Below are 281,003 nucleotides of genomic sequence, written 5' to 3' on the forward strand. Positions count from 1 at the left end.
AGAAAAATACTCTATGATATCATTTATATGTGGAATCTAAAAAATACAGCAAACTAGTGAATACAACAAAAAAAGGAGACTCACAGATGTAGAGAACTAGTGGTTACCAGTGGGGAGAGGGAAGGGGAAAGGGAAACTATTGGGGTAGGGGATTAAGAAATACAAACAATTATTTATAAAATAAGCTACAAAAGTATATTGTTCAACATGAGGAATATAGCCAATATTTTATAAAAACTATAAATGGAATGTAACCTTTAAAAATTGTGACTCATTATACTGTATACCTGTAACACATAATATTATACATCAACTATACTTCAATTTTAAAAAAATTTTTTAAAACTTCACAATTTATTAGTTGATCCCTACATAGAGGATTGAATTTGCAGGACTTTGTGAGGTGGGTCTGTTTCTTTTGTCATATTAGGGCTTGGACACAGGGAATGCTTCTTAAGTTTTTGCTGAATTTAATTGATCTACATTCTTTCTCAGATCTATAATCGTTCCAAATAAAAATCTTAAAAAAATGCAGCTCAAACAACTCAACCAAAAATGGGGCAGAACATCTAAACAAACATTTCTCCAATGAAGACATACAGATGGCCAATAGGCACATAAAAAGATGCTCAATATCATGAAATGTAAATCAAAACTACAATGAGGTATCACCTAACACCAGTCAGAATGGCCATCATTAAAAAGACTGCAAATAGCAAATGCTGGAGAGGGTGTGAAGAAAAGGGAACCCTCCTGTACAGTTGGTGGGAATGTAGTTTGGTGCAGCCATTATGGAAAACAGAATGGAGATTCCTTTAAAAAGTAAAAATAGACTTACCATACAATCCAGCGATCCCACTCCTGGGCATGTATCTGGAGGATACTCTAATTTGAAAGATACATGCATTCCAATGTTAATAGCAGCACTATTTACAATAGCCAAGACATAGAAGCAAACTAAATGTCCATTGACAGATGATAGGATAAAGAAGTAGTAGTATATTTATATCATGGAATACTACTCAGCCAAGAAAAAGAATAAAATAATGCCATTTGCAGCAGTATGGACCTGGAGATTGTCATTCCAAGTGAAGTAAGCCAGAAAGAGAAAGAAAAATACCATATGATATCACTTACATATGGAATCTAAAAAAGAGGACACAAATGAACTTATTTACAAAACAGAAACAGACTCAGACGTAGAGAACAAACTTACGGTTACCAGACGGTAAAAAGGGTGGGAAAGGATAAATTTGGAATTTTAAATTTGCACCTCTTGGGGAGTGATGGAAACATTAGCTATCTCTTTTTTTTAATGTTTTTTTTTTTTTAACGTATTTTTCGGGGGTGGTGGTAATTAGGTTTATTTATTTATTTTTAGAGGAAGTACTGGGGATTGACCTCAGGACCTCATGCATGCTAAGTATGCACTCTACCACTTGAGCCACACCCTCCCCCACTAGCTATCTTAATTGTGGTGGTGGTTTCATTGGTGTATACATCTATCAAACTTCATCAAATTGTACATTTGAAATATGTGTAGTTTACTGTACAGGAATCATAGCACAATAAAGGTGTTTAAAAAAAAAAACTACACTACAATAAATAAATAAATAAAGTACAAACTCCTTGAAGCCTTTCATATCATTGCCTTGCCTTGTCTTTTCTTACCTAATCACATTCATCTGATTCATCCTTGTACTCCTTCTTCTTAATTCAGATTACTATGTTTCTTGTTTCTGAGGCCTAATTATGATAACCATATTCTTCAAATTCAAGTTTGGGACATATGATTTGATTGGTAGTCCAATCATGGGGCAGAATATTGAAATCAGGTTCAGCTTAGAAAATTAAGGATGTCTAGTCCTTTCAAGGGTAACACTTCTTACATTCTTCATCTTTCACTCCTGGTAGTAATGTGATTTATTCCTACTCTCAGTCCATATACTTCTGTCTTAGAAATGTGCTTTAAAAGTATGTCTTTATATTTGCCTGTACATTAAAAAAAATAAGACTTGGAAGATGTACACTAGTTAACAGTGGTTACTTCTGGGGAATGAGGTCAGGGGTATCCAGTCTGGACACTAATTTTTATATTATATACCTTTTTACCAGTTAAATGATTTTACAATGAAGATATGTTTCTTCTGCATTTCAAAAACTACTTCTAAATGTTTAAAAATTAATCACAAATAGAACTAAAACCAGGACGTCTTCTTTTCAAATAATCACCACTGTTCAGCCTAGGTTCAGTCAACCAATCAAGCAAACTTACAGCCACCTCAGCTGCTCCAGTTTGAATGTTAAATTCAGGATCACAACCCAGAGCCTTCATATTTATAAATTTTGCCCAATTCAGTTTTTTGTTACATCTTCCTTGCTTTAATGTTCTTAGAATCTGTTCCCACATTTCCCAGTGTCCTATTAATACACTTTTGCACATTTCTTTGGAACACATATGCAGCCTCCCCCTTACGGCACCCTGGGAGCTAAATGGCAACTGGAGGCAGGCAGGGAAGGTAGGATTGGGTCTTCAAGAGAATAGCAAGGTTACTTGCCTTTGGCAAGGTTTTATAGGATCTTTAAACAAGGAAAACCAGTTTCTTCAGGCAGGGAAGGTGGTTCTGGTTTCACCTGCAAGGGAGGTTCAGGGAAATTTGAAGGTACAAGATTCCCAGTTTTGTCTGAGTCCATCCAACTATCCCCAATTCGATTCTCAAGAGTTTCCCCCTTTCCCAACTAATACCCTAATCTTAACATAAAAGACGGTGAGGTTGTGTGTTCTGTTTTAATTCTGTTCCCCACAAAATTAAATTGGAGTCTTGTCTGCCAGGCAGTTGCAAGAGATCAATGAGATCAATTTTTTTAAGTTTATCATAGAATTCATCTGGTTCCCTACATATTTCTTGAGCTCAGAGCTCAACGTCATGACGTTTTCTTATTCTTACTGAAATTTTTTATGTTCTCTAGTACAACTAGGCTAGCCTGTACTTGAATTCTCAAAGCCTTGCCTTTTTAGGATACTTCATCCCAAACAAAGAGATCATATTTTAAGGAATCTTGATGTTATCCATCCTATAACGGTTAGCTCTATGTATTAATCTGGCTAGGCTATAGCATCTAACTATTCAAACACTAATCCAGGTACTGCTACTAGGGATTTTGTAAGTAAAATGGGATTAATTTCTGCAATCTTTGACTTACAGGAGATTATCCTCTATTATTGTTATTAATTAGATGATTATTTTCATCCAGTTGAATGGCCTTAAGAAAACATCTAAGAAGGAAAATCTACTTAATGGGATGCAGCTTCAGTTTCTGCTTGAGTTTCTAGCTTGCGGGCCTGCCTTATAGACTTCAGTCTTGACTAGCCAGACTCAAGATTGCTTAAGGTAACAATTCTTTGCAAGTACATATTTATTTATATATATAGAGAGAAACAGTACGTACATATATGTATAATGGGTTCTGTTTCTCTGGTAGAACTCTGACTGATATACATGCCACGGATTCAAGACCAGCTACGTAATTAGCTTGGCCAACTGCAAAATGAAAACGTGGGAACCCTTGTTCAAAAAGCACGAAACAAGTGCTATTAAAAGTACTAAAATATAAACCTTTTTCCTTTAAAAATATTTTATTACTTATAAAACATATAGAGGTAATTATACATGAGTCACAACACAAACTTACTAATTACAAAAGTCTACTTTTGTGTCATAATTTTTAATAAGTAATATTAGTGTGATATCTTGATTGATCATAAGATTTTTCTGGCTTGTTTGTCTGCAAATTCATTTGTTAGGTCATCAAAATTTTTACATTTAGCAACTTCATTTTCAATCAATATAACTGGAAGCTATATCAGGTGGTCTTGGCAAATGTGAAATTGCAAATAATTTTGATAATTTTAAATTTTGAAAAGAATGTTTCTGCTGATGCAACTGCTACTGGAGCTATTAAAAGTATTTCATAGAAAAAAGAGTATTGTATAGACTATGACAACATTGGGTTAAATTTCTGATACGTTATTTTGAAATACATCTTTTAATTCATATAGAGCTAATGATTCACATGTAATAATTTTTCTAAAAAGATTTAACTCTACATATACATCAGTTTCCTGTAAGTCTAAATTTCATTGTAAATGTAAATTTATGCAATGGAATTTTAATGTTTCCTCTGACATTTCCTGTAATTGTAAGGATCATACAAGAAATTGAAAGTGGCTTCGTTGGGGGAGGTAATAGCTCAGTGGTAGCGTGTGTGCCTAGCATGCATGTTAAAAATAAATAAACCTACTTACCACCTCCCCAACAGAAAGATTAAAAAAAAAAAAGAAGAATAAGTGGCTTTGTGATTTATATGAATTCAAGATGACTGTCTATGCTTTCTATTACTGCACCTTCAATTAAAAGAAAAAAATAATTTAAAAATTGTCTTCTTTTTTAATAATTTGTTCACCTGAAGCTTTGTGTGAAAATAGTATTCTTTTCTGTTAAATGTGACAATCTTTAAATTCAGTTTTTTATTTGTAAATCTGTGAATATTTGCTTTGCAATGCTGCAGCAGTTTTCAAACCTTCTGAATTGTTAAAAAAACAAAATTCTACTGAGTAAATTTAAAGATTTAATTGAGTTTATTCAATGATTCATGAATTGGGCCTCATCCCATCTAGAAAATGGAAAGGAGTGCCCTCTGAAGAGCTGTACAAAATGAAAGCCTTTTATAGGCAGAAGCGGGTGGGAAAAGGCAGTTTCTAGCAAAGAGTGGATTCTTTCATGCAAAGTTACCTTCCTATAGGGGATGTATGGGGTCTATAGGGCAAAGTACCTCACTACTGCTGAGCGGGCAATTCCAAAGGTTCCATTCCTGGGAGAGACTGAAACTGTTGTTAGGTGAGGTATTTAATCTTGGTTTGCTGACATGGGGCTTAACATAGGTGACTCCATTTTGGGCCTCTGGTCTCTTTTTTAACAGAATCTAAACTCACTGAAGAATTTTAACAACTCTCACATATGTTTTATTACAATATCCATGTGTATACTTTCATTTTATAATAATTTGTAATAGTTTATTGACAGTGTCTATTGCCAGAGCACTGGCAATTTCTGTCTGAGTACTAAAGCTGGAGAGTTAGTATTTGTGTAGATGCTGCCATTTCTGCTTTTTATGCTGCTGCTACACCATCACCAACACTACCGGGCCCAGACACTGGCCTGGGCCTACACAAGTGTGCTGGGCTATCAGACCAATTGCTCAACACCCAAGCTGCCTGCTATGCCCGTAGGTCTGAACATTTGTCTGCGTGTGCTGCCTCCCTCCTTCCCAGTGCATCTCCCTTGCTGGTGGGAGTGTTCACTGTCCTATTGAACTGCACTTACAAAACACAAGTTCAAAGGTAAAATTAAGTATGAGGCCCAAAGGCCCATGAAGCAGCCCTGCATGGATTACTCATATACCAATTTCACTTCATTTATGCTCCACTGCTTAAGCAATTCAATCTTCAATTTCCTTCCTGAGAGTCTGTTTCCCATATGAGAAATATATGGTCAGTGTCTGTGATGACTGGGTCTTCCAAAAAATAGATGTCAGGAGGGAATTAGGAATGCAATAGATTTATTGAGGGCAGTGTCTGTGAAAGATAAAAGGAGGAGAACAGGAATAGAAAGGGAAAATCATCAGATCTGGTGACCCTTTTAGAAATCAGGTAACCTTAATCTAGATATTATAAAAATATTAAGCTAAATTTAAAAAACCCTTAATTAAAGAAAATTAAGATTTTCTAAATTTTTTAATTTCAAAAGAACTTTCAGGCATAAAATGTCACATTTCAAAGTAAATTTATAAAATTCAATTCCAGAACTTTTCAGAAAACTTTTAAAAACATTTTAAGTTCAAATATAAAAGCAGATAGATAACTTATGAATTTAAAAACTGCCTCTGTATTTTGGAGACCTATCTTCAAAAGGCCATGATAACCATAGAAAATTATTTTGTTATTAACAGGCCAAGTGAATTGAGAGGCTTAATAGGTTAAGTATAATTCATTTTAGATACAATTACCTTAAAAATCTATCCAAAAATCTATCAAATCTCATTCTCTCCTCCCTTCTTCCATCCTTTGTTCCTTCCCTCCCTCCTTCCTTAAAAATGGTTAAAAATATGACTGTATCCTTACTAAGTAAGTACTAACATTTGCTGGGCTCTTCAACAACTATGAATGTAATTCATACTTGTAATTTATAATTATAATTCATGATGGAAATTATGGTTGATTTATGTATTTCTTCAGGAAAAATTTCTTGAATTCCCACTTGGTATTAGGCAAAGTACTAGGTACCAGAAATTCAATGGTGAATAAAGTATGTTCCACCCCATTCTCCACAGTACTTATTATCTAGTGGGAGACACACAGACTGGTAAACAGTAGTTACTTCTTCAGCCCTTGCACCTGGAATGAGATAAGAAGAGCAAGCCTGAGCCCAACCTGCAGCCTGAAGCCCGCTGCAGAGCTCGGCCAACCTAGATCGGCTAAACAAGAGTGGGCCTGCAGACAAATAAGCATGAGAATAAATGCTTGCTGTTGGTAAGCCACTGAGTTTTTGGTGTGGTTTATGCAGCCTACTGTAGTAAAAGCCTGGCGAATGCATATTTTACAGTTTCTTTGTTAATCATTCCTTCCTGCATCTCAGATCTATGCATGTTTAAGTTCAGCTTAGCGTGCCTTTAGAATATCCTGAGAGTCCTTGAGTGGAAAATTCTCTGAGTTTACACTTGATTAGAAAATTATTTGTCACTTGTTCTTAAAATACAATTTCGGGGTAAAGTATACGTTAACTATTAATGGTTCTCAACAGAATGAAGATAGTCTTCTTCTGTCTTTTGACTTTAGTTGTAGTTGCTATGTCAACTATTAGTATAATTATCCATTTGTAGGAAATCTCTCTTTTCCCTTGCTGTTTTCAATATTTTCTCTTTGTCTTTGGCATTCTGAAGTTTCATTATGACATGACTAGGTATAGATTTTGGCTATGCCTAGATTCTTTTTATTTGGTTAACATTGATTGGGATTCTTGGACATGTAGATTAGTGTCTATGGTAGGCAGAAAATGAACCCTCAAAGATGTCTATGTCCTATCCTCAGAACCTGTGAATATGTTAGGTTACCTGACAAAGAGGGACTAAGGTTGCAGATGAAACTGACATTGCTAATGAGATAATTTAAAAATACACTGAGTATCTTTTTTTGTTTGTTTTTTTGTTTTTGGTGAGGGAAGGTAATTAGGTTTATTTATTTATTCTTAGAGGAGGTACTGGGGGTTGAAACCAGGACCTCATGCATGCTAAGCATATGCTCTACCACTTGAGCTATATCCTCCCTCCTAGACTGAGTATCTTGAATTATCCAGGTGGGTCCAATATAATCATTTCTGTAGGATTTGTTTGAGGCTTGAGTTTAGGGTTGTTCTCCAGAGAGGATTTTCTTTTCCTTATAATAGCTGTGTATGGGTACTGCTAACCTAGGACAAATAAAAACAAATTTTCAGCTAAAGGTGTTTGAGATCACCTAGACATTCAGAACTGTGAAGGGTTTCAGATTTTATCCTGCCACAGGTAGCCTGCCATAACTGCATGGATTTTAGCTGAAGACATGCTATTCTTGGGTCAGAGACTAAGGATAGGTTATTACTCAAAGCAATAACAGTAGTCAAAGTGTCAGCATTTGTGTTGGTTCCCCAAGCCCCAATTCTCACAGGGCAACAGAAAGCAGGACAGGTGACATCTATACATGCAGTGAGTTACATTAAAGGAAAGGAACACTATACTGACAAAACATGGAAATTTTATAATAGGCAGTAAGCATGCCTTCCTTTTATTTTTTCCTTACCAGAGATAGACATTATGGCTGTCTTCCAAGGCTGTAAGCAAATCTGCCCTCTTGACCAGAAGGAGACACCATTATTATCTTCTAAGACTGCTCACAACATAAACTGTTGAAAAGATAGTCTGGAACAAAGATAGTACCTCTGCTCACAAGATGTGCAGAAAAAAGAGAATCATGAAGAATTATCTAACAATAGGTAGCTTGAATTTGGCCATGAATCTATGCTTGTATTTGTAAATTATTAGGGTAGCTTCCCCGTCCTTCTACCTAGAGCCAAGGTCAAGACAGATAAGATTCTTTGCTGTCCTCTGATGTAGGACAGATATTTTATTTTATTTTATCTTATTTTATTTTATTTTACTTTATTTTATTTTATTTTTAAACTTTTTTTTATTGAGTTATAGTCATTTTACAATGTTGTGTCAAATTCCAGTGTAGAGCACAATTTTTCAGTTATACATGAACATATATATATTCATTGTCACATTTTTTTTGCTGTGAGCTACCACAAGATCTTGTATATATTTCCCTGTGTTATACAGTATAATCTTGTTTATCTATTATGCATTTTGAAATCCCAGTCTGTCCCTTCCCACCCCCCGACCCCTTGGCAACCACAAGTTTGTATTCTATGTCTATGAGTCTGTTTCTGTTTTGTATTTATTTTTTTTTAAAGATTCCACACATGAGCGATCTCATATGGTATTTTTCTTTCTCTTTCTGGCTTACTTCACTTAGAATGACATTCTCCAGGGACATCCATGTTGCTGCAAATGGCATTATGTTGTCAGTTTTTATGGCTGAGTAGTATTCCATTGTATAAATAAATATACCACATCTTCTTTATCCAGTCATCTGTTGATGGACATTTAGGCCACCTCCATGTCTTGGCCATTGTAAACAGTACTGCTACGAACATTGAGGTGCAGGTGTCATTTTGAAGTACGGTTCCTTCTCCCTAAAGTGGGTCTCTTATATGCAGCATATTGAAGGTTCTTGCTTTATTATCCAGTCTGCCACTCTACATCTTTTGACTGGAGCATTTAGTCCATTAACATCTACAGTAATTAATGATAGATGTGTGTTTATTGCCATTTTGAACTTATTTTTGCAGTTGATTTGGTATTTCCTCTTTGTTCCTTTCTTCTTCCTTTTGTGGTTTGGTAATTTTTCTTTGTATTATCTTGGATTTTATTTAGTTTTTGTGACTCACTTGTAAGATTTTGGCTTGTGATTACCCTTTTTTGTAAGTCTATTAACCCATTACTATAACTGTTTGTATTAAACTGATAGTAATACAATCTCAACTCCATCCTATGGAGAACAAAAAATTTAAGAAAAAAAGAAAAAAAAACCTCTGTATTTCATTGCTTCCCTCTCCCACTCTTAATGATTTAGATGTCTTCTTTCAAAATTTTGCATTTATTCTATTTGAAATTTGTGATAGTTATCACCTTTCCAGTTATGAGTTTCTCATTTTTGTAGCATCCTGTTTCTTTTCTATTTAGAGTAGACCTGTCAATATTTCTTTTAGCATGGGTTTAGTATTGCTAAACTCTTTTAGTTTTTGCTTCTCTGTGAAGTTCTTTGTAGGACAGATATTTCAAATGTTTGATGAAGGTGTAGACCTTTGTGTCCTAGTCTGCAGGTGTGTATATGTGTGTCTGTGAGGACCTCCTATTAGATTCCCTACCTTGGCTGGGGTCTTGGGTTTTTCTCCTGTCTGCTTTCATGGCCATTAGAAGTCTAGTTCAAGGTCACCAGAATTCAGAATATATCTCCTATCCTCCATAAAATCTTCCTTTGGTGCTTGTTTACCTCTCCAGTTTCCTAGTTTCACTTGGATTTTGGCCTCTGAGTATTGCTTAATTTTTCGCTAGCTTAGAAATGTATTTGGACAATATAACTATAGTAATCAAAACAGTATAGTACTGACACAAAAACAGACATATGGATAAATGGAACAGAATAGAGAGCCCAGAAATAAACACACACACCTATGGTCAATTAATCTTTGACAAAGAAGGCAAGAATATACAATGGAGAAAGACAGTCTTCAGCAAGTGGTATTGGGAAAGCTGGACAGCCACGTGTAAATCAATGAAGTTAGAACACTCCCTCACACCATACACAAAAATAAACTCAAAGTGGCTTAAAGACTTAAATATAAGACAAGATACTATAAACCTCCTAGAAGAGAACATAGGCAAAACGTTCTCTGACATAAATCTTAGCAATTTTCTCCTAGGCCAATCTACCCAGGCAATAGAAATAAAAATAGAAATAGAAACAAAAACAAAAATAAATAAACTTACAAGCTTTTGCACAGCAAAGGAACTCATAAGCAAAACAAAATGACAACAAAATGGGAGAAAATATTTGCAAATGATGTGACTGACAAGGGATTAATTTCTAAAATATAAAACAGCTCATACAACTTAAGAACAAGAAAACAAACAACCCAATCCAAAAATGGGCAGAGGACCTAAACAAGCATTTCTCCAGTGAAGACATACAAATGGCCAATAGGTATATGAAAAAATGCTCAATATTGCTACTTATCAGAGAAATGCAAATCAAGACTACAATGAGGTATTACCTCACACCAGTCAGAATGGCCATCATTCAAAAGTCCACAAATGATAAATGCTGGAGAGTGTGTGAAGAAAAGGGAACCCTCCTACACTGTTGGTGGGAATGTAGTTTGGTGCCGCCGTTATGGAAAACAGTATGGAGAGTCCTTAAAAAACTAAAAATAAACTTACCATATGATCCGGCAATCTCACTCCTGGGCATATAACCAGAGGGAACCTTAATTCAAAAAGATACATGCACCTCAGTGTTCACAGCAGCACTATATACAATAGCCAAGACATGAAAATGACCTAAATGTCCATCGACAGATGATTGGATAAAGAAATTGTGGTATATATACACAATGGAATACTACTTAGCCATAAAAAAGAATAAAATAATGCCATCTGCAGCAACATGGATGGACCTGGAGAATGTCATTCTAAGTGAGGTATGCCAGAAAGAGAAAGAAAAATACCATATGATATCAACTTATATGTGATATCTAAAAAAGACAAATGAACTTATTTACAAAACAGAAACATACTCACAGACATAGAAAACAAACATGGTTACCAGTGAGGAAAGGGGTGGGAAAGGAAAAATTAGGAGTTTGAGACTTAAAGATACTAACTACTGTATATAAAATAGATAAACTACAAGTTTATACTGTATAGCACATGGAACTATATTCAATATCTTGTAGTAACCTATAATGAAAAAGAATATGAAAATGAATATATGTATGTATATGTATCAACTATTATGTATGCACACAGAAATTGACATAACATTGTAAACTGACTAAACTTCAAAAAAAATTAAAAATCTTCAAATAAAACTTCAAATAAAAAATAAAAAAAGAAATCTACCTGTATTCTATTAATCCAGATATAGAGATTTACAAACATGAAAAAAAAAGACATTCTTTTAACTAATTTTATATTTGTTTTGGAAAGTAGTTATGTTTCATGCAAGTATGCTGGTATATTTGTTATTTCAAATACATTATTGGTCAATTCAGCCCACATAAACAAAATGCTTTGGAGCCTCAATTTTTAAGACTGTAAAAGTGTGCAGAGTCCAAAGTAATTGAGAGCAGTTGGTATACTGAGTCTTCAAAATTTTACAGAAGTATATAGACTAAATATGCTATAGGCTATAGAATATTTATCAGTCAATAATGATAAAGTCAATGGGAAGATATGAAATTATTTATGAGAATATTTAATCAAGCACATTCCAATTTTTCCTCCAGATCTACTTCATTGACAGTGGCTCCCAGCTTCAATTTCAGTTTAATCAGTTCTTGTAATTAGGCTATCTGAAGCATTCTTTTTTTTCCCCTAGTGGATAAAAGCATCTTTGTTTCATTTCTCTAGATGTATTTGCATCATCAAAACTAGTGCTATAAAGTTACTTGATAGAGCACCCCAGAAAGGCATTTAAGTCCTTTCTTGTTTTGTGCCAACTGGAACATGAACTCAATGACTGAAGGAAGCTTTAGCTACCATGTTGATTCCTGAGATGACATGCCAAGGATTGTGGACTAAGAAGACAGAAAATGCCTGGTCTCTTCATGTGTGTGAGTGTTCTACTCTGAGACTTATTTTAATGAGAGGAAAATAAAGCTTTTGTGTTTACATCATACACAAAAAAACCCCAAACACTAGTGCTATAAACTAGTGAATATAACAGACTCACAGATATAGAGAACAAATTATTGGTTACCACTGGGGAGAGGGAGGAGGGGAAGGGCACGATATGGGTAGGGAATGAAACAAACTACTATGTATAAAGTAAATAAACTACAAAGATATATTGTACAGCACAGGGAATATAGCCAATATTTTATAATAACTATAAATGGAGTATAATCTTTAAAGATTGTGAATCACTGTGCTATACACCTGAAACTTATATAATACTGTAAATCAACTATACCTCAATTAAAAAAAAAGTATAAGAAAAAATAAAAACTAGTGCTATACCCCTCGATAATGGGGAAGGCTATGGATTTGTGGGGTCAGGAAGTATACGGGAAATATCTGTTCCTTGTTCCCAATTTTGTGGTGAACCTAAAACTGCCCTAAAAAAGAAAGTCTATTAAAAGAAAAAAGGAGTATATATCCCCAATTCTATTGCCATGTTCATTTGGCTACTATAGATGGTAAGTCATACCGAAGAGGGATAAACTCTTTGAATACCTGAAGAATTCTTTTATTTAACAAATTGTTGAGTGTCTAAGGAGTACTAAAAATAGGTAGGCACTGGATATTTACTGGTAAATAAAACAGACTTAGCCTTTGCCTTCATACTGTGATTTCTTGCTTCTGGTTAGAGATAGGGGATGGGGAGCTGAACACACATTTTCTTCCTGTTCCTCTTAGGTACCACAGAAAGACAGATTCAGAAGTACAAAGAAGAACAAACTAGTGGTGGAGAGACTTGAGAATGAGCTTTTTAAAAATTTTTTTAAAATATATTTTTTATTTTTTGCAGGAGGGGAGGTAACAAAGTTTATTTACTTATTTTAATGGAGGTACAGGGGATTGAAACCAGGACCTCCTGTGTGCTAGGCATGTACTCTACCACCAAGCTATATCCTCCTCTGAGAGAGAATGAACTTTTAAAACATTTCTATACTACTATTTTGACAGATGTAATACAGGAAGCTGCACTCTTCATCTACAAGGCTGGAGAGATGCAGGTGGTCTGCCACGAACCTCTGAGAAGTTTTGAGGCTGCTATAGTTGGCATACAGACATAAGAGTTGGGATGTTAATTGGAGAACTACATATAGAACAGTTGACCTTCCCTTATCAGCTCCATTCCTTCAGAAGGCAAAATGTTATCAAAGCAAAGAAAGCAGACACTTGGCATCAAGCCAGAAACAGGAGTGCTATTCCCTAAGAGAAGGGAAATGCCAAGACCTCTAATGTAAGTATTAACTCCTCAGAGGAAACTGAAAGAGAGAACAGGTAAGAGGCATTAAGAATCAGCATATGAAGTTCAACATGAGAGTCAATGAGAGTCCCCAAAAGGGTGCAAAAAGGAGTAGTGACAGCGGTGGAGAGGAGGAAGGAAAATGTTAGAGAAAATAATAGAGCAAAATGAATGAAAAATACCCACACTCAGACACATCCTTGTGAAAGATTATATCCTCAAGATTAAAGAATAGATCCTAAACATTTCTATGGAAAAAGTAGGACCCCTAACAAGGGGTAAAACAGGCTTATGACACATCTGAAGCACTGAGTGTTAGAAAACAGTGGGGTTAATGCCTTCATGGTTCTGAGGAAAGTTGATTTTAAATTTGGAATTGTATACCCAGATAAAAAAATAATCAAATACAAGAGTGTGGACAACAACCAATCCTTGCTCATTGAGGAGCTCAAAAACTATCTTGGAAGAAAGCCATATGAACATGATACGCATTAGGTAAGCAAAATCTAGAGAGGTCTGACAGGGTGTTACCAGCATGGATGAGGGGCACCCAGCCTACAAGCGAAGACTTCCTGAAAGAGATGATCCTGAGTTGAGCCTTAAACCACAAGGAATCAACTTAGTAAATCTTGTCAATTAATTTCCCTGACCTAGATAAGACTGTGTTGAGAGAAATTTTATCCATATTCAAACTTGACTGCCACATAACTTATAAACTGGTCATGACTAAGGACATAAGCATTAAAAAACAGTCATGGCTTTGCTTCCTACTTCTATCACAAATGCCTGGAACCTGATCTGCAAGATTTGCAGCTCAGTCCTCCTCATGACTAATCCATTGGAAGTTGGGCACACCCACCTTTCTTTCCTTCTGACTTGAACACACTATTGAAACTATCACTTTATTCATTCATTGTAGTTCTCTACCTGTATCAAATGAACTCAGTTTTTTAATGTTGAGATCAAACTTTTCAAATTCCTGACTGGCAATGTGATTAGGCCTTACTCATTTTTGGGTGGTTCTCATTTGTTTCTTTGCTTAAAACTTGCTGCATGCAGGCTGCATTTTGGAGTCAGGGAACAATGCATGATATATTGGAGCCAAGAAGTTTATAAAGAATGAAAGATGACTAGCAAAGTCGGGTTTGTGGACTTTTAATTTCCTCTTTCTCTATGTTTTCCTGAAAACACAGTAAGCCAAATAGACAAATAAGGTTCCTATGGAGTCTTGCACCTCCTTGGGAGGAATTTAATTTTTTTTCTCTTCTAAATGGTAAAAAAAAAAAAAGTTCCCCCAGGTCTCTTTGAAATAAACATCACATAAGCATCAATATGAAATAAGTATCAGTAGTGAGACTGATCAACCCACTTTGTTGTTGTTTTGTAGCACACTGTAGTTACTGTATATATGAGGACATCCTATATTTTCCTATATATGATGTACTAAAAAATGACAATAAAAACAAGAAGATCTTGTAATCTGCCTACAGATTAGAATACCAGGCTAATTTTTAAGGATCAGATCCATTTACCATGATACGTTTTTGTTATTAGAATAGAGACATTTGGCTAAAAGATGAAGAGGGAGTGTTTTAATAACATTCTTGTACTTAGACTCTCCTTTATGAAAAGAAAAATATAAATGAGAAACCTCAGTCTGGGAATGCCAAAGATACCCTCTCACTCCCACTCAATGTAGTATGGGGTAAGGCAAGGACCATTTTCTTCCCTCTTTCAGAATGGTCCCTCATTCAGGAACAGAGTCAAAGGTTGGGCACTGTCCTGGTTGGATAGTGTCCCCCCAAATTCATGTCCACCTAGAATCTGAGAGTGTGGTAAGGTCTTTGTAGATATTCACAAGTTACAGTGAGGTCATACTGTATTAGGGTGGGGCCTAAACCTCATATGACTGATGTCCTTTTAAGAAGAGGGGAGTTTGGATAAGACACAGATGAAAGAAGGCCCTGTGAAGACGGAGGCAGAGGTTGAAGTTATCCTGCCATAAGCCAAAGAATGCCGACATTTACCAGCAGCCACCAGAATCTAGAAGAGAGGCACAGAATAGATTTTCCCTCCGAGTTCCTAGAAGGAACCGACCTTCCCTACACTTTGATTTCAGACTTCTGGCCTCAGAACTGTGAGACAATAAATTCCTATTGTTTTAAGCCTCCCAGTTTGTGGTAATTTGTTACAATAGCCCTAGGAAACTGACAAAGGCATCAACCTCTTCCTACAATCTATTGGCAGCAGGTGGGCATCCCTCCCTTAGTCTGGCCTGCATCCTCGTCCAGTAGAGAGAGAGGTTTGATTCTTAATCCTGTTGCCTCCCATTCCTCTTCCTCAGCTTCCCTGACACTGATTCTCTACTGAAGAGACCAGAATCAGTTTCCCCAACAGCCTTTGGGCATAGACCATCCTTATTAAAAGGAATTTTATTCTCAGACTTTTAATCAACGTTTAAGTAAGCTGAGTATGCCTCTCAGAAGACTAACATATATTTACATGACAGTTAATACTCTGAAATCTGATTGGCCAGAGAACTGTTGCTGGTTGAGCAGAAAGAGCAAGGGCAAGGAAGGATTTAGACATACTGAGACAATGAACATCTCAATGGCAGTGGCAACCATAAATTCTCTGTATTTCATAAGCCCTGACTCTTCTATGCACTGAGGAGGGGGAACTAATGACTGAAATCAACCAAATATGAAGAAAAGAAAGCAGAGGTGGTAATTTTAACATACGAGGCTGAGTTTAAGACAAAGAGGGTGAAATGTCTCATTGGGGTCATTTGATCTTGATAAACGGCGCTAACAATACTTGGCAGTGCAGTCTTTATGCTCTGTTGTCTTAGAGACTTGGCATTAAATCCTATCACTGACTAACTGTAACACAAACTGTCTTCCTGCAGCCTCAGTTTTCTTTCTGAAAAATGGAGATAGTGCACACCTTTCTCATAGGGTGGTTGTAAGGATAATATTAGCCAGCTTATATAAAATGCCTAGGGTTCAATAAATGTTACCTCTCATTCTCACTCTATTTACTTGCCAAAAAAAGTACCAAAACTACCATTCCTTCCTCAAGCCTCCTGCCCTTACTCCCATTGCTTTTTTTCTCTGCATTTGATCATGCTTCCCACATAACGTAGAAATGGAAAGTTATTACAGATCTTCCTCAGATTGTGATGGGGTTATGTCCAAATAAGTCCATCGTTAAATTGAAAATATCATTAAGTCAAAACTGCATTTAATACACCTAACCTACCGAACATCATAGCTTAGCCTAGCCTACCTTAAATGTGCTCAGAACACTTATATTAGTCTACAGTTGGGCAAAATCATCTAATGCAAAGCCTATTTTATAATAAAGTATTGAATATCGCATGTCATTTATTGAATACTGTACTGAAAAATAGGGTGGTTCTAAGTATTGGTTTTGCCTTTTCTTTCTCTGCCAGCTCTTTCCCCTCAATATATGAAAAGTTCCTTCCTTCTATTAAAAACAAACTAGTAACAAAACTCTGAACCTCTCTTGACCATGGTAGTTACAGTCCTATCTTTCTCCTTCCTTTCTTAGTCAAGCTCCTATTTTAAAAAAAATTATTTATTTACCTTTCAAAAGGCAACATTTCATGGATCAAAATTCAAAAAGGTATAAAAACACAAATTCTCTCTCCTACCTCTGTTTCTTAAGCACAGTTTTCCTTCCCTGAGCGAAGAGTTTCTTGTGGGTCTTTTAGAGACAAGTCATGCATATATATGCAAATATGTATTTTTTTCTTTTGTATAAACATGTTAGCATATTATAGACAATCTTCTGAGTCTTCCTTTTTTTAGTTAAAAATAGATCTCAGAGGTCTTTTCATTTCAGTACCTAAACAATTTCCTCATTGCTCAGGTCTTCTGAAAAGCAGATAGCAGGATAGGATTGGACATGCAAGACGTTTATTGGAGGAAATGTCTATGAGGGAGAAGGAGGAGGGAGTTGAAGGAGCTGTCAGATTTTGATGTTGGTTGACCCCTGGGAAGGAGAGAGGGAAGAAAGGAGGGTTGAGTAGGCAGTGACTCAAGACAGCAATACAGCTCTAAGAAAGTTTCAGATAGGCTTCAGCCTGGGGAGTCCTTAAGCTAACTTCACCTGTCAGAAGAATTGTGCATCTTGCAGAAACAGACCTGCCTTAGTATGCTGCTAGGTTCAGTTATAGACTAGAAGCAACCCTGGGGAGTGTGGGCTCATTGCAAACGCAATGGTACATTCAGAGCTTAGCAACTGGGACCTTCCTGCAGGGAGGAGATATGGGAGGCATATCTTTCACAGCTTTCACATTATTTTTAGGGGTGCATAATAATCCATTGCTGGATGTGCCATAATTTCTTTATCCAGCCCTCTTCTAATGAACATTTCTGTTGTTTCCCAGTCCTTTCCTATTAGAAACAATACTCAACGAATAACCTTGAATTATATCACCTGGCACACATAGGGAATTCCACAAGTTGGGCTCCTGGGGAGGCAGAACCTGAGATGGAGATTAATAGGTAATTAGTTTATTACAGACTATTACTAGGATCAATACCTCTGGAAGGAAAAGGGATAAAGCAGGACGAAGGAGATTGAGAAGTCGATCTGAAATGCATACTCAGTGATGGCCTGAATCAACTCCACAGGAAGTTCTGAAGATAAGATGACCCATGAGAGTTGTCTTGAACTGGGATGAGAGGTCTGGGCCTTTATATCCCTGCATTGATCAGCCATTGGTTGTGGGCTGCTCTAGGAAAACGGTGAGGTGAGGTGGCTCTTTAGCTAAGGCAGTTCCTGAAGAGGGTTGACAGATGAAGGCTGTCTGTGGCTGCACTCCTAGCACCTTGGGGAACAGTAAGGGGAGTCTGGGAAGGCTCATCACAGCATCCACCATCAGGAGTATAACTGCAGGATCTGTTATGTAATTCTGATAGATGTTGCCAAGACTAAAATCTAATGTACATATTGGCATATATTTTGTGAATATATACTTTTACTGGCAATGCAGGAGAGTATCTGTTTCTCTCTGTTGTTGGTAACATAGGGTGTGGTCAAATTTTTTGAGTTTTTTAGTTAAGCTTTTCATAATCTACATTTGATTTTTTACTAATAGACTTTTCCACTTTCCTTTACTCCCAAGTGCATATTCATTAGTCCCTGGCTCTGCTATTTACTGGCTGTCTCAGTTTGTTCATATGTAAAATTGGAGTAATAATACAACATATTTTACAGGGATATTTTGAAGACATAAGAAGGTTAAAATGAATGCAAATCCCCTATTTAAAAACAGCAACCAACCAAAAAATATTCTCCACACCCCTCCATCATACACTAATGATTTCCTAGTCTATACTTAGGCCAGACTTCCTTTTGGCAGGTAAAAATATTCACCTGCTTATTTATTTCTATCTTGATGCCCCACAGGTATTTCAAACTCAACTTGTGTCAGTCAAATTCATCATCCTCTTTAAAAATTTCTCCTATTACTTTATTTCTTACTTTATTATTAAAGCCAAAAACCTTAAAGTCATCTTGGATGATTCTCTAACCCCTAATCCAACATTTAATTAATCACCAGGTCCTACTGACTTTGATTCGTAAACAGTTCTGGTATCTGCCTTTTTCTCATAATCAGCACTGCTCCTCCATAGTTCAGATTCTTGTATTTTACAAGAATCAATGCAGTGGTTTTACTCTTCTTACCTTCCTCCAATCTATCCTGAACACTGTTGTCAGAAGGATTTTTTTTTAATACATAACATTGATTACAGTACTTCTTAGCTCAAAAGTCTTCAATGGCTTTCCACTGCCTATAGAATGATGAAATCTAAAGCTTCTGCTTGACATATATAGTTCTTCATAATTTAACCTCTGCTTATCTCTCCAGTCTCTTCTTAGCCGTCTCCTTTCTCTGCCTTAACCTGTAATGTTCAAGCTAGTTGTAATTGTCAGAATATATCAGATTCTCTCATGAGATACATATGTGCCGTTTTGCCTGAATTAATTCCCAACTCCCTATTTCCCCACCTGTCCTCCAAATAAGATACTTCAAATTTTGGCTCAAACCCACCTCCTTAATGAAGTCTACCTTGACACTTTTGGAAGTCCTCCTATTCTACTGTTGCTCTTTGTACCCACACAGTTTATTTTTTAACTTGCTTGCATGTTTATTTCTTCAATAGGTTTTAGTTCCCCGATGGAAAAGACCAATTTTCATCTGTTATCCCGAGCACTTATCGTAGTGTCTGGAAAGAAGACACTCAGACACTTCATGATTTACTTCCAGATCTGCGGAAGTTTCTTAGAAAACTTAACTGCTGTAGTAAAGAAACGATCCTTCCTCCTCCTTCCGCTTCTTTCCCAGGTTTCTTCCAAAACCAAGCAAACATATCACGATTAACTTTCCTTACCACTTCTTGTAGAATTGACAATTCCCTCCTCTGTGCTCGCACTGAATGTGGTATATAAGCCCTATCCTAGCACCAGTCATGTATAAGATTGTATCCCAAGCATCTGATATGTTTATCCACGTAATAATGGATCAGTGTTCACCTTGATTAAGGAAACTTTCTTAAACATTCTAGGAGAACGTCACCATTATGCATAAACTGTAAAAAGTCCTTTACAATCCACACCAAATGATTGTTTTTAAAACGCTGCATCCTGTAGGCACTTATATTGTCCTTAGACAGATGGCCAAAAGCTTGGCTGTGGGAACCGCCTATGCGGGGATGAGACCAGGGCTAGAGTGCCAAGAAAAGGATGATTGGCTGCTACGGCCCAGAAGTTACACGTTTTCAGACCGAGGCTAGAACTAGGAAACCGCTGGGTGTTCAGCATTTGAAATACTGTTTTTGCATCGTAAAGAAAAAAGATTAACCTATCAGGAAGAACCGAGCACATTCAATTACCAATCAAGAGCGGGAAAAAAGCCAAAGCCTGGGGATACCCACGCACCAACGAGTACGTCATTCTCTAGCCCCTGCCAATGAGCAGTTGGACGGGGGCGGGGCAATAGGCGGACCAATTGCCGCAAAAAACAAACAACGACAGTCTGCAGTACAACTGCCCTAACCACAGTCCTCGCCTCGCAAACCACTAGAGCAAATTCCTGGGCAAGGCGCTTGTTAAATACTTTCTAGTCTCCTCCTCGCCCGGGGGCAGTTATAACGGAATACCTTCCTCACATCAGAATAAGGACTTTCTTTCCACCGGGTCCCACAGACTCGCAGAAAGCGTAGTGCAACTTCGCGCTTTCCACCTTCACAGGAACTGGCAGTCCAGCGCTACCTGAGGGGGAGGGGCGGCCCCAGTGCGCAGGCTTGTATGCCTCGTGGAGGCGGGGCTGTAGCGGCCCCAGCCAACCTGGGAGTTGTATTTCTTTCACCAGCAAAACTTCACCGCTCCTGAGGCCTAGGGAACTACATTTCCCAGGAGCCTCCGCAACCTCGAGGTGGGCGGGCTGGTTCGTTAATGAGCTCGAGGAAGCCGCGGCGCGGCCCACCAGGTTCCAAAACAAGGAAATGAAGGGGGGAGGCGGGACTGGGGGTGCCTGCGGGAGCCGCCGCTGCCGCCGCGGAGGAGGAGGAGGAGGAGGAGGAGGTGGAGGAGGTGGCTGCTGCGGCCGCCGAGGAGTCCCTTGCTGAAGGCTGATCGCGGGGCGGCGGGTGGCGCGCGCGCGCCCGAGAGGCGGCTGTTGGAGAAGTGGAGCGGCGGTCGCGGGGGGAGGAGGAGGAGGGACTGAGCGGCGGCGGCCCCCGCGTCCCGGTGCCTCTATGGGGAAAGCAGACAATGGATTATGATTTCAAGGCGAAGCTGGCGGCGGAGCGGGAGCGGGTGGAGGATTTGTTTGAGTACGAAGGGTGCAAAGTGGGACGCGGCACCTACGGGCACGTCTACAAGGCGAGGCGGAAAGATGGGTAAGAGCAGGGGCGGGGGGAGTAGGCTCGCTCGGGTCCTCGCCCTGCCCGCGACCGCGCGGGATGGGTGGGTGGGAGCCGGGTCGGGCCGTGCCTGGGGGACGAGGGGGAGGTGGTCGCGGGGCCGCGTCCCAGGGCAGACGCTGAGGGACGCAGGTTTTGCTCGTCCCCCCGCGCGGCCCCGTCGCGCCCCTAGAACTCCCGCGGCGCAGCCGGGTCGCGGGGCTTGGGTCCCGTCCAGGAGGGCACCCTCCGCGTGCATGGAGCTGGCGGCGGGACTAGAGTTGAGACCTCGGTTGGAGGTGGAGTTTGTGGGGTCTGGTCTCCTGGAGAGACGCGGAAGGCTGGGAGAGCTCCACCGAGGAGTTGCCTCTCCGGCCCTGGGCTAGTGACGGTCGTGGTGGAACTTCCAATCGGCTGAGTGCCTCCCAGGGCGGCGGTTTGAAACCTCGCCGAGGAGTCCGTCGGGCGTCGGAGCGCCTGGGTCCTCGCCAGCCTCATGGGTCTGAGCCGCTAGGCACCTTCGCCCTTGGGGCAGGCCAGCCCAAGGCCCTTCCGCGCAGTCCCTCCTGTCCCTGTCGTATACCCGATCACTTCTCAACCCCTCCTCACCCGCCTCCTGTTTCGCTTTCTCACATCTCAGTTCCCAATTCCGCACCTTCTCTCGAATGTAGGACCTTCTGAGATACTGCATTTTACCTGCAGAACTTCAGAGTTCGTTCGGGTAACTCATTTCCCCCTACCTTGGATATTCTTATGTCTTACACTCCATCCTTTGCCAAATGACTGCGTGCTGGGTTTATCAGGCATACATTATCCAGAATGGAATGGAAGTGAATAGAGCTGGGCCTGAACCTTTGTTTTCCTGGGAGTTGAGGGAGATCCGTAGGAATCCCTTAGGAAGCCCTTACTGATTGTTCTCTTAGAAGAAGGCGAGCTGGACGTTGTATTGAGAACGCGTCTTCTTCGTCCTGGAGGGCACAAGGGCTTGTACTCCAGGACAGGTGGAGCCAGCTCCCCGCCTGGGTTTAAGCCAGTCTCACCTCAGGACAGATCCTGGCAGGACTTCCCCTCCCCCAGAGTTAGTGATCGCGGGAACGTCTGCCTGTCCTGCTTAGACTTAAGAGACGATCAAACTGTGGAAGAGAGTTTTTAGCATCGTAGCGAACATTTCTGAATATCTGCCGCAGTGACTTTAGTAAAATCTGAAGTGCTGCTTATCGTTCTCCGCACTCTGTTGTAATTGATATGGTTGATTGATGAACTCTGGGACCAAAGTAGGTGGGGGATGTGTGTGTGTGTGCGCGCGCGCGCTGATTTTATACCGGCAGGAGAAAGCGTAACTTTATAAACAGTTCTATCATAAAGTATAGTGAAAATTACAAGGTTCTATGAAAGTGTAAAAGATTGTTATTCAAATAATTTTTTCTCTTGTTATAACTGAATGGGCCCCCTAGTATTCAGTTGTTTGTAAACTTTTCTCATAATTCTCTCAGTTAATTGCCAGGTGTCCTTGAATGAGTATCTTGAAATGTGAAGTACTATAATTAACTTGTATTTTGTTTTGGAATATCCACCCTACTTGTTATACTGGTGTTCCTGTGGGAATCTTATCAGATATATTTGGGGAAAGCACATCTAGCGTTCCTATTTGAACGTTGGTGTTACAAAACACATCAGAGGTGGTTTTCATACTCCTCATGCTAACTTGTAATGTATTTGGTCTGGAGTTTGAAAAATGTATTTTAATTTTATCGTTGTTAAAATAGTTGTGTTTTAGCAGACAACTTTGGAGAAAAGTTAAAAATTCTGCTTCTGAATTGTATTTGAATAGCATGGGCTGCAACAGAAAAACATAATTTAATTCCTACTTCTGTTTGTTCTTTTTGAATATTTCCCTCTCTAATAAAATTCCTGATTTGAATACACTTCCTTCTTGAGTGAAATTTGTTTGATTAGAATTAGTAAAACTTCTTTAGTAGAGTAAGATCCGTTTGTGTATCTTCAAAATGTTATGCTTTAAAAAAACTTGCAGAATCTGAAAGCATTAGTTTAAATCACTAAACTACTTGTAGGAAAAATCAATATAGAGGTTTTTTTCTTGGACCTAGAGTCTAGTTGAGATCTGAGGCTTTACAGTAAATACATCTCTTGCAGGTTGGTAGCAGGATTAGTTTTATGTTCATTGATATCAGCTATTTGAAATAACAAAGTTTTTAGTGATGGTTTTAAACTGTGACACAAATTTGAATAGTAAAGGATTTTACACTCAGGCCATAGTAAATTACATTTTAACTCTTTCCAGACTTTATTTTGATTAATTCAGAAAAATGTATAGTGCTATTTTTGGAAGCAAGAAAGAAGTCACATGAATACCTTAAGGCAATATTATTCTGGTGTATATAATGTAGTGTATAACCAGAAAATTGTTCGGGTCTCCAGAAGAAACAGTGGAAGAAGTAATGTAACATAAAACATCATTAGAAAAGCCTCTGCTTATAGTTTAATACTACAGTTTACAAAACCTTAGAATGTTATATCGCTTGAAATATAACTTTAACTTAGGCTATATTAATTATGCTACATAAATGTTTAACAGAATGAAACGTAAGATTGACATCTTGGTCACCTTTAATAAAAATATTATTTGTTCCATCTTTTTGTTTTGAGAGTCTTTTGACCCAACTATCCTTAAAAAAAAAATCAGGCTGAAAAGTTATCCTTGAAGAGAAATCAGTTTAGAATATTTCTAGACTTTTTAGTACGAGCAAGAATTTGTAATACAGTTTTTCTGTCAATATTAGTAGAAAGTCACACACAACGGTATGTTTACAAATCTCAAGACCATATTTATCAAGTTTGAAACACTTCTATTTTCGATTGATAAAGGAATATTAAGTTCTTTTGTGAATAAGAGGTTCAGACAAACATGATTCCATAGGATAGTGTTATGTTTGAAAAGTGTTGTACCTAACAATACTACTGTTCAGCCTTGCAGACGTTCATTTAGTCTTTTGAACCACTCCAATAAAAATGTTCCTTTTTGGAGTTGTTTTTGAAAGATAGTGACTGAAAGTGAAATGTCTGACAGACATCTTACAAAGTTTCAGTTTTGGCTTAGTGTTTCAGATGAGTATTAATTGGTGACTGCATCTCTTAATGTATGTCATCAAATTCTTCACAATAAATGTAGTAGGTATATGTAGATACATATAGGTAAGTAGTAGTAGGTACAAGAGCATCTCCCTGTTTTTGATGGAGTTTTCACATTTGGTTTTTAGTTAAAGTAGTTGATTGTATTTGCATTTCTTTGGTGACCTCCTGAACATTAAAGCTATATCACTATGATTATAGAATTTTAGAACTTTCAAGAGTTTTAGATCATCTAGTCTAATTTCATCTTTTTACAGATGAGAAAACCAGAGTTTTTAAGAGGTTGTCATGCGCATAGTCTCACCAAAGACAAACCTGTAATCTACATGTTTTGACTCTTGTTTTTGCATTTTTAAATGTGTTTTCCCCCCTAGTACCTTGAGGGAAAAAAAAAAAGACCATATTGCCTCCAGTTTTGGCAATTTTACTGTATAAAATTTTCCATGCAAAAGATACTACATCTGTACTTGGAAACAGGAAAAGGGAAAGTATCACATACAAGGGGCATTTTAAAACAGTAGGAGTACAGGCCTATAGATTCTACCTTATGTCTTTATGTAGTTGTTTCTCTTCATCTGGTTTCTCGTCATCTTCACTGTCATTACTTTTAGCCATCATCTCTGATTTGCGTAGTGGCTGAATTAGTCTCTGCCATTATTTGTCTTTTTCTCGCTATAGTCCGATATCCAAGTTGCTAGTGTCATTTTCCTACAAAATCAAATCAAATCAATCATACCGTATCTCTTCTTGGAAAACTCTGATTCTCTGTGGCTCATACAGTTGCAGCTGATCTTAATTCCTTAGTTTGGCCTGTGAAGCCATTTGCATTTGAATCTGAAAGTCTTTAGTCTTCACAGCCTTTACACCTGCCACCACCTTCCTCCTTTTCTTCAGTATATTCAAGCCATGTGCTTCTGTAGTATTGAACTGCTGATGTTTTCTAGGATTTTCTAAGTCCTCTTCGTGTCTTGTTTTCTTTTTTCTACATTCAAACTAGAATGACATTGCTCTGCCATTCCTTTCCCCATCCCCTCCCACAAACCTGGCAAACTCCTACCCACACTTTAGTACCCATTTCAAATAGCTTTTCTTCCAGAAGCCTTCCCCTACTCACATAGTGTAGTCATTATCTGTGCTTCTGCCCCTCTTTGTTTTTATGTGTATAATATCACTATGTAATATTAACCTGCCCCATAAACTGTTAGCTACAAATGGGTCATATCCTATTTCCAGCACCTTGTAGAGGGTTGGGCATGTAAGCTCTAAGAAATTATATGCTGCTTTTCAAGATAGTTGGTATATTTCTTTTAATAGGTTGGTAAAGAACATAGGTAATTTTTTGAATTATTGAGCATTTTTTCTCTTAAATCAGCTCTATTAAAATTGTTTGACTGTAGTAATCTGTCTTGTGCTTTTATCAGCTGTTTTTTAGAGATGCTTAGAAAATGTCAGTGTTCAAACATATTTTAGGAAATTTTTTGATGTGTGTTCATGTTAAAAAATTAAGTACTTTTAGTACTTAGTAAATCAAGTGGACATTGGCTTATGTTTAATTGGTTCTTCATTTATGCACTATAAACTTTCAAAACTATTTTTGAGGCCCGGGGGAAATGTTCTTTTCAGTGAAATTTAATTGTCTAGAGCAGTGGTTGACAAACTTTTTCTTTAAAGAGGCAGATACTAAATATTTTAGGTTTTGTGGGCCATACCGTCTATGTCACAATTACTTGAATCTTCTGTTGCAGTGCCAAAGTATCCACAATGTACAAATGAATATAAGTTAGAACGACTGTGTTCCAATAGGAGAAAACAGTGTTGTGCTAGATTTGGTCCTGGATTTGGCCCATAGTCTATAGTTTGCCAGCCCTTGGTCTAGAACAGTGATGTCCAATAGGACTTTCTGCAGTGATTAAAATGCATGTATGCTGTCCAGTATGGCAGCCATTACTCACATGTGGCTCAATAAACAATTAATGTGACCAAGAAGCTGGCTAGTAGCTATGATACTGGACTTCACAGGTTTAGAGTTTTTGGAACAAATGGCTTAAGAACACAATTCTTAAATCCGTGAAGTGACCTTTTAATAAAAATGTGTATGTGATGGTGTAGACAAAATAGGAAAGCCTGTGTTTTTTATTTCAAGTTATAGGAGAAAATTTGAGGCTGAAATAGTTTGATAAAGCAAACCAATACTTGAAAAGATGTCAAATTGTGAATGAAATTGAGGACATTTGATTATTTAAAAAAGTATTTTATTTGTAATGTGTTTAGTAAGTATATGTGTTTAACAAGTAGTAAGTGCATGTGCATAAAAAGATATACAATGTATGTAAATCTTCCCTTTTCCCTTTCTAGAGGTGCTCATTCTTGGTTTTTCATTTTAGAGATTTTTTGGGGGGTACGTGTGTTTAATGATAAATGGTAGTGTTCTGTATACTTTCTTATTTATACTTTTTAGCTGTATAACTTGAAGATCATTACATATGTACAGAGAGATACCTAGTTCCTTATAATAGTTCCATTATATTTCATTGTATTGACTTCAATAATTTATTATTTTTAATTTTTTTACTTTTTATTTTTGTTTGGGGTGGGTAGTTAGGTTTATTTATTTTTAGAGGAAGTTTTTACTGGCTGTTGAACACAGGACCTTGTGAATGCTAAGCATGTGCTCTATTACTTGAGCTGTATCCTTCCACCCACCATTGACTTACATAATTTATTTAACTACCCCTCTTGATGGACATTTAGGCTGTCTCCAGTCTTTTGCTAGTACAGTGTGGTGAATATCTTAGTAGGTATGGTATTTTTGTGCATATTAGTATCACTGTAAGTTAGGTTTCTAGAAGCTCCTTACCTTTGAAAGTAATGGCTTGAAATTATTTGACAAATATGGTGATGTACCAGATATAAATCTCTAAGGACTAGAGACAGGCTGAGAATCAGGAAGGGAAATATTAAGGCTTTAAAAATAATAATTATTAATGCATAAAAATAAGTTCTAAATTATTAGTTTGCATAGGAAATGCAAATTACTGTTTTAGCAGCATGGGAAAGGCTTGTCTGAGTTTCAGATAGGAAAAAAAATAGATCAGTGGAAAGTGTTTTTTAATACAGTGGATGTCAATACTGATGAATTAAGAGTTTTTACTTTTGCATGCTATATTTTTGAACTGGATGTACTGGATAAAAAATTAATATATGATATTAAATTGTGTATTTATTTTGCAAAATGCTCAAGTAGTGTAGTGAGGGTTAGACCAATGTAGAGGACTTTAAGGCAGTATATTACAATTTGGAATTTTCTCGTTGGTAAATGATTAGAATATTTGACTAATATGTTTTTAAAGATCAACTTATTCATTTTCTTGTGATGATGTGACTATATAATTTAGTGCTGCTTTTGGATTCCAAAACAAAGGGACAAGACTTTTTTTTCAAAGAGCATTCTAATATTTTGAATTACTAACATGAATATTTCCTTAAAAACAGGTAGTTTTTTAGGTCTAGAACCATAAAGAGGTAGCTGACAGAGCTATTTAAAGATTTTTGTCCATTTGTAAATAGCTGATAATGCCACACTTCCTGTAATAGCCATTTTGAGCATGCATTGTGCAGGATAAAAGAGAGTCTCGAGAGAGAAGACAGGATGTAATTCAGGATACAAGTGTGCAGCAGTAGTTTTTTATTGAGGGTTTGAGTTCTTATACGTATAGAAGTGAATGATGGATCAAAAGGAAATAAAACCCTGTAAACTCCTCAAATAATTTACAAAATACCTTTAATTGCTAATAGAATGAGCCTTTCTAAAGGAAATACACAGCCTCCTTAAAGAGGTTTTAAACCTGTTGTGTATTTTCTATTTAAATGTATTATTTCAGTGAGACTTTGTGGTTGATCTGTTACTAAGCTGAATGTGATCAGAATATGGATTTAATTACCAAGTAGGCCAGCTAACTTTGTTGTGTTGTTCTGTCACCATACATCAAAGCCCTGCCATGGCAGACTGTTCTGCAGATATTTATAGATATTTACATTTGGACAGAAAGGTAAGTCCATGGTTGCTGGAAAAAAGAGGGAAAACTTTTTGTCTCATTTGTGAGTTAGTTGCTTCTTCCTGTAGGAAAGTTATTTTTGTTATGATTGTTGAATAAGCTCGCTGGTGAAAGAACCAAACAGGTTGAGGCACAAACTGTAGTTAGCTTTCTCTTCCCCTTTCCATTTTACATTTATATTTGCCTTTTGAGTGACTTAAACACTGAGTGAATCTTAGTGTTTTGGATTTTGGTACAAATTAAAAAAACATTGACCCTCTTTTCTTTCTGAAAACTTATATAATTTGAAAGCCAGAGTTCTATTAACTAATTTCTCAGCAGTCTTTTCATGTTCATAGCATATTTGTACCAAAGGAGAAATATTTTTATTTTTATGCTATTAAAGTTTATCAAATCATAGTTGCACATGATTAAAAAAACTAACAGTACAATTATACGTAAAATGAAAACTAAAAGTCTACCTTCTTACTCACTCTCAAGCCTCCTTCACTTCTCAGAGGTTACCAGTGTTGACTGTTTCTAAGTGTTGCTCGTGCTTACCATTGTAACTTTAACGTGTATAATTCTGTGTCTTGATTTATCAACTTTGTGGGCAGTTTCTGTTGATTTTCTGTTAGAAAAGCTGAGCAATTTTGTGATATCTCACTACCCTGTTTTTCCTTTTCCCATCTCAACCTTCAGATTTATTACCTTTGTTAGTTTAAACTTTTGTGGTTAATACTTGTGTGACTATTTTTATTTCATTTTTCAACTGAAGTATAGTCAGTTTACAATGTTGTGTCAATTTCTGGTGTGCAGCATAATAGTTCAGTAGTACATATACATACATGTATTCGTTTTCATGTTCTTTGTCATTAATGACTTTAAGTTATTAACTGAAACTTCTTTTTCTTGGCTTCTCAACTTGGATATATCACCTGTGGTCTTCCTGATATGAATGTAAGGAAAGTAACACATTTTTCCTACTCTTTCTCCATCTCCCAATTTTTAAAGTATAGTGTTAATTTTATTTATATTAAATATTTTATTTATTTATTTATTTATTTATTTATTTTTGTTTGTTGTATGTATTTTGTTTGTTGTTGTATTAATGGATGATATATCCATTAATTTTTGTCTGTATGTTGATTTTTTCCCCAGCTTTTTTTTTTTTTTTTTGGAAGGGGTGGTTATTAGGTTTATTTATTTATTTAGTTAGTTAGTTTTGATGGAGGTACTGGGGATTGAACCCAGGGTCTTGTGCATACTAAACATATGCTCTACTGCTGTGCTATTCCCATCCTCCCTCCCCCCAAGGGTTGATTTTAGAAAGTGAACACTGGAAACCATTCAACAGCTTTAAAATATTATGATTATCACATTTATTTATTGCTGAATGAATCAGTATATTGAGGCCTCAGGAGAAGGAAATGTAATCTTGTATATCAAATAAGTGCTGCTTGAAACAATGTTCCAAGAATTAATGCCTAATGATCTTCTTAATTTGTTTTGCCCTTTCTTCAAGTCTTCTGGGTGATACTCAGTTTTTCTTTATATCCCATGGTCGGTTTTTCTTGGATTCTTTTTCGTTGTTGTTGGTTAGTTGAGGACATCTTTTTATGTAGCTTTTTCATATAGAATGTGTAGATCTTCTGAGTTCTTGCATGTCTGATAAGGATTTTTGTCCTCATACCTGATTGATAGTTGGGCTGAAATTAGAATTCTATATTAAGAATAATTTTTTTCTCGAAACCCAAAACTATTGCTTCTTGGCTTTTGGTATTTCTTGATGGAAACTTGTTTTTTTCCCCTCTGGAATTTCTAAAGAGTTTTTATTTTATCCATGCATTCTAAAGTTTCACCAAAGTCTCTCTAGAAAATACAGGGTTTTTTTTTTTGTCTAGCTTTGTTTCCTGTGTCTTTTGCAGATTATTTATTTTTTGAATAGATGATCTATGAACATGAACTTTAAAAGTTAAAAAGTGGTATTTAGTAGCTTTAGTTGCATTCCTCCTACCTTCGCTCCTTCACTCTCCCCTTTTCCAATTCTGCCAGTTTCTCATGAAAAGTGGGCCCTTTCTTTTGTCTTTGGTTTACGGCAGTTTTTATTTCCTGTTACTTATTTCTTCTTTTGTTGCCTCTTTTGTTTTCTTTTTCAGATATGGTTATTAAGAAATGTTGACCTTTTATGCTCTATCTTCCCTGTCTCTTAAATTCATTCTCAACATTTTTGACTCTTTCCCATCTATATTCTGGGAGGTTTCCTTTATTTAATCTTCTAGGTTACCAATTTGGTATTTGATTGGGGTTGCTATTCTTTTATTCAGCATGACCTGAACTCAACAGTCCAAATGCCTGAATTCAGCAGGGGTTTGGTTTAATAAAATAAATAAATACCCTGTTTATATTTAGGTTGTTTCTAGTGTTCACCATTTAAAACAATTCTTCAGTAACTTTTTTGTATTTAACATGCTATTTTTAACTTTTCCTTCTTAATATTTTTCTTAGAATCTAAGTGCTAGAACAAGACAATGGAAACATTTTCTCTTGTGACTTATGGAGAAATTATATTTTACTTATCAATGTATAGGGAATTAATATAATAATTTACTGAATTCTACTTTGTGTCTGACACAGTGATAGTTGCAAAATTGAAGTCTCTGTGTTTATAATATAGTTGAAAGGATTGAAACAAATCTCTGGTTTACATTTCCCTCAAATTTGTAAAAGTTGGTTCATTTATGTCCAATTACAATTCTTAAAAAATTTTTTTTACCCTAACAGCCATCAAGAAGGGCATAAGGTTCCTGAGGTCAGTCAGAACAGATAGATTACTGGTATAAAGGATCAGGGCACCGTAGCTGAAAGGGGCCCTTAGAAAGGTCAGTTAGCAAAGACTCTCACTTTAAGTCATGTAGTAATAGTTTCTTAATAACATCCATCTACTTGCATATTCATCCGTTAATCTATCCACATTTTCATCCATCCAACCTCCATCTGCATTTCTTTTATTCATCTATTTTTTCTTTTCATCTGTCTTCCATTTTTCTGGCTATCCATTCATTTATCCATTCTTTACTGTTTATCATTTGGTTCCTTTCCATGAGTCAAGTATTTTGCCATAGGTAGTGGGGATACAGGGATAAATGTGATGTAATCTCTGACTGCAGAAACTGAGACTGGATATATTCACAATTAAACTGCTAATAGTGATTATGGGAAGGAAATTTGGGTGGAGAGGAAGACTTTTAAAAAGAACTGTATACTCATTTGAAAAGTATCTATATATGTTTATTTTACTATGTATATATTACCAATTTTAAAAAATGATAAAACATTTAAAAAGTAGAGTATAACTTTTATTATTGAAAAAGGATAAATATCTTAAAAAACTTCTATTTCTTGTAAAAATTAGTGTGTTAACAAAAAGCCAATATGTATTTATTAAAAAAATTAGGAATTATAGAAACATAAAGAAGGAAACATAAATCACTTGTAATAAGACTACTCAGAAATAAGCATTGATAATATTTTGGCATATTTTCTCTTGGTGTTTTCTTTGCTTTTTTCAGTTTTATTGAGAAATAATTTACATACATCAGTGTATAAGTTTAGGGTGTACAGCATGTTGGTTTGATTTACAAATATTGTGAAACGATTACACAATAGGTTTAGTCGACATCCGTCATCTCATATAAATACAATAAAAAGAAAAGAAAAAAAATTCTCATGATCAGAACTCTTAGGTCTACCCTGTTAACAACTTTTCTGTGTCTCATACAGCAGTGTTAACTAGTCATCATGTTGTGCATTACATCCTTAATAACTGAGGATTATCTTGTTACTGGAAGTTTGTGTCTTTTGACTTTTGGGCCTTCTTCCAATTCCCCCTTCCCCTCTCCTGGTGTCTTCTATGGATTATTTATGCATAATAATGTATTCTTTTTTTATTTGAGGTAAAAATTGGCATAACATAAAGTTCACCATTTTGAAGTGTACAGTTCAGTGAGTTTTAGTACATTCATAGTGTTGTGCAACTGCCACCACTACTTAATTCCAGAACATTTCATTACCCCAAAAAGAAACTTCATACCCGTTAAGCAGTTACTTCTCAATTTCCTCTTACCCTGAATCCTGGCAACCACTATCTACTTTCTGCTATGGATTTGTCTGTTGTGGGTATTTCATATAAATGGAGGCATATTCTACGTAATCTTTTGTGGCTGGCTTTTTTCACTTAGCATAGTGTTTTCCAGGTTCAGTTATATTGTAGTTTTGTGTCAATACTTTACTGCTTTTAATGGCTGAATAATATACCACTGTATAGTTGTACCACATTTTGTTTATCCATTCATTCATTAATGGAAATTTTGGTTCCATTAATGGAATAATGCTGCTATGAACATTTGTGGACAAGTTTTTGTTTGAACATGTGTTTTCTCTTCTCTTGGAGTAAAATTGCTGGGTCATAAGGTAATTCTGTGTTTAACTTTTTGAGGACCTGCCAGGTGTTTTCCACAGGGGCTGTTCTGTTTTACATTCCCATCTACATTGTATGAGGGTTCCATTTTTTCCACATCCTCACCAACACCTGCTATTTTCTGTTTAATTTTTTTTTCTAATTTTAGCCATTCTAGTAGATATGAAGTGGTTATCTCATTGTGGTGTTGTTCCCCTTCTTCCCCCATCCCCAGTTTTACTGAGATATAATTGACATATAACATTGTATTAGTTTAAGCTGTATAACAGTGATTTTTGTGTATGTGTGTATTATGAAGTGATTACCACAATAAGTTTAGTTAATGTTCATCACTTCATAGCTACACATTTTTTAATCTTGTGATGAAAACCTTCAAGATTCGCTCTCTTAGCAACTTTTGGATATATAATACAGTATTATTAACTATAATCACCACATTGCATCCCCAGACCTTATTCATCTTATAACTAGAAATTTGTACATTTGACTGCTTTTACCCCTTTCCCCCAGCCCCCCATTCCTCCTATTTCCACCTCTAGCAATCACCAATCTGTTCTCTTTCTATTAGTTCTGTTTTTATAGATTGTACATACGAGTTACGTCATACAGTATTTGTCTTTCTCTGTCTGACTTATTTCACTTAGCATAGTGCCCCAAAGGTCCATCCATGTTGTTGCAAATAGCAAGATTTCATTATTTTTTATGATTTAAGTAGTAATCCATTGTACATATACACTACATTTTCTTTATCCATTTATCCGCCAGTGGATACTTTTGTTTCCATGGCTTGGCTATTGTAAATAATGCTGCAATGAACATGAGAGTGCGGAATATCTCTTTAAGATAGTGATTTTCCTTTGGATACATACCTAGAAGTGGGGTTGTTGGATCATATGGTAGTTGTATTTTTGATTTTTTGAGAAACTTCCATATTGGCATTATTAGGTATCTCTTTTGACCTAGAGATGCCAAGAACAAATTACAAAGATACTACAAGCACTGTGAACTAGCCTGAGGTCCTCTGACTTAAGATATGAATGTTTATCTATATTACTAAATTTCCTTCAAAAACTTGATTTTTAATGGATATCTATGTTCTTCTATCATGTGATTATATAATACTTTAGTTAACTCTTCCTAATTATTGAACATGTAAGTTCTTTCCAATACTTTGATAATATAAATACACTAATAGATGTTTTTATATGTAAATCTTGGTCTATATATTCTTTCCTGACAGTAAAGTCAAAAGATACAAGTTTTTAAGGCTCTTAATATATATTAATACATATTTCCTAATTCCTTTTCATATGTATTTTTTTCACCATCACCAACAATGTGTATGTGCCCTGCTTATCTCAACCTCAGTAGCTTTGAATGTTCTTTATCACAATTTGATGGGTGAAATGTTTTCTGTGTTAGCCTGATAGGAATTAGCTATTTCTCTGATTGCCTGAAGCTAAGATAAAAATTCTGGCCCACTTTACAATTTATATCTTTCTTTAGATCCTTAAGGATTGTAGTTCATGGTTGAGATACATCTCTTTCTACCTCTCTCAGTATTTACTCAATTTATAGTTGGTAAAGATTTTTTGCTTGTTAAGAAGCAGCATTTTTTCCCTTGGAAAACTACAAAATTATGTAATTTTGGCATCCATATTTTTCCTACTTTTATGTTGAAGATATGTTCGGAAATATGATTTGTTAGTGAACATTTTGCCAGGAAGTTTTTAGTCATCTTAATTTCCTACTCTAATTTTTATTACATTAAAGTGTGATTTTTTTCAAAGATATACATTCTGTCATTCTAGTGAGTGGCAAAAAGAATAAAATTCCATGTTGTGTTTTGGATGTAGAAATTGTTAAAAGCATTTAAAAAAATTTCAAACAACTGGAGAGGGGAGAGCGATCTAGTTGTCCTTTAACCCCTGGAAAGAACACATGCTAAGGTGTGTTTCTGTGCCATATTGTCTTCATGGAACTGAAAAGCCAGTCTATAATGGCTTAAGGAAGTCAGGGGTTTATTTTCCTCTTGTATCAAAAAGTCCAGAGATGGGGAGTGCTGGGCTGGTGCAGCTTTCTAGGATATTACCAAAACTCCCCAACCTTCTCTCTGTTCTGTGGTTTTTGTACACATGGTCCCAGATGATTGTGGTACTTCCATGTATTGCGTCCATTTTTTCGGCAGGAAACAGAGGAAGAGACAAAGTCTGAAAGGCAAAGAGGCTGTGCCTACCGAGTGGTAAGTTAAGTGACTTCTCTGGAGTAGAGGAAGGTAAAGGAACATTTTGGAAAGCCAGTTAGTAATGACCTGTGCCACATTGTGGAACAAAGAATTCAGTTTGAGGTGATGAAGGAGAAAGAAACCTTTGAATTAATTTTAAGCTGTTAAATAAAATTAAACTGAGTAAAATTTAAATATCTTACTGGCTTTTCAGTGATTTATAGGGGAGGTTTTGGATTGGTAAAAAAGATAGGTTTTGAATTGCTTCTAGAACTGCATTTCTGTTCTTGTAAAGACTCAATTTGTAAGACAAAGATAGTTATTTTTAATTCCTCAAAGAATTGATTTGCAACCAAAATGACTTCAAAGGGCTGACCCACCCATCCAACTACATTATTTTCAATTTGCTTCTGTATGTCAAGAAGAAGATCTTCAACTAAGATAGAAACCAAAAGATTCTTATGTTCTAGATCTAGACCTGTCTGTCTTTGGAATATTTTTCCGCCTCTGGGTACATAGTTTTCTTTCATTTTAGCTTAGGGGAGAAGGCCTAAAAAAAAGTTCCTGTCAGACTTTGACTATCAGCTTACAGTTTGGCCAACTTCTGGCCACAGAGCTACTTAAAACAAATCCTTTTAAAGATCTTGCCAGGTTTCAGTTGGGGACAAACAATAAATATTCCTGTCAATACTGGATAACCCCTTGGACTAAGAGGCATCCTCAGAGAGGTGCAAAATACACCACCCTCTCAAGATCCTGAGCCATTCCCAAAGATAACCAAAGGAAAGGAGGAAAAATTTAGACAATTCTCAGGACATAAAAAGACATACTAGAAGGCAGTAGCTGTCCCTTAGGTGAGAAAGGATTAATAACCAATGGTTCTAAGGATTTGGAAGGGAAGGGACAACATGAAATTTTACCTTCCTCTCAACTGGCCACTATAGACAGAGATTCAGGAGGGCTGACTGGCAAGGATTCTCACCCTTTGCCAGCTTCTGACAGTTTTCCCGGATCCCATCTTCAGGTCAGAGTGAGGATTACAGTAGAGAGTGGACGTTCATTATCTACCAGAATTTGGCAAGTTTTCCCATTAATTTTAATTTTAGTTTTCCCTTGGCTGTTTGAGGGAATAACTGGTATCAGTTTACTGGAAAATCCCTCAGTATCTCCTCAACCCACGTAGGGGCCCTCCTTTGAAGTAAATGTGAGGGTGTCTGTAAGGCCACTAATTTGGGAGACTTGTTTACAGTCTTGTAGTCTCGAGTGGAAAGATGATTCAGACAGGATTAGTAGAATGAGTGCTCAAATAAAGAAGGGTAGAGGGGAGTAGTAGGAGTCATGTCAGTCTTTTGTTTTAGGTACCTCTTGGGTCTTTAATTTTTCATTAGTGTTTTACAGTGAATCTTTCAATGAAGCTATTTTAGAATCTTGAAGCCATTTGGAGACTTAAGCATACCAATTAAAGTAGGTATGTCATTCTGTTTGTTGGCTTTGGGAGTCCTTGCTTTTTTAAAGTCCTTTTTTAAAGTGCACTTTTTAAAGCAATGATCTTATTTAGTTGGAATGTACCTCTTAGTAGCCATTGTAATTCTAGCTTGTCTTAGTAAAGTTTTGCCATTTTTGTTATTAACAACTCTGGGACCAGAGTTCTAAGATATAAAATAAGCAGCTGTATCAGAGAAGTGTGCTCAACCCTTTGAAACTTGATGATCCCACTTATTTAGCTAAGCTTTGGGTCTATTGGAGTCAGATTTAATACCTAAGAGGGCTATGCTGCTGGGTTGGGCATTGTGTGACATTTTATAGCATATCATGTTGCAAAGAAATTTTCTTGAGGTTGATGGTTGACCTAGTGTCAATCTAACCCATTCTGTGACCCATTTACCTAGCACAGGTGTCTTAGAGTTAGGTGGTGAGTGCTCTGATGGTTTTTAAGTACCTGACCCATACCCATCAATCTTGTCACTTTGGCTTCCCTGATTCCCATTAACAGTAGATCTATTATTCCTTTACCTCATGTGCATGGTAGCAGAAACCAACAGTAACTAAGGAAATGGAACTGGGAACAGCAGCAGTAGCCAAACATGTGGTATTGCAGACTTGCCAAGAGAAGGCCTTAGATGTTCCTAAGTGGAACTACCAGTAGTTCTTAAAGTAAAACTTTGCACTGAACAACCAACAAATGGGGACTGCAGACTAACCAAGGGCTAGGGACTAGTTCCTAGTGGAACTGTCTGGCAGACTCAAGCTGACTAAGCCTTGGGACTGGGAAGTCAATTAGATTGGAGGCTCAACGCAAAGAGATTAGAACTCAGAATAGAGAGGAACTTACCCATGGCCCTTGGAAAGACAGAACTCAAAGGGCTCACAGGTATCAGTGTCTGTGTTTCTCATCCCCAAAGCCATCAGAAGTCTCCTTTGGATCCCATCACTGCCACCAAACTGTAAAAACAAAATTCAGCTAAGTATATTTTAAAGATCTTACTGGCTTTATTCAATGATTCATTAATTGGACAGCATTCAGTCTAATAGAAAAGAGCTCTGAGGAGCTGTACAAAATGAAAGACTTTTATAAGCAGAAGGGAGCAGGAACAAGGAAGTTATACGAGGCGAAAAACTGGATTGGTTGTGGCAAGGTCACTTTCTTTTAGGAGATGGCAGGGGTATCTCAGGCAGATTACTTAACTAGTGATGATTAGGTGTTATCTGATTGACTGGTCTAAGATTCCATTTCTAGGGGAGGCCAAACTGTAATTAAGTCTTGGTTTACTACTCTGCGGCTTAGCATAAGTGACTCTCCTATTGTCTTATTTTTAACAAAGCTTAGCTATCAGCAAAGTGCTTAATGATAAATACAGGTTATGAAGGATCGCTGTCTCTCACACTATGTAAAGACTCCATTATTAACCAAAACAAATTTTGTAGACGTTCAAGTCCATATAAATGTAAAGGTTCAACATTTAGATGGATAAAGATGGGCTTTTAAATAAAGCCATATGACATTATGAGAGTCCTTATCTTTTAGTACAAATGGTAGGAAAACACTACAGAGAAATTTAGTACTTACAAGAGAACAGAAGCTAGACATATTATTGAATTTTACATGTGACCTTTGCTCTGTGCCAACTAACTGAGTTTTTTGGTTTAGTTTATTGAGGTTGTAAATTCAGTACCTTTATCAGGAAGACATTTTCCAGTCACAAAGGTGTTTGAATAAATAAAATACTTTTGGGCGCAAATGATTTAAATAAAGCTTATTCCTTCTTAAAGAACTACTTGAATTTTCCTTTCTCAGAGAGGGATTTTTACTTTTGATCCACAAATATTTGTATAAATGAAAACTGTAATTGTCGTGTAAGGAAACTTTGGAATTGGAAACCCTTATTTCACATCTGGGCTAATACTCTCTAGGTGTGGTATTTTGGTAAAATAATATATCTGAACCTCAGTTTCTCCACCTGTAAAATTTGTATGATAATAAATTACTATCTCTTGTGGTTGCTGTGAGGAATAATTAAATCATAATATATAAAAATCCCCAGCAAAATACTGGTTTATTTTTTCTCCAAAAATATGAGGGAGTTTCCATGATAAATTTCCCTGAGGTTTAAATTAGCAATTAAGAAGGGTAAGTATTGAGTAAAAACTATGGTCACCTTGTGGTTTTGAGAACGAGGATTAACTTTATTAGTTTCAGTAGGAAGATAGGATTTTTTTCTCCCCATCTAATACAATTAATTGTTTTAAAAACCTTCATCGTATTATGAAAGAAAAATGGGTTCCATGATGAGTTATTTTACTTTAAGCCTTCAAAATAAAGAAAATAGATGAAAGAGGATAATCTTATTTTTTTAATTAAAAATTTCTTCTTTATAAATAGAAAAGAATATTTCTTCTAATATTTTTCAAAAAATATTTCTTCTATTTTATAAATAGAAAGTGTTTAAGAAAAATTTAAAAATAAAGATATACACACACACACACACACACACACACAGTAACTATGAGACGATGGATATGCTAACTGACCTCACTGTGATAATCACTTAGCAATACATACACATAAATCATCACATTGTACACCTTAAATTTAATGTTATATCTCAAAGCTGGGGAAAGTAAAGATAAGCAAAAATAATTGAAATAATTCATAGATGAATAACATGTGAATAGTGTGGTTGAATAACGTGAGTGGTGTGGTATATATTTTTCTATTTTTTTTTCTCAAGAATGTGATCATATTCTACATGATTTTTGATAACTTTTATTTTTTATTTAACTATATATAATTGATATGTTTCCAATTCATTAAACGTTCTTTTCCAGCAGTGGTTTTCTTTTAAAGAAAATCTTACCATTCCCATATGTAAACCTTCTGTCAATAATATTGTCAATTATATGCAGTTATTCTTGAGGGTATGAGTTAAAAGTATACTTTCTGACCTTTTCCCCCCTGAAAATCACTGTTCTATTATTTTTAATGACTATATTCCACTAGATAGATGTACCATTATTTGTTTAATTACTTTGTTGACTGATGCTTAGGTAGTAACTTTTTGTTATTACAAACAGCACCTGATCAACAGATATTTAGTTAACACTTTGTTCTTCTGAGAGAGGAAACTTTCTAAAGTGAAAAAATATAAAGCGAAAAGGAAAGGGTACATAATCAAAATGTGCTTAACAATATTTGACTTGAAAATGAAGATCATGATTAGGAAACTTCAAAGTGAACTGGTGTTTCGTAATATTACTATATTGATATGCATGAAATAGGAGTTTTGAGAACGATATGATTTTATTTATTTATTTATTTATTTTTAATGTCATTCTAGGTGAAGTAAGCCAGAAAGAGAAAGAAAAATCCCATATGAGATCACTCATATGTGGAATCTAAAAAAAAAAAAACATAAATACAAAACAGAAACAGACTGATAGACATAGAATACAAACTTGTGGTTGCCAAGTGGGTCGGGGGTAGGAAGGGACAGACTGGGATTTCAAAATGTAGAATAGATAAACAAGATTATACTGTATAGCACAGGGAAATATATACAAGATCTTGTGGTAGCTCACAGTGAAAAAAATGTGACAATGAATAAGTATGTTCATGTATAACTGAAAAGTTGTGCTCTACACTGAAATTTGACACAATGTTATAAAATGACTTACTTGATAAAAAAATGTAAAAAAAAAAATGTAAAAAAACCCCTAATTTCCGTCTGTGGTTACCCATTTTCAAAAAAAAAAAAAAGAACTATATAATTTAATTAAAAACTTAAAAAATCTCTTTCCAGATGTACTTATAGGTAGTGGTAAAAACACAACATAAGCTTTTAGAACCTCATGGAATCTTATGTCTTGGTCAAATAGCTGCCTTAAAAGAGTTCAGAAATACTAAATTCCTCTCTTAAGATCTCATAGTATGTTTCAGTTTCTAATGTATTGGTGTCATTTTCTAACTCCTACCCCAACATTCTTATTTGTAACAAGATGTTCAGTATAAAATAATGACAACTATTTGCCTATAGAGTATACATGATGATTAATCAAGAGATTGATGAAGGAAAATTAATTATCATCGTTGTCAAAATACACTTTTCTATAAACTTTCTAAGATATTGATTGATTGATTAGTTACTGCATTTTTCATCAGTGAAATACTCATCTAGGTCTATCTTGGCAGGGGCTGTTAATTTATTTTTTTTGACAATCCAGTGGGTTTAGTATATTCACAGAGTTGTGTAAGCATTACCACTATCTAATTTTAGAACCTTTCATCACCCCCAAAAGAAACCCTGTACCCATTAGCAGTACTATTTCCCCATCCTTCTAGCTCCTGGCAACCACTAATCTACTTTCTGTCTCTGTGAATTTGTCTATTCTAGACATTTCATATAAATGAAATCATACTATATGTGATTTATATCTGACTTCTTTCACTTAGCATAATGTTTTCAAAGTTCACTCATGATGTAGAATGTCTAAATATATCATTCTTGTAAATGGCTGAAGAATATTCCATTGTATGAATACACCATATTTTGTTTATTCATTCATCATTTGATGGACCTTTGGGTTATTTCTACCTTTTGGCTATTGTGAATAATGCTGCTATGGACAGTTATGTAGAAGTTTTTGTTTGACCATATGTTTTAAATTGTCTTGAGTATATACCTAAGAGTGGAATTGCTAGCTTGTATGTTAGCTCTATATTTAACCTTTTGAGGAACTGTTTTCCAAAGCAGCTGCACCATTTTACATTCCCACATGCAATGTGTGAGGGTTCCAATTTTTTTACATCCTTGTTAACATTTAGTATTATCTGCATTTTTGATTTTAGCCATCCTAGTGTGTGTATCTCATTGTGGTTTTGATTTATATTTCCCTAGTAACTAATATGTTGAACATCTTTGCATGTGCTTTTTGGCCATTTGTGTATATTCTTTGGAGAAATGTCTGATCAGATCCTTTGCCCATTTTTTCATTGGGTTGTCTTTTTATTCTTTGTTGCTGTTGCTGAGTTGTAAAAGTTCAAACATATAGAAAGGTTTAAAAACTTGGTCCTATGATCAGCTATATCCACTGTCTATATTAGGAGTTAGCAATTTTTTTTTTTTCTGTAAAGGGCCAGATATGTTCTGTACTTCTGCAAAGGGCCAGTAAGTGTTTCAGGCTCTGGAGGCCGTTTGGTCTCTGTTACAGCCTGTCGGTTCTGTAGCTGCACAGAGAAAGCAGACACAGACGGCAGGTGAGTGAGGAGGCATGGCAGTGTTCCAGCAGTTTATTTACAAGAGCAGGCTCAGCTGGATTTGGCTTGGGCTGTAGTTCGCCCTTCTGGGATCCAGGTTAAACAGCTAACAGATGATTGTAGCTGCCTTTTCTGTAAGTGCGTTGATAACGTGCATGTCTGTTTTTTGGAACCACTTGAAGATAAGTTGCGATCATCACGGTACTATAGCCTTGAATATTTCAGCATGAATCTTCTAAAAATAAACACATTGTCTTGCATAACTGTAATACCATTATTACAGCCAAGAATATTATAACTTTGTTCTATTTAATAGAACCAAGATTATATAATGCAGCCCGCAAAGTAGGAAAATCCTTAGATTTGCTCCTCAGCCATTGTAACCTGTTGAACTGTCTTTATCCCGTCCCTCTTCCCCTCTCTTTTTCTTTTTTAAAAATTGAAGTATAGTTGATGCACAGTAAAATTATATGTTACAGGTGTGCAGTATAGTAATTCTCAATTTTTGAAGGTTATACTCCATTTATAGTTATTATAAAATATTGGCTATATTCCCCATGTTGTACAATATACCGTTGTAGCTTATTTTATATCGAATAGCTTGTACCCTTTACCCCCATATTGCCCCTCCTCTCTTCGCTCTCCCCACTGGTAACCACTAGTTTGTTCCCTATATCTGTGAGTCGCTTCTTTTTTGTTGTATTCACTAGTTTGTTGTATTTTTTAGATTCTACATATAATTTGTCTTTGTCTGACTTATTTCACATAGCATAATGTCCTCCAAGTCCATCCCTGTTGCTGTAGATAGCAACATTTATTGTTGTTGTTTTTAATGGTTGAGTAGTATTACCACACACCACATCTTCTTTATCCATTGATCTGTTGATGGACACTGAGCTTGCTTCCATATTTTGGCAACTGTAAATAATGCTGCTGTGGACATTGGAGTGCATGTATCTTTCCAAATTAGTGTTTTTGGTTTTTTATGGATGTATACCTAGGAGTGGAATTGCTGAATCATATGGTAGTTCTATGTTTAATTTTTTGAGAACCCTCCATAGTGTTTTTCATAGTGGCTGCACCTATTCACATTTCCACCAACAGTGTGCAAGGGTTCCCTTTTCTCCATATCCTTGCCGACATTTGTTGTGTTCTTTTTGATGATAGCCATTCTGACAGGTGTGAGGTGATACCTTACTGTGGGTTTGATTTGCATTTCCCTGATGATTAGTGATGTTGAGCATCTTTTCTTGTGCTTTCTGGCCATCTGCATTTCCTCTTTGGAAAAATGTCTATTTGGGTCTTTTGCCCTTTATTAAATTGTGTTTTATTTTGATGTTGAGTTGTATAAGATGTTTATATACGTTGGATATTAACCCCTTATTGGTAAATGATCTTCAAATATTTCCTCTCAGTCCAAAGGTTGTCTTTTAATTTTGTTGGTTTCCTTTGCTCTGCAAAAACTTTTAAGTTTAATTAGATCCCATTTGTTTATTTTTGCTTTCATTTCCTTTGCTTTAGGAGACAGATCCAAAAAACACTGCTGTGATTTATGTCCGAGTGTTCTGCCTTCCCTATCTTTCTCTTCATTTATTTCTTTAGGTAGAAGGCAGCATTGGGTAATGCTGTTTGCTGGTTTCATTTGGCCCAATTACATAATCAAGTGAAAGGAATGTTTTGATTTTTTTTCCATGTGTTTGGTTTGTATTTTTAAAACTCTAGGTTTTTTTTTTTCCTGTATTTTATGTGGTTTGAAAGAGAAAATTATGTATAAATTATAATCAGAAGAAAAGATCTCACTAATTACATATAGTCTCTGTAATTTCCATTTGGTTGTTTGTAACTGTTTATATAGTAGAAGAAACTGAAGGAAGGTGAAACCAATCATGTGCTTTGAAAAAGTGGCCAACTTTTGAATTTCCATGCTAAAAGAAGGAGGGGAAAGTCATATAAATATTCATACTATTTTCAAATTTAACTTTATTATGCTTATACTTGGTGAATATTTATAACATTTCAGATAAAGCTGTTCCACTCTGAAAAGTTGTGCTGCACATTTATCCAGGTTCCTTGCCCTATTTTTCTCTACTTTTCTATCTCCTCCCCAAATTTAGCACTGTGCATTGTGCCTTCTCCCTATTATCTCTTAGGCTCTGGATGCAAAGTGCCCTTTTATTTTATCCTTTTAAAAACACCTGTTTCTCTCTGGTTAGAAAGAAAGAATTTAGTGTGCTGGTACAACTCTAGGACTGCAGGCCACGCTTCGGAATAATGTGCTGCAAGATGAGATAAATAAGACTATTTTTCTTTAGATTTAGGATGTAACTATTAGTGAGAGGCAGGTTGATTATTAGGAACAGATTCAAGATTATTGGTACATCTCTGTATTCTACTCAGAGGAAGCAAAATTTATAAAACTAGGATATTCAGGAAACACAACAGCAAGTAATTCAGGATGGCTAGAGTAAGTACTTGGGATGGAGATTGGAAAAACGTTTGGGAAAGGCAGAGCATGATCACTGTGTGCCTGGTTAAAGAATTTGGCCTTTAACCTGGTGGAGAAGTGGGGTAATAGATTCCAAATGGAATAGATTCTAATGGTTCCCAAAATGGAAGTAGTGAAAAAAATTTTTTTCTGATTGTAAAAGGAACACATGCTTGTTATAAAATGTAAATGAGTAACACCAAAAATGTGGGCATTCCCTAGAGATAGCCTTGTAGAGGAAAATTTCATGATCAGTTTTGCATTAGTGTGGATGGTGAGAGGACAAGAGAGGGAGGAGAGTGCAGCAGAATGCTGTTAGGTCTGGTGAGAATGAGAAGGACCTGCTTCTTAGTGGCAGCTGTCGGGGTAGAAAAGGGGCAAGGCTTGGGGGAAAGATCAAGGGATATTTAGGAGACAGATGGGATTCCAGGCCAATCGGATGAGTAGGGTGAATGACCCCCCAGAGAAGTGGCCAGGATGGTATCTGAGTGGATTGTCCAGAACCTGAGTCCAAATTGTGGGGTCACTAAAGTGGTATAAAAGGGAAGACAGTAGTTTTACCAACTGCATAATTCCAGAATGGAAAGTCTGTCCTTTGTTTTAACTTTCTTCTTATGTTTCCAGGCTTATTTAAGAAGGAAGTATAAAAGTAAGTATTCAATCCTGTTTTGACAGATAAGAGCTATTATATCATGCCCTTTTCTTTTACTAATTGTGTTTCTTCCTTGAATTAATTGAGAATGGCAGGTTCCGTTGAGAAACTGCTTCTGTTTTGGTGTATAACTGCAGCATCAGCTTATATATTTCACAATTTTTTTGGTTAGAATTGTTAAATTCTAAGGAATTGGAATTGGAGTGTGGTGAGGGAGGTACTTGGGCAAGTTGTCTGACCTTGAATTAAGGGTTAATTGGGTCTCTGAGTAGGGTCTTGCCTTCACTAGGTTGTGCTGTGTTTCTCACCATTGGGAACAGGGCTGTAGAGCTGACAATGTGAGACCTCTGCTCTGTGTTATCTTCATAACTATGCAGTATTAGTGTCTGGGGTTAATGGCGGGGGTTTTTGAGTCTAAGGCATTTGTTCCTAAGTCTAAAGACTTAGACTGCTGATGCCAACCTCTCTTGCTTTCAGATAGGATTAAACATGAACTCTTTTATAGATAAAATTTCCTGAATTTTAAAATATTCCCATCGGAGGGAATATAACACTTTTTTTTTGGTTATTCATCTTTGCATTGAACAATCCTCAGTGTTAGGGCACTGGGCATATCTAACTGAAATGCCTTGTGTCACTATTTTGGGGCACTTCTTGTTGAGATTTATGTTATATCCTTTGATGAGCCTCTTATAAAGAGTTGCCTGGATACATGCACTGTCTTAAAAGTATATCTCTTTTGAGGTTTGAGAAGACCTGGGTAAGGATTGTTGAATCACAAGTGTTAAATTAATTTTTTTCCCTAGAGTTACTTTCTTGTTTAAACTTTTATTATTACTATTTTACTAACCTTTTAATGGATGTAGTTACTCATCTGAGGTGTTATTCTAAATATTATGTGGCGAGAAATAGGTTTTCCTTAGAGTCATTGATGGAGGTTGTATAACAGATACACAGAGTTTAGGAGAGACATTGTCCCCTGCAGTGTTTTCTTCTACTTAATACTGGAGGGAACTAAAGAAGATCGTAATGAGAAAGATTTATTCTGAAGTTTTGCTGTTGTTTTTTTACTTATGCTTTAATGCCTATTTCAGAAAGTTTGAATTTTGGTTCTATCAGTTATGCTCTTTAAAGTCAGTTTTTTCCTCATCATTGAAAAAGTGGCTTCCTGGTACTGAGCTAAAATGTTGTAGATAGCGATGAAGCATATGGAAGCTAAGTTAATTGGTGAGGTATTTATTAATAACTTTTTCTTTGCCCCTGTATTTTATGTTTATATCTAAAAATTTAAGAGCTAATGTAATGAACATCAGTTGTTAGAGGCATACATTTCTGAGCTCAGATCCTAGCTGTTTAACTTTCACAAATTATGTGCTTCTTAGCTTTTAAAATGAGGTTAAGAACTATCTCACAGAAGTGTTATGAGGCTTGATATAATTAAATATAAAGAACCTACTATGTAAAGAACTGGTTCAGTGCTACATAGTGGGCACTAAAAGATACTGGAGCCTCCTGTTTTACCTAAAAACAAGCTTGAGCTCATAAAAAATGGAAAATTAAATCTCTTTTTCTTCCAAGTTTCATATTTCCTTTAAATTTTTTTTTTAAAGTCTAAATACCATTTCTTCTAAGCTTTCTCATCTCATGGAGATGAGGATAAATACACTCATAGTACCTTGGGGCTTTTTCGAAGAGCTCATTATTCTGCATTTAACTGCATTTAACTGCCTAGTACAATGCTTGGCTCATAAATAATCCTCTATAAATATTTGTTGTGGGGATGTCTTGCAAAGAGAGAAAATGTTCTCTATTGCCTTCTTCTCTTGAACACCTCAAAAGTTGTACTGAAAAAAGTAGATTTATTTATTCACTCAGGATACATGGTTTGTTTTGGAAGGTAAATGATATTTTATAGTTAAGGAAATTAAGTATTACCAACTGGCTTGAAATCCCGATGTCTTCTGCTATATTCCATAGTATCAGAATTTTTGTGATTTAGATGTTTGAGAACATGAACTTTTTAAAGTATTTAAGGATGGATGTTTCTCTGAACTTCACTGATTCATCCAAAGTTTATTGAGTACCTATATAGAAAAGGTAAACACATGGGAAGATTATCTGTTCATATTTGGTGCACAGATATGTTGTCTGTGCCTATGTGTATGATGGGTGCAGCAGGAAGGCTTTTTGGAGCAGCCGAGACTTGAAGGATGGATGGAGAACAGTTCAGGAGAAGGGTATTAGAAGCAGCTTGTGTAGGGGCAGGGTGGTAAGGAGTCTACAAGTAGTTTGTTTTTTTTTTTTCCAGAGTAAGAGAAAAGTTTTAATATACTTTTCATAGTAAATGATACAACAGCACACTTGAGAATCTTAGGGATTCTGACCGCTTAGAGGACACAGTTAACAAAACTGACCTAAGGACATATAGATAGTGCACCATATACTGAGTGCAGAATACATAATCTCTTTTTAGCATCTGTCACCACACATAGTTACAAATTCTTTTTTCTTGTGATGAGAACTTTTAAGGTCTGTTCCCTTAGCAACTTTCAAATATGCAATACAGTATTATTAACTATAGTCACCATCCTACAAATAGTTCTTTATGGCTGGAGCTTAAGGCTAAAGTAAGGCTGTAGATATAAGCAGAGTCCAAAGAAGTTATGAAAGGACCTGCGTGACAAGATAAGGATTTTGACAATTATGATTTGCATTTTAGAAAGATCACTGATAGCAGCACAAAGGTGGGTGGTTTACCTCAGCTACAAAACAAGTGGTCTCAACAAGATAGAGGTATATTTCTCACACTGAGGCCCAGGCTTTGTATGGTGACTCTGGGATCTGAGTTCATCCAGGACCCTAGTTCCTTCTGTCTGTTTCACTGTCCTTTGGCATAGCTTCTGTTATCTTATGGTCCAAAATGACTGCTGGGGTGCCATTCATTATTTCCAAGTTATAGGCACACTCCCAGCTAAGTCAGTCTCCTTTAAGTGGCTTTCCTGGAAGTCCTATCCAGTGATTCCCCCTTGTAGCTCACCGACCAGTCCTAGCAGCAAGGAAGGCTAGAAAGTGTACACTCTGACCTGGGAGCATGCTGCCCAGAATAAAAGCAGGGTCTGTTACTAAAGAAGACAGGGAGAATGGGTGTATGGTAGGCAGCCAGTATGTCTGCCACAGAGAGGACTGGAAATGGAGGTTAGGGAGACCAGTGTAGTGCAACACTAAGTAGTAATATGTGTAATCTCTTACAAAAGAGATTTGATTGAAAGTCTGGAAATACGGGTAATAGTAGAGAAGCTGTTTCTCTGGGAAACCTAGAGGATTTAAGCTGTTATTTTGATACCATATTCTTTAAGGTCTTGGAGCAAAAATTATGCTTTAATTATTTTAAACTGAATTCAAAATTTTTTTCCAATTAAACTTCTAGTAAAATTAAATATTTCTATAGTGAAGAGGATTAACATTTATAAAAATGGCATTGATGGGAATTACTTTTTTAAAAAAAGTATGTAGTATGCTTTTTTATAGCCATGGAACAATATACGTTAAAAGGAATTTATAGTAGTTTTTCTGGAAAATGAAATAACAGATAATTTTATTTTTCTTTTTCTAGAGATACCTTTTTGGATGTTACACACTTAGTGCCTGTTACTTTTTTAAAAAATTGTGATAAAATGTGTACACATAAAATAAAGTAACCACTTTAATCATTTTTAAGTGTACAGTTCAGTGACATTGAATACATTAATATTTTTGTGCCACCATTACCACTGTATATCCACAAAACTCTTTTCATCTTGTAAAACTGAAACCCTGTACCCATTAAAGAATAACTCTCCATTCCCCCCCTTTCCCTGGCTCCTGGTACCCCCCCATTCTACTTTCTACCTCTGTGAGATTGACTACTCTAGGTACCTCATATAAGTAGGACCATACAGTATTTGTCCTTTTGGGACTTCCTCATTTCATCTAGTATAATGTCCTCAAGGTTAATCCATGTTGTAGTGTGTGCAGGCATTTTCTTCCTTTTTAAGGCTAAATGATATTCCATTGCATGTATATAGCACATTTTATTTTTCTCTTCATCCATCGATGGAGACTTGGGTGGCTTCCACCTTTTGGCTATTACGAATAATGCTGCTATAAACATGGGTGTACAGATATTTCTTTGAGAATCCCCACTTTTAACTCTTTTGGCTGTATACCCAGAAGTGGAATTGCTGGATAATATAGTAATTCTATTTTTAATTTTTTGAAGAGCTGTCATACTGTTTTCTGTAGCCACTGCACCATTTTACATTCTCACCAACAGTACACCGGGGTTCCAGTTTCTCCACATGCTTACCAATTCCTGTTGTTTTATTCCTTTAAAAATAATTTTTTAATAGTAGCCATCCTAATAGGTATGTGGTAATATCTCATTGTGTTGAATTTTATAAAAGTTAAAAAAAATTTTAAGAGTGAATTACGTAATCACATGGCAGCAGGTTTTAATAAAAACAGAATCAATCTTGCTACTCTTAACACCAATATTATTTGAATGTTACTTGGACATATGTTCTTTAGTCTTTTTTAGGACTTTTTTGTTTTTAAAAATTTCTGTATTTCTTTTGGTTTTATATGATGTTTCTCATTTTTAAAAACATATTTTATACAACAATTATTTGAATTTTAATATTCTAAGGAAGTGTTTCCAGTGCTGAAGAATATATATAACATGATTGAAAACTTCAGGACATTTTATATTATTTGACTTCTTACATATAGATAAGTGCTTGGTTTGTGTGATTTTAATTCCATAGACTGGATGATATAGTGACTTAAGAGTGTAGCTCTAGAAGTAGACAGTCTGGGTTTGAATCGCAGGTCTACCACTTCAGGCTGTGTGCGTGTAGGCAAGTTTCCCAAGCCCCCGTGTCTCACTTTCTTTGTAAAATGAGGGTAGTAGTAGAACCTATATCAGAGTTGTGAAGACCAAGTGAGTTAGGACCTGTAGTGCTTGAGAACTGTGCCTGGCATGTCATACATCCTGTACAAGCCTTTGCTGCATTATTGTTTTATCAGGTGGGATCTTATCTCTTTGGTTTTTAAAAATATATGCAATCTACAAGTAGTTACTGTGTCTCAGATGCTTAGCCCAGAATGGCACAAGCACTGCCTTAGAGGAGAGTGCAGTTTATTGGGTTGTTTTGGGAATTAAGAGGGCAGATTGCTAGATTAGTAATATGATACAGCCTTCTCTTGGGGACTGTGACCTGCTGGCTGCCATTTACCCTGTCTACCTCTCTAGGCTCTTTTGGCCAGCTCAGCCTTTTGGCTTTGCTTCTTTGTGCTTCCTCTGACATAGCTCCCCACATTTCTTGACTTGGCATTCTTTGTCTCCTCTATTTCTTAGTTAACGACTTTTATTGAGTTGTTAATTTATTTTAAATGCACTGATTTAAATTTTTTTAATTAATAGACTTTTTTCTTTAGAGCAGTTTCAGGTTCACAGCCAAATTGAGCAGGAAATACAGAGTTCGCACATAGCCCTCCCCACCCACACGTATATACTCCCCTACCCTCAATATCCCTCAGCACTGATTTAAATTTTTGCTAAATATAGTATTCTGTGATTACTAGTACCTTATTTCATTTTGGTATTTAGTATAAATCTGAGAAACAGTGAAGAAGTCCTCACTGAACAACTCCGGTTGTACGAGAGATTAAGTGACCTGCCTGATGTCACGGGCAATTAAGTGATTTAGCTGGAACTTGAATTCATGCCGCCTGACTCAGGGCCAGTGTTTCTTTCTTGACACATCATCATGTTTTAAGATAGCACTTTGTTCCTTCTTTCCTAATTATTTGATGATATTTTAAAGGATTTCTCAAATTACATAAATTATAATATTGCCTCCCTCTTTTAAATTTAATAGCTAGTAAAGTTTATCCTCTTCCTTTTCTTATATACCAGCTGCATTTTGTAGTCTTCTAGGCCCTATCATCAGTAAAGAATGAAATGAAATCTGAGATCTAAATATTTTACCTGATTAAATCCTTAATTCTTTACATGAATGTTTTCAGAACAGCTTTTCATGCTTATATTTATACTATTGGAACAAGGTAGATTTCCCCATACTGCCTAGCATATGTAGTATCTGGTTCATTTCAACATTCCTGTCAGACTTAAATTAAATCTTGGCGTTAGAATATCTATACAGTTCTACTTTTCCCTCTGCCTTTGTCCTCTTATAGGTCTGTTTCTAATTGTTTTTCTCCCATATTCCCAACAGTCTCTGGTCCTAAGAAAGAATGTGCCTTGAGCTTTAGAGTCTATCACACTTCATTCTGTGAAGTATATTTTTCTACTTAATTTCTTGTATTTTACTTATATGTGTTGGCTGTCTCATATAATTAAAAAAATTGTTATTAGTATTTCCAATAGTGTAAATCACGTCTGTTGGTGAGAATATAAATTAAGGCTCAACTCTTCCCCCCCCCCCAGATAATTAGCTGCATAATATAGAATGAACTCTGAATGTTATCAGTATATGGTTGATTTGCTCGTTGTCAAATCCACAATTTGATTTCCGTGGCAGATATGTAGACTTGTGATAGGCATTTGGCATTTTATGTTTTGGGCAGTGTAACTTTAAATCTACATAAACTTCTCTGCCTTTTGCCTCTGCTGTGTTCATAGATTCCAGAAGGGCTTCGTGTATGGACCTCAAGCGTTGGAGGTAGCAGACTTTTCAGCAGAAGGTAAAGCAGAGTGTTGCCTTCTGGTGTCATTGTGTGTGTGTGCTGGGGTGGGTATGTGACAGGTGAGAGATTTTCATGAATGTCATCACAAAATAATTTATGATGATACATTTCACAAAATGTAAGACCAAGCTAATACTTGTGTAATTTTATTCAGTATTACTAAACTCCATTAAAAAATAGAAAACCTTGGAACTAAAGACAAGATTTCAGTCTCTCTGCTGTTAACTAAAGAGTAAGAGTGAAAAGAAAGGAGAGCATTAGTGTAAGGAGTAGTATATACTATTTAACTTTCTCAGACCTAGTTTCACTGTGATTTCTTCCTGGGAAGTTGTCCAAGTCATTCATATGTTGTATTCTTCCTTGCTGCTCCTTTTACTGAAAGATTGCTTCACAATAAGTAGGCAGCCTAGTCCATGACTCATGACTGGAGGACAGACATTTTTGCTATAGGTCTCATGTGCCAAAAATGTTAGTTTCCAGTATGCTAATTACCTCTCTCTTCCTAATTTGTTAATGTGCTCTTTTCTCAAGTTAGTTCTTGTTTCAGTAGAGAAACAAACACGTCCCATTATTGGTAAAATATGTTTTTACAGAGATCTTTTTAATGAGTAATTTTTAAAGAAAATAATGTCACATACCTTTCCTGGATCATGCTTCTTTGATTTTTTAAAAAATAGAAATATTTTGCCATTTATGTGCCAGATATTTATAGATACTACTTTCTGTTAATTTATGAAACCATTTATGAACTTTATTCAAATAATACTTTAGTAGAGGGTTTTTTTTTTAAAAGACCTATAGCAACTAACAATGTTTTGTTCTTAGACCTAAAGTTAATAACATGGCTAGTTTTTAGATAGATTCTGAATGGGAACTAGAGGAATAATTTTCTTAGGTCTTTTGGAAATTATATTTGTATTGATATCAAGTAAGTGGCTGCATATTATACTGTATATTAAGGATGTACACCTTATGTCAAGTTAGAGTAGTACATATGTATTAAATTTCTACTCTGTGCCCAAGGATCACTCCATTTTACAGTCAACCCAGTTTGACTATTTCTTTCACTTTCTTCCTATTCAGAGAAGCTGCTTTTCTTAACTAGACGCAATAGATGAGTTTCAGGCTGTATATTGAGTTTAGCTGCAGTTTTACCTCTTAAGCCCTTTCTCCTTTCTTTTGCTCTTTTCACTGGTCATTTGGAGGATATTTTCTTTTTACCAACAGTAGATTGGAAGAAATTTCTTGAAGGCCTTTGCATATTTCATTTTTAGGCTAGTTGGCTATTTTCATCACTGTTAAATTATGCAGTCTTGTATTTATTTAGCTTATCTGTCTGTGGTGTATTTTGTTACCAGTTGAGAATCTCAATAGATTTTCCTAATCACTGTCATGAAACATGTAAAGCACTGCTCATATCAAGGCATAGGAAGACTCTTCCCCAGGTCCTCACCCCCTAACTTCTATGAGAAAGGTGTGATGAAATGAATGGTTATAAAACTAGTTTTTCAAAAATAATTGACTTTACTTTTTACAGTAGTTTCAGGTTTACAGAAATACTGAGTGGAAAGTACAGAGTTCCCATATACCTACCCCTTACTGTCGCAACCCCACCTCCTGACCCCCATCTCCCTATTACTAACATCTTGCTTTAGTGTGGTACATTTGCTATTGATGAGCCAGTCTTGTTACATCGTTACTAACTAAAATCCATAGTTTACCTTGAGATTCACTCTTTGTGTTTTATATTCTGTGGGTTTGAAAATGTATAATGACTTGTTTCCACCATTATAGTATTATACAGAATAATTTTACTGCTCTAAACATAGCCTGTGCTCTATCCATTTATCCCTGGCTCCCCTTCCTTTGAGTCACCAGCAAGCACTGATTTTTTTTTTTTTTTTGTCTATATAGGTTTCCCTTTCCATAATGTTATTGTAATCGTATAATATGTAGCCTTTTCAGTTTTGCTTCTTTAACTCAATAATAAGTATTTAAACTTCCTCCATGCCTTTTCATGGCTTGATAGCTCATTTCTTTTTAGAGTTGAGTAACATTTCATCGTCTGGATAGATGACAGTTAATTCACCCATTCACCTACTGAAGGATATCTTGGTTGCCTCCAAGTTTTGGCAATTATGAATAAAGGTGCTGTAAACATTCATATGCAGATTTTTGTGTGGACATAAGTTTTCAATTCATTTTGGTAAATACCAAGGACAGCAATTGCAGGATTGTATGATAAGAGTACGTTTAATTTTGTAAGAAACTGCCATACTGGCTGCCAGTGTGACCGTATCATTTTTGCATTCCCATCAGTAATGAATGAGCTTTCCTCTTGCTCCACATCCTTATCAGCATTTGGTGTCCTCAGTATTCTAGATTTTAGCTTTTCCTATAGGTGTGTAGTGGTAGCTCATTGTTACCTTAATTTGCAACATTCCAGTGACATGATGTTGAGTGTTTTTTCCAATGCTAATTTGTCATCTGCATATTTTATTTGGTGAGATGTCTGTTCAGATCTGTTGCCATTTTTAAATTGAATCATTTGTTTTCTTGTTGAGTTTTCTTGTTCATTTTTATACAAATAAATTGTATATTTTTGGATACCAGTCCTTTAACAGATACTTTTTGCAGATATTTTCTCCCAATTTGTAGCTTGTCATTTTAGTCCCTTAAAAGTATCTTTTGCAGAGCAGAAGTTTTAAATTTTAGGCAAGTCCAACTTACCAAATTAATTAATTAATTAATATGGATTCTATTTTAATATTGCATCTAAAAATCATTTTGAACCCAAGGTCATCTAGAATTTCTCCTATGTTATCTTCTAGGAGTTTTATAGTTTTGCATTTTGCACTTAGATCTATGCTCCATTTTGAATTAATTTTTGTGAAGGAGGTAAGGTCTGTGTCTAGATTAATCTTTTGCATGTGGATGCCCAATTTGTTTCAGCATCGTTTGTTAAGACTATTTTTTCTCCAATTCTGTCCTTTGCTCCTTTGTCAGAGATCTGTTGACTGTATTTATGTGGGTTTATTTCTGGGCTTTCTATTCTGTTCCATTGATCTATTTGCCTATTCTTTAATTAACACTACCTGGTCTCGATTGCTGCAGCTTTGTAAGTCTGGAAGTAATGTCAGTATTCTGCTTTTTTCTTCTCCTTCAATATTATGTTGGCTATTCTGGGTCTTGCTTTTCCATATCAATTGAGAATCAGTTTGTCAGTGTCCACAAAACAACTGACTGGGATTTTGATTGGGATTATGTTGAATCTATAGCTCAAATTGAGAAGAATTGACAATATTGGGTCTTCTTAGCCATATATATGGAATATCTCTCCCTTTATTTAGATCGTTTTCGATTTCTTTCTTTAGTTTTATAGTTTTCCTTGGATAGATCTTGTACATGTTTTGTTAGATTTACCCTAAGTAATTTTTTTTCTGGTGCTATGTAAATGTTATTGTATCTTTAATTTCCAATTCCATCTTTTCATTTCTGGACTATAAGAAAGCAACTGACTTTTGTATTGACCTTAAATCTTGTGACCTTGCTATAAATATTTGTTCCAAGAGTTTTCTTGTTGATTCTTTGGGATTTTCCCCAAAGACAATCATAACAACACAATTTTATTTCTTCCTTCTCAATCTGTATACTTTTTGTTTCCTTTCCATATTTTATTTTATTGGCTAGGACTTCCAGTAATTTTGAAAAGGAGTGGTGAGAACAGATGTTCTTGCCTTGTTCCTGATCTTATCCAGGAAACCATCTAGTTTCTCTTCATGAAGTATGATAATCTCAGTAGATTACTTTAGTCAGTAGATTACCCATAGTACCTTCCCTTCACCTAAACTTCTTTAAAGATAGGATTAAGTTGATGGTTATAAAATAATCTAAATGATGGGATTCAGGCATTTTTTTCATGTAATACCTTATATTTAGTAACTATGCACATTACTTAGTTCTACTCTTTTGTGAACTTCTGTAGGGCAAAGACTATATCTCAATATACTGTTGCAACCCTTGTAGTGTCCAGTATGCACTACAGTAGGCATAGCTGTTTGTTGAATGAAAAACTTAATTCTACACTCTTATTGTAAATCTCTTATCTTATTAGAAAAGGCAGATAACCAATAATATCAGTCCTCTAATCAGTTATTCAATCAGTCAAATATTTGTTAGTTGTAAGGTATTGTGATGGCTACAAAGACACACAAGATTATGATATCTCCTCTCAGGAAACTTATCATCCATATTAATTTCCAATCTCATGTTCCATTTTTGCTGATACATATTTGCCAAAAACTTGTGTTCGTCTATCTCTTCCAAAGCATTTTGATTGAAATGTCTGTTCATGAACTTTTTTCTTATTCTTTTAAGAAAAGTTTACAGTTTTGATGCAGGAACTGACATAGAGCCTATGGTGGGTAGTGGACACTGTGCTAGATATTTACATATGTGATCTCATTTATCTTGAAAATTGTGCAATGTATTATTATGCCTGATTAACAGTTGCAAAAATTGGTAACATGAGGGTGTAAGTAACTTATTAGTTGTGTGACTTAGTATTATAGGTGTATAATTCCATACCCTATGCTCTTTAAATCACATACTATAGAAAAGTTACCTTCCAAAGTGGTATATGATGAATGTCATGTGTATAGTACAGAGATGTGCTTGGTGAATGCAGGAAAGAGGGCTTTGATCTCAGGCTAGACTGCTCACAAATTTCTGGAAAGCTTGACCTTGTCTAATGGATAGAAGAATAAGGGAAAGAGAGATCAGGAAGATCAGTCATGTGGAATAGACTGAGAGTCAAAAAGAGCAAGTATTTTGTGATTTGACAGTATAATATAAAAATATAAAAATTTCTACTGTTGCAGTAAAATGCAATAGAACAAATTTTGTCTATTTTAAACAAGAAGCCCTCCATTTTTCTCTTAAAGTAATTTTGACTGAATTTGCTTATTAGGTGTTGAGTGTGAGTAGATCACAACCATTGCTTAAGTCCCACATCCTCAGTCTCCAAAGTCATCTTTGCTCAGTTAGAACAATCAGTGTAGCAAATGTGGAGGGAGCAAAAGCCTGGGGGGAAATGGAAGATAAAAGGAATCCTTAAAAAAAGGAGTTTCCTAAAATCAAATATATTTTATTTATCCCTGTCCCATATCTCAGTTGGGTATGTACCTCACAAATAGCTATTAATATGCTAAAATCTGTGGAGTTGCAAAAGCCTTGTGGAGGCATCTTGCTTTCAGTGAGTGTAGTGTTCAGTTGAGAAGACCAGAGTAAAGTAATGTAATTAGAAAACGTTCAGCAGTGCTGAGCACCATACAATGTAGTACACACTATTACTACCGTGGGATCTTTCTCTTTAAATGATGTTCTTCAGGGTTCTGTCCTCTCCCCGCTGTCTAAATATTTTCACATCTCTATCTTAGCCCGCATCTTCCTTCCAAGCTATAGGTTCATCCAGATGCCTTTTGGACATCTCCATTTGGACAACACTCTAGCCTCTCAGCTTCTACTTACCTAAAACTTTCCCAGTCTGTTCTTTTTAACTCTGCAAATGGCACCACTATCACCCAGCTGTCCAAGCTGGAAACTAGAATCATTCCTGCTTTACTTCTTTTGTTTCTTAACCACATGTTCTGTTGATACTGTTTTCTTTACTATTATCTTTCAGATCCATCCACTTTTTATTTCTTCTGCCACCACCCTAATTTAGACTGTAGTCATCTCTTCCTTACATTACTGCAGAGGCCTCTTTGTTTTGTTTTTTGTGGGGGGAGGTAATTAGGTTTGTTTGTGTGTATATTTGTTTGTTTGTTTATTTAAATGGAGGTACTGGGGATTGAACCCAGGACCTCGTTCATGCTAGGCATACACTACCACTGAGCTATACCCTCCCCCTCAAAGTCCTCTTAATGTTAGTCATCTTGTGTCCTCTTCACTTCCAAACTATTCACAAGAACACAGATTGCTTAAAATCCTTTTTTCCCCCTTGGGGTGAAGTCCAATTTCCTTAACATGGCTTACATCTTTTGCTTGAACTGGCCCTGTCTCCTTCTCATTTTAACTTGCTTTCCCCTATCCTAAACCTGCTTTACTAAACTTGAGATGCATCATTTTCTTTTGCTTCTGAGCCTTGACATCTGCTGTTCCCTTTTTCCGGAAGGGTGATAAGAAGAAATGAAAATGTAGTGACTAAAAGCAGAGACTCTGGAGCTAGACCTTCTAGATCTAGGTGAATCTTGGATCTGTCCCTTAACTAGTTGTGTGATCTAGAGTGATCTAACCTCTCTGCTTTCAGTGCCCTCTTCTGTACCACGGGGATGGTGATAGTGTTTGCTTCCTAGCACGTTGTGAGGATTAAGAGAGTTAATATAGTTGAGACTCTTAGAATGATGCCTGCCTGGTACTGAGTACTATAAAAATGTAGCTGTTATTTTAATTCTTATTATAAATATATTGTGGTACTTGATAGCATTAATTTTTATGTTTTAAAGATGATTTGATTATATAAGGAAAAAGCTATTTTTTTCCTCATAAATTATGAGTTGATTGGCCCATTATTATTGGGATTTATCTTTGTTCTTGGATGGGCAGCAGCTTTATTTTCCTGTCTCCTTGCTTTTCAGCTTTTAGTGACTAAAATTTGATCTTAGGTTGACATTCCTATGAAATGGATCATTTGACAACATTAGGTTTACCTGACTTTTTATACAAACTAATTTAGGTCAACATATATGGAAACTTCTAAAAGAAAATTAATCCTTGATGGCTAATGGCTGACTTTTTATTTTATGATATGGTCATATTGATTAAAGTTTCAAGTAACGTCCTTTAAAGAATCCTTTGTATTTCAGATATTGTGGATTATAATGGTTCAAGTGGTTTGGATTACAGCAAGGATACTTACTATATTAGGAAATAGACTCTCTCAAAGGAAAAACTCTGTTTACCTCTCTATTCACAACTCTACTTATACCCAATCCTTCCCAGAATGCTTCTGACACTAGAAATGTGCAGTTTTTTCCCCAAACTGACCAATTCTCTGACACCAGCCGGTATCCTACAATTTAACTCAGTTTTGAAACTAACTGCTTAGAGTTGATGAAGACCCCACAGGTTAAGGGCTCAGTCCCACAAGACTGCCCCCAACTTCAGATGCCAGTTGCGATTGGTGAGTCTTCAAGTTGCCCACAACCTTTGTTTGACTTGGTTACAAATTGGAGGTGATCCTCTTCTCAGATTCAGTCGTTTACTAAAAATTGGCTCATAGAACTCAGGAAAACTGCTTTCTTAATAGATTACTGGCTTATTACAAAGGATCTATTAAAGGACACAACAGCTGGATGAAAAATACATAGAGCTAGATCTACACCCAGAAGGGTCCCAAGCACAGAAGCCTCTGTCCCCATGGAGTTTTGGGTTATATCACCCTCCCAGCAAGTGGTTGTGTTCTTATTCATTAACTCAGAAAAGTTTCTGAACTCTGTACTTTAGGGATTTTTATGGAGACTTCATTATATAGGCATGACTGGTTAAATCGTTGACCATTGGTGAATAATTCAATTCCCTGGCCCCTTTTTGGGGGTAGAAGTGGCAGTGGTGGGGGGCTGAAAGTTCTGATCACCTAGTTTGTTCCCCTGGCAGCCAGTCCCCATCCAGTGGGTATCTAGAGATTTTCCAAAAATCACTTCATTAACATAAATTCAGGTTTGGTTGAAATGAGCTTGTTATGAATAACAAAAGAGCTTCTTTCACTTTTATCCTTCTGGAGCTATTTCAGGACTAAAAACCAAATATTACAATAGAAGAAGCTCCTATGCTCTAATTACTTAGGAATTACAGGGTTTTAGGAGCTGTGAGCCAGGAATCCTGGAGGAAGACCATAACATATATTTCTTATGTCACAGTGTCACATTCTCTATTACCATAAAGTTAAGATCAACCAGGAAAAACATGCAAAAACTTAAATTTTATCAAAAGAAGATTTGGCAATGATCTAGAATTAGCTGAACTTTCAGTAGTATCGTGAAATATATTGTATATATTTAAATTTTAAGTGTTGATTTTGACATCTTGACTTGTCAGTTTCTCTTTTGAGTGTTTGTTTTTCATTGATACTTAAGATTTGAGATGATTTCATGAAGACTGAAAGCTGAAAGTATACCTAACTAAAGAAGCAGATTGATCTAGTTCTGTCTGACCTGACAGTGCTAAATTTGAGGGTGACAGAATATTTATATTTTTCTCCTCTCCGAGAAGGAGATAGTTGCTTTTTAGTGAATTTTTAGATATGATTACTTTTTTGTTTTTATCTTTAGAATATATATATTTTTAAAGAAGGTTTTCTAGATTTTCTGTTATGCTGAAAGTATTTTTTAAGTTGATCAAGACTTATAGACAAGTTTATTTCAATGCAACAAATGTTTAGTTTCTACTATTTACGAGATACTTTGTTAGCTCCTAAAGAATGTACAGAAATGGGAAGATAGTCTTCTTCCTCATTTAGGAGTGGGGAAAAAAAACCATGAGTCAATTATAAGTAATTGTAATAACAAAATAGAATATGGTGCAGTTCTTGAAAGAAGTTTGAACAAAGTGCTCTACTAATAATGATCTTGCAGAACAACTGTCAGATATGATAAGCTCTTTTCCATTCTCTCCTGTTTGACTTTGCTTCTGCATTTGATGCTTTTTCCCATCCACCTTTTAATGCTGTTTTTTTTGTTTCTGTATACAACTTTCTCACTATTTTTCTTTTAATTCTCTAATTGCTGTTTATTAGTTACTTTTCTCAAATTTTTTATTAAGAAAAGTTTTGTAAAAGCACGTAAGTTCAAACTGTAGGACAATGAATACCCACATAGCCTCCAGCTAGATTTAACTATTGTTATCATTTTTCTATGTTTGCTTTCTCACTCTGCATATATAAATATGTTTTTTGTTGTCCTGGAACCAATTGAAATTAAGTTGTCACTGTCATGACATGTCACCCCAAAATACTTGAACCTACATCTCCTAAGAATAGGGATATTCTCCTGCATAGCCATAATACTGTTATTCTACATTTAAGACAATTAATAAAATAAAAATTTAAAATAAAATTAACCATGGTAAAATTATATTATATAATAGCTAGTCTATATTCAAAATTTCTCAGGTGTCCTACTAAATAAACTTTTATAGCTGTTTTTATATGAACCACAATTTACCCAAGGTTTTCATGCATAATATTTTGTTGTTACATGTCTTGAGTAGAGCACCCTACTTTTTTTATGAGTTTTTTTGTTTTTGTTTTTGTTTTTTTTAAGGAGCCATACCAATTTTCTTTCTTTCATTCTATCTTCTTATATTTTTTGTAAAAGTAGGTTTATTTAGAGAGATACGTACTAGATAGAGTTCAGGCTGTTTCAGAAGGCAAGAGAAAGGCCATGAGGTGTGGGGGTTAGGTGCTCAGGTTAAAGTAAAAGTAGCTACACACTGCATAGACAGAGTGCCGGTCTCTGAAGATGAGGGAGTGAGAGAGGCAGCCACAAGTCATGGTGTTGCCAGTTTTTATGGGCCTGGTGGCTTCATATGCTAACAAGTGGGAGGACCATTCCAACTACCCTGGGGAAGGGGCTGGGATTCCCAGGAATTTGGCCACTGCCCACTCTTTGACCTTTTATGGTTAGTCTTGGGACTGTCATGGCTCCTGTGGGCATGTTATTTATCATGCTGATATATTACAGTGAGTGTATAATGAAGCTCAAGATCTACTAGAAGTCAAATCTCCTGCCATCTTGAGCTTCAAGGCCTACTGGGAGTTGAATCTTATACCATCTTAGTGTTAATTGCTGTGTCATTCATTGAATGGCTGTGCCCTGCCCCCTTCCCTCCTGTCTCATTCCCCCCTCAGAGATTTTACTCCCATAATCTCACGGGGCTGCAGAGGGGCAACGGTCCATCTTCTGAAACTACTTCTGGGCTGAGTAGGGGCATTGACCCTGCCTATCATGGAGTAAAAATCTCTGAATTCCTAATCTAAGGGCCTCAAGGGGCAGGACAGCCTCTTGTTTTTGTGTCAGAGGGCAGTATGGGCTGGAATCCTCACATAGCCATCCTCTGATGTTGGACTGTTGTAACCTGCTGTTTCCATTGACTTCTGATTTAGATTTGCCTATTATCAAGGACCTTTAAAAGTTTCTCCTGCAGCCTGTTGAATGATGCTGTTTATTAGAGAAAAGCTTCCCAACCCCTATGGCATGGCTATTGTGCATGGGTCATGGATTCCATTAGTAATCCTTTCAATTCTTTGGCTACTGGTGGATTTTGGGGCAGCAGACACTTATGAGTCCCTTTCACTTGTGCCCATGAGTGCTGTCAGTTTACTCTGGATACAGTATAAATATTAACATTAGGTAGGTGCCATGATGTGAAAGAGCATAGGCCACTATCTTTAGCTCTTCTCTGCTCTTTGTAATCCCATTTACCTCTATGGTTTCAACAGTTGCCTGTATAGTGATGTTTTCTTCTCTAAATTCCATTTTATTTCCTTTTATCTTCTTCTGGCTATCCAGTAGTCACTTCAAAATCAACGTGTCCAAAATGAATTTATTCTCTACTTTACAATTGGCTCATTGTCAGTATTATTCTTTTTTGGTGGGGGAGTGTCGAAGGTATAGTATAAATAGCTTTGCTTTCAAGGAGACAACACTTTAGACTAGAAACCTCAGTCATCTTCAGCTGTTTCTCTGGCTGGCTGCTTAGTTCTCTCTTACTTACACATACAGATATGTGCATTCACATTTATTCATCAAATACTTCTTTAATGCCTACAGTGTTTCTATATATATTTGGCCACAATAGGTAAGTCTGTATCTGATGACCTCTTGAATGCATTCCCTCCATTCTTATCATATTTATGCAAATTTTGGTCATCATCAACCCTTCCCAGAACTTTTACAGTGGTCTCCCTACCTGTGGCTTTAAACCCTCTGACCCATCCTTCCTACTATCTGCTCATTGAGAATACGTGTGTGATGAGAAGTTTCTCTTGCTTGAAAACCTCTGATGGCTTCCTATGGCTTCCTATTCTACAGGAATGCCAGCTTTTTAGCATATCATACAAGACTATGCTAATTTCATCTTCTTTGCTCTTTTCATGTATTACTTCATCTCTTTTGTTATAGCTATACTTGTCTTCTGCTAATTTCTTGAATATAGCATGGACTTTAATCTTCAACATATGTTCATACATTTCTGGGTCCAAAGGATTGTGACCCCTCTTCTTTGCTTAATGAAATCCCTGTTTGTCTCTCAAGGTCCACTCAGAATGTTCTCTTTGAAAATTATTTACCTGATAGCCCTCTCTCTCTACTCCCTGCACACTACTTAGCATTCTTTATCTGATGTACTTTTCACATCATCTGTTGGGGTCCTTATCAGATTGTATCCCTTGCTTGTGTGTCTCTCAGTGTAAAAGTTCACAGAGGAAAGGATTTTGTTCTTCCTGCTGTTCCTCAAGCACAAGTCCTGGCACACAGCACATGCTTACTGAAATATTTCTGAAAGGAAGATCTGGAATTACTTGTTATACTACCCCTGTAGCAAGTAAGTCTGGCTTGAGATTGTAAATTCGTGAAGATGATATTTTATATTAAAAAATTGGTTTACACTAAATATTTGCTAATGATTACTTTCTCTCTAATACAGTCCTTAATTATTTATGTTTTAAGCTTAACACTTTTGATACCTGAAGTCTTAAAGCATGACTGCAGATATGTTTGTTTTAATTAAAATGACTTCTGAGCTATAAGAATTTGCCATAATAGGAGTTTTTGAAATTTTATTATTTTAGAGCTTTTAAAATAGTAAATGTTTATCTTTTTATCTGAATTAGGATTCTGAATAAAATAAATAGTATAAAATGAAGATTACTTTTTAGAGAAAGCTATATTAATTAATAAATCAATTTTTGAGAAAAGAGACTAAATAAAGGCAGTCTTTCTAAAGAATAAAAGCAAACACGTAAACTGTCAGATTTCCACGTCACAAGGGAATCCTGAACTTGAATAAGGGGAACTATTACTGTACTTTGGTGATGTTTAGAGAATGAGAAGATGAAATATTTGATAGATAAAAGTATAAAGAAGGCACTAGTGTTATTTGACATTATTCCCTAATAAGAAGAATACAAAATAATAATAGTATCTGTATTACAAAATTTCTAGTATTTCAGAATTAGTTTTAAAGGACTATTATCATTTAAACCAAAAAAAATCCTGGTAATTAAAAATGCTATGGTATTGAACTGTTATGGAAAATGAAATGATATGATGTCTGGTTGCAAAATAATCAAAGAAAGGGGAGGTAGTGGAAATAAGACTGGCCACGTGTTGATAATTGTTAAACTATGTGAGAGTTACACAGAGTATCACTGTCACTTTTTCTGTTTTTTTGCACTTTGTTCATTTTTTTGAAAATTTTAGGATAAATTAAAAAATACTATGGTATTATATAATAAAGGAAAGAGTTCCCAAATAAGGAATCATTACTACTAGATTGGGCGAATATTGAGTTCATGATATTGAATAATTCAGAATTACCAATGTAAAACTAAATAATATTTTTTGTTTTTGTTTTTCCAAATTTTTATTCCATATTGTTTTATTCTTATTTTTCTGTGTGATATGGAAGCCTCTTAGTCTGCTAAGCCAAATTGTCACATATTAATGGAAAGAGACATAACACTGATTTATAGCAGTGTACTTAAAACAATTGTTGGCAAGACTCAAGTGTCATAGTGTTTCACAGTGTTTGAGTAATATCTTATTGGTACATCTAGTAATAAAAACTGTAGCTAGTCATTCTGTACCATCTTTGAATACTATATTTCTGATGATTTCATTAATTTGAATTCTACTCTGAAAGTTTAGAAAAGAAAATTTAAAGGATGAATTCATAGAATTGTTTGTGAGAGAGAAGTATTCAGAAATTGTTCTGTCTTCTTTTCTTCCCTTCTTCCCTTGTTGCCTCAGCTTCTTTCCTGGGCACCAAAAAAGTTATCTATGTGCTGCTTCCTTCAATCCAGCATCATGTCTGTAGGCTCAGGTCCTTTAAATCTGAGACTCCTGTGGCAGGCCCTCAGTAAACATCTTTTTTTTTTTTTTTTTTTAAATTGAAGTATAATCAACATATAACATTATATTAGTTTCAGGTGTAAAACACAGTGATTTGATATTTGTATATATTGTGAAATGATCACCACAATGTCTAGTAACATCTTTAGGGCATCTTAGTTTTGACTTCCCAGATATTTTCATTTTTGGCTGGAGTTTCTTTCTGTCTGAAAGAATCATTTATGAGCTGAAGAACCTTCTGAGATCAGACCTGGGTCTTGTTCTCAATGGTATTATCCTCCCCATCAACCAAGCTCAGAACTCCAGACTTACCCTTGATTTAGCCTTCTTAATTTTCATGATTTATGCATTTGGTCCTGCCAATTCCTCATTTAAAGTGACTGTCGCAATTATTCCTTCTTTTCTCCAATCTTACTGTTACCATTCTGTAATGGAGAATATTGGAAGATTTCATCCCAGCTCTGCTTCTGGCTACTGGTCTAGCTTCCTCATCTTCCTTAGGAGGTTGTAACAGGATTGTTGTAAGCCCCTTTTGGAGCTAACATTCTGTTAGACTAATCCAGGGTCTTGCCTCTCACACTTACAGTGCAGTAACCTCCAGATTGTTTTCACACCTCTAATCTCAGTCCTTCCTAATAAGATGAATCTTAACACATAACTTTCATTGCCTTTAGGATAAAATCTTGTATTTCCTGATCTCCATTTATTCATGTCATCGTTTTTCTGTTTAATCATTATTATTGGCACAATTCGACAAAGCAGAAGCTTCACCTATCTTCAGAGTCTTCTTTCCTTCACCTATAGAATCAAATTAGTTACTGAATTCTATCAGTTCTGACTCAGGAATGTCTTTTGAGTCCATATTTGTTCTCCTCTGCCCATTTTAACTTAGTCCTCATCCTCTCTTACTTGGACATTTGTGCAGCCTACCAGATACTTGCTCTGCCACCAGTTTGTAGTTACTACATTTATCTTTCTGAGCAAAGATCTGTTATGTATCTTCTCTGTTCTCAAAACCTTTTGTTCCACACTGTTTACATATCTAGTACAAATTTCTTTGCAGAACTCATGTGGTCCCTTCCCTTTACTTTTCTAACCTCATCTCTTGCCCCTTGTCATCATGCCTTCAGCTTCCAGCCATACTGAATACCAGTGGTCTCCTGGATATACCTCTGTTATTTCTCTCATGCCCAACTTCTGCCTGGAATTCTCTGACCCTCTCGTCCCTTCTCTGCCTGGGGACCTCCTAAATTAAAGGCATCACTATGTAGTTATCTCCTTAAAGCTCTGAAAAGAAATATTAATCTCATTCTTTCTGTGACCGTTTGGCATACCTCTTGGGTGCAGAGGGAATTGTATCAGACTTAATCTGTTTTTATTTCCCACTCACCCAGAATCTCTTTGCAGGTGGATCGTAAACTCCATGATATCTAGGGCAGCTAGTCTCTAATTTGGTTCATCCTCAGAGTTTGGCACGGTGTTGGGACATAATATTGACTCTGTGGTTGTTTGTTGTTTAATGTAAAATAAAATAATAAGGCTCTTATGATTTCCTTAGAAACAAAAAACAATTTTAACCCTATTAATTTGAAGACTAAAAATTTCCCCTCAGCCTTGCTTGAGCTTGAATTCCTTCATTTTTTCTCAAAAGACTCTTATGAATTTTTTGTCTGTCATAGGTTCTTGGGACCAAAGATGGCCCAGGGCTTATATGGACACCTGGTAGTAGTATTTATAGAAGCCAAAAAGCCTTCGGCCTGTCTAATTATAACAAATGGGGTTTTGGCCAGATCTTAACTACACTTGTGCATATAGGCTGCTTAATGTTGCTTCACCTTGCTCAAAGTGATGGAATCTGGTTACCAAGTTTGGACATTATTGAAAGGTATAATACTACTGTTTTCATTAAACCAGTTTCTAATAGTTCATTCAAGAGATATTACTACTGAACCTGCTTCTTCAGGTTTGAGAAATTCTTCTCTGAATTACATTTAAATTCCACCATTGAGCATAGTTTTCTGCCTAGGGTAAAGCTTTCATTTTAAGGCTATGATTTCTACAATTTTCACAAATATGAGCTGCTTATTTTTCTACTATCTATAGAATTGCTTGCATCAAGAGTTTTCCAGAACATAGTGTCTCAGATAGAAAAAGTAATAGCATCACAGTCTCTGCCAAATTAATTTTTCTATTTTGTTGTTACATAATGTTCCCACTGAACAATTGTTTTTTTAAAATGAATGCTGAGAGGGAAGCTGGCATGTTTTTGATACTTATTACAGATGTGTAGGAGACATGCCTTTAAATTTAGAACATTCTGTATTAAAAAATGCATGTTTATACTATAAATTTATTTTTAATTCACCTGCATTTATTTAGAAAACTTTGATTGTTTTCAATGTGCAGTTGCTCTAACTGTAGGATCTAATATATGCTAAAATTTAGAAAGCAGTTTCCCTGAAGGCTTTGGAATTGCTTTATCTGTCTTTATTACAGTAAATTATAAACTACTTTTATTTAGAATTAAAAGTAACTTAGAAAAAAATAGTTTTAAGAAAGAACTGAGCTGCCTCTAAAAGCCAGGCTATCAATGCGATGGAGGCCAGGTTCACCTGCTTTTCAGCCTTGTCATGTGAAAGAACAAATGATACCTTTATGATTCTTAATATTACGTGTGCGTGACACATATAAGCTGTGGGGTATGAACTGTCACTACTACTTGGAGGAACTCCAGGAGAGGGGCATTCACGGGGATTGAGAGCAATGAAGCTTCTTTGCCCCATGTGCTAGTCACTGAAATATTTGTGGGTATTGTGGGAAAGGACGAACTTTAGTTTTCACAACTAAGGTATTGGCATCTGACCAAAGATTGGCATTGACAGAGTACAGGGGTGAAAGTGAGTCCGTATGCCCTCAGGGATTCTGCCACCTCTTCATATGGTGAACCTCAGAGGTGCCACTTTGTCACTTATCATCTGACAGTTAATATACAAGAGAAATGGTAATGATATACGCACTTTCATTCTCAATGCAAAAGCTGCAGATAAGTCTTAAGTTTGCAGATCTTTGAGTATTTTATTAATTTAGCAAATGGAAGTTATATTTGAACTTATTAAGTGAAATGATTACTGGGCTTGTTCCTAGATCTTATCCATATAATTCAGAATAAGAGGCCTATGCTTCAGTCTATTCTGCTTAAGCTTTCAAATTCCTTTGACAGCCTGCATGTGAAATTCAAAGTCATTAATGTGATGTGTTAATTTTGTACTTTTTGACTTACTGCAAAAATCTTATAGTTTCCATAGCAACAATAACCTATCCAGATTGTGTAATATTCTTTACAGTATTAAAAATAAAACTATGCAATTACATGAGCTTCTGGAGCACTTCATTTAGGATCTGGGGATTGAAATATTTCTTTTTAAAAGAAAATTACAATTTCATATGATACTTTTGTCAGAAAGCTCATATAATTTTAAGAATTTATTCAATTAAGTATTTAGTAATAGGTACCTGGTAGTTAATTATTAATTGCATGAAATTTATGTTGTAAGCATTGTGTTAAACATCTTAGGCACAAATTCTCTCACACATGTACCCACACATACATTTAAGGTAGGGGGGAATATTTGTACTTGTACTTCTTAGTGGCTCTGGGTGGTCTGAGAAAAGTCTAGTTTTATGTTTGGAGGAAATAGGATGGAGAAAAAGGGAAAAAGGATCACTTAAAGCTTTCCATATTTTTGACTTTTCTCTTTAAAATATGCCAAAGATATGACTTACTATTTATTTAATTTTTAAAAATTGAAGTATAGTCAGCTATAATGTATCAGTTATATATTCATTTTCATATTCTTTTTCATGATAGGTTACTACAAGGTATTGAATATAGTTCTGTGTGCTATACAGAAGAAATTTGGTTTTTATCTATTTTATATACATTAGTTAATATTTGCAAATCTCAAACTTCCAATTTATCTCTTCCCACCCCTTTTCCCCTAGTAACCGTAAGTTTGTTTTCTATGTCTGTGAGTCTGTTTCTGTTTTGTAAATAAGTTCATTAGTGTCCTCTTTTTTTGAAAACACTAAAGGTTATTTTAATAGGTGACAGTTTTCAGCATATCAAATTATTTTGGTTTTTTTCTTTTTACCTCTAATTGTAATTTAAAAGACAATATAATATTAGCACTAAAGTTAGTTAACATAACTTTCTACTTCTTAACACAGCTGTTTTTCACTTTTATCACTTTCAACATTATGTCTAAGTGTATGTATTATTTTTACATGGTATAATTTATGTATTTTCTCACCAATATACGGTAAACATTTTCTAGGTTTCTAATGACTTTCATAACTGTCATTTTAAAAATTACATAACAGTCTATCATGTTGACAATTCTGGTATGTTTTCTGTTTATCAAAATACTACTTAATTATTTCCTAAATGCCATATATTGGAAGAAAAAGATGGTTATAATTTTCAGACTGTGGGAAAAAGTAACCATAACTCAATTATTTGCCCAAAACATAGATTATTGTGAAAATCTTCAAAATGTACATAAAATGATGTTTTAAAATACATGTTATGAGTAACCTCTAAAACTGTGTTATCTGCTAGCAAGCACAGAATGGGGAAAGAGAGGAATAAGTTAATAGGACAGTTGTGGTGCTACTCAGGTACTCCCACTTGTCAAAGCCACCATGACACGGTGTTACCTTGTTGAGGCTATAATATAATCAAAAGGCAAAACTCACCAGAGGATATGGATTAGGCTCCTCTTGTCAGAATAACCAGTGATGTGAACCACACTTGTGACATTCAGCTGGGGCCTTGGTGTGGCTGGTTCTGGGGTCAGTACCCTGAGGATACTTTGTTGCACTCACCACTCTTCTGATACTATTACTATTTTTATGGGCTGTGTCACCATTATTGAGCTGCTGTCTTCTCTTGGTTTATGCACCCTGGGAACTATTGGGGTTTCCCAGAATTCCTAAGTCTACCTCTATTAATTGGAAAATTCACTGGGTTTTCCTAGAGTTCTTGAGAATGAGGTGTTGGTGGCTAGAGTTTTGAAGTCTTTCCAAGGCTTTTGACTGAGGTCTTGGGACTTTTGAATGTCCTCTATCCTAGGTGAGAACTAGGGTGGCTTAGTGGTCAATATTCCTCTATAACTCCCCTATCGTATTAAGTGGTTCTTGTACTATGAGATTACTTTAAACAAATATAGAAGTTTACATCTGTCATTTATTTTTAAGTTAATGCTTATAACAGAATGCTTTCATAGACTCCAGATAATTAAGACAGTAGAATTATCTTGCAATATGCTTGAGTTTATATTTATGCTTGTTTACTTTTCAAAATTAGTGCTGTGTTTAGTATCTTGTTCTGTTTCAATTTTGAATTTTATGTTTTGGCTGTGTCTAGTGTTTTCATTGTGACATGGATTTCTTTTGGTATTTCACATTTCTGTAATTGAAATATCAGGAATAGTAAGCAATGCATGCATAGTGAGAATGCTTACATATCACTGAGAGACTAATGCATTTTCATTGTTTTTGTAGTTATAATTTTGAATCTGAAAATGTGTAGAAAAAATAATTTTTTTTCTTCATATGCAGAAAAGATGAAAAGGAATATGCATTGAAGCAAATTGAAGGCACAGGAATATCCATGTCGGCCTGCAGAGAGATTGCAGTAAGTGGATATAAATATGTTATTTATTTTGTTATTGATATTGAATGATGATTGATATTAATATAAACATCTCATTGGTATATACAAAGCATGGTTATTTGAAGATGTTGATTAGTTTAAGGGTATTTTATATAAGGTGAGAAGAGCGGCATAAACTTTTTAACTACTTGAAAGTCATTTATGAACATTCTTCTAATGATAATTAGGATTTATAATCTTAGGAATACTGAGTTAAGTGATAAACTAATTTAAATTATGACTGAGTATAATAATTTCAATCAGTAATTTAATGAATGTCTATCATTCCTGTAATTTTAGGACTGATATGTCCTTATGGAGAAGGGGGTGATATTGTTAGCTACTATGTGTATTAAATATTTTTTCTGAAGTACATGTTTTAGTGTTACATTTTACTAGTTGCTAGAAAAATAAGACCATCATAATTATAGGATAATTCCTTAAAGAAAAATCATTCCTTCTTTTGTCTTTATATGACATACTTGTACATTTAAGAAATGATTGTCCATAAGAATACTTAACATTTACTGAGTATTTACTGGGTACCAGGCTTACTAAGTGCTTTTAAGTATTAATTAATTTAATTTTTACAGCAATCATATGAAATAAATACTTTTAATATCCTCATTTTACAGATCAGTAAACAGAGACAAAAGTCATAATTATGGCTTAGAGGCCATAATATTATATTACCGAATTTTAGTTCCTCAGTTTTTTATTTTAGTGTTTTAGTTTCTTATTGGGGCTTTATTACAATTTCAGATCTCCATTATGGATTTCTGTCTCTAAATTGTTAAATATTATTTTGTCCATTACCACTAGGTATTTTTGTCTCTAATTTGGTAACTATTACATATATTGCCCACAATTCCATATTTCTGCTTCACTCACATGGAAGCACTCCATCATCACTCTCAATCGTAAGAAAAAGAGTGGTGCAAAGAACACATGAGGCAGAATTTCTGTAGGCCTGAGTGTCTGTTTGCCTTAGTGGCTAAATTAGCCATGAGTCTCAGTTTCCTTACTTGTGAAATAAGGGAACTAAAGTTCCATTGTAGTCATAAATTCTTTGACCTCAGAATGGGAGCTTCTCACTAGACTATGCAGCCTTTGAGGGCCAGGGACCTTGTCTTTTTAGCCCTAGTTCCTAGTGTGGTGCCTGGCACATAGCGGGTGCCCCAGAAATGTTTGTTGAATAAATTTGTAAATAAACAGAACAAAAAAGTTCTATATGATCCTAAGTTTTTTTAAGAATATAAATTTATTGTTTAAAAATTTCAATTTGGCAGTTCTCCATTAATTATAAATTGGTGTTTGTAATACCCTTTTAACTTTTGATAAGTGATTTTTAACTCCTTAAAATTCTCAAACATTATTATTTCAACCACCATGAATATCATTGGTGTACAGTTTTGCTCTTTTAGAGAACTATAATTTAGTATAGCATTAATTCAGCTTCCATGAGTTAACTGGGTTTAATGGCTGAAATTTAAGGTATTGACTAATAGGAAGTGAAAACCCAATTCTAGATGTTCTTTTTGAAATACAGACCTCTATCTTCTGGGGAATCCATAGGTTCACTTTTCTCAGCATCCCCACCAGCATTTGTTATCTCCTCTCTTTATGATGATAGCCATTTTCACAGGTGTGAGGTTGCATGTTGTGATTTTGATTTGCATTCTCTTGATGATTAGTGATGTTGAACACCTTTTCATATGCCTGCTGCCCATGTGTATGTCTTCTTTGGAAAAATACCTATTCGGTCCCTCTGCCCATTTTTAAATTGGATGATGATGATGATTTTTGCTATCAAGTTGCATGTGTTCCTGATATATTTGGATATTAATTATTTATCAGATAAATGGTTTGCAAATATCTTCTCCTATTCTGTAGGTTGCCTTTTCATTTTGTTGATTGTTTCTTTTGCTATGTAGAAGCTGGAAAAGCTTAACTCTTATTAAAGTCATTCAGTCTTCATATTTTTATTGAGGGTTTGCCTAATAGAACTTTAGAAAGTTTGCAGTTTCTAGATTGAATAGTTTTTCAACATTACACGAATGACTTATCTCTAACATGGTAGGGGTTTTGACAGAAGTTTAGCGTGTGTATTATTGCATATTGGCTAAATGCATACATCTTTGGACATTATAAGGCTACAAACACGGTTTTTTAATTATTGCTTTATGCAGTTATCTTTTAAATCACATAGGAGAAAAAAGAGTTTAAAAACAAAAATACATATATGCTATCTTTTCTATTTACCCATGCTTTTATCTTTATCAGTGCTCTTTATTTTTTGTATAGATATGGGTTATTCTATCATCCTTTCATTTTAACTGAAAGTCTCACTTTTGTATTTTTTTAATAGAGCAGATCTTCTAGGAATGAATTTTCTCAGTGTCTATTGAGAATGTCTTAATTTCTTCTTTTTTACGTTTATCATCGGTTTCTCCTTTGTTTTTTGTGAGATAGTTTTGCTGGGTATAGAATTCTTGGACAACAGTCTTTTTATTTTGTCATCTTGACTATGTTATCTCATTGCCTTCTAGCCTCCATGGTTTCTGATGAGAAGTCAGCTGTTAATCTATGAGATTCTCTTGAACATGAGGAGTTACTTTTCTTGCTACTTTCAAGATTCTTTATTTGTCTTTGTCTTTTGAAAGTTTGACTATGATGTGTGTAGGTGTGGCTCCTACTTAGAGTTCATTGAATTTGTTGGATGTACATTTAACATTTTTCATCAAATTTGGGAAGTTTTCAGCCATTATTTCATCATATATTCCTTCTGCTCCTTTCTTCCCTGTCCTCCTGAGACTCCTGTTAAGTGTATGTTTATAGGCTTGGTGGTATTTCACAGGACACCCAGGTTCTGTTAATTTTTCCTAATTTTCTTTTTCTATTTATTGCTCAGGCAGGATACTTTCAATTGCCTGTCTTCAAGTTTGCTGGTTCTTTCTTCTGCCAGCTCAGATATGCTGCTAAGCCCCCCTCTAGTGAAATTCTCATTTTTAGTTATTGTACTTTTAAACTCCAAAATTACTATGTGGTTTTTTGGAACAGACTTTATTTTTTAGAGCAGTTTAAAGTTTACAGCAAAATTGAGTGAAAGTTCTAGAGATTTCCCATACATTCCCTACCCCAGCACATGCGTAGCCTAACCCATTATCAGCATCCTCCACCAAAGTGGTACATTTGTTACAATTGATGTTGACACCCAAAGTCCATAGTTTACATTAGGGGTCACTCTTTGTGTTGTATATTTTATGGGTTTGGACAAATGTATAATGACATGGATCCACCATTATGGTATACAGAGTAGTTCCACTCCCCTAAAAATCCTCTGTGCCCCATCTATTCATCTTAACTCCCTCTGCCCCACTCCCTGATAATCACAGATCTCTTTACTATTTACATAGTGTTGCCTTTCCCAGTCATATAGTTGGAATCGTACAGTATGTAGCATTTTCAGATTGGCTTCTGTCACTTAGTAATTTAAGTAATTCATTTAAGATTCCCCCATATCTTTCATGGCTTGATAGTGCATTTCTTTTTAGCCCTGAATAGTATTCTGTTGTCTGGATGTACTACAGTTTGTTTATATGTTTTTCCTAAAGTACATCTTGGTTGCTTCCAAGTTTTGGCAATTATGAGTAGAGCTGCTGTAAACATTGTATGTAGGCTTTTGTGTGGACATAACTTTTCAGTTCCTTTGGGTAAATATCAAGGAGCACAGTTGCTGGATTATATGGTAAGAGTATGTTAGTTTTGTGAGAAACTGCCAAACTGTCTTCCAAAGTGGCTGTACTATTTTGCATTCTCACCACCAATGGATGAGAGTACTTGTTGTTCCATATCCTCGTCAGCATTTTTTATTGTCACTATTCTGGATTTAGCCATTCTAATTGGTGTGTAGTGGTATCTCACTTGTTGTTTAATTTGAAACTCTGCTTTAGCCTTCAAGTCCTGTTAATATGGCATTAAGAGGAATGAAGATTAGAGCCTTTTCAGATATTTCCTGAACATAGCCAAGGCTTTGCATATGGGCATGTTTACAATCTTTAGTACTCAATTCCATTTATAGAACATTCTTTTCTAGAAAAAAAAACTAATCTATAGTGGCAGACAGTAGATCAGTGACTGTGTGAGGATGGTTATGGAAACAGGGATGTATTACAAAGGAACATGAGGAGTCTCTTGGAGGTGATATAAGTCTATCTCATTGTGATTATCGTGATGGTTTTATGGATTTTTATCTATATTAAAACTCATAAGTGGTAATCACTTATACCTCAAGAAATTTAGGGGAAGATCAATAAAGGTATATGGGGTTATTAGTGGATCAATGGAGTGTAAGAGAGGAATTTGTAAGAATCAAGGGATCATAAGCACAGTGGGAGGGATTGGCCTTGAATAGGAAATGGAGCAGATAGTTCATCCTCTGAAACTGCAGTGACAGAAGAAAGGATGATGTCAACACATGTCATTTTGCTAGGGAGGTGATGAGATAGTTACATTCTTGTGTGCCTGTTTTTGTGTGTGTGAATGTTAAGTGGTGAGTGTTTTAAGTTATTGATGAAGGCTATGTGAAAATTTGCTGATCAAAGATAAAGTTATGGAAGTGTTGTAGTCCACCTAAAGTGGGAGACCAGTCATGGCACCAGTCTGCATGGTTGTACTGTTTTCTTCATTAGCAGCCCAGTGTAAGACGGGAGAATTGGAGTTTTTCTGGTTGACGTGGTAGAAGGACAGAGAACGTAAGGTGGTTGAGAAAGAGGTTAGGAGGGACTGATAGCTTGGCGGCTGTGTAGACAAAGCCATATATTAAAAAGCAGTTAGAGCTTGTTCTTTGCCTTTTCCCTTCTATATCCCATAATATTTTCTACCTCCTGGCATTTTCTAGTTTGTACAGGTGCACATCAGTAGGAGGCCTTTGATGTGGAGAAAGTTAGGGAACATTTCAGTCATTACTCTAAAATGGGGGGACTATGACTGCAGGACTTCTGGGAGCATTGGATGCTGAGAAGAGAAATCAGAGAATTTTAACCATGGAATTAACTTGGAAGAATGTGTACAGAATGGGAGGAAGTTTAAGAACTAAAATGCATTACCACCTCAAGTCTCTCTAACAAAGAAAGTCATTTCACATTTTAATTTCATTTGAATCTTGTTGATCGAAGGTAAATTGTACCTCATACCTTTGTACAGTACTTTACAGTTTACAACATGCCATAACGGGGAGTAATTCTGGGTGATGAACGTATTAGGAACATGTGAATATTAGCATTTTTAGCCTGAGATTATGGGGGAGTTCTAATGTAAAGTTCTTTACCTTTGTGTCCTGGGTTATCATAAGATTGCCAGGTTGGAAATGTGGTCAACACCATTCATTCAGATCCCATTAATTTGTCTCCTGATTATATAATTCAAATATGTTTATTATAAAATTCTCAGATAATGTGGAAAAAGGATTTTTAGAGAATCTGTTAACACTAACACTTAGAAACAATCACTACTGATGTTTGTGTATAGTCTTCTAGACCTTTTTCTTTGTAGAAATAGAGGATTTTTCCCACAAGAGTTGGGGGGATCCATTAATTTTTTATAAAGTGTAATTTCATCTGGGGTAACACAAAGGTAAATTTTTACCTATCAAAATAATCATCCTGCTAGGTTCTGTGGGATATAAGAAAGACTGTGAGATATAACTCCTGAGTACTCTTCAGAAAATTGAGATGGTCCCCAAAAAAGTGAAGACAGACTGAAAGGAAAATTAGTCAAGGAAAGGAGGGCAGAGGGCATGGGTTGAGGAGGGAGGAGACTGCTGTCTTCCTCAGTGCTGGCTTGCCTTGCTGAGAAGCCACTTCCTCAGTCACCTCTCTCAGTTTTGCCCAGTGTACGCATCCACCAGCATCCCAGCACTGATGCTCCCATGGTGACAGGTGGGATCATCTGTAATGGACTGTCACTTGCAGTTTTTCTGCATAGCACAGAGCAGACAGGATGGAGTGGCAGGTAAAAGACTATTTGCTACTATTTTTTCTTCTTTTGCCCCCATGGTGGTACAGCAGGCTGCTGTGTAAACTTCAGTGGAATGCTTGGAACTTTCCCTTGTCTTCAAGAAATAAACCTTTGTTTTTTAAAATTTATGAAACGGAAATGATGAAATGTATGTTTGCTGTGGGTTCCTTGAGAACTTTAAAATGTCTATGAGCAAGACTTTAATTCTTACTAATTTATTTATTTTTATCAACCATAAAACTATTTTGTTAAATTTCCTGAATTGAAAGTTCAGAAATATCTGTTTATTCTCCTTAAGATCATATAATTATATCTCAATTACTTTTATATTGCACTGATTGCAATTTTTTACTTAAATATGTGTCCAACTTTATAAAAGTGTATCTTTGTGGAAGTAGATCTGTGATTCAGGTAATTTACCCTTTCTCTCACAGGGACAAAAATCAGAATATAGTACTAAGATTTCTGTGAGAACTACTAAAGGTAGAGAAAGTTTTCTTCTTTCAGTAGACTTTTAACATGATCTGTAATAATTATTTTCATAAAAACTTTGGCATGATTTGGGAGACTTGCACTAAATTAAACATGTGTGAAATTGCCTTTGAGCAAAATCTGTTCTTTGGTGTGATCCTTGTGTTCGCCTTAAAAACAAGCAGAAGCTTACTTTTGGGATTGAAGACTCAGCATAGATTTTTTTTCTCTTTGTGTTTTTTTCCTTGCATTGGGTAGTGATTGTTACTACTTGTCTCATGAATATAATATATTTAGTTTCCTTGGCATTTAACTATATTCTTGCTGACTCATTATGAAAAATGAAATCTTGTATAAGGAAGGGATGGGGTTTTGAATTATTTTAGGATAAATGTGGGAAATGGATACAGGGTCAGCACATAGGGAGGAGTGATCATAGGATGGAAAATAAATCCTTTTAAAAGCTGAAAAGGAACAAGGAGGTGGGGAAAAGGAGTCAGCCAGCCAAGAAATTCTTGGGTCCTGTGGTGTATCTGTCTACCTTACTATGTATGTTAGGTTATCAGTCTCTTAAACATTATTATTATTTGTGTGTGTGTGTGTGAAGAGACAATACCAGGTTTGGCCACCACTTCATTGTGTGTGTGTATTTGTATGTGTGTTACCGTAAGGGAAGATAGCACTAGCCATAGATGTACCTGATAACTCCCTCACCTCTCTCTCTTCTCCAGCTCTATGGGAATAGACTAGTTGGCTGGAATTAGTACTTTTAGTCACTGGTGCTTGCTGCAACTTTTCTCTCTGCAAAGAGTTGTTGGGTTATCATTGGAGAGTTGGCTTTCTGCTGTATCAGTATATCCCTCCCTAGTAAGTAAATCAGTGAAGTTAATTCAGTCCTCCTAAAAATATAAAAATGATCAATTTCATATTCCTGCTCTAATTAGATTAGATTTAGTTGACTATTAATTCCCTATTTTTAGTGTTGTTTATTTTTCTCTTGAATATTATTAAAGCAAAAATTATGCTGGTGATATAACAGAGTAAAGAACTGAAAATAAATCTGATAATAGTATGCAAAGGGCTTTGCTCAGAGCCTGAAAATAAATGCATAGTAAATGGTTGTTTTTATCAATATTATTGATAATAAGTTTTTTCTATTTAAACTCTAGTAAAAATAAGTATAATTTTTAGTTGAAATTGTTTTCACTGTGGTCAAAGTAAATTATTTTTAAGCATCTATGCATTTAATTTTTAAAGTGTATTATTATAGGAAATACTAAATTATAGAATTTAATGTTAACTTGGTAATTCTAGACTCAAAATAAGAAGTTGAAATGGGAACACAAAGTATTTATTTTAAAAAGTATGCCTTAGATTTCAAATTGTAAATTGGGAGAGAGTACGTACTTTGGATTCAGATAGACTTGGGGTTGTATCTGGACTTTTTCATTAGTCCTCTATATCTTGGGCAAGTTGCTGATAGTACCAGGACCCATTTTCTAGGTAGATATAGAAATGAAGCTGTTTTCAGAGGGAATCAGGTAATATCTAGTTTGCTTTGAGGGCTGGCATCGTCTGGGAAGCAGGCCATGCAGTAATCCACAGACTGCCCAGATTCTCAAAATCCCTGAGCCTTTTAATTTGCTTGTGTTCCAGGTCATTCTCAGATTCACCTATAACCCTGACTAAATCTCATGAAATATTTTGACAAAGCACTTCTTTCCAAACATGTTCAAGAATCATAGATGTTCTAGGGAGGAGGGCATATCTCAGTGGTAGAGCACATGCTTAGCATGCACAAGGTCCTGGGTTCAATCCCCAGTACCTCCACTAAAATAAATGAATAAATAAGCATAATTATCTCCCCCCAAATTAAAAAAAAAATCATATAAGTTCTTAGGAGGGAGGGGTTGCCTGTAGGAGCAGAGAGTCCGACCTTTGTATATGTGTTAGTAGTATATACTGCATCTAAGCTCTTGGGTTAAAATATGGCTAATTTCCACTTTTATTTCTAGTTCATCTTTCAGACTACTTACTCTGATTTATCTGGATTTAGAATTAAACCATCTTTTTCAGTCTGTGAAATACCTTTTTTTCTTTTTTGGCCTAATAAAATTTATTAATCATATAAACTAGCTATCAATGTATCTGATTTCTGTGAACTTTAGTTTCTTTGTGTCTAAAATTGGATTAATAGTACCTGATCTCACAGAATTGTAGTAAGGGTATATTAAAGTATGTAAGCCTTTTGGCTCATAATCAGTTCCCACTGAAAGTTAGCTTTCTTCCTTTCTTTTAAGTTGAATTTATTATTGTGATGGAAAAGCAGATTGTGGGTGGCCTTAGCTTAGATCAATAATAATAAATAGGAGGCCAGTAAATATCTTTTAAAAATTCAGCTGCTTTGTTATGGTCTTTGAATGCTAAATTGTGTATAAAATATACTATAGCAGCAGATGCAGGTGTGCACCCACCTGAAACAGATCAGTCCACAGATACTCAGCCAAAACCTGTTTGGCCTGTGGGTAGCTGAGTTATGGTACTCCGGTACTTGAGGACTACTGGTAACGTTTCTGTGGAGAAACACATTCAGGGTTAAAATCCTATGTGCCATCTTGCCTTGTTATAGTTTTCTAAATGGGAACTGGCTCTTCAGGACCAGGTCATTGGCCAGCGGTTCAAGGCATTAGAGACTAGAGCCTGGGGGAGATGAGCCAAAGTGTCAGAGGTTAGGTGGTTTTATGGCAACCAGAGTTGGGAATAGAAATTGTATTATCCAAGCAGTGAGGATTGGGAGCTAGGTCTTTACCTGGGAGAAAAAGAAGAGGGAGCAGATAATGAGGGAATTAAAGTAGGCTGGGGGACCTGGAAGGCAGCTGGTAGGGTTTCAGGTAGTAACCTGGAAAATGAGGAATGGAGTCACTTGGCCAATCAGTAGCTGTCTTGAGTTAGTGGAGAGAGCTAGCGGACACAGTAATCTAAAGTGATAGGGATCGCAAACAGGGAAAGCCCTCAGTTAGGATTTTGGTACAGTAACACATCATAGCAGAGGATTTAGCACAGCTGGGCAAAGGAGTTCAGTTACTTCAAGTACCAGTGGATTATCATAGTGACATAGCCTCATATATATTACTATTCTCTTACTTTGGCCTTATTTGACTTTTCCTGGTGACATAAACTGTTCAGTTTTAATATAGATCTTTGGCTTAAATAACAAACAAAAACCAATCAGAACAAACTCGATTTAAAAATGTTAAAAAAAAAACCAATCAGAACAGTAGACAGTGAAGATGAAGTACAACTTTAACAGAAACAAACTGGAGCTAATAGACTGCATTTTGAAAGGATTAAGATTATAGTTCAAAAACACATAATTATATTTTATTATAATCAGTAGTTATATAATGAGAATGAGATAAACCGATAAAACATAGATGTTGGTTAACAAGCTTCTTAGTGTACTCGGCAGCTCAGTAATTTCAAACGAGGGCTATTTTTCTTAGAAGAATGTTCTAATTAATTGGAAATTATACAGTTTGTAGATTTCAGTGATGTTGTTAGATAATAACAGTATTCAAATAGTTGAAGGAAATTAGTGTTTAAAACAGAATGACTGCCAAAGGATTACAGTTTGTCCAAGATAACACTAGGTATTCTTTTTTTTTTTAATTAAAATATAGTCAGTTTATAATGTGTCAATTTCTGGTGTACAGCATAATGTTTCAGTCATACATATACAAGCATATATTCTTTTTCATTATAGGTTACTATAAGATACTGAATATAGTTCCCTGTGCTATGCAGTATAAACTTGTTGTGTGTCTATTTTATATATAGTAGTATATGCAAATCTTGACTCTCAATTTATTCCTTCCCACCCCGTTTCCCCCTGGTAATCATAAATTTGTTTTCTATGTCTGTGAGTCTGTTTCTGTTTTGTAAATAAGTTCATTTGTCTTTTTTTTTTGGATTCCACATATAAGTGATGTCATATAATGCTAGGTATTCCTGACAGTAAAATAGTATCAGAAAAGAAAAAGATATTTGAAAATCTTATTTGCAGAGTAGTAACTGAAGTTTGGATACAAGCTGTTTTGTCACCTTTTTTTTCTATAAGTAAGTTCTGATTTTTAAAAAGAAGCTTTTTTTCCTCCTTCTGGATTTCCTGCCTTTTTGATAATTTTGTCACCTTGTGTTAAAATAATCTGATTAATAAGCTTAACTTTATTTGTTGTTTTGGTCTTTGGATGTTGCTGGCATTGTGTTCACTTTATTTCTCCTCAGAGAGAATTTTTAAAGTTAGTTAAAGTTTTAATCTGATAGAAAAATAGGCTAAAGAGTTAAACAGGAACTTAAAAAATAATTGAAACATTAATGGCCAATAAGTAAAAAAGGTGCTGCTCAGCTATATTAATGATCAGAGAAATAAAATAAAACCACAATGAGATATACTTTTTTGCTCTCCAGATTGTTAACAGTATCAAGTATTTGCAATGATGTAGAATACTGGAACTAGCATATGGTGTTCGTGGAATTGTAGATTATTACACTGCAACACTGAGGAAAAAATTGTTTATCGAATAAGGTTAATATACACATACCTTGTTACCCAGTAACTTCACTCCTAGATACTTATGGTGTAGCAGTGCTTCTCAGCCCCACATGACCCAGTCCTTCCTTTTATAATAATCTCTGGTCCCCTTTACTATCCTGAACTGAAATTCATAGATGATACAGCCTATTTACTTGCATATTTTAAAAAATCATTATAATCCCTTACTTTATTAAAAAATTAAGAAGAAAGTGATTTTAATAAAATAACATTTAAATATGTAAGAATCAGACATTTTTATTATAATGTCTAAATGCTGATCAGGTTATTAGGTGCATACCTAATTGTGGAACAGGTAATTGAGTTGATACTCAGTGTGTGGTTTTGGGTAGTGTTGACTTACCGTTTTTTTCTGTTATGCTAAATCTATACTGTGGTATATGTGAATCGATGGACTTGTGGGCTTCACAATTCAATAGGAGATTCTGAAAAGAGATTCTAGATGTTCCCTAGAGTCTCACCTTGAATTCAAAACAGTGTGAAGCTTATTAGTATGCTTAGTAATATTTTTATCCCATCATTTGATTTTTTCACTTCACTTTCTTTTTCTCCTATTGCTTATCCTGTTTGTTATTTCTTTCCTTGTTTCTTCCTATGTCTTATGTATTTTCCGCCTTTTTTCCTACCGTTTGCTGAAAGTAGGTCTTTTCTAGGACTGTAGCTGTGATTTCACAAAGACTGCCTGTACTTGTTTTATCTGTTATTCTTCTTATCTGGGACTGTCTTCCTATCTATTCAGTTATGTGTGGTATGTAGGTTCATACTCAGAATTTCCCCAGAAGCATAGGGATTTTTTTTTTTTACATAAACAATTGCTCAACTAACTTACTAATTAATAATTTGAAATGCTTTTGTTTTTCTCTAAAACAAAAATTAACAATCCAGTGGGCTTTATGGAATTGAGATTCCCATTGTTGTGAGGGGTTTTTTTGTTGCTGTTGTTCATATATTAGCATTTTTAAAGTATTTTTAGTACAGATTCATTCTGCCTTCATAAAATTTAGGTAAAAGATGGTGTCTAATATATTCAGTCTTGAATCCTTGGACTGTCTAGTGTAGTGCTTGGGACAAAGTAGGTTCTTAATAAATTATTGAGTAAATGCAACAATTCATTTGAATTTGTTATTTTGACAGTATTAACAACAATTAAAGGCTGATAAGTTTTCCCAGTCCTAGAAGATTTTAAACTTTCTTTTTGGGCAAATTATTATTTGAAATATAAAATTAAACGTTGTGAACTACTTGTTTTCATTATCCAAAATTTTGGATCCATTCTGATTCCCATAACCATGTATTATTTAATGAATAAGTTATGGAAATAATAGTTATATGAATAATTATTCAATTAAGTTGATTTTTCATGAAATATTTGAGTACCTTTTATAATCTAGGCATTGCATTAAGTGCTAAAGACACATTTTAATGGAAAGATTTAACATAGTGTCTGGTATATAGAGTCCATTAAAATATTTGATTCTATTACTGTTGTTCATTTAGTAAGTATATATTGGCTATTCTATGTGCTAGGCACTGTAAGTCTGTTGGGGATGATAGTTAATAAGCAGATGTTTACAGAAACAGGTATTTGCAAAATATGATAAGAGTGAAGGAATAGCATATGGCAGAATAAGAATATTAGCTGAAGTTAGGGCATCAGGAAGGATTTCCCAAAGGAAATCATGCTTGTGCAGGGACCTGAAGGGTGAATAAGCACTGACTAGGCAGAGTAGAGGGAACATTGTGTACACACGTGAGGGGGCATGGCACATTTGAGGGTACAGCGGATGCCAGTGTGCCTGGAATGGTGAGTGAGGGTGAAGGCGGCCCAAGAGAGAGAGAAAGATCCTTTAGCAGGATCACAGCTTGGAGCTGTGTAGTCTATGTGAAACATTTTGGGCATGATCAGATTTGTTTTTTTAAAATTACCACTTGTCAGAACATCTCCACTAGACGAGAATAGAGATAGAGGAAGAAGATATAGGGAAGGTAGTTAGAAAGTTATTGCAGAAATACAGCCTAGAGGAGACAGAAAGACATGGAAAAAACTGAGAGATATTTTTGAAGCCAAACTGATACTAACTGATGAATTGGATATGGGCGGTGAGGGAGAGCTGGGGGCAGGAATTTCTAGATTTCTCTGGCTCAACCAGCTAATTTAGTAGATGATGATGGTCTTTTTGAGAGAGGAATCCAAGAGGGCTAGGTTGGAGAGGGGAGGGAGGGATTTTTTTTTTTTTTAAACATTGACTTTGAGATGCCTGGAGACGTCTAAGAAGAGAAGAAGGGAGAGGAGACTGATGATCTGGATGGTGAAGGTGACTGTAAATAGATTGTACGCATAACACAGTTCTTTCTTTTAGACCTTGTATGTTGGTTTGGGAGTTAAGACACATTTTCGAGTATAATTAGTACTGCAATGATATGAACGAGTACATTTTGAAAGAATAGTTCAGTTAGTGATGTGTTTTGAAAGTGAAGAAAAGTTATCTCAAAGTGAAGAAAAGTTATCTCAAAGAAAAGAAAATAGTCAAGATGGGCTTTGAAGAATGAGTAGTGGGGAAAGGAGAGGAAAGCACTGTAATACTAAGTTGGGGAACAAAAAGGTAGTCAGTGGAAAGAAGGGGATGGCAAGGGTCTTAGTGGTCAGTTACTATTACAGAACAATTTAGTAGTCATCATAGCTCAACTGAGAATCTTTTGTACCTAAGGGGACTTTTTAAATATTTTGATGTCCCTCGTGAGAGATTTTCTTAAATAACATAATTCTATCTTATATGGTTTTGCCTTTCCTACTTATGGAACAGTTCATATTATTTAAACTCCATATTGTATTATTGACTTATAATATGGTTTTTAGTACTATTTACATGTACCACTTAATAATGGTTATCTTTTCTAGCTTGATACTTTAAGGGAAAAAAAAGTATCCAATTTAACTCTTATGAGAGTACCTTGTAGATTTTATGAAACTATGCAAGTGCAAATTATTATTGTTGGTAACCATTCCATATATTCCATTGTCACTCTTCAGAACATAGAGGTAAATATTCTTATTCTTTATTATCCTTTATAGCAAAAGGACCATAATCAGTGGACTTTTTTTCTCCTAAGTCTGTCTGACTGGGGTCTAAAGACTAATTCTCTGCAGGCATGGTTCATTTTGGAAGTATTTAGTGCTCTTCCTTTCCCACTCAAATACGGTGTATTTGCTGTAAACAAAAATATAGTTATTTATTACTACAGATAAACTTAAGTCACTAGTTTAACATATTTTCCCATATTACCCAATTAAGATTTAAGGGGAAAAAACAACTTAGGTATCTATACTTAGGTATGGAACATTTTCAGGCCTTACATCTTATCAATTCTTACTTCGTTGATTCCTCTTGCCCCATTTTCTCCAGGCTTGAGTTGAAAGAACACTTACACTTTGATTCTGAGGGTTTTCCAGGATTATGATTGGGGATGGTCCTTTAGTATTTTTACCTCACATGGGAATCCTTTCCTTTCTTTAACTCTTGGGAGAAGGACCTCATTATATCTGTTTATTCTTCCTCAAACAGTTGCTATTAGTTTGCTTTTGCTAATACTCTCCTATTATCTCCTAGAGTGTCTCCTAATACTTTCCCACTGAAGTACAGAATAAAAATAGTGTATGCCGCTTTGTTGCAGCATGATTATAATGGTTGTACTGTGAAATACTAGGATTATCTTTCCTTCCCCTCTCTTTTCTCTACCTCATTGTTCTTTGAAGCTACTGGTGTTTTAAAAATGACATTAAAATATTGTTCCCATAGCAGCACCCTACCGATTTCTTATGGCAAATACAACATCTTTTATAAGTTGGGTTGAAAAAGAGAAATGCTTTCTGCAAGTATATTTATAAAATCAAGCCAATAGAACATAACTGTTTATTTTTTTAAAGCATTTTTAAGCAGACTGTAACAATAATTTACACACTGATGTAAAGTGAACTTCTCAGTGAGTTTCTTGCATATGTAAGAGTTCATTTTTGAATTTATATTAAATCAACATTTTCCCCCTCATAATTAGTCTTGAACAGCTTAAATAAAAAAGCTTAAATCCTGCCAAATTTCAGTTAAATAATTTCTAATTTTATTTATCTGTCCTAATGGAGCTTACTTAGTGGATGGATGTCAGAGATTTAACTCTTTCGATTGCTTTTGTCAACACCCTTTTGCATTTGCTTACTTGGCTCTGTTCATCTCTATATTCACAGTGTCATTTTCAAAGACTCTAATGGTTGATATTGTCCTCATCTCTGTATAATTTAGAATTCTAGGTGATTTTGTATATTTCATTTTCCAGCTAAATGTCTGTATATTAATACTTTCTGATGTTGCACTATAGTTTAAGATTTCATTCAGGCACAGAAACCAAAAATTAATTTTATCTAGCTATATATATCTTCTCTGATCTGTTTGGAAAGGGGTCTTCTGTGTAATAGTTTAAGATTTACCCAACTTGATTTCCAAATCTTGTTAATTTTCTGTTCAAAAAGTTTTTCACCTTTAGCTTTTCCAATTTTACTTTTACTGCCTTTTTCTAAGTCCTTATTATCTCGTGCCTAACTAAGCTTTAGCAATAGTATTTTGTTTTGTTCTTGCCTCTCTGCCACCTTGTCCTAAACATAGCCACTGAATTAATCTTCTTAAAAGATAAATATAGTTGTATCACTCCTCTGCTCCAAAATGTTTCCATGTAGAATGGGAATCATACACTTGGATTTGGAGAGGAAGGGGCAGTAGGCAATCCACCCTTAGTGTCCCTGAGAAGCGGTGGGGCAGTGGTCATACTTTTTCACCTCTTACCAGGTTATGTCCTTGTTTTATTGATATGTATTTATTCTTTCTTTTTTCCAGATACTAGGGATCTTCTGAATAATAGTGATAGAGAAGTTATTTCAGAACCAGTTTCTATTGCCTTGAGTTAGTGGTTGCACTTTAGTAAGATTTCATGTACTTGGTTGCACATGTAATGACTAGTTTTTAATTATTTCCTTTTAAAATTGGTTTGTTTAGAATGTTTCTGTTTTCCAGTCTCAGCTTTTGCAATAATTACCGTAAATTGTAGACTATGTATAAAAGACGTATTAGGGGTAATTGAACTTTGTTTCTTTCTAAATAATAGGAAGATAATGTTTTTCCAGTACTCAGCAGGGGAAAATATTACAATTTAAATGAGCAATGTAGCTAGTATATGAGCCTGTGGCCATGACTTTGTTCATTTAATTTCTGTGGAATTCAAGAGTTGAAATATAAAAGAACTTTAATGTCAGCTATGAAAATCAGGAGTGGCTAGTATAAGCTTGATTTATTTAAAATTTTGGTGGTAGACCCAGGAGAAACACCATATATAATTTTTATCACATTTAATTTTGTCAATCTTTTGTAGGTAGAAAGGGAGACTAACTTTGTTCAGGGTGAAAAACATGCAGTTTTAGAAATGGCATTAACCTCCCCCACCCCACCCCACCCCCTGCCCAAGATAGCTATTCAAGTTAGTATTGTTACTTAATGCCTATTCCAAAGCTTAGTGGCATAAAAACCCTTTCTGTTAAGCATTTGGAGCATAGTGGGGATGGTTTTTCTCAGCACTATGATGGCTGGAGTTTCAGTGGGAAGACTTGAAGGTTAGGATCAACTGTGGCGGGCTGGAATAATTTGAATAATTATTTGATAATTTGAAGGCTTATTCATGTCTGGCATTTGGGCTGGGAAAACTTGAAGAGGCTAGGACTGTTGACCAGAGTGCCTGCTTGTGGCCTTGTTTCTGCATTCCATGGTGGCCTCAAAAGCTATGTGTTGTCACTTTTACTCACTGCATTGTTGGTTACAGGTGAGTCATATGCACACCTAACTAGATGTCACCTCTTGCTAGGAGAGTGGCAAGTTCTAGAAGAGCATGTGGTACCAGAGATATTGTTGTGGCCATCTTTGGAAAATACATTCTGCCACAATAGTCAAGTCCAGTACTTGCCAGTATTTTTTTGTTTCAGATCCATATTTTATGACTTTAGAGATAAAAGATTAGGAATCCTTTACCTGTATCCATGAATGGAGTTTAGGACTTTGGGAGTCTGTGAACCGAAGGTTGAAAACAGTACATTTTTTAAAGGTTTTTAAATATATATTTTTCTATTACTTTGAAAATTGCCTTTTTAAAGCTTTTTCCCCCCTTTAAAGTCAAAACTGTTTAGGTATTTTCTTCCCTTTCCTTACTTTAAACCAGTATAGGATGTCATGGGTCACAAGTGTCTCCAGTTAGGTCATGTGCAGTTTTCATTGTTGCTGTATAGATAGGAGCCTATGTTGAACAGTTTCCCGTTGATAAGAGTCCATGAAAATTTACCATGTCATCTACAATTTCCAGAGTCTAGTTTAAATGGAAAAAAACCCCACAAAAATCCCTACAGTAAAAAAGGAAAGAAAAAAAAGAAGAGAAAAGAAAAAGAAGGTAGGACAAAGCTTGTGTGTCTTTGGTCTTACTGCAAAGATTGAAGGTGCAGGTATACAGAGCCAGGCTTCGTGTCTGGCAAGGTTCTTGCCAGTGGAAGCCGGAAGCCTGCAAAGCTAAAGAGGCCCCTGTGTCTGCCCAGATAGAAAACGTATTGGTCAGTGTGAATCATTTTTACAGGAAGATGGCTTAATTTGAAAAGGGTGGAAGCAACCTAAATTCGGATTTGCCCCAACAAAAAGGCCTTATCTTACAAAATCTTGTAAGCAAAATTAGTGGTAAGGTTAGAGAGGCCTCTGTGAAGCTCTCTGGACTCTCTGGATGGCTCGTGGCCAGGAGCAGAACCATGAGGGCCTCTTCTAGAATTGCGGACATTTTTTCCTCATAGTCCCTCAAACAAGTTCTTAAAGGAATCGGCAGTTACGCTGTTTTCTTTCAGCATGTAACAGAATGAAATTCTGATGACACTTAGCGAAGCTAGTTTCTCCTTTTTGTCCTGTAAGAGCGTGCTGATGCCATCAAGAATTCTTGTTTTGTAAACCCCACTTTGGAAACTGGAAAGACCATTGAGAAAGAGAACAGTGAAAAGTGGTGGCTTGCCACCAAAACTGATGTAGTACCTGCTAACACATCTGGTTTTGCTGCTTTGGTCAAAGAAGAAGCTCCAAAGGTCACCCTGAATCATTGCTTTCACATTAGCATCAAAGACACTGCCAAAGATCCTGAAAGAAGTCTTGTCCAGTGTCTTGAAAGTCACACTTTATCCCAGTCTGGGCCTTGAATCACTGCCTTGTCAAGAGCGTCTTTTGAGAACTGCGGGTGGAATATAAGGTTGTTTTCTATTGCAGAGAAGTTCATTGATTCTCCAAAGAACAAGTCTCAAAGCACTGGGGAATTCTGATTCCATTTGCTGCTACATCAGGATTTTTAGAACTCTTGTAGCAATCTATCAGACTCTTCAAACCACTGGCAAATTAAAAGCCCTTCTGTTTACTATTCTGAGAAACAGTAGCACCCTTCTAATTGAAATAGGTTTTTGTGGAATTATTATTTTAAGAGTAATTTTTTAATTTAGGTGTATAATATAGTGATTCATAATTTTTAAAGTGGAATCATTTTTAATTCTCTTTTAAATTTAATATCTTTTCTAAGTTAAGCATCCTTTTTGAGTTGGGAGAGTTTAATATGTTTATATTAATGTACTTATATGTATATGTAGATTTATTTCTGTCTTATTCTTATTTTCTACATCCCATGCTTTGATTCCATCCCTCTTCTTTTCTGACTTCTGAAGTATCAATCAAGTTTTCCTTTTTTTTTTTTAAACTTCTGCTTTGGAAATAACTTTAATTAAGTAATTACTCTTGCATTTTTATATACGTATTTAACTTAAATTTTCAACTTTTTCTAGCATCCTCTGAGTAGTACAAGGACTTTAGAACTCTTTTTTAAATTCAGCTCTCTGCCTGTGTTATTTCTATTATGTTGGTTCTACCTTCTTTTTATTTAACCACTGCTCCCCTACCCCACTTCCCCAACTTTGTACATTTTAAGTCTCTTTCCAGTCATGAACAGTGTCTCTCAACCTTTTACACTTCCCTTGCCATCTTATTCTAGATCTCTTTGACTTCCTACCGTTGTGAGCTTCCTGTGTGCCTTTCTGACGTGAAACTGTATTCTGCTTGATTAGCACTAATCTGGCTTCCTTTCTTTAACTGATTTACTCCTCTAACGACAGTTTCCAGCCACTGTGGATAAACATCTCATTTCCCCACGGACCTGTTCACTTTCCTAGATCCTCTCATGTTTCACCATCCTTGTTTCCTCTGCCTTACCAAGGAACCCTGGGTAGCAAGGACCCCAAAGACAGGGATAAAAGAGGGAGGGAAGGATGAGAGCTAGTAAAGTAGAGGTCCTGACGTCTTTGTGAAATGTGTTAGAAGAGAAGTTGTCCATAGATGTTAGCACTGTGGTTCCATATAGACCAGCTATTTCCAAAAACCCAGCGTTATTTAAAGTTTATTGTATAGCTTATCTAGTAAATTTATGTTTCTATTCAACATAGAACATGTAGGCTGTCTTGAGAGTAGTATTTCTTTCCTAAATTATGTTGCACAGAATACTAATATCTGGACATATTACTAGAAGCTCTGCTTTGGAAGGGGGAGGATTCCATGGTCAAATGTATTTAGGAAAGGCCACTCACCCCTTTTTGGCAGGCCATAGCATACCGTAGCCTGTTAAGGGCTCTGAGATGTAATCAAGAAACCTTTTCAACTCAGCGTTTCCAAACTTATTTGAGCCCAGAACTTTTCTGTTGAGGGAGACAGGGGGAAGCCTGGCTATTAATATCTTATGTAACAGCATTTGGGGAGACACTATCTCAGAGGGTTGTAAATGTGTGCAACTGCAGTAAAAAAAGAAAAAAAAAAAGTAGCTACCCTTACAAGCTAGTACCAAAAACTACCTGAGGTTCATATATCTATTTGATCTATTTGGTAAACATATTATATATGTATTTAGTTAGCCTATAAATTCTTCTTCAAAATGATCTCATTTTTTCCCTTTTACTAACAAGTATCAGATTGTTGTCTTTCAGTAATTTTCTTGCTCCTTCTTGTTTAATTATGCCAACATATTTTTCTGAGGGGTGAATAAGGCACTAGGATTTCCCTATTTTAATTGATGAGTAAATTTGCCTACATCTGTTAAAGCTGTAGTACATAAAAGTCTGTTTGTTGAGCCTGGTATAAAATGTATGACTTGCATAATTCAGACACCCTTTTGAAATCTGAATCATGTTTCATTTACTAAGGTTTTTTGTCAAGACAAGCCCTTCCTTGAAAAAGTAATTAGCTTTTGATATAAAAGGTATAATTAATAAATAGGCATAATTTATTACTTCGTAATCTTTCCCTACAGCAAATAGCTGGCATTCAGTGTTTATCCATTATTAATATATGAATATGCAGACACTAATATTGTGTATCACAGTATATCCCTAAGAAACCTAGAGTAGGTATCATTTCCTCTTTTCATTAGGTTTAATTAGAGTAGGATTTTAACTTCAAAAACCTTTAGCTTTTTCGTGTACTTGAATTTCTTTTCTTTGTAAAATGTTTCTCATTTCTTACATTGCCCTTCTTGCTTTTGAGAACTTTAAAGTTTATAATGGATATCTCTAATACTTATAAATAAATGATATTTAAGCTCTCTTATAGACAGGATAAGATTATATCATTGTGGCTTGCCCCTTGTTTTTTGGATGCAGTACTTGAATCTAATGCAGAAATGAAGTCTGCAGCCTTGTGGATTAGATTCTTCTTGTGTATTTTAGGGGTGTATTCTATTTCCATTTAAACCTGCTCCATCTTTTGACTGATGGCCTACGGTACTGTTCAGAGTTGTTTCTGTGTGGTTGGCTCCTGATCCTTTCCACAGGTCAGCCAGGTCTGGCAGTCATAGAACATGCTGGTTTCAGACCTTCCCCAGATGAGATCAAAATGACTCCCATGAGAATTGCTGAAGGGCAAGGACAGCTCTCCCCCTCCAGGAGTCTTGGCCTTTAGACAAAGCACGAAGTGAAGGCTTACATAACAAAACTGTTTTTGAGTTGGCCTCAAGATTAATTTTGTTTATTTGTGTAGAAATGAATGTTTTTCTATTATTTGCTTTTGCTAGTCACAAGCATCCTTTCTTCTCAGATGGTGTCTGGTATGTACTTCGCATTGTTATATGTGATCTACTAGATATATGTCATAATTTTCAACTCTATATATTTTGTTGACTGAATTAGAGTGAGTTTGAGCATGAAATTAAAATTGATACTATAATCTTTTTTGTGACGATGAATAAAATGAATTCCTTAAGTCAAAATCCTATTTGTCTGCTTGGCAAAATAGTAATACATAATGTGACCCAGATGTATGTCACTAAAAAATACATGATTATGCATAAGAAGCTTTATCTTTAATATTAATTTTGGTCAGATTCTACTCATAAATTTTTTTTTGCTGGTGTCTAAAATTTCAAGAATAAATTTCAAGGTCTTAAAATGGGCTTTCTGGTATGACTGTGAATTAGAATTGTAAATTAGAATTCCTGTTTTTTTTTTTTTTTTTTGTCTTTGTGCTTTCATTTGGTAATTATATGTGGGGTGATATTTTCTTAGCGTAGAAAATTGGAAAATACCGCTTTCCCTTCTACCTCAGATAAATTGCATTTCCGTAAATAAAGATCCTATGTAAAGTCTTGTTGCTGTTTACATAATAAATTTGTGACAATTTGCTATTTCTTGCTTATTATATTCTGACACTTTACTAAGGCAAACCCTTTTCTAGGTACTTATTTCTTAAACAGATTTTAAATGGAAAAGTAAAGAGAACCAGTTGAGATGTCAAGTTGTTATTTAAAACTGTTTTAGTATCTATAAACTTTAAAAGTTTTAACTTCTTAGTGCAAGGTGGTGATTCACCTGTCACCCTCTTACTGATTTTCTATTTAAACAACCCAAGTAGTAGATTTGGAACAATTTATATCACCCTTGGAAGATTTTTAAAGGATCTCATTCCCAGTCTCATCTGGTAGGAAACAGGAGAGGTAAGAGCAGAGCAAGGGTACACGTCACCCTGCCAGGTTCCAGCCATTCAAGGGAAACTTGCTAACGTTGGTCAGAAAGCCTGCCTCTCTGTATAAACCTAGTAACATGTTCAGGCTGGGAGCTAGGGCTGGAGACAGAAATAGGAACAGAGATGTCAGTAGGTAAAATCTCTATCTCCTAGCCTGGGTGGAGCTGCAGAAGGAGGGAGCTGACCCTCCACAGCACATCCTATGTGCTGCAGCTGCAGGATTGGAGCAAAAGTCACTGTGGAGGGTGGTCCTCAGGAGTAGGTGGATATAGAGGGGCTTCCTAGCCCAGCCAGCTTCAGGCCAAAAGGGGAGGCTCTGTGCTATTCAAGAACTCCAACGATGATCTGCATGAACTAGAACAGCCTAGACCAGCACTGTCCAACAGAACTCTCTGCAAGGAGGGAAATATCTGTGATGTCCCATATGGTAGCTACTAGTTACAGGGCTTTTGAGCACTTGAAATGTAGCTAGGAACTGAGTAAGTACAAAAAGCCTTAAAAAAAAGAGCTTTTCTCTTTTGGTTATTTTTATCTTAAGGAGTTAATCAGACAAATGTACGAAGCTACTTATCACAGCATTGTTTATAATATTAAAAAGCAAATACAATACTGGTGTAACGTAAATTGTATTATTTAAAGCAGTCTATTTCATAACCAGACTGTGGAATACTTATGCAGCCATTAAAACTGCTGATGTAGATAGAAATATATTGACAGAAAGGTTGTTTCCAATATGTTAAGTGAAAAGAAGGCTGATTACAAAACTGTGTTTAAGGTGTTCCCATATTTTGGGGACATGCTTGGAAATATTATGTGAGTGTATGCACATGTATACATAGATAGATAGGATCTGGAACTCAGGCATCAAAAGATCTTAATTCTTACTCTGCCATTTATTAGCTAAGTGACTGTGCAAGTTGCTTAACCTCTAAGCCTCCCTAATTCTTCCATTGTAAAAGAGAGATTGGAGACAGTACTATCTCATTGGGTTGTTTTGAAGATTAAATGAAATAATATGGCCAAACTGCTTAGTGTGGTACCTATATTGTTCTGTGATAAGATTGTGATAAATGGCAGCTTTTTCATGGTCATGGTGATTCTTGTATATGTGTATAGGAGAGAGTTTAGAAGATACAGATCAAAATATTAACAAGTTGTCTTTGGTTGGTAGGATTACAGGTGATCCTTGTGCTTTTCTGTGTTTTCTGATTCAGGTCTTGCTATTGAGCATATATTACTTTTATAATTTAAAAATATTTAAAACTTTTATGTGTCTAAGTCATTAACATAAGATATACCAATTAACCAAAAATGACGTACGGTAAGTTGATGAAAGATTTATGACTTCTGATAGATTTCATCACTCTACTTTAGAACTGCAACAACTATTTTTGAGGCTATAGAAAATCTGTAAAATTAAGACCAATGGAGATACAGCAGTATAACTGAAACACATTCCTGCTGTTGAATTACAGTTTTAATCACGTTTACATCTGGGAAGACAACATAGTGTACAGTGAGTTTTATGTTTTAACTTGCATCGTTCATAATTGAGGCAAAAACAGTACATTTGTTTCTAGTTGGAAATGGTTCTGTTTTGTTATTGCTTATTTGTAATGTTCAAATTCAGTAGCTCTAATGGTGATGTGGATTGTTGAAAACCTATAGATAGATATCTAGTTAGGTTTACTTTGGTGGATAGTCTTGAATATTGTATTTCCAAAGTTTTGGGCAGCAGTCTTTCATATTTCACTTTGCTTAGACTCCACATTATATGTCAAGTTCTGTCCTAGGCTCATGGGAATAAGGTGAGTGAAAAAGGAGGACTACAGCCTGGAACAGTGGCAGGGGGCAGTCTGGTCAGATGCTATAAAACAATCAGATGTTGTAAGTGGTATGATAGAGGTAAATGAGCACAGGGGGGTATGCCAAAAACCAAACTCTGTATGCTTAATAAACAAAGCAGAAAGATAGATTTATTGCAAGGCTTCAACCTGTAAGCTGGGAAACTCAAGACTATAAGAACAGTGAGTTCTAAGTTGCTCACAGGCTACGGGATTTATATGGGATATATGTGGATGTTATTTGGCTTTTTTCAGTTGATTGGTTGCCTAGTGGTCTTCTTTTTTTCTTTAGATGGTTTGCTGGGTCAGGAGAACAAGGAAGTCCAGAGATGGCATGAACAGACTTGGAATTTGGGGATTGGCTGGTATCCTCTGCTAGTTTCTGAGAAGAGCTGTAAATTCCTCTAAGGTTAGGTTAAGTTTCCTTTATACACTTGGGTTGACCATCTCCACTTTACCCCTGACATAAATGACTCCACGTTATTTTGGCTCTACAAGCATCAATGAAGAGTGGCCGGTTGTATTTTGAGAGAGGGTGAGTGGTGATCAGGGAAAGATAAAAAGGGACCATCAGGAAAAGGCTGCAAAAAAGACAGGATGCTTGAGCTGAATCTTGAAGGTGAGTGTCTGAGTAATTGCAGGTTGGGGTAAATTCCTTTCTGGCAATGAAACAGCTGTGGTATGAAGTAGCTTAGTACATTGCATCACCTAGAGGTGGCTTGGTGTGGCCAGAGGCAGGATGCAAGCAAGAGGTCAGCCAGTGAGAAAGCTGGAAAATCAGGATTGTCAAAGGAGTTTCAGGGTTGATACTTTCAGGAATATTTTTTGGGTAAGAGAAACTGCTGATGTAGTAGCATTATTTTGTTTGATCAGGTCTTTTAAAAACTGCCCACATTTAGATTGCATAGATTTAGAACTGAGGTGTTCTGAAACATGGAAGTTTACATGAGCTCGTGTTTCATGTTTTGTAAGCGGTGTGGATCTTTCTATGTTACTATATTGACAACCGAAACTATGCTGGTAGTTCCTGATTTGAGAATACCTTTCCTGAAGGATCTTTCAGCATCTTCTTCCTTACTTGTTCCCTTAGTTATGCCCCCTCCTCACCTCCTCATCTTTATCAAGCAATGACTTTCACAAGGTTTTGTTGCCACTGTTACAGGGACTCTCTAAAGACTTTGTGAGTTTACAAGTAAAGGAAGGGAAGAAGCTGGGAAAAGATGTAGTGGTTTAGTACTTGATTCCATTCTGTTGTGTATCATAATCCTATGTTGCTTGATTTGTTTTTTCCCTGCTCTAATTTCAAATCTTCAACCAATTAGATATTCTTTTGGGTTAGAATTAGCAGATAATTCTAGAAGGGTCATACGTGAAATATAGCAGATGTTTACTTTTCCTTCCTTCCCTATAGATTCTTCTCTCTCCATATTTAAAAAATGTTGAAGTCTCTCCTATCTTAACAAAGCAAAACAGTATAAAACCACCTCACTGAGCCCTTAGTGCCTCTCCATTCATTGCCAAGTGGTTTCTCCTCACCATTAACTATCAAGGGCAGCCTAGCTCTTGTTGCAGTCTGGCTTTGTTTTCACCTTCAGTTTGGTTCAAAAAGTATTGAGTGCCCACCACATGACTGGGCTTGTTCTCCTTGCAATAGATAACAACGAACAAGACAGGTGTGGTGTCTATCCTCATGGAAGTTCTGGTTTCCGTGGAGAAAGCTGTTCTTTTTACACTTCCTTAATACCTCCAATAGAGGTTGACAAATCCAGTGGACATTTCTCTCAACACTTGAAATCATTATCTGGTCTCCTTTCTGAGAGGAAGAAAATTCTTTGTTTTTATGACAATACATTTTTTTCTCCCAGGAAGAGGCTTCTACTTCTGAAGCATATATTCTAAATTTTTATGTGATCATCTTTCTCTTAACTGTCTCTTTTTCAGCCCCTTAAGTTTGTTTTTTTCCTCAAAAGAGCTCTCTACTAATTGACCCTCCATCTTTTCATGAAAAACACTTCCTGGGCAATCTCATCTCTATGCTGATGACTCCCCAGGTTTTTGCCTCCAGCTGAGCAGTCTCTCCTGAGTTCCAGATCCATACCCAAGACCACCATCAGTATGCCCCATGGACATCTCAAACTTATTAGGTCTGATTCTAAAATCAACATTTCTCCTCACCTCAAAGCTGTAATGCTTTTTCTCAAATTGGTACCACTGTCTACTCAGTTGCTTATACCATCCTGGATCATTTGCCGTTAGCCCATCAATTACTAAATCCTGATTCTTTCCTGCCCTCTTTTTATCTATGTCGTCCTTTCTGTCCTTTTTGCCATTACCCATGTCAGGTGCTGTTCTCCCTCCTTCTCTCTTCTAGACTTACTGGCCTCATGGTGTCCAGAATTAGCCTTGACCTATGGTCCCACATTCCTGGAGCATATGTAAAATTACCTAAATTTATTTAGTCATGGAACCTACGTCCTGAACAACTTTTTACATCTGGGTTATACAAGAACTTAAAAATATAACTAAAAGGATTTACTGATAATTGACTACACTCAAATGTGGAATGACCGTACAGTTTACCAAGTAGTTAATGTAAGTATATATCTGTATATATAAACATTAAGATATATATATGTATAAAAATATAAATAATACAAGAGATCATTTGTTAAATTCCAAATGAGTGGTGCATATAATTGCCATTGGGATTTGAAGAGCATGAGATAATTAATATTAAAGCCCTTAATGTATCAAAAAGGAGCAAAGGAAGTGAAAATCTGGCAAGGGTTTGTGGAGGATGGAGGGTGGATAAAGGGAGAAAAAGATAATGTAAGTAGTAAAGATGCATGAGACAAGTTAGTGAAATTAAACAACAAACAAGCTTTCAGTGGATGCTCTGGCTGTATAAAATAGATGGTGTGGTTGCCATGTTAGTGAAAACAAAGTCTTGATTTTATTCCCCTGTAGTCCTTTAATTTTACTTAATTTAGTAACTGGACTGTGCGCCTAATCCTGGCTAGTCATTTTGTAGTTATCTGCCTTTATCAAACAGGCAGTTGGGCAATAGATTGGTTGTGTAGCCAGAACAAACACATCCTTTGACACCAAAGGAAAAAAAAAAAACTCAAAATACATGTCCTCATAATTACCTGTTGTATATGCATCTGAGCTGTGTGGTTTTCTGTCAGTATTCTGAGATTCTGAGATACTCTAGCATTTTTAAAAAGTCTGTAATTTTGGTGATCTCTTTATAAGCAATGTTAACTAAACTTCTTTTAACTTCAATCTTATCAATTCCTGAGACTATTAAGGTGTATAACTTATAATGGGGGCGCTATTCCACATGTATGTATGATCCTCCTTTCCCCTGTGGACTTTATTTAAAAGGAGCTTTCCCCATAGTGGATATTTGTTTGTTTTAAGTTTATTGAAGAGTATAACCAGAACTTATGTTGGAGAAGAATATTTCAAAGAGGAGAGCCTAGTGAGATGTGACATTTTATATGTGTTTTCTAGTCAAGCTTGAGTAGATACTAAATTTCAAAGCTCCTAAGTCAAAGAAAGCTTACTTTAAAGTTAATGTTCTTTTTGCATATGTGCTCTGCTAAACACAAAATTGTAGAAAGTTGTAGTGTTGTAAACTGTTTTAATTATTATAATATAGTGACTTCTGTTTTTTTCTAATTGTTTAACATATTTTCATAAAAGCCACATATGTCACAATGCAGCTCTCTTTAAAAAATTAAAGTTATTAACACTCAATAGAAATAGAATTTTATTGATTAAATCTAGTAGATGTTTAATATATAATATAAAAGGAATAATTTATTTCATTGTGGAAACTCATCCCTCTCTGTGTTTTCTCATAATGCATATAATGATTTCTTAGCAGAGTAGGAAGGAAGTAGATTTTCTATTTAATGGAAACAATACAGTAGACATTTCCTGGATTGTAGTTTGGTCAGATCACTTAGAAGCTTTCCTTATTACTACTGTTAAAATTCCTGTGAGGTCTTCAGGAACTATAAATGATGAATTTATTTGAGACTTGACTTCACTGCATTTATCTTCTCTAGAAGCACAGTGATATGAAATACGTTGAATTATTGGTACTGGTAATTTAGCCGTTAATACTTAATCAAAACCCTTAGCTATACATTGTACATGTTCGTACATTTTCTTGTAGCATTTGAGGTGGGTTGTGTGACCATTGGTATTGCCAGTCATTCTGAAAAATGGAATATTTAACATGTATTAGACAGATTTTTTCAGAAAGTAAAAGCCCCTCCCTCTCCCTGCACATCCTCAGCTGGCAGTGTCTAGGGTTGAGGGGGAAAGGAGATGAATTCCAGAACTACTTGGTTGCCAGCTTTTACTAAAGAAAATGTAAACTGTACGTTTTAGAAATGCTAGTTATAAAATTATGGGTTAGATATAAAACCAGATAGCTTGTGAGTGCACTGAGATAAAATAAGGTTTATTAATGGGCATCAAGGATAAAACTACTACTTAATTTTGCTGAATTAATTAATTACTAACTTCAAGTTATTTTTCATGCTTATCAAATTCTTGAATGTTCTTTTTAAAAAAATTTTAAACTTTTTTAAAAAAAAGTTTCAAACTATTGGGTTTTTTTGTATTTTTTTTGGTTTGTTTTGGGGAGAGGTAACTAGGTTCACTTATTTATTTATTTATTAATAGAGGTACTGGGGATTGAACCCAGAACCTCTTGTATTCTAAGCATGTGCTCTACCACTGGGCTATACCCTCCCCCTAATTCTTAAACATTCTTAATTTTGTTTGAAAGTTTCTTGTTGATAAAAGATAATGGCAGTTTTGAAAACAGTATTCTCTTAATGTGGGATAAATGTCACCTAACCAACATATTTGAAAACCAGTTCATGTACTGTTGCTTTCCTTTTCTTAGTCAACACAACTTGTTGCATGCGTGCTTTGTGCCAGGTCCTGTGCTACAAGTGGAAAGAAGAGAGATGTGCTCTGCCGTAGCAAGTTTAGAATCAAGTAGGGATTTCATTTGATACTTGCTCCTAGAAGATGATTAATGGGAGGGGGTTCTTAGATTCGGTGTATTCATGACATGCCAAGAATGCAGGTGCAGGTACACTTTCTTGCCGGCTGAGGCTCCGTGAGTGTCAGTTCCCTCTTTCCAGCAAGCATAGTTCATTAGGAGGACTTGCTCTGACCTTCCAGACTAGGTTATGTCTGCATCTGCTGTATATGCTTGTTCTGTGTTTTTCTTAACAGCCTTATCATTAGTATAGTTTTAAAATTATTTGTTTATTCTGTCTCCTCTTTGGTCTCTGTTAGGCCCTGAATCCCTGAGACTCCCTATGCCTGAAATATTCTGGGCACTTAAATGTCTATTAATGAATTTAAATCATTGTTACCTACTGGGTATTTTCCATTATGTTTCTGCCTCATCCCCATGTCCCAGGGCAAGGCTTTATGGGAGACAATAGGTAATGGGCAGAATTCTGTGCAGTGGACACCTTGGGAGGCCATTCATGATGACTGTAGAGGGAGTAGCCTGAAGGTGAAGCCGACAACATATGCCAGTTATGATATTCCCTTTATCGGGGCAGAACTCACTGGTCCCTAACTTGAATCTTATCTACCTGCTTCATTTTTGGTTAGAATCTTTACAATGAAGTTAAATCTTGAATCTCAGCCCTCCCTCCCCCCAAATAAATTATTTGCAGGAAAAATAGCTTTAGCCTTTGGAGTGGATGGTTTTGAATGTTCTATTTGAAAGTTTTAACCTTGAACCCTTTTAAGATTTTAGAATGGGAGAGTTAACACTATTAGACTTCTTGTTTTAGGAAGGTATTTTGATGTCAGTGCATAGGATGTATTAGAAGAGATAGGCGATAGATTATCACTCATTAATTCAGCCAGCATTTGTGGAACACCTTCCATGTGTCTGCCTTGTAGACAATGGAAATATAGAGATGGAAGACATAGTTCCTGCATTCTAGTACCGTACAATCTATTAGGGAAGATAGATAACTAAACTATGTCATAATTTTATTTAATTAGTGATATGTTAAGAGAAATACAGCATGGATGTAAACACAGAAGAGAGACGCCCACTTTGACTAGGAGTTTCAGGGAAGGCTTTTTAGAAGCAGTGACAAATTAGTCCTTTCTAAAAAGCAAGGGGGTGTTAATCAAGCAAAGAGGATAGGGAAGACCTTTCTAGGCAGACACAATAACACTAATTAAGGATTTATTTTAGTTATCAAGGTGAGAATTCATGAGTGATATTTAAAAGACAGTATATAGCACTTGTTCAGTAACTGAACACTGATTGGTTTTAAGGTTTTGAGCCTTCCTTGGTGATTGGGAAATACTGGTGTAATCGCGGGAACAGTGGACACACTAAGAGGTAGAGGTGGGCAAATGATGCTCAGTTTTGGATCTGTGGGTTTCGAGGTACAGTGAGATTTCCATGTGGATGTATGAATGCACAGTTGGAAACTGATGTCAAAGTTTAGGGGCAACATTAGGGCTAGAGATTGAAATTTGGGATTCTCCATAGAAGTTGTAGGTAAACCTCAGACACATGGGTAAGATGTCTAGAGAGACTGCAGGATAGAGGAGAAAGAAAAGAGGATTAGAGACAAGAGAATAAGACAATACTTTTTTTCTTTTTAAGGCAGGATGTAAATAAGGAGTTTTAAGTTGTTTTTTTTTCCTCCTTATTTTACTTCAAGGAGGAAAAGGATAAATGAGAAGGAAATAAACATTTGTTAGGAGTTTGTATTTATTGAAACCCCAAGACACTAAAAATATGCTTAGAGTCAAAGATAAATCTAGTTTTGATAATTGTGAAGGTAGGGAAAGTTTTCAGCAAAGATCATTGAAGCAAATATAAAGCTTTTCTGATTATCCCTCAATGAATCAGAATGCCCCTGAGAATTCCAGGTAATTTAGATTTTACTTTGTAAACTATTTTGATTTACATCTGTTTCATTTTTCATATTTAAAGTTTGTATATTCAGAGTGCCATTGATTTATAAGGAGTGTATCCGATTTTCTCATGTGGAATATGTTACATAAAAGATTAAACACTTATAGTTAAAAAGAACATATATGCTATCATAGTCATGGGGGTGTAAACTTCTTATTTACTGCAGATCTCACTTGGTTTCAGATCTTTCAGACCAAGTACATGTAGTACTTGAAATCAGAGACAAAAAGAAACTAGATTGTTTGCTGCAAAATGGAAAGCAAAATTACTTTCCTATAGCCATACTATTATTATAGAATCTACTAAAGGAGTGTTTCAGGCACTTTGTTTCCATCGCATTTCCCATCACAGCCTTTTTCTCTAACAAGTATCTCCTACTGCCTGAGTGCTTAGCCTTTCTTACTTATGTACAACAATGACAGCTATTGTTTATCAAGAACTTCTAGCATGCATTCCACATGTTTTATCTCATTTAGTCCTCATAACATTCTTGCCAGTAATGGTGGTTGTAAGAGTAATAGTTACAATTTGTCAAGTATTTATTATTTTCAAAGCATTTTGTTATATAGTCAGCATACATTCGTTAAATCCTTACAGAAACTGTGGTGTGTTTGTCAGTAGCTACTTTTATTCTTCGTAAGAGGGGTTAAGCCGTTTGCTTTATGTCATACAGCTATGGTCAGGGCTCAGACTCAGGTCTCTGAATTCTAAAAGCTTTTCTTTGTGCATTATACCTGCTACCTCACTGTTACTTCTGTTGGGTGGCAATGGGCCACATTAACCTCCTTGAAGCTTATGACTGGTATCTAAACTGTGTCACTAAAGTAAAATAAAGCAAAAAATTTAGGGCCACCTTGACCCGGGGCTGATTTACTTACTGTTTTATAGACCCCTCTTCAGAGTATGAGTGCCACCTGCTGGAAGGTTATATTGTATCTATGTGCTTGTAAAGTCTGTCCAAAAACTTGTCACAGGTGTGGAAATGTCAGGTTTCAAAATGCAAATTCTTAAATTTCAGTTGAGGAATGCTGGGGCATTTTGAAGTTAGGTATATCTCCTGTTTGCCGTAAAATACTCTGCTTCATGTAGGTCCTTTTTTTTTTTTTTTTGCAGGGAGGGGAGGGTTATACTTTAAAAAAGAGGATACACTCAATGAATGCTTTCTAAAACAGACTTTCTAAAAATAAAGATCAATAGTCTAATGAATCATACTGTTACTTATAACGGATCAAATAAGAATGAAAAATTGGGTTTACTGTGAGATAAGTGAGTTGTTGAAGTATAAGAGGACCCTTTCCATTTAGGTATCCTGAAAAAGAAATCTGGAAGCCCTGGGGCATCAGAGACTTGGAGAACAGAAAGTGGGGATGAAAGAGGAAGAAAGATGTGTAGATAAAAATACAGATGGATTCTGTAATTGCTAGTCTAGCACAAGGCTCCCTGAATGTAGTCAGGATCCAAAATAGTGCTTTAGAGAAAAAAGTTTAAGATTACAGCTTTAGATTGTTATGTGTCTAGGACAGTGAAAAGTGGACACGTTTATAGTCACTTATATGCCCTTGAAGGGGGAGCAGATTGAGCCCTGGCTTGCCCACTGCACATTCTTCATTAATACCCTAATGAGGGTCACATTAGTCTTCTATAAGTGTCTGGCACAGGAGATGTCACTTAGTGTGAGATTTTCACAGGAAAATCCTGCTATACCTAATTGCTCTATAGATGTGATTAAAGCCTGTTTGTAGTTGCATGTCATGTTGAACAAATATTTGTGTGACAAGAGATTAAAGTCCATTGGTGAAATCTGAAATTGCCAAGAATTTAGGAAAGTACAACCATGATTATATCCCCTTCTTTTATCCTTGATCAACTGTATAAGAAGCTTAGCTAGCATGATAGTATCTTAACAGGTAGATTTATAGAGAGAAAGGGCTGTCTTATGCAGGTGACTGTGTGTGTGTAAATTGTAAGAGTGATGCTTGTTGTAGAAAACTTGTAAAATAGAAAAATAGAAAGAAAAATCACAGATAATCCCACCACCCAGAGATAACAATACTAAGGTTTTGTAATATTTCCTGTTTTATACATTTTGCAGCCCTTCATTTTAATTTTTAATTTTTTAACGAGAAAACATACAAATTTTATTTGATGTTAATTTTTATGTGACACAGGGGCCTTCCTAGAAAAGCAATGAAGACCCCCCAAAATGGGTAGGCCTGAGACCTCATATACCATTTTTAACAAAGAGTAATAAATTGTAGAGACGTGACAAGACAAAGGAAAGGGTTTTTAGACTTCCAGGGGTTGTAGACTGTGGGAAGGTAAATATATAGGGGAAACTAATGGAAGATAAGGGCTATCTTAGCATGCTTTGTTTGTGCTGGTCCATCTCAGTGCCGACTTTCTGTCTTCTTCATGGTCATAAAACTTCCCTGGGAGAGGGAATTTATGGCAGTCCTCATTTCTTAGAGTTTCTGCTTTTAGTCAGATAAGGGAAACTCCAGGAAGCCTTTTTTTCTACCTCCATTGAATCGCAAGTGTCTTCAGCTCAAAATCATTCATATTTTGGGATGGCATATTCTGATCCCCTTCACCCTCCTCCAAAATAAAAGATGAAATTTAAATCTGAGGAAGGCAAAGATATGGGAAATTCTGTAACTGACTGGTGGAAAAAATAGCCACATTTTTTTTTTCCTTCTTTATTTAAAAAAAAAAAAATGAAGTATATTAGACCTACAACACTGTTAGTTCCAGGTACACAGCACAGGGATTTGATTTTTCTATACATTACAAAATGGTCACCATGCAGCCTTTTTATATTCCATCACAATATTATTGCATTATAGCATTATAGCATGTCTTTTCTCACGTATTTAAACTCTTAGCATATATATTTGAGACTGATTTGTGGATATACCATCAATTAATTTACTTACCAGTTTTCTTACTGAACTTTTGTGTTGTCTACTGTTTTTGTTTGTTTCTTCAGTAAATAGCAGTAGAGAAATTTACTTTTTTCTTTCAGTAAATAGAAATACCACTTTGGCTGTAGAGTGAAAAATGAATTAGGAGAGGGAACAAAACAGACACAGGTAACATTAGTTTGCTATTTCTTAGCCTCAACCTGCCCTCACATTGATGTTTAGTGACTTGTAAAGACCTATAAGGTAGAAAAGGCGTAACAGGTATGCAGGAATAGAAAGTGTATATTGCTGTACAATGCAAATTCGGGGAGTAGGGGAAAATTCCTAGTAAATGCTTGCAGTTGCAAATGTTACACTCTTCCCTCCTGTGTGTCATATTTAAAGGTAACCTGTATGGCAGTTCCTTAAAGAAATCAAACATAGAATTACTACAGGATCCAGCAGTTCTACTTCTGAGTATATAGAAAAATTGAAAGCAAGGATTCAAACAGATACTTGTACATCAGTCTTTCAGACAGCACTGTTCATAATAGCTAAAAGATGGAATCAACTCAGATGTCCATAGGATGATGGGAGGGATGAATGAATAAGCAAATCTGGTGTGTGCATATAGCAAAATATTATTTAGCCTTAAAAAGGCAAGAAATTCTGACACATGCTACAACATGGATGAACCTTGAAGACATGTTAAGTGAAAGAAGCCAGATACAAAAGAACAAATATTGAATGATTCCATTTGTATGAGGTACCTGGAATAGTCAAATTCATAGAGACAGAAAGTGAAGTAGTAGTTACCAGGGTCTGGGGAATGGGGAGATGTTGTGTAACGTTTCTGTTTGTGATGATGAAGAAGTTCTGGAGAAAGGACACAGTGGTGATTGTTGCACAACAATGTGGTTGTACTCAATGCCACTGAACTGTACACTTAAAAATAGTTAAAATGATAAATTTTGTTATATATATGTATATATTTTACCACACAAAAAGTGACCTGGGAATACCATGGTGCTGTAAGAAGGAACAAGAAAGATTTCTATAAACTAATATTGTACTGATAATGAGAGATTTCCAAGATAAAGTAGAAAATTAGTAAGTGCTATCTTTTGTGTAAATATTCGTATTTACTTTTATTTGCATAAAGAAACTCTAGAAAGATTAGCAAGCAACTAATAAAAGTTGTTACTTCTAGGAGGCAAGAGGGCCTGTGGTCATTGGAGTGGTAATGAGGCATCTCAGTATATATCCTTTTATGTAATTTTGATTTTTGAATCATATACATGTATTACCTATTCAAAATAATGTTTAAACGTGGGACTTATGGTGGATTCATTGTAGAGAGATCAGTAATTTATAGTCACAAAAAACATCATTTTTTAGAGTACTGATTAAATATTGGTACATGTGACATCCTCTCTCCAAGACAAGTGGGGTCCAGGGGTTAGATGTCTGTACCAATGTTTGGTGTTTCAAGAACCTAATTTAGATGCAGACTTGAGTTTCACCTTTCCTTCCACTGTAGGCAACAAAGAGAACTTATTTTGGGTAGAGACATAATAAAGTCAAACTCTCTATAAGTTCATCAATAAAGGAGTCAGAAAGAGGGAGACAAGTCATTGTGCCTGCAGCAAGGCCCCTTACCAGGGTCCAAGTGTTTGAAGGTTGACCATGGCAAGTGGGGCCATCATTAAATACATTATTTGACCGAGTCTGGGAGCCTAACATGTTCAGTGAGCAGGAAGTTGTCTGGATATAGCTCGGCCTTCCTCCAAAATGCCACTTTCTTTGATTCCATCATTAATCAGGAGCATATTATGTCTAACATTTGCATCTAAAGCAGGAAGCATGGCTGCTTACCATATCTTAGGCCTGGGAACAGAGATAGTAGCGGATAGCTGAGCACACACCTAATGGCCCCCACCTTCCGCTCCCCAGCCAGGGAGTAGGACTGTATGTCTTCCCTGGTCATTTTTCTCCCAGCTCCTCCTTTCATACCTACATCCAACAGATAGACTCCTGAGGCAGGCTGTGAGAGGTGAATGCACACCAGAGCCAGCTCAGCCCAATCCTACCTCTTATCTGTGTTCCAGGGCATACGGTTTGGAGGGAGAACCCAGGGAGTCATAGCTGGGAATCATGCCCAAATTGTAGCTGGTAGAGCACTTTCCAGCAAGGTTGTCAAGGTGTAGGTGAAGAGGAAGAACTGAGGTACAGAGCCAGAATGAGAGAACTGAGAATAGTCGAGAAATAGGCAACTGAGAAATGGTCTATAAAGTTCCAGAGAGAGTGTTACGATGACTTTTATATGGTTCCAATAGAGACAGTCACAGCACACTCTACTTATTTAAGGTTATTAGAATGGCTAAGCAGTTTATTTTTGTCTACCTCATTGATCAGTTTTTATTTCTGTATTCCCTACCACGTTGTGAAGATTGAAGACGACTTTAGCTGAAGTGGGAAAAGCATGGACTTTGGAATCAGGCAGATATATTTAAATGCAAACCTCTTCTCTTTCCAGTGTTTGACTTTGGTCAGGTTATTTTTATTACACCAAACCTCAGCTTCTGTGTGCATCATTGGGTTGTTAGAAGGATTAAATGAGAGAAAAACATTTACATACAATCATCTTGCACCTAGAAAGTATTCAATAAAAGTTTTGTCCCCTCCCCCCCTTTTGTTATCTTCCACAGAGCTTTACGTTAAAAAGTATTCAAAATACTTACCAAATTGAGGATGTTTCTACCAATTAAGTCTGAACCCTGGGTAAGGACAGCCTGTGGCAGTCATATTAAAGGCTTTCACCTTGAGTAACTAATGTTATTGTTGTTAAATACTTTATCAAGCAATGCCTGTTATGTGCCAAGTACTGGATTTTCACTTGCTGATCTGGTCTGTCTTTCCTTCTTATTATCAGAGTCCAGCTTGAAGCTTCTACTTTGTGTAGGCTTATTTCTTTTACCTATTTACAGGACCTCTTCTCCACACCAATTTTTATCAGGGCATTTGAGAGTCGTTCCCTTATACTCAACCATTCTTCTAAAAAACATCGATCTCATGCTCTAGGCATGCGTTAAGTTAGGGATTGTTAAATATCCTTCCTTCTTTTGTCAAATATTTATTGAACACATACTATGCTAGAGTAGACATAAACAGTATGTCTGTTTCTCAAGAAGCTTTTCCTCTAGTTAAAAAAAAATACACACATACCAAAATATATTTATTTATTTAGCGATACAATATAACTTTCATTTACCATTTTACGATTTAGCATTTAAAATGATCCCATTTTAAAAACACACACATACACAAAGCAAAAGGATTGGAAAGATATGCACCAAGGTGTTGACAGAGCTTATCTCTAACTTGTGGTATTTGGGCGGTTTTTTGGGTTTTTTTTTTAATGTTGCTTATCTGGATTGTCTAGATTTTCAAAAATTTCACTTTGAAGTTGTCAGAAAAGCATCATCCCCTCCTCCCCCCCACCTGCTAACAGGATAGTGACCCCTCTTTTCCTCTTGCATTTAGCTTTTGCGAGAATTGAAGCACCCTAATGTGATCGCACTGCAGAAGGTGTTCCTTTCTCACAGTGACAGGAAAGTGTGGCTGCTGTTTGATTATGCAGAACATGATTTGTGGGTAAGTCTAAACTCACTTTACTTTTAGGGTTATTTTATATAGGTATGAAGAAATAAACGTATGTGCTACATACTGCTAATGCACAGAAAGGAAAACTTGCTCTGTTGACCATACTTCAAAATAAATATAATAAATGTAAATGTTGATTTAAAAGAATTAGAGCAATGAAACATTAACATCCTATTTTACTGAGAAGATAGTATTTGTAATATTCAGAAATTTCACTTCAGAAAATGTTACTGAGTGGGAGATTGTAATTTTACAGAAGCAATTAGTGGCAGTTTACTAATACAGTATAGTGAAAATTACTTTTTTTTGTGGTACACACGGAAGATCAGATTTAACCAGTTTTGCACTTGTGAATAGTTTCCCTGTCTAAGTTAAGGTCAGTCTCTTGCAGCATTTTGCCATTTAAAACCGACTCCACCAAACAGAAGTACACGTGTGGTTTTGCAAATATTGGGGATGTTTTTAATGAATATAGAAAAGAAGCCAAAAATTCTGATTCTAAACATTTAAAATTAGAAGTCAGGGCATTTAAACTTTTTATCCTAGGGGTTGTTAAAAGTAAAAAAATTCAAGCTTGGCAGTAAGTTCAAATTTTGGATAATTAGATTTTGATTCAATATAGTGTGGTTTGTCATTTCTACAAATTACAAATCTTTTTAGGAATAACTTTAACAAACTCATAGGCCTTGAAGGAAGTTTCAGATTTATGCTCTTACAGCAGAACCTCCATTGTGGTTTTCTCCATTCTTTCATAGATATTCAGTACCCATTTTGGCATGTTTTGGACAAGGGTGGGGTGGAGATGGAGGTGGATGTGGGGGTATGAAGGGCAGACAGAATTTCTTCCCTTTCATTACAGTGGTTTTATAACCCACAATATAACATTTAGACATAAAAATTTCAGTATGGTGATCCAGTTGTATTTATTTCAGTGGGATCAAATTCCCCATTTTTCTCTCCCTGCTCCTTTTTAGTGATTTCCTATGTAATACTGACTAGTAAGACTATATCCTAGTTTCATTCTATGCCGAAAGAAAGTAGAGCTTTCCAATAATTCTAATACATATGTCGTCAGTGATATTACCCAAATGCACTAAGTCCTAACTCTTCATAGAATGGTAAAGATTTACAGTTTTTTTTTCTTTTGTTTACTCTTTCATTCTGTTAGTAGAGAATACAACTAAAACTATTTTTAGGTAGGTTTTAAAATATAAACTCTTTTTACTTGTTGGTTTTATTTAATGAAAATCTTAATGGTTTCACTAAGTCTATCATTATACCCACATTAATACTGTCACATTCACCCCCAGTGTAGATTCTGCTTTGGTTGATCTTATTATTCAAATTATTTTTCTCTGTGTCATTATTGCCCTTTAATAAGTAATCTGAAAATTTTGAGAATTTATTGCAGCCTTGATTGTGTTTTATTGACACTGGCAAAAACTATATATTATTACAGTATTTTTTTTTAATTTTTAGCATATTATTAAGTTTCACCGTGCATCAAAAGCAAATAAAAAGCCCATGCAGTTGCCAAGATCTATGGTTAAATCATTACTTTACCAGATTCTTGATGGTATCCATTACCTCCATGCAAATTGGGTGCTTCACAGAGATCTGGTAAGTATGTTTCTTTTAAATTATTCAATTTTTTTTCTCCTCTTTTTAAAAAAATATCTTTTTTTCTTGGTACAGTTATGATAAACGTTAATTATAGAAAAATTTGAAAATGCCCATAAGCAAAAAAGAAGGAAATAAAAATAGCCTATAAGCCTATTATCAAAAGATTATCATTATTAACATTTGGTATATGTTCTTCTGCTACATTTATGAATAGCTATAAAATGTCAGTGTGGTTTACAAGAAACGATTGGCATAATCTTAATGGGGTAGTCATATGTAAAACAAGTACCTTTTGATCCATTTTGTTTTTCATATTACTGCTCATCATCAGTAAAAACATTCATAAAGACTGAATTCTCATTGTTTTCAAAGCTAAACTGAAATAATGACATTGTATCTAGTAAACAGAATGTTATTAATATTAACAATAAAAAAATGAATAAATCTAATGGGGAGTATACTTACTGGTCATATTGGCCACACTTCGAATGTTTGACTTTCCTTTTTCACTCAGTACACATATAACATTTATTAATGTCAAATTGTATGCTATTCTCTTTTCATTGTTATTTTAATTTATGTTGATGAGATTTTTTAGTTTGTTTGTTCTTAAAAAATCTGGCTACTGAATAGCTGTAATACCCATGAGTTAATAATTGGAAGTTTTATTTTGCCCCCCACAAAAGTGGTTTCATGATCCTTTATTTCTTAGGCTTTTGGAGACTCTAGGGATATAGCAGGGATAAATCTAGGATGACTCAATTTATTAACTGAGAAGTATTTATTAAAGAAAGGAACGAATACATAAGGAGATCTAGACTGTACCCCTTGCTGCCCGGTCAGTCAGGCTTAGTCATCTGGCTTGAACATCTCTTTTTGTGGCACTGAAGTTAAATTGGGGCCTAATGACAGGGACCACAGAGATGCATTTACCATTTCAACAGAAGCACTTCACCTCATAATTCCAAACTAAGGTTCTCAAAGTCTTCCACCTATCCACTTTACTATTACCCATGAATCAGCATGTTTTTAAACGATTCTTGGGTACATGAGGTTGTTCTAGGTCAAAATTCCTTCATAAAAAGTTTTGGATTTTACTTTGCTATATACTTAACACAGCTTATAAGTTAAATTTTTGAGGTACTATTCATGTTTGAATCATCAATCAGAATCCTTTAATGAAAACTAAATAATCTTAACTCTTCTCTTTTTCACAAAATTGTATATTTTGTTCTGAATTAACACATTTTATTTGTGATGTCACTGCCTGAATATCCAGTGGCACTAAAACCCACTATTACCAGGCCCCAGTTTTCTCCCATCCAAACTTGCTGCTGCTTTTAGTGACCTCTCTTTTGGTTATGGCACCATCCTCCTCTTAGCCTAGAAACTTCTTCTACCTCTTGCAGACACTTGCACTCCACATCATGAACTTGCCTAGTCCTGTCAGTTTCACCTCTGAAATATCTCTTCCATCCATCTATTTCCATTCCTAGCTGAGGCCTTTATTGTCTCTTGTAGTGTGGCGCAAGACCCTTAACTTGTCTCCTTGTCAACAGTCTCTTTCCCTTCTAGTCCACTTTAGACCTTCGGAATACTCAGCCCCTGCTCAAGAACTCTGAAATAGTTCCTCATTGCTTACAGACTAATATGTGGCTTTTGAGGTCTTATCAGGGACAGCTCCAACCACCTTTAAAATTTTCTTCTATATCCCTATAATCTTTCTCTTACACTGTACTATTGAACTATTGATTTTTCCCTGGATCCTCCTGAGATTTCTTGCCTCAGTGACCTTTATTTTTCCTGTCTTAAAACCCCTTACCCCATCTCTACATATTTAAATTATTATTCAAATTATCACCTGTCTTTTAGCACCTATACAATTGTTAAGACTTATCCTCATATCCATCCCTATTTGGAAATAATCTCTCCTTTTTGTTGGTTGCTGTTGAACTTCACCTTTACTTCTCTTAAGGCATTTATCTATTAGTACTAATTTATGTAGCTGTCTAGATGATGTTCTAGACCACAAACTTCTTGAGAGAGTAGGGTCTGTGAGAGAGTAGGTTCATTTTAGTATACTACTGCTCCAGTACACAGTAGGTACTGAGTAAATATTTCCTTAGAGAATGAGTATCAGTAAGAATATTGAGTATTATGGCATGTTTTTGGGTCAAGTCACATATAATTCAATACATTTGCCAAATAAACATTTACATTTACTATTTCCTTGTATGTGCAAAAAGCATGGAGGGATGAGGACAGTACACATAAGACCGTATCCAAGACCTTCTCAGGAGTTTAGTCTGGGAGAAGAGACGTGACATACACACCAGCAATTATACTGTGAGGTAGATGAGAGAGAATGTGGTCTGGCAACATGAGAAGTACAGACTAAATTCTATTCAGGGTGAGAAGAGGTTCTGAGTTGAGGGTGGAAATACGGGGAAACTTCAGAGAGGTGCTGTATGAGCTGGACTTTGAAGGATTGGTAGAATATAAATGGCGATTTGAGAGATGAGGGTAAGCTAATGGAGTTTCAGATGTAAAACTTCTGAGGTGAGAAAGCACTTGAATTATCCCAGAAAGGGTGTGTAGTTCTGTCTGGTTCAAAAATGGATAAACTGAATTAAGATAGTATGAGATAACAGTGTCTCATAGAAGTGGTTGGAGCCTGATTGAGGGAGGCCCTAAATAGCAGGCTAGGGAGTTTGTTTTTAAGTATAAAGTTGGTGAGCAACAGAACGAAGGTTTTTTCCCAGAATGAAACTCTTTCCCCATTAAAGAAGCCACCACTGATTATTACCTCATCCATAGCATGAACGCAATGTTGAAAATGTGTCCTGAATGTGGTTCTGACGTAGGATAACACTTGTTTATATTTTACCTCACATTCATCCAATGCCTCTATTCCTTAAGTAAATTACCGTAATAAGATTTGAAACTTTAAACCAGTAGGAAGCTAGTCTGTAACAGCCTACTCAGTTCTTTTCACTGATCATGAGTCCTGCTGTCTGGACTCTATTGTCCTGGTTTTGCTAAAGTATTTTCAGGAGAAAATTTAAATTGCATGTTTACTTTATAGATATATTCTGTAGTAGATAGAGAAATATAAAGTATATCAAGTATGAATGTCATTAAAATCATGGAGACTCTTGAAAAATTATTTTTTTGTGTGAGCTTAAGAGCAGAGTTGCAGTTTTAGTCAATGAGTAGGTTTTTTTAAAATGTAAGAATCCTGGCTTTACACTATTTGTTAGCCACAACTGTTTCAGAGTGCATACCATCTCTAAATTTTCATTTGATGTGAGAAATCTAGAAAACCTATACGATTAAAGGTGTTAGAGTAAATATAAACTTGTAGTGTAACTGTGTAACACCCCTCCCCCCCAATTTTAAAGTAAATAAAAACCAGTGTTTTGGACTTCATTCACAGAAGTATTACATCATCACTGAGGTTGGTGTTTTTCATCATGATTGAGTTCATATCTAGAACTGTATTTTAATTATGCCATTTGAATCCTAGAATTTAATACAGAAATAGAGAATTTAAATAAAGTCACCAAAAAGATTGCTTACATTGAGGAATTGCTTTAAAAGGAAAGGAGAAAAGAAGCTAAATATATTCATCTTGGCAGAGATGGTGAAGTAGAGACATAAGTCTATAAATATTTGGAACTTGTAAACACCAAGGGAGAAAAGATGTATTTTAATTTTATAGCAGGATATAGCTAAGAGTAAGATGAAATATAGGATGACTCACTTTTATGGGCTTACTATTCTGGTAGATTGGAAGAATGCCAAGATATAGTTTATCTCTTTTTTTAAAATTATGAGCTTCTTGAGAGCAAGGATCATATCTCACTAATTTTTGTATTCCTAGCATTGGCATATTGTTCATACTCTTAAATTACTTGAATTTTAGCAGAGCATCTGGCAATTGCACATTATTCTTCAGCAAAGGTAGAGAAATGTTGGCTAAATGACAGTATTGTTAAGTGGATTTAAGGCTCCTTAGTTATAGAATATTGCTGCTGGATCAGTGGCATAAACTGAACTATAAGTTAAACTCATTTTCACTTTCATATCTCCACACCTAGCAGATGATAAATGCTAGGTCTTTATTGAATGAAGGATTTAAAGGAGGGCTCCAGGGCCCTGACCGTAGCTTTGCCTTTTAAAAAGTATTTGTGGAACTTCTATCCCCAAACTCCAACTTGAGTTTTGAATGGTAAATTACTGTTCACACTAGTGGGTGAATAGTGGGACTTTTGAAGTCCACAGGCACAAGTAACTAGTATTTGGTCTGTAAACATGGTACATGGATGTTTTGTGAGATCCAGTTGAGGGAGAAAACAATTTTATATCCAGGAATCTTTTGGGGTTTGTTATTTATTAACACCTACTAAGCATTTTTGGATTGTCAACAAGTCACTTATGTCACAGACCTAAAGACTTACTTATTCTATTAAAATCTAATTAAAAATAATAATAATAACTTGCCAATACTTAGCTGATTAAAGAAAATGAGGCAATAGACATTCTAGCTACAGAGAAATACGTAATATATGACTGGATATTCTGTCATACTAATTGTCAGAACTATATAGTTTTGGTTTGTTGATTTTTTTTTTTCTTCCTAATGACACCTGCTTGTTCAGGCAGAATTCTTACTGGATTTTCAACAGCATTTTAGCTTGTTTTTTGACATGTTGGCTATGTATATTTTAAGTCTATCTACCTATGCAGCAAATTGCCCCGAACCATAGTATCTTTAAACAACATTTATCATCTCACAAGTTGTTCGGGTCAGGAATCTAGATATGGTTTCTCTGGGTTCTCGGAAGAGTCCACTTTCTGGTTCACTCATGCGGTTTTTGTGCAGGATTCATTTCCTCCCAGGCTGATGGGGAGAGGCCCTCCTTGTCGCGTGGGCCTCTCCATAGCGCATCTCACAACGTGGCAGTTTTCTTCACCACAGTGGGCAAACATGACAGTGAGAGAGGAGTGTGTGTTGGCAAGAGGGAAGTCACAGTCTTCTGTAGGTTAATCATGAAAGTGACATTCCATTACTTTTGCTGTGTTCTGTTCATCAGACGTCACTAGGTGCAGCCCGCACTCAAGGGTAGTAGTTACATAACAGTGTGTATACTGAGCGGGGACGACTGGAACCTATGTCTGCATACTGCCTACCACAGAGTCTAAGAGTCTTTTAAATGATGTCTGGATCCTGTTATTGGCCTTTTTATTTAGTTAAAATATAATCAAGAAAATTTGAGAAGTCCCCTCCTTTCATATATAATTTTTTTCATGTGTGAAAGGTGCTTGGGTAGTAAGATATTCTGGGTAGTTATAGTTCTGGAGTGTGGGAAAATATTATAATGTACCAATGATTCCTAACCTTTTACATTCTTCAATGATTTATCTCGAGAATTTGGAATATGTTCCTTATTTTCCCCATCCTTCCCCCCAGCCCTGCCCCTGCCCCTTCCACACCCTGCTGTTGAACCACAAGTTTAATCTAGTTAAGTCTAGAGGGTGTGTTCAGTTGAGATCCAGGATTTTTCGTTTTTTTTTCCACAACATACTTAGAGGGTCTGTCTTTGTTAGGTAGTTTGAGGACTGTGCTTATCACTAATATTAGTACTTTGTTATTTATATTTTTCACTCATTTGTGTAAATCAAAGACAAAAATGCAAAGAAAAATTAAATGATGGCAAAAACATTGTTTTCCTAAGTTGGTAATGCTGCTGAGTCGTAAAAGCTAGCTGACCAGTGGTAAAGGACCCCCTGCGGAAGCATGAAATACAGTCCTTTAGCTAAAGAGAGCATTCGTAGGCTCTTTCGGAACATCACTGTATGAAAGTCCAGTATATGAAATCACAGATGGCCCTCCTGTTTCTACTCAGCTGGAAAAAAAAGTGCTGCGCTGTTCATCTTTGTGAAAGTTTGATTAAAATAAATGCTTGGTTGTTGGAGAACTGACTAGAAATCTCTGTGTGCAGTGTAGCTGCTCTTCATATCTTGTCTGACAAGGAGATGCGGCCAGTCTTTAATTTTGTCTATGCTAAACAGGGCCTGATAAGGCAAATGTTTGTACTTCAAAGAAACCTTTAAAATCTTACTGTAGCAATTATGCTGGCATTTTGCAAGCATTTTAATAATGTTTAGAGTTTTAGCCTTGCTTAGTTCTTATGATAGGGAGCTTTGAGATCCTAGATTTAAAAAAAATTAGTTCTAAGGTAGATAATCTTGATACTTAAGCCTCAGTTTTACTCATTTGTAAAATGATGACAGTGATAGGTACTTTATATGGTTGTTGACCTCCTAGTCTTGGCTCCAGGGTTCCTGAATTCCTCCTAATCTCCCTTCTGCAGAAGCTTCTGTACATTCTTCTGAATTCTGTCAGCAATCCAAGGATGCTTTTCTTTTAACCTTTTCTCCCCCAGAATTCCTTTAGCCTGACACTCTTCCTGGCTTCCTCTGCTTTAGAAAGTAGAGCCCTACTATAAATACGTGGAACATGCTTCTTGGTGTTTAAAAAAAAAAAAAAAGTAGGCCATGTATCATCTGGTTTATATTTAACTATTGCTAGTATTTTTTGCCAAGTCTTCATATTTAAAAATATGAAAGTTAAAAAAACTTGCTTAAATGAGATCAGTTAGTGTTTGAAATAACTTCCTTTTCATTCTAACCGTTCTATGCTAATCACATGACTTTCTATTTATTTTTTGTTTGATTTATTAATATTCTACTAGAAGAATTATGACAGAAGGCAGTTTTTATTTTAATATGACTTAATTATCCTAATTTCTTTCAGAATGCAGCGCTAATAATGAACAAGTAAAGGATGGCCTGGTTATCTTCTAACCTGCCATTTTTGGTGATTTTGGACAATTATAGATCTTGTCATGCTAACGAATCACACTAGGGTTTCTGCTGTGACGTCTGGTGCCTAACTAGATCCGGAGAGCTGGTCCTCCGCAGTCTGTGGCTCAGCTGCCCATGCCTGCGGCCTGAGGGCCTTTGATGGTAGTGATGCCATCCACGTGAAGTGACTCCTGTCCTGCTGCCTCTGCATAAGGCCTTGTGAAGATCAGATGAGATAATGTTCCTGCACATCTGTCAGTTTGAGTGAGAGCGTAATTCTCTACCATCTGTTCCGTAGGCAGGTGATACACACTAAGAATCACACTTCTCAGGGGAGCAACTTCAAAGGGGATGTGGTTTGACTCACAGTGGCCCATGAGGCCTCTTAATGTTTAGCTCAGGGACAAGGCTCTTTTGATGATCCCTGACTTCCACATAAAGTTTTAGTAGCCTGTACAGACAAACACATATATCTAGAAGGCTGTTTAGCAAACTAACTTCAAAGTCCCTAAAAGGGTATAGTCAAGATATTTTCACAGCGACAGCAATGGCAGAAACTGGTTAAGAACCAAGGCCTGAGAAGGACCCTCAGTACTTTGAGGCCTAAGTTTAAAACTGAAAAATCAATTCAGCCATACTATTTTATTAATTTTATTAAGATAGAATTTATATACAATAAGATGCACTCATTTTTAACTACAAATTGATGAGCTAGGACAAATGTATAGACCACCACAGGCATTCTACTTTTTTTTTTATATATATAAACATTTTTTTATTGAGTTATGGTCATTTTACAATGTTGTGTCACACAGGCATTCTACTTGGCTGGCAGTACAGGATGTTTCAAGATCCTTTATTGAGAATGATGGTATCTTCTTTAAGAGGATATCTTGCATTTAAGAACTGATGATTCGTTTCAGTGGGAGAATACGGATGATGGTTATTTTGTGTGTCATAGTCTCAACTAAGCACACATTTGGGTCGAAGTCTTTTCTTGGTGAGGTCCATAAGTCAATTAAATAGTGTGCATTTTCGAAGTGTGCTTTTGTTCTCATAATCCTGGCCTGGAGTGCATCTCTGAGAAACTTGGGTTCTAATCCTGGGTCTGCAACTGTCTATGGACAGTGAATTTGGTTGCGGTTGTAGGTTTTTCGCTTATTTCTTCATGAGTAAAATGAGAGGGCTCAGTTTAATAACTTCTACCTCTGACATTCTTAATTTCTCATGGTAATAAGGCTGAATTATTTGATTTGAATGTGAATGTCTCAAATGGAAATAGAAGACTGCTTTCTACCAGTGTTGCTTCTCTGCGGGTGGATTGTACTAGTTAATGAACAGGATAGCATCTAAATGTCTTTGTAGCCTTATTCCTGACTTGGCTGTCAGTGTGGAATATATCTTGATTTTACTTTAAGTGACCTTGAAGTTAGTTAAGTAAATAGCCTTCTAAGCTACATGTGTTTGTCTTGCATTAAGCTTTTTATAAAGGCTGCTTTTTATTGGTTCTGTTAGAGAAAAGAAAACCTTATCTCTGCTGTTCAGGCCTGTAACCACTCCTAAAAGACAAAGACAAAAAAGTGCATTGTTAACTGTTGTGCAGTATTGGGTTGGCAGGCTCTGTTTACCATGAATGCTGAGGTTTAATTGGTGCCCAATACAGATACCTCTAGACTATTTTAAGGTAAAATGATATTAATCACAGCATTTAATATTACAGACTGCTCCATTCTAAGATAGCCTGCGTCTAGTTGGAGATCATAATTTCTAACTGGGGAGGCATTTTTGCTGAGAAATAGCACTTTAAATAGTGGTTAGGTCCTCTGAATACAAAGGCCTGTTTAACCCACAATATAAGTATGTTGTGGGTATGACACTTTGAGAACTATGGAACCTAATGTCCATTTTTCCAGATTTCTGTGGAGGAAATACTGGTTTATAGACTTAAGTATATTTGCTTTACAAACATATTTCGTCCTTCTAATATGTTCCAGACACTATGCTGGGCACTGGGAATACAGGGATAGATAAAATATAATCCCTTTCCTCAGTGAGGGCATGGTGGGGAAGACGCACATAAACAGATCATCATAAAATAATGAGGTTTAAAAAAGAAGTTATGAGGCATAGTCATGGATCAGCTGTGCAGAAGGTACTGAGAGCACAGAAGAATACCTAACCAGTTGAGACGGGGCTCTTTTGGAGAATACACACTGAACTGAGTCAGAAAGGATGAGTGGAAATGTCTAAGAAGGAGCTGGGGGAAGCGGGTGGGGAGAGCATTCCAGGCAGAGGGGACATGGGGTGAAAACTGCAAGCACTTTGGTATTACTGGGGCAAAACAAAAAGTAATGAACGAAGAGGCAGAAGAGAGAAGTCGAGACTAGATTACAGTAGACCTCACTTGTCATGTTTAGAAGCATGGATTTTTCCTGTGGTCCGTCAGAGCTGAGCTGGTCATGGTTTTGCTTCAGAAAGACCACTGGGATCAGGGAGGGTACAGCTCAGTGGCAGAGCATGTTTAGCACACACAGAGTCCTGGGTTCAATCCCCGGTACTGCCATTTAGATAAATAAATAAGTAAATAAAATAAAAGTAGATATCCTAGTAGAAAGACCACTGAGACAGAGATGTGGAGAATTGGTTTGAAGGTGCAGGGATAGCAGCTGTCTCTGGCTGTTACAATCAGCTGGTTGAGAAATGATGAAGGCTTGAACCAGGTCAGAGATAATGAAGACAGAGAGGAAGGGAGATAGTAGACAAATCTTTAGGAAGTAAGATAATCAGACCTGAGGACTGATTAGGTTTGAAGGGTAAAGGACAGGTGTTGAGACTTGTGCTTTTGTTGGCTGAGTGACTGAGAAGGGAATACTATCAGAAAGTGAGGCAGTAAAAATTCAGTTTGAACTAGCTGAATTTGAGACGACTGTGGAGATGGCCAGAATACAGTTGACATCTCTCTTCATATATAGTTTAGATTCTTCGAGGTATATATTTTGGAGTCATTCACATATGGGTGACTGTTGAAACCCTGGAATAAACTAAAATTAGGACTTAAAAAAAAATCTATATTCAGAAGTGAGCTTGGCGTATTTTGTGGTAAGTGCTTACTCTAGTTTCTTACAGCTTCTATTAAAATTGAGAACTTGCCTGTCAAAGAACCATGAGTATAACCATTGGCAATTTTCATTCATTCATTCAACAAATGTGTATTGAACACTATATGCCTGGATTTCAGCAGATATATAAAGTCATTAGAGAAATATTCTCCCTGCCCTGGAGGGGGTTGCAGTCACAATAATGAGGTTCTTTATTTTTTAAATCCTTTACCATCAGTGATACTATTTTTAGGGGTAAAGATATGATAGACCGATGCTATTAGCAAATGACTGTTGTGTTTGTTAGGGAAAAAAAGCACATGTCTTATACTCTTAGTTCTTTGTCCTATTTGTCACAACACTTAATCTTACTTGTTCAAGGTGAACAATGGAGAACAGTGTAAAGAAGGGAACATAAACTGAGGGTTTTCTCCTGGCAATGTACTTTTGTATCAAATGTGAGGAGAGTTGTGTCACATCTATATTTAAATAAAAGAATAGTTTTAGCCATTAATTTTAGGCTAGCACTGTTTATTGTTCAGAAACTAGTCCAACTGATATTCTCATTGGTTTTTTTCCTATTATTCAGGATCGTAGACAATAGTGTTTATGTTTTTCTGTCTTCTTTATTGGCGCTGATGAGTGTCATTATGTGGGTTTCATATTTTTGTTCCAAATGTCCTAGGGTGGGAAGTGCAAAGCAAATGTAGTAGGATAATTGTGTATCTTACGGCTGTTCTATTATGATGTGCCAATTAACTGAAATAAATTTAACTCTGTGAAAAGAAAATTGATTCTATAAAAGGGAAAAGCAAATCTAGGATACATGTAAAACATCATGAATGTACATTCAAGAATTAACTACTTTCTGCTAAAATGCAGATATTTCAAGAATAATTTCTGAGTAATCATATTGTTTATCACATTATTTCCCTGACTTTTGCCTTTAAAATACAATTTAACTAAAATGAACCCTGCAGCTTTGATTTGTCTATCCAGTTTTATTGCTGATAACTTAAATGTGAGGCATCCAACTCCTGCCATTTCTACAGTTTCTATGGTAACCAAAGTGTGCAAACCCAGCAGTATCACTTTCTTTCACAGCTGGCATTTTGTGTTCACAGTAAGAAGAGGGGTTTTAGTAAAGCATAGTCTGTGTTAATTGGGATGTAACTAGGTCAGAACAATTTTGGTATCCTTTCTTCATTCTTTTAGGTTTGTATATGTGGGTGTGAATGCATGTGCATGAGCTGCAGTTTCCTTTGCTGTTGTTTTGTCTTTTGTTTTTTTTTTTTTTAAAGCATATACCTTCACTTAAATTAATCTGTTAAAGTTAGTCTTCTAAAAATTAAACATAATACCTGCAAACACATCTGTGTGGAGTCTGGGGGGTAGATGGAGTTGTTCTGAGACTTGCCCCTAGCCTTGTAAGTCCTTGAGTATTTCCCTCAAGGAAAAAGAAATTGATGTGAAAATGCTTTGAAAAGTTAAGTGTATTTTAATGGTGACTGTATTATTTATTTTGTTGTTACTTTAAAACATCAAGTACCTTATGACCTTAACATTTATTTACTTGTCCTGAAGGGGACAGATAATCCCAGTGAAGGGCTGCGCATAAAAAAATGACTCCTTCTGCGATTCTAGATTTTCACTTGACCACAGGAGCCCTTCTCTGTGGATACTGCCCCAGCTCTGGGTTCTTTCCTTAGACTGTAAAAAGAGCTCATAGCCACTGCTCCCCAGACCATGCCACTGCTTCTGCCCTCCTCTCAGGCTCTGCATGGAGGCCCTGCACTTAGAGCTTCTGTAAGCTTCAAGTACATCATATCAAAGGTATTCTCTAGCTTCAGAACTAGCTGGACCCTCTTTTGTCTTTCTGTATCCTTATTGCATTGTGGTGTTCGTATTCATATTCTCTGTCTCCATGTCGTGTGATGGCAGGGACTACTAACCAGAGTTAGCTAACCCTGATCCAGAACCGGCTTCCTGCTTCTCTCCTATTCAGCAGCTCGTAATCTATTTTCATTTCTTATATGAAGCAATTTTTGCTCCCTTATCTCATTGTATCTTTATTTTTAAAAGTTTCAAGCACAAAATTTAGGAATTGCAAATATAGTAGATGGCATGTAAGATGCTTTATTTGATCATTTTATAATTTAAAAAATTGTTATATCCCAGAGATTCCCATCCTCACTAAGGCCTTGAAAAACGTCCTCTAAATCTGCATTCACCTTTTCTCCACTTGTTTGGGTCTCGTTTACTGTGTCTGGCTTCTGTAAGTGCACAGAAATTATTTTTTCTGAGTCACCAGTGACTTTCTAATTGTTCCAAAGTTGCCTTTTCTCAGCTTTCATTCTGTTGCACCTGAAGACCACCTCCTCCTTTTTAAACCCTTAGCTTCTAGGGCCCAATGCTATCCATGTTTTCTTACCTTGGATGCTCCTTCACAGGTTCTTTATTGGTTCTTTTTCCTCTAATATCCCTTATTCCTCTCAGCACTATTATTTTTTTCTTGTATTTTAAAAAATACCATTTCTCTAATTATCAACAATAGAGAATATACAACATCAAACATTATGGAAATATATAATGTAGTAGAAAATGATTCTCTCTCCAAATCCTGCTATCAGAGATGGTCAGAATACCAAAATATATACATATTGCATAAAATAATTTTGCAGTTTGTAAAAATTATGGGTAAGACAGAAAGATAATATAACAATATGATGCTAATTCTAGTCATGTAAAACATTTAGGTCTTTCCAAGTCCCCACATCTTCCTGTATGATCCACAACACCCTCCTTAATCTCCGTCTCACCCCTTTGCTGCTTCTCCTGTGCTAACTCTCCTCCTCTGACATCAGCTATGGCCACATTGACCTCTTTGCTATTTCTCCAGTTAGCCAACCTGCCAGCTCGCCAATGTTTTTCCTGATTGCTTTAAGCCACATGATCCTTCCTTGCTGCAAATCTTGTGGCGGCCCTCATAAACTCTCAGAGCACAGGTCAGACAGTGCCCAAGAACCTGTCCATTTCTGGTACCCAGATGACTTGTGCCAAAAGCAGAATCACTGGAAACAGCAAGCAAGCCCTCCCTTGGGTTTCCTTCTCTCTAGAATCATCAGTGCCTTATCACTGTCCTTCCTGATGGCCACCGTTCTCCCTGGCAAGTCTCTAGTTCATCAGACAAACTTCTGCCTCAGGCCTTTCAACTCGCTCTTCCCTGATTACTGCACTTGCTACTGTAACTTTCTTCAGGTCTTATCCCAAATGTTACCTTCTCAAGGAGGCATTCTCTAAGTAATTTAAAATAATGCTTAAATAATGTTGAAAAGAACACCCTTCTGACCCACTTCCAACAGTACCTATTCCCATTACTTGCTTTATTTTTTGTCTTTATTATCTTCTTAATATATGATATATACAAAAGAATATTTGGTACATGTATATGTACCTTAAAAAGCATCACAGTCGAGAGCCTGTCATTTAAGCCGATAACTGGAACATTACCAATAGCTTGCTTCTATCTGTGTTTTTTCCCCCATCTATCCTCCTGCCTCCTCCCAAGAGGTAACAAATTTCCTGATTTTTGAATCTGTTACTCACTTCTTTTAAAAAATAGGTTTCACATTTGTATGTTTGCCTAAACAGTCCATTTTTTTTTAGCTTTGCTTGGTTTTCAGCTTTATAGTCTTCCAAAGCTTGCTTTTCTCACTCAGCGTAATGTTTCCAAGATCTGAATATTTTTTACCTTTATTTGCAATTCAGTGATTTTCACTGCTGTTTTAAAATTCACTGCGTGACTCTTACCACAATTAATTTCTCCATTTTCCTATTAGCTAGAAATTTGGGTTGCATCCAGATTTTTTTTGTGTTACAAACTGTGCTGCTCTGACCATTCTTTGGTGTATCTAAAAATGGAATTACTGAGTCGAAGGTTATGCAGTTGTTCAGTTTTGCAAGATGATGCCAAATTATTTTCCAAAGAAGTTGTACCAATTTATTCTCCCACCAGTTATGTATTGGGGTTCCCCTCGACCTACTTCCTACTCAACAGTTCTTAATTTTTAACCAATTTACTAGGTGTAAAATGGTATCTCACTGTGATTTTAATTTGCATTTCCCCCACTACTGATGAGGCGTGGCATCTTTTCATAGGCTCCATGGTTAAAAATATTTCTTCTTTTGTTAAATCCCTGTTTGGACATTATGCCCATTTTTCTGTTAGGTTCTTTTTAATATTGACTTGTAGGAGTTCTTTATTCTGTATACTAAATCTTTGTTACTGATACGTGTTCCAAAACTTCTGGTGGTTTGTGCTTTGTCTTTTTATTTTCCTTATCTTTGATGATTAGAAATTACTTTAATAGCTGAATTTATCAGTCTTTACTTTTATGGTTATTCTTTGTAACTTGTTGAAGAACTTCTTCCCTGCCTCAGGGTCAAAAAGATACTCTCCAATCTTTTTTTTCCCTGCAAAACTTTAAAGTTTTGCTTTTCACATTTAATTCCGTAATCCTCCTGAAATTGATGTCTATATGGTAGGAGGTGAAGGTTCATTTTACGTATTTTTTTCCCCATTTGAGTAACTTGTGCCGGCACCATCTATTGATTAGTTTTTCTTTTCTCCACTGATCTGAAGTTCCTCTTCTTTCAGTATCATGGTTCCATCTGTTTTTTCCATTCTCTCCCATTGATCAGTTTGTCCATCCTTGTACCAGTACCACAGTTTTAATTATTACTGCTTTAAAATACATCTTGATATCATGCTTGAGCCAGATTCTTACCCTCATCCCCTGCCCCTAACACTTCATGAATATCTTGCCTATTCTTGGCTCTTTGCTTTTCCACATACATTTTTTAAATGAGCTTTTCAAGTTCCACAAGGAAGTGCTGATAGAATTTTAATTGAAGTTGTATTGAATAGACAGATAATGTATGGGGAGAACTGATGGCTCTGCTACATTGAGTCTTCTCTATAAACATGAGCTCTTTATTTATTTAGGACTTCTTTTTTTTAACATTTTTTATTGATTTATAATCATTTTACAATGTTGTGTCAAATTCCAGTGTTCAGCACAATTTTTCAGTCATTCATGGACATATACACACTCATTGTCACATTTTTTTCTCTGTGAGTTATCATAACATTTTGTGTATATTTCCCTGTGCTATACAGTGTAATTTTGTTTATCTATTCTACAATTTTGAAATCCCAGTCTATCCCTTCCCACCCTCCACCCCCCTGGTAACCACAAGTCTGTATTCTCTGTCTATGAGTCTATTTCTGTCCTGTATTTACGCTTTGTTTTTGTTTGTTTGTTTTTGTTTTTTGTTTTTTAGATTCCACATATGAGCGATCTCATATGGTATTTTTCTTTCTCTTTCTGGCTTACTTCACTTAGAATGACATTCTCCAGGAGCATCCATGATGCTGCAAATGGCATTATGTTGTCGGTTTTTATGGCTGAGTAGTATTCCATTGTATAAATATACCACATCTTCTTTATCCAGTCACCTGTTGATGGACATTTAGGCTGTTTCCATGTTTTGGCTATTGTAAATAGTGCTGCTATGAACATTGGGGTGCAGGTGTCATCCTGAAGTAGATTTCCTTCTGGATACAAGTCCAGGAGTGGGATTCCTGGGTCATATGGTAAGTCTATTCCTAGTCTTTTGAGGAATCTCCAGACTGTTTTCCGTAGTGGCTGCACCAAACTGCATTCCCACCAGCAGTGTAGGAGGGTTCCCCTTTCTCCACAGCCTCTCCAGCATTTGTCATTTGTGGATTTTTGAATGACGGCCATTCTGACTGGTGTGAAGTGATACCTCATTGTAGTTTTGATTTGCATTTCTCTGATAATTAGTGATATTGAGCATTTTTTCATGTGCTTTTTGATCATTTGTATGTCTTCCTTGGAGAATTGCTTGTTTAGGTCTTCTGCCCATTTTTGGATTGGGTTGTTTATTTTTTTCTTATTGAGTCGTATGAGCTGCTTATATATTCTGGAGATCAAGCCTTTGTCGGTTTCACTTGCAAAAATTTTCTCCCATTCCGTAGGTTTTCTTCTTGTTTTACTTCTGGTTTCCTTTGCTGTGCAGAAGCTTGTAAGTTTCATTAGGTCCCATTTGTTTATTCTTGCTTTTATTTCTTCTAGGAGAAAATTTTTGAAATGTATGTCAGATAATGTTTTGCCTATGTTTTCCTCTAGGAGGTTTATTGTATCTTGTCTTATGTTTAAGTCTTTAATCCATTTTGAGTTGATTTTTGTATATGGTGTAAGGGAGTGTTCTAGCTTCATTGTTTTACATGCTGCTGTCCAGTTTTCCCAACACCATTTGCTGAAGAGACCGTCTTTATCCCATTGTATATTCTTGCCTCCTTTGTCGAAGATGAGTTGACCAAAAGTTTGTGGGTTCATTTCTGGGCTCTCTATTCTGTTCCATTGGTCTATATGTCTGTTTTGGTACCAATACCATGCTGTCTTGATGACTGTAGCTCTATAGTATTGTCTGAAGTCTGGCAGAGTTATTCCTCCAGCCTCTTTCTTTCTCTTCAGTAATGCTTTGGCAATTCTAGGTCTTTGATGGTTCCATATAAATTTTATTATGATTTGTTCTAGTTCTGTGAAATATGTCCTGGGTAATTTGATAGGGATTGCATTAAATCTGTAGATTGCCTTGGGCAGTGTGACCATTTTAACAATATTGATTCTTCCAATCCAAGAGCATGGAATATCTTTCCGTTTTTTAAAGTCTTTAATTTCCTTATCAATGGTTTATAATTTTCTGTGTATAATTCTTTCACCTCCTTGGTTAGACTTATTCCCAGATATTTTATTACTTTGGGTGCTATTTTAAAGGGGATTGTTTCTTTACTTTCTTTTTCTGTTGATTTATCGTTAGTGTAAAGAAATGCAACTGATTTTTGAATGTTAACTTTGTAACCTGCTACTTTGCTGAATTCTTCAATCAGCTCTAGTAGCTTTTGTGTGGACCTTTTAGGGTTTTCTATATATAGTAACATGTCATCAGCATATAATGACACTTTTACCTCTTCTTTTCCAGTTTGGATCCCTTTTATTTCTTTCCCTTGCCTGACTGCTGTGGCTAGGACTTCCAGGACTATGTTGAATAGGAGTGGTGATAGTGGGCATCCTTGTCTTGTCCCAGATTTTAGTGGGAAGCTTTTGAGTTTTTCACCATTGAGTACTATGCTGGCTGTAGGTTTGTCATATATAGCTTTTATTATGTTGAGATATGTTCCCTCTATACCCACTTTGGCGAGAGTTTTTATCATAAATGGGTGTTGAATTTTATCAAATGCTTTTTCTGCATCGATTGAGATGATCATGTGGTTTTTGTCCTTTCTCTTGTCGATGTGATGTATTACACTGATTGATTTGCGTATGTTGAACCAGCCTTGTGTCCCTGGGATGAACCCCACTTGGTCATGATGTATAATCTTTTTTATGTGTTGTTGGATTCTATTTGCTAAAATTTTGGTGAGGATTTTGGCGTCTATGTTCATCAGTGATATTGGCCTATAATTCTTTTTGTAGCGTCTTTGCCTGGTTTTGGTGTCAGGGTGATGGTGGCTTCATAAAGTGAGTTTGGGAGTATTCCCTCCTTTTCAATCGTCTGGAAGAGTTTGAGAAGGACTGGTATGAGTTCTTCTTTGTATGTTTGGTAGAATTCCCCGGTGAAGCCGTCCGGTCCTGGACTTTTATTTGTAGGAAGGTTTTTAATTGCTATTTCTATTTCCTTTCTAGTGATCGGATTGTTCAAGTGTTCAGATTCTTCTTGATTCAGTTTTGGTGGACAGAAACTTGTCCATCTCCTCTAGGTTATCCAGTTTGGTTCCATATAGTTTTTCATAATATTCTCGTATGATATTCTGTATTTCTATTTTGTTTGTTGTAATTTCTCCATTTTCCTTTCTTATTTTGCTAATTTGTGCTCTCTCTTTTTTCTTCTTTGTGAGTTTGGCCAGAGGTTTGTCGATTTAATTTACTTTTTCAAAAAACCAGCTTTTGGTTTGGTTGATTTTTTCTATGGTCTTGTTAATCTCTATTGTATTTAATTCTTCTCTGATCTTTATTATTTCCTTCCTTCTGCTGCTTTTTGGGGCTTTTTGTTCTTCTTTTTCTAATTCATTCAGGTGGTGGGTTAAATTGTTTATTTGAGATTGTTCTTTTTTGAGGAAGGCCTGTATCGCTATAAACTTCCCTCTTAGCACTGCCTTTGCTGTATCCCATAGGTTTTGAGTGGTTGTGCTTTCATTATCATTTGTCTCAAGGTATTTTTTAATTTCAGCTTTGATTTCCTCATTGATCCATTGTTTTTTCAATAACATATTGTTTAATCTCCATGCTTTCCTTTTTTTCTCCTTTGTTTCTCTGTTGTTGATTTCCAGTTTCATGGCATTGTGGTCAGTAAAGATGCTTGAGATAATTTCTGTCTTCTTAAAATTGTTGAGGTTTCTTTTGTGCCCAAGTACATGATCGATCCTGGAAAATGTTCCATGTGCCCTTGAAAAGAATGTATATCCTATTTTTTGGGGGTGTAATGCTCTGAAAATATCCACCAAATCTAGTTTTTCTATTGTAGTATTTAATTTCTCTGTTGCCTTGTTTATTTTCTGTCTGGAAGATCTGTCTAGTGATGTTAATGCAGTGTTAAAATCTCCAACTATGATTATATTCCCATCAATATCCCCCTTTATCTCTGTTAGTAATTCTTGTATGTACTTAGGTGCTCCTATATTGGGTGCATATATATTAACTTAGGACTTCTTAATGTTACTTAAGATAGGGTTTCAAGGTGTTCTGCATAAAAATCTTGTACCTCCTTTGATATATTTATTCCTAGATACCTTACAGTTTTTTGTTGTTGCTATAGAAATGCTGCCTTTGAAAAATTATATTCCTAGCTTTTTTTTTTTTTTTTTTTTTTTGCTGGCATATAGAAATACTTGTTCATATTGCTCAAACAGCCAGGTGTCCTATTAAACTCTCTTATTATTGCTAACAATTTATCTATAAATATTTTGGGCTTTCTATGTAGATAATTATATAATCTGAAGATAGCAATAGTTCTGTTCCTGCCTTTCTAATGCATATGCCTTTAATTATTTTACTGGACTATGTTGACTTTAGAAGTGATAATAGTGGGTATTCTTGCATTATTCCTGATTTTAAAGGGAATACTTACATGTTTCCTTCTTAGTTTTTGATGCATACCCATGATTAGGTTAAGGAAGTTTTTTTCTAGTCTGACTTGCTGAGAGTTTTATCATCACTGAGTATTAAATTTTATGAACTGTTTTTTCAGCTTCTATCAAGATAATTATATCATCTTTCTTCTTTAATCTATTAATGTGGTGGCGGACTTATATAGATTTTCTTATATTATCCGTCCTGGCATTCCTTTTTCTGGACTTGGTTTAATACTGTTTTGTTAAATATTTTTGTATCTGTACTCATGGGTGAGGTTGGCCTGAAGTTTTTCTTTCTTATACTTTGTCTGGTTTTTCTTGTATCAAGGTTATACTGGCCTTCTAGAATGTGTTGGGAGTATTCCCTCTTTTTCTTTTTTTTTTTTTTTTAACATTTTTTATTGATTTATAATCATTTTACAATGTTGTATTTCCCTCTTTCTGTTCTCTGAAAATGTCTGAATAAAATTGAAACAATCTGCTCATTGAAAATTTGGAGAACTTGCCTCTGTGATCATCTGTTTTCTTGATAAGATTTCTAACTACAGTTCAATTTATTTAGCACTTTTTGATTTCTTTGGGTTTTCTAATTCATTTTGAGTCAATCTGTAAGCTATATTTTCTTGACTTTATTTTGTATACATTTTAAAAAATTAATAGCTATAAAGTTTTTTATAGGGTTCTTTTATCTTTCTAACCTCCATTGAATCTACAGTTATGTTCCTTTTTGTAATTAGTAATATTGTTTACTTGCACTTTATCTCCTCTTACTGTAGTTGTCCCAGAGGCTTCATAAATCCTCTCTAGTTCGAAGATTCCTGCCCTTAAACCTTTCTCTTTTTACTTCTACTTTCTTTTGGGTTAGTCTGTTGGGTTTTGTGTTTTTTTTAACATCATAACTTGGGCACGTAGTTATTTTCAGCCTCTCTTCCTAACATAAATAGTTAAGGCTGTAGATTTCCCTTGTAAGTCTGCATTAGCTGCATTCCATAGGTTTTGATAGGTTGTACTTTCATTATTTCGAGTATTTTAAATTTCTTTATGCTTTCTCCTTTTACCTCTGAATGATTTAGAAGTATTTTTAAATTTCTAAATGTACGGAGTTTTAAGTTTATACTTTTGTAACTGAATTTTAACTTTAATTGCATTGTGGTCAGAGAACATAGAGTCTGTTTGATAGCAATTCCTTGAAATTTCTTGAGACCTGCTAGTACACAATCAGCATTTGTAAATGTTTCATGTATGCTTGAAAAAAATGGGTATTCTCTAATTATTGGGTAAAAAGTTATGTATTTGTCTTCTAGATCAATCTTGTCAACTGTATCCTTTGGATGTTACATATCTTGCTTATCTTTTGTTTGCCTGATATATCAGTAACTGAGAAAAGTCTGTTGTCATTGGTCTTTTCCCTCTTTGCAATTTTATCGAATACATATATATTTATTTCAAGTATATAACAAGTTTTAGGAGAGTTCCCTCTTTCTAGTGAATTGAACCTTGTATCATTATATACCATCTCTACTCCTAATAATGCTTTTGTCTTAAAAGCTATTTTGTCTGACATTCCTGTAGTTGATTCTTTTAGCAGTTTGCCTGGTATATCTTTTAATAGCTTTTGACTTTTAGCTTTTATGATCCTTCCACTTAGATGGATTTCTTGTAAGTAGTATATGAATGGATTTTGTTTTTAATCCGGTATGGAAATAATTTGCTTTTAGCAGGAAGATGTATTGTTTTAGTCCTTAGGCCTAAGGTAGGAAGTTCTTCCTCCAGAGAGAGAGTGCCTTTTGCTTCTACTGGTTTACTTTAGTCCCCTTGAGAGTCTTGGCTGATTGTCAGGTAACAAGCTCGGTTTCCTCACCTTGCTGGTGGCTCAAGGTTCAGTGTCCCCACTGAAATGTGTTATTGTCATCTGCCTTCAGGTCCATTCTGCCTTTCCTTCCTTCTCCAGCCATTAGTCAGGGTGGGGCTAGGGGTTGTTGTAGATATCCCTTAATTTCTTGTGAGATGAAGGGTCCTTCAGGGACTGTTTCTTAGGCAGCATATTGTGGTTTTGTGATGGCAGGTCCTCTGGAGCACCTAGTCAGCCGTAATACCAGATATGGAAATCTCTTGTTGTTTTCGTTTTGTCCCCCCCCCCCACCACAGTACTTCCATTATACTGTATATGTTATTTATTGTCTTTCTCTTCCCACTGGAATGTAAGCTCCAATAGGGCAAGGATTTTGCCTGGTTTTGTTTACTACTGTATCTCAGCATCTAAATCACTGCCAGATGCTCAGTCAATATTTGTTGAATGAATGACTACAGAGGGTAGAGAAGGCAATGCAAAAAAGCAATGCCAAGTCTTGAACTTTAACCTTGAAATGCTCTTATACGTTCCTCCGTGACCATTGTCACAAGGCAGAGTCCCTTTACTTTTCCCTAGACTATAGTAGCCCACTTCCAACTGGTCTGTCTCTGCTTTGTAGTCCATCCATCCTTTCCAGTTCATCCTTTACAGTGCTGCTGGAGTTTTTTTTCCCTAAATATAGATCTGATTATCTCACTGTCTTATCTTGGTTTAGCCTATAGAATAAATTGTAATTTCTTTAATGTGACATTTTATTCCAAACATAGTTTCTAGCCTTATTTCTATACTGAGCATTCTATTCTATGCTCTAACCATATCAAAACACTTGTAGGCTCCCCCAGTATGCCACGTCTGTGGGTTGTTTTGCTTTGTTTTTGATTTTTGTTTGTTTTGTGTGTGTATGTGTGATCATGCCGTTATTTTAGTGTTCCTCTGAAGCTGAAAAGTCGTTCTTTCGTTTATATTTATCAAAATCTTAGTCATTCTTAAATTCATCTAAAGGCATCTCCTCCCTAAAGACTATCCTGATATTCACTGCACAAATCATTCATTCCTGGTGATTTATTTTGCTGTTTTGGTGTATCTCATAATCTGTCTTCTGTTCTAAAAAGCTGTCTGTCTGCCTTTACTAGATTATAAGCTCCTTGAAAGTCAAGGGCTTCATGTTTTATTTCTCTCTGTTTCCTGGAAGTCTGCAGTACAACGTTTTATACATAATGGATCTTTGGAGTTGTCAAACTTGAATTCTGAAGGTTCGTTTTTTGTTTGATGCTATTCTGTTCTTTCTGCTATAGTAGATTAATCTTGTTGCACGTCTTTAATTATCACCACGGTGACAGTAAGTTTCAAATCTAAATCTTCCTGTTTCCACTCCCCTGGCTGGTATGCTTTAGGCCTCTCACATTACTCAAACTCACTGTGTCGTCATCTTCTGTTTGTTGGTTTCCCCTCTCAAATCAGTACCTCATAACGTTCTGTCTTAAAGCACCATTCTTCCAGTCACATAAACTCAAAACCTTAGTGAAATCTTTATCACTCTTTTTCTTAATCTTCTGCCTTCAACTAGTCACAAAGTCCTATTAATTTCTCCTTTAAAATGTTACTCAGCTCCATACCTCCCTCCACATTTCAGCTGAGAAGTCCTTGGATGAAGCTCTTATCACCTCACACCCACTTCTGATACCTCCCCCTTCCCTGTAATCTCACCGACTGTAGTATGAGGTCGGATTACTTCATTTAGCATTTAAGACTAAGCAGAGTCTAGGTTCATTCTACTTCCCACAACATGCGTCCTCTGCTTTCTGTCAAGTCAGACTACTGTCTCCTGACCAGCTCATTCATAGCCCTTGCCCTTCTACTCTGCTGTGCCAGCTCCTGTTCATTTTTCAGGATCTGGATAACAGACATCCACCCTACCCCCACTTCCGATGCACATTTCCCTTAACAATGGAAACGCTAGTTAATCACTTCCTCCTTGGAACTATTTTTGTGTGTGTGTGCTTATTGTTTTCATTGAAACTTAAAAAAAAAAACTGGCAAGTTGGAAAAGATCTTAAAAGTAACCTAGTTTAACCTCTAACCCAAGATCTCAGTCCTCACCCTAACTCATAATTAGCACTAGCTTCTAGTATTATACAAAGCTTCTGATATTTCTTTCTACTTACACAGTGAGTATCTGGAGGTTAGGAACTTGGTTTACTGTGCTTTTGTTTTTCCTCTTAATTCTTAGTATTGTTAGCATGGTTCTTTGTCCCTAGAAGACACTAAAAATATATTCATTGATTAAATAAATGAATCTTAAATTTTCTCTCCAAACAGTTTACAGAGGAGACTTACCTGCCCAAAAAGCCTCTCTCCACAGTTTCTCTGTTTCCAAATGTCTACCAATAAGAATGACTTAAAAGATGGTGGATACATTTGTAGCCTACTCTTTTCTTTATATAGCTCTATTTTAGCCTTGGTTTTTATTTTTCTACATCTTGAAATTATATTTGGAATTTCTCACTTTTGCATGAACTATAGCTGAAAACTTGTATTAGTTTTAATGGAGTCTGTTGAATGTTGACCATGTTTTCCTACAGTAGGTTAGAAGTATTTAGCAAGGAATATTCTATTTCATTCATTTAAAGGAAGGTAATTATGCGTGGTTTGAAATTTTGTCTAAAAAATTTTTGACCACAAAAGCTCTTTGTTGTGGGCAGCAAGAGGACAGCTTATAATTTGTGTAGATTTTTAAAGTATTATTACTCATTACTTCTGTAGGGTAAATAGAAATGATAGCTTTAATTCCTTTGTAATTGCTTATATGATCTAATTTCAAAGATTAGCTGTTTCAAGAGCAAGGATGTTTTTGGAAAGTTAGTGCTAACTTCAAGTATGTAAAATGCTTTAACTACGTAGAGGGTACTTGATACTCAATTATAGTTTTGATGAAAATCCAAAAGTAGTATTTTCATAAGAACTTTTCTATTTTAGAGCATGTCAAAAGAATAAGTATAGTAACTTGAATGCTCTATTTTTATTTCTAGAAACCAGCAAATATCCTAGTAATGGGAGAAGGTCCTGAGAGAGGGAGAGTCAAAATAGGTAGGTAATTATTTCTAAAATAATTTATTAAGAAACTGAAGTGACTGCAAAGATGGTTTCCCTTTTTAATACTCTTATTTAAGTAGTTCATTTTAAAATTACTTCTTCATAATATCTGTAGAAAAAATGTTGGGAAATGTGGATAGGCAGTTAATGAAATTTCTCAGGCTTATTTACAAAATAAAGTTCTATAATTCTAAGCTGAGACAAGCAAACAAATGCATTCCTATACAATACCCCAAGCATGTGTTTATGCTGTTACTGTCCTGCAGTTACCCTGAGCATAATCCCTAAATCTTACTTTTGTCTCAGCTTTACTAAATGTTCTTTCCCTGAATACATCCCTCTCACTTTGACCTAAAACGTATAGATCTTCACAGATACCTCCCCACTGCCCCCCTCAAGTCCTGTGCCAGGTACCAACACATCTTTTCCAAACAAGTATATATGTTTATAAACCTCTTACTTGCTGGTCTTAGATTAAGGCACTGGTAGGAGTCTTATCCTGTATTAAAATTTCCTTTGCAACCTTGAAAGTTCTAAAAGAAATTGGCATCATTTATACCTATGACATATTTGAGGAGAAAATGAGCTAAGAAATGCTTTATTCTGATTTCTTATAAGAGAACTTACATTTATTGAATGTTCAATGCTTTTCAGAAAGATTTTAAAATAATTTTTGTTTCATCAACCTGCTTTCTTTGCTGTTGGAGTGTATCGTGCCAGGGGTGATGCAGAATTGTGCTAACTCGACCTACTACAAATTCATTGTCTTGCTTCAACCGAGGGTACCCTGCTGCTTGGTTTTCTACTTCTTCATCTAATTTACTAGCCCAGTTTGTGAAGAAGCTTTTCTAAACCAACTTCTCTTTCTTTAAACCTATACTGAGTGTACTGAGATTCAGAGTCGTAAAAACTTTTGTTGATGTTAATTAAGAACCAAGTGGCCGCTTTCCTTCCCGCTCCCCCTCCCGCCCATCCCCTTTCTACTGTCCTCACTTGTTTCTGTTTCACGCTTACACTCTTTTCTTGGAGGCATTTATTGAGTAACTAGCTTTTGCTAGACACTCGTGAGAGGGAGATAAAGGGTGGTCCTCCTGTGGGGGACAGTAAAATAGACAGGTACTTTCATATACTACCTTGTTTGTTTTACACAACCGCCCTCTATGGCAGGTACTGCAGATCAGGAGATCTGGACTTGGGAGTGTAGCTTACTTGGCCTTTCAAAGGAAGGACTTGAATTTCAAGTCCTGGGTCTCTTTCCCTCCAGCCACTGCTGCCTAGTATGTCAAGGCTATCTGGCCAGACCTCACTGCCCACTTTTTGCCAGCACAGCTCTGCCTTTGAAATAGTCTCAGAGGAAAAGTGACTCCTCCTAAGTCCTCTCCAGGGTCCTTCCTGGCTTCTAAACATCTCTCTGCTGCACTTCAGCTCCTCATGTTAGTGTCTCCATTCTCCCCTTCGCAAGTTTCTCCTCCTCACGTTTAAACACTTGTAATCCTCATCCTGATTTTAACATCAATTTTCTCATATCCATTTTGTTTTCTTTACCATGTGTTCAATTTTTTTTTACTTCCTCTGCTTTTAAAATGCATGATATTTACACATTGGTTTCACTCACCCTAATTTGTTACTGTCCAGCCTTTGTCTCCATCCCTCTATTGGAATTGCTCTCTAAAAGGTCACCTATGACCTCTGTGTTACCAAATCTAGTGGCCTGTGTTTAGTCAGTGTTTTCTTTTACTGACTTGTCATTTGTTCTTCTGACCAACCTGAACTTGTGACTGTCCTTTCCTTTGGTTCATATGACATCATGTAATTCTATTTTTCTATCTATTGCTTTTGCTGTTACTTCTATTTTTTACTCACTATTGCCTCTTAGTCCTGTTACCTTTTTGTTTCAAGACACCCTAGGCACTGGCTTAGGATATGGCCTCCCTCTACAGTTACTTCTTTAGGGAATTGATAAGTTGTGGCCTCAAAATCTCGGGTTCTGTGAAAATGATTCTAAGATCTGAGTCTCAAATTCTATTCTCTCACCCTGGCTGAAATGTTTCTGTTTGGATGTCCTGCTGGCAGCCTGTACTCCATTAATTCCAAACCAAACCCATCATCGTCTCTTATACTCTCCCTTGCCTGTACCAGTCATCACATTTATCCCAGTCACCACACTTAATGTCTTCTCCTTTCTCTCCCAAACAGCTCTACTATTCCAGCATAAATCCTGTATTCTGCCAGGCCAGTTAGTTGCCTTATTGTTAAGAGTTTTAGGATTGTAATTCTATCCAAGATTAGGGATAAAATCAGGGTTAAAACTAAGCAATAATTAATAAATGTCTAGTGGACAACTAATCTAGTTAATTAAATTGTTTTAAAAGTTTATTTTAATAAATAGCACATTATTATATATTTTTTAAATCAGTAATGCTCTGATGTCTGTGCTTAACACTTAAATATAGTTCCTTTTTTAACTGAAAAGAAAAGCATAGTCGATGAAAACCATTGTGCCCTTCCCTGTATCTGGGCCTCCCCCCGTTAGCAACCTGAAGACTTGCAGGCCTTACCTAAAGTGCTTATTGCCTCTTTACTAGTCACAATTTATCCTTCAGAATCCACTCAAGATCTACTTTAAGTTTAATCCACTTCTACAAATATTTATCAAACATCGTTCCAGCTAAACCATGAAGGAGATAGAGCCCCTTCCCTTAGGGACTTAAAAGTCTAGTAAAAACCAGTAGCAACTTCCCTTTAGTCTTACAGCACTTACCCTTTTTTATTTTTCATCTACTGTCTTGTCATCTCACCTTCATGTAAGCTTCCTGGACGGCAGACATCGCCTTCTGCTGCTTTTCTATCATGTGCTACTGTCTAATTAGCACCCACAGCAGAATTCTACTACCCCTGTCTGTTGAATTGCACAATTTCATCCATATCTAATTTTGGAAAACAACTGTTAGTAATGTTTAGGCCAGTTACCTTTTGTCTGAAATAGTAATTATTTGAAAAATGGTTTGAAACCCCTTTAAAGTTCATACAATAGATGGAATTGTTTTTAAGAATATTTATTGTTTCCTCTGGCCTTATTTCATTTTTCAGTGAATAGATGTGGCCTGTATAAAATTAAGAAGGTAGAGAATAAGGGAAGAAATACTGGCTTTAGCCTTTACTTAAAAATAGCATGTATTTCAATGGGTGAAAGAGCTTTCCATCATGTTACTTTGCCATCAACAACAGTCAGCATCTGTTATGCGTGTAAAGCAATGCTTTGAGGCAGGTGTAGTATTGGTAGAATGGTTTTGAATATTTTTGTTTGCTATAGGGAAATTTAGTTAAGAAAATGTAGGCATCAGCACAGGTATCTTTGGATAGCTTTATTTTTTAAGCCCTGGGTTCTCCAAAGCATTCTCAGAAAGTCTTGTGAATTATTCAAACTGTAAAGAAATAAAATAACTGTAAATTAAAAATTTAATGTGTATCATAAAATATTGGTTTTAGATTAAATGATTCTCTGTAGTTGAATCTTTTATGTACTATTTGTGCATTGTATTGTAAAATGATAGGTTCATAGTTAAGAATGTAGCTGCTAAATTAGAACATGGTTTTTGTTTGAGTGCTGGCATTTTTACTTACTATCCCTGTGACTTTGACCAAATCAGTGAACTGCTTTGCGCCTCAGATTCTTTATCACACAAGTGGGGGGAGGGGGGAGTACTTATTAAAGCAGCATTCTCATGAGGATTAGATGAAGTGATATATATGTAAAAACCGTTTGTAAACTCTAAAGTGTTTTGTAGGTTTAAGGTATTTGTTATTTAGGAAATCTTAAGAAAATTAGTCTCCAGCACCCCATTATAGTAATAATCTTTTTTATTACTTTTCTATACTTCTAATATTTGGTATAGACTATTGTTAAATACTGAATTATAACAAATTCTCTTTTATGTGTCCTATATATGTTCTTGGAAACATGTATGTGATGTGCTGGTAACTATACAAACAGCTGGCTCTCCAGGGGAAGAAAGCCCCAGTTTGTAGCATTTGCTGTTTTCTATGATGTTAATACTCCCATTATAGCCAATTTCAAACCACCAGTGTGATGTTACTGAATGCTGAGTTGGGAAGAGATGTGTATAAATCAATTCTCCCGGGCCCATAAGACCAATTCTAGACACAATGAACTAAGATATAGTCAGATTTTAGATATATAGGCATAGAGAAATCATAATCATGGAAACTTTTAGACTGTTTTCAATTTTTAAAACATTTAAGAATATTATTCTAAGTGTCCTGAAAGCCAGGAATCTGAAGTCGGACCTGGATTCTAATTCTGACTCTGTACTTACTAGTTCTATGACCTGGACAAGTCAGAATATCTTTCAGCCTCAGTTTCTTCATCAGTAAATTAGGCACAATATTAGTATCTACCTCAGAAGGGGAGACCTGGTGCAGACCACTGGTTGAAAAAGGAGGGAAAAGATTACTTTATAAGGTTAGTGGCTATTGTCATTAACCTTGCATGTTTATAACAGCATGCAAACTGAGTTTTACACTATTTTATCTTTTAGCTGACATGGGTTTTGCCAGATTATTCAATTCTCCTCTAAAGCCACTAGCAGATTTGGATCCAGTAGTTGTGACTTTTTGGTATCGGGCTCCAGAACTTCTGCTTGGTGCAAGGCATTATACAAAGGCCATTGGTAAGTTAGTATAAAATGATTTACTTACAGTTGATAAGTATTGCAGTATCATATCATATCATATCATATCATATCATATCATATCATATCATATATTGAATTCTCATAAATAGTAAATGGTATAATAATAAAGCTGCTTTGTAAAAACCACTTTATATCTCTTTGTAAAAGTCCTGTTGTCTGTATTCCCAGATTTTATATTCTGGTAGATTTGGATTCTTAACTATATAGGAGAATATGACTCTTATAAAAAAAAAAAAGAAAGCATTTTCTTTCAAGGATGGAAGTATCTAATCCTGTTGAGTTGCTATGGAAATGATAACATGCAAATTTATTTTGCATTTACCTACTATTGATGAGAAGAATGGGAGAGAGGTTTAGAATTGTTCTCTTCACAAAAAGAAAAACAGAAAAATGGGAGTAGTGTGGTACTGGAGAGGGCCCCTTCCATTTGGGGAAAAGTTAGTCAGTCCTCTCCTAAGGAGGAAACAACATGACTAATCTTTCTCTCTTGCCATTACAGTTATCAGAATGGCAATTTCTCCATGAAGGTAGGAAATAGAGTCTTGGTAGATTAGCTGTGCTCAGCATCCTGCTATCTCACCAAGTTAAAAAAAAAAAAAAAAAACTAAAAAAAAAAACCCAAAAAACCTGCTATAAGCACTGTGTAGGATTTAAAATTTGCTTCAGAACAGAGGCATCAGAGATTTTGCTGCCTGGTCTCTATAGTATCCTCAGAGAGCCCAGCTGCTAATTGAGAGGATCAGGAAGAGAGAGCTGTCGTCAAACCTGGATGTTGCTTTAAAGGAGGTTAAACAAGAGGATAGGGAGGGAGTAAATAATACGGCTAATGTGAAGGGCTGGTTCTGCAAGATACCTAAATTTGCTAAGTGTATTTCTTTAAATTTTCTTTTTGTTGAATTTTCTGTTTACTTATGTTAGACTAGTATTTGTTTTGACTACACTTAGTTGCTTTTGTTGGGTTCTATTGATGAAGGCACTTAAAGTATACAATTATTGAAAATAGATAAGTAAGCACAATCCTTTCTCTGTTAAGCTTATGAAAAACCTGGTCGCATCTAAAATACTACAAAAGAAGTTCTTATGTTTGAAAATATTTGACTCATGATTAACCTATTCATGGGTAAAAAGGGAAACAAAAATTAAAATACAATAATTTTTCATTCATTCATCAGGAGGTCTGATTTCTGCAAAACTTGGATACCCAGAACACATTTATACTATCTTTGTCTAGGGATTGAGACACTAGCAGTGTGGAATATTGTTATCTCTCATAAATATTGCTGAAGGATTTTGTTAAATTAGTGAAAAAGCCTATGAGTGGCCTCAGCTACGGTGAGGAAAACCAGTGTGTGTCTGACAGTGGAGGAGTGTGAGACCGACCTTAGAACTGTGCCCTGGCAGTTGAGCCCACAGTAAGGCCCCTTATCGGAGGCTGCAAGGCCACACTATCAGCAGTGGACAGTGGCAGCTGTCTGTGAAGGGAGGAGAATGACAAAAAGCAAATGGAAGGAATGGAGTGGTCCTCAGAGTGAGGAGTGAAAATCAGAGACTGGCTCTACATTCCAATGAATGACTTACTGAGGGGCAGCATTTTTGAGGCATTTAGAATTATGTTTGCTTTTTCTGTTATTAGGTCTCTCTGTTGAGAACAGTAAAATCTCCTGGACAATTTCAGAAGGCACCAGAGGATAGGAGGAGACCAAAAGCCAGACAGAGAAAAGGGGAGTGTTAGTGGGAAGCAACAGGTGGTGCCTGAGGACAGGATTGATGGTGAGGTAACCACGGCACAGGGTATGTGACACTAGCAGAAATCCACATGCATTGGACTAAACAGCACTATCCAGTCAGTGTCTAGAAGGGAGGTTTCCAGTAAGAAAAGGCAGGTTTAGCCGAAAACCTTCTGTTAAACTAAATGATGCCTCACCAGGTCTGTCCCACTCTCAGATTCTCATTCAGCAAACCCACGGTAGTGAGTCCCATGTTTAACATGTACCATTAGTGATTCTGTTGTATGTGGTCCTGCATTTTGAGAGGCTGAGTTTCATGAATGTGTTCTGAAGTCAGAAATTTTTCTTAGGTCAGAACATATTTCACATTTTTAAGCACAGTAATATCTCCTCCCAGGAGAAGCTAGTTCAGGCACACATTAGCATCTTTGGTTAAAAGGGCAATATAGCCTGTAGATGCTGTTAATAATGGTTCTCCAATAGCTAAGTCAAGATTGGAAAAAATCCTATGGGTAGATATAAATGTTATCTGCATATTCTAAGCTCCTTACGAGTCATTATATAAATACCAGTTCTTTTTAAAATTTTATACATACCAATGGAAGCCATCTTTCCGCAGGGCCACCCATAAACTTTCTGTAGTGCAGGCGATAGAGAAGGTTACAGAATGTGATTCCTCCAGTCCCCTCCAGGGGACTCTGCTGTTGGAGTAAAAGAAATAGATGTGTTTTTTGGGAAATAAAGGTAATTGGGTTTGAATTGGAAACCAATTATATTTCTTATTTCCTCAGGGTAAGGAGAACTGAAATTGAATTTTAACCAGCTTACAACTAACTTGCTCAGTAAAAATGAGATTTACTCAATTAAAGATAAAAACATAATCATTAATTTCTAATTTTAGTCAAGTCCCAATTATCCATTCTGGATAGAAATCAGGGGGAAAAAAGTTAAGGCACAGAAAAGGAATAATCCCCATATTAGTTATCTTTAGGCTTAAAATATATTCATAGCAGACATAATAAATACACACACATTCACTCATTCTTGCAATTCTCCATACCTGGTTCAGGCCAGAAATGAGCATTATTTCTATTCAGAGCATAGAAAAAAAGTCTGATGATTAGATATCAGTGAAGGTTTATGGAGTGACATTTAGTGGGCAAGGTAAGTGGAGGAGTGTGTGTGTGTGAGAGAGAAAGAGAGAGAGAGAGGGCAAGGAGGAAGGGGAAGAGGGAGATAGACAAAAAAACAAGTTGCTGATAAAGGAAAGAGCTGAGAAATGGGTATAGATGGTACAGGAGCCAGATGACCATTTAAAATCAGATGCTAATATGAGGCAGGACATCCTAGAATTTAACACTACCTGCTACACTGAAGTTCTTTCTCTAAGCCGTTCTCTGGGAAAGCTAGATACTGGCTCTTGTTCTTTGAACAGAGGGCAAACCAGGAAGTGATGTGACCAGCAACATACAGTAACAGTCCCTGTCGACTGCATGGTACAGGCAGCCAGCAGGAAGAGAGGTGGGACTGTCAGAGGCAGCTATATCAGGGGTAAGAGTGACAACCAACATGATGTGGGAGAAGAAAAGAATTAAAAAGTAGACACTGAGCAGTATTATTGTTCTGCACTTTGCTGACGGAGCTTCATGATGACGGTGACCCTCCTGGGTCATTAGGCCTCTTTCATAGCCTCTTAACATGGCAGGTAATAGTGTAATACAAATGGTTTTTGAAGGGATAGGTCCCATTTTCCAAAAGGGTAACTTGTGTGGAAGGAAACCATTCCTGAATGGAGCCAGATGTGTGAGACATTAGTTTATGCTTTTTTTTCATTTGGCAATTTGTTTTATGAAATGGTGTACCAACGGTAATTCTAGCTAATGGAGAGCTTGTCTACAGAATGTTATTCCCATGTTCAGAAGACTGCTAAGCATTGTACTTTTCGATGTTATACCATAGTCTGTGCATTATTATCTTTTTAAAAACATACTTATTAAACAGCATTTAGGTGGGCAAGTAAGAATATATATTTCACAAGAATTAATTCACATGTACATTTGGCAAAGCATTGTGAATATAGTCTTAGAGTCTAAATTATAGTTTTTCAATGGGTAAAATCTAAATAGAATAATCTGTATAACTGGTGATTTGAAGTAGTTAATAAAACTTTTAAAGGTACCGAGCTTTACCCTGGCACATTGGAAGGCTGGGGCAGCGTCTAAATGAATGTTTTCAGATAAGATCTGGTGTCACACAGTGCCTATATATACTTGTATTAATCAGCTTCTAGACCTTACAATTTATTGAAAAAATTGAAGTTGGTATCTTTCAGATAAAAGTTGAGTCTTTCCAAATCGTTTTATGTGATCTGTACTGTCTGTCCAGGCTGACAACTCAGAGATTGTGCTGTCATTATGCATCTGATTGCTTAAAAGGAAGGTATCACCATAGCTGATGACGATACCGTTTTAGTCTATCAAATCTTGAGTATTATGCCCCGTGTCAGATTATCAATTGAATGCTTTGGTGATTAAATTAATACTAATGGTTAGAAAGGCCTTTGCCTATTTGTAAAGTAAATTCATTGCTTGCTCTACTGAGTTTCCCAAGCTTATCTTCTTCAGGAAATTTGTAAGTAAATTTTATTTGGCTTTCAATCTGTTATGTGCTGATACAGCTATTTCATGTCATATATATATTTTCTTAATATACCTATTATATTCTGTATATTGTTTCACTGAAAAGCTTTTTTTAATTTTGCGGATTCTTTTCTAAGTTATGCTTGACACAAAATATTGTATCAATTCCAGGCGTACAACATAATGATTTGATATTTTTGTATGTTATGAAATAATCACCACAATAAGTCCAATTACCATCCATCCCCACACAAAGTTGTTAAATATCATTGACTGCATTCCCTGTGTGTACATCATATCCCTGTGACTTACTCACTTTATAGTTGGAACTTTGTGTCTCTTAATCCTTTTACATATTTTATCTGTTCCTCCATTGTGAAAAGTATTTTTATATGTAGGTTGTGATTATATCCAGAAATTATAACCAAGGAAATGTAATAAATGTGTATCAAAACTTGTTTTTCTTCCTTCATAGATATATGGGCAATAGGTTGCATATTTGCTGAGTTGTTGACTTCAGAACCTATTTTTCACTGTCGTCAGGAAGATATAAAAACAAGCAATCCTTTTCATCATGATCAACTAGATCGGATATTTAGTGTCATGGGGTTTCCTGCAGGTAATGTATTTATATTTTTCCAAAATAATGTTTGAGTCATAATTCAAAAACATTCCTTTTGAAAAGCATATTTTAAGTATTTTTATGTATATTTTTAAGCTAAACTAAGATTTTTATATAAGTAACACATTATTTCCAATAACAATATTCAATATTTTTTTTTGCAAGATAAAGACTGGGAAGATATTAGAAAGATGCCAGAATACCCCACACTTCAAAAAGATTTCAGAAGAACAACGTAAGTAATTCCGTATTACATATAAATAATATTCATTGGTGCATCTAGTCAGTTCTTTTTTCTAACTATCCTTTGAATCTTTGTATTTCTTTCCATCTACCCTGCCACTTTTATAGTCCACACCACTCTCTCTCACCTGGAATCCTGCAGTGGCCTCCTGAGTGGTATTTCTACCTCTAGTCTTCATTCCAGCGCATTGTCTGTACTGCAGTCATTGCCAAAAGCAGTTTGGATCACGTCAGTCTTCAAGCTGCTCTTAATTCACCATTGCCCTCAGTTTCTTAATATGGCTTACAAAGCCTTGGCATCTACCTCACCAGATTCATTTCCTAAACCACTGTCCACTTTGTGCTCTATAGCCAGGACATCATGAATTTGTTTAAGATCCTCAAAATCCCTGAGCTTTCTTTGACCTCTGGGTTTTTACGCATGCTGTTCCTTCAGCCTAGGAGGTACTTTCCTCCCACCTGTTTCATCAGATTAACTCCTGTTTATCCTTTCTCTCCTGAGGAGGCCTCCCCCTCTGCACTCCTCTAACATCCTGTGCTGCTTCTCTCAGCATCCTGATCACTTTGTACTATAGTTGGCTTTTGAACACTTATCTGCCTTTCCCTCTAGAGAATATGGATTGTGCCTATTTTATACAACATTATAAGTATCCTCAGGGCCTGGTACATAGTGCGTGCTCATTAGTTACTTGTCAAATTAAATGAAAAGTGGTTCAAGTAATTGAAGATACTCTAACAGTGTAAAAGATGGAGAAAATTAATGAAGGCACTTAACATTTTATCATAGTATTTAGAGACCAAAGGAAAAATTTTACATAAAATGACAGTTTTTACAATAACCAGAAATAAAAGGAGAGAAATTTTAAAAGATAAATAAAATTCAGTTAGAAAAGTAATAGGAAAATTGTAGAGATAAGAGCCCGTACTTCCTAAGCAAACAATTTTATCCACATAAAAGCAGGCTCCTAATAATAAGACAAAAAGGAATTTATTAAAAATTATCTAAATCTAATACAGTACATACAAGTCACTAAAGTAAAATATAATAAAAAAATCCAGAAAATGTTATTCCAAATGACATAAAAAGTAAAAGAATAATAACTTATTCTCATTGTATCATATCTAAAAAATTACTCAGAGGGAATTAAGAAGGATAACAATAGAAGTTTCTGTAATCTTTGCAAGATGTCAGCTCTTATAGCTCATTAGAAGGCAAGGTGGAAATACGATTAAAAGGAAATCAGTAAGTTGACTTTAAGAATTGAATGTTTGAATAAACATGGTCTGGTAAAATGCTTTGTAATGTATATAAAGAGTTTGAATTACTTTGAAAACTGTTTAGCTCCTAAACTGTAGCAAATCTGGAAGAGGATAATTCAGAAAATGACAAGTAATTCATCTTAGCTTTAATACTAGGAAAAATAAGAAGAAACCACAATGGGAATTGAGTAATAGAATTTCTCAACTTCAAGACATTTTATATTATGATAAAAACAACCTAAAATCTGGAGTTAACACAAGAAATCAGTTGATTCAACATAAAGACCAAAGCCATGCAGACAGACTCCATTTCTACATAAACTTTAGTTTTTTTCTATTACCAAAGATAATGGCTACCTGCCAATAAAAATATTCCTGGTATTGGAGTAAAAATTTTTTTAATTAATACACATGGCAAAGATTTTTTTTTAAATAAAAATACCTAGTGTTGGCAAGAGTATAACAAAATGGGCACTCTTTTATGCTACTGGTGAGAGTGAATGCTTCTCAAATTTTAATGTACCTACAAATCACCTGGAGACCTTGTTAAATGCAAATTCTGATTCAGAACCTGGGGCAGGGCCCGAGAATCTGCATTCCTCATTCAGGCTCTCAGGTGCCCATGCTACTGATCTGAGGATCAGGTTTGTGTAGCAAAGTTCTAGGGCACATAAAAAAGGCTTTGAGGGGGCTCCAATGTGGAGGAGGATGCTGAGGCACCGCTGAGCCTGGCAGCCCTGCTGGGGAGGAGCCTGAGCCAAACCCAGCCTATATTAAAAAATTTTTAAAGGCTTTGAAATGTACATACCCTTTGACCTAATAGGTCTAATAATTTATCTTGAAAAAGCAATCAGAGCAGCCACACATAGCTAGCCAAGTACTTACTATGTGCCAGGCATGGTGCTAAGCCCTTTACCTACATTTTGCCAATGTTCCCCATATCAATCCCATGAGGTAGGTATAATTATAACCCTCATTTTTTTTCAGATGAGGCATCTAAGGCTTTCATAGAGGTTAATTAACTGCCTAAGATCACACAACTGGTAAATGACTGAGTCGGAGTCCAGTGGGAGTCTCTGATTCTCACCTGCTGTACAGTATTATCTCCCTGTGATGTGTACCAGATTTACCTCCAAGGACTGGCATTTTATAGCTATTGTGAAACAAACATCATTGGTAACAGGAGAAAATATACAACCACTACAAGTAATAATTTTAAAGATCATTTGGCAGGGAAAAATGTTTATGAAATAATATTAAGAGTTAGGATAATTTATAGAGTGTAATCCTAATTTTATAAAAACAAAACAAAAATGCCTCTATATTTGTATCATATCTTTGTATAGAAAAAATGCCAGAGGGAAATTATCAAAATCTTGACAGTGTTTTTTATTGCTGAATAGCTTGATTACAAGTGATTTCGATTTTTTTTCTTTGTACTTCTTTATATCACTACATCTACCATAAATATATATTACCTAATTTTTGACCTTTTAAATTTGAAATATTTCATATATAGGAAAGCATATATGATGAAAATATGTAGTCTATTATACAATAATAATAAAATTTAAAATAATAAAATACCCATTTATTCACCCCTCAGCCTGAGGGTTGAGATCCTGACTTACAGGTGCAAAGGTATCTCTTAGAGTATGTACCTAGGAAAGGAACTGCTGGACCATAGAATATTCACATTTTCAATTCTAATCGTTAATGCATAATTATTTTCCAAAGTGACTGTAACAATATAAACTCTTACATGCAGTGTATAAACAATTCTTATTTCTTCACACATTTATGGATATTTGGTCAGGTGTTCCTTTTTAAACAGAAAAAACAATGGTTTAAATTAACACATACCTTATAGGAAAACCAATCTGTAACTTTCTGTTAAAAAATGTAAATTGTGTGAGTGTTCTCACTAATGTTTAACTGTCCTGTCTTTGCAGGTATGCCAACAGTAGCCTCATAAAGTACATGGAGAAACACAAGGTCAAGCCTGACAGCAAAGTGTTCCTCTTGGTAGGCACAGCTCTCACCTGACCCCTTCCCATGGAATTGTTCCAGCTATTCCTCTTTAGAAAGAAAAGAAATTGGCGGATGCTGGGGCGAAATGAAATGTTTTTCTTTTGAGATGCCACCCTTGACTTCTAGCCTTAATTTTTTTCCAGTGGTTTCTCAGCAGAAAAAAAATTAAATTCTAAAAGGGCTTCTATGCTAATGATTTCTGCCAATTTCACATAGATGTGTATAGTATATTAATATTGCAATGAGCTGTATACAAAATGGCATTTGATATTCTATGAGACTTTAATACAAAAATAAAAATGGGGTGGGGTAGAGAGTCACCCAGTTAACCCAAGAAATCAGTTGATTCAACATAAAGACCAAAGCCACGTAGACAGACTCCATTTCTACATAAAATTTAAAGTTTCTATTTATTACCAAACATAATGACTACCTACCATTATGCATGCTTAGCATGCAAGAGGCCCTGGGTTCTATCCCCAGTATCTCCATAAATGAACGAATGAACCTGATTACCTCCCAAAAATTTATTTTAAAAAATCAAAACATTGACTTGTAAATAAATTTTTCATGTGCTATCAATTTATGTGTTATTCTAGCTTCAGAAGCTCCTTACTATGGATCCAACCAAGAGAATTACCTCAGAGCAGGCTCTGCAGGATCCCTATTTTCAGGAGGATCCCTTGCCAACATTAGAGTATGTACCCTTCCTTTTCTGTGTGCTTTGCTCCAGGTTGACGGTGTCGGATCGTGGCTGAAAGCAAGAAAAACACTCGTTATTGAAGTATTCTCCTTTCTTTGTTAATACTGCCTCAGAGAAAAACTAGTCAAGTGAAAGGTCCTGTATTTTGAAAGAGGCAAAACTGTGAAGAGGTGTGAATGAAAACAAGTATTTTAGGAATGGCCATGAATCAGTTTTACAGATAAAAGCTAAAGCTGAGAACAGATGGGATTTTTATAGATCAGTCAGCTGGAACAGTTTACGCCAAACCAGAAGAAAACTAAGATACTAAAATTCTGTGTGTCTGCTGCACCACCAAACCCCTCCATTTCCCCATTGTTGTTACACTCACAAATATAAATTGTGCTTGGATTTATTAGAGGTACAGCTTTACTTGAGGAAAAAAAATTATTTTCATTGTTGACACAAATACAAATTCAGTTATTTTTAGTGTTGATGAAGTTTGAGCGGAGAAATTTCTATGTCATATATGTCAACTAGCTAGCTCCAGTTAAGGTTGGTTATTGAAAATGGCAATTAGTATAAAACTTAGACAACAAATTGTTCTTTTCTTATTGCTTCAGTTAAGTTGTGTTGAAAGGCATCCAGCAAATACCAGCCACAGATGAAGAGTAGGAAATTTAAAAAATAGAATTTTAAATGGACAAGGTCAATGTAGATTTTAGGTCATGACATGAGTTAATTTTTTTTCTTTTTATGATTTTTAGTGTGTTTGCTGGCTGCCAGATTCCATACCCCAAACGAGAATTCCTTAATGAAGATGAGCCTGAAGAGAAAGGAGACAAGGTATACTCTGCACAGTACACCTCCCATCCAGAGAGTGAGGGAGACAAGAGAGAACTCAGGGAAGGATAATTTAATAATTCCTATACATTTAACTGCCTTTTATTGCATAAAGTATGTATTTACCTTATTGTAGATGTACTTGGCAATTTGAAATACGCATTTACAGGTAAATGATCTTCCTGATTTGCTTTATAGTTGATTTTATTTCCTGAGTCTTAATTCTTGCTTTTTGGTTGTTCAGTGTCATTACCATCACTTTATGCAGGCTGCTTTTCAAAACATCATTCTATTCTTTAATCGTAATTGGCCCCTCCCTGTATACCCCTACTTTCCCAAAATCATGATTGAAAAGCGTATGATAGCTGTTTCAATGAGTTGCTGACTATTTCCTGTGTGCCTGCGGTCTTTAGTGGGATGTCTGTGGCTGATTTGGAGGATGACTGTGCAATCTAAATGAACTTCAGAGACGGAGTCCTGTTCAGGGCTCAGTATTTTGACTTCCGGGGATACTGTATTCCTTGGCTGCGCCATTCTCCAGTCACTTGTCACTTTGGTGTTCCACGTGGGTTGCTCCCCAGGTTGGTCAGCAGTCTCACATGCATATCATGTAATGTAAGATTTGATTTAGTTCCATACCAAGCTTCCTTTTTTTTTCTTTATAAGAATCAACAGCAGCAGCAGAACCAACATCAGCAGCCCACAGCCCCTCCACAGCAGGCAGCAGCCCCTCCGCAGGCGCCCCCACAGCAGCAGAACAGCGCCCAGACCAACGGGACTGCAGGAGGGGCTGGGGCTGGGGCCGGGGGTGCTGGAGCAGGGCTGCAGCACAGTCAGGACTCCGGCCTTAATCAGGTGCCTCCAAACAAGAAACCACGGCTAGGGCCTTCAGGCGCAAACTCAGGCGGGCCTGTTATGCCATCAGAGTATCAGGTACTCTCCTGCATTTTGTACTTTTTAGTGTTCATAATGTTAAAAAACAAAATTTAACTGAGTAAATTTTAAAGGTCTTATTGGCTTTATTCAGTGATTCATGTATCGGGTAGCACCTCATCTAGGAAAAAGAAAGCAGCTCTGAAGAGCTGTACAAAATGGATGACTTTTATAGGCAGAAAGAGGTGGGACAAGGAAGTTATTCTAACAAAGAGCTGATTGTGTCAGGCAAGGTCGCCTTCCTTTGGGGGACCACAGGGGTCCATCAGGTAGATTATCTCACCAGTGCTGACCAGGCAATTCCAGACTGACTGGGTAAGATTACATTCTTGGGAGTGGCGGGAACTGCACTTAGGTGAGGTATGAAGTCTTGGTTTGGTGACATGGGCTTAGCACAAGTGACTCCATTGTGAGCCTGTTGTCTCTTGTTTTAACAATATATTTCATGAGACGGGAAGTAGATTTATAATAGATCCTTTTAGAATTAAGTAGTACTTAACTATAAAGTTTGACTACACAAACTGTATAATCCTGTTTCTAGGGCATTATATGAAAGTGAAGATTTTTGTCATTTCATGCAATTGCAAGGTATTTTGTTTCTTGACGTTTGTTTATCCTGAAAGCCTGAGGAGGGAAGGTGAGGCAGGCATCTCCTCCTCAAAGAAAATTTTTCCTTTTACCTTATAGCTGCTTATCAGGTTTGGGTCAGAAAAAGATATTTAGATAAGCAATTGAAAAGAGACTGGGGTGGTGGCTTATTTTGAACAAAGGAAGTGGCATACTTGAGAAGGATTTGCTGTTACTGGGAGAAAATAATCAGCAAGGAGCCACATAAACATAGAAGAGAAAGAGACTAAGATTGAGACTTCTCAGGAACCAATGTTAAATCTCACTAGAGATAATTTTGAGGCTAGAAAATACTGTTTGTTATTAAAATTAAAAAGAACTACAATTATACTACTAATCGGTGAAATTAAAGGAAAAGTGTCTAAGGATTGGTATTTGGAGAGAGGTAAAAATACTGGCGAAAACCGTAGGGAATCCTGGGGGGTGGGGGATGTTTTCAAGTAGAAACAAGCTAAGAAAAGATCTGAGAAGAAGGGAAAAAACTTAAAATTAAAGGGGGTTGGTTAGAACCATAGTCCCTCAGGGAACTGGTGGAGGAGGAGCACTTAGTATAGAGATAATAGGAAACAAAACCACAGGCAAGGAAGACATAAATTCACTGATTAGGAACTGGAATCAAGAGGAGCATTAACAAGAAAGACTAAATAAATAGTTGTCTAACCTGGCTTTACATTTGGCACATCTCAACACATGAATGTGTTTTCACGTAACTACTTGGAAAATTTCTCTTGGAAGCTTCCCTGTAAGCAAAGGAGGCATATACTAGCACTTCTGTGGGTTCCAGTTAAACTAATCAAGGCGTCCGCTGCTCTCCTAGAAGCAGCTCGCTATTTGGACGGTAGTCATGAATGGACCTGCATTTTATTATAAAATTGACTTTATTATAAATAAATAATATTATTATAAATCAATAATATTATTATAAAGTCAATTTTCCCCCTAACATTAGTTTATTCCTATTAGATGAGCAACAAGCCTTTACTATATACTGGTTCATCTTTGTGTTTCTGATTGTGTTACATAGATCTGATCACAGTCAATCATGAACAGTTTTCTTAAATACTGTATTTATTCCCTTCAAATCCAAGAGTTCTTCAAATGCTTTTCTTTGTCCATACAGTGCTGCCTACTTAAAAATAAAACAGCGTGTCTGTGAAATGGGCAGCTACCTCAGCTAGCTAGTTGGAGACACTAGCGTGAGGGGTGAGGAAGTCCCACTGCAGCTCTCACATTATGGACATGTTTGTCTTTATCCAGTATGAAGAAGCTGCTGTGCTGAGTCTAATTTGCTAAAGTAAAAGCAGTCATAGCCAGCCTAGCAGTTGTAGGCCTTGTGAATGGAAAGAACATTTTTTAAAAAATAATAAATTTAAAAATAAAACACAGAATTTGGAATTTGGAAAGGCTTCTTATAGCAACACAACTAGTCAGAGTTATATAGCATAGAAAAGAACTAAGAGGGATTATTTTTAACCAAGACTATCTTACTGCTCCGTTGTCTTGGACCAGATGTTGCAAGTCCAGTTAGGCTGCCCTTTGTGCACTGAGTGGGCTAACCTTACTGATTTGTTCTTCCTTAAACTGCCAGTGCCACCTCAAGGTCATTTACATTTTTAACTCCAAGTAGTAGCTCTTTTATGTATGATCTTTCCCACTTTGCTCATAGGAGGAACCAGCTTTCTGGGCATGGCCAAAGACACTGGTTCCAGCAGTGCTTATATTTATCCAAGCATCGTGTTTTTATTCTATAGTTGAATTTTTCTTTCACATATTTTTTCATATTTGCCCCTGGCACTATGAAGATTAATGTTTCATTTAAGGTAATAAAAATACACAGAATTGAAATACAAATACAATTGAAATACACCTTCTCTTGAGGGCATTTTCACATATGAATTTTTAAAAATTGTAAATATTACCTGACATTTATAAAAACCACTTATTGCTGCCACACCCCACCCACCATCACCTTGCTTTCTCTCGTAGGTGGTATTGCCGATGCCACTCTAGCCTCTACCTCTGAAAACTCTTTTCTTTCAAACATGATTTCTTAATCACAACTTTGTTATTTATAGTGAGAAAATTTACAGCACATCAGTATACATTATGAACATCACCGATTCACTATGCCAAATTGATTATTCTTGTTTGCAAATCTCAGTTATTCAAAGAATAACAAAGCAGAATTAATCAGCAGAAGTTTCCCCTCTACCTTTCATTGCCAGTGTAGCTTATCTCCCAAAGAAATCCAGCCAAATTTCATGCATGCCAGAACATGTGGTTACAGTGGTGGCAGGCTGTGACTTCAAATCAGCAAAATGTATTAACAAACTAAATTAGCTGTCAGCTACCATGGATCAGAACCGGGAGCCTCTGATGAAAATGGCTCATTTCTCCGTCCTGTTGTGATTAACATCTCGGGCCATCCCCTTGCTCCATCGGTAATTCCCTTTTCCTGTTTCCTTCTAGCACTCCAGTTCTCGCCTGAATTACCAAAGCAGCGTTCAGGGATCCTCGCAGTCCCAGAGCGCACTAGGGTATTCCTCCTCATCTCAGCAGAGCGCACAGTACCACCCGTCTCACCAGGCCCACCGCTACTGACCAGCTGCAGCCCAGAGCACAGACTCCAGCAATATGACGTCTGCATTGAAAAGAACCAAAAATGCAAACTATGATGCCGTTTGAAACTCATCCACTTAGGAGGAAAACTATATACTAAGCATTTTGCAGGACTGACTGATGTCTCTTCTTTATTGACTTAAAGAAGATTTTTGTGAAGTTTCCCCAACACCCTTTCCCTGCATGTATTCCATTGTGACTTCTCTGATAAAGCGTCTGATCTAATCCCAGCACTTAACTTCTGTAACCTTCAGCATTTTTTGGAAGGATTTCCTGGTGCACCTTTCTCATGCTGTAGCAATCACTATGATTTATCTTTTCAAAGCTCTTTTAATAGGATTTTAATGTTTTAGAAACAGGACTCCAGTGGTGTATAGTTTTATACTTCATGAACTGATCTAGCAACATAGGTATAAATACGCACCTTTTAAAGCACTACGTTGTTTTGCTCATGGAAGTCTTAAACGGGAACTGTTACTGTCCCAAAGTACTTTACTATTATGTTTTTATTTATCTAGTTTCAGGGAAGGTCTAATAAAAAGACAAGTGGTGGGACAGAGGGAACCTGCAACCAAAAACAGCCTAGATCTTTGCAGTTACTATGCTTTATGCTATGAAGAACTGAAATAGTTTTTATATAATCATCATGGAACTTAGTTCCCAGAATCATCTTATTCTGAATAGTATTCAGTAATTAAAAATTATAATTTTAACCTTCATGTAGCTTAAGTCTACTTTAAAAAGGGTTTCAAGAGCTTTGATGAAATACAGTCCTCTGGTGACCCACACCAGAAAACTGAAGAGAATATGAACTGCACTAGGATTTCTTTAAGGAGTAATGTTGATCAAAGGATGTTTTGCTTCCCCTTGAAGGAAAAGCTTTTAGTGTGTATTGTATATAAAGTTGGCTTCTCTAAAGAAGTATTGGTTTTGTCACATCTGGGTCAGCTTGAATACCTTTCTTACATAATCAAGGGTACTCAAATAGAAGCCTGCAAATTAATCTGCTTTTAAAATAAAGAGCAGTGTTCTCCATTCATATTTGCATTAGGCATAGAGTGACTATTTTTAAAGCATGTTAAAAATTTAGGTTTTGTTCATGTTTAAAGTATGTATTATGTATGCATAATTTCACTGTTGTTACTGAAACTTAATTCTATCAAGAATCTTTTCATTGCACTGAATGCTTTCTTTTGCCCCTAGGAGAAAACTTAATAATTGTGCCTAAAAAACTATGGGCAGATAGTATATGATTATATTAGATAAAGAAATGCACATTTGCGTTTCCATGATCTATGAATTAGAGGCTGAGTTCTTTCTTAGCCAGTGAGTTCTCTCTTAGCCAGCGTAAGGAAGCTCCCCAAGTCACAAGGAAATGTAGACTTAGAGCTCCCACTGTAATGTAAGGGGCAAGAAATTTGTGTTCTTCTGAATGCTACTAGCAGCACCAGCCTTGTTTTAAATGTTCTCTTGAGCTAGAAGAAATAGCTGATTGTTGTATATGCAAGTGATATGCATTTTTTAACTCTTCTTTGTGAACTTATCTACCTGGTTATGATACTCTGGGTCCATATACAAGTAAAGTAAGATTTTAGACAGAAGCCAGTTTACACTTTGCACTATTGATGTGATACTGTAGCCAGCAAGGACCTTACTGATCTCAGCATAATACTGCTTATCAATAACAAAGACTATAAGTAACACTCATCAGTCAACACTGAAGATGAAACAGTTGACATGCTCCATTGGAAATAATTTGTTTGTCTCCATGGTAATTTACCACTTCCATTTTTAAAAATGAGAAGTTAGTAGCCCTCTGCATAATGTAGCTACCTGTACACAGTTCCACCCTGTGCCCTGAAGCCTCACCGTGGTCAGATGCTCACTGCACCCACACCAGGTGCCCAATATCATGCTGGGGGGAAGATACAAAGGGCAAGGCCTTCTTCCTGTCCTGAAGAGCTTATGATGGAGTCTATGACAGGACGCTTTCCTGGGATGACTGGCTTATAAATGACACCATCTTAGAATATGAAGGTCCTTTTGTTTACTTCTAAACCCACTTAGTTATTACTCCAGATTTTGCTCTATAATAAACGAGTGTTATGGAGAAGTTTCTATGCTTATCTACCTTCAAGAAAGCCAGTGATTAAATATCACCACAGGCATTAATATATATTTGAAATGTTCACAGCAGCCTTTCAACAACAATTGGGTGGTCCTTGTAGGCAGAACACACTCTACGAAGTGGTTGTAGGAAATTACAGTGAAAACAGAAGCTCTGTTCCTGCCCTCAAGGAGAGCTTACATTTAGTAAAAGACAAATCCAAATATGTGCAAGAACCAAAATACCACGCCCCTTAATCCCGCATAAACAACTTTAATATAAATTCTTGTGATATGTGCTCATATGATCACAGGACTACCCTGCTTACCGTGTTTGTAGTGAATTTTACTAGCAGAACTGATACAGAAACTGTAAGGGGATTTTATCGGTTGCTCCTGGTGTTCTGTACATAGGACAGCCAGATATCCCCATTACACACATGACAGTTTCTGGTCACTGACTGGTACTGGCCCTTTCCTTCTGTGTTCTTGCCTCAGAGTTGTGATGCCCACTGGTGCCCATTACCCTTTGAAGTAATTCTGGTTCATAATTTCCTTTTATTTGTAAAGGAGAACAAAGCCTTTAAAATACTTATGGGCCCTAAAACCGTGGGACCTTGGAGAGCTGTGAACCTTTCTGAGGCTAAAATTGACCCTTGTGGTCCCCAAATGACCACATTCCTCTTTAAAAATTTACTACTGTCAAGTCCTCTGAGAATGCGGCGGGCAGGGGGGACATCCCCCAGTTTATGGGACTGTCTAAACCAGGGGAGGTTACGGAAGGGAGGAAGGAATCAAAGTGAAGCTTTTCTGCTCTGTGCCACTAATCAGTTTTCGAGTTAGCTTTCTGGTAAGGTGTGTTTGGGAAAAAGGATTCTAGAGTTTCAGGACAGCTGTGCTAAGGGGTAAGTAAGGTAGCTTGGTAGCAGGGCTGACACTATGAGGCTGAAACAATCCTTATGATGAAATAGTTCATGCAGTAACATACAGAAACCAAGGACATGTATATTTTTATATCTGTGTGGTTTTAAAACTTTAGTACTTAGAATTTTGGCCTTCTGCACTACTCTTTTGCTCTTGTAAACACGATTTACATTTAAGAATGGGAAGGGACATTTACCTACATGGTCACTGCCTCATTCCTGATGAAGCAACTGCTAGTTGTATGCCTCTAAAATGATGCTGTTTCCCTGCTAAAGGTAAAGGAGAAGAAAAAGTAGTTGGACAGTAAGACTTGCAGCTTAATCTGCTTTGAATATGTGTATGTAACAGAAACTATACAATGAAGGAATATTCTATGAAAATTAAAAATCCTCAACTCTGTGGTGGTATCTTTCTAGGGAATGGAGACAGGCAGTGAAATGGCGGTTAGACTAAAGGAGGCTTGAAGGATTCAAGTATAAATAATATTTTATATGAAACATAGCTGTTAGGTTTCCTTAATCTTCAAGAATAGTCACAAATATCATAAAACAAAATTCACTGTTTTAGGATTTTTAAAAAAATGTGTTGTACCTAAGGCCATACTTACTCTTCTATGCTGTCACTGCAAAGGAGTGATATGTATGTATTATATGGAAAAAAAATCCTTAATGCACTGTTATCTCCTAAATATTTAGTAAATTAATACTATTTAATTTTTTTAAAGATCTGTCTGTGTAGACACTAAAAGTATTACACAAAATCTGGACTGAAGATGTCCTTTTTAACAACAATTCAAAGTACTTTTTATATATGTTATGTAGTATATCCTTTCTAAACTGCCTAGTTTGTATTTCCCATAATTCCTGTTTTTGAAGTGTACTTGTCCTTGTCTCTTTTTTCAGTCATTTTCTGCACGCATCCCTCTTTATATGATCACAGACATGACTGTGTATGCTTCCCACACGGCGCGCTGAGGTGTGCACTCAGAACCGGCTGACCCCCAGCGAGGCCTGCTCCGGGGGGCACAGGACACGCTACCACTTTGGAGCCAAGTGTTTCCTGCTTTTTGAGTTGTCCTGACATCCTTCCTGAAATGACTGTTAAAACGAAATAAATTACATTGCATTTATTTTATATTCTTGGTTGTAATAAAATTTAATTGACTTTGTTTCAGTGTGGATTTTTTAAGTATAGGAAAAACTCCTGTTACAAGTTTTGGTGTTATAATTTTACGTGTGCTCCTCGAAGCTTCTCAGGGTACACTTGGCCTGCGGAGACACGGCGTCTCCCTGTGAGCCGCAGTATGTTATTTTATTCAGGACGCTTATGATGTCACAAAACTACAGAGGCGAGGCTTGCAAATACCTCAGAAGCAAAGTTACAGGTTTTTAAAACATCTCTAGAGGAGATAACTTTTTTTTTTAAGTGAAAATTAGAATGATGTTTTAAAAAAAACAAACAGGCAGCGATTTGTGGGCACAGTGGCACTAGGAGTTTCTCCTTTTATAAGGACATTCTGTTGTACCTGTCTGCCCTTATAATTTACTTGATGAGTCTTCTGTGGTTATTCCAATGGTCACAGGAATCATGGAGTGAACTGAAGAATGTTTAAGTGACATAAACACAAAACTTCACTTCTATTGAAAATGCATATTGCACATGTCCAAATGCTTCACTGCTTGACACATTGTATATTCAATACTGTGCTACATGTAGGATAGAGCTTCTCTTGCAAAACTATTCTTTGACCACCAGCTGCCTTTCTAACCAACCACCACGGTAAAAGAAAGCAGACAACTGCACAAACCCCTTATCATCCCCGGGAAAAGAACTTGAAGGTACAGGTCTATCTCCCTAGCCAACTGTAAGTTCTTTATGGACAGGGCCTGCGTTTTATTCCTGCTGCACTCCCGGCAGCTAGCCTGATGCCCAGCACAGAGTAGACACTTAATATGGTGAGTCATTAGCATCATTTTTGTACATTGGCATAGAATTCCTGGAACACTGTATTTGTATATGGACCAAGATAAGCCAATGTGTTTTTGTTTTGTGAATAATGAAAATGCTAGAAATAGGCATTACTTTTTCCTTTTTTAAAATTTTATAAATACATTATTTATTATTGAGGTATAGTTGATACACAATATTGTATAAATTTTAGGTGTACAATAGTGATTCACAATTTTCAAATTTTTATATTCCATTTCTAGTTATTATAACATACTAGCTATATTCCCTGTGTTGTACAATATATCCTTGTAGTTTATTTATTTTATACCTAATAGTTTGTACCCCTTAATCTCCTACTTCTATCTTATCCCTCCCCCCCCTTCTCTCTCTCCACTGGTAACCACTATTTTGTTCTCTATATCTGTGAATCGCCTTCTTTTTTGCTATATTCACTAGTGTGTTGTATTTTTAAGATTCCACATGTAAGTGATATACAGTATTTGTCTGTCTCTGACTTACGTCACTAAGCATAATACCCTCGAAGTCCACCCATGTTGTTGCAAATGGCAAAATTTCATTCTTTTTTTTTTATAACTGTGAGAGGGGCATTATTATTGCCCCCATTTTTAATTAATGAAAAACAAGTGAGACAGAGAGGTTAAGTAACTTGTATAAGTCACACAGCTGATAAGCATCAGAGCTAAGCTCCTAACCACTTGTATCAGTGGTTCTCAAAGTATAGTCCTTCGCTAGCAGGATCAGCAGCATCTGGGAATTGTTAGAGAAGCATATTTCTCAGACTCCACCCCATACCACTGTATCAGAAACTCTGGGGGTGGTGCTCAGCTGTGTGTGTTTCAGTGAGCCTCCAGGTGATTCTGATGCATGCCGAAGTTTGAGAACCACTGACTTATATTCTTCACACACGTATTCCCAAATTACCTTCCAAAAAGGCTATCTCAATTTACTTCTTTCAATAGTGTGTGAGAGTGCCCATATCCCTTGGCCTTACCAAAACTCACTGTGAGCAATTTTTAAATTATATACCAATATAACAGACAAAGAATAGTGCCTTATCTCTTTAAAAAGTATTTCAGCCCTCCTTCCGGTGAGAGTCAGGTTCTGTCCCTTCTCCTGCCCTGCTTGGCTTCTTCTTTTCTGCATGGCTTCTGGCTCTACTGAACTTCCATTCTGCAGGTGATTGTGGTTGAGGTTGACCTCAACCATGTGGTGCTTGAGTGTTGAATTAACTCATTCTTTGGGAGTAGGGAGAAGCAAATGGGGTATCTTATGTAACTACAAAAATCTTATTTTGCTTAACGAGCATGAAATAGCCTTTGTTAATGACCATCCTTTCCTAAACTGTGTTTTTCTTGGACCTCTGTACTTCTTTGAATCATTGTGTCAGTATGTTGAAGATCAGTTAGGATGACAGACAGGAGCAGAGATCTGTGGTCACCCCAAATGATAGTTTTGAAAGTGTTTGTGGGGACCTGATTCCCAATCTCAACATTTTTTTTTTTTTTTGAGAGAGGATACATTTCTAATGTCTAAGAGAAAAAACCTTGATTGACCAAGAGTCCCCATTACTCTGTTTCATGGTGTTTCCCATTGTATTCTCACCACATGGCAGAAAAAAACATTGATGTTAAGCTGGTTAAATCTCACAGGGCTAATCCCACTTATGGTCCCTAATAATTATTGAAATGTAATATTTACCTCCACATCAGCCATGTCAACACGGTATGACAGAAAGAACGTGGACTTTGGAGACAAACATAGGCTTGAAACCCAGCCCTTCTACCTCTGAGCTGTGTGACCTTGGATAAGTTACTGAACCTCTCTGATCTTATTATCTATAAAATACCATCTACCTTACAGAGTTTAAGGCTAAATGAGACAGTATGTGGTGTGCCCAGCAGAGTGCCTGGCCCATAGCAGACATCGATAAATGTGGATTCCATTGGTTTTCTCTTCCCTCTGCAATTTCTGCATGCTTGAATATGTGTTTCTTTTGTAAATAATACATTTAACACCCTTTATCTTCTTCATTTTATGGTCTCTCTTTTGACAAAAGATGACATCTACATCTGTGCAGACTACTAGGCTAGCCATTTGAAGGCCAAGGACACCATCCTTCATTCCAGGAAGCACTCTTACAAGCAGAGGGCTATGTAACAAGCATCAGGGTTCAGTTTCTTTAACGAAACTCTATCAAAAAATGAAGGACTCCTTCACTGTGTTTCGGTGGCATCACCCATCACCTCTTTTTTCCTACTTCAACAAGAAGTTCATCATATTGTGTTTCCTTTCCATTTACAGTGTGTTATACCAACGAGAGCAGCTATCATTTCTGGGCAAGCGATTGCAACATGAGGCGGAAGCCACCTACCTAGTCTGGACCCAAAGAGTACATAGTCCCTCCTTTTCTCCACTACAGTTCTCAAAAATTACCAACTCCTGAGTGATCAGATCTCATAAAAGCATGGTCCAGAGATTTGCAAAACTCCTCAACTACCAATACTTTTGTACGATTCATACGGGAAAGATTGCCAGGAACAAAAATAATGCCTGAGTTTTGCCCTTTTAGCCCTTACAGGCTAAGTTTGAAAGGTCCCACTAAGGGGACGGGAGGGAAAAAAAAAGAGAAAGCGATCCTCTATCAGCAGACAGCACAAGGAGTCCCTTGGAGAAGAGCAGCCCTTCGTGGGTGAGCAGTCGGGCAATTCCAGGACTCCAGCCTGCGGGTGAGCGCCACAGCGGAGAGGCCTGATGGAGCTGGAGCAGTCTGGGCCCGAACTCCAAACCAACAAAACAAAGTTCCCTTCCAGAAAATCCAGCATTTAGATGAAACTACTGGAAGTATCATCCAAATTGAGCAAGGCATGGGCAACAAGGCCAAAGGAAAATAGGGGAAAGAGGAGAAGAAGCGGGTCCGGAAAATCCAAAGGTATTTTCCCCACTAAACTATTTGTAGAAACTTACTAAGCTTTTTGAACCATGAGCATTTCCATTTTACTCATGTATCTAAAAATCTTAAAAAAAAAATAACAAAAAACCCTCTATTGATGTTTCAATGGTTTTAAAAGTTCCACACACTTCTCGGTATAAACAAGGAATAGATTTATATTTGCTTCTCCACTCTCACTAGGTCTATAAGAGCTCTTTTGGCATGAACAAGGAGCTTAGCATTGATTATAATACATGTGTGTATACAATGACATATTTGCACTTCATAGGAACTTTCATATGAAGCTGATCCAAAAGAGAGCCACAGATTAAGCGGGGGCTCCTGCCAGCTAAGCTGTGCCAACAGTTCCTGTATAACTGTTTGTCACATGTTCTGTTTCTAGTGAGGGCTGGATAACGGAAAATAAGATGTTAAGCAGAAATTCAGGGTGTATCTCATGCAGTCTCAATACTGTCTGGTGACTTTCTTGTGAAATTGCCCTACATCATTGAGCTATCCTGTTATCATTTTAAGATTTGGACTTGTATCTTAACACCAAGCGGACAGAGCACTTGTTAAAGCAAGGACATACGTTTCTGGTGTCATTCGCCTTTGACTCTCCCAGGGCTTGAGGAATGTTCAGTTACATTGTTAAGTAAGCTATGGAAGACTCAGGCTGGGCACATGAAAGAGCTTTCTAAGTTGAAACTTTTAAATTGGTTAATGACCTAAGTGAGGTCACAAACCCTTACAATTGGAAGCTATTGACCATTATGCTGCTTTTGGGGGTGGTTTAAGTGCCATGTGACTTGGATAGTCTCTTTGGATTGTTCCTGTCCCTGTGTTCTTTGGGAAAACACAATAATAGAAAGGCTGGACATCTTATCTGGAACGCACCCTGGCCAACAGAATTAACTTTCGTTTGCTCCAAAGACTAAGGAATGAAAACAATGGATCTGAAGTCTAGATCTTTTTACTAGATCTAGTTTCAGCAAACAAGTCAGTCTCTGGCCTACCATGGCCACCACACCCTTTCTAATTCAGAGAAGGGAACAAATAAATTCTCCAACATTCTTAGGCTCTTTAAAAAAGTAGCAAAATATTCCAAATTAAAACTAAAATTCTTTTTATAAATGTACCTGCACATAAAAGTTAGTAACACCTAAATCTAACTTAAAATATTGTTACAAAAACCAAATGAATATCCAATATTCAACCCTGTGTCTCACAAACAGATGTATCATGCAACATCACTTCTGTTGGATTGTTTGTAGATTTTCACTAATGAAAGTTTACATGATCAAATACATCTGAAAATGTCTTGGTTAAACACAAAGTATAGGCTTTCTCAGAGCCTTTATTATGCTAATGACACTGAATTTCCAGGAAGTGATATAGTGCACCCTTTTCCATACTTATTTGACCAAAGAACTATTTTTTCCTGCATCTCAAGAGAATGCTCTGTAAAAAACAATTTGGAAACCCCTGGTTATGGCAAACACTACTGTTGCCCTCTGCACAGCTTTCCCCCGCTTTCTCCTTGCTGTCAGAAGCCCAACTGGTTCACTCCATCCAAAGTGGCTGTCTCCTGCTATGGATATTGATTAGACAAAATCCATCACATTCGATCTCATTCCCTAGGCTAAGCCACTGATTCAAGCATGAGCATGTAATACAATTTTGGCCAATAAAATCTGAGGGAAAATCTTCTGGGGGTTTCCTAGAATTTGTTTCAAGCTTAAAAAAATAATCAAAACACTAATATTCCATTTTCTATGTCTAAACTTCAGCATATGAGTTGGCAACTGTGGCTGCCATCTTAGGACCACAAGGGAGCCAGCCTCAGAGGCCACGATGAAACACCCAGGATCACTGAGATGAAAGATGGAATGAGCTGGGATCCTTGAGTGCATCGAATCATCGATTTCACCCGCCCTGGAACTGTCCTATCTCTGGAATTTTCTTCTGGGGCAATGTAAATGTCCTTATTTTTGAAATCAACTTCTTTTTTCTCACTCTCTCTCTTTCTTTTTCTTTCTTTCTTTTTCTTTTTTAATATTTTTAGTCAAAATCATTCAGATATGGGGTCTAACTAGTCAGACCCTTAATGCCATTGACATAAGCACAGAACATTCAAAGTATGTGTTTGGAAATGTTAGTTGTTAAAAAGTAGCAGCTTATTTCAAATTAAGTATCTCCTACCATTATTACCAGGGTCTACAATGAAATCCATTAACTATCCAATGAAATCCCTCGGAGCCTCTTAGGAAGCAGAACATGCACAAAAGCCTCGTGTCTCTCCGTAGCTGCCTGGCCTGTGCTGCACAATGTGTGGGCTAAGACTATTCTCTTTGCATTCAACAAATTTGCAGAGTCCTCCCTAACTGCAAAGCCCTGGGCAAGTTCCCTTCCCTAAGCCCTCCTCTGCTATGAAAGTCCTGTCTGAGTCTCATTTCTGTGAAATCTCCCTAATTCCTGCAGCCTCCACTAAGCAACCTTTTTAGGGAATTCTTCCTAGATGCTCAGTCTGAACCATTTCTTTGGCATTTAATTGTACTCACTCCATATTTTTTTCTTGTTAATGTTTTATCTTGGCCCCCATTGAATGAAAGTAGTAGAGAGAAAATGGAAGTGAAATGAACTTGTGTAAGTTGATGGTTCTCAACTCTGTCAGACCAAACACCCCATTTTTATATGAAATATTTTTGTAATGCCATTTATCTATCATGAAATTCACAGAGAAGGTAACTGACTGACACATATAATTCCAAAATATATCAGTACAATGCCTAGTTGTAGTACAAAAGAGAATAAGAAAGTAACTTATGATAAAGTAATATGTATTTCAATATGTAAATGACTGACATAACTGCATTACACTAGAAGCCACAATGAACTAGTGCAGACTGATACAAGGTGTTGTATTACGACTCAAACACCGCACATCATGGTGCTACCAAGCCCTTCTGGAAGAACTGCAGTGACAAGCATCCCCAAGGAGGAAAGAAAGCGCCCTCCAGGTGGCACATCCTCCTCTTGCAGGCAACCCATGAGAGAGGGCCTTGTGAGCCTGGACACAGAAGCTGGAGAGCTGACAGAAGATTCTCTGACTTCAAGCTTAAGAGGCGAAAACCATGATTCATTTCTTTTCAAAACACTTCTGACACCAAATGTGTAGGGTTTTGACACCAAGCAATTCTCTAGCTCTCTGTTGACACAAACTGGGTGTTCTACAATTTAATTCAATTCTGACAGTAACTACCTAGTGTTAGTGAAGTCCCCACAGTTGGAGGACTCAGTCCCACAAACTGTCCCCACTTCAGAGCCAGCTGTATGTCTGGGCCTTTTACACTTCTGACTGATTGGTTACTAATCAGGGGTTCCCAGACCCCCTACTCAGGCTTGATAATGTGCTAGGATGGTTCACAGAGCTGTTACTTATATTACCAGTTGATTATAAAGGATACAACTCAGGCACAGCCAAACAGAAAAGATGCACTGAGCTAAGTATACTGCTGGGGTGGAGGGGTGGCTGTGGAGCTTCCAGGCCCTCTGGGCACATCACTCTCCCAGCACCTTGGTGTGTTCCCCAACTCAGCTTTCCAAACCCTGTTCAGAGTTTTTATGGAGGTTCCATTAGATAGGCACGATTGATTAAATCATTGGCAATTGGTGATGAATTCAATTTCCAGGCTCTTTCCCCTCCCCAGAGGTTGGGAAGTGGGACTGAAATCAAGCCTTGGGCCTTCTGGTGACCAACCTCTACCCTGAAACTATCCAGGGGCCGCCCAGCCACCCATCATCTCATATGTACGAAAAGACACTCATCACTCTCGAGATTCCAAGTGTCTTAGGAGCTCTTATGTCAGGAACCAGAGACTAAGACTAAGTACGATAATAAAAGATGCTCCGATTGCCCCTATCCCTCCAAAAATTTCCAGGGTTTTAGGAGCCCTGTAGCAGGAACTGCCACATAGATCAAACACGTATTTCTTATTTTATTACAATATCACACTGATGTATTCACCTCATGGTTCGATGACCTGGGAGCCAGTGTCTGGGTTAGAAAGACTCAATTCCTCAGCCAAGTTCTGGTCCCCTGACTATGCTCATATCTGTCTTGTTTTATCTGCCTTGGCTCTCCTTTCCTGTTCTTTCATGGCTGACCCACCCCCAGACCCATCTGATAAATTTATTTATTTGGACACTCACTATATTCCATCTGGCATCTAAAATTTATTTAGACGTAGACTATATCCCACAGAAGTTTCTGGGCCTGGGAGCTACTTGTGAGTATCTCCTCTTTTATCTATTGACAGTTTACCCACATAGAGTAACATTTGTTCTCACATTTCTGGTTCCCATGGCAGCCCACTTGAGCCTGCATGTACAGACAACCTCCCCCTCTGGATAAGCCCTGGGTGCGGGGGGCACAAAACACGTCTGGGTCAGGCAGACCTGGGTCACGGCTTCTCCTGACCAGTTGTGTGTGCGTGTTTGGGTGAGCAGTTTCTCAGAGCCTTGTATACTAAACTGTGAAATGAGGATCGTAATACTTACGTCACAGGGCTAATACAGTGACCAAATAAGATGAGGTGTGGTCAGCATCTGGCTAAGATGTTATTGGTAAACATTATTGTCTCTTCCTGTCTCTTCATGGCAGGGCTCATATTTCCTGTGTAAGTCCTATAACCTCCAGACCAGTGTGTGGTGCCACTTGCTGCCCAGTAAATATTTGTTGTGGGAATTTCCTGCCGCTGCTCTCTTCTGCATTTTTTGTTGGTGATTTTCACACTGTGCTCAGTGTGGTCCTCAGGGTTCTGAGGAGGTGCCGGAGGGCCCAAGTGGGTTAGGACAGGTGAGAATTGATGATAAGGGTGGAAGCAGAGGAGGGAGAGGTGGGTTCCAGGCCACGCCCCATGTTAGCTCTGCTTGTTTACATTTTAATTTGGTTTGGGAACTATATACATATATACATATATTATATATTATAAAAAATATATTTTAAAGAAGGGATTCTGTGATTTAAAGTTTGAAAATAACTGCCTTATACTTTGAATAGCTTAGAGGGGAAATTTAGTTTTATGAATGACACAAATGCCTATTATCTTTATTCTCCAAAACATTAGCCACTATAATTTAATTATAATTTAAATTTAAGTCAAATTTAAAAATTCATTTCCTCAATTTCACTAGCCATATTTCAAGTACTCAATAGCCACATATGACCAGTGGCTACTATTTTGGACAGTACAATATGAACATTTCCATCATTGCAGAAAGTACTTTTAGATAGCACTGGTCTATAGTTTATATTATTTAAATCAAAGGATTTAATTGACAGCAGCCATATACTCTGTGCTGTAATATGTTTGTAGGCTTAAAGGGTAAGTTGAATTGCCCATAGATGTAGGTTTGGGCCCTGCTAGTAACTTGCCTGTGGAACTGGCTTCAGTCTCCCTGTCTGTACCAGGGAGGTCTGGGCCACATCAGACGTTTCCACCTATTTTATCTCCAAGTGTCCCTTTAATTGTTACTTTGTTCCCTTGGACCCACACCCATGTTTAAAATAAACTGCTTTATTAGGTAATAATTGGCTTAGCCTCCCACCTTTGTTAACCAGTGCTATTTATAACTACCAACAAGACTTCTGATCAGCATAAGATTACTAGAATTCTTATTTTGAGCTGAAGTAATTCCAGCCCAAAACTTAGAAATGGGACATTGTGATTAGCTTAGCCTTATCTCTGGTAATTGTACTTCTGTGTGGAGTTTTTTAAACACTGAAAATAATGTATTAATTGCTCCTCCCTGTCTGTCCCAGATACTACTTTTTCCTACCCTTAGGGCTTAATGTGCTCAAGTTAGGAGTCTCCTGACTACATAATTGTTTAGGATTTCTTTGAGTTTTTAAAGGGATTCTAGGTCAAAGGTAATGATCCCAAAAGTTCAGTTTGGGAATTTAGAAAATCAATGAAAAGAAGTCAGATTATCAAATACACAAATCAAACTAAAAGTCTAGAACAGACCTTTCAGTGTAGAAAACAGGATGCGCAGTGTGATTGCATTTTAAAAGTATCTATTGGGTGAGACTTCTAGCTATGATAGAATGAAGAGGTTCGCAAATTCTCACCCCCTCCCCCATATAAAATATAAAACTGGGCAAAGTTATATGAAACAGACTCAAGGCTTTGGAAATCAACCAAAGGGAAACAACAAATTGAGAAATATTTTGTCATGAAAAGCTGCTAAAATTTTATGTAAATCTAATGAGGGTCTGTGGCCTTCATGCTTGGAGCTGCTCTCTCCCCTGTGCTCCCAGCACACTTAGCCTGGTCATTTTACCAGGAAAATACTGGCTGTGAAAAGCAGCAGCCTCACTATCGGAAGGAGGTGGATTTGACTTTGAATGGAAGGTAAAAACCCATACCTAGCAGTGTTGTCACTAAAAGCAGCAAATTCAGTAAGAATTGAAAAGGAAAACTCATAGCTCTGCTAGCTTGAAACTGCAGTCCTGGTTGGAGTTGGGCAGCCAACCAGCCAGAAACATAAGGGGGAAACCCTAGAAATGAGAGAGCCATAGAAAAGCTGTATAATCTCTCCATGCACCCCTGGTTGACCAGAAAACTATGCATACGTACAGGGGAGATCAAGGAGAGCCTAGAAGAAAGTAATAAAAATCAGGCAGCCTTGAAAACTGACTGAACTTTGAATGAATTCCTCAACCCACACACAGATCTATCAGCAGAGGATGGATCATATAAGCTTAAGGTTTTTGAGCACATTCTCTGCCCAATCACTGGCTGACCACCAGATTATGCAGACACAGGGACAGCCAGGCTAAAAATTAAATGTACGAATTTAAAACAAACTGAGCAGAGACATTAGTGGCTACGTACTGCAGAGACACAGATTCTGCTGATTAAGTCTAAGCAAGTTAATAAAAATAATCAAAATCCAAATACATCAGTATCCAGAGTTGCTACAGTATGTTATCTAAACTGACAAGATTTCAACAAAAATTATGAGACATGCAAAGAAACAGGAAATCTGATTCATATTCCAAAAAAAAAGTGTGACCTATACTCAGGGAAAAAAAAAAAAAGGAACTGAGTTTGAGTGGGTCCAGAAATTAGCTTTAGTAGGCAAAGATTTTAAAGCAGCTACTATAGTCAAAGAACTAAAGGAAACCATGCTTAAGAATTAAAGGACAGTGTAATGACAATGATTCAACAAATAGAGAATCTTAACAAAGAAACAAACATTATAAAAAAGAATCTAATGGAAACTGAGTTGAAATATATATAGCCAAAATTTAATCATCTATGAGAGGAGGCCATAGAAGAAAGAATCAGTGAACTTGAACACAGAGCATTAGAAATTATTCAATCTGAAGAACAGAGAGGAAAAAGATTAAAGAAAAACAGAAATAAACTGAGCCTCAGAGACTGGTCGTATAACAATGAGCATATCAATATACATGTAACTGGAGTCAAAGGCTAAGAGAAAGTAACAGAAAAATATTTAATGACATATGGATGAAAATGTCTCAAATTTGATGAAAACATTAATCTACAAACCACAGAAGCTCAACAAATCCAAAGCAGAATAAATAAAAAGAGATCCATAGCTAGGCACATCACAGTCAAACTATTGGAAGCCAAAGACAAGAGAAAAATCTTGAAACCAGTTAGAGAAAATGATTCACCATGTACAAGGTAACAATATGATTAATGGTCAACTTCTTGTCAGAAACCATGAAGATCAAAAGACAGTAAAGTGATACATTCAAATTGCTGAAAGAAAAAAAACTATGTCAACCAAGAATTCTATATTTAGTAAAACTATCCTTTAATAATTAAAATGAAATAAAGATATATCCAGATAAAGACAGAGAATTTGTTGCTAGCTGACCAGCTTTACAAGAAAAATTGAAGGAAGTTCTTCAGACTGAAAGGAAGTTAACACCAGGTGGTAACTTGAATCCAAAGAAGAAATGAAGAACACAAGAAATTAGTCAGTAAATATAAAGTACTTATATTTTTTCTCTTAACTTCTTTAAAAATCATAGTATTTTGTAAAATTGCATTATTAATCATCCAATGAAAAGGCAGAAATTGTCACACTGGATATAAAGTACAATCCAGTAGTATACTGTTGATAATGGATAAACTTTAGATTCAAAGATAAAAATAGATGGACAGTAAAAGAATGGAAATATTTACTATGTAAGCAGTAACCATGAGAGAGCTGAAGTGGTTATATTATAGCAGACACACTGACGTTAAAATAAAAAATACACTGGAATCAAAGAGAAGTATTTCATAATGATAAAAATGTCAATAAATCAAGAAGATATAATAATTTTAAGTATATACACACCTAACAACAGAGCCCCCAAATATATGAAGCAAAAATTGACAGAACTGAAAGGAGAAATTGACAATTCCACAACAACAGTTAGAGATTCCAATACCCAACTTCTGATAATTGACAGAATAACTAGACAGAAAATGAATAAGGATAGAGAAGACTTAAATTGAGCAGAATATACATTCTTTTAAAGTGCACATGAAACATTCTCTAGGATAGAGCATATGCTAGGCCATTAAACAAATCTAAATAAATTTTAAATGATTGAAATTATTCCAAAGTTGTTTAACCAAAATGGAGTTAGAGGTCATCAACAGAAAGAAACTCGGGAAATTTCCAAATATTTGGAAATTACACAATGTGCTTCTAAATAACTCATGGACAAAAGAAGAAATCAAAAAGTAAATTTAAAAACATTATGAATTTAAAAATAAACAAAATACACAATATATCAAAATCTATGAGATGCAGCTAAAGCAGTGGTTGGGGATAATTCTTAAAACTAACTATATTAAAAAAAAAGAAATACTGCAAGTCATTTACATCCATGTTCATATTAAAAAAATTAAAAAAAGGACAAATGAAAACTAAAGCAGAAGAAAGGAAATAATAAAAATCACTGTAAAAATCAATAAGATAAAAAATATATAGAAAATCAGTTCAATTAAACCAGAAGTATGTATTTTGAAAATAACTTTTTAAAAAAACACTCAGCTAGACTGAATAAGAGAAAGAAAAAGAGAAGACACAAATTACCAAAATCAACAGTGAAAGACGGGACATCAGTACCAATCTGATAAAAATTAAAAGGATTTTATGGGACTATCATAAAACACACAAATTACCAAAACTCAAGAATAAATAGAAATTCTGTATAAAACTATAATAAGTAGAGCAACTGAATTTATATTTTAAAACTTTCAGTAAACTCTAGGCCTAAATTATTCCATTGGTATGATAAGTATAAATGGAGTATAACCTTTAAAAATTGTGAATCACTACTTTGCACACCTGTAACTTATATCATACCTCAACTATATTTCAATTAAAAGTCAAAACCAAAACCAAAACAACCTCGTCTAGATGCTGCTCTGAGGGGGCTTTCCAGGTGTAATTAAGGCCCCAAATCAGTTGACTTTAAGATAAGGAGATATTCCCAGTGGATCTGACCTAATTATAAGGGCCCTTAAAAGATGCCTTTTCACTGGTGAGAGTTTCGAAGCATGAGAGGTATTTGACATGAGAAAGAGAAGTATTGCAGAGTGAATTGTGTCTCTCCAAAATTCATATGCTCAAAACCCTAACCTCAATGTGACTATATTTGGCAACAGGGCCTATAAGAAGGCAATAAAGGTTAAATGAGGTCAAAGTGTGGTGCCCTAATGTGGTAAAACTAGTGTCTATATAAGAGGAAGAGACCCCAGAGACTGCTCCCCTCTCTGCACACACACTGAGAAAAGGCCTTGTGAGGCCACAGCAAAAAGGCAGACATCTATAAGCAAGGAAGAGAGGGCCTCACCAGAAACCAACCCAGAAAACACCTTGATCTTGGACTTGCAAACTCCAGAACTGTGAGAACATAAATTCTGCTGTTTAAGCAGCCCCGTCTGTGGTGTTTTCACTGTGGCAGCCCTACCGACTACTACAGAAAGATTCTCCACACCATGTTTCGAAGTTTGAGAGGGTCATTAACAAGGAGGATGGAAAATGGCCTCCAGCTGACATCCATCAAGGAAACAGGAACCACAGTCCTCTAGCTGCAAGGAACTGAATTCTGACTCAGTCAAGGGAGCTCAGATGAGGACCTCAGAATCCAGGTGAGGACACCTGGATTTCAAACTTCTAAGAACCTGTGCACGCCATGCCCAGATATCTGCCCTACAGAACTGTGAGTTAATACAGGAGTTTTGTTTTAAGTTGCATAAACAAACAAACAAATAATTTCACTGGTGAATTCTACTAACATTCAAGGAAGAAGTGATACCAATTCTACACAATCTTTTTCAGAATACAGAAGAGGAGGAAACATATCTCAGCTCAATTTATTAGAGCAGCATTAGCCTGATACCAAAACTGTCCTGGACAAAGCCCATTAACAATTCCTGGGAAATAAAAATAAAATCTGGGTAATAAAGTAAATTCTAACCTTTTTTTTTTCCGTTTCCTTTGTGCTTCGTCTGGTTTCACTTGCTTATGGGGTGCTGCGTGCAGATGATCGGCACCCAACCCTTCAGACCGAGGTCCTAGAGCAAAATTGCTGCTCCTCACGCCTCAGCTCAGTGGGCCTGCGCAGAGACGCTGCCGGATGCCCGGATGCCCGGCACAGCTGCGTCTGCCTCACGAGAACTCAGCTCCCGCCCCTCTCCCTACCCACTGATGAGATGCTTATAAAGTAGCCGTGCCCACTGCCGGTCCTGGAGTGCGCGCGCTCTCACCTCTCCATTCTTTGATCAAATAATAAAGCTTTCCTTCGCTTCTGAACAGAACTTGGTCTTGCTCTACTGGCGCAAAAAACACTGGACAGAAGCACCGTTGTTGGGAACCGACTCAGGAGGGTCAGTAACAAAATCAGAAAAAGATATGACAAAAAAAAAAACCTACAGACTCAAATTCCTCATGAACACACATGTAAAAATCTGTAACAAAATATTAGAAATCAAATACAATTGTATAAATAAAAAGATAAAACATCACAATCTAGTAGGCCTTACCTTGGTAATCCAAATAATGAATAATGATTGTCTCTGGATACTGGGATGACGAATAGTTCTTTTCCCTCTAAATTTTCAATAATGAACATGGCTTAGTTCTTCAACAAGAATTTAAATATTATTGTTTAAAAGAAATACAAAGAATTTTCCCCCAGTGTTTCCTGGAGTAGATAGGGAGTGGAAGAAACACTGATTTGGGTGAAAGAGTCACAAAGAAAAAACATTTGTCACTATCTGCAAAGTAAAAGATGAAAGGAAAGGACGAAACAAAAAATAGTAAACAGTAAATGTTTGCATAATTGATGCTCCCTCCTCTTTTCCACAAATAAGCAGGGGTCAGAGTTCTTAGTGAAAACCAGGGGCCTCTCAGCCCCCCAGACCTGCAGAGCAACAAATGTCTTTGCATGATGGGGCCTTTTGCATGTTAACATGAATCAGGCTCTGTAATTTGCATGGCACTTAGCTCCCCTTCAAAGGAAATGTGATGATGAAATCATCAAAGTGTCAATTTTTTAAAAAAAATGGCATAACACGTGCAGAAAAGAGAAATTCCTAAGGATTAAGTCATTCCCTGTTCTTGGCTGGAACCTTGAACATTATTTATAAGTAAATATATAAGTAAAATATATAAGTAAACAGTTGCTCTAGCACCAAATGCTGAATGAGGTTATTGTGCATTTGAGGATTCTCTCTCTTGATGGGACACCAGAACCGGCCTACCTCTGAAAGCACTGGCAGAGATTTTAAATTTAATTTAAATTCGTATTTCACTTTATATTTTGTTTTGTAGTTGGCAGGAGGAAAATGTGGTTGATAAATATAGCAGTATCTCTCCTTACCAATCTACCACTCTCCCTGAAGCTCTGGCTCACAGCTCTGGTGACATAGCTTCTTCTCCCTCAGGCTGGACTAGAGTGGACATGTCTAGAGACTAAATCTTGAGGCAGTTGAGGCAGATTCACTGAGCTGGTGCCGGTGCTGCCGAGGAAGAGGATTCCAGGCTTGGACATGCCTAGGCCTGAGACGTGTGGGCTCCCTCTCTACCTGGGCCCCAAACACCCCCCACCTATTTGACAATGCCCCAAATTCCTTTAACAAAAAGCATTTACTCACACCAGAGACAGAAGGTCTCAAATGCTAGTAACTGTGGGAGAGGATAATCAGCGCTGGTATTCAAACTAAAATGCAAATGACTGATACAGAGCTGTTTCAAAGAGCCAACTGCCAGGGGTTCTAGGTCCCTGAGGGAAGACAGGAAGCTTCCTATGGGGTTCTGCCCATACTTGGAAGCCATTATCTCTACCAGACTTAAAAACTGCCTATATATTCTTGTCAGAATATAGAACTTTGGGTTCTTGGGGGCTGTGGGTTAAACAACAAATATCCAAGAGTTCTATGATGCAACATGGCTTACTTCATACAAACAATTACCAAACTGCAGCTCTCATTTAGGGCAGACAACAAAGTGCCAGAAGCACCACACGCACAGCACACCTAACGAAGGTGCCAGGCCCAATTTGTTGGGAGGAGTAGTTCCATGAAGGTTGCTGCTGGAGACAGGCAGATGAGGACTGGCCTTCGAGGAGGCTGTAGAAGCCCATGCAGGGTGGGGCCTGGGGTCACCAGGGTGCCTGTGTGTCATCAGTTTCCCCTGAGGCTGATGGTGTCTGTGAAGCCCTTTCTCCTTTGGGGCTGCCAGACTCTTCCGTCTTCTCCCTGCAAACCTGAGATGCCACCTGATCTCACCTGACCTCACCTCAGGATCTGCTCTGCTTGGGTTTGGCCATGGCCAGGACACACAGGAGGAATCTGAGCAGGAACCCCTTCTTAGGCTTGAAAGTCAAGTCTTTCTATTCCCACCTGTGACTCACAGCTCCAGGATCCCTGTTGAGGAACCCACAGCTTGTCTGACTCTTTCCTCTGCTTCCCACATCCCTGGTCTTGCACATGCTTCTGTTTGCTGGGCTCTGCAAGCTGTTGTTGCTTTACTTGGCATCTGAGCCTCAGTCTTCAGGTGCCTGCCTTAAATTTTATTGAAGGGCCATGAGATGTGGTAGTCAAGCATGTAGAGTCTGGCGCCAGACTGCCATTTGCAATATAATCACAGGCAAATTACTTAAGTGCTTTCTGTCTTGGTTTTCCTATGTGTTAGAGAGGGTAATAACACAATCTGTTTACCTAAGGTTGTTGTAAGAACTGAAAAAGGAAATACACATAGAGCACAAGAGTAGGCTTCTGCTCATTTATTCATTCATTCAACACATTTGTATCCAGCACCCACCCGTCACGTGCTTCCTTAGGTGATGGAGACACTGTGAGTACAAAGAAGCACTATCCTTGCTGTCAGGAGGCTTCCAGTCTAAATGAAGGTTGTCTAGATTCTAATCAAATAATGACACTGTAATTATTTGTAATTATTGTGCATCTATTTTATATGTCATATAAACTATGTAAATGTATTAGAAATGTAAATAATGGGACACAGTGCTGCAGAGAGGAGGTGTGTAGTCCTAAGGGAGGATGACAAGGAGTCTCTCTCAGGGAGGGGTGAGATATGTGAGGAAGGATGAAGGGCACTTCAGTTCCTTGTTCCCTCCTTCTCACCTGGCATCTTGAGATAACCCCTGGCCACCTCTTGGACTTTGGTTCATGAGAAGGAGCCAATTAGCTTCTTAAACTAAATCAGTGTCCAGTGATTAAAGCAGGATACTGTATAAACAACAAACACCACACAATGTGTCAGGAAAACACCACTGTAATCTTGGCTCTTCACCAGCTGCAGGACATGGGACAAAGCCCCACATCCAGCTGGGTCCCAGTCAACAAGCCCTGGAGTTAAACAGCCACCATAAGCCCCACTCCCAGAGGTCTGCAGGAGCCCTGAGGAGACCCTGACCTCTGCAGCAGGTAGGCTGAGCCTCATTGGATGGGTCCTGTCCAATCACAGGGAATATTTCTGACTCTTTCAGGGCCATTAAGCCCAAGTGACACATCACAACAGAGGTGCTGAGGAGAACGTCAAAATCCAAAGACTACATTAGACGTATTTAAAACTGTTCAGAGTCTCAACTCTCAAAGATATGTCTTGATATCTTTGGAAGAACACACAGAAAGTGGTAACTGTGGTTACCTTTGGGTGTCTGGGATGAAAATAAAATGTATTTTTCACTTTATTCTTTCATACTTTTTGAATTTTTATTTATATCATTGAATCTGTACTATATAGCTGTATAAAAATATAATAACTTATCATTAAAATGAAACAAATGGTTAGATTTTAAAATAGAACACTGTTCAAAGCCACATCGCTGAATGTAAAATATAGGATACAATGGAGATGTTTTTGTCTTTTAAAAAGCTGCTGTTTTTGTCCTTTGGTAACCTTACTGGAGCAAGTGGTTAAAGCAGAACATTTAGGTATCAGCTTTTATTCCTTCATTAAGTAAATATCTACCATGTTCCAGGCACTGTTCTAGGCGCTGGAGGTACAATGGTGAACAAAACAGATACAACCCTCCAATTTTATCTCCTCACAAGTTTAAATTTTAGAGGATCCAAGTTCTAGTCCTGGGTATGTTACAAATGAGCTATTTGGCCCTAGAACCTATAGGTTTATATGGACTCATCTTTAAAATCAGTACTATACTGTTACAGCAAAGCGTGTTATAGCTCAGTGTTACAGCAACCTGGATCCTGGCAAGAGGCCAAGCGGCACTCAGAGGGTTGGAGAACTCAGGTTTATTACGCCAGCAGGCCCAGAGTAGTTAACACTCCAAGCTCTGGACCCTGTCTGTAGGCTTACACAGGCTTTTATAGGCTTCCAGTCAAGACTTTACAACATCATGTGCAGAGTAGGTGTTAGAAAAGGACCAATCAGGAGTGAGCTTTATGCAAATGAGGTGTTAGAAATGGACCAATCAGGAGTGATAGAAATGGACCAATCAGAAGTGAGCTAGGTTCACGCCATATGCAGAGCAGGTATTACAAATGGACCAATCAGGAGTGAGCTTCAGGAACCAATAGAAGCAAGCTGTTTTACAGAAGCACAAAAGCGAGATAATGCTGCCAGGCCAGAGAACTGGATGGCACTGGTGGGAAAGCAGTGTCCCTGCCTGGGTGTTCTGCCAGTCTTTTCCTGGGGCTTCCCACCTCAATACAAGCTTTTAGACAGTTTTAACCATGGCTTATGACTCTAAAAGGTCAATAGGCAGTAGAGCAGGCTAGGAGCTGTACTTGTTTTCTATGTAACAAAGGACCACAGATTTAGTGGCTTAAACAATACAAATTTATTTTCTTGTAGTCTGGAGGTAGAAGTCTGACACAGGTCTCACTGGGCTAAAATCACTGTGTTGGCAGGGTTGCATTCCTTTCTGGATGTTTTATGGGAGAAACTGTTTTCTCACCTCTTCCAGCTTCTCGGAGCCATGCGCATTCCCTGACTGGTGGCCCCCTTGCTCTGTCTTCAAAGCAGGTCAGCTTCTTCTCACACTGCATCACTCTGACGTCCTCTTCTGCCTCCCTCTTCCACATTTAAGGGCCCTTGTGATTATACTGGGTCCATCCAGATAATCCAAGAAAATCTCTCTATATTAAAGTCAGCTGATCGGCAATCTCAATTCCATCTGTAATCTTAATTCCCTTTTGCCATGTATATTCACGGATTCTGGAGATTAGGACTTGGATACCTTGAGGGGGCATTATTTTGCCTAATACCGACGTTAAATAAACAATAAAGGTGTTCTCTGACTTTTGAATTTCACAAACCATTTAAACAAACAAGCTATTCTGGCTATTTCCGTGTCACAAACCATCCTCAAATTTAGTGAATTAAAACAACAAAAATCATTTATTTTCCTCAGGAATCAGTAATTTGGGCAGGGCTTGATGGGACTCACCTTTGTTCCATGTGGTATCAGCTATGGCGGCTCAGCTAGGGCTACAGGACCCACTTCTAGAAGGGCTCACCGAGTGATGGTCGGGTTGGTGCTGGCTCTTAGCTGGGAGCCTGTCCAATGCCAATGGCCCGGGCCTTGCTTCCTTTCTCTGTGGGTCTCTTCTTCTGGCTGCTTGGGCTTCCTAACAGCATGGCAGTTGGGTTCCAAGAGGCCTGGGAGGAAGTTACAGGCTTCCCATGATCTCATTTCAGAAGTTCTAGAATGTCATGTCAACCACATTTTTAATAAAGTAAGTTTATTACTTTATTTACATTTTTAGCCAAGTAAGACACTAAGGCCCTCCCAGATTCGAGGGGAAGCAGATTAGCTGCGCCTCTCAGTGGGAGAAGTGCTGAAGAATTGGGGACCATCTTTAATCTACTATGCACACAAACAAACACAAATGTACAAACAAGATGGGGGAATGATATGGTACTGTTATATTTTCTTTTGATAAACAGGACTATTAAAAAGCAAAACCAAAAATGTTATCCTTTGATATATTATCCCATCTGTTTCTTCAAATTAAGTACTTTTCTTCTACCAAAAATGTAGAAAGGACATAGTCCCAGAACAAATGGCAGTTCTTTAAAATTGAGCAAATCTGCTTAATGAAAAACTCACTGTATTATCCTTGTTTTTCTCATTTCAGCTTAGGTAGAAAACTAGGTCACGGTTAGGGCATCAGATGGGCCTTGGGAAACCACCAGGCATAAGGCGCAGAGTGCCTCTGTGGTTCAGAGCAGCCGTCCAGTGCCGCCTCCATGGCCTGGTTTGCAGCCAGACTATCCACAAACCTCATGTCCTGCTGGCTCTGGGACCTTATGCCCTATTCCGTTTCCAGTCCCCAGGGAGCTGCCAATGGGTTCGTGGGCAGAAGGATCTGGGGTTTGCCTTGGGGCCTCCACGAGGGGGCTTTCTCTGGCAGTACCAGACTTCTTCCAATGTGGCTTTTGCTCTGTGGGCTGGGCTCCTCTGACTCTGCAGGCCTGGACAAGGCAGTGATACAACCCGCCTGAGGCATGAGAAGCCTGCCCAAGATCACCGCAGTCACTCCATCTGAGTTTATTAGGATCCTCAGGGGAAGACTTTCAGCAATAGCCCCCACCCTCCAGGATATTTCTGACACCTCTTAGGTACTATGGTGCCTCCAGGTCCCACAATGGAAATATTTATCGAGATCAACAAGGGGTCTTTACTTGGTCTTCTGAGACCAAGGATGGGAGACCTCCGAGCTGAGCCAATCCAACACTGTTTTTCTGCTTTGCCCACTACAACCAGACCCAGGAAGGGCACAGGGCCTGGCATCCAGGAGGAAGTTCTTAAAAGGATGACTGAGGTTGACCCGTGGGAGGAAATCACCTGTTCACAATCAGCTCCTCAGGTGTCTGAGGGTTGACTTCTTTAATGTCTCTGACCTGCACAGAGAAGCGTGTCAGAGGTGGGGAGCAGGAGAGTGCAAGCCAGGGAGACTCATGCCCTCTGGGTCACTGCCTCTCTCCAAGGCCTCAGTGTTTCAGGGAGGGGAGGCCTGGCCCATTTTCACTTCACAAAGGGCAAAGTGGGACATTCCCAAAGCTTTGATGCAGAGGGAGGAGCCAGCGTTTATTGTTCACCTTACTCCTTTTAGGTAAATAGTTGCCTCTTAGAGAAATGATCTCAAATTGGACTTTTGTTAATTAAAGTGTTTGTCGCAGGGCCCAGGAGTGAGGCCAAGTGAGAATCCCAGGATTAGAGATACATGACATGTAGCTAAGGTTCAATTCTCGGTTCCTTGTACATAATTAGCCCACAACACAGCTCACTCAAAGTAGAGAAAATGGAAAAGGGGGTAATTACCATTCCAAGGAGAAGTCTGGGAAGGACGCATCTCGTCCAGAGCAGTGGGCCTCGTTTCGTCGATGGGTTCATGATCAGCTTGAGTGGGAAGAAGTCACCCTCAGCTCTGCCAGGGCCTCAGTGTCCACCTGGACCGGCTCTGAGCAGCGTGGAGTTGGGTCCTCCAGTGAAAAGTCTCTGAGTCACTGGGCTCAGGGGTCTCTCTCTCTCTTTTATTTTTTCAATGGTTTTCTTTTTTTGTTTTTTCATTTTTCAGTTTTATTAGGTAGAATTGTTACAGTTTGACTGCACACATACAATATATCGCATGTAAATACATACACACAATATACTGCACATATTTAAAAAATTTACATATATTTACTGTTCATTGTTTCTAAGGACATTTACAGCTTTAGCTTTTCAAACTTACATAATTATCAAAGGAATAAAGCCAATCACAAAATAAGAATTAATTAAAAAAGATACACACCCCACTACTAACAACAACATTCTTTATAATCGCCAAGATACGGAAGCATCCTAAGTGCACATCAATAGATGAATGGATAAAGCACATAAAGCATATGTATGTAATGGAATACAACTCACCCATAAGAAAGAAGGGTATTTTGCCATTTGTTGCCCTTCATTCACTTTTTTTTTCTTTTTACTTCAAAAACCAGAATTTTATAACTGACATAAACATTTCCATTGCATCAAAAATAACAAAATACCTTCAGCCCTCGAGGCGTTGCTGCTCTTTGGTGTTGGAACCTTATTGCTTCTTGGCCTTTGCATGCATGCGCAGACATGGCCTCAAACGACTATAGCCAACAAGCAACCCAAAGCTATGGGGCCTACCCTACCCAGCCTGGGCAGTGCTTTTCCCAGCAGAGCAATCAGCCATATGGACAGCAGAGTTACAGTGGTTATGGCCAGTCACTGGACACTTTAGGTTATGGCCTGAGCAGCTATGGTGGTTCTTATGGACAGACCCAGAACACAGGCTACGGCACACAGTCATCTCCCCAGGGTTATGGCTCAACTAGTGGCTATGGCTGCAGCCAAAGTTCTCAGTCATCTTACAGGCAGCAGTCCTCATACCCTGGCTATGGCCAGCAGCCAGCTCCTAGTAGCACCTTGGGAAGCTACGGTGGCAGTTCTCAGAGCAGCAGCTATGGCCAGCCCCAGAGCGGGGGCTACAGCCAGCAGTCTGGCTATGGTGGACAGCAGCAGAGCTATAACCCCACTCAGGGCTCTGGACAGCAGAACCAGTACAACAGCAGCGGTGGTGGAGGGGGTGGTGGAGGTGGCTATGGCCAAGACCAGTCCTCCATGAGTGGTGGTGGCGGCGGTTATGGCAGTCAGGACCAGAGTGGTGGCAACGGGGGACACCAGCAGGACCATGGGGGCCGCAGCCAGGGTGGCGGCGGTGGTGGTGGCTATGAACCCAGAGGTTGTGGAGGTGGCTATGAACCCAGAGACGGCATGGGCGGAAGTGACTGTGGTGGCTTCAATAAATTTGGTGGCCCTTGGGACCAAGAATCACGTCACGACTCTGAACAGGATAATTGAGACAACAACACCATCTTCGTGCAAGGCCTGGGCGAGAATGAGTCTGTGGCTGACTGCTTCAAGCAGATTGGCATCATTAAGACAAACAAGAAAACGGGACAGCCCATGATTAATCTGTACACAGATAGGGAAACAGGCAAGCTGAAGGGCGAGGCAATGGTATCATTTGATGACCCACCTTCCGCTAAAGCAGCTATTGACTGGTTTGATGGTAAAGAATTATCTGGGAATCCCATCAAGGTCTCATTTGTTACTCAACGAGCAGACTTTAATCGGGGTGGTGGCAATGGTCGTGGAGTCCGAGGGTGAGGAGGACCCATGGGCTGTGGAGGCTATGGAGGTGGTGGCAGTGGTGGTGGTGGCCGAGGAGGATTCCCCAGTGGTGGTGGTGGCAGTGGAGGACAGCGGCAAGCTGGGGACTGGAAGTGTCCTAATCCTACGTGTGAGAACATGAACTTATCTTGGAGGAATGAATGCAACCAGTGTAAGGCCCCTAAACCAGATGGACCAGGAGGGGGACCAGGAGGCTCTCACATGGGGGCTAACCACGGAGATGATCGTTGTGTAGGCAGAGGAGGCTATGATTGGGGCGGCTACCGAGGCCGAGGAGGGGACCGTGGAGGCTTCCGAGGGGGCTGGGGTGGTGGGGACAGAGGTGGCTTTGGCCCTGGCAAGATGGACTCCAGGGGTGAGCACAGACAGGAATGCAGGGAGAGGCCGTATTAGCCTGGCTCCTGATGTTCTGAAGCAGCTCTTCTTCCTGTACCCAGTGTTACCCTCGTTATTTTGCAACCTTCCAACTCCTGATCACTCACGGGTTTTTTGTGTTGGACTACGTAATTGTAACCATACCTCGGGTTCCCATTAAATACCATCATTTTAGTTAAAAAAACAAAAAACAACAAAATACCTAGAAATAAAGTTAACCAAGGAGGTTATCTACACTCTGAAAACTGTAAAACATTGATGAAGGAAATTGAAGATGATACAAAGAAATGGAAAGATATCTTGTGCTCTTGGATTGGAAGAATCAGCATTATCAAAATGGCTGTACTACCCAAAGGAATCTACAGATCCAATGCAACCCCTGTCAAAATACTCACGACATTCTTCACAGAAGTAGAACAATTTTAGGGGTCTGTTTTCAAGGAGGCCATCAGTAGAGTGCAATGGTTACACCCCGGGGTCTTGTCTCTATCAGTTGCTCCTTCTGTTCCGGTGAAATCTTTCTGCAGACGTTACTAAATAAATTCCTTATCGAAAGTAACACTCTCAGTTTATGACTTGAAGACACTCACAGTCCTACAGCACACGTTTCAAAACAACTAGCTTGTTCACATTGGCCACTGTGACTTCATTTTGAACTACGTAACATAGATTAAATCCTGTAAGTTTCATACAAGATGAGTAGGAATCATAACACAAAAGAAATTACATCATATCATAAAGGTCTTATTGGAGTAAAAGGGCAAACTAGAAACCAGTCATTGTCTATTCACATATCTTGGAAAAATGTCTTGTTTTTAATGACAGGTATGGTGAGGGGGTGAGGGCACATCCCCTCCGGTGTTTCCCTGGTATGGGACATCAGGGAGCAGACTGGGGGGAGTCACCCTCCCCATCTAGTGATGCCTCTTAGAAGCAGGTCAGCCGAGCACAGGCCAGTACAGAGCCCTCTGTTTGCAATTAGCACAAAGAGCCAATTCAACAGCCCACAAAGCTCATCCTCCATGATAGTCCTAATTAGAAACATTATACATAAGGAGGGGAAGCAATTTACACCGACTCCAGCATGAGCTCATGGCAATAGAGTTGTTTGTTTTTCAACCCTGAGGCTACACACGTCTCAAAAGACAATGCATATGTATTTTAAAGCCTGATTATTTTCAGACACTAGAAAAATGTGTCAGCAGCAATATGTTGTGGCAAAACAGCCTCAATCACGACTCTCTACCCTCTTACTTCCTCTGCTCTCTCTATATTGGTGAGTGTTAGGATTTTGTTAGTAGCTTAATAGTTCAAAAACTAATTTATGACCTGTTCATTCTTCTCTGTTTTTGCATAACCTTGAAATTTAAACATCTTTCTCTCTGCTTTTTGTCTTTTTCCACCAGGCAGACCCTGATGATGTTTCCCTTGCTTAACGGAGCAGAAATCAGCATGCGTTTCTGTTTAGCAGTGATGCTGCCTGGAGGAACAGTTAAGTCAGCACGTTACTCGAGTTAACATCGATGTTACTTAACTGTTGCTAGGGGACCCAGAGAGAAAAGATAAAGAGCACAAACCACAGCATTTCGTTGATACTTTGCCATCAACGCTTTTCTCGCTCCTCCTTTGGAGTAGGATTTTGTTTTTGTTTTTAAATTTCCTCTGCATTTTCTCAGTCCGCAGAAGTGGAGGGAAATTCTCCCTCCTGGCTTTGGGAGATTCACAGGGAATGTTATCCAAGCCTTGCTTTCAGTTCAACCCCAATCACTATACCTCTCTTTTTTGCTGCCTCCTGCTTCTGCTCCCTGACTATACCTACAATAGCTGGTGGGTAAGTGCGTGGTCTGGGGGTCCATGTCGCCTGTATTTAAATCATGGCACTAAGTCCTGTGATGTTGGGCCACTTCATGAACCTCTCTGAGCCTGCTTCCTCCTCTATAAGATAGGGGCTCTGCTGATCCCTTCCTAATGGTATTGTTTTCAGCATTAAATGAGATATTGCATGTAAAGAGCCAAGAATAGGGTAAGAATTTGATAAAAACCATTTATCTTGTCATTAATATTCTCATGGTTTTCTAGATTTTCTTGGAGGCTGGTCCTCAGTGAAACTGTGATAATGGAGCACAGCAGGGTGTCCAGAGTACACATAGTTCAATAAACTCCATATGATGGGTACCATTTTCCATTAGCCCCCCAAACTGGGCCGAACATAATGAATTGTTGATGGTTTAGAAAGTACACGGGACCTTTCCGTGTTCTGGGGTTGAATGCCCTGTTAGCATTCTGGTGCTCTCGTCAAGAGGTGAGGACTAATCCATGGACAGAATGCCACTCCAGCCTAGCTCTGCCCGGCCCCCTCCTTCCTGCCCAGATTAAAGCCTTTTCCTGTGGATTGAGATCAAAAGTCCCTGGAGGCAGCACTTCAGGCTGAATGGGCAGCGTGGGGAGTATTAGGTAACATCCAGTAAATCTGCCTTAAAGATAATTTTTGGAACAGTTTTTCCTTCAGTTGGATACAAGGTATATTTTCCCATGAAGCTTTTCCTGAGGACACCATTTCATTTTCCCATGCTTTTATCTATGTGAAAATGCTCCAATTTCAGACTCTGCTTAATTCAACAATCTCTGGAAACTTACAAGTTCATAAAAGAAGTTAAAATAATCACTGCAGTATGTACAGAGGGGTGTTTTTTGGACCACTATAAAATGTCTTTATATAAGCACCTAGCGTGTGTTTCCCCAAGTGGTCCTTGCCCTGGCCCTGCTGCCGTCTCTGTCCTGGGAGCTTTGCTTATCTCTGGCCACGGAGGAGCCTCAGATGCAGGACAGAGGTAAAAAAGTGCAACTGAGTTGGCTCAGACTGCTGCCCGAGCTCTGAACTGAGGAGCAATCACAAGTTACTCCGAACACCAACACTGCACTCACAGCACAAAGACAAGTTCCGTTCCTTTGTGCTGCCCAGAGCCTTTGCCAGATCTTTGGTCACGTTGCCCGGAACCGCGTGGTACTGCAGTGAAAGGCCCCATTGTGATGACTGATCAACAAAGCAAAGCCAAGGTTGCCTTGGACATCAAAACCTGAACGTCCAGACTTTTTACGTGCTGAGAAGTGTGTGATTAGTATTGTGTTCAAGTAAATGCAGAGGGGGGTCTTTCCTTAAAAGGAGCTAAAGCAAAGAAAAATACTTATCTACTCAGTGTCCAGATTGGAGGCTTTTTAAATGACCTGGAAAATGCGCCATTGCTTTCATTGTTTCCTTCCTCCTTCTTCCTCCTTCTCTCTGACACTTGTCTGCCCTTCCAAAAACTTCCTCTCATAGTGACCCCAGGTTCCTGTTGGGAATTCTCACTCTGCTGCATGGATGAACAAGCAAAACAGGCAATTGTAAGTGCTCTGAAAATATGGACAAAAAGAGTTGGAAAAATTTCTGATACAAATTTCCAGCTGGGTTTGGAGCAGTCCTTGCGAGTAAATGATGTGGTGAGCTCAACGTATATTAAAATGCAGCATCATTTAGAGCTGACTGTTTCAGTTAAGCACATTGTCTTTCAGAGGTGGGCATCTGAGAGCAAAACCAAGATCTTAGCCCTGTCTGGGTGCACCAGTGAGCTTGTCTGGTCCCAGGTCCCTTGTTTATAATATGATGTGTTGGCTCAGATGATGTCCAGGCTCCCTTGGGACATCTTTGGGGTATAAGCTTAAATCCCAGCTCTGCTATCTGCCTCTTCCTGGTTCTGAGATTCCATAATATCATTCGGTTATTCTAGGAGACTGACTTGGTAGAGAAAATCTGGAGGGAATGGAAAGCTCTATATTATCAATGCAGAAATTGAGTTAAGGGGCTGACCTCATCAAAGGCACAAATATGGCAAATGTTGAAACAAGGAAGACGGTGAGACACTGAGAGCAACTTACTCTACTTTCTCTTTGACATGATGGAGTCTTAATTTGAAATTTCCCAAGTTCCTTCTTTTCTCCTAGGAGCTTACTTCTTTCAAAACAACTGCGATCTGAAGTCAAGAGACCTGGCCCAGTTTAGGGTCTGCCACAAACTCAGGCTGCTCCCTTCTCCTCCCTCAGTTTCTTCTCTGGCAAATGGGAGGTATGGACTTAGATGATTCCTAAAAAGCCCATCTAAGAGCTAACATCCATGACTCCAGGAATTCCAGGAAACTCACACTAAAAGCAGGGTTCCAAATAAAGTGAAAAACCAGACTAAGTAATTGAACAAATGATTTTCAGACATTGGACATTGGATTTTCAGGCAGTGCATGATACTGATTCCTGAGAGAGTAGGGAAAAATGAGGTGAGTCTTATGACTGCCCCCAGCTCACTGCCTGGAGAGAATTTCCAGGCCATGGCATTGAGAGAGGAATATGGGTGGACTCCAGCAGTATTCCTGAATAGAGAAGGTGAAGCAGGAATTCCAAGAAGACCAATGAAGCTAGACTTCACAGAACAGAATACTAGAGAAAAGAGAGCCACATAAGAGGGAGAACTCTGGACTTCTACAGAGAGTCCCCTTTGAGTCTTCAACTGATCAGCACATGCATAGGAGGGAACTGCATGAGGCCAGGGAAAGAACCACCCAAAAGGATCAGAGGGAACAATCCCTAGAGATCACACAGGTTGGGAAATAGACCCTACTCCCACCAACCAGAGTTGAAAATCTTGTAATTCATGGGGCATTGCATAGAGTGCTCAGAAGGGTATTGTTTTAGTTGTGGGGCCTTAGACTAAAGGCTGTTCTGGTCCTCCCTAACAAAGCTTAAAAGCAAGTCTTGACAGGATCAAACTATTTCCAAGTAACTTACAATGTCCCTGAACAACACTCAAGAATATTTTTAAAATGGAAGAATATCCAGCATTGAACAAAGTAAGTTCGAACAAGAGAAACATGAAGAAAATTATGCCAAGGTATATCATAATCAAATTTCTCAAAACCAGTGATAAAGAGAGAATCTAAAAGTAGTCAGAGAAAAAAGTTAAGATATGAAAAGAGAAACAAAGATAAGGACGATAGCAGAGTTCTTGTCAAAAACAAAGCAAGTGACAAGACTGAGGAACAACAAACTTTGAAGTACAGAAAGAAAAGTATTATCAACCTAGAATTCTATACCCAGCAAAAAGCTTTCAAAAATGAATGCAAAAGAAAGACTTTTTCAGACACATAAAAACTGAAATAATTGATCCCTAGTAGGCCTATACTATAAGAAACGTTAAAGAAAGTCCTTCCATTTGACATGAATCATAGCAATATTCTCTTGGATCAGTCTCATAAGGCAAAAGAGATAAAAACAAAAATAAACAAATGGGACTTAAATAAGCCTAAAAGCTTTTGCACCACAAAGGAAACCATCAACAAAACAAAAAGCCTATGAAATGGGAGAAAATATTTGCAAATGATGTGACTGACAAGGGGTTAATATCCCAAATATACAAATAGCTCATACAACTGAATATCAAAACAACAACAACATAACCCAATCAAAAAATGATCAGAAGACCTGAATAGATATTTTTCCAAAGAAGACCTACAGATGATTGACAGGTATTTGAAAAGATGCTCAACATCACTATTTGCTAGAGAAATGCAAATCAAAACCACAATGAAGAATCGCCTCACACCTGTCAGGATGGCTATCATCAAAAAGTTCATGAATAACAGAAGTCGGAGAGGATGTGGAGAAAGGGGAACCCTTATACACTGTTGGTGGGAATGTAAATTGGTGCAGCCACTATGGAGGACAGTATGGAGGTTTCTTTATAAACAAAAATAGAACTAGCATATGATCCAGCAATTCTACTCCTGGATATATATACAGAAAAAAAAAAAAAAAAAGGAAAATACTAATCTGAAAAGACACAGGGACAGCAATGTTCATAGCAGCACTGTTTATAATAGCCAAGACATGGAAACAATCCAAGTCCCCAACAACAGACAGTTATATTAAGAAGATGTGATATATGTGTGTGTGTGTGTGTACATATATATATATACACACATATATACACAAACACACATATATGCATACACACACAATGGAGTACCACTCAGCCATAAAAAAGAATGAAATACTGCCATTTGCAGCAATGTGGATGGACCTACAGAATATTCTGCTTAGTGAAATACATCAGACAGAGAAAGAAAAATATTGTATGATATCACTTATATGTGGACTCTAAAAAATAATACAAATGAATGTATGTGTAAAACAGAAATAGACTCACAGATATAGAAAACAAACTTGTGATTACCAAAGGGGAGAGGGAAAAGGGAGGGACAAATTAGGGGTATGGGATCAACAGATGCCAACCATTATATATAAAATAGATAAGCAACAAGGATATAGCACAGGGAATTATAGCCATTATCTTGTAATAATCTATAATGCAGTATAATCTGTAAAAATACTGAGTCACTCTGCTGCACAGCTGAAACTAACACAACATTGTAAATCAACTATACTTCAATAAAAAGAGAGAGAGAGAGAAAGAAAGTCCTTTGGGCAGAAAGAAAGTGATTCCAGATAAAATTCTGGATCTACACAAAGGAATGAAGAGCTCTGGAAGTGGAACTTTATTTACTTTAAACATATTATAAGCTATTGAATGGGACCTTTCCTGTTGTGCTGGACTTGGCTATTAGGACTCAAGAGTGAGAACAGAGAGGTTCTCAATACCTGAGCCAACATCCACAGGAATCAGAGAACCAAGGGTTCCTAAGAGGAGACAGATGTGCCCTGTTACCACCAATCACCGTCTTCCACCTAACAAGACTAGGAAGGAGAGAGAAGTCAGCCTAAGAGTCACTGCAGTGTAGTGGGTATGAGGAGAGGCAATTCCTCCCCTTCCTGTGGGGATGCGAAGTTGGGGTAGCCGTACCTTCTCTCTGCTGAGGAGGTTCTAGGAAAATAATTTACAATGATCAGGGTGTAAATTAGTTCCCCATTTGGACATTTGATTAGGAAAAGGGTCTTCTGATTTACCAGTACATCATTAGGCACAGAGAAGAGACTTGGAGAAAGAAAAGCAGGCAGAAAGAAGGGTTACAGGGGGTAGTCTGAATGCACCCAGTTTGTCAAGGCTGGGGAATGAGTTCCCTGTGGCTCAGTGTGTGCTGCTTAGAAACTAGTTGGATTTATCCCATCCCCATCCCAAGACAGTACTCTGCTACTCCCCAGGGAGCTTGAGCCCAAAGAGTTTGTAGAGTATACATCCAGTGACAGGAGCTGAGGGGCATCTGTCATATCCCTGCCCTTAAAGTCCTTCTAAAGCACACACGTATCACCCAGAGGAAGCCGGCACTCGGCGGCTTGCCTCCCAGAGCGCATCGGCAGTTAGTCCAGGTTGGCCAGGAAGGCAGCAGCTATTCCGAGGCAAAGCAGCGATCTTTCAGGGTAAGACCCTCGGCCCCTTCCCTGTCCTGCCTTGTAGGCAAGCACATTAGAGGAACCAGCACTGGAAGGGGAAAGTAGGGACAGGGACTGTCCTGGAAATAGACTTCCAATCAGTCAGGGTTTAGGTCCAAGTTTGCGTCGCATAGGGTAGGAGAGGGGAGGAAGTGAGAAGGGAATCAAGAACAATTCCAAAATTGTTGTTTTAAACTGCACTGCTATTTAGTATCTGGAAACAAAATTATGGATCCTACTAAGAGGCCATTAAGACAGCTACTACCCACTGGAGGAGGTAGACTTGGTATAGTTCATTTTAGAAGAGTATTTAAGAAAAATAAAGAGCTTTTATGTATTGGAAAAGAAAAACACACCCCAAAACCAAGGCTGTCTTTCCCCTACAGGTACAATTACCTCTGTGAAGATGCTTTTTGTCTTAGTGCTCTGGTTCCAGCAGAGAGTGAGGTGCTAATGAGGCCAGGGAGGCACTCAGGAGAGCCCTCTACCCCCTCCTGGTGAGCTCACCCCCAGCACACCTGGTTCTTGGGCGGTGGCCTGTCTGCCTGGAAGGAAAACCGTGATGACCTGGCCCAGCGAGCAAAAGCCTCATATGCCATGTGTCCCTTTTCAACAGAGGATGGTTTCTGGGGCCAAACTCAGCTTTGCAGTTGCAGTCCAGGTGGGTCCCACAGGAGGGCCACAGGTGGTGACTCTGCCTGAGGAGGGGGTGGGGGCACCTCACCTGGCTTTCCTGGAAAGAGCTCTTGGCAGCAAGTCAGCAGCAGCTGAGCTCTACCCCAGTTGAAGCCTTGACACTTGGTTGTTTTATTTCTTTTTCATTCCACCAACAATACATATTCTTACTACAATAAATTAAAACATACAGGTAAGCAAATGGACAAATTAAAGAAAAAACTGCCATAATCTCACCACCAAACAGCTATTGTTAATAACATTTGTGTGTACCTCCTCTCAGATTGGGTGAGTGTGTGAATATATATACACACACTCACCAAATATATATATAAAGTGTATATACATATATGAAGTATAGATACACACACACACACACACACACAACGCACAAAACCCAAATGAGTAAATATCATGCACATATATTGTGAGACATTAATATTGTTCACAAGTTTCTGTTCTCTTAAATAATGTATGGTGAACACCCTTGCACACAAATCTTTGTGCATACTCTTTATAATTTCCTTTGAATAAATTCCAAGAGGGAAGCTGTATGTGGAGGCTGCACATTTTTAATAGCTAGTGTAGAGGCTCAGAATATGTCTCCTCAAAATATACCACTTTGGCATACTGATTATTTTTAACTGAAGGAACTTGAGAAAGCCAGTACAGGAAGGACCCTTTGATCCTCCTTTGTCCCCTCGAAAGCAGGAGATAAATCTCTCATGTGAAAGGTACCTTCCCTGTACCAGGAGGGTAGAAAGTATTCTATCACCTGAAATAGGGAATTTAGGGCTGAGAAGGATGTATAAACAAATCTTGTTACTTTGTCACCCAACCTCAAACCCCTTTGTCTTATTAATTCTTCACAAATGTATTGTTTCTTTGTCTAAAAGGTATAAAAGCTTCCTGCTTTGGTCACTTCTTTGAATCTCATATCTTTGTGAGGCTCCCATTTCTATCTATGTATGTAATTAAATGTTTTTCTCTTGTTAATCTCTCTTTTATTACAGGGGTCTAAGCCAAGAGCCTAGAAGGGCAGAGGGAAAATGATTTTTCCTCCCCGACACTAGTAACTCAATTTCTGTGATAGAGGAGGACCTCCAGAAGAAGGTGGAGGAACAGGAGCCAGACCTCATAGGTCAGATAAGCTGCTCCTGTCCTTCCCTCCTGTTTACCTATTGTATCCACTCTTTCCCTCTCCAGCCTCCCTTCTTCTCTTTCTCCTCTTTCACCCTTTAATTCCTGCATCCTTTACCCTCTTCCGCCATTTCAGCTCAGGGATTTTTCCCGTGCTGTGCTCAAATCCCATTCTGTTTCTAAACTTTGAGCTCTCTCCATTGCTCAGCCTGCCTTCTTTGTGCTGCCTTCCTGACCAACTGCCATGCAGTGACAGCATGGCTGTAGCAGCCTCAGCTTCACATCCTCTCAGATCTGTCTACTGCAGGGAAGAGTGAGTGTCTTTCCCAGTGACTCCCATAATTCCTTTGTGACCCGCTCATTGGACTGATTTAGGTCATGTGGTCATCTCTAAATCAATGACTGTGGCTGGAGAATATGATGTTTTGATTGGCCACATCTGGGCCACTTGCTCGAACCCTGGACTTGGGGTGGAGCCTCATCCAGCCCTCAGGAGCTGAAAGTGGGGGAGAGGATCCTTAGGTGAAAATCAAGCTCTGTTCTGGGAATAGTGTGGCTATTCTGGGAACATCTATCTCAGGATGTGAAATGCTCCTTGCATTTTATTTTGCTTTTAAATGTGATTAAGTGCCAGAGTCATACCTAAGGAGTGACTGGAAAGAATATTAAATAAATAGGAATATTAAATGGTAACACATCTGAAGGGCATACAGTAGCTCATTTAATACCATAGATTTTTTTTTCCTTTAAAGAAAAATCTCTTATGTGTCTTGTAAACACAGAAAGGATTCTACATGAAGGACAACATAGTCTTCCTTTTCACCCAAATTTACAGTGTTAGCCACTATATATAAAAATAGATTTTAAAAAAAGTTTCTTCTTTATAGCACAGGGAACTATACTCAATATTTTGTAATAACCTTTAATGAAAAAGAATACGAATATATGTATGTATATGCATGACTGGGACATTGTGCTGTACACCAGAAAATGACACATTGTAATTGACTGTATTTCAATTTAAAAAAAAAAGAACTTTACTCTTAGCAAGAAATTTTTCAATGCCAGGTCTTGAGCTAGTCTGTTAAAATATTATTTTTAATCCTTAAAACTCTGCAAAGTAATCTTAATAATCCTATTTTACAGATGAGGCTGAGGGAGGTCAAATACCTTTCCCAGGGTGACACAACTAGAAGCCCTCACAAGTGATTCAAGCCTAGCTTGTACATTCCAGAATCTCTCTCTGATAAGAAATCATAAAATTCCCTAAACTTGTGTTCTGTTGACTTTCTCAGGGCTTTTAGAGTTCAAAGTGCTTTTGTACTTTAAGAAGCTACAGCTTCAGCCTGCATTGGAACATCTCAAGGGCCACAGGAACAGAATAACACTAAATGGAGAAGGAATCCAAAAGAATAGTCTAAAATTTCAGATATTGTATAGACAGAAAGATATACTATTAGGGTCTTTTCAAATGGATTAAAGCATGCCACACCTAGATTTTCCAAAAGAGCTAGTTCTTTTGGCACGCCTGGACTGGTAAGCTATACATGTGGGCTTCTTAAAAGCATTCTGATGCCATCTTCTGGTATGGTCAAGGGCTTGGGAATTGGAATATACGAGAAACAAGCACCCGTTGAAGCACCTTATATCTTCTTTGTGCCTCCAATTATTTCTACAGGCTGAAGTTTCCTTTTAATTTTTGCATCTCATCTTTAGCACAGTTTGACTTCCTGGAGCTCTCAGTCACAAGATTTCAGGTTTGAAGTGATAGCTTCTGTTACCATCTTATCTGCTACCAGAGCCCCTTTTCTGTTCCAGAAATTCAGAACAGGAAAGTTGATGCTTTCCCCTACAGGTGAGTCACCAAGAAAATGTTTGCATTCTCAAAAGGTGATGGTTCCACTCCAAGCTGGTGAATTCCATGAGCAAACAAAGCTCTGTTTGTAACCCTGTCAGATAAGAATAATCTGCACTGTGTTTTCTGTTTGGTACAGGAAATAAGAGGTGGGTGATTCCACTTTGTGGGATTTGGCAATCTTCTCTTTGGTCAGTATCTCTTACTTTGTTACTCATATTTTAACAGAAAGAAAAGAGGTCTTTTAGAAGACTATGAAACCCACATTTTGAACAGGGAAAGGTAAGGAATGAAGCATGGGATGTGTCCAGAGGACAGAGGGTTCATGTCTTTGGCTGGAGCAAAGGGTATGTGGCAGTCAGGAGAGGGTCAGCGCCAGTTCAGGGAGGGCAATGAAGGCTCGGCTGAGGAGTTTAGGCTTTATTCTCAAAGTAGTGGGAGCTACTGAGGGTTTTTGATGAGGTGGATTAGAACTGTGTTTTAGGGAGAATACTGTACTCAGAATGTGTGGAATGGAGTGAAAATAGAGAGAATGGATGCAGGGAAAGCTGGGGGAGGTCCAATGTAGTCTCCCAGGGTGAAGAGGGAAGCAGGAGAATGTCAGAATAGAAAATACATCACGGGGTGGGGTGAAGTGGTGGAGTTGCCATAGTGATAAAAGTTACAGGGTCAGAATAGATATGGAAGGCAAAGATGGTGCCAAGATTTCCACAGTGGGTGAGTGGGAGGATGGAGGTATATGGAGAGATCTGGGGAGAACATGGGGGCAGGGAGAGAACAGGTTTCATACAGACCATGAGTCCCCTTGCAGACATACTGGGTTTGAGGTATTAATGGGCCGTGTAGGTGGAGATCAGAAGACAACATGAAATGTGTACCTAGGTCTTGAAGGCTTAATCTATCAACTTAAGCTTTTGGTCCAGGCTTCAACTTAGATGAGTTGTCTGCATTTAGGAGTTGGTTGAAGCCAGAACATTGGGTGAGAACATGGGAAGTTTCCAAGGGAGCAATCAAACTAAGGGGTACTAGCCAGGTCCTTGAAGAATCCTGACTTAGGGAACAGGGGGAGAAGGGGTTAGAGAAATAGCTGAACAAGGAAGACAGCAGGGATCTGGGAAGCTGAAGAAAGAGTTTTAAAAAGGAGGTGGTCAGTAGTACCCACTTTGGTACAGGGGCTGAGAAGGTGGAGGATGGCAACTGGTGATCTTTGAGAGAACCATTTATAGGACAGTGGTGAGTGAGGGTCAAAGCCAAATTACAAAGAACTGAAAAAAGTGGGCATGATTAATGCCACTGTAATGGTATTTAAATAAGATATTTTAATTGCATTAAATAAAATAAATAATTTATAATTATTTCCTATACCAAACAGAAATTAAAATTAAATGTAATAGTACATTTAAATATGTTTAAAGTGGTAAATTTTATGTCATGTTTTACCACAAAAATGTGGGAGAAAAATGTAAACATTGCAAAAGTCATATTGTTCTCTGCACTTTTCCAATGCTTGAAATACATCAAAACAAACTGCTTTGAAAAGTAAGTGGTGAAAAAATTAAGTGGTCAGCCAGAAATGGAGGCAGCAAATACAGATTTCTCTCCAGAAGGGTTGGATAGCTGAACGAAGGAACAAAAAATGGATGGCAGAGGTTGATGAGAGGGTAACAGGATAGAAAGAATTCATTTTTCTCTGGTGAGGCAACTTGGACATGTTTCTAGATCGAGTGTGAGGGTGGAGAGGGAGGGGAGAATGAGGACAGGGGCAGGGGAGCAAATAGTGCGTTGAGTATGATGTCCCAAGGACATGTCTTCATCCCAACCCCTGGAACTATGAATGTGACCTTATTTGGAAAAAGGGTCTTTGTAGATGTAATGAGAAGATCTTGAGTTCACTTGGATTGTCCGGTGGGCCCTAATCCAAAGACAAGTGTCCTCAGAAGAGACAGGAGAGAAGACACACAGAGCATAGGCGAAGGCCATGAACACAAAGGCAGAGATGGCAGTGGTGCAGCCACAGCCAAGCAATGCCTGGTGTCACCAGAAGCTGGAAGAGGCAAGGAAGGCATCTCCCCTAAAACTGCTGGAGGCAGCGTGGCCCTGCTTAGACCTTGATCTCAGACTTCTGCCCTCCAGAACTATGAGAGAACATATATCTACTGTATTAAGCTCCATGTTTGTGGTTATTTGTTATGTAGCCTAGAAAACTAACACAGGAGTAGGGGCTTTGAGGTGGTGGGGAGGGCCTCTGGCCACAGTGTGAGGTCCTGAAACAGACCTGAGGCTCTGTCTCGGGCACCTTAGTGTTCTGGGCCCAGCCCAGGGCCAGCACAGCTAGTTGCTTGGTGATTAGTTTAGAAACTTGGGGCTCAAATAAACAGAACAGGATTTCACTCACAGAAATCATTTCCCATTTTTCTTTTCTCTTTCCCACTCAATTTTAGAAAATCAACAAAGATTTCACAGTACTGATGTCTTTCTCTTCCACCTTCCATCTTCTCAGCCGTGACAGTGGCACCAATGCGGTCCCCGGGGGTTTCTAGGGGAAATCTTCCCTGGGAGCTTACAACTTGTGCTCATCCACACAGGCCAAGGGACAAAGGGGCCTGTGATGGAGCTGGGTGGCAGGTGGCGAAGGGGAGAGCTCTGGGAGGCCAGGAGATGGGCTTTCCCTTCATAGCAGTTATGCATGTTAGTTGCTGACTTAGACCATCCCAATCCTTCCAAATTCCAGTGGCAGAGAAGGCCTCAGCGAGGGGTGGGTGCTTAACAACCCAGGAGAGAGGAATGCCCCTTTAGTCAACTCTCCTCTGTGTTTGAATGAGCCATTTATTCTCTGCCCAGCAAGCTGATGAACATGGTGGGAAAGCCTTTCCCAGGGAGAAGCTGGAAGATGGAAGCTCAAAGAGCAGACCAGGACTGGAGGGATGATGCCACACAGGGCAGCCAGTGCACACTGTGGATGCCCAATTATCTCTTTTGGTTTTATGTCTATAAAAGAAACTTTACTCTTTTTAACTTCACCTGTACGCCACTCTACTTCCCACATGGAGCATTTCATCTTTACAAGACAACCAAGGTAATTTAAATTTTTTTAAAAAGAAGGCTTTACTAAAGAGGTGCTGGCTAAGATCTGTGAATCTATGCCCCTGAGGGCTCAGGGCAGGACTCCAGCTGGGTGGTGTAAGACTGGCTGTCCTGACGTGGGTGGCAGTTGCTGGAGCAGGGACTGTTTCATTTCATTGAGTGAAGCGGGCTGTCAGCAGGCAGCAACAGCCATGGGACGAGATGCAACCAGGTCAGACTCTGACCCATCCTGCCCTAGCCATAGGCCAACTCTTCCCCTTTACGGCTTCTCCAGGAGAAAGACAGGAACCAGACCAGGAGACCCCATTAAAGAGGAATTACACTGAAGTCAATCTAAAGTGATCTGAACATTTAGCTGCCCTAAAACTGCCCCAAACACTCCTTGCTACAAAGCAGAATTCAGTGTCCAGAGGGGCTGTCTTGGACTCCACCCAAGAAGTTTAGTTTTTGAAGAGCCTGAAAGATTCCCGGCATATCTGTAGGGTGAATGTGAGAGCCAGGTTCCAGAGAATCGTATTGTCCGTGGATGCTTTAGCACCCTGCTTAATGAGAATTTAACAGAAATAAGTGATTGTTCAGCTGGGGTAGCTATATCTAAGAGGCAAACCTTTCTTAAACCCTACTAATGTACAACCTCAATCCACAACTGGATTCAATTACTGCGTGGAGAGAAAGGCATTTTCTCATAAAGCCGCTCTGTTTCCGTGCCTGGCTGCGAGCTGGGTCAGCCACGACAAAGACAAGCCTGTGCGTTGTTTTTGGTTGTTTTTCTTTTCAGGCTCTTCCACTGGTAGTGCCAGGCCCCAAGCTGTTTGGATCAGTTATGTGGGGGCCAGTTTACTTGTTTTGGCTTTCAGCCTCATTGTCCAGCCTTGATGATGCAAGAGCAAGCTAGTGTCCTACTGACCAGTGGAACTAATGGGCTACCCGGCAGGATTCAGAGGTTGTACCATGACCACATGATCCTTAGGAGCAGCATTTGTGAAGAAGGTCAACATTCTAAAGAAGGAGCGTGGGAGAGATTGTAGGGACTTCAGAGGGGTCTAGCATAAGTAGGCCAGGGTGTTACTGTTCTCAAATATTAATAATAATACCTAAAGTATAGAGTGCTTACTATGTGCTGCCAAGAGCTTTACATATAGTAACTCATTTAAACCTCCCAATGATCCTCTGATGTAGGTGCCACCATTATCCCCACTTTACAGATGGGGAAATTGAGGAACAGAGTGGTGATGTCATTTGCCCAAGGTTACACAGTTAGTAAGTGGCTCAGAGCCCAGGTCATTACACTGTCAAAGAGGATGCCGCAAAAATTTTAAAACCATGATTGGCATTTATTTAGCTGCTAAACATATTTGCAGTATTCTTAACTCACTATTTACCTTAACACACCTGAAAGCCATTTTTATATTGTTTTATATATGTTTCAAATCACAAGACCGAGGAGACCCATGTGGCCCAGCCTGCCTTGGGGCAGACAAGGAATGACTACTATGCAGGGCCAGCGGGCTTTCGTAAAAGATATTGCACCCACGGAGGTGGAGACCAGCGCACTCAGCTACCTGATCGGTGGCTCAGGCTTCCTGCGTGGGCTTGGCTCTCTGAAAGGAAAATCTGCGACTTCTGGCCTGGAATGAACATGGGTATAGCCCAAGCTCCACCCATCAGCTTAATTCATTATGACAGTTAACATTTTATTGCCTTTGGCTCCAAATTCATCCTTCATGACTTGCTTGGCAATAATGGAAAAGCAGTCCTCTTTGACCATTAGTGAGGTATTAAGTTTTGTCAGTAGAGTGTCCTGAAGGGACACTGTAAGAGGAAGGGGCTTCTTCCTGGTTCCAGTGGGCTTGCTTATCAGGCTCCTGCAGCGTGCACAACTCTCCCTGCAGTGCCAGGTGGCCAGCACTAGTGCCTTCCTGTGGACAGCTTCCCTCGGCACTTCCCTGTGAATGACTTCTGTTGGAACCTCCACAGGAACCTTCATAGCAGAGTGCCAAAAGTGGGGTACCTTCATGTTGGTGGCTTCTCTGGTACCCCACGTGGAATTCTGGGGCACCGTGGTGCTCACTTTCTGGATGGCTTCCTCAGCACTCCAGAGAGCAGCATCTGGAATGTCTCACCAGTTCGGCCCTCTTTGGACTTTCCCACCACCCAGAGAGCCGTGGTCATACCCTTTCTCACGAGGTCTAGCTCTCAGCCCTGGGAGGCCTCTCCTGAATGTTCCATCTCAGCCCTGGGGGCAAAAGCTGCTGTGTTTGCTCTTCCTGTTTTCTTTAGCACTCTCTTCACCTCTTACTGGCCAAACTCATGTTACTCCAATTCCCTTTTAATAACTCTTTACAGTTAACTTTCCTTGTGCAAATTGCTGTGTAATTTCTGTCTCCTGTCTGGACTCTAACTAATACATTCACTATATTTTTTAGTTCGCCATTTAAAATAAAAATGTAGGCTTTTTAAAGAATCACAGAAAAAACCAAAGACAACATAAAAATACTTGCACAGTAAATTTGCTAGTAAATACTAATCTTAAGTAATACATTTATGATTAAGTTAGAAGGCACTGTACTGTCTTTCAATTCTTAGCACTATACCTGCATGATTCTTTCCTAATTGTAACCCTTGTGCATAACTGAGTGCTCTATGTTTACCAGTCTGACATTAAACAGTTTGATGTAGTCCCATAACCCATATGGAGCCACTGTCCACACTGTCTTTCATTTATTGTCAGTCTTGGCAACATAATATTCTCTTTTTTTCACATGCTAAAGTTTGTTTAGCTAACTCCCGATTTTGGATACTTGGGTTGGTTCCTGCGTTTTCATATTATGAAAAGCACAGCTTGAAGTATCTTTGTGCAAGTTGCATCAGCCTCACCTAATTTTTCCTCTTGTCGCTCCCTTTCTCACTTCGCTGACAGCTGAGCTCACACATTTTTCCACTGATAGACAACATATTATAGGGAAAAGGATGAGAAATACAGGGGGAATGTCTGCTCCAAAAGGAGGATGGGGCTTTTACTGAAGGCATCAAGGCTTCAAGAAGCAGCAGATTCTACTCAGGAAGTTACTCCTGCCAGGAACAGAACTGGTCTTAGGGGCAGGGGCAATACTTGGTTGGAGTGAAAGAACTAAGCATTGGGAAGGAATCACTCCAGAGACCAAGACTGTCTTTTCTTGGGTCTCTCATATTGTAACTTGTGACTAATGCATTAGTCATACTGAGCACATGGAAACTACACAATATATACTAGGAAAACATTTTAGTTCTCAAGAATAGCCTCAAAATCAGACAATGCTTGAAGCAATTGAGAGTGGGAAGCACATTGTGATTGCTGCTCTCTGACATTTTAAACCACCAATAACTCAATTGTTTCCTGAATTCCCAGAGTGTCAGGGAACACGAAAAAGCCTCTTTGTCACTCAACTGAGAAAATGTGAGACTTCATACTTAAATCTTTTTCTTCCCCTCCACAAAAAAAGCGTTCCTGGTATGGTGCCCCAAAAGGAGCTTAAGCACAGCACCCATCATATTGTACATTTTTGGTTCAAATACAATCTTTGATTCTGAGCTCACTGCGCTGCACCTGTGTGAGTCCTGAGGGCCTCACCTGGAGTTGACTCCAGCAAAGGTCTCCCTTTGCCTCCTCCAGGTCCCAAAGGGCCGATGTAGCCCCCTTCAAGGGTCAAGGCTTAAGGCAGGAGACTTAGTTTGGCTTTTGCCCCTTGTAATGGGCCCAGGACCTAGTGTTTGATTTTCTTCTGCTTGGATTCTCACCTCCTGCTTGGATTTCCTCTTACTGCCCATTTCTTTGGACTCTGGAGGATTCCTTTGCTATCTGCAAGCCCAGCAGCACACACTGTGTTCAGGATCTAATTGAATTGTGGCAGGAGGGTCTGTCTTCAGAGGATCTGCTCTGCCATAATGCTGGGGATGGGTGTCATGTGTTCGTGATATTCAGGGCATGTGGACACAGCAGCAAGATATGCACATGCAGAAGGAGACCTAGCCTGCGCTTCAATATTTCAATATAAAATAAAGATATAAGAAATAATTGGAGAAAACATCAAAGCTCTGTCTCTCTTCATGTATCTGTATATGAAGAGCTGCTACTGGAAGTATTAGATTTCCTTCAAGCAGCTGAAGCTGGTGTTCAGAGTAAACAGCTCTAACAGAGGCACTTCTAAGAAGGAATCAGTAAGACCTTATCCTTGAGTCTGTTTATAAACCAGGCCTTACCTCACTGTTATGTTATCCCTTTGGCTTCATAATTATAAGACTTAGCTGGTAATTTTCATATGAATATCCCTTTTGAAAGTCCCCTGCAATTTCCTTATTTACAAGATGGGTGCTCATTAGAGTGCTGTGGGCTTATCAGGTGGCTTTTATCCGTGGACAACGAATAGATGGACCATGTCATTTACTCTCCTTGGTGATCTCCTAGTGAAGGATGCTGAAATCAAACAATATCTCAAAGAGATGCACCTTGCTACCTACTTCTGCATGTGAAGTTAGTGCTTTTTCCTTTCAATAGCCACTTACTGAGGAAGGTTTTGAGAGGACTGGTTTCTGTTTTTAATGCTAAAATCCCCTGCGATGTGTATGCACCTTCCCCTTGGTACAGCAAAGTCTGTCTGGCTTGGCCCCTGCCCAGACTTGTGGCTCTCTACTGAACTTTGTAGTCTTCAAAACAGAATGATCTGACACAGGGTTGGGAATTGTAGAAAATCTGGGCTCTGAACAAAAACCACATTTAAAAGAGTGTGTCTTTTCTTTTATTGGCTTTTCCTCTAAAAAGCAAAGGCTGAAAAACAGCTGTTAGCTGTTTATACAGTATTTTTTATTTAAGTGTTAGACAATAGCTGTTTTCTTCTCCACTTAGAATGGCACATTTTTCTCTCAGGCCATTTAAGTTTTCTCTCTGTGTGGCCACAAGTATTGGTCTGCACCTCCTCCCTCTCCTAGGTTTCTGGAGGAGATTAAGTTCCTCCCGCCTTTCTTTCTTCAGTTTCTGGGTTTTTTTGTTTGTCTGTTTTATTTTATTTTGTTTGTTTTGAAATAAGACTTGGGTTTCTCAGAATAGATGCCTGAGTTTGGTACCAGGTTAGAACCCTGAAGGTCACCTTTTGACACAGGTACTCACAGAAGACATTCTAGAGGAAGTTTCTTTAGGTGAAAAGTGTTGAGAATTTGTGACTAGGTCATATGAACAGACTTCGATATGGACTTAGTGATTGTCATCTATTCTTAAGCCCTAAACATTGATGGTTGGTTTCCTCTATTTGGAATTCAGAAGATGATTCTTGCCAATCCCCACTTCTCTAGACATGCTCTAAGGACACCATCCTTTATCATCACCCCACTGTCCAGAGCAAAGCAAGATCAGCAGGGGAAAGTCTGGCAGATGACAGAAGAACACTCCCTGGCCTGCAGAGGGACTCAGCCAGAACGTTTTCTGGCATCCTCATCTCATGTGTTACCACAGCAATTCTTATTATACGAGACGATGGTAACACACAAAGTTACACATTTCAGATTTTCCTGGGATTTTATTGGTCTACAACCTGCTTCCTTTTAATCAGTTTAGCTTCTTTTAGGTCATCAACTTGTATTGCTTTTGTGCCCGGGGAATAGTCCAGCCACGATGTTTAGAAAGGATAGTGTCTTGTCCTTTCTCACTAAGAATAGATAGTTGCTGGGTATATCTCTCTGAGAGATCAGACATTCAAATCCTGCCTAACAAACATACAGTATTAAATAAAAGTGTAACATACTAAGCGCGTAGAGTAAAAGTGCAGTAACAGGAGAAAGGTACTTTGGCACAAACTTCAGCCCCTTCATTTCTTCATTCATCACACCATGGGCCAGACTACCTCTGACCAGTTTCTAGAACTCGGGAATTCTTACAGGTGACATCTGAAAAGCATCGTAAGCTTGTTGAGATAAAGATGCACCTCAATGAAAGATAATCTTTGTACCCTTCACTGGAACCCTAGGGATTTGCAAATCATTATTATAATGATACTGCCATCTCCCACTTCCAAAACCCCCGAGTTGCTCCTCAATAGTGTTTTTTGTCACATATAATAAATAGTATTTGTTCTTATTTATTTATTTATTTTTTAAGGGGGGAGGTAATTAGGTTTATTTATTTATTCTTAGAGGGGGCACTGGGGATTGAACCCAGGACCTTGTGCATGCTAGGCATGTGCTCTACCACTTGAGCTTTATCTTCCCCCTCTGTTCTTATTTAATAAGGAGCAACACATTATGATTTTTTTTAGAATGAGTGGTCCAAATTAGATGATTAGAAAAACAGTTCCCATGTATACAACCCCAATCACTAGGTTTGTATGATATTATTTTAAAAACAGGATTTCTGATAAAATAATATCTCCCTCTGGGAGATACAAGTTTTGACATATTAAAGGCTCTGAAAAGTCCTGTAGTAAAGAAACGTTATGAAACTGTTTTCCTGTGACAACTCTTAACCTCTCTCAGTACATCCACTGGGTAAAACTGGTTCTGAAATCTGTCTTGAAGTTCATGTTGTCAGCATCCTCACATTCTGCTTGGTAGCCCAGGCCTAGGAACCACTGGGGATCCTGCTTTTGGCCACCCTATCCTACTGCTGCTAGCTCTCCACTGACCTCACCAGCTCCCTTTGCTATGCGGCAGGGCTCAAATCAGGATTAAATGCCCAATAATGGGGCCAGACCCCACTGACTTCTTCAGAGGCTTGAACTAAGAGGGGAGAAGTGCCAATGGCTAACAAAGAGTCAGTCCCTTCTCCCTGTTGTCCTCATCTGCCCTCTTGCCTACTGGGGTCTGCTTTTCTTTTGTGTGGTTTACCTGTCACCTTGTTCTAGGTGGTGGGCAGAGCCATAACTGGTGAGAAGGATGATGAACCACAGTTGCTCTTACAGAAGGGGGCGGGCATTCCCAAAATACAAGGGTAAGGGCATTTACCCTCAACCACATTAAGGCTGGCAGGGAAGTCTAAGTTGAAATGGGTCTGGCAACCACAAAGACATACGACTCTGCAAAAGGGGAAAAGTAGACAGTGACTTGGACCACTGCATCACACCACACAGGCGCCAACTTCCTGAGTGCGGAGGCACCCATTTCAGTCCAGACATCAGAAACCTTTGTAAAATTGTGTGCCAAAGTTCTGCCCACTCTCCCACCGGGCATCCAGGTGTAGGTTAGGGGGAGCAGAGGGACAAGAAAGAGGAGGAGGGAACAGGCACATTGTGGGTAGTAATTCACTTGAGCAGGGGCCCACGTCACTTCTCACAGGACGGTGGCTTCCATTTGTCAGTGAAATCTGCCTGTGTGTATCACTCTTGCCATGCATGCATAGACTGCATGCAGGGGGCAACAGGTTTATTTGCTCACATGCATGCCCACATCCAGTGTCCACGCACACTCTTTGCCAGGAGAAAATAAAAAGCTAAAACTGTTTGCATAACAATGATTAGTTTCATAGCTGAGTAACTTATACATAATAGTGCTTTCACTATTTTGTAACCAATCTGCCCTCAGGAGCAAGTGAGGCTGATAAAATTTTTACAGGCTAATAAATTTTTTCTACTAATTTGCAAGACTATCATAAAACCCATGAACTTGATGGTCCCCAGGAAACATATCAAGAACTGGGAATGTACAGTAATTTGGAGCTAGAAGTCCTTTTAAGGCCCTACAGGAAATGACTCCCAGAAAGGAGATGAATCACAGTATTTTAAAGAGAGAATATGATGCTAAGTTCGTGCTTAACCAGTCATAACCTGGGAAAAGATCTTCAAGAAGGAAATGGTGGAAATTTCCTAATTTTAATTATTCTTGCTTTAAAGAATAAAATTAATTCAAATATACAAAGAACAATCTTCAAATGAAAACAATTACTGGAGCATAGTTTATTTTGCCTTGTAGTAACTTTTAGGACTATCGTTTTGTGCAGTATTCACAGTCACACTGCGCCCTCTTGTGGTAGAAATATTATTACAATTAGAATTTAGAAGACACACCCTGCAGCATTTTATACAGTAATGATCAGATTCACTTAGGAAAGTTTGTTCAAGGGAAAAGATGGTTTTCAGAAGGTGGTTGGCAAAAAGAGTCACTGCTTGGGCACCTGAGAGTATGTACATATGGGTGGGTCTGTCCTTACACGAGGGGAGCAGCAGTTGAAAGGAATCTTCATGTTTTCACAGATGCAAAGAAGTATCACAGAAAGCTGAGTTTTAATTTTCTGTTTGATATTAAAACTTACTCATTTTTCACATTTTATACTTACCCATATCTATAAATAACAGTAATTGCTATCATTTAGCAAATGTGGCAGGCAGTTTGTACACATTTCATTTTGTCTCAAAACTAGGAGGTTCTACAGGGAAACCGGGGCTTGGAGATATCAAATAACTGTTTACGCAGCTAGTAAATGGCAGAGCTGGTATTCAAATTAATCCTCCTCTGATTCCATAAGCCTGCACACTTCCCATTGTGTTGATTCGACTCTCTACTCAAGTATTTCTTGAGTACTTAATACATGTGAGACACTGCTGCTGGGTGCCTGGGGACCTACAAAGTACAAGATACTCTCCATTCTTCAGGAACTTATGGCTTAAATAGGGAAATAAAAATGCACATGGAAAAAAAGCCACCATACAATGCAAGATACAAGGAATATCTATGTAGAACTATTTTTTAAACAGACAAGCAAGCAAAGGATTTGTATGGTCATGTACATTTTCCCCCCGATTCAGAAAAGCTATATACTTATGTCGATTGCTTTTGCTGTTGCGTTTGGCCTGGAGTGTGGGCAGGGCCTGTGGCTTGCTTCTAACCAACAGAATATGGCAAAGCTGATGGGATGCCCATGACTGTGTGTGATTACATGACTATGTTACTTAAGATTTTAGCATCCACTTTGCTGGGGTCTCTTTCTGACTTTGGGGAAGCAAATGGTCATGTTGTGGAACCCCATAAGGTAAAGGAAATATAGGCAGCATCGAGCAGCTGAGGGGAGCCTCTGGCCAACAGCTAGCAAGACATAAAATCCTCAGTCTTACAAGAAACGGAAATCTGCCAATAACAGTCACCAGTCGAGCCATGAATGAGACTACAGCCTGGCTGACATCTTGACTGCAGCCTTGTGAGACCCTAAGCCAGGGCGTCACCTAATCACACCTGGCCTCCTGACCAACAGAAACTGTGAGATAACAAAATGTATGTTGTTTGAAGTCACTAAGTTGGTGGTAATATTGTTATCCTGCAATCGATGACTAGTACAGTTACCTTTCAGAAGTTTTATAATTTTTAACTCTTATGAGAAGTTCTATAATTTTAACTCATGTTTAGGTCTTTGATCCATCTGAAGTTAATTTTTATACATAGTGTAAGGTAAGAGCCCTTCCTTCCTTCCTTCCCTTCCTCCCCTCTTCCTCCCTCCCTTCTTTCTTTTGCATATGACTAATCCAACTATTCTATCTATTCTGTTGAAAATATTATCATCTGCCCATTGAATTGCTTTAGGATCTTTGTCAAAAGACAATTGACCATATACATGTGAATTTATTTCTGAACTTTCTGTTCATTTGCTCTATATGCCTACCTTTATGCCAATGTACAGTCTTAATTACTACAGCTAAATTCTTAAATTACTATAGTTATATAAATAATTCTTAAAGAAAGTTGCAAGTCCTCCATCTTTCTTTCTTTTCCCCCCAAGATATTTGGGGATCGAGTTTGCAATACTACCAGAAACAGAAGTCTGCAGTTATTTTTTTAACCCATGATTGCTGCTGTTCTCTTACTGTTAGGATTATAGTTACAGATTAATTGTATGGAATGTACAAATTGTTTCTCTGCAGTGCAATTGTACCATAGAACTTTCCTATTTGGAGGGGTGGAAGAAATAGAGGAAGGCTTTGCCTTCTCAATATATTGGGAAGAAGGGAAGTGCTCAGAATCCAATAAACCTGAATATTTCCAAGTCCTTTCCAACACCGAAATGTAACTCTGTAAGCGCCAAGCCCAGCTCCCAGCTGGGCAGTGTTATGGCGGCAGAATTTAAATGTGAGATGGACAGTCCTGACCACGTGCTGGTTCTGAGGCAGTTTCCTATAAAATGACTGTATAAATCCAGGTGAGCGCTTATTAAACATACAATTGTACACCCACAGAGCTGGGCTGAAAGCATGTAAGTAGGCAGCAAGCATGGTGGGCACAGTTTCTTAGGAGTAATAACATGGCTATCAAAGAAATAGAGCATCTCCCCTGCTTTTTTTTTTTTTTTTAAAGGAAAAAGCCAATATTTATGCTCAAATGTCTACAGTTTGGGATACATTTTTTATTAAAACAAATTAATACATAATTGATGCAGTGTATATACATAGGTACCTAGGATTTGACTAACATTTTTTATTAGCATGTGGCACAAATTCAGGGAAAAAATTTTGAACCAGTAATTTACTTGAGTTTAAAAAACTTGCTGATGGAGGTAATAACTAAAATAATAGCAATAGAAATGTGGTATATAATACAGGTGGCATTTGAATCAGTGGAGGAAAAAAAAGATTAGTCAGCAGATGGGGTTGAGACAATTGCTAATCATTTAGAAGAATGTAGTATCCTTACCTTATTCTGTAGACCAGTAAAAATTTCCAATGAAGTTTTCTGTGTAAAAGAAAAACGCAAATCAACCAACAAACCTTAAAGTGCCAGAAGAAAATACATATATGTATGGATGTATGTCTGTGTGTGCACAGACATATGCTCATGGTTAAAATTTTGCAGCACCCAATCCAGCGAGGATGCTAAGATCAGGAAATCGACCTTCTTGTATGCAGATGGGAGATTCCAAGTTGGGAGGGGAACGCAGAAGGGAGAGGAGTTACCTGCATGACTGATGTCCCTGAGAAGGAGAGAGAGGAGATGGGACCTAGCACACACATTGCAGGGCTTCCTGAGTTAGAAGAACAGTTTGTCCTTCAAAGCGGTCAGAAAGCAGGGCGTGTAGGGATAAAGGCAGGAGAGGGGCTAGATATGATGCTGGGTGTGTGTGAACATTCTCTACTAATTTTTCTCTGCTATGTTCTCAGTGTAATAAGAAGGAAGAGTCAGCCGAGACTGAGGGCTGGCTGCTTGAAGGCAGTCACAGGAGGGGTGAGGGAGAAGTTTTGCCTATAATACAGACATTGACAGCTGGTCAAATTTTGTGCCATGAAAGATAAGTGAATTCTCAAGCAAAGGTCATCATGCGTACTGGCCAGGCAGGCTGGTAAGCTGCCTTAGAAAACCAAAGAAGTCTAAGGCCCCTGAGTAGGGGGAGCCTTTATGGAGCAATTCAGTTGTTTTCTATGTCACCGCATTCATTCGCAAACATTGCCTGAGAATCTGCAACAGGCTGGGAGGTTGAGATGTGAGCATGGATGAGACCCCTCAGGGGTCACATAACTTATGGAGGTGTCTGCTTCTGTAGGAATTAAAGTGATGGCCTCAGGTGTCTGGTGAGAGCAAGTGAGGGAAGGAAGGCTGTGAGAACTGACGACTGCACTTGCAGGGGGACAGGAGGCACACATTTTACTACTTGGAATAAACACAAACTTCCTCCTTAGGCTCAACTCTCCTTTTCACTTAAATCACGCATAGTTAGTTGCTACTCACTCTGCCATCAACTGATGGTGTGATCTTCGACATGTCCCTTCATTTATGGGCAAAATGCGCCTTGGATGACAGGTTCTCTGAGGCCCTAGCAATGGCTGCGATTCTGCCACAGAGCCTACTTTTCCATTATGAGCAGTAACTAGAGAAGGTATTTTGTCAAACTGCTGTAACAAAAATCCATCCCAAATATTAACTGCTTTTGTAAGCCCCTCAATTCACCCTGGCTCTTTCCTCTTTTATGATTCCAGGTAGATCCAAGAACTTCATCACTGAATAAACCGTAATTGTAAAATATATGAGAAAATTACTGCACTTGGCTTTTTCTGCTCTCTAGCAGTAATAAAATGATGAATCCTAGCAGGATTCTGTTCCAAATCAATTCTGTTCCAAATGCAATTATTGTTTTGGCTTCTTTCTGTCATTATTCCAAACAGAACTACGCTGAGCTCACGCACTTTCAAAATGACCCTTTGTTTCCCCACACTCCTGAAAGTCGTACAGAATTCTCTGTCTCAGGTCCCTTGTCGTTTTCCTATGGCACGTTTATGTCTCAAAGCTACATCCCCTAATGCTTCCTGCATGTTATGATTTCCACTTGCTTCTTTCAAATGCCTTTTCTTAATGGATTTTAAGTAAATACAGGTTTTAGTTAATCAGACTTTTGCCTACCTTTTTTCCATCTTTATACCAATTGACTATTTCTTTATTTTACTGGAAACAAAGCAGTACTGGGTAACAATAATTTTAGGCAACCACATCAAAGGAGCCATGTAACCATTTCCCATTAAGGGCTAATTACTAAACACTTGGTAAAGGTAGTAATAATATTTTTGTTTTATTCTGACCTTACAGATGTTTTTATTTTCCCACATATCCTTCTGTGGTTCAATTATATTTATCACACAGTGCTAAAAATTAAGTGATTCTAAGTTCCTTCCATTATTGGAGGCAATTGACATGTGATTACAAACCATTCTATATTTTGCAACCTGGGCTAAATCTTCCTGAGCTGAGGTCCACCTATCCTTAAAGCTTATTATGAATTTTCCACATATCTTTGTATAAGTTAGGATTCTATGTTGCAAATAACTCAAAGTAGTTTAAACAATGAAGAGAAATATTAGCTTATATAACAGAAAAGTCCAGAGGTAGTTGGTTTCAGGTCAGGTTTGGTCCAGCAAATAATGTCATAAGGAGAAAAGGATTTTAGAGAGTGTCAGAACATTTGGAGGAAAAAAAATAAATTAGTTTCCAGATTTTGTGAGGGTTTTGTTTGTTTGTTTGTTTTTTGGTCAGCTCTTTGAAAACTGTAAAGTATTTTGATTTCTTTTCTTACTTGAAATAATTTTGTATTCATAATTTTTATCCTCTCAAGTGGTTTCTGCAAATTGAATAAACTTCAAGCTTCACATAAGATGAATCTGTCCCTGCTGAAGACAGGGTAGAAGATTGCTCTCAGAAGAAAATATTTTAGGAAAATGAGGGTGAAAGGACAGCTAATGACAAAAAAAAAAAAAGACATGACTACTAAAGTTTTATACCTGTTTTCAACTTTCTTAACTTTCAATTCTGCCTATGTGAGTCTGATAAATGTTTTTATTAGTAATGAAGCTAATTAAAAGGAGAGACTATATGTTAAAACTTGTCTGGCTGTGCCTCCAGGGATCAGCAAAGTAATCTGTCTTTAGAAACATATTGACTTACTAATGCTTCTTTCCAGTACTCTGATTCCAAGATGATTATACTTTCTTTATCTTTGAACATACACGAAAGTTTCATGGAGAAGTCAAAGTTCCATGGACGAGTTAAACCATAAACTCAAAAAACCCTATATAGAAATACTATTACAACAACAGCAAAGCATGTTTATAGAACAACATAATGACTTAAGCCTTGGCCATGGACTTACTTATTCCAAATAATTATCTATTGGCTATGTCTCTGGTATTTGTTGAAACAGAACTTTAACTGAAGTAAGAGATCTTGCCTTGATGTAAAAGTGTTATTAATTTAAGAAGTATTAAATGTAACTCAGTGTTTTCTAGCATCCTTGAAGAGCATATGTTTATCTTAAAGGTTGCTCTAGACAATGCATTTTAGGAAAGAGTTAATGTGAAACTACTCAGGAAGGAAATATTTGAATTATACTGCTCACCTTGGCCTTCTCAGGAAAGGTCTGGGATTCATGTTGACTTCTGTCATTAAGTGATGTTCATTCTCGGTGAGAAAGCTTGTGAGAATGAATTTGGTGGGTATGTGTCTAGAGATTGTTGTCTGTGGCTTGGAGAGGGGCAGATCTTACTTCTGCAGAATCCATGGCTTCTTCCAGAACTTCTTCATTTGTCAGTTATGGGTGACACTTTGGTACCTTATTAAGTAACCATAGTTTGGGGCTTCTTGGAGTCTATTGGGAACAAACCCAAACAAACCAGCATTTACCTTTTGTACTTTGCTGTTGCCCAGTCACTTCTCTCAGAACAGCATCATTTTTTTTGTTTGTTTGTTTTGCAGGGTGAGGTAATTAGGTTTACTTATTTATACTTTTTTTCATGGAGGTACTAGGGATTGAACCCAGGACCTCGTGCATGCTAGACATGCAGTTTACCACTTGAGCTATACCCTCCCCCAGAACAGCATCTTCATTTGTGAAAACCAGGAGTAGATCCAGAATGATCTATGAGGTCCAAGCAGCTGTGACATTGTTATTCTAGGATCCCACCCTTATATATTCTCAGACAAATGTTAAAAGTCTTTTTTTTTTTTTTTAAGAGTTTTGATTAACATGGGAAATAGTTCCTTGAAACTCAGGAATCTTCTTCAACTTACTGTGAATGTGTAGATTTTAAACTTTTCTGGAAATTTTCTGGGAAAAGTCATGTTTTCTAAGATTTCTTAGAAGGGAAGAGACTTTTCTTCCCCCTTAGCAGTTACACCACCCCAGCTTAGAAATCATCTTGGAGTGGGAATATTTATAGAAGTGGCTGGAAGACCTCAGAACCACCTGGGGGTTTATTAAACACAGATTGCTGGGTCCCACTCCCAGAGCTTACGGTTCAGCTAGCCTAGGGTGGGGCCTGAGAGGGTGTATTTCTAACAAGTTCCCAGGTGATGCTGATGCTGCTAGCCTGGGACCCAACTTAGAGAATCACTGGTTTATAGCATTTACCCATTTAGTTGACCCTTCTCTTGAAGGGCGGAGGACATTTAAGGTCTGTAGTCATCATGTAGGATGAGGTCTACATATTGTTGGCCTGAAAGACACCTCTTCTCTTCTTGCACCACCTGTCTCCCTGCCACCCCACCACCCCCAACTCAGGCCAGGATACTCAAAGCTACGGCACTAGACAGCCCAGTGAGATGGTGGGTACACAGTTTCCAATCCCTGGCCTGAAGTATGGAGGGGGACTAGATAATACTTTCTTCTTTTCATGAGTGGTTTGTACTGGGAGACTTCTTATTTGAGTAGACAGGAGCCATAGCAATTTTGACTTTTCATCCAGTTAATTATATAAAGATTCTTGTTTAATCCCAAAACATGGCATTTTATCGATAACATCCATTTATCTCTCTACCCAGCCATCCAGCCATTCATTTAAATAATTCATAATCACCCTAGAAAAACTGGGAAATAAATGTATATCAAAAATTAAAAACATTCAAAATTCAATTAGCCCAAGAAAACCACTTCCAAAGTTCTTTCCATAACTACAGAAACACAAATTAGAAAAATGAGATCATGTTGCTCTGAAACATGCATCGCCATGTATTGTGAACATCTTTCCATGTAAATGAATATACAACCACCCCATCATTCTAATTTTCGTTTTAAAATGGTATATTATTGATTATAAAGGTTACAATTTCTTAGCGTAAAAGCTTTAGACAATCAAGAATGTATAAAAAACAAAGTCCTATCCTGAGAAAAAAGAACAAAGCTAGAGGCACACTCCTTCTACAAAGCTACAGAAATCAAAATAGCATGGTATTGGCACACAAACAGGTAAATAGATCAATGGAACAGAACAGAGGGTCCAGAAATAAACCTCAATTAATCTACAATGAAGGATGCAAGAATATACAATGGAGAAAAGACAATCTCTTCAACAATTGGTGCTGGGAAAGCTGGATAGCTCCACGTAAATCAATAAAATTAGAACCTCACACCGTATACAAAAATAAACTAAAAATGATTTAAAGAGCTAGGTGTAAGACAAAATACCATAAAACTCCTAGAAAAGAACATAGGCAAAACATTCTCTGACATAAATTATAGTGATTTTTTAAAGATCAGTTTCCCAAGGCAAAAGAAATAAAGGCAAAAATAAACAAATGGGACCTAATAAAACTTAAAAGCTTTTGCATAGCAAAAGAAACCATCAACAAAACAAAAAGACAACCTATGGAATGGGAGAAAATATTCGTAAGTGATGCAACTGACAAGGGGTTAATATCCAAAGTATACAAATGGCTCATACAACTCAATATTGAAAAGACAAACAACCCAACCAAAAAATAGGCAGAAGACCTAAATAGACATTTTTTTCAAAGAAGACATACAAATGGCCAATGGAACATGAAAAGATGCTTAGCATCACTAATTATTAGAGAAATACAAATCAAAACTACAGTGAGGTGTCACCTCACATTGGTCAGAATGGCTATCATCAAAAAGTCTACAAATAATAAGTGCTGGATGGAAAATTATCAGAAAAGAAATATATATATATGTATATATGTATATGTACATATATAACTGAATCACTTTGCTATACACCTGAAACTAACACAACATTGTAAATCAACTATACTTCAACTAAAAAAAAATGCTGGAGAGGGTGTGGAGAAAAGGGAACCCTCCTACACTGTTGGTGGGAATGTAAAGTGGTGCAGCCACTATGGAAAACAGTATGTAGGTTCCTCAAAAAACTAAAAATAAAACTACCATATGATCCAGCAATTCCACTCCTGGGAATATATTTGAAAAAAATGAAAACATTAATTCAAAAAGGTACATGCGTCCCAATGTTCATAGCAGCACTATTTACAATAGCCAAGACATGGAAGCAACCCAAGTGCCCAACAACAGTCGATTGACTTAAGAAGACAATGGAATATTACTCAATCATAAAAAAGAATGAAATACTACCATTTGCAGCAACATGGATGGACCTAGAGAATATTATGCTTACTGAAAGAAGTCAAAGACAAATACAAATAATATATGCTATCACTTACATGTAGAATCTAAAAAATAATACAAATGAATGTGTATGTAAAACAGAAACAGACTCACAGATACAGAAAACAAAATTACAGTTACCAAAGAGAAGAGGGAGGAGGGGAGGAACAAATTAGGGGTATGGAGTTAACAGATACAAACTACTATACATTAAATAGATAAGCAACAAAGATTTACTCTATAGCACAGGGAATTATATTTAATATCTTGTAATAAGCTATAATGGAATACATTCAGCAAAAAAAAATCACTATGCTGTACATCTGAAACTAACACAATATTGTAAATCAACTATATGTTAATAAAAAATAGAAAGTCATATTTTCCCATACCAAAACATAATTTTCAATAGCTGCAGAGTATTTTTTTAAAAAAACCTAACTTCACTTTATTCAATAGATATTTTATGATGTTTAAACAAACACAAAAATGAATATTTGGAAAGTGAAATCATTTGAAACAAAGTATTTTGTTTTATAGAAAACACCATAATTTAACTAGTAGCCTGTGAACATTTAGCCTTTAGTTATTTCCTCTTTTGCTTCTGTTATAAGTAAAACTGTATTGAAAAATTTAGCATAGACATTTGCACATTTATATGGCTATTTCTCATTTTAATGATATTTTAATATCCTTGGGTTTATGATGGCAATGTATACTTACAAAATTTTGAAATAATAAAGATTTTTTTCTGAGGCAGTTGTGACCAGTAGATGGTTGATTAACTGAAAAAGTTGTTACAGCAAGGAATCAAAAAAGAGAGAGAGGGAATTTATAAAAGATATAGATGACTCTAATGCTATTTAAACTGTTCCAGAGTATAGAAAGAGAAATAAAGCATCTAAATTATTTAAATGAAGCCAAGATAATATTGATTAAAAATATGCAACAATTATTGCACAAGAAAACCATAGAGCAATTTCACTTAGAAATATCAATACACGATCCAACATCAATATTAGCAAACAGACTTTAATAACACATTAAAAGAATAACACTATCAATGAGGAATTCCAAGAATGTATGGACTATTTAACATTAGGAAATCTATTATTATGATAGGAGAACATTAATAGTATCTTTCCAACAGGTACTAAAAGGGCACTTGATAAAATTCAATATCCATTCTTGGTAAAGATGCAGTAAACTAGCAATAGGTGGATACTTTCTTAAAATGATTTAATATGTTTATCTCAGCCTAAAAGCCAGCATTGAGCTTCATGAAGAAACAATATACATTTCCATTAAAATTAGAAACAAGGCAAGGATGTCTAGTAATACTACAATTATTCAACATTATTCTGCAAGTACTAGCTAATTTAATTAGACAAAAGAGAGAAACTAGAGGTATACATTTTTTAAAAAAAGAAGAGCTAATATGATCACTATTTGTGGATGATGTAATGCTATACCTAGAAAGTTTAAAAGAGTCACCTGAAAAATGATGTCAAACAATATGGGAAGTAATTTAGCTTGGTAAAAACCGAAACCAAACCCCCCAAAACCCAACAGAAATAAACAGTCTTTTAAATAAAAAACAATAATCAATTAGAGGTTGTAACAGAAGATCCTATTCATATTGTAACTGACAAAGTAAATTAAACTTAAAGGAAATATGATAGTTATAATTAAAGAAAAACTTAAAACACTACTGAGGGATATGACAGAGAATGTGGACAAATGGAAAGGCATGTTCTGCTTTTGAGGAAAAAGACTCAACGCTATAGTCATGTCAACTCTCCTAACTTTAAGGCAAACTCAGTACAAGTACCGTAAGGAAATTTTTTTGAGACCAATTAAGATGTCTCTCAAGTTAATATGAAAAATAAATGGGGAAGAAGAGCCAGGATAATTATAAAAATGAAGAGGGGGGAAACCAACCACCCAGATTTTACATTATTAGAATTAACATTTTATATGTCAATATGGCAAATCTCCTAACTTTGCTAACATACTGTGTAGATGAATGTGAGGGAAAAATAAACACTATTATACATACTGAATAGAGTGTAAACTGGCACAATGACTATGAAGGGCAATTTGGCGATATCTATCAAGATTATAGACTTCCACCCAACAATCATTCCCAGGAATTTAGCCAACAAATAGTTCTCATATGTGCACAGTTATTCATTATAGCATAATTTGTAATTGTGAAAGACTGGAAACAATCTAAATGTTCAGCAATAGAAGTTTGGTTAAATGAACTATGGTATATTCACACAATGAAAAAATATGCAACTATTAAAAAAAGAGATGTAGTGGCTTGGACTATTCTTCAAGATAGAGGATGGCAAGGTACAGAACCATTTGTGTCCAAAAGAAAGAAAATTAATAGAATCAAATGTTTGTTTATGCATCAAATGTTTCTGAATGCATCCCCAGTATCTTAGGTCAGTCTGTGATAATAAAATGCCGTAGACAAGATGGCTTAAGTAACAGAAATTAATTTACTCCTGATTCTGGAGGCCAGAAGCCTGGGATCAGAGTGTCAGTATGGTCAGGTTCTGGTGAGGACTCTCTTCTCGCTGTGTGCTCACATGGTGGAGAGAGGGCAAGCTCTCTGGTGTCTCTTCTTATAAGGGCACTAATCCCAGTATGAGGCTCTGCTCTCACGACCTCAGCGAAACCTAATTGCCTCCCAAGGGCTCTGTCTCTAAATACTATCACACTGGTCAGTGTTAGGGCTTCAACATATGCATTTGGGGGAGGCTACAATTCAGCCCGTAGCACGAGATAATTGATAATAGCAGTTGCCTCTAGGCCCACGGAGGGAAACAGGAGCTAGAAGATGGGATTGTAAAGGTGACTTTTCACTGTTTGCTCTTTATAGCTCTGTAATTCTCTAACACCAACCGGGTGTCCAGCAATTAAATTCAATTCTGATACTATCTACCTAGAGTTAGCGTCAGAGCCCACAAGTTAAAGGGCTCGGTCCCACAAGGCTGCCCCCACTTCAGATGCCAATCTCAAGTCTTGGGCCACTCATACTTCTGATTAGCCAACTATAAATTGGGGGTTCACATGACTCCCTCCTCAAGTTTGAGAATTTGCTAGAATGGCTCACAGAACTCAGAAAAACACTTACTGGTTTAGTATAAAAGATGCAAATGAAGAGCCAAATGAAGAGGCATATAGGTGAGTTCTAGAAGGGTCCTGAGTGCCAGAGCATCTGCTCCTGTGGAGTTGGGATGCTCCATCCTCCCAGTGGATGTGTTCACCAACCTGAAAGTTCACAAAACCCTGTTTAGAGATTTTTATGGAGGTTTCATTGCATGGGCATGATTGATCAAATTGCTGGCCACTGGTGACTGAACTCTATCTTGGCCACTCTCCCTTATCCAAAGGTTGGGGAGGTGGAGCTGAAAGTTCCAATCCTCTGATCAAGGCTTGGTCTTCCTGGAGACCAGCCCCCATCCAGAAGCTATCTAGAGGCCCACCAAGAATCACCTCAGTAGCATAAACTCAGATATGGTTGAAAGGGGACTGTTTTAAATAACAAAAGACACTTTCTGTCACTCAGAAAATTCCAAGGGTTTTAGGAGCTCTGTGCCAAGAAAGGCAAGGAGGGAGACACAAAGATATATTTCCCTTAAAATCACAGTGCCTTTTGAATTTTGATCTATGTGTGTGTGTATATATACATGTATATGTGTGTGTGTGTGTATATATATATATAAAATATATATAAAATACACTTACACATGTATTAAAATATTGGCAGGGGAGAATGCTCAAAAAGCCTGAGTTACCCAAGTTCATAAGACTTGCTAGGGTGAGAGCTGGGCCTCAGACTCCCTTAATTCGATTTGAAGATTCTTCACAATGTGTCATGACTATTTTTCCATCTCTTTGAAGATATTTACTGCTTTCGTGACTTCAGGAGCCTGAGATTTCTAGTTTTCATATTTTAAAGAGGTGAATCCTTCAGACTTTGGGGCAGGGGGCACTTGTGGGAGATCAACATTAATGTAGTTTTTCTCCAGTGATCAGTGCAAGACATAGTATAGAGAGAGACAGCATTTTACATCATGCAAATTGGGAAAGACTTGGAAACTGTCTCATCCAAAATACCTCTCTACTAGTCTGTTCAAAGACCTGAAATAAATCCTTTTACTATAAATCTGTTAAGTGAAATGCAGATATTTTTAGGGGAGGTACCCTCACACTCTGAACAACCACTAGTAACTCCTGAAAAAATGAATTTATTAGGTTCCTACTTACAGGTCAGATACCAAGAGCAGGCTCCTACAGGAATTTACCTAAGAATAGTAAGTTTTGGTTAAAAAAAGATAAATATCTGAGGATCTGTTTTTATCATCTGTAATATGACTGGGCTGGACCAGTGTGTCCTCAGATTTCCTTTCTTCAGGGCTCTGCTCTTGTAAGAGGTTTTTCAAACACCTTATCTCACTTGTCCCATGGAAAACCTAGGATGGGTGAGAAAGACAGGAGGGATTTTTTTTCTTACTTGTCAGGTGAAGAAACTGAATCTCAAAAGAGTTGTTCTTGTTCAAGATCACCAGCAAAGATGCCTGTTTCACATGATCACTTAACGCACATTTCTGCTGCATCATACTCATTCCTTCATCTACTGAGCACTAACTACAGGGCACGGTGCTGGGATGCAAAATCAGAAAGGTTAGGCTTAGGCCCCTCTTGGGTCTGGCAGCCATTGGAGAAGATAAGTACTTAGCCACACAGTCAGTTCCCTGCTGGAGATAGATAGAGGGGAGGATGAAGAATTGGGATAGGGGATCAGTGAAAGCTTCACAGGAGAGGTCCATCACCGAAGTAGGAAGGATGAGCAGGTGTTTGGTATAAAGAAAGGGAGAGCCAGTGCTCTTAGGGGAAAAGACTTCACCTTAAAGTGGGACACTTAGGGTGCTATGTCAGTTGTTTGCAGCAGATTGGCTGAGAGAAACTTTGGGTCAGAGGGGCCTTTCAACCTCTTCTGGATGACATCATTTGTCATTGCCTTATTCAGGTCTGTGCCAGATTGTTGGGGTAATAGGCTCCTTCTAACTGGCTGCTCTGCTATCCCTCTGTGGTTCTTTATTCAAGGAGTTATACTATGAAAGAAAATGGAAAGTAGCAGACAGGTAACAGACCACACCATAATTTCTTCAGTTGTTTTTATACTTAGTTTTACTTCCCAGATTATGGAGTAGGGGATTGGAATCCTTCTTGAAGTTTTCACAAGACTCAGAATACACCCAAGTTACAGAGGTGAAAGACAAGGGCAAATTTTCATCATTGCTTAAAAAAAGAAATCCATCATGGCTACTGGCTGGGCCAGCTGGAGCTGTGGGAGAGGGTCCCTGGAACAGGGCCAGGTTGCTTCCAGATGGTTTTGAGACACCTTATTATGCAACCCTCCTCTTAACATCCAGCCCCACAGGAAATACACTTTGAAAGAAGGACTAGGAAGTCTTTCTCTTCCCTTCCTCAGACTTGCTCTTCATTTTTTGACTACTTGGGTTAGTATTATTCTGACACATAGCTGTCTCCAAGTTGTCAGTGGTTCTCCTTCAGTTCACTTACACACCTGGAGATACAGACACACCAACACACAAACACACAGACCTGTTTTACTTCTCTTCTAAAGTGGGTGAAGTCCATCTCCTGCTACACTCTTTACATTTCTAACACAAATATAATACTCAAAGTTCCTAGCCAAAACTTTAATTCATTTCATGCTCTTGAAAGAGACATAGGTTTTTCCAAATATTTTTCACATTCTACAAATTCCCTGCTTGTTTGCTTGTTTTCTTTTATGGTAAGAGGGGAAAACTGCATTCTCCTGAATCTTTCTTAACACACTGCATTTGTTTATGAATCAATCCTTTTAAAGCTGCTCCAGGAAGATCCCTCAGTGGGTGTGCAAGTGAAATGCACCAGAGAAAGACTGTGTTGTCTAAGATGAGAAATCTGCATTGTTCCTGAAAGACAGTGGAGAGGGAAGGTGAAGAGGAAGAGAGGAAGGGGGAAAGAGAGGAGGCCGAGTGGCCAGGCCACCATCCTTCCAGCCACCTAAGCTTCAGTGACTTCTTACCTCCTCACACTTATGTGCCCTCCCCAGGCAGCCATTTGCTAAAACCTTTCTTCCTTCGCTGTCATTTAAGTGGGAATCCCCTTCATTCTGTTTCTACTATAATATCTTTAATTTGGATTATGAACACTGAGCTTGGACTATATCAGCCTCCCGGCTGACCTTCCTACCACCAATTTCACCCTCTGTCACAACCCTATTATCAGACCAATCTTCCAAAAACGTACTTTGGTCACCACATTGGACAAAGCCTTCAGCGGCTCCCCATTGTCCTTTAAAGCTCAATGGTCTTAGCCTAGAATTCAAGACTCCATTCTGGTGGCCCTAATTGACCGTTTTGGCCTATATTCTTAGCATTAGCTTTTATTAAGCACTTACCCAGGGCCAGGCACGCTGTTAAAAGCTTCTAAATATTATCTGTCCAGCCGGAATCCCTCTGTAGAAAACGTGTGTGTCCCGAACTTCGTGAGGTTCTGTTAGGCAGCCATTGACGAGAACTGAACATGTGATGCAGTTCAGCCAATCAGAACATTCTTCCACCCCCAGCCATAGGTCAGCCAATCAGAGCATTCCCTGCCCCTCACAGGCCAACCAATCAAAACATTCTACTCTCCCCCATCTCTACGCCCAGCTTTCTGAAATTTGACTCCGAGGTGTGGGAGAGACTGGGTTCTCTCTTCTGGGATTGAACTAGACACACAGAAGCAGAGGAGAGCAGAGAGAAGAGACGGAGAAAGAGAAAGGGAAACCTGACAACATTGTTTGTCTCTCTAGACTCCACCGTGCAAGCAGCTAGCTCTGCCTCTGGACTTTTCTCATTGTGATTCAAAAAGCTCCTTCCTTATCTAAACATGTTTGAGTTAGGTTTGCTGTTATTTGCAACCGAACCGACGGCTAGAACAGTCTAGAGGGCTTAACTCATTTGACCCTCACCACTGCCCGGTGAGGGAGGACTGTCACTTTTAGCCATTTTGATGGGGCATTGACACCAGGGAGATGTCTTGCCTGAGGTCTCGCAATTTTTAAATGGTGGAGGTAGAATTTACAACCAGGTATCCGACTGCAGAACTCTAAACGATACGTTCCAAGGTGGTTCAGGAAGACGTGTCCAGTATTTCCTGTGTGCCAGGCACCAGGCTGAGCACAACACACGCCTGCTCCCACCCCATCTGCTGCTGTGCTCTACACTATGGCCTCACACAGGTCCTGACTTTTACATCTGGGTCTGTACTCAGGCTGTTTTCGCCTGAACACCTTCCCTACCCCACCTCTTGCCTGGCAATATTTGCTTATCATTCAAATCTGAAATCAAATGTCCAGTCCTCTGGAAGTCTTCCAAGTTACCCCACCCAGAAGCAATTGCTTCCTCCTTTAAGTTTTAAGGATTTTGACTTGAACAAGGGGCCAAATGGATATCTTTGAGGGCTTATTGCACAGTAGTTTGGAGGTTGGGGGGACCGGTGGTTCAAAGTTACCAGATATCTGCTCCAGTCATTTCAACAGTAACTCTGCAAAACACACTTTTTGTAACAAGCAGTGCTAGTGTTGTGGTCATGAGTGATAGCTTTAGGGTAAGACAGGGCTGAGTTGGAATCTGACTCTGCAACTCTCAAGTGTGGGCAACCTCAAATAGATTGCCTGTTCTCTGGGAGTCTCATTTTCCTTATCTGAGTATGGGGATGAGAACACCACTGATCTTAGTTGTGAGAAGTGTATGCAGTAGAAAGTACTGTAACTGGGCCCTTGCTCACAGGTTTTAGGCTCAAGTGGCTCCTCTAGGGCAGTCCAGCTAACTAGGTCCTTTCAGGGATGATGCTGTTCACATTTGTGCTGTAGACTTGTCGCAGCTAAATCCTTTCTGGGGGCTTTCCCATTAGGCAGGGAGCAGAGGGTTTCTCGTTCTCGCGCCCGTGCACTCTTTGCCTGGCTAATCATCTGTGTAGCTGCTGTGTTGTATACATACTACTCTTAAGGCGTGTGTCTCTGTGTGTGCTGACTCATTCTGCTTCCTCACACAGAGCAGACACAAGTAAAACACATACTTATTAAATGAAGGGCCAAATCTTACAAATATCTACTCCGTTAAACCTCTTCCCAGGCTTCTACAGCAATTGACCAATTGCAGTTGCTTGAGGAAACTAAAGAGAATTGGAAGCAGCAGGTTGGGGCAGACGTCGGGGGGCACGTGGATAGAGGGAAGATGGGGGTCAGGAAATAAAAGCCCCTTTCATGAAAGGATATCATAAGAGCAGTGAAAGTAATCAGGGTTTGCAAAAACCAGGATTATTTTTGTTCCTTATACCCCCTCCCCTCCACTTCATCCCTTATTTTGTCTTCTCTCAGTGGATATCAGGTGAGATAGTCAACGGCATAGGCTACATTATCTTTTGGGATTGTGCAGCATTCCCAGTTCAATCCCTCTCCTATAACTGGGCATGATGCAGTTGTGTTGCAGTGGTGGCAGCAGCTGTGGCTACAGCTGCAGCAGCTCCCTGATCTCTGGGTTGCAACCTAGGTGGTGTGACCGGAAAGCAATACTCCAGCTATGACCCCTGACTCCTCCTCCAGACCTCCAACAATATTGAAAGCATACGATCCCTTTTATTGTTTCCTTCTCTTCTTGAAATGCCTAGAGAGGTTTCTGTTTCTGGCAGCAACTTCTTAATACATATAATATATTTAAAATAAGCATATTACAAATTAGTTTAAAAATGTTAGTCAATTTCAAATTCATTTAAAATATATTTATAAAATTATAATCTATAGATATGGCAGTTATCATGAAGGTGATCCATCACCAATGGCTGGATACTGAAGTTGGTAAGACACTGATATCTAATACTCATAACCAGGTAGGTACTATTATTACCGTGAAGAGAAAACTTTGAGAAGTTAAATGATTTGCCCAGGATCACACAGGTGGTAAGTAATGGTTCTGACTCTACCCTTTTTAAACTGGAGAAAGGACCTGGAACTTCATTCAGTTGTCACCAAGGATCAGACACTGACCACCAACCGAGCGTTGTCCTGAAGAATTGGTTGATTTAGCCAGTAGGTGAGGTGGAGGGATTTCTAGATTGAAGGAACAGCATGAGTAAAGGGGTGGTGGTGTGAGTGAGTGTCCCTGGTCTCGGGATCCAATGAAGCCCTGTAATCCTGGAGCAACGGGACAGGACTGGAGGTGATGCTTGAGAGGTAAGCAGGAATCCAGTCCTCGGAAGCTTTGAAGGCCACGTTGTGGAGATGAAACTTAACTCTAAAAGCCAGGATTTCACTGATGCCATCACCTATTTACATGGGAATTTTAGAGAGGTTGCTCTGGTAATCGGAGGCATGAACATATGAAGTTGTCCAGTAGAGAGTTGGGATAAGGGTCTAGAGCTATGGGAGAGGAATGGGCTGGAGAAGCCTATAGGTGGGTGATGAGAACAAAATCTTTGCCCGGTTGACTGTCCACTTTGACATCATTTTACTATTCCTGTCTTCATTAGTATGACTTTCCTATTCCTGGAAACTCTTGTCAAGGAAGGTAAAAGTTACAAATAACTCATTGTTCATTTCAGTAAAAAAAAGTGTTTTCCTGAGTTCTATGAGCTGTTCTAGCAAATTATTTAAACTGAGGAGGGGGTAGGTGAACCCTGTTTTATAGCCAGCTGATCGGAAGTATGGGAAGCCTGGGACTTGTGATTGGTACCTGAAGTAGGGAACAGTATTGTGAGATTAAGTCTTTAACTTGTGGGATCTGATGCTAAATCCAGGTAGTTAGTGTCAGAATTAAATTAAATTTAGGCCACCCAGTTGATATTTGGAGAGTTGGAGAATTGGTTGTTGGTAAAGGGAAAACCCCATACACTTTGTGTCAGAATGTTCTATGGGTAGAAACAGAGTATAATATCTTCTATTCCTAGCTTGTTGAGTGTTTTTTTTATTATGAAAGGATGTTAGGTTTTTGTCAAATGCTTTTTTGCATCTGTTGAAATGATTATATGGTTTTTCATTTTTAATTTATTAATATGGTGAATTATACTGATTGATTTTCAGATGTTAAACTACTCTTGCTTTCTTAGGATAAACCTTACTTAGTCATGATGTATTGTCCTTTTTGTATGAAGATATATTCAATTTGCTAAAATTTTGTCAAGAAATTTTTATGTCTATATTCATGAGATATATTGGTCTGTAGTTTTCTTAACTCTTTGACTGGTTCTGGTATCAGGGTAATTCTGGTTCTCAGAATGAGTTGGGAGGTATTCCCTAGTCTTCCGTTTCCTTGAAGTGTATGTGTATCAGTTTTATTTCTTCCTTAAATGTTTGGGCTTTGGATTTTCTTTGTGGGAAAATTTTTAACTACACATTCAATTTCTTTAATAGAGACAGGGCTATTCCTTGTTATCTTTTTTTCTTGAGTGGATGTTGGCAGTTTTAGTCTTTCAGGGAACTGGTCCATTCTATCTATGTTGTGCCATTTCTATTTGGTGTAATTAAAATAGCAAATATAAGTTCAAATTTCTCCATATCTTTTCCAGGTAACTCTCCCTTTGGTGCTTTGAAGCAATATAGGGTCTTGACCGGCCTCTGTGGCTCCCATCTTTCCTCCTAGGGTCAGCTCTTGGCAAAACTACCCTCACTCTCCTTCCTCCCCACATCGCTGTACCTCCCCAGCATTTCCCACCTTAAGTCTAAGTTAGCAGGAATCTACCTATTTAGCAAATCCACTCCATATTGTTTATTACTTAATGGATTTATCATTCCAGGAGTATTTGCATTTCAAAAGAAAATACCTAGAGAGGATTATGCATAGCAAAAATAAGTGAATTCTAAATGATGTTATTTCAGGCTCTGTGATAAGTAGGTGAGGGAAGTACTTTGGAAGATGGGCTTTCCTCTCTTTTTTGAATCCTCTTCAAGTACAAGTTTGTTGTTTTCATTATTCTGTTTAAGTCTACCCAGGACGTTCCGTTTGCCCTTTGGTTAACATAAAATCTTTCACACAGCCCTGCAAGATCCTGCCACTTCTCAGTCATCAGAATCCATTCCTTCTGCTCTGCTCTAGTAGATCCCTGTCCTGGCCCTCGAACCGTTGGACTTCTCTGAAAAAGCGGTATTTGTGCCTTAGAGTGGAGCCCAGACAAGTGCTGGGATAGATGCACGAAAGTTTGAGAGCCATGGATGTCAGGCGCACGGTTCCGACGCAACCCAGGCCTCCGCTTTCCCGCCTTGGGCTGTCGGGTGACAAACTTTCCCAGGCGCTGGCGCTTCCCTCTAGGGCGGCGACCAAAACGGACGCGGTGAGTGTCAAGGCTCTAAAGTGGCGGCGGGGAGGGCGCGGGAAGTGGCGGAGCTGGCGGTGGGCGCACCGTGCGACCGCGGGCTCCGCGACCGCGGGCTCCGGGACCCCAGCGTGCCGGGGAAGAGGCCGCGGCGGCGGCGATTAGCTGGAAGCGAAGAGAGGGGAACAGAAGCTAGCTCCGCGCGCGACTCGAGCACTATGACGCGCGGAGGACGCAGAAGCCAGGGCGGGCCGGAGGCGCGGCGGGAGGGCGGCGAGCAGGCGAGGGGGGGCCGGGTGGTTCGCGGCTGCCGCGGCGCCCTCCGCGCTGGGCGGGGCGGGGCGGGGCGGGGCGGGGCGGGGCGCTGTGCCCGCAGCCCCCAGCGCTAGACTAGCCCAACGCGTCCCGCTTCGCAGCGCAGCGCACGGCGGCACCATGGGGTCCCGCAACTTGGAGATGATTTTTGACCGCGTGGGGCACTTCGGCAGGTAGGAGGTGGGGGCGGGGGGAGGACGGTGCCAGGGGAGCGGGCATCACGTGGATGGAGGCTCCGGTGGGGTCTGTTTCTTTCCGTTGCGGCGGGGTACTCGCGCTGCGCTCGTGTTCGGAAATCATCTCCACCCACTCTCCTTTCTCAGAGAAATCGAGAGGCCTGCATCCAAACTCCTGCCCCAGGCTGGGCTTGCCCTCTAGAACTCTGGCGGTGGGACCTCCCCAGAGCGAGACTGGGGGCGCTGGGGCTAGCTTCGGGAGTGGTGGGTGCGGGGCTCTCCCGGCTCGCCGGCCCCCTGGCAGGTGGAACGTGGGGTGCACCCTCTGCGGCAGCCGGAGTGAGGTGGCCGGGCTGAAGAGGCCAGGTCACACGAGTAGAGGAGTGCCTGTTCTTGGCGGCTCGTTTCTCTAATCCGCCAAACGGGCTCCTCTTTCATTGCCCAGAGGGTAGAGTCTCCCTCAGTGCCTGGCAGGTATTGAATTGCCCCGGGAACAACAGTTGGTCAGACTTTGTTGCCGTTTATAGAAACCTAATATGTGCCAGCTACACAGTTCTTCATTTGATGCCCTCGGAATCTTGCAAAGGGGGTGAATCCTTATTTTAATGATTGGGACACTGAGACTCATGGGCTCAAGGACCCACAGCTCCCGCAAGGTGGGATCTAAGTTTAAACCTTTGTGCAGTTGTCACTCTCTTTTCATTTGCCAAATTGCTTTTAAAAATTTAAAATATATTCATTCGTTCATTCATTCATTCACTCATTCACTCATTCACTCATTCACTCACTTATGGAGAAATACTCCTCTGTCTGACCCAGAACGTTTTGGGATGAGAGGAAGTGAGCGGCCATACAACATGCGGATCAGAGATTTGGAGCTCAGTCTGAATCTTGGTCTGTCACGTACCTCTAGTTGACCCTGGGAGTACTGTGTCTCAGTTTCCTAGCTGCAAAGTGAGAATTATAATCATCCATGCCTTAGCTCCCTCCCAGGCCTGTGGTGAGGAGATGATGTGGTGCTGTTCTCCAACGTAAAAGTTGCACAAATGTTGGCTGTGATTCCCAGTGTCCACAAAAAGGAAGCTGTTGAGCAGGCAGAGGGGCAGGAAGCCCCAGCTCTCCCCTGCTTCCTCCTGCTACATGCATTATTGAATGCTGAGTTATGCCTGGCTCTGTCACATGTTCTTTGTACATGCTACCCTCTTTAATCTTCACTGCAGCCCCGTAAGATTGGTGGGTCACTCTCATTTTATGCAGGAGAAAACATGGCTTGTGCCTAAATCACAAACCTGTTAGTAGCAGAGCAGAATTGGATGTCCATTGGCCCCCACAGCCCATGCTCTCAACCGTGATGCTCTCCTGAGCACAACCATGGGACCCGGCCAGGTCCTTGCTAGGTCTTGAAGCAGAATAGCATGGGATTTACAAGATCAGCTCTGGGGATGGATGTCACAGTTCCAACCCTGGCTTATCAAGTATTAACTGTATGGTCTTGAGCATTTTACTTCTCACTTCTCTATCTGTAAAATGAGGGTAATAATAGTACTACAAATGTTTATTATAAGGACTCCACGTGCAGCCTCTCATTTCATCCTCACAGTAATCCTAAGAGGTAGTAGTTATTAATACCATTCTTTCCCCATGTATTTTAGGGATTAACTAAGGTACTTGCATTAGTTGGTGTTTGCCTAAGTTGCTGTAACAAAGAGATCCCTCAGCTAGAAGTTTTTTCCTCTCTGGTAACTGTTCCCGGCAGGTTCTGTTCCATGTGATCATCCAGGGACCCAAGTGGGTGAGGCAGCTCCATCATCCACAGCCTGGGGGTTCCTCTCTGCACCTGGGTCTGCTGCTCCCTTTGTCCTCACTCACATAGTCAGATGTGGCTTACCATGTTGGGAGAAAGGATTTTGGGAGACAATCCTTAGCCAGCCACAATAATGTATGGAAAAGTCTTATCATTCAGTAAGTTCTCAGTAAATCATGGCTGTTACTGTTACCTGAGTCCTCATCTGATGGGAAGTGTAGACTGTGAAAGCTGCTTATAGGAAGGAAAAGGGTAACCAGTCAGTGCTTACAGCAAAAGGTGAAAACAGTGTGACCATAATACGGTACTCCATATTTTTTCTGGCATTTGCTCTAATTGATCTCTCTATTGTTAATAAATACAAAGGGAGGTTACAGTGTATTATTATTTAGTCTCAAGGAAACCTAGTGAAAGTGTTATGCAGAAAACCCTAATTATCTCTAATTTCTCATTAGTCATTTTTAAGATGGGGAAGCACTATCTTGATCACCTTTAAGAAAGAAAAGTGGGACACTAAGAAGAATTAAAAAACCTTTCCAAGACTTGTCCTGAAGCTCTATTGAAGTTACAAAAACTTCGTAACTGAAGCTCCCTGTCAGAGGGAATTGAGGAAACTGAGATTCAGGCATCTGTGTTGGGGATCTAAGAACCCGGATCTCTGAGTTACCTTGGGATAAAGAGAGAGATGGTTAAAAATTTCAGAGTTGGACTGTGGAGCCTTGTCACTGACTTACATCTATGGATATAGGTAGTATTTTTTTCCCCCAGTGAATATAGGTAGTGTGTTTTTTTTCCCCAGTACATGAACCTTTTAGGCTCTTCTTCTTTGACTTCACCTTTTGAACACCATAACAGCTAACACTTACATGCACCTACAGTGTGTCATCGTGCTTTACATGTATTAACTCTTTACAATCCCACAACAACCCATTTTTCATATGAGGAAGTTGAGGCCCTGAAAGGGCAAGATCTTGCCCAAAGACCCAGGAGCTAAGTAACCAGAGACAAGAGTCAAACCTTGGCAGGCTGGCTCCAGAGTCCATACTCAGCCACAGTGGGATAACACCAGTTAAACTTCATTATATAGAATGATATAAATCTAGGGCTGAAAGTAATTTATTTCACCTGTCACCCAGGTGGCATTGGTCTATTTCCTGGGAGTTCTGATCATCTTTGCTTTTTCTTTTCTCTGGGTTTTCTGTCTATTGTGTCTGTATCGTTCTTTTTCCGTTAGTGTTTCTCTCCAGCTGTGGGCACAGTGATATGTTGTATCTCTAAGTCTGTTGTTCTTAAGGGACCTTAGCTTGGGGGACACCTGATGGCAACAATCGTTATAAGGGAGAAAATGATATGTTACAATGCTAGATGCCTAAGGAGCTAGGACTCCCCCCACCCCCTGCCCCAGGAAGTTATCCTTGTAAGAGGGAAGTAAGTTTGAATTGAAAGAATGCTCAAGATCTTCCCAGCGTGATTTTTTTTTCATATTTGCTTAAGTCCTTTTTTAGCCCATAGACCAGAAATAACTTCCTTTTTTCCTCTTTGCAGATACCAGATATTCCTCTATTTCATATGTGCCTTCCAGAACATCTCTTGTGGTATCCACTACTTGGCTTCTGTGTTCTTGTCAGTGTCCCCCCAGCATACCTGCAGGCCCCCTGGCAACGTGAGTCAGGTTCTTTTCCACGATATCTCTGGCTGGATGCTGGAGGACATCTGGACCCGATTTTCCATAGGCCGGGAAGATCACATCATAGTGCAGCTACAGAACGGTGAGGTCTGGGAGCTCACAAACTGCCGCAGGTTCCGAAGGGATGACAAGTCGAGTTTGAATTATGATTATAACGGCCATAAGAGTAGCTTTCCTTGCCTGGATGGCTACATCTATGACAAGAGCAAGTGGCAAAGCACCGTGGTGACTGAGTGGGATCTGGTGTGTAACCGGGAATGGTTTGGAAGGCTGATCCAGCCCATATTTATGTTTGGAGTCCTGCTGGGAGCAGTGATCTTCGGCTACCTTTCTGACAGGTAAAATGGACTATTTAGGATTACTGCATCAGTGTAGGGTTCATTTCCCTGTGTGATTTTCTTAGGGGACAGGAAATTAAGTTAAAAACTTTAGTCATCTTCATACCTCTCTAAATACATACTTCGTTGCTGGTCTGTTATTTAGGGACACAAAATAACATACTGTCAAGGGGTTGGGTTCTGAAGACAAGCTACCTGTGTTCTGCCATTTGTGATTGGTGGACCCTAGGTGAATTGCCTAACCTATGTTTCAAAATCTTGTTTGTAAGCTGGCAATGAAAATAATAGCACTCTCCTCAGAAGGTTATTATAAAATTAATATAGAAAAAGTGCCTTGGACATATGACCACTCAATGTTATTTGATTTTTTTTTCCTTTAAATAGACTTGTTTTTTAAGAGGTATAGACTGGTCCTAAGCAATGATACCCATGAAATTGTGTGATATGCCAGTCATATATTTTTTAAAAATACACATTACAATGAATATGTAACTCTTAAAATAAAGCAAAGTTCATCTCTGTATGGGCATGGACCATGCTTTGAGTACCTGTCCTAAAGCACAGAGATGAACTTACTTCTTTGGTCTCCACGGTTGTGAATTTTATAGGCCTGTGCTAGGCACTGGGAACCTGGAGACAACTGCTTAGGTCAGAAATCCCTGCCCTCAGGGTGTGCCAGTCTAATGGGGCCAACAAACACATACAAAGAAAAATTATAGGACTTTGCTGTGTCCAGGGCCATAGTAGAAGTGAAAGCAATGGAGGCAAAGACTATGGAAGCCCAAAGGGTGGAGTACCCAGGTCTTCCCCCCACCACCCATATCCCCTCCAGGAGGTGGTATTCGAATAATGAAATTGGAGCAAAAGTGAAGTCTAGTGATTATTTGGTGACTGAAGTTATGTTTCAATGTTTAAGAATCTTCTGCTTCATAACTGTCTTCCTGGGGAGTGTGGAAGTTAGGTTGCTGGTGGGGAGAGGAAGAAAACAGGGGTTGAGGAGGTTGATACTCCCTTCTGGTGAGTCTGTCAGGGGAGGAAATGTAAGATGCAAGGTGGCTACAGGAGTGAGGGGTCCAGAGAACCTTCTTGTCTTTGGCTAGAAGAGACTTGAACTGAAGAGGAGGAGTCAGAGGAGAGGGAAAAGAAGTAATTGGTAGAATAAGGCCTCAGAGGAAGTGGGAAGAGACATGATCCAATACAAAGCTTGCAAAATGGTATTTGGAGAGAAAAGAGTGTGTGTCCCTGGAGAGGAGGGAAGAAGAGAAGGCTGAAGGCAGATGTAAGTGGTGCTGGCAGGTGGGCGGAGCAGGAAGTTGTGGGGCTTTCTCTTTGATGGTCTCTGTTCTCTGCAGGAGAGGGCTGCTCATCTGCTGAGAGTGAAGACTTTGTGGGTGGTAGAGGGGGTTGATCAGGGATGGATGAAAAATAGTTTTAAATGGCATTCAGGCTCAAATAAGATTGGGGAACATTCATGTTTAGGGCCAACAATCCCTACTGGTGCATGTGGGAGCAAAGAGGGTTGAAGCCATGAAGATGACTGTTTCCAGTTTGCTTGCATATCCTCTTCTGCACTGAGCAAGCCTGTTGGTTGGAATCTCAGAACTGTATTCTTTTGCCTTAAAATGATCTGTCAGGGACATCTCACAGGGAGAAAATATTTGCAAATCATGTATGTAATGACAGTCTAGTATCTAGATTATATAAATAACTCATAACTCAACAATAAGAAGACAAATAACCCGGTTTGAAAACGGGCAAATGATTTGGATAGATATTTTGCCAAAGAATGTATACAAATGGCCAATAAGCACATATAAAAATGCTTAACATCATTAATCATTAGGGAAGTGTACATCAGTACTTAGGGAGATACCCCTGTGCACTCACTGGAATGCATAGTCAAGAAGATGGACAATAACAAGTGTTGTCAAGGATGTGGAGGAATGGGTGGGATTGTAAAATGGGGGCAGCCACCTTGGAAAGCAGTTTGGCAGTTCCTCAAAAAATAAATAAAATTAGCATCTGAGCCAGCAAGTCCACTCTTAGGTATATATCCAAGGGAATTGAAAACATACCTTTACACAAAGTCTTGTTCACAAATGCTCATGGCAACATTATTCATAATAGACAAAAAAGTGGAAATGTCTATCAACTAGTGAATAGATAAACAAATTCTAGTATAACCATGCAATGGAATGTTACTTAGTCTTAAAAAGGAATGAAGTACTGATACATACTACAACATGGATGAACCTTGAAAACGTAATGCTTAGTAAAATAAGCCAGGTCCTATATTGTGCGACTCCGTTTGTATAGAATGTCCAGAATAGGGAACTCTATGGAGATAGAAAGTAGATTAGTGGCTGTCAGGGGCTAGAGGGAACAAAGGGAGAAGAATGATGGCTCCTGGGTGCAGAGTTTCTTTCTGGAGTGATGACAATGTCTTGGAACTAGATGGTGAACTCTGTGAATACACTAAGAGCCACTGAATTGCATACTTTAAAAGGTTGGATTTTATGGCATGTGAATTATACATCAATTTTTAAAAATCTGCAGGCATATAATTGTTATATTTGTTTGCTTTTTAGACAAAGAAATGCTCTTCCCAATTATGAAAATATAGGGCAAGTAAATATAAGGCAACTTCTTCTAGGAGCAGAGTGTAGCAAGACTTCTGTTTTTAGAGGGGCTTAGTAAGAGCTGCCTCACCCTTGGTGGGCAGAGCCAGCCTGACAGGGAAGACAGTCCAACAGTCAGAGAGCAGGTCCTGGCAGGGAAAGGACAAGTCCTCCCTCCCCTGCCTCCAGATCCAGTGAGGAGGTCCTCTGGGGACCACCCAGAGTGATCATGTGTGTATTAGCAGCTCCAGTAGAGGCCTGTCTGCTAAAAAACTGGCCTCTTGAAGAAATCATGTGTTAACTCATGATTTGCTCTAAATAAATGAATGAATAACAACAAACATAAACTATTGAAAATATAGGTAATACTCATCTTTCATGAATTAATGTGGATGTTTAAACTGTTGCAGTCATGCCTTGCTCCTTCCACTGTGTGATTCTTGTTTTTCAGGGCAGGAAGACGACTTGTCTTGTGGTCCACAAGCATCGGTATATTTTTGTTTGGCGTAGCAGCGGCATTCACATTTGATTATTACAGCTTCATGATCACACGCTTTCTTCTTGCTATTGTGAGTTGGGTTGTTGTCCTTGTTGCTTTTTAACCTCTTTAATTCTACTGCAGTACGTTTATATTAAACCTTAACTCTCTTAGTCTTGCTCATTTCGAATCCTCCGCTGCAGGAGTCTTTCTGTAGAATATTAGTGACCTATGCTTAGAATAGAATTCATTAAAATGAAAAATTGTTGCTTACTAGGCAGAAACTTTGACTCTATGCCCGACACATGATCCATATTCCACAATCAACTAACAGTAAAGATCTGTGAAACACCACTTCTTAGCATTGTACTGGAGAGTCTAACCAGTACAATGAAGCAAAAGAGAGTGAAGAGACGGAGAACGAGAGGGAGAGAGGAAGGCATAGGGGAAAGAAAGAAGGAAAAAAAGTCATTATTTGTAACCATTACAAATAATGGTTGTGAATTATTTTACTTCGGAGCAATTATACCAGTCTAGTCAGGCCTTGTATGCATGAGCCGAAAAGCCTTTAAGGTACATTGTTAAGAAAGTCATTTGCATAATGTGCTGGAAGAAGGAAAACAAGAAGGCATCAGGCCTTTTTGTTATGGGGAACAGGGGAGTGGAGGGGAAAGGGCATGAGTTTGAATCCCAGCTCGGTCTGATATTGGCTTCTCAGCTATGTGATCTTGGGCAAACACATTGTTATCCTCTTTGAACCTTAATTTCTGATCTGTAAACTGTAGAAAATAATACCTGCTTCACCAGGTTGTTACCAGGGTTCAGTGAGATTCAGGTAAGCATCCGCAGCTCAGTACCTGGCACGGCCTAGGTGCTCCTTACAATGATGACTGTTACTGGAAGTGGACCAGCGAGTGAGGGAGCTGTTTGCACACTGAGTGAGGTTTCCAGACAGATTCTAAACCACCAAACAACAGGAGCAGTGATTCTGTTTGGAGGTCACTGGTCAAGGATAACAGAGGGAAGTTTTATCTTCAGGAAGAGCTTGTGATCTTGCTGAACGTGCAGAGCAGGGCGTGCATCCCCTCTCACCAGAATGGACAATTAGGTCTGGAGAGAAGTCAAAGACTTCAGTCGCAGAAGAGGAGGTCACTGAACCCCTCAGAGGGCAAAGTGGTGTGTTCTGTTTTGGAGTCTTCATTGATGGCTGGAAAAGTTTCCTTGGAAGCCACACAGATGGCGAAGGATAGAAGGATGCACTTAAAAAAAAATTTAGGAGAACTGAAGGTGTTGCATCTTAAAAAAAAAGTGTACATATATTTAGGAATGTAGAGAGTTTTTAATACAAAAGATAACAACCAGCAGTTCTGTCTCCATCGAAGACAGAATAAGGGGAAATGCAGAGTGAGATCTGATCAGAGACCTTCTGGGAATGGTGGCTCACACAGGTTCAACAGAGGCATAGACAGATATTGAGAGAGGGCAGAGCCCTCTTTGGGAAGACTTAATAGGCTAATTAAAAAATATCTACTTTGGTCTTTCAGAATATCATGAGTTGACTTCCAGAGCCAAGAAAATGAAATAGCCACCCGTAGAATACATTTGTAAAATGTGGCCTGAATTTTCTCTTTCATTTGTTTTTTTGGGGAAATGTATTTTTGATACAATTCTGAGTAGGGAAGACGTGGGCAGATTCATTTACTCAGCACATTTATTGATCTGCCCACAGAGTGTAATGCTACCAGACCAGGCTGTTTCCATAACCCAAGGCAAGACATTGACAGGCCATCTTCAAAAATACCTTCAGTATTAATGGTGGAGGACTGACAGTGGTGGGGTCCTGTGGTTGGGGGTGGGGTGGGGAGTCTGGAGAGTCAGGGACTTTTTAGTCTGAGGCTTAGGTAAGAGAAGACCCTTCTAGGTTGAGGGAGCAGCAAGTGAGAAGGCCCTGAGATGAGAAAGAATTGAAGGTCCAGATGCCAGGAGAACAGAGAGGAGGTGAAATACGTTGATGAAGAAGAGGGAGATGATTAGGCAGGGCCTTGTAGGATGATAAGGAGTTTGCCTGGTTTCCTGAAGGCAGTTGGAATCCATGGAAGGGGTTCAGTGGATTCAGGGGTGAAGTGGTCATTCTAGCTGCTTTGTCGGCAGTGGGGTCAGAGTAGATGTGAGGAACTGAGTGTTATCAGTGGAGGTGACAGGTGTGAATGGAGTCAAAGAGTTTTCTGGAATTATTTAGGCAGTTGTGTATGGACTGTCTGCACCCAGTGACAGAAGTAACCAGTAGGAAGTCGGTGTGGACTCAGAAAGAATTGGCATTGAAAAAAACATTTTGGGGACTCATGTTATAGCTTTCCTTAATGGGGAAATTTGTAGTATTTGAAGTATAATCTTTCTTTCTTTGTTCTAATAGCAACTAACATTTACCAGACAACTGGATTCTTGGACATAGGAGTCCTCATTATCAGGGTTCATTATCTGAGTGTTGCAATTACAGGGTTTTGTGGGGAAATGAAAGCTATTGCCACAAAATATGAAACTGACCACTAATACAATAGTCCCCACCAAGCCCCTCCCTGCTTACCACTAGTAGGCCAGCCTCTTTCTGACTCTGATGCAAAGTGAAATTGCAGATCTTACAAAAGATGCCTGATTACAAAAAAGTCTTTGAAAGCAATGGGGGTAAAACTGCCTGAATCCTATGCAGATCCCTTGACAAACTGGGATCTGGCAGAGATAGATCAGTTAACTTTTCGAAGAAATTAACATCCACAGGGATAAGGACAAGATGAGTATGATTCATACAAAAGAGTATGATTCAAATATCGAAGGATTAAGAGAGACCTTTGGGGAAATCAGTGGCCCTCTAGAATGATTTTACAAAAATTAGCTTATGATTTGTTTTATAAAAGTCAAATGTGAAATAATTTTGTAAGAAAAATTCTAATCATTTCCCCACTATCCCCCTCCACAAAAAAATCCATCATTTGAGTCATTCTTTGTTTATTCCATGAATGATCACATATTGCTAATATAATTTAAATTTTGTTAAATTAAAGATAGGCCCATTTTCAAAATATAGTTTTTTCCCACATTTTTTATTGTGGTAAAGTACACATAACAATATTTTCCATCTTAACTATTTTTAAGTATATATAGTTTGGTGATATTAAGTATATTCATATTGTGCAACCATCACCACCATCCATCTCTAAGAACTCTTTTCATCTTGCAAATCTGCAACTCTGTACTCATTAAAAAATAACTCCCCATTCCCTCTTCCCTCCAACCCCTAGCAACCACCATTCTACTTTCTGTCTGTCAATTTGACTATTCTAGATACCTCATATAAATGGAATCACACAGTATTTGTCTTTTTCACTTGGTATAATGTCCTCAAAGTTCAGTCATGTTGTAGCATATGTCAGAATATCCCTTTTTAAGGCTAAGTAGTATTCCATTGTATGTACATACCACATTTTGCTTATTTATTCATTTGTTGATGGATGCTTGGGTTGCTTCCATTTTATAGCTACTGTGAATAATGCTATTATGAACATGGGTATGAAAATATTTCTTTGAGATCTCCCTTTAAATTCTTTTGCATATATTCCCAAAATGGGATTGTTGGATCATATGGTAATTACATTTTTAATTTTTTGAGGAATTTCCATACTTTTTTCCATAGTGGCTCTACCATCTTACATTCCTACCAACGGTGCTAGGTGTTCTGATCTCTTCACATCCTCACCAACATTTGTTATTTTTTTTTTTCTTCTCCTTCTCCTTCCTCTTCCTCTTCCTCTCCTTCTTCCTCTTCTTCTCCTTCTTCCCCTTCTCCTTCCCCTTCTCCTTCTTCTTCTTCTTCCCCTTCCCCTCCTCCTCCTCCTCTTCCTCCTCCTCCTTCTTTTTTGATTCTAGCCATCTTAATGGCCATGAGGTGGTATCTCATTGTGATCTTGTTTTGCACTTCCCTAATGATTAGTAATGCTGAGCATCTTTTTGTGTGCTTGTTGACCATTTGTGTATTTTCTTTGGAGAAATCCAAGTCCTTTGCCTATTTTTGAATTCAGTTATTTGGTTAGCAGATGTTTGGTCCTGTTTGAAACATCCATAAGAAGTTTGGTCCATGCCAAAAGGTACTTGAGCAGGGAGGGTACAGCTCAGGGGTAGAGTGCATGCCTAGCATGCGCAAGGTCCTGGGTTCAATCCCTAGTACCTCCACTTAAATAAATAAATAAATTTATGAAAAAAAAGGTACTTGACATCTGGTCCTGTCCAGAACCATTTGGCATGGGCCAAATATGCTTATGGATGTTTTGGATAGGACCAAATTTCAAGGACCGTTTGGTGTGGACCAAGTGATTTACAGATGCTTTGGATAGGACCGAATGTCCTTTAAGGGTCTATTTTATTGAGTTTTAGAAGTTCTCTATATATTCTGGATGTTAATTTCTTATCAGATATATGATTTGCATATATCTCATTCCGTAAATTGCCTTTTCACTCTGGTGATAGTGTTCTTTGATTCACAGACGTTTTTAATTTCCATGAAGTCCAATTTGTCTGTTTTTTTCTTTGTTGCCTGTTAAAATAGAGCTTTAATCAAGCCTTTTTTTCTCTCACTAGTTACCATAAGTTCTCACTAGCTACCAAAGTTAGCAAAATTTTTTTGTCCCTTATTTAAAACTTAGGATTTAATAATAAGGCTCTCCTCTACGTAGATAAATTGATACAGACATTTGCATGGAACTGAGAAATAAATTCACACTGTAAAGGAATATTTAAATGAAGCGAAAGGCAGTGTGTAACATTTATATCATGCGTAACCACTCAAGTTTTACCTTTGGGGTGGACAAAGTGTGGGAAGATGAAAAGACCCACTTAAAGAAGAAGGACGGATCAGATTAAACTCCACTGTGTAAATGTGATACAGGCTTCAGAAAACAAAGCTTTGTTATTTTTTCTTGTCTGTATGTGATTTGCAGAGAGATCAGATTCCTTAGTAGTTATATGTGTGACCTTTAACCTGGACCACAGTCTCTGCTTTGTTTTGCAGGCTGCAAGTGGCTATCTTGTGGTGGTGTTTGTCTATGTGACAGAATTTGTTGGCATGAAGTCCCGGACATGGGTGTCCATTCACTTGCATTCCTTTTTTGCATTTGGAACCATGATGGTGGCTTTGACAGGCTACTTTGTCAGGACCTGGTGGATCTATCAAATAATCCTCTCCACAGTGACTGTCCCCTTTGTCCTGTGCTGTTGGATGCTCCCAGAGACACCTTTTTGGCTTCTCTCAGAGGGAAAATATGAAGAAGCACAAAAAGTAATTAACACGATGGCCAAGTGGAATAAGACGAGATCCTGTAAACTGTCAGAACTTTCATCACTGAGTTGCCATGGTCCTGCTGGCAACAAGCCCTCTGAAGTTGAGAAGCACAGCCTATCAGATCTGTTTTATGACTGCAATATTGGAACAAGGACACTTACTGTTTGGCTGACTTGGTTCACAGGGTGTTTGGGGTTCTACTGCTTTTCCTTGAATTCTGTTAATTTGGGAGGCAATGAATATTTAAATCTCTTCCTCATGGGTAAGTGGTTAAGTTATATTTAAGTGCAGTGAATGAAGTGACATCTCTGTGAAGTTTTGAGTGTGTGTGTGTGTGTGTGTGTGTGTGTGTGTGTGTGTGTTAATAGAGCTTGAACCCAGGACCTCGCACATGCTAAGCACGCACTTTACCACTGAGCTAGACCCTCACCCCCTTTAAAGTTTATTTATTTATTCAATTTATTTTTTGGGGGTAAATAGGTTTATTTATTTTGTTTTTGGAGGAGGTACTGGGGATTGAACCCAGGACCTTGTGCATGTTAAGTATGTGCTCAATCACTGCGCTATACCCTCCCCCTTTGAGTGTGTTTTTGTCTTTTTTTGTACTGGGAACAATACTGCCAACTATATTTTGTGGCCTCTTTTAGTATCACACATGCATATGTTTACTTAAAAAAAAAAAATGCAGACAGTCAGAAGACTTGAGTCCCTCCTTCCCTTTCTGCCTCTCCTTGTTCGCTTCCTTCCTTAAGCTCAGCAGCACCTCAGAACTGTCGTTCAGAGGTAACCCTGTAACATTTGGCTTGTACCCTTTCACATCCCTTTTAATTCATCTCCACATATTTGTGCAGATAAACATTTTATATTTTAAGATAAGTGAGATTATTCACTACATCTTCTTCTTTGCCGGTTGCATTCCTTTTAAAATTTAACATGTCTCAGAGATCTTCTGGTATCTTTCTACCTTCAGATGTCCTTAATTCAGGAATTTCAGTCAGTAAAGTAACCTAAATACGTGCAACTATAATTTATGCTTCTTTCAGTTCAGTAGCAGGTTAAGATAGCTTCAGATACTGCTGTGATCAATTGAGGTGTGACTTCAAATTCATACCAAATGTGAGAGAATTATCAGAAATCTCCATTTGTCCAGCTAGTCTTAACTCCTGGTTATTTCCATGTAGGCTGTATTTGATATTATCCCTAGAAAAGTTTGCTTTACATTTTTTATATGTAGATATCACCCCTTCTCATTAAAGTGCACTAATGTCATGTCTGTTTTTGTTTATTATAGCTCAGCAGGAATTATGAGAGAAGTCATTTTAAGAAAAAAAAAACTTTACTTTTTTTTTGGGCAGACCAACAAGTTTGTAAAAAGAGCCCATATTGACTTCAAACCTGTTCTATGTGTCCATTTGAGAAATGATGCACTATTCCTAGAACAGAGCAGCAAATTCCAGGAGAATCAAGGGAGGATGTGTGGCATGGGGGAGCTCAGGAATACTGCTGTTTTAGATCTTTATGATATAGCTTCTTAATTTTGATGGAGATATAAATTCTCAGGAAACTGGGTGTTCTCATCATATAATATAAAAATGTTTCCAAGACAAATAGCATGGTTTTATAGTCTCTGCTGTGTCTGATTTTTCATGTCACTACCCTTGCCAGCAGTCCTCTAGCTGATAGGTGCTTCTAGTCAACACTTCTGTCCTGTGAAATTTTTGACCAACTTTTCATTTCTTGAGATGGTTTGGGGCTGGTGGGAATTTCAGCGCAGGTTTTGCTGCTTGCAGGTGATAAAGTCTTCAGTAGCCTCAAGACCTGCCTTTGGGGTTACGTAGAATGGGGAGCGGAATGGGGTCTGAGTGATTGGAGAGATACACTTTACAAAGGGAAGGAAATAATGGCACATGGTCCTAGTCCCAGAAGGGTTGGGCCTCATTGCTTGCACCTTTTCTATCCCAGAGTCAAATCAGAAGTTAGACATAGTATCAGTATCTGAAGCCAACAGCTCAAGGAAAATCAGGGTAGAATATACCTTAAACTGTCTCTTCAGCTGTTTCACCGTTGCTGCACAGCTTTGGTAGATTCCAGGAGGCGGTCGGGTTGGTGGCCGTGCACACAGTGTTGTGGAGAGGAGCCCTGAGTCAGACGTGGAGAGAATCAGACATGAGGGAGAGAGGTTGCAAGAAAGAGGCTCCCAAGGACCTCACGTGCCTGGTGCCTGAGCTGTCACTACTCATTTGGCTCAAATCACTTAATTTAGTTGCAAAGTGGGGCTAATAATCCAGACCTACTCCCATGAGAATCATTGTTTTATTTGATCCTGAAAAGTGCTTGATAAACTCTTAAAAAAAAAAAAAAAGAGTAGAGTAATGGATGTACTTACTGTGCTGGCCCGCAGGCTTGGCTCTTACAAAGGGGCTGTGAAAGAAAGGGAGGCATTTTCTCTGGAGTTGTTTATTTTTAACATTCATGAGAGGGAGGGAGACTGTCTCTCCAGCGGGGCTCAGAATGGTTTTTTTTTTTTTTTTTTTTTTTGGCCTCTGCCCAGCCATTGTTTTTCTGAGCAGCTGCACCTGAGTTTAATTTCTGATGTAGTGCTAAGACTGTTCTCCCAGAAAGTGCATATCCACCCCCTGTGATATGTTCCCAAGGCTGTAGGAGACATGTAGGCCCAGACCTGCCTCGTAAGGTGCTTGTAACATTCTGTAGTTGAATGGGCAAATGCATATCAGCCCTAAAAGGCAGGGTTGGGTAGTATCCTGAGGTTAGGTGAGCTGCAGAGAGATGAGAAAACTGACTTTTGAATTGCGTGGAAGATCCAGGCTGGTGAACAGGGACAGTTCCTCAAAGGCTGTTGTTGGGTTCACTCAGTTTTGCTGAGATCTTTTTGCTTGCTCCCTGTTGCATTCTGGCTGGTAAGATGTAAAGCTTTTTTTTCTTCTAGTTCTAAGATTTAAACTTTGGTTCTTCCATGGAAGGGCATTTAAGTCAGTTACAGACTTTTGGATTCAGCTCTTTATTTTTTGTTCTGAGGGAGGGAATAAAAAGAGATCCAAGACAAAGTCCCCGTTCTGTGGGAGATTCATGTTAGATTTTTCAGGTTTAAAATCTACCAAGCAGTTATCATCAGTTTCGTACCTAGTCGACCCTAAACTTTCCTACTTTAGTTTCTAAGTTTAAAGTTATCGGTACAAGAATTTCCCCATAGTTCTGCCACGCAGGAGAAGCCAAAGGTCAGAAATGATCAGTGTTGTCTGTTAGCTTACGTATTTACTCACTCAACTGGTCATCCTCCAGTGCTGTGTGCGCTGTGTCCTGGGGAGCTCCCGCCTGTGGGGATAAGATCCCGAGGACAGGTGATAAATGCTAGGTGGATTATGTGAGCATTAGTGCACGTCACAGCAGTCATCCTCCCCACTCTAGTGAGTTTAAAACTGGTAGAGCTTGCTGCCTCACAGGCAGTTGGTGGATAGTTCTTAGAAGCCCCTGGAAGCAGGGAGAGGGCTGACCGTTCCTTTTGAGTAGGGGGCTTAGAAGGCAGGGCCCCCTTGTTCATCTGGACACTATGACTTATCGAGATGCGTCATTTTGCTCCATGACAGGATTAGTGGAGATTCCTGCCTACATCTTTGTGTGCTTCGGGATGGACCGTGTAGGGAGAAGAAGCATTCTGATTTTCTCCCTTATCTCAAGTGCCGTGGCCAGTGCTGTGATGATGGTGATCCCCAAGGTGAGTTATTTTATGTTTTAAATTTAGGCAATGGTTAGTTATACTGTGGTAGTTTGTTGGGAGCATTTTTAGCTTATTACATGAAGTATGAAGATGAATTCAGACATATGGATAGAGTATATACAAGATATTTAAAATATATTTTCTTAAAGAAAGTTATTCTTTCTCTGTTATATAAGTAGAACAAGTTTGCTGTAGAAAATTTAAGGAAAAAAGAAATGTGAAAAAAAGTGCCCATAATCCCATTTCCCAGAGATGGCCAGTGTTGTATTTTGTAAACATGATAATCTTTCTTTGGGACAGGGAAGGTAATTGGGTTTATTTATTTATTATTTTTTTTTAATTGAAGTATAGTCATTCCTTTTCTGATATTTCATTGTTAGTGTAAAGAAACAACCGATTTCTGTATGCTAATCTTGTATCCTGCTACCTTGCCAAATTCTTTAATCAGCTCTAGTAGCTTTTGTGTGGAGCCTTTAGGATTTTCTATATATGATATTGTCATCTGCATATAGTGACTATTTATTTATTTATTTATTTTAATGGAGGTACTGGGGATTGAACCCAGGACCTCATGTGTGCTAGGCATGCACTCTTCCACTGAGCTGTACCCTCCCCTCTCCAAACAGGATAATCTTGAGCGAGGAGAGTAGATTACACCTTCCAGCAATTACTGTCATTTTAAACCTTTATTTATTCGTTAAAGAACTATCCAGCACCTAGTATGTGCCAGATTCTTTTCTAGGTGCTGAAGACATGCAGTAAGTCAAGTTTCTCTGAGTATAATGAAGAAAAACAAAATAGGATGAGGGATGGAAAATGACTGTGTATGGAGGGGAACACACAGGTGTACTGTTTTATTTTATCTAAGGTGAGTGAGGATGGTGTGTTCAGAGAAGTGTGATCAGAAACCTGAAGGAGGCAGGGAGCCATGGAGACAGCTGAAAGATATAATGAGTCTTATGTTCAGGATTGTTCCAATTTAAATAGTCTTGTTTTTCACTGTGATAGATTAGTAGTTTCCAATTTCTAACATGCATAAATCCCCCAAGGAGCTTGTTTTTAAAAATGCAATTTCTCAGTGAGAAACACTGCCATAAACTACTGAAACGACGTTCATATTTCTATATTTTGGCAAACTCCATCCCCTAGAATACCTCTTGCACCCAGAAGTGCCCCTCTTTTTTCCCCCCAAAATGTTCTTAGAACCTGTATTTTCATTCTGAATTTAGAAAATATGGTCACTATAATGATACTTTAAAATATTTTATATAATTTTCTCCAGTGATTATATCGTTCTTAAGCAGTAGTATCTCAACATCTAGATCAAGGCATTTTAAGTTTTGCATATTGTTTAAAATTTAAGCTAACCAGTGATTTCCTTTTACAGTAATGCTTCACTTAATTATCGGGGTTGGTGCATCAAATGTTTTATGGATTGAAATTTCCAAGTGATTGATATATACAATTGATGCATATCAGTTAAAACTACTTAAGACAAGGAGGTCTCTGCCAGTTCAAGGGAGCTTCATCCACACCTTTTTTGTTTGTTTTCAAGTGTCTTGCAGTTATTTTAGTTGAATCGATGGAAGCTATCTTTGAGCTGGTGCAGATTTAGGGGAATCCTGGAACCCTCAAGTTCTACAGCAGTTAAGCCCCAGCAGTGATGGGGAAGACAGGACAGTGGCTGATGGAGATTTCTAGAAATAGAACACTAACCCTTCACTACAAATTTCTCTTCTTTAATAAAATTTCTCTCCAAATGGTAGTGGCAACATAATACAAGTTTTTTTTTTTTTAAAGTCCCATTAATTCATTTAACAAATATTATCTACGATAGTAATTAAGGTGACAAGGTGACACTGGCTCCTTTAATAGAGGCATCCCCAAATCTCAGTGACTTCACATTATAGATATTTATTTATTGCTCCTAGGAAGTTCGATGTGTTGTACCTCACTGGTGGCTATGAAAGGGATGAGGGAGTGTTTGGCTCCATGGAGTCATTCAGGGTCTCAGGTCGACAGAGGTGCTGCCATCCTTAACACAGGGAACCAAAGTCCCCAGAGTCTCAACCTCCAGCTGGTAGACGGGGGAGGAGAGAAAAGGTGGAGTACGGGAGGTCTTTGGGGCCCCTGGAAGTGAAACATGTCAGGAACAACAGCAAAAACGCACCATCTGGGCAGGCCTCATTCCAAAGCGTCTCTTCCCAAATGGCTTTTCTTATTTGGTAATTTGAAATCTCCGAGGCTTGGGGGAAGCACAGTAGAACTTTCCTCTACATTTCATAAAGAGGGAAAACTTTTGTGGACCATGAATAGAGTTTACAAAATACACTCAAACAAAAATAAAACTCTTCATTGTTCTGAAAAATACCGGAGAATTAGAAAGTTTTAAGTAGTAATTTTAAGGGTTTTCTGTTTTTCTTTTAAAAATATTACTTGATGACTAAATGATGGTCTATTTTGCTAATATATATATTTTCAGGATTACCATGTTTGGTTTGTGGTGGCAACTATGGCTGGGAAATTTTCCATAGGGGCAGCGATTGGCCTTGTTTACCTTTATACAGCAGAGCTGTATCCAACCATTGTAAGGTAGGAGTTACTTATTTTTCTGTTGTTTTCTTGTTATCTTTCACTTATGTGCAATTTCATTTTATTTGACCTTTGAGTATAAATGCTTTCTTTCCGTAGAAGTTACTGGAGCTCCAAGATATGGGAAGGTTACATGATGAATCTGAGGTTTTGTCTGTATGTCATTAGCAAGGATATTAGAGAGGTTGTTTCGAAATAACACTCTCTTATCCTACAACCATTTAAACCTCAGATGCAGTTGACTTACACTGACTCTCCATATGACTCAGGGCTAGTTTTCTCAGGACGTATCTCTTGATGTCCTGATGTCAGCTGCATTAGTTTATTAGGGCCGCCACAACAGAACACCACAGACTGGGGGCCTCAAATGGCAGAAGTGTCCTTTCTCACAGTTGTGGAGGCTAGACATCTGAGATCAAGGCGTTTGGCCGGTTTGGTTTCTCCTGGCATCTCTCTCCTTGGCTTAATAAGAGATACTTATTCACATGAAAAGCACTTTCTTTGCTTCCTGCTAGACATTATATAAGATTTCTTTAGATAACTTTCAAAGGGAAACTTACTAAAATATTGCTTGACTTTAAAAAATTGAAACAGAATGTTCCATAGATAGAAATCTTTTAGTTTCCCAAATCCCCATTCCATAGCGCGAATAAACCCCTGCCCTAGAAAACAAGATGCTATCCTCAATATTAGACTGAATCAGTATATGTAAGGACCTCATGATGAGGATTGGTTTACCCTTTTTTTGTCTTGTCTTGAATTATCTGCATGCTTGTATACACCGCTGTTTCACAGAGTTCAAATATAAATCACGAACGATTCTTGAAAAATTAAAATTATTTCCAAGTATATTAAGCCGACTTAAGTGTTATTATTTATCCTCTGCTGGGAGGGTGGACAGAAGCTCTGGGCAGCTGTTGCCTCACCCTCTGCATCATCTGTGCCCTGCTTGTCTTCTGTTCTTGCTGCTGTCTCACCACCGCGCTTCGTGTTTCCAGGTCACTGGCTGTGGGGAGCGGCAGCATGGTGGGCCGTTTGGGAAGCATCGTGGCCCCATTCTGCATTTATCTCTCCAGCTTTTGGATCTTTACGCCCCAGGTACTCATCAGTTTATAGAACTTTACCGAGATAGCAGAGGGGCAGAGCAACTGCTGTCTGTATTTTTATTTACTGGAAGCCAATTTGTAATTCAGTTCTGGAGGTTTGTAGAAACCTTATTAATAGCTCACTGGTTGGTAAGTAGGGGGGTGGTTGTGGTTTTCTTGTTCGTTGATCGTGCTCTCCCTCTCTACCCCCATGAGCTGCTAATTAATTGAACTCTCCCTTGATCCTCCACCCAAATCTGGATCCACAGGCTACCTCCTGCGCCTAGCCCTTGCCTCTGTGTTCCCACCGGTCCAGGCCAGTTCTGGGGGCTGCTCCTTCTGGAAGGATCCGGTGGTGCCTGATGGAGAGATTTAGGGATCTGTGGTTTTCAGCTTCTCTGAAACTTGAGAGGCTCTTCACGGGCAAGGCTGCCTGTATGTGTCCTCCTGGCTCTGGTAGTGTGAGCTGTTTTCCTGGTTATGAAGAGTGAGAGTGGTTCTGTCCAGTTTGCAGATTCCCTTGTGGATGGGCTGAGAGGTTGGGAGATCACACGGAGCACAGCTACACACCTGGTTTTGTACGACCCTCTGGTCAGGAGGAAGATGGGAGACCAGAAAGCTCGGGGGCAGGGAGGAGGGGATGGTGTGGGATGTGAGAGGTGGCCTGAGGTGCTGCAGTGACTTAGGGGAGAGCCCTCGTGTGCTAGCCTCTCTCGCCTCCCCCAGGTTCCTTCCCCTGAACTTCTTGGCCGTGGCTCTCCCTAGGTGGTGTCCTCTCAGTCTCCTCCAGTGCTCCTCTTTTTTCTTCTAAATGCCTCTTAAAGACACTCACTCTCCAAGACCATCCTGGCCATCTTTCCCAATCCCTTCATGGAAAACCTCTCCTGAGTTTTGACTTCTCTCCCAAACGGCAGGCCCATGCTTCCGCTAGCCCCATGGGCTTCTTACAAGTTCCCTGCTCCCCAACCCAGCTGGCTGGTGACAAACGTTCGCTTCTTTGCTCCACTCTGGGGTGGGAGTCTGTGGCCTCCAGCCTGACACTTTAGTATCACTTTATATTCCCCCAGTCTCCTCCCAGTCCATGACACCAAATCCTCTCAGCTCTCAAAAGTGTCCTAGCTTGCCTGCTTTCTGTTCAATTCCTCGTCACCCTCAGCCTCCTGGGTCCTCTCCTGCACTCCCTGCCACCCCCATCCCCACCGCAGCAGAGTAGTTTGTCGAACCACAGCTCCAATCCAGCTGCCCCTCGCCTTCAGAACAAACCCCAACTCTGCCTGATACTCTTCGTCCTCTCCAGATTGACCCCTGCCCATCTTCCCTATTCTGTTCTGTGTTCTGTTTCCCCCACCCTGTTCTTGCTCATTGCCTGCCCCTCCCCTCCTCTGCCTGCACCTCCCTCTACACAGAATGCTTCTCCCCCACCTCCCACCACCCCCATCCCCTAGTCAAACTTCCATATATCTTTTTTTTTTTTAAAGAGAATGGCAACAGTTTTATACAAACGTTCTATAGCCATGAAAGTGATGTTAAAACCAGGAAAATGGATAGGCCAAGTGACTAACCCAGGACCTTCTCCTGTGGTGGAGGGAGGGGGAGGCTTCTGGGGTGCAAGCTGTGTTTGTTGTGGGTGATCAAGACCATGATGTGTTTGCTTTATAATTATTTCTTAAACTGTGCATTTATTTTATGCTTTTTATTACTTACATTTTATGACAGGTAGGTAGATAGATAGTCAGATAAACAAGACAGATATAGACCTTTTTCTTTTTTTCTTTTTAAGAGATAAATCCAAGAATTGTTAGGACTCAGACTGCCTCAGAAGCTTGATCTCACCTGGGTTAGAGCCTTGAAGGGCTCCCAGAACCGTCACATGAGCTAAGGCAGCGATTCCTTCCCAGTGTTTCCGTGAAGTTCCTCTCACAGGGTCTTCCCAGGCTTTGTGGAGAACGGCGGCCTTGCCAGGATTTTCTGGCTTTAGTGGCCATGACTTACACAGCTGGCGAGGCGAGACCAGAACTGGCCCCACTTGCCTCACTCCCAGTTGGCCCTCCCGCACTGCCGCTGCCGGACGACTAGACTAACAGGAGGCCAAACATTACAGGTGTTTAGTGAGGCAGCCCCCACATATCTTTTAAGATGCAGAGCAAACCCCACTTCTTCAAGGAAGCCACCCATGTCCAGTGACCCACCTTTTCCTCTCCCAGATCTCATAGCATCCGTGTGTACCCTTTCCACAGCCTGCCACCACAGTCTGGCTGTATTAAGGGCATGGATGTCTTTGTCCCCCAGTTAAACTATTGAACTTTTGCAGGATAGGGGATTTTGTGTCCCCACAACTGGGTCCAGCAAAGTGTTTCTCTCACCTTGTGGGCCATTCATGTTATAATTTACTTAATATTTTAAATCAAATAGGCTGGCTTAAAAAATTTAGCTTTGCCCCAATCAATAATAACAGTGAAATGGTGGGTGTTATACTAGTTATAGGTTTTCCTAAAATTCACGAACAAAATTTCACAATAAAACAAATTGTTTGAGATTACCTAACAAAAATCACCTTGCACACCCAGGTGGTGTGCGTCTGCTCTTTGGGAATCACTGGCTCAGTGTGGATCTCTCATGTCCCAGTAACAACCACTTAGTCAAGTTCATTTAATTGGAGGTCGGGGTGGGGTCTTGCCTGCATAGGAAGGGGTTTTGGAGAGTCCACCAATCTTTTTAGGGCATGGACTTTTCCTGAAGCATCTTCTTTGTGCGTTCCATAAAAATGGAAAACATTTTTTAAAAAGAAGCTTCCACCCAGAAGAAGATAGATAAATCTATAAAAGCAAACTGCTACAAAATCACTAAAATTACAGCTCTATTTTAAGTACTTTACAAAAATTAGTCATCAGAGTCTGCAGGTACTGTATTTGCTATCCCCATTTTATGGATGTAGAGACTGATGGATAGAAGGTAATTATTCCCGCAAGGTTAACACAGCACCTTAAAAGTGACAGAGTTTGGGTTCAGACCTAGATGCCATGCCTTCTGCATAGGTTAAACAAAGAGCTAAAGGAGATGCAGAGAAATAAGTTCCTTTTCCACCCTGACCCTGGTCCGCCTTCCCCAGGACAACCTGTGTCAGTGGGGTCTTGTGTATATTTGCAAAAGAATTCTGTGAATGTGCATCCTTTGGATACAACAAATGTTGCTTGTTATTCTTAATGAGTAAAAAACAAACTTCTCATTAAGCTTATTTATTAAGCCTGGGGAGCCAGTATTTTCATTTTGAGGAGTAGAAACACTAATCTAGAATAAAAGTTTATATTTTCTCTTTTGAAAAACAGCACATGAAAATCACTCGTTCTGAGGCTTTTATTATCAGCCATTATTTTCTAATAATCTAAGAAAAAAAGTGGACACCTAATTCACAACATCTTTGTATTCATCAACTCATATGGCAAAGGTTTACTGAGTGCTGACTTTGAAGTTGCCTCCGTGCTAGGTGCTAAGGTGCAGAGGTGAAAGAAACGGGCTTTGTCCTGAGAGAGGTCCAGTCTGGTGGGGAAGGCAGAGGCCCCAGAGAAGAGGGCTGCCGTAGGGATATACGGGGTTTATGGGGTTATAGGAGAGGGTGACCAACCCAAGCTAGGGCCAGAGAGGAGATTTCCTGGAGGAGGAGCGTTTAATCTGTGTCTGGAGGGGCCAGTCATGTGGAGAGTCAGTCAGGTGGAGAAGGAGAGAAGGGAATTTCAGGCAGAAGGAAAAGAAAAGCTAAAACTTAGAGGGGAAACGGAACAGGGCTAGTCTGAGTTTGTGTGCAAGCATTATTGCTAATACCCAGGATGGGTTGTGGGAGTCAGAAGATAAGGGTGGAAGGAGGGGCAGGGGTTTCAAAGGAGATCAGAATAGAAGAACATTCAGACTAAAGGTGGGCTCAAGAGGACAGGATGGAAGACACAGTCGTATCCACAGGACCTGTGGCAAGTTGGGGGCAGTAGAGGGGGCAGCTGGAGGGATGCAAGGGCTGTTCTGGGGCTGGAGAGAAAAGTGCACTCGAATTGTGCAAGATGAGTATGAGGTGCCTGCGTGACAGCCAGGGGAGAGTCCAGGAGGCAGATGCCTTTACAGGTCTGGGGCTCAGGGGACACTGGAGGTGCCGATTTGCGAGTCAGCTTATGAAGAGGTTAGGGGAGAGTGAGGGAGACAGAAGAGCAAAACCCCGGGAACAGTGGCATTTCCAGTCTGATGGAAAGAGGGGTCTGGGATGGAGACTGAGACGCAGCAGCCAAGGAAATGGGGAGGTGACCAGGAACCCAGAGGAGGAGAGGAGGTGAGGAAGGGATGACAGGACAATTACTAAGAAAGAGTAGAACAGGAAAGCATCCCTCTGGTTTGGCAGCTGGGAATCTGTGACTGGAGATGAGCAGCTTCTGTGGGCGGTGGGAGTGGGCCATGCTGCAGAGCGGTGACAGCGGTGGAGAGGAGGGGGCGCTCGGGGCCAGAGTGGGTGCGGGCTGAGGCACAGGGCCTCTTTTGTTTGTTTCAAAAAATAACCGGAGTAGACAAGACAGCCAACATTTATTGACTCCTTACCATAAGCCCACCATTGTTTTCAATGCCTTAAATATGTTATTTAATTTAATCCTTTCAACAGTTCTTTGGGGGCAGGTACTATTATTATTTCCATTTTACAGATAAGGAAACTGAGGAGCAGACAAGTTAAGCCACACAGGGAGCAAGTACAAGTTCTGGGCAGAGTGAGTAGGGAGATTATAAGAGGCTCAAGAACTTTTATTTTTACCAAGGGAAACTAGCCTATGGAAAGGCAGAGATGAAAAATTCGTGAGAAAGGAGTGGGGCCTGCTAATGGTGAGAGGCCACAAAGGCTCCTCCTGGCCAGGGGGCAGAGAGGTGGGGTGGAGGGGGTTGTTGGGGTGTTTGTCAGGGTTGGGGGAGCTGGCCAGGGGCGGTGGGAGGTCAGGTTTTCTGCTTGGAGTGAGAAGGGAGCTGCAGGGTTCTGAGTTTGCTTAGTTCCCGACAGCTCTTACTACCAGGTTCAAAAGGGAAATTGAGTCCTGTCTTGCATCTTCCGTTTGATTCTGTTTCTTGTTTAGACTTAGTGTTTTTCAGACCCTGACAGTGGGCTCTTCTGGGGTTTCTATGTCCTCTGCAATGTCTCTTTCAATTCTGCTGCTTCTAGGCTTACTCGTGTATTTCTGAGAGTTAGCTTATCAGCGTTCTGCAAAACAAAATAAAGAGCTGTCCTCCCAGGTCACGCCTGTTACTGATGTGGCCTCACGTCACGTCACAGTTGCGCTGTCTCAGAGGCAGTAAAATACCAAGTATGCAGGTTTATCAGAAAAACCATGCCTTAATTTATTTTTATGGGCTCTTCCTAGGCAGTATTTTTTTGCTAAAGGAGTTTAAATTATGTGAGGACAAAATGCATTTTTACAAACCATAGAGAGATTTAGTTCCAAAATCCACCCAAGATCTTCGTAATGATCAACAGAGAATAGATATGCAGACCTTAGTCTTTAATATGATTTGTATTTTTAAAAGCAAACATCTTGGTGCTAGTCTAAAAGGTTGCCTTTTATGTGTCAAAACCTGGAAAGTGAAGAAATACTGAATTTTTATAGAAAATCACTTGGAACCACCCTTCCCTACCTCGTTCCCCACCTCCCTTCCGCACAGTAGCAATTGGTTTCTACTGCTTCTGTTTTGTTTTCCCCTAAATTCTGTAGGTTTTGGTTTATTGAAGCGTTCATTTGTGCATGCATGCATTCATCCATTCATTCCCCACCACTTACCGAACGCTGATAGCGTGTCAATTACTGGGGAAGGGAGAGGATTGACTAAGATGGTTCCTGACCATCAAGTCCCCACCCAAGGCTCTGGTTTTCCCCACGAGACTCTAGAGTCTGGGAAGATGGGACAGGGACTTTTTCCCCCACTGTGTAGCTCCTAGGACAGTGCCTGCATGGGTAATAATGCAGGCAGTAACTGGGATTTGTTGAGTAGGTGATCCACAGTGGTTAATGAGTGATCAGATTAAGCCTGTGAATTCAAGGACCACCCCCAGTCCAGTGTAAGTAACCAAAAAGATCTCGCTGAGGAATCAAAATGACAGCTGTCATTGTCCAATTTAATTCTGTTGCCCTCTGGAAAAGGTTAAGAAATGATAATTCTCTGAAGGGTACAATTCTTCCTTGATGTGTATTTATTTAATTAATTTTTAATTCTTTCTAGTTGGTTGTTGGGTCTTTGGCCTTCGTGAGTGGATTACTAACATTCACGCTTCCAGAAACCCTTGGGAAGCCTCTGACAACTGCTTGGGAGGAGACTGAAAAAGAGAGCAATTCAGGCAAATTACTTCCTACGACCAATAATACCGAGTTGGAAAACACCGCAGTGATTAGCCCTGGGGAGTCTGGTCCTAATAAATAAATGTGCCAGGTGCCCTCCAGCACCTGAAATACCATGTAATGCCTTTGTATTAGAGGAACATTAGTCTCATCTCTTATATGTCATGTTATATATGTGTCTTGTTAAAACTTTTGTAAGAAAGTTTTAAAACGTTTTATAAAAGTAGAAGAAAATAAAAACAAAGATGAGAATTCTCATTTTCTATGCTGCTTTCTCATTGCCAGAAAATGTTTCTCTGTGTTTGTTCTTCTGTGTCGTTGATTCTTGCGGGCCTGAGGGAATGTCGCATACTCCCATCAGTACCAGGGTGCCCCCCTCCACCGGGCAATGAAATATGAGAGGCATAGGTGGCATGTGGATAAAAAAAAGCAAGTAAAAAAAAAAAAAAAAAGCTTGCTGTCAGCCTTCTCTCTTGGGCAAATCAACCTCTCTTCACCTCAGTCTTCTCATCTGAAAATTCAGGATCGTAATGAAATGTCCCTCCCAGCACTGAGAAAATGAGATACTATATCTGCATCATTTAAGATTTTCTTGGATGTTCCAATAAGTAAGTCTTGAAGCTCTTATTTTACAAGGAAGAAAGGGTTCAATTATAGGGTCTGCCCTACTTCTGTGTCCTGAGTCAGGGCCAAGTCAATGTCAGAGAACTGAGTCTCCCCAAACTCACCCATTCCTGGCTTCCCTGCCCCAACCTGTTAGCCATATACAACTGAAGAAGTCAAGTTCCATCGGCTTGAGACCCTTTATATACTGGCAGACTGACACACCAGCAAGGCTAACACCTCATGAGCCACTGACACCCACAGAGAACAGTGCAGGAGGGGCTGTGGGCAGGGAGGACCTCAACACACCACACAGGTGAGGCTCTGGAGATGTTCAGAGCCCAGGGTACGGTTTCTGGAAAACTGTGGGGAAGGAGTGTGAAGCTGCGCCTGCCTGCAGTCTCGGGAGTTCACGTCAACTCTTGGATATCAGCCATTCGCCCATACAGTGGTAACACATGACCCTGCCTAGATGGTCCCTGAGGCCCCTGTTAACTCTCAAACCTCATGACACCTACACCAGCTTTCCTGTCAGTTTTCTGAGCAACCCCTCATTTAAGTGACTCGCTGAAGTTCTGTGGAGCAAAAAAGCAAAAGACCCATTAGCTGTATACACACACCGCTTTCTTTCTTGGTTTCATTTCTAAACGTTTGCTCCTCTTCTTGCTTTCCAAGGAAAGTAGAGTCTTGATCTGGGCAGGAAGAAGAAGGCGCCCTCTCAGATGTCTTCCGTGGCTCCCAGGACTTTTCAAGTCCAGCCCTCCATGGTAGCCAGATTTCTGGCACTTTCGCACTCTGCTCTCACACAAACCCCCGTGTAGCCGTCCACTGTTTCCTCAGCTCTCTTCAAACTTCCTGCAGATTTGCTCACACCATCCTCCCTCCTGATATTTCCCTCCCTTCTCTTCCTTGTCCATCCATATCTCACTGATTCTTTGGAGCCTTCCTTATTTCCCATCTTCTCTCCTGGACTGGCCACTTGGGTCCACCCTGCTCCTCTCTCCTGAGCCCTCACAGCAGCTAAGTTAGTGCTGCTTATTCGAGGGCTGTCTTATTCTGCCTTGTTCCCTTTCTCGAGGGAGGAAACAACATTTTAGAAATCCTTAATTCTCTCATAGCCCTTGGAGCATGCCTTGGACAGAGTGACTGCTCTATAAATGTTTGTTGATTGATTATATAGTAGATGCTCAATAAAAATATTTATATATATATATCACCTTACAAAGAATTTTACATCTCTTAATCCAGCAGATTCTTACAAAAATTTAGTTCGTTCCCAATTTTCAAATGGGGAAACTGAAACTCAGAAGAAAGGTGACTTCCTCAAGGTCTCCTAACACCAAAGTACATGCTTTAGTTTAGACACTGAGCCTTGGAATCTGACACTCAAATGGGGCTCTGCCACTTAAGAAACCTTGGGCACATTCTTAGCCTCTTGGAGCCTCGATTTACTCATCTATAGAATGGGGCTAATGATAATAGTACCTACCTCATAGGGTGGTTGTGTTTTATGGTTTCATGTACCTATCTAGCACAGGGTTAGTGCTAAATACATACTAGTTACAATATTATCATTATTTTGATACAACAAACTGCTCCCCTGTAAACAAATTTGTTGACTGTAAAGTGTCTATACACAGTGTACACTCAGCAAATATTGAATATGTGGGCTAAAGAATCATTTGGTTTTCATCCTAGATTATCTCCTGAATCATGTTTCCAGCTGCAATCAGGTCATCAGCTTAGTGATCAACAACATTATTCTGCCCTCACCCACCCCCTACTCCCACCCCGACCAGCTGACCCTGCAGAGCCAGGCACCAACGAGAGACGGCAGCTAACTCTGGGCAGCCAAATGAGGAAACTGGTGTCTGCTTCTGGTCAGAACTTGCTGGAAGTTGGACAGGGTCACCCCTTACTTACTATGCCTACAAATCAGCTGGAGAAGCCCCAGATTTATAGCAAGACCGAGGGGTGTGTAAACTAGAAAGAGAAGAGTGACCAGCTCCCAGGGGCTTGGCAGAGCTGCAGCTCCACGGAGCTTACAAGATGAGGTCAAGCACTTCTTTCTCCTGGGGAATAAGTGACAGACACAGGCGTGTGGGCCAATGGAGTGTAAGATTAGAGGGAATGTCCTTAACAAATTCCCCAATGGGAAGCAGTTTCGCTTTTCCTGTCTCTCAGGGCACTAGACCAACCGCTCACTGGGAAAACAAGTGTTGGTGCCAGAGCCTTCTGTGGGTTCCCAGGCTGCTTTTTCAGAGACAGGTACTTGAATCCTGCTTTTGGTTCAGGGGTCGTTCTGGGGCTTGGCGATGTGTCTTAGTGGGATCAGGGGACAGTGATTCACAGGTCACTGGGCAGAAGGTACCCACCTTGCTAGGTCACTTTTCTCCTCCCTGGCAGCTGGATATTCTCGGCCACAGGTTACTTTCTCTCTCTATTTATTAGAGCTATTTTGAGAAAGTTGTTGGAAAAGAGAGGCCATTGTGGAATAGGAAAGCCGGTAAGGGGATAGGTGGCTTCCTTCTACGTCTGGGGTACAGGTACGGGCTACAGTCCTCAAGCTTACCTCCCTCAGCTGGTCTGCCCCCTGCCCTGGACCCTCCCCTTCTCTTCCCTCTGCCCTGGCCATCCTGGTCCTTCTCAGCTGGCCAGCCCGCTGGGCAGCAATCAGATAAACTCACGGCTGAGGAAATGAGTATGCTGCTTGAGAAACAGAAATAACACTCACTAAACCACAGTGGAGGACTTTAAAGTGCCTTAGTGTCAGGGACCTTCAGAGCCCGAAGAGGGCACTGACGGCTGAGCCGCACCACCTTTGCCCTGCTAGCAGCGGTGGGAACGGCCCCACCCCCTCCTGAGGGAAAGGCGAATTTTATGTGCAGGTGGCCATGATTTGTACCACGATACCCGATGCCCTGGCTGCTGCTGATTGGACAAGGAAGAGCAACTGTGCCACGGGCAGATTTACAGGCCGGCTCAGCCCAATAAGCTGGCCTGGTGCTAGAGCTTTGTTCAAGAGGGATGGTGACAACCAACTGAATCAATTGCATTTTCTCTCTCTGGAGTTTCCATCTGACACCTGTTAGGGAAAGTTAGACAGAGAGTGGGAACTGGAAATGGAAAGACAAGCAGGGAAACAACAGGGAAAGGGGAAGCTGACAGTGGACAGGGTTCAGTGCACTCCTGCTGCTCAGAGGGGAGGTGAGGGGAGGACACTGAGCCCTCTGATGGGGGTGGTCAGTCTCAGGATACCCAGCCTAGGATCCTGGACATCTTTCTCCTGCATTTCCATATTGACTTTCAGAAGAAGCCCCCTTTATGAGACAATCTCAGTGGGTCTCCTTATTTACTATCCACAGGAGCTAATAAAGAATTCACCTGGCTGGGTACAGATGAGGGAGTTGAGGTGAGGAGACCTTGGGTTGCTCCCCAGGTTACAGAATCAGAACTCCAGTCTACGAAGGACTCTAGCCTCCTTATCTGGAAAGCCTTCTCTCAGAGGGTGGGGTTTCAGGACAGGGGTGGAGGGGGGAGTGGGAGGTGAGGGTGAGGGTGGGGGGAGTTGATGTCCAGTGAGAGTGAGGAGCAGGAGAGAAGATGCCGAGTTCAGGTATTCAGACTTTGTGTCACGTGGTTATAGTTAAAAACCAGTTTGTAAACAGTAAGAGCTAAGTTCTAAATTGCCCGTGGGTCATGCCCTCCCAGTGGATGCTCCACAGGAGGTTTCTGGGACAGCTCACAGGGCAAGTGGTTTAGGAATGAGTAGAAATCTGCTGCCAAATGCAGATTTACTCACCAGTCGTGTGTTCTAAGGCAACTCCAGGCTGGTTTTGCGCTATGGTCTAAACTCCATGAAGATCTTGTTGCCTGTACCCTGACATTTAATGGGCAGATTGCTTATAGGAATTCTTCTCACCCCATGAGAAATGTTGACAGGAAAGAAACCTCAGGGCCAAACCTTGTACTGGATGGAATAATTCTTAAGACAAGGTTTATAGTTCATGCTTTGCCTCCTCACAGGCCCATGGATAGAGTACGGATTGCAGTTGTGGGGGCCGGCGTGATGGGGCTTTCTACCACAGTGTGCATTTCCAAATTGGTCCCACGATGCTCCATTACAGTCATTTCAGACAAGTTCACTCCTGAGACCACGAGTGATGTGGCAGCCGGAATGCTTATTCCTCCTACTTATCCAGGTGAGAGAGGGGTTTTGCTCCTCTGTCAGATAGGATAGATGTTAGGTAGAACGGTGTTGGTGGAATTCTTTTGACAAGAACAGCTGGATGGGCATGTAAGTGTAAGGTGCACTTTTAACATCTTGTTGGTTCATCTGTTAGGAAAGGCTAGTTGAGCTGCAGGACAAAAAGAACCTCCAAATCTTAACAGCTTAAAAGGCAAAGATTTATTTCACACTGTATGTTGACTGAGCATCAGCAAGTGTTCTGTTCCTCACCCAGGGATCTAAGCTGATGAAGCAGCCACAGCCTTGAATGTGGTCAGTACCTGTGCCTGAGGGATGAGAGCTCTGGGGCGGAGGGTGGGGTGGTAGTGTCTTGCCTTAGCAGTTAAAGGCTCTGGCCAGGAAGCAACATTGATCACTTCTGATGACAGCTCATTGGCCAGTCCTTGCCACATGCTCCCACCCCTCAGAAGGAGGCAAGGAAATACACTTCTATAAGGCTCCCAGAAGGCAGACTGCCAGAGTATTTGGTGAACAGCACTAATGGCTACCACAGTTGGTAATTCTGTTCTTCCCTTGATACCATTAATGACCATCAAGTCAGATTACTTGTAATGGGACTCATGTTATCCTCACTTCTAAGGCAGTATAAAAACGGTCAACATGTAAAAAAAAAAAACAAAAAAAAACTCAAAACAATCAGTTAAAATGTATTCAGGCCTGAAAATGCATTATTTTAAAAAACATGCCCATGCACCCTTTCCATTCTGTATTCTTCACATGAAATGGGAGGAGAAGGAAACAGCATTAAATAGGAAACAAAATCACTTTGCAGCTAATGTCTCCACTTTCTCATTTCTATTCTTTTTTTCCCCTTTAATTTTAGTTTTGACTTTTGTATCAAAATTATACATGTACACAGTTTAAATAGTCAAATAATTACAAGTTATTACAAAAAACAGCAGTCTTGATCATGAAAACTGCCTTATCCATTTAATCTGGAAACTCCCGTTCTTCAGTTCAAGCTGTAGTCTTTGTCTCAATTGCTGGCTCCTCCCTCCTGCTGTCTCTGCCTCTCTTTCTGGAATCGCCGTTTTGCCGTGCCTCCTGGACGAATCCTCTCATTCTCTTAGCTTTTTTCCCCTTCCTATTTCTCTTTTTGTTTTACTTTCTGGGGGATTTTCTCAGTTTTGTGTTTTACCTTGCTGTTGGGCTTTTAATTTCTACTATAGAATTTTTAATATTGCAAAGCTGTTTTTATTCTTTGAATTTCCCTTTGTTATCACATACTGTATTCTATAGTTGCAACTGTCTCTTTCTGAAGATATTAATCATAATTTTAAAAGCTTCTTTTCCCTGCATAATTTCTGTTGTCTCCAAGTTGTGTTTTGTTTGTTTGTTTGATGTGCTCATTTGTCATGTTACAGGTGGTCCTCTTTACCTGTCTGCTGACATTTAAGTGCAGGACTGTAAACAGCCGATGGGAATTTTTGAGCCCTTGTGTAGGGCTTGTTGCCTTGAGGCTTTGTGAAGTGAGATGAGAGGACTGTTTAGCTGGGGAACTTCTGGTGTCATTATATTTATGTCTTTCTTCTTGGGAAGTCATGTTCCCCGAAGAAGAGACTTCCAATCTCCTGGCTGGGGAGGGTGAAGACCTGGCTGGCAGCATTCTAGAAAGAGGGGGAGAGGAGGGCTGGGGACTTAGCATCTGGTTTGCATGTGTTTCCTTAATGTTATTGTTTTCAGTATGGCATCCCTGCCTTCACCTGCTTGGTGTTTCCCAGTCCAGAGGCTCCTTGTTTCACCTAACAGAGAATAAACTCATCTTCTCCCAGGGTGGAGAGGGCAGTGGCCTCGGTCTTACAGCCCAGGAGCTTGGCTTTGTCAGTGCCCATGATGGTGCTAGAGCACCTCCTGGTTGCTGCCTTGCAGGACCAAGCAGGAGCCTGGTGTGTTTGCAGAGTGCTAATTTCCACTGGCCACCTTTCTTGTGACCAGAGTCCTTGTGTCCATCTTCCAGGTGTCCATCCCCTTGCATGCATCAGGCTCGAGTGTTGAGAAGGCTGCCTGATAGTCATGGAATCGTTTTTAAAGAAGTAGGGTCATTGGAGAGTTCATTCAGGCCACTGAGGCCCGGCTCACCCTTTCCTGGGTGGTTGAGGCCCCTTAGATCAGGGGCTTTCTCTCTGGTGCTGTTAGACAGACTTTGGTTTTCAATCTGGGCTTCTTTCAGACCAGCCCTAGTGGTAAAAATCTTCCATGCTCATCAATGTCAATACCATATGGGGACTACACTGTCCCATAGGGCTGTTGAGAGGATTAAATGAGTTAATACACGTGAAGCATTTAGAGCAGTGCCTGGGACACAGTAAGTGCTATGTCAGCATTTGCTACTGTTACTACTGCTACTCCAGCTACAGTTTTCTTTTCCCAGCTCTTGAAGGCAAATTAGGTCACGAGAATTGCTCCACCCACTGTTGAACTGAAATTGTCTTTTCTTTTGGGATGACTTTTGCAGTGTATAAATAGCAGTCCCTTTTTTGTTTTTTACTATTTGGAGTGGGAACACATAGATGCATTTCAATACAGCCTCATACACTGGCTTATTAGATTGTTGGAGTATAATCCACATGAGATCTAATTTAGTTCTCTCTGCAGCTTATTATTTATTTGTCCCTTATTCCTAAACAAGTAGCCCCAGTCTGCAATTCTGGAATTTTGTGCCTATGTGTTGAGTTCACATGGGCACATGTTTAAAGACAACAGCACAGATCCACTATAAAATAAATATTCATAGGACCCTTGACAAGTGGCTCTTTTTAAAACCTGCTACTGAAATGTCCTCATTCACCTAGAAGCAGGATCCTGGGGCCTCTTCATCTCCACCATGAATTTTAGGGACATCTCTCCAACAGAGCTGACGCAGTGTCCTCTCTGTTCAGTCTCCCCATCTTCTCTGTGGCTCCCCCAACACAGCCCCTCAGGATTACTGTCCCCCAGTCCCTGACCTGACCCTGAGCTCCCTCTCTCATGACCCTTCCACAGGAATCAGATGGCCAAATACTTCATCCACAGCTGGATTTGTCTGTGCCTTTGGGTCATGCTTGCTTCTGTGCCTAGACTGGACACTATTATTTTGGGGATTGAACCCTGACCCTTATTTCCTCCCTGGCAGGCCTGGCACCCTTCCCGAGGTAGTGTCTGGGCCCAGTCTCTTGTGCTCTGGTAGGGATGCCTGGTGGGTAGGGAGTACTGGTCCATGGGACGCTGACAGAGAGGTGGTGCCTAGTATGGCCCCCTGCACACCCCGGAAATGCTCCTCCAGGCTGGTCTGTGATTCCATGGAGTGGAGGGGGTTGGAGGTAATGGCAGTCATGGATGGGGCTGTGGAGAGCTCAGTTCTATAAAGCAGGCCTTGTTTCCTTGTGTCAGGAAGAGGAGCCACCTGGGCCTCCCACTGATGGGCAGTCTGTTCTCTGACCTGGACCTCACAGATCTCCCCTGGTCTTCTGCCATGTTTTCAGTCCCCGGGTTCTTACTCCTATAATTTCAACTGTGTGACCAGCTGGACGCCTCAACTATGAACTAAGTTGGCTCAGATTGATTATGGACCTTTCAAGGACTTCTGGAATAAGTGTAGTGCCAAAGATCCCTTTCCAGCTGGTCTTTATGTTAGATTTTGCCCTCATTGGTTGCTTTTCCCTCTGTTGGTTGATCATTATTAATCATTATATGAACCGATGTTGACAGCACGTGTCAACATTCAAAGCTCTGGTCTCTGACAGATCCTCCAGCACAATGTGGTACTTCATCTAAATGTTCCTCTCTGCCTTTTTTGTTTTTCCCAGTTTCTAGGAAGGAGTTTCTCTGAAGCACAGTCATTGTCATCATTTCTCTTTCTGTTCTGCTTTGCTTTTCTCCACCATCATAGACACACCCCTTCACAAGCAGAAGCAGTGGTTTAAAGAGACCTTTGATCACCTCTTTGCAATTGCCAATTCTACAGAAGCTGAAGATGCTGGTGTTCTTCTGGTGTCTGGGTAAGAGAGGAATTCTGAAGTTATTTTAGAATTTAGAATGATCTTAACAGACTTGAGAGTCCAACCTAAAATATTACTGAGTACGTACTGTGAGCAGTGTGCTGAACTAGATATGGGAGGATTTAGAAGAACATTTTAGGCTTTATCCCAAAGAACTCAAGAAAGCCAGTTATAGTGTTAGATTTTTAAACAATAAACAAACATTACAGTTTCTCATCACAAGTGCTATTTTGAGTTTCCTCAGGGAATTTGCAGTAATTCACAAATACAGCTAAAAAAAACCATATAGCAGGTAAACAATGAGTTTGGGTTATATAGGGCTGCTAGGGCTGATGGAAGGCAAACAGGTGTGATATTGGAATGGGTGTAGAGACCCAAGGGATAGGCACATCTTATTTATTTGATGTCCTTGGAGAATGAGATGTTTCCAAAAAAGTAAATTTCATAGGTCACTAAATTTACCTTTTGAAGTGCCATTTGGGAAAAATATTTCCGAAATGGTTAGCATGCTTCTATTTGATTCTAATACCTGATTTCAAAAGAAATGCAAAATTAAATAAAAGATTTTCAAATAATTCCTATTACACATTTCTAACACAAACTGGCACTTAAAATATGACAATATCTTTGTGTATTTTCTTAAACAGAGATCACTAACCATTCTATCACTTTTAATTTATGACATACACGTATCTTATCTGTGTTTTTCTATGTGATAACACAACCATACCCTACAGCCTTCAAAAGAAGAGGGATATCTGTCTTTTGCAAGGTTCTCAAAACCACTGCATCTTTTGTGCTTTTTTTTTTTTAAATTGTTTTGTTTCCTCTTTTGAGAGCAGGCTATCTGCTAACATTTTCTGCTGGTGAATGCACTTGAATTAGGCACATTTCCTCTTCTTACCCTCCTTCACATCGCAAACTCCAAATGATGCTGAAATCACTAGTTTCCCAAATGAGCAACTTAATTTCTCTACCTCTGAAGATGGATTGAAACTGCAAAATTGCCTCCAGAGCCAGTTGATAAGCTACATAGAATCATTGTTCTCATTGATTTACGGTCACACTTTGTTTTTGTTCAAACCCAACACAATCCAGTCTGATTCACAAACATTGGCTCTAAGTAAGTTTTGGAAACAGCTGTGTCTAAGATTCAAATGTCCTTTCAAGAGTAAGACTTTGCCACCATTGAGGATATTAAAAAGAATGTACTTTAAGCTGTTCTAAAAAGAGTTATTTATTTTCCTCATATGAATGACTTTTATCCCACTTGCTTTCAGAAAAGATTTGTATCAGTCAAGCGAAGATAAGGGCACAAATGTCCTGTGTGCCTTGGCATAAGTATAAGCTTTATTCATCTATTCATTCCTCCAAAACAATTTACTCAGCATTCACCAGTATTGGGTACTTTCCTAGGAATTAGGAAAATACAGATGAGCAACTTATTATATACTGCTTCTCATGTAGTAGATGTATACTAAATACATGCCGAGTGAATTTTTAGGAAAGACAGACATGGTCCTGCCCTCATGTAGCTTATGTTCTGCAGGGAATGTCCTAAATCTAATGAGTTACAAACGATACACGAGTCACCAAGGTAAGAGTACAGTGTACTATGGAAGCACGAAACTGGAGAATAAGTATGCTCTGGGAAATTATGAGAAGCCACCTGGAAAAAAGTAATGTTTCAGTGGAGACCATCCGCATGAGTATAGGTTAGTCGGCTGACCTCATAGAGGTGAAGGGGGCTGAGACAGAGTCCAGGACAGAGGAGGCAGCATTCCAGGCAGAAGGAATAGTACATGCATAGACCTGAATCTAGGGTGACTTTGGTGTGTTGGAAGGACTAAAAAAAGTCTGCGGTCATGGGAAGCCATTGAGGATTTTTACATAGTGAAGTAACTGATCATATTTGCATTTCAAAAAATACTCTGTCTGCAGTGCAGAGAACAGATTTATGGGAAGAGAGATGGTGATGGGATAGATTAGGTGCTGATAGTTGGCACAGAGAATAGACGGATTTGAGAAACACTTAAGAAGAGATTTATGGGACTGGGTAATTGATGGCATGTAGCAGGTGAGAGAGGAGAGAGTCAGGGGTGATTCTTGGATTTCTTGAGTTGGCATCCAGGTGGATGGGGAAAGGGATAGGGGAAGAGTGGGGCATGAGGTAAATGTCTGAGACATGGAGGTAGACTTATCCAGTAGGGAGTAGACAACATAAGTCTGGATCTGGTTTTGGGGCTCAGGAGAGAGTAGAGGGATGGAGATGTGGCCTTCTGCGTGTCTGGCCTACAGATGATGACGAAGACATGGAAGAGGGCAATCTAGCCCAGGGAAGGTGTGCAGAATGAGACAACAAGAGGGCCCACTGTAGAGACTTGCAGGAAACAACGTTTATTCCTTCCACAGGAACTGCGCTGAATGAATCACTTAGAGAGATAAATTCCCCTACGTTAATGATCATATCATTAGCAACAAAGTGCAGCACTTAAATGATTTTCCTTGCTATATCAGAGCAGCCATGCTTTACAACATTTGTTCCTATTGATGAAAACAACCCAATACTTATAAATCCAAACCTGCCTAGCAGCTGTTGGTAGTACTATTACAGGCTTCTTGTAACAACCAATATCATTCCAGCCTCATCACCCCCAACCATGACTTAACGATAACAAGGCTTCCCCTGTCAACCCCTGGCTTCTCTTATCAAGAAATTAATGTGACTATCCATGACTTAACTCATAATTCACACCCGTCTTCTGCATCCCCACCATTGTTTGTTCCAAGTTGCTCAGAATTGAGACCAACCTTTAAACTTTTGCTTACAATTTATGTAAAGTATTATGCAAAAGAGAAAAATCTTTCCTCAAAAGTGCATCATCATAAGTAAAGAAAGAAAATCTGGGCAAGAGCTTTTTAGAAAAAGAGCATTAAATTCAATATTTAGAAGACACACAACTTCTAAAATACCTTATTCCAACCCTCCCCGCCCCACTACATGAATATTTTAAATTTAGCTACTGAGTTATCTGAACCCAAGAGAATAGAAGAATAGATTTATTTTTCTCTGTATAGATATAGGAAGTGTGTTTTTAAAATGCTTTAGAGAATGTTACATGGGGTTCACTAGAAATTTCACAAAATTTCAGGAAAATTTTCCACTTACTGTGTTTGAGTTGGCAGATATTTCGGAGTATTCCTGCTGAAGAAGTGCCATTCTGGGCTGACGTGGTGCTGGGATTTCGAAAGATGACTAAGGATGAGCTGAAGAAATTCCCCCAACATGTGTTTGGTCAGGCTTTTACGACACTGAAATGCGAAGGCCCTGTCTACCTCCCATGGTTGGAGAAAAGGTCAGTTGGAGTGGCTCTTTGCTGCTTCCTTTGTCTGTCACACCTGTAAATAACTCCACAGCTTCCCTAAAATAGGTACTGAAAATTCTCTGTGGTCCCTCCGAGCACCTGTGCACACTGTCTCGTTCACAAACACCAAGAGCTTTGTGAAACCATCTGAAAACATTGCCTGTGTCACAAGGGAGGGTCACACCCAATTAGTAACATGTCCATCTTCTGCTTCCACTGTGTATCTTGATGCTTGATTTGGTCCCCCTCTCTCCCCACCAGTAAGACCCCCCTGCAACCCTGTTATTGAAACAGTATTTAAATTTCCTCACCTGTAAAGTGGAGACGTTTGGAGAAAATGCTTCCGGCTGTAAAATGATATGATTCACTCTAGTTCTTTGGATAAGGGACTCTTGGGTTTATTATAAATTATTTTTGAATTTTTCCTCATTAATGATAAAGAAAATAGCTCCATTAACTTACTTTGTTATAAACAAGAACCCTAAAACTGAGGGCTTATCTAAATTAGGTAATTGCTTCCTCACCAAGTTCAGCCCCAAATTCCGTAAACTTGCCTTTTGGCTTGGTTTTCAGGGCTTTCTGTTTCCAGTTACTTAGGAAACATATCAAGAGTATCTTTATTTGAGACACATCAATAAACCTCTTTTTAGTTTCGTCTGGAAATTGCAAGCATATCGAGGGTTGTGAAACCTTGGCTCTTTCCATCCCCTAATCTGTATATTTGGTGTATGAATAGGAACAATGCAAATTATTGGGTAATGTTGGAAAAGTGACTTGAGGTAGGCAGTAGCAACAATGACTTGGTCCCAGAGGTGGGATAAGTAATTGGTATGATTAATAAATTCCACAATTCTTTGTTGAACTTCTGTGTATACTCGCCCTGTGCTAGCAGCTGGTCAAAAGAGGATAAAATACGATCACTTTTCTTAAGGAATTCAGTCTATTGGGGGCGATGGTGTATATGTGTGTATATGAGTTTGTGTCTGTATGTTTATATCCATGTTAATTAACAATTACAGTAACATGAATGGTGAGGTTTAATACAGATTTATGAGGGTGGAATGGGCGCACAGAGGAGGGAGCACACGTGTCTGTTGGGCACTTGTCAGGAGCATCATGATATCTTCCTTGCTTGATAAGCACTCTTCTCACTTTTTTCTCTTAGCAATTTATATGGGACATTTTTCTTTTTTAAGTTCCCGTTTCATAAAACCCACACTTTTGTGCCTTGTTCACTGGCCCATACACCCCTGTTCGTATGCTAAATTTAAACCACTAGGTATCAGCTGGGAAATGAGCATTTGAGCCATCATGTGATGGAGTTACCATTCGCCAACATTCCAGCTTCAGAGCATCACCATCTTTTCTGAGTGGCAAGGTTGTGTAATGTTGCATTTTTGTCTTTATATTAGAAAAATGCCTGGAAAAAGAACATTGAAAGTGCTAATCCTATTGATACAAAGTTGAGCTGTCGTACGTCTTACCTGAATAAAATTCTGGTAAGGAGAAGTTATTAGGCAAACCCAAAGTGGTAGAGCTTTACTGTCAATACAGGCATATTTGGGGCCACCCTCAACCACTGTCACAGGAAAACATCTACATTATCTGAATAATTTGTTCTGCCTGCTTCTAAAGTATCACCTTCTAGAAAACAGGCCCCTTATTTCCGTAATAACCTTATTTTCAGGCCTAATCTCTAACTGTGAGATGAAGCCCTGGGAAAAATCCCGCAACTCCTCCTTAGCTGGAAGTCTGCTGTCAGCATTTTACTTTACTTAAAATAACCCCGAGTGAATGGTACTTTGTGCCAGTGGGAGCCACCTCCTGACTGCAACACCATCCTGGCCTGCTGACCAGCCAGCTGGGGTGCGTGCCTTGGAGGATGCGCTTCCTGTCTCTTTTTAGGTGACAGAGTCAAGAAGAGGCCTGAGGGGCTGCTGTTGTCCCCACAGAGCCCTGGGGAGACCTTTTTAGGTCCATTTGTTTGATATACACATCCCCCATGACGGGGGTGGGGACATGAGTACCTCAGAAAGACAATGCTCACAGTCTCCTGTGGAGAAGCCATGGGGAGACCATTGTCCTAGCAGCCCTGCACCCTCCCCCTCCATCGCCCCTCTGGGCTCCTGACACCTCATGCTTCCTCTTAAGCCCCAATGTGGGGCCTGCAGAGATAGCATGCGGGGGCCTCCTCTCTGTAAGATCAGCTGTCCCCCCTTCCCTCAGAGCCTGGCATCTGACCAGAAGGCCAATATGGAGGAGGAAGAGGGTCACATGCCCCCTTTCCTCCCGGGGAAGGCTTAGCATGGACTCCTCTGAGTCCAAGGCAACCCTCTGAGGACAAGGATTTCAGGCCAGGTGACAGGGAGGGCAGCATCGTGGCTGAGGGTGTGGGGCCCTGGGGCTCACTCTGTAGGCTGCCACCCACTCCCCACCACGGGGATGACCCAGCCGGGAAGCCACACAGTCCCTGCTTGTTCCTCACGCCCAGGGTCTGTTATGTTGCCTCCCACGCCCCTTCTGCACAATGTGAGTGTTCAGCCTACAGAGTTCTGACTCAAAAATGGGCATTTCACTCAGCAAGCCACGGAACAATGCCTTCAATCTAAGCTCTAGCCTTCTGAAATAATATTAATTTCCAGGAACGAAAAAATGTTTTTAACCACAAATTAGATCTTTAGCATTTTTCAAAGAACAGAAGAAATCATCTCCCTCTCAAAAAAAAAAAAAAAAAAAAAAGTATATCCAATAACATCCAGAGCAAACAAACGAACAAAATCCTCTGAAGTTTAATCAACCAGGCAGATCGTGTTTTATATCTTTGGCCAGTGGAGTCATATTCTGCTGCTTTGTACTTGCCCTTCCAGGAAATGAATCATAGAGGCAATAAGTCAACTGATCCTGTCTCTTCCCAGGCATCCTACCTAAATAAATCACCCAGCTGGGCCAGGACGGCCATGCCGTGGGTGACATGCAGAGAGCTGGGTGTCCTGTTTCAGCGCTGAGGGCCCTGTAGCTTCAGTGCCCTGCCTTCGTTCCAGGAGGCCTTATTCTGTGGCTCTGATAAGGCCCCCACTGACCACTGCACTGACCTCACTGGGCTTCTCTCCCTGAACTCTCCTTCCCACTCATCTAATGAGTCCTTTTTCACCTTCCCTGGGAGAGCCCCTGTCTCCCGCCTCCTGTAGCTTCTGTTCCCCTGCTTGGCCGGACTCACGGCAGTGCCTATGAAACTCCTGCGGCTCCTTTGGCATTTGGACAGAAATATGGATTGTACATCCCTGGGTTTCATTCACATCTCCTTCCTCAGATCTGCTCTGGGCCTGAACAGGGCTTAGGCCGATTAATAAGAGCATGTGGAGTGGACAAGGCAGAGGTGGATCTTCTGAGAAGTGGGAAATAGAATGCAGTTCATCTTATTAGAACATGCATTACAAGGGAATGAGTCAGCAATACGGTCATCAGATGAGATAATGTCAGAATCCTGACTATGATAAGCTACTTGAAGTATAGCTATGTTAAGCGTCACTAGGGATAAATGGTGGATTTCCCCCCATGAATTTACATGCGTAGCCTTATTTGGCAACTGAGATTTTCAATTAGTTTTCTTCTTTTTTTCCCTCCTTGTCTTCAGAAAAATAGACTGAAAACAGTTAATTTTTTGATTGCTGTTGATAAAGTGTCATGCTTAAGGCTTAAAGCAAGGATTAATTTTTAAAATTGACTTATGTCTAATATTACATGCATAATACCTAATAATACGAATACATCTAATAAATTCTTTATGTCAAGTATCTCGGAGAGCCAGGCCTCCCTCTAGGTCCTTGACCACCATCCCCTCCTGGCCGTCCTTGTGTCTCCCCACCTCTTTAGAAATGGCTTCGTAGGTTTTCTGTTTCTCTCCTCACATAGTGAGGCAAAAACTCAAAGCTGTTTTCCTCATTCCTACAAGCTTAAAACTGTAGATCCTGTCTCCATAATCACTGGTCCTTCCTTGGGTCAGAGTGGAACTGGGCTCCATGCAGAGGTTGGGAGAGAGGTCAGATCCCCAGCTCTGACCCCTGGGCTCCACCACGGCCCTGCTCGGGCGCAGGTCTCCCCAGTTCTCCCAGAATCAGTCCCCTGGGGCTCTGGCCCTTGTCTTCTGTTGGAGGACATTCCAGCCAGTCTGAGGAACAGCACCATGCCATCCCCTCCTCCCTCCACTCTCCTTGTCTGGAACATGGGTTTTCCCAAAGCAGTCTGGTCTGCGGGGAAGCATCTCAGCCTTCAGTGACACAGACAGTCACTTTTCCTTCTTACCCTGGAGTCATCTCACATGCTTAGAAGAGAGTTTTTTGCTTTATATTTGTGAAACTCAGAGACCTATTTGGATAATATTCCCAGAATAAAGTTACAAGCTGTTAAAATGTTAACAATGGAGTGTTAAAATGTCCACCTTTGGCCAGAAGGAAGGTCCTTAGACATTTTGAATGACAAAAAGGGTTTGTTTCCGGTTTCTACTTATCAGGTTCCCAAAACAGTAAGGGTCTAAGTTTCAGCCAGCGCATTACAGGCGCACGTGGGTTCCACGACAATATCTTGGCTCTGCTGCACCCCTCGTTCTCTCCCTGCTCCGCTGCACCCCCTTTCTGCACTGCCTTCCCACTCCAAGGTCCGCCCCCTTCCTCCTTCAGCTCCTGTCAAAGCAGCCCCTTCCCTCTGCACCTGAGACATGGTTTTTCCCTGCACTTTGCCTCCAGCCCCTACTGGGGTCTCCACACCAGAATCCCAGAACCCCCTCCTCTCCATTTAGTGCCGCCTGGGATTCCTCTCTCACAGGGCATGGGCTGGGGCAGGTGGTGGGACGTAGGGTGCAGGACTTGCCTCCAGTCCCCAGAGAAGGCAGGGGAAAAGGGGACTCTCCTTTACTCCTGGGAGGTAGAGTGTGTGTGAAGAAGTGCACAGTGGAGCCCCTGCCCTCTCAGGGGCGCAGCGGGCTCAATCTCCCTCCTTTGCTGAAAGTCCTGGTGAGCTGAAGGAAAGACACTGAAGACGACCACCCCTGTGTTTATCAGTCAGGCTGATGCCGTCCAGCAGAGGGTGGACTTTTAGGCTTGGTGGAAGTGGGTACTCTCGGGTTTTAGGCCCATGACCAGAGGGCAGCGGGCTGGGGCTCTTCAGTGGGCACAGCTTCTTGAGTCACCCCGCCCCTCATTTCCTCAAGGGAGGCTGGGGCATCAGCATTCTCACTGTTCAGGATGAGGTCTTGCTCGGTTGTGGGGGGTCCAAGAAAAAAAAAGTGACCAAGCTTCTTACACCCACGTCACTCAAAACCTCCAGAATAACTACCTGATGTGGTCATAAAAGCAACCTTATAGGCGCCTAGTCACCCAGCTTCCAGGCATGGTTTTCTCTGAAGCCTCGGGGCCGCCCTGGTGCACTGTCTGTGGGATATACAATAATGACTGGGGATGACTGATCCCTGGGAACAATCAGTAAGTTTCCTCCTGGGCTACAAGGCCGGGTATGAGGCCTGGGAGGGAGCCAACAGCCCATCACTATGATAATTTAAGAAGTCACTAGGTAAGCAGTGGACTTTCTTCAGTAGCTCCACCAGCAGAACTCCCTTGAAATGAAAAATGAGGATATTTGCATTTATGGAATTCTTACATAATTATCATGAAAACCCTGTGAGCTTGGCTGTCTTATCCCTGGGTTATAGTTGAGGAAACAAGTTCAGCGAATTTAACAAATGTACTCAACTCCCAGGGCTGGTAAATTCCCTTATTTCTCTGAATTAGGAGAGTGATTCTGAGTTCTAATTAGACTGGTTGGAACACAGAACATCATGTTTAAATATTAAATACATCGAATCCACAATCTATGAGAAAAGCAAAGCGAAGATAATGTTCAAATAATGACAAATTAAAAATATTTTTAAAAATCCAAATGTCATGCTTAGAGGCTATAAAACATAATTAAATCTAAGTGGTACATGGGCAGGCATTTGACACAGAGGGTCTTGCATTTTAGAGTAGCATAACATACCTCTAAGTCCTTTTTTATCTTATATATTTTTTAATTGAGAAACCCCAATGTGTTATGCACTGTGCCAGGATTTTTCCAGATGTTGTCTCATTTCATTTTCACAAGGAGCCTGTGAGGTCAGGATCATTATCTCCGAATTATGGATGGAAGATGAAAGTTTAGGGAAACTGAGTGACTTGACTAAGGTCATAGTTCTGGTAAAAGGCAGGGCCTTCCCACACTCTTTTTAAAAGTCTTCATATTCACTATTTTAAAGATTACACCACTGCTATAGGTGGTCAGTTTTACCACAAAATTCCAATTTACTCTTCTTTCTACACGAGTGTTAGAAAAAAATAACTTTACATAGTTATTTTACCTTGAAAAACACTCATCTATTATCCCATTTAAAAATTCACTATGTATTTTATTATTTTAAAAATTATTTATTATATATTAAAAAAACATAATTTAAGCTCCCAAATTGTTTATTCCACTAAGAGAGCTGAAAATTTGTGACCATAAAATGTGCTGCATTAAACAGTTTTAACTTCTATGAATTATTTTACTTAGAAAAAGTTCAAACAAGACAGTGGCTCTAGCCTTGTTCTCTTTCTTTTAATCACTTTTAATTATATCAAAAAGGAATCTTTTGGTTTTATAAGTTCTGGGTGAAATGGTGGGTAGATTTTTTTCTTTGGTTTTCTTGTCTTAGGTAAACAGCACACTGTCTTCTATGGGTTTTCTGAATAACAACAAGATTGCAGAGATTAAAAGCGCCAGCGCCTAGAACTTAGGTTCTGGTATTTGGAGCATTGCTGCTTGAAGTGACAGCCTGTGTGTAACAGTACACGTCCTACCTGTTCACATGCTCTCAGAGCAAGGGGAAACCTTTGAGTTCTGTTGGCCTGGCACTGCTTGGCACACACAGCAGAGGCCCTCAGAAGATGTTTGTTGAGTAATTAAATGACTCTGATCTCGGGGTTTCAAACAGTTCTTGTTTGGTGGAGGAGGTATCTCAGAGACAGGGTGGCGGGGGCTGGAGGTGGAATGCAGAGACTGAGAGGCTGTAGTCAGGCTACTCCCCTGTACCCCCAGAAGCTTACCCTTCAGCCAGAGGAGGGAGAAGAGGGAGGGCCAAGGACACAATCCGCTGCTGCTCTTTTACAGAATAGGAAACTGAACTACTGGGGTCCAGGTCTATGATGCAGTTAAGCAGAAATGGGTTTCTTCCATTCTCATCAACTTGCAGCATTTTTTAGAAACGGGCACCAGAGTAGGAAGATAGGCATCTTCCTGCTGATCTTAATACAACTTTCAACTGAACTTTCCAACCAGAAAGTAGCTGTGGAAAATTAAAATCACTTCCAAGTGTTCTTCCTTGCTAAGATAAAATCAACTGTCAAACCAGACCATTGTGTACCACTTTCTTGGACACCTCTTATTTATGCTCTGGAAGTTTCTGCCTTTTCTTATGCTTCCCTTCAGCGTGAAACTGCTCTTGATTTGGCACTGAAGTCAGATGGTGCTCAGAACTGCTGGCATGGCTGCTTCTGCTCTCTCAGGGGCAGGTAGGGGACAAGCACTCTACCTTAGCTTCTGGTTTCAGCTCTTCCCAGGGTCTCCCTGGAACAGGCTTAAATTGCAGCAGTTGGGGAGAGAGGATGTCAATGTGGTACCTACCCCTCTGTATCTGTCAGTGTTCTCTAGAGAAACAGGACCAATAGAAAAAAATATATATATGAAGATTTATTATAAGGACTCTGTTCCCACAATTATGGATGCTGTCAAGCCCCAAGATCTGCAGGGTGAGTTGGCAAGCTGGAGACCCAGGAGAGCCAATAATGTAGTTTGAGTTTGAAGACAGTAAAAAGCTAATGTGCTGGTTTGAAGGCAGTTGGGCAGCAAGAGGGTCAGCCTTTTTGTTCTAGTCAGGCCTTCAATGGGTTGGGTGAGGCCCACCCACATTAAGGAGGGTAATCTATTTTCCTCAGTCTACCAATTTAAATGTTAACTGTGTCAAAAATACCCTCACAGAAACACCCAGAATAATGTTTGGCCACATATCTGGGTACCCCATGGCCCAGACAAGCCAACACATAGAATTAATCATCATATACCCAAATCAGGATTTCATATTGTCATCAGTGTTGGCCATACTTATGTCAGGGCCACTCGGTACTGGATACTGAGTTGGATCATAGGTATAGTGAGAAGCATAAGACATAGTCTCTTCTCTTGAGAAATTTGTAATTTATTGATATCAGTCCCCAAGAATTTGGTGTGCTTACATCTTGTGAAGCACCGTCATGCCCATTATTTCATTTGAATTTCACAGCCATCTCTGAAGCAGACAAGGGAGGTGTCATCCTCATGACCCAGATGAGGAAACTGAGGGTCAGAAAAGTGAGCTGAGTTGGCCAAGACCTCAGAGCTAAAGTGAGGCAACTGGGATCTAAACCCATGCTTTCTGATTCTACATCACCTCTCATTTGGAGCTTCCTTCATTCTGCCAGGTATTTCCACTTCAGTCTCCTAGCTCCTTTTTTGTCAGTCTTGAGGAAGGGCCCTATCTCGTTAAGCAGTACCTTGCACACAGGCATTCAACCTGCATCTGTTAAGTGGAGTTGCTGATAGTCTGATAATCTCTTTCTCATATTACATCTCCTGAATTCTACAAGTGACTTATGAATATGATTAGAAGACCTGGGAGTTATTTTTTAATGGGTGCAGAGTTTCAGTTTTGCAAGGTGAAAAACATTCTGGAGATGAATGATGGTGGGGGTTGCACAATAATGTGAATATATTAAAGTTAATGCCATTGAACTTAAAATGGTCACTTAAAAATGGTCAAAATGGTTAATTTTGTGTTATGTATATTTTACCACTATTAAAAAAAAAGGTCACAGGACCTGGATATGCCATTTCTTTTCATTATTGATATACTTGGTCCAAAAAATCACTACAAACCACAACTGTTATTTAGCTCATCAGCTGGCTGCAATATTTTGTGTTCGTCACATGCTAACATCCTGTGGTAGACATAAGGGGTGGTGGTGCATGTGAGTTCTGTCCTAACCATCTCATTAGGAAGACCAGACTCATGCAAAAAACATGCAAGAGTTAACAACATGAGACAAAACAGCCAAGGCACTAAATTTAAGTGCTAAATAAATGACATAAACAAAAAATGCTTGGGTATTTAAAATACCAAGTTAACCTGGTATCTATTTAGCATCTAGAATGACATAGGAACTCCATTAAACATACAAAGGACAAAGCGTATAATTTTCTTTGTTTTGAATGTCTGAAATGGGTTTTTATTTAGGTTCAACTTTAGGAATCCTCGGGTTCCAAGGATGTGAGGCAGGCAGTCAGCTAGAATTTGGCTTGCTTGGGCCCTGGAAGCTCTGGAGGTATTTGCTCGATGGACGGTTGCAGGTTCGTTTCCAAGTTCCTGTCAGTCACCTCCTATAAGGGGTTGAGCAGAAAGCTGCTCTGGCTCACCTCAAGGTCTCTTGTTCTCCCCAGGGTAAAAGGAAGCGGGGGTCTGATTCTCACCCGACGAATAGAAGACCTGTGGGAACTCCACCCGTCCTTCGACATCGTGGTCAACTGTTCAGGCCTTGGAAGCAGGCAGCTTGCAGGAGATGCAAAGATTTTCCCTGTGAGGGGCCAAGTGCTCAAAGTGCAGGCTCCCTGGCTGAAGCATTTTATCCGAGATGGGAGTGGGTTAACGTATATTTACCCTGGTATCTCCAATGTAACCCTGGGTGGAACTAGGCAAAAAGGAGACTGGAATCTGTCCCCAGATGCAGAAATTAGCAAAGACATTCTTTCCCGATGCTGTGTCCTGGAGCCCTCTCTCCGTGGGGCCTGTGACATAAGGGAGAAGGTGGGCTTGAGGCCTTCCAGGTCAGGCGTGCGGCTGGAGAAAGAGCTCTTAGTCCGGGACGGCCGGAGGCTGCCTGTGGTCCACCACTACGGCCACGGGAGTGGGGGCATCGCCACGCACTGGGGCACTGCTCTGGAGGCCGCCAGGCTAGTGAGCGAGTGTGCCCAAGCTCTCAGGACGCCTGCTCCCAAATCAAAGCTGTAGGTGAAGTGAAACGACAGCAATTGGCCCCAGAAACTATTGATCAAAATACAATTTAAGCACCAGAAGAGTTTCAAATAACTTTTCCATTGAATGAAAGTTTAATTAGATATGACTTTATTTTCAAAATTAGAAATGACGCGATATGTATGAGTAGGCTTAGGACTAGCACTAATTTAATCTAGTACTAAAGTCTAGAACTAATGATATACGGCATAAAGTTCTATTTTTGTTAAAAAAAATACTTGCTATAAAATAAGATTTATTTTAGATTTCATGTCCAAGGATCTATGCTAATTCACACGGATGTAGGGATTTTGACTGTTTTTGGCTTAAAAATCCATAGGCGGAGATAATGTATGGAAATACTTAACTTGCTCCCAATTGCAGAGCTGCCCATGATGCTTGTAGGCTGTAATCAAGTGAACACTATGATTCTTTCACAGTTACATGGTGATCATGCAATTCAAGCTTATTCCATTTAGTGGAGGACAAAGCATGATTCCTGCTAGTACTAGTGGCAACTTCTATCTCCCCTCAGCTGGTACTGATGGTGGAAGACAGGAATGAAGTTGCCTACAGATGAGACATCAACTCAATTGCTGTCTGGGGTCAATCACCCGAGGGTCACACTTTCCATTACCACAAATGATTGAGAGCTGGCTCGTTGGATGGTTGACTTTGCCTAAGCATTTTTGAAGATTGAACAGCATGTGCAGCCAACGAGCTAATTTGCTAATTAAGGTAGAGCAATCGCTTTGAATGAAATATAACCAGAGTTTTCTGCAAGTTGTTAAAAAGTATTGGGGAAGAGTGGAATGTGTCTCATGATAAAATAGTTTGGGAATTGCTGAATTAATAAATCTAATCTGGTTTCTTGACTTGGGCTTTAATCTGTACATGCATACTGTCAGGAGGGTTTCTGGCCGAATGAATGGTAAAGGAGATGCTATTCATTGAGGTAAGGAAGCTTGGGAGAAACAGATGCAATTCTAATTTTAATTTTGGGTATATGGCTTATGTTTAGTGATAAGTTCTATTTTAGATATCCTGTGATATGGTGTTGGCAAAGAGAATGGGAAAGAGAAAGCCTCCAGCACAGCTCCATTCTTGCTGTTCCATTCATTGAGCTTTTGTGTATGATTTTGTTTGAAGAGACTATTGTCCTGGGAGAGAGGAAGAGAGGGGGAGGGAGGAGGAGAGGGAGAGAGAGGGAGAGAGAACGAGCAGGCCAGTGTCCTGACGATCTTAATCATCTTTTGCAGTATTAAAGTTCTCAAGTTAAATCAAATGTAGTTTCTTTCCTATAGATTTCCACCAGGGGGTGGTGTTGTATCAAATTCAGAAATATTGCTAAATTTGAAAATTCAGAACCAACTAGAAATAAAAATTGAATACCAGGTGTGTGGAGTATGTTTGTGATTCTTTTGAGGTTTTGGTTTTTGTGCCCTAAATGTAATTGTTTTGAATTCTGTTTAAAGTATTTGAGAAATGTACAAGCTCAGATAGTCTCAAAATAGACACATATACACACACCTACGGCGCACACACACACGCACGCATTACACACAATCTGTGAGAAATACTATGTTATGATAAAATGGCATTTTGAAGAGTGAGGAATACATTTTTTTAAAGGTTAAAAATAAAAATGAAGAATGCTGCTCAGAATAGTTTCTCAGTCATTTTTACAGCAGTTTTAAGTGTGCTCAGCTGTTCCTTGTGCCTGCAGGTTAGATCCTGCAGCATTTTCATTTCTTGTAGGTAAGTTCACACTCTATGCCTATTGCCTATTTGCAATGGTCTAGGCAATTACTCTAGTTTAATTGAACTCTGCATTGTGTATTTCTAAAGCCCAACATCCCAAGACCGAAAGATTAGAGGTTTTTTGAGAAAGTGGCCATGGCATGCCCTGATTTCATTTTCATTAACTGCGAAATATTTACTCTCAGTGTCTCTTAAAGGTTTATTCATTTTGATCAGGAGCACATTAGTCACCTGGGAAGTTCTGAAAAACGACTGATGCCCAGCCTTGCTCTATTCAGTTAACATCTTTGGGGGTTGGGTGGGGCCCCAGCATCAGTATTTATTCATGACCCACAGAGTTGTAACCAATGGCTGGGGCTGAGGGTCATGAGTGCTGTTCCACTCCTGTCCTCACGGGGCTCTACCACCGCTGTAGCCACTGTCCTCCCTTTCCTGCCTCACCACCTTGGGGCAACTGAGCTAAGAGGGGTGTGCTCACACAGCAGATGTGTTCTTATGTACTCCTGGTCAAGGTGGTAGGAATGAGCTGTCTCTCAAAATGGCTCTCCAGAAATACTGGGAACCACCTTGTTGGCTGTAGGCCAGCTGCCTAGAGACAGCTGCCTGACTGAAAAATGAGAGACTGACTATACAAATGGACAATGGTTAGACTCTATATAAAAGAACTCGGATCCATGGTCTGCAGCAACCTGCCTGAGAAACCAACCTCTTATTTCCAATAACCAGCGAGGGAGCTAGTTTGCTATAAGTCAGATTTGTAAGAAGATAAATTGCTATCTGTAGTAACAGTCCAGAAAGCTGAACCATCATTTCTGGAACTACTGGCCCCCAAATGGCCAGTACTTGATTAATAACTGACAGCTTCCCTAATTTTTGTCCTGTTTCCAACTTAGGACCAACCAGAGAAAGCCAGATATGCGCAGGATGCCCCGCTTCTTCACATCCTGCCTGCAGCTTCCCTTTGCCAAGACCTCTGTTCAGGGCACACCTGAAGTCTACTCTCTTGTCACTATAGAGCTTTCCCACTCTGCTACCTACCTCGGAGTGACGGTGCTTGACTCCCATGCTAGAGCAAACTCTGAATAAATAGCCACTGCTTTTCTCATTTGGTTATTTTTTTATTTCCACAGATTTCCTGTTTCTATAATTTGAAGTCTTTGGTGATCTACGCTAAGGCGTGAGAATGGACTACTTTATTTTTCTTTCCTGTTTTCTATTACAGACCATTTAAAAGCTTTATCTGAACATGGAGAACAACTGATTTCCTTAAACCCTTGCTTCCAAGTGCCTGATATTTGTGGCTGTGCTTGGACTTGCTGTGCTTATGACCCAGAGGGACACGGCAGCTTTGAGGGCACTGGCATTGCAGATGCGATGTGTCTTCAGCAGAGAGAGGTTATGCACAGACTTTTAGGCTTCTATTCACTTAGGAAGAAAAGAAGTTAAACCAAAAGGCCATAGCCCAGTAGGACATGGTTGTACAGAAGAAAGGGGCCATTTAAAAAGTGACATATTATTCCTTCTATTGAATAGATGCATTCAAACTAATTGACATTTGAACCATTTTTTTTTTCTCAACCCACTAAGAGCTTTTAGAGAAAAGGAAGAAAATGATAGTGGGACCTGTGTCCTCTGGGAGTTGTAGTTCTGGGAAACCTGTTCCAGGACTCTCATAACTTGTCAGATATTTGAAATGAATGTAGCACTTACAGTATTTTTTTCTTGATTCCTCTCATCTTTCTTCTTGAGGATGTGAGTGATGGAGACACATTTGAAGCCTGTTTCCTCTGGGTATCATTCACTTAGGAAAAGCCGATGGAGATATTTAAGCGGTCTCTTTCTTCTTGAAAAATCTCTGCAGTGTGCCACCAGGCCTGGGGGCTTTATTATCCTAAGTGACTTTGCTGCCTATAAATCACAGCCCTAAGTAGCTAAAGGGAATGAGTTAACCAGATCCCTGAAAAAATGTAACCAATGTTTCTTTACTTATTAGCAGAGCAATTGAATTCCATCTAGGCAGGGCACCTGCTGAACTGGCCTGCAGCCATGTTACCCACAATTCCACCACTCAGAGCCTAGATTTCCCTTGAATTGTAATTTTTAGTCTGATGCATGGTCTAAGATACCAGTCTACCCCAAATCTTTTCATGTATCCTAGTATTTCTCTTCCACACAGACCCAAGTGGTCTAGCACTGGAACTCAGCTATTGTAGTGAATAACCCAAATGGTTTGCCTGCTCTGTCTATGTGCCTTTTCCTGGGAAACCTGCTTGGACCTGAGAGTTCACTGTCTGGGCAGTATCTCCAGTACCCTGCCTCTCTGGTCACAGTTATTGGATCAGAGGAAACTATAAATTATGTTTAGGTTCAGTTGCAAGTAACAGAAACTCCCCCAAGAAGTTGCTTAAACAAGACAGGCATGCATTTCTCCATCACATAGTAAAGCCTGGATTCAGACAGCTCTGGGCTGGTGTGGCTCTGTAGACACGGAGACTTGGGCCAACAGTCTAGGTTGTTCAGGTTTATGTAGAGGAAGCCAAGCAGGAGAGAGGAGGCAGAGAAAAGCAGAGAAGGAAGCTCAAGGGGCCATGTACCTCTAGGGAGGCATCAAGAGAGACCCAGGTCCTGACCCAATTCCACTTCTCATGATGTCTGGCTAGACAGTCAATTCTATATTCCTCTGAAACCTCATGTTTTTAAAAACTGCCTTTCAAAAATTATCAAATTAAGAAGAGAAAGGACATGGGACGTGGAGAGTTTCAGATTCCCCCCAAAAGAAGTTATCTTTTCTCCAGTAATTTCAATAATAAAGATATATTTTATACCTATAAGAGTAAAATCTTAACATCATGGAGCAAATCCAGCACTTGGTTACTTCTAGATTTACTTAGAAATCTTGTCCTTGCTTTTCCTAAATTGGGGACATTTTACATAACCTTATCTCCTTTATATTTGTTATCTCCCCTTAGTAGAATAGACAAAGTCAAAACTACCCAAACAAAGCTCTTGTGTTCTTACATTGGTGTTACCTTATGAATATATTATCGACATCTGGTCAAGATCCTTTTGTAACCAATCGTGTCCTTATTTTGCATATTTTGTCCTTGAATTAATAGAATTGAACTATGGCCAATCTGTATGGCTATAAAAGTAATGCCTGTATTTAATTTCTTGTACATGGATTCTGTAGGGAAATATTTTATCATAATTCCCCTTCCTCTCTGAGTCCTTTAAACAGATCCTCTCCTTTCAACCAAAAACTTGTCTAAGTCTGCTAACAAAAAACAGGTGTATACCTGTGATGAGAAAACAGATTTCAACTATCCACTAGACCAGGGGAGGCAAATTGCTTCTGTAAAGGACCCAAATAGTAAATGTTTCAGGCTTTGCCAGCCACATAGTTTCTGTTGTAACCACTCACCTCCTCAACTCTGCCACTGTAGCCTGAGATAATGTGCAAACAATAGTCACCACTGTCTTCCAATAGAACTTTACCTACAAAAGCAGGCAGAGGGCCAAATTTGACCAGAAGGCTGTAGATTGCCCTGCACTAAACTATAAGCTCCATTTGGGCAGAAACAAGTCTGATTTGTTTAACACTTATCCTGAGCTCCAAACACCACGCCTGCTTCTCAATAAGCTTTTGGTGAATGTGTGGGAGAGTAAACTATGAATGTGACATCAATGGGCAGATTATTCCAGTTTAAAGTAGAAAAGACTAGTAAGCCTTTCTTGTTGGCTTTCTGATTGATTTTCCTTAAAAACTGTGAAAATCTATCTACTACTAAAATCTCACAGCTTGAGAATACCACAGAGAATACATTGATGGCCTGGATTCTCAGGCAGTTGAATTATCCAACCAGCTAGAAGGAATAGGATGAAGAACATTTTCTTAGGAGTAAAGCCATGGTGTCTGTGCTCCCATCCAAGTCTGCACATCTCACAGGTGTTATTCTACTAAGCTGGGATCTTGATGGAGTGTAAGGGTACCCTCTGGTATAGGAGCAGCTGAAAGCTATGTCTCTTCCCTGTTTTGTGGTCTTTTAATACAGATTCCAGGGTGGTAACTGGTCTTAGTGCAGTGATCATTTCATAAAGTATAAAAATATTGAATCCCTATGTTGTACACTTGAAATTAATATAATATTGTATGTTAATTGTAACTCAATAAAAAAAGAAACCAGATTCTAGACCTAATAAATCAGGGGGTGGGACCTGGAAACGTATATTTTTGAAATCTACTCCGAGAGCTTTCTGATGAACAGCTAAGCCTGAGAACCAGGCTTTGGGCCATGCCAGGTACATATTATTATAACATGTTGTGCTGTGGCATGGACCTGCTGCAACCTCAGCCACCTGAGCCTGTGGAAGGGGCGGAAACCTGGACTAGAGCAAAAGATGGATGGTGAGCTCTGGCCTGCCATGGCAATTCAGCCAACTCCACTCAGGTCACAGGACCTCTGACCTGGACCATCAGCCTAACAGTCAATCCTGTTAAAGCCTGATGGTGCGAGGGAGACCCACCCTCATCCAAGCCATGGGACGTTTAAAATGGGAGACTTAAAAATGCCAAATGCAGAAGGAAACAGTCCCTAGAGTGGGGGAAATTGAAGATCCAACCACAGAGAGTTAATTGATGTGTAAGATCCCTGGAGAAGGTGGAGGAAGGATGGTAGAGAGAACACTTCCTCTGAGACAGAGAAAAAACCAGCTGACAGGGACGTGCATGTCATTACATTTGTAAGGGTGAGTAAAGACTTTGCTGGAATTCTCATCTGATGAGCTTCATTGTTCCCTGTAAAATGGGCAGCGGAGTTTTTTGCTAATCATAAGTAACTGCAGGACTGGGAAGGAGCTTGAGGAGATGGGTGGAGTTTTAGAATAGGGTTATGGAAGAGCTCTGACCAGGGCTCATGAGATAGTTCACTACGTTATGCTCTGAGGTAGGTGACCCTAAATTGATGGTGCCCCCGACCTGCTAAGTTAATAATTAATTAATTACTCTGAGGCATATTTATTAAATGCTTATGATGTGCTGGACAGTGTTCCCAAACTCAGGGCAGGAGTGGTAAATGAGACAAAGGTTTTGTCTTCATGGAGCTTATATTCCACTGAGAGAGGCAGCATACGTAAGTGCATACCCTCATGTTCAAAGGTGTTAAGTGCTATGAAAAAAAACCTCTTTTTAAGCAAATAGGGAAACTCAAAGACTGCTATTTTACACAGAGTGGTTTGGTTAGGCTTCTCTGAGCAGGTGGCATTTGAACAGATACCCGAGTAAAATGAGGGAATTAGGATCCATGTGAATATCTGGGGGAATGTTCTTCCCCCAGATATTCACATGGTACAAAAGGAACAGCAGGTGCAAAGGTCCTGAGGAGGGAGTGGAGTGTACTCCCTAGTGTGAAGAACCACACACACAGTGGAGTGTGGTGAGGTACTGTGAGCAGGAAGGAGAGTGGGAGGAAATTGGGTCAGACATCTAGACCCAGGGCTGATTTGGGGCCATGGTAAGGGTTTTGGATTTTGTACTAAGTGCAATGGGAAGCGATCAGAGTTGAGGACAAAGAAATGACATAATCTGGTATTACTCTGGTTGCTGGGTGGAGAATAAACTGAATTGAGGGGCAAGAAAGCAAGAAGGGAGACATAATCAGCCTTCTCCATAGTCATGTGAGTGACCAGTCAGGGTAGGGGCTTATGGAGGTCAGAGGATTGATGGATTATTAGTTCAGATCTGTCTCACAGCAGGCCCAGTAGGTCCCCAAACCCATCCTGTGATTAATTTGCCAGTTCTGGAATGCATAATTACTGTAGATATACTTAGCAGCAGGCAGAATCCTCACACTGGTTTCCTGATCTGTGGAGTGGGAACTATTATGGTGGGAAAGGACAAGCCACTAGAATTGACTCAACCTAGGAAAATTGTAAAGCCAAAGCAATACAACATTCCTGGAGGGTTTGCAGAGATGAGTGTCACCAATAGGGGCTTGAAAGAGGTAGAGGTGGTGGTTTTCACCACACCTCCATGCAACTTGCCTGTCTGGTTTGCGCAGAAGAGAGTTGGATCTCTGAGAATGACAGTGGATTATTGTAAGCTTAACCAGGTGGTGACACCAATTGCAGCTGCTGAGCCAGATGTGGTTTTATTGCTTGAGAACATTAGCACATCCCCTGTCACCTAGCACTTAGCACATCCCCTGTAGACAACTATTGAACTGACAAATGCCTTTTCTCCATCTCTGCCCATAGGTCTACCAGAAGCAGTTCATTTTCATCTGGTAGGGCCAGCAATAAACCTTTACTGTCCTATTTCAGGGGCATATCAACTCTCCAGCCCTGCCATAGTTCAGTTTGCAGGGATCGTGATTGCTTTTCCCTTCCACAAGATAATCGCTCTGGTCCACTACGTGGATGACATTATACTGATTGGACTGAGAAGTAGCAACTACTCTAGATTCATTGTAAGACATTTACATGTCAGAGAGTGGGATAAACGTGACAAAAATTCAGCGGCCTTCTGCCTTACTGAAATTTCGAGGGGTCCAGTTGTGTGGGGCATGTTGAGATATCCATTCTAGGTAAAGGGTAAGTGTTGCATCTGGCCTTTCTTATAAATAAATAGAGATGCAATGCCTAGTGGGTCTCTTTGGATTTTGGAGGCAACATATTTCTCATTTGGGTGTATTTCCCTGGCACATTTACCAAGTGATTCAAAAAGCTGCTAGTTTTGAGTGGAGCCCAGGGCAAGAGAAGGCTCTGTCACAGGTCCAGGCTGCCATGCAGGCTGCTCTGCTACGTGGGCCACGTGATCCAGCAGATCCACTGGTACTTGCAGTGCCAGTGGTTGATAGAGGTGCTGTTTGGAGCCTTTAGCAGCCCCTATAGGTGAATCGCAGCACAGGCCCTTAGGATTTTGAAGCAAATCTCTGCCGTCCTCTGCAGATAAATATTCTCCTTTTGAGAAACAGAT

General features: G+C 38.8%; 3 protein-coding genes, 1 long non-coding RNA gene and 1 pseudogene across 7 annotated transcripts; 4 read left to right on the top strand and 1 right to left on the bottom strand.

Moving 5' to 3' along the window:
• The first annotated feature begins 21,061 nt into the window (after nt 1-21,061).
• On the top strand, nt 21,062-157,207 carry CDK19 (cyclin dependent kinase 19). Of its 2 annotated transcripts, XM_074368482.1 has the most exons (14): nt 21,208-21,342; nt 51,804-51,865; nt 70,618-70,693; nt 108,196-108,306; nt 109,795-109,935; nt 134,005-134,062; nt 138,628-138,759; nt 143,625-143,768; nt 143,937-144,006; nt 147,227-147,299; nt 147,905-148,002; nt 148,755-148,833; nt 149,497-149,763; nt 152,860-157,207. In XM_074368482.1, the coding sequence occupies exons 3-14, from the start codon at nt 70,670-70,672 to the stop codon at nt 152,989-152,991; spliced, it is 1,329 nt and encodes a 442-aa protein (XP_074224583.1). In that variant the 5' UTR covers nt 21,208-21,342; nt 51,804-51,865; nt 70,618-70,669; the 3' UTR covers nt 152,992-157,207. The 2 variants fall into 2 exon arrangements, with proteins under 2 accessions (XP_074224582.1, XP_074224583.1); XM_074368481.1 differs by lacking the exon at nt 51,804-51,865 and having other exon boundaries at nt 21,062-21,342.
• Nucleotides 157,208-178,056: 20,849 nt separating this feature from the next.
• LOC105077121 (RNA-binding protein FUS pseudogene) lies at nt 178,057-182,697 on the top strand (annotated as a pseudogene).
• Nucleotides 182,698-205,605: 22,908 nt separating this feature from the next.
• On the bottom strand, nt 205,606-218,679 carry LOC141578476 (uncharacterized). The gene is made up of 4 exons (XR_012508862.1): nt 218,565-218,679; nt 215,223-215,359; nt 209,051-209,299; nt 205,606-205,905 (listed from the first exon to the last, which is right to left on the bottom strand). It is a non-coding gene; the product is annotated as an uncharacterized LOC141578476 (long non-coding RNA).
• Nucleotides 218,680-223,798: 5,119 nt separating this feature from the next.
• SLC22A16 (solute carrier family 22 member 16) lies at nt 223,799-250,222 on the top strand. Of its 2 annotated transcripts, XM_074368485.1 has the most exons (8): nt 223,799-223,944; nt 227,297-227,776; nt 230,846-230,963; nt 235,932-236,463; nt 239,807-239,934; nt 242,420-242,529; nt 243,528-243,627; nt 249,849-250,222. In XM_074368485.1, the coding sequence occupies exons 1-8, from the start codon at nt 223,892-223,894 to the stop codon at nt 250,044-250,046; spliced, it is 1,719 nt and encodes a 572-aa protein (XP_074224586.1). In that variant the 5' UTR covers nt 223,799-223,891; the 3' UTR covers nt 250,047-250,222. The 2 variants fall into 2 exon arrangements, with proteins under 2 accessions (XP_074224586.1, XP_074224587.1); XM_074368486.1 differs by lacking the exon at nt 243,528-243,627 and having other exon boundaries at nt 249,849-250,015.
• Nucleotides 250,223-252,715: 2,493 nt separating this feature from the next.
• Nucleotides 252,716-273,665, top strand: DDO (D-aspartate oxidase). 2 transcript variants are annotated; one of them, XM_074368487.1, is made up of 5 exons: nt 252,716-252,835; nt 254,594-254,769; nt 258,685-258,793; nt 261,973-262,149; nt 271,699-273,665. In XM_074368487.1, the coding sequence occupies exons 2-5, from the start codon at nt 254,598-254,600 to the stop codon at nt 272,264-272,266; spliced, it is 1,026 nt and encodes a 341-aa protein (XP_074224588.1). In that variant the 5' UTR covers nt 252,716-252,835; nt 254,594-254,597; the 3' UTR covers nt 272,267-273,665. The 2 variants fall into 2 exon arrangements, with proteins under 2 accessions (XP_074224588.1, XP_074224589.1); XM_074368488.1 differs by lacking the exon at nt 252,716-252,835 and having other exon boundaries at nt 254,631-254,769; nt 258,602-258,793.
• Nucleotides 273,666-281,003: the final 7,338 nt, after the last annotated feature.

The sequence above is a fragment of the Camelus bactrianus genome, chromosome 8, assembly GCF_048773025.1.
Source record: "Camelus bactrianus isolate YW-2024 breed Bactrian camel chromosome 8, ASM4877302v1, whole genome shotgun sequence".
NCBI lineage: Eukaryota > Metazoa > Chordata > Mammalia > Artiodactyla > Camelidae > Camelus > Camelus bactrianus.

Excerpts from the sequence above, each read along its gene's own strand:
- CDK19 (XM_074368481.1), top strand. The coding sequence starts at position 21,215 with ATGGATTATGATTTCAAGGCGAAGCTGGCGGCGGAGCGGGAGCGGGTG. Across the intron at positions 21,343-70,617 it reads AAGGCGAGGCGGAAAGATGG|AAAAGATGAAAAGGAATATG; the intron begins GTAAGAGCAGGG and ends CTTCATATGCAG. Across the intron at positions 148,003-148,754 it reads GATCCCTTGCCAACATTAGA|TGTGTTTGCTGGCTGCCAGA; the intron begins GTATGTACCCTT and ends TATGATTTTTAG.
- SLC22A16 (XM_074368485.1), top strand. The coding sequence starts at position 223,892 with ATGGGGTCCCGCAACTTGGAGATGATTTTTGACCGCGTGGGGCACTTC. Across the intron at positions 230,964-235,931 it reads CACGCTTTCTTCTTGCTATT|GCTGCAAGTGGCTATCTTGT; the intron begins GTGAGTTGGGTT and ends TTTGTTTTGCAG. Across the intron at positions 239,935-242,419 it reads TGATGATGGTGATCCCCAAG|GATTACCATGTTTGGTTTGT; the intron begins GTGAGTTATTTT and ends ATATATTTTCAG.
- DDO (XM_074368487.1), top strand. The coding sequence starts at position 254,598 with ATGGATAGAGTACGGATTGCAGTTGTGGGGGCCGGCGTGATGGGGCTT. Across the intron at positions 254,770-258,684 it reads TATTCCTCCTACTTATCCAG|ACACACCCCTTCACAAGCAG; the intron begins GTGAGAGAGGGG and ends CCACCATCATAG. Across the intron at positions 258,794-261,972 it reads GGTGTTCTTCTGGTGTCTGG|TTGGCAGATATTTCGGAGTA; the intron begins GTAAGAGAGGAA and ends ACTGTGTTTGAG.